Source organism: Molossus molossus, unplaced genomic scaffold (genome assembly GCF_014108415.1).
Source record: "Molossus molossus isolate mMolMol1 unplaced genomic scaffold, mMolMol1.p scaffold_m16_p_11, whole genome shotgun sequence".
Classification (NCBI taxonomy): Eukaryota; Metazoa; Chordata; class Mammalia; order Chiroptera; family Molossidae; genus Molossus; species Molossus molossus.
The window spans coordinates 88,303,377-88,591,734 of NW_023425346.1; the positions used below are offsets into that span (position 1 = coordinate 88,303,377).

The 288,358-nt window shown below is 40.5% G+C and overlaps 2 protein-coding genes across 8 annotated transcripts; one reads left to right on the forward strand and one right to left on the reverse strand.

The window, feature by feature from the left end:
• The first annotated feature begins 36,502 nt into the window (after window positions 1-36,502).
• ATIC (5-aminoimidazole-4-carboxamide ribonucleotide formyltransferase/IMP cyclohydrolase) lies at window positions 36,503-63,588 on the forward strand. 2 transcript variants are annotated; one of them, XM_036254016.1, is made up of 16 exons: window positions 36,503-36,539; window positions 36,796-36,922; window positions 41,534-41,610; window positions 42,563-42,629; window positions 44,818-44,906; window positions 45,215-45,366; window positions 45,673-45,829; window positions 52,003-52,128; window positions 53,168-53,275; window positions 54,102-54,187; window positions 55,228-55,317; window positions 58,184-58,312; window positions 60,045-60,137; window positions 61,541-61,723; window positions 62,914-63,069; window positions 63,388-63,588. In XM_036254016.1, the coding sequence occupies exons 1-16, from the start codon at window positions 36,521-36,523 to the stop codon at window positions 63,505-63,507; spliced, it is 1,779 nt and encodes a 592-aa protein (XP_036109909.1). In that variant the 5' UTR covers window positions 36,503-36,520; the 3' UTR covers window positions 63,508-63,588. The 2 variants fall into 2 exon arrangements, with proteins under 2 accessions (XP_036109909.1, XP_036109910.1); XM_036254017.1 differs by lacking the exons at window positions 36,503-36,539; window positions 36,796-36,922 and adding an exon at window positions 38,960-39,085 and having other exon boundaries at window positions 63,388-63,565.
• A 6,003-nt stretch (window positions 63,589-69,591) lies between these two features.
• FN1 (fibronectin 1) lies at window positions 69,592-139,505 on the reverse strand. Of its 6 annotated transcripts, none has more exons than XM_036253563.1 (45): window positions 139,099-139,505; window positions 138,015-138,143; window positions 136,960-137,097; window positions 135,457-135,588; window positions 134,264-134,401; window positions 131,686-131,844; window positions 129,102-129,293; window positions 128,178-128,357; window positions 127,388-127,564; window positions 126,170-126,322; window positions 124,638-124,766; window positions 123,450-123,593; window positions 118,588-118,709; window positions 115,621-115,801; window positions 115,259-115,435; window positions 114,075-114,203; window positions 113,863-113,952; window positions 112,697-112,891; window positions 111,412-111,684; window positions 109,585-109,851; window positions 104,654-104,748; window positions 102,948-103,116; window positions 102,305-102,391; window positions 99,841-100,032; window positions 96,650-96,832; window positions 94,478-94,567; window positions 92,943-93,212; window positions 92,100-92,216; window positions 91,268-91,432; window positions 90,017-90,172; window positions 89,105-89,218; window positions 88,045-88,314; window positions 86,687-86,874; window positions 85,813-85,900; window positions 84,541-84,717; window positions 82,888-82,977; window positions 82,476-82,655; window positions 80,970-81,059; window positions 79,584-79,690; window positions 78,418-78,556; window positions 76,068-76,232; window positions 74,152-74,277; window positions 73,320-73,426; window positions 71,121-71,231; window positions 69,592-70,325 (listed from the first exon to the last, which is right to left on the reverse strand). In XM_036253563.1, exons 1-45 carry the CDS (start codon window positions 139,244-139,246, stop codon window positions 70,254-70,256), a joined length of 6,801 nt encoding a protein of 2,266 aa, XP_036109456.1. In that variant the 5' UTR covers window positions 139,247-139,505; the 3' UTR covers window positions 69,592-70,253. The 6 variants fall into 6 exon arrangements, with proteins under 6 accessions (XP_036109456.1, XP_036109453.1, XP_036109452.1 ...); XM_036253560.1 differs by having other exon boundaries at window positions 79,584-79,960; XM_036253559.1 differs by having other exon boundaries at window positions 79,584-80,035.
• Between the last annotated feature and the right edge of the window lie 148,853 nt (window positions 139,506-288,358).

A 288,358-nucleotide genomic window follows, 5' to 3' on the forward strand; every position in this document is an offset into this window, starting at 1 on the left:
TGTCCTTTCTGACTTATTCCATTAAAACGACTTCCCGCCCTGGCCAGTTTGGCTCAGCGGTTAGAGCGTCGGCCTGCGGTCTGGAGAGACCCGGGTTCGGTTCCCGCTAAGGGCATGTACCTCGGTTGCAGTTTGTCCCCGGCCCTGGTTGTTCGTGAGGGTGGCAACCACTCGATGTGTTCCTTCACATCGATGTTTCTCTCTCTCTCTCTTCCTCTCTCTCCCTCCCGCTCTGTCTGAACAAAAAAATGCAAAATTGTCCTCTGGTGAGGATAAAAAAAAAAATAAATAAAAATAAAACGACTTCCCCACAACTGCCGGAAAGAGAGCTAGGCCCTGCTTTCCACCCACTAATTCATTCCTCAGCCTCCTCCTCTTACCTCCACCCAAACCCCACTTCCTGTCTTGGGAAAAGAAAACTTGACTTAGGGACATTAAGCACTAGACCACTTTAGTTTAGGTCTTAGGGAGGAAAATCATCCCACTTACCCCCCTTTTCTCTGTGGGTTTATCTTTTTCTTTTTTTGCTACTAGAATGAAAAGATCTGAGGAACTTCTTTTAGATAGGCCTTCGACAAAAGACACACAGAAATGTTTTCAGCCCCATGTAGCCCAGCACAATGGAACTAGACCCAAATAGTAATCTCCAGTGTTCATGGGCTTGGCCTTCTCTTCAGGGGACGTATCCCCTGTGGGGGATACGGGACAGGTGGCTGTGATCACAATGAATGGCTATGGAGAGATTTGGTGATCTTGAGTCTGGCCCAATATCAACTCAGAAATGGCTGACATACACTCCAAGAAAAAAGTAGAATTAAGGCAAAATGAAGATGGAGATATCCTGTATGTTACCACCATCTTAAGGTGTGTACCCACCGGTGTGGCTGCCCCAAATCAGTGAGATTTCTGAAGCCCCTAAATTACATCCCTGAATATACGAATATTTCAGGCTATTTTTTTCACCTTGTATACATTTAAGCTATCTCCCAGGGCTACTGCCAACCATCTTAAATGATTTGTTTTTAAATAAATCCTGTCTTAAAAATATTCCTACAGACAATCTGATAGTGAATATCAATATAAAAGGGAAATATTGCCCTGGCCGGTTTGGCTCAGCGGTTAGAGCGTCGGACTGCGGTCCGGAGAGACCCGGGTTCGGTTCCCGCTAAGGGCATGTACCTTGGTTGCAGTTTGTCCCCAGCCCTGGTTCGGTCGTGTGGGTGGCAACCACTCGATGTGTCGCTTTCACGTCGATGTTTCTCTCTCTCTCTCTCTCCCTCTCACTCTATCTGAACAAAATATCGAAAAATGTCCTCGGATGAGGATAAAAAAAAATAATAATAAATAAAAAATAAAAGGGAAATATTCAGCTTCAGACCAGAAAAATCCGCATATTTCACCATCAAATCAAAGTTGTGTTGAATAAGATTCACTCTAGAATTTCCTTCTCACGAGGCAAATGAACATGCTGCAGTTAAATTTTAGAGTTAATTCTTAGTTAGAAATAAATGGAATAATTTGAGGAAAAATAACTCCTAATTGGAATATACTGAGTGACTTACAGTTACTCGTGGCACTGCACCTATCAAGTAGACTGTTTACTGGCCAGGTAAGGGTACAGGACAATGTGGCATCAGGACCTTAACCATATTAATGATCTGTGGCAACATGGATCATGCACAGGACTTCTAGAACTGTCCTTTGATAAATTTATAAGTTTTCATGTGTGACATTGTATTTTGGGTGGATAAAGCTAGGTTAGCGAGAAGAGCTTGGTCTCCGAATGCAGGCAACCCTGAATTTAAACCCTTGTTTTTCTAATCACTGACTATGTCATCTTCCTCCGGATCTAGTACATAGCAGAGAGTCAACAAACTGTTCTTGCTTCCTCTGGAACAAGTCTGTATTGGTTTTCTATTGTGGCTGTAACAAATCACCACAAGTTTGGAGGCTTAAAACCACAAAAGTGCGTTATCTTACTATCCTGGAGGTGAGGAGTTCTAAAATCAAGGGGTTAGTGTTAGGAAGCTTGTTTTTCACCTGGGGTCTCTAGAGGTAAATCTGTTTCCTTGCCAAGTCATATAACTCAACTACTGTGGAATATTAGGTACCAGATCATTAAAAGAAAAATCTTCTAAGCTTCTCATGGCCAAATGTCTTGGCATTTCACTATAAACACAAATAACCACACTATTCTTCTACTGTGTCCATTTTCAAAGTTTTTGGTCTCAGGACCCTTTTATACTCTTAGTAATTATTGAAGACCATGCACAACTGTAGTTTACAGAGAATATATCTATTGGTAATTGTCACATTCAAAATTAAGATAGGATTACAGCAAATGCACCAGAGAACATATCAGCACACACTCCATTAGGTGTCAGAGCAATGATGTCGTCACACATTGAGGAGGCACTGCAAACGCCACTCTTGAAAAAATGAGTCAAAAAAGAAAATAAGCCCTAGCAGGGTTGCTCAGCTGGCTAGAGCATTGTCCAGATATGCCAAGGTTTCGGGTTCGATCCCTGGTCAGGGCACATATAAGAATCAACCAATTCACAAACAAGTGGAACTACAAATTGATGTTTCTCTTTTTTTCCTCTCCCCTCCTCTCTCTCTCAAATCAATCAATAAATTTTTAAAATTTTTTAAAGATAATTAATATCTTAGTATTATTATAAAAAGAATTTTGACCTGTGGACCCCCTAAAAGAGACTTGGGGTCCCTGTTATTCTAGAATATATCACTTAATAAATACCAAGATCAAAGTCCTGAGAGAGCAAAATACAGATTTCAGGAGGCATAAGCAGATATTGTCAAAAGTCTGTCCCTGTCACAGATAAAGAAGTGCAGCATATTCAATTTAAAAAATGGTGAACCAAAATAGCTGACAAGCTGTAGTCATTTCCAGATTGAGTTCAATAACATTAAAGTAAATAAATACTCAAAAAATGAATACACAGTGACATAGTCATAGCTTTCTGTCATCGGGGCAACTTCAGGCCAGTGAACAATGGGAGAGAAGCAGCAACAGCTGCAGAAATGCCCGTTCCCCACCTTTTCAAGCAATCGCCATTCTTGCTGTACCAAGATTCGCACGACAGCTAATGTTGCCTACTTCTGATAGCAAAGACCAAGTAAGTGGACCCCACCCCCTGCTCAGGCTGTGGGCTGCGTCCATTCCTTGGGCTGTCAGAAATAACCAATGAGGAAGCAAGAAGAAGCTTTGAAATGTTAAATACATTCTAAATCATAAGCTGACTTTGGGAATCATTGTTTTGAACCGGGAGAAAAGCAAATGAATTAGATTAAGGTGGCTGCACAAGCCATAGCAAGGGACTCAGTGTCAGCAATTATGTCGGGTTCTAACAAATGTCTTTTTTTTTTTTTATCCTCACTCGAAGACACTTTTTGTATTCATCTTCAGATAGAGCAAGAGGGAGGCAGGGAGGAAGAAATATCGATATAAGAGAGACACATTGACTGGCTGCCACCCACACAATCTTAACAGGGGCAGGGACAAACTGCAACCAAGGCACATGACCTTAGCGGGAACCAAATTCGAGTCTCTCTGGACGTCGGGCCGACGCTCTAACCACTGAGCAACCAGTCAGGGCCTAACAAATTTTTTAAACTTCATTGTTGTGACCATGATTGTCATAGACAATGCAAGAACTATTAACTGTTTCATCCATAAGAGTATAAAACATGCAGGAAGATTTTCTCCTGGTTGAGCGGGGTATGCTGTTCCTGAGATCCCCTGACATTGGTTGGAGTGATCACATGAAAATATAGCCAGCTGAACCCTGGAAACACATGCCTCAGTGTTTATAAATACAGGAATAACATCAGGGCACTACAGGTGACAGATCTTGGTGCCCCGTGGATATAATTACAGCCTGCAGCCCTTCTCGAGTGCAGGTGAGGACAATGAAGTCAGCCTCCTTCCACTCCCTAATCAGATCCCCAGCCCAAGCAGCGCGGGCGTGGAGGTGAGCAGAGGAACCCACAGCAGAGCTGACGTGTGGTCAGTTCACCACTGCGCTCTGACAACTGTTTGTTATTGGTTTGTGGCAAGATAAATACAGAAATTGAGAGTAAGGATTTAAAACTTTTAGAAAAATTAGACAACTATATGTTAGTTAGAACTATTTAAAAAATCTATGGTTCTATTTTGTGTCTTTATTTTTACTTTTCCCTTATTCTAAAATCTAATTTTATTGTATTTTATAAAAGTATTGGTCTGCAACAAATGGGTGGCAGGGTGGGGTAGGGGTCTGGTCTATCATCAAAGACAGTTTGTCAACGGTTGATCTAGATGTTAAGGTCTGTTGACTGAAATCCAATAAGGAATCCTTTTATGCAAAAGTACTGAGTCCATATAGATATGGTCATTTTTCAAATTGTTCTCCAGTTTGATTAATCTCAGTAAAGCGCTTAAGTTCAAATTTAATGTCATGATTTAGATTTGACAACTCCAGGGTTAAATAGTAAACTAATAATAAATCATTAAGCTCATCAGATATGTCTATTTAATATCATTTCTTTTGCCTGGCTCCATAGTCCACAGGCTTCCATGAAGGAACAGTGTTTAATTAAACACCAACAACATGCCTGTTTCACATGATATTACATTCCATAAGCAATAATAAAATGCTATCAAAAGTCAAGAGAAATTACTCATTTAGATGAGCAAAACACAATTTAATTGAGACTATGAATCAGAAGACTTAATTTTAAAAAGCTCTCTTTTTCCCCTTTGGTTTATGCTATCTTTAAGGTTCTGTGCAAATTTTTAACATCTAATACAGATCTCAGAGCTGTTATTGAAGCTCACAGTTGAAAATGCTTGTTTACAAGTGTTTATCTTGCCAAACAGATAAACATTAAGGTGCTCTGTAATGGGCTTTTGTTTTGAGTTTATCCATTGATTTGTAAAATTCAGAGTGAGCAGATCCCCTGTGCTAGGTTTTTAAATTTGCAAGCACTGGAGTTCAATCAATTCCAATTGTTGGAGTGGGACCAACATCCTTAGATGAAAGAAAACATTACTTGATAACTCCTTTTATCTTTTTTAAGCTGAGAAAAGCAGCCATCTCATTCAAATGCCAACTTCCCAATGAGAAACACACACTTTCTGCTTTATCTCAACGTAAGGCAGAAAGAAGATGAGAATACAGCAAGCAGGAGAATATTACATTGTGTCTGAACATCTGATAGCCATCCACATCAGAAACAGATCTCAAATTGAATGGATTGCACCTTTTAATGGACTTACTGCTTTAATCATGGAAACCAAGTCCTTATAATTCTTTTCCCCTATTGTAAGTATTAAAGATTTTATTACTGTTTTCCTGATTATAAAAGTAATATATATTCATTATAGGAATTATAATAAGAAAGACAAAATCATCCATAGTCTTACCACATGTAAAGAGAAACATTATTAATACTTGTTTATACTTCTTTCCTTTTTTTCCTATGGATATCCATATATTTTTTTCCTATATAGCTGAGATCATTATATGTATATCATATCATATCATATATATTAGTATGTATCTTGTTCTTTTGTTTACTATTAAAATACAAACATTTTCGCCCTGGCCGGTTTGGCTCAGCGGTTAGAGTGTTGGCCTGCGGTCTGGAGAGACCTGGGTTCGGTTCCTGCTAAGGGCATGTACCTCGGTTGCAGTTTGTCCCCGGCCCTGGTTGGGGTTGTGTGGGTGGTGACCACTCGATGTGTCCCTTTCACGTCGATGTTTCTCTCTCTCTCTCCCTCCCACTCTATCTGGACAAAAAATGGGAAAATGTCCTCAGGTGAGGATAAAAAAAATAATAATAATAAAATACAAACATTTTCCAAAGTCAATACAAATGATTTGGGTCCATCACTTCCAATGACTGCATAATATTATATTGTATTGAATCTACAATGTGTATGAGCATTCTCCTGTTGTCAAACACTTAAGTTTTTACAGAGGTTAAGAAGATGGTTTCGAACTTGATTAAATTCTTGGCTCATGCTGCCATTTATTAACTATGTGGCCTTAATCGAGTTACTTAATCTCTCTAAACCGAAATTTTCTCATCTATAAAAATTAGGATAATAACACAAACTACTTTGTAGGGTTGCAGTAGTAAACAAGATAATGCATATAAAAAAGCTAACCACAAGACCTGGCTTTTCCCAAGTTGTTAATTATTCTGATATTGTGATGAATATGTTAGGTCATACAGCTTTGGTCTAGTATTTTTTATTTCATTTAGACATATGCCAAGAACACCAAACTTAGAATGGAGGAGTATATTTTAAAGAGTAAATTTCAGCTTTGAGTACCACCAAGAGAAACAGTGACTGGACTTTATCATAATGTAAGATCACTGTAAGCAACCTGGTAAAACAACATGGTAAGGTTAATGGATTTAAATGATGCAAGAACAAGAATGTTTTGTGAATGCTTACTTCACTTGTAATTATTCGCATGTTCTTCAGGTAAGAGTTAAAAATGAGAAGATGACTATTTGGCTCACTCAGTAAAAGATGTTAAAGATATACAGATAACAGAAAGATAGATACAGAGAGAGAGAGAGAGAGAGAGAGAGAGTTATAGCAGGCATACAACACTTTGACCATATTTTCCAAGGCATATAACCTGTAACATGCAATGGCTCTGACCTGCCCAGGCTCACTATCTGTCTCAATCTTCCGTCTTCTCCCTTGTTCATCCCTCACCTCACAACTACTATGGAGAAGTAGCTGCTGACTGCTGATCTTCTATACAATGTGGACTTTACAGCCAAAACAAGAGGTCTGTAAGTATATAAAAAGGTAGTCAACCTCAGTAACTCACCAGGGTATTTCAAACTAAAACCACAGTGAGACACAACTGTACACCCACCAGAGGACTAGAGTTAAATGAAGTAACTGGAACTCTCATGCACTGATTAAGGTGGACAATCACCTCCGAAACTATTTGGCAGGACAGTATTTATTAAAACTGAACTTAGGCATACTCGGTGCCCTAACTGTTCTACTCCCAATAGTAAACCCAACAGAAATGTATACATATGTGCATCAAAATATGTATATAGGTATGTATCTATGTCTCTAAAGAGAAAGCCAATGGTGAGGCAAATATGGTTAAAAAAAATAGTTAACAATTGAGGTGTGTGCATGAAAGGTATGTGAGAATTACTTGTATTATTCTTGTACTTTTGTATGAAGTCAAAATAAAAAGCTAAAAAACATATTTAAAATATATCCAACAGTTCCAATTACTAACTGCATATCCATGGGTAAATGATGAATTTCTCTATGCCTTAGAAGACTCCACTGTTACATGGGAATTAACATCCACTTTTCAAGGCAATTATAATGATTTGAGAGAATAATAGAAATAACAGGTAATCATTATATAACTTGCCCTCGGTAACAAACTTAGTAAGTTTGAGCCAGAATTTGACTCCAGAAGTTACTCTCTCTTTCTAGCACCCAAATCAATCAAGCAAATAACACAGTGACTGTCACCTAGCAGATGTCAGTAATGGTACCTATGATGATGATGACAATGATGACTGTATTAGTTTGCTAGGGCTGCTGTAACAAAGTACCACAAATTGAGAGGCTTTAACCAAAAGAAATGTATTCTCCCACAGTTCTGGAGGCTAGGATTCCAAAATCAAGGTGTTGGCAGAGCCGTGCTCCCTCAGATCCAGTGGAGAATCCATCCTTGCTTCTTCCACCTTATGGTTGTCCTAGGCATTGCTTGACTTATGACAGCAAACTCCATTCTCTGTCTTCATCTTCACATGGCCATCTTCTGTGTGTGTGTGTGTGTGTGTGTGTTCTATAATATTCATGCTCTTGCCGCAGTTTGTTGAGTTCCAGATTTTCTTTACTCTTTCCAAGTCTAGCTGGAATGCAGAGTTAAGTTTATGAATATGAAATAAAAACTAAACAATTATCAAGAAAGGAAAAAGAAATTGTTCAGTGTTGTAAGTCTCATGCCTGGAAGTTTGATGCACTATTCTTTTTTACTATTTCTCTTACTTTAAAATTTTATAAATAAACCAAATGTTTTGCTTGTCACAAATATACTTTAAGATGTCATATTTGGCATACCCTGAATAATCATTTTGCAAATTTACTGTGATTTGTGACCAATGAGCTCAGCTTGTTAGTTACTGCACTAATGAGGTCAAGACCTCAGATCTGATTCCCAAATGATGAAGCTAGTCTCACAAACTCATGCTGTATCATTCATCACAAGAGAGATCTAATGGTTAGTAAGAATCTGGATTAAGCAGCACAAATTCACCAGTCTCAAAATAACTCTATGTACCCCCCAAAGTTCTTGGTAGTATTCTTTATCATGGTGTGGGAGTTATAGAAACACATCAAACCTGGAGCCAATGACCTTTTTTTGTAACTGATGAAAGATAAAAAGAATTTAGTCATAAAATTTCACAGAACACTGTAGTTTTAATAAGCCATTCACCAAAATATGAATAGCTAGGGCTTCTCTTGTATAGAGAAATTAATTTTGCTCTATTAGTTGTTATAAATCAGAGTTCTATCTGATGCTGACCTACCCATAGCTTATATTTAACTCACTCTGACTTATTTGGCTTATCCAGGGACTGTTGATTCCCTGTCATCAAAACAGTTACAAGAGTATTAAAACTCTTGCAGACCTTCTTCGCCATAGACTTCCAATGGCTTTTTAAAAAAAGCATACTCCCTACTCAGTATTCAAGGAGTCAGGCTGCCTGTTTTATCTGACAAAGGCTGAAAGAGAGAGAGAGAGAGAGAGAGAGAGAGAGAGAGAGAATGTCATTTGTTAAATGTCATAAAATATTCTTACCTCCTATCAGGTATTTTTATTGATTGACTTCCTATAACAATCCAACAGGATTCTATATTAAAAGCGGCAAGTTCTTCAAATTCTATTTCGTCCTTACTTTTTGCCAAACTCTATTCTCTCTCTTTTTTAAAAAAATTTTTTTCTTTTCTTTTTTTTATGTTTTTAGTTTTTTATTTTTAATTATATCTTTATTGTTGAATCTATTACAGATGTTTCTCATTTTTCCCCATTGACCCCCTACTCCCCACTCCCACCCCCGTCTTGTTTTTTTCCCATACTGTTGTCTGTGTCCATTGGTTATGCATATATGCATATAAGTTCTTTGGTTTATTTCTTCCTACCCCGGAACTCCCCTTCCCTTTAAGGTTTTTCAGTCTAGCAACCAATTTGTACTTCTTAATCTCTTCACCTTTTTCACACATTGCCCCATCCCCCCTCCCATCTGGCAACCAACAAAATATTCTCTATATCTGTGAGAATAATGTTTCTGTTCTGCTTGTTCATTTTGTGTGTAGATTCAATTGTTGATAGCTATGTATTCATTGCAATCTTGTTTGTTCATATCTTTTATCTTTTTCTTCAAGAAGACCCTTCAACATTTTATATAATAATGGTTTGGTGGTGATGAACTCCTTTAGCTTTTCCTTGTCTGGAAAACTTTTTATATGACCATCGATTCTAAATGACAGCTTTCCAGGATAAAGTAATCTTGGTTGTAGGTTCTTGCTTTTCATCACTCTGAATATTTCTTGCCACTCCCTTCTGGCCTGAAAAGTTTCTATTGAGAAATCAGCTGACAGCCTTATGGGAACTCCCTTGTAGGTAACTAGCTGCCTTTCTCTTGCTGCTTTTAAGATTCTCTCTTTGTCTTGAACTTTTTGCATTTTGATGATGATGTGTCTTGGTGTGGGCCTCTGGGGGTTCATCTTGTTTGGGACTCTCTGTGCTTCCTGGACTTGTATGTCTGTTTCCTTCACCAAGTTAGGAAAGTTTTCTGCCATTACTGTTTCAAATAGGTTTTCGATTTCTTGTTCTCTCTCTTCTCCTTCTGGCACCCCCAAGATGCAAATGTTGGCATGCTTGAAGTTGTCCCAGAGGCTCCTTACACTATCCTTATTTATTTATTTTTTTATTCTTTTTCTCTTTTTGCTGTTCTGACTGGGTATTTTTGGCTTTCTTATATTCCAAATCGATGGTTTGCTTCTTGGCTTTACCTACTCTACTGCTGAATCTGTGTAAATTATTCTTTATTTCAGTTAGTGCCTCCTTCATTTCTGACTGTGCATCCTTCATTTCTGACTGGTGCTTTTTTATGCTCTTGAGGCCCTCACTAAGTTTGCTGAGGTTCTCACTAAGTTCATTGAGCATCCTTATAAGCAGTATTTTGAACTCAGCATCTGTTAGGTTGCTTATCTCCATTTTGCTTAGTTCTTTTCCTGGAGTTTTGTTCCGTTCTTTCATTTGGGAACTGTTTCTTTGTCTCCTCATTTTGGCTGCCTCCCTGTGTTTGTTTCAGTGTATTACTTAACAAGAAGTATGGGGCTAGCTGAAAACAGATGCTGTTTGTTTGAAAGAATTTAGGAAAACCTGAAGCAGGATTCAAGGCAGGCCAATCCTATGGTTAAGCAAGTGGCAACAGCTTGGGTGGGCCTGAAAGTTGGGTGGGGTGGGGCGGGGCCTCAGGGAGTCAGCAGGGCGGGGCTACCAGTGTGAGCCAGGTTGCTAGAGTCCCAGATATGGCTTCTGTCTGCCGCCCCAGGGAAGGGCTCACCAAAGAAACAAAGGCCTCTGACAGCACCTTTGTCCCAGAGAAAGCCCCCTCTCCAGCCCTCGCTCCAGTGCCAAACAGCTCAGTTCTTCCCTGTATGTCTCTGGTGCCCCTGGAGCTGCCTCCCCTCCAAGCTTAAAGGGAGAGAGTCCGATAAGTCCGTGCGCGGGCCCTTTAAGGAGCTGCCTGGGGCTCCAGCCCCTCAGCCTCCCTGAGCCTCAGTTCCCGCTGGTTTTCCAGCCAGAAGTGATGGGGATTCTCTTCCTGGCACTGGAACCCTGAGCGGGGCACCTGGTGTGGGACAGGGACCCCTCAGTCCTCAGGAAGGACCTTCCCAGCCGAGGTGTCCTCCTGATTTTTATCCGCCACACGTGGGTGTGGGACCAGCCCCTCCGCCCTCCTACCAGTCTGGATGTGGCTGCTGCTTCAATTCCGTAGTTGTAGGACTTCATTCAGCTCAATGTCAGGTGGTTTTGAATGATGGTTGTTCTGTAGTTTAGTTGTAACTTTGATGTGGTTGTGGGAGGACGCGATACCGCGTTTACCTACCTGCCATCTTGAACGGAAGTCAAAAATTTTTTTTCTTTATTTATTTTAGAGAGAGAGGAAGGTAGAGGGAGAGAGAGATAGAACATCGATGAGAGAGAACATCAATTGGCCACCTCCTGCGTGCCCCACACTGAGGATTTGGCTCATAATCTGGGCATGTGCCCTGACCAGAAGTCAAACTGGTGACCTCTTGGTGCATGGGTCATCGCTCAACCACTGAGCCACACCTGCTGGGCTATTCTCTGTTAAAGAGATTTTTTTTCAAGCAACATTTTACATGGATCCAAATGAGAAAGGCTTGTTTCAGAAGCTTCAAGACTACTTATTCCATTATTTCATTATGGGAGATAAAATAAGTTAGTAAAATCTCATAAATAAAATGTATAGTACATCAGATGGTAATAAAACTATAGGAAACCGTGCAAAGAAAGACAGAAAGTATGAGAGGATGTGAAGGGATTTGAAACTCCTGAGTAGCTAACTCTCTTTCCTTCTTCAAGTCTTTCCTTAAGCATCATCCACTTAGTGAGGCCTACCCTGATCACTGAAGTGCACCAGTTTTTATCCTCTATCATGTGGTCTACTTTTTCCCATAAGACTTAGGATCAAATTTATGTCTTTATTAAAGGTATTTCTTAATATCTGCCTCCCCTTACTTCATAAGGGCAGGAATTTTTGTTTTTTTAATCCACTATTACGCCCCAAGATTTTAGAGCCATGTGTGGCACAGGTTAAGTGCTCAGTAGACATATACTGAATGAATGACGAGTATAGTCAGGGATGGCCTCTGTGAAAAGTTGACAATGACAGAAGAGGTGAGGTTAATAAAGAATAAGGCTTGAAGTTGGGTGCAGGTCTGGAATGGTGAAGGAGCAACTGGGATTCCACTGGGGTTGCAGCAAAACAGGCAAGAGGGGGCGAGTGGAAGACTCGGGAAGAAGGCGCCGGAGGGCGTATGTCTGTAGGTCGTTAAGTGCTTTGGCTTTTACTCAGTGAGAGGGGATGCCACTGGACGTTTGAGAGCAGAGTGGAGGCATGATTGTACATGCTTTTAAAAGGATTTTTCTGGCTGGGTACTCTGTTGAGAATAGACTTCGGGGGGGCAAGAGCAGAAATGGGAAAAACAGTGTGAAGACTGCTGTAATAACCAAGGAGAGAGGGACAATTACCTGGCCACATGGGTGGTCAGAACAAATGGTTAGATCCTTAGGGGAGGGGGAAAAAATGTTGATTCCCACTTTGATTTTGATTATCAATACAGGTCAAATGTCTTGTTTTAATGTGTTTTCCCAAATCCCCCGCATTTAATGCTGCAGACTTACCTTGAGGTTTTGTGAATCTCCTAAGAGCTGCCACCTATTGTTCACTCCCAGTATAACTACCCTGGACTTTCTAGAACGCCAGAGCACTTCTGAACACTATATATATACATACACACATATACATACACACATATATATATACATATATATATATCCTATTATCCTGGCAGCTCAGGGTTCCATATATATAATATATTACATATATATATATACACACACACACACACACATTAGGTCAAGTTTGCTTGTCTCAGAGAGCTGCATGTTTGGGAGCACAGCTCAAACCTGAGAGTGACTTACCCACGGCCCTCGGTAACCAAGACAGGAAGAGTGACCTCTAAGGGTTCAGCTGGCACCTCCTCCATAGGTCTAGTTATCCACTCGGCCATTAGCAGTCAGTGTTGAATTCCATTCCTTGTTGCCAAAAGCTATTGAAAAATGATTTAAAATAACAATTTATGTGACACATACAAACTTGAACACTTCATGAAACAGAGAGTCTTTTTGGAGAACTGCAGAATGGGGCAGAAGGCAGGGAATTTTTATAGGAAAAAGAAGAAAGAACATTTTAAGAAACAAGGAAAAATATAAACAATAAAATGTCAATGAATACATATCTATCAACAATTGAATCTAAAAATCAAAATAAAGCAGAACAGAATAAGCCAAACAGAAAGAGACTCATAGATACAGAGAACATTTTGACGGTGGCCAGATGGGAGGGGAGTTGGGGAGATGGGTGACAACAGTGAAGGGATTTAGAAGTACAAATTAGTAGATACAGTGTAGTCATGGGGGTGTAAATACAGCATAGGGAATATAGACAATAATAATCTAGTAACTATGCATGGTGTCAGGTGGGTATGAGATTTTTCAGGATGATCACTTAATAAATTTTATAATGTCTAACCACTGGGATGTACACCTGAAATTAATATAATATTATATGCCAACTGTAATTGAAAAATAAAAAAGGATTTAAAAAGAAGAAGGAACAAGGAAAAGACAAATAGAAACTATGCAATTGACTGAGGCTTCAGAGTCAGCCTTGTTTGGGGTGGAGAAAGAACAAGAAGAACTCACTTTTGTTGTTCACCATAGGTTCTTGGAAATGCAAACTTGAACAGAAACAATGTATAAGGAAACCAATTTTACCACAGGCTAGTAACAAGACTTAAGGTCCCACCACATACTTCTGGTTACAGAAACATCAGCAAATTTCTACATAAAGACCCTACACAGTTCTAATATTAAACATTGAAGTAAATGTGAGCTATACATATATTTCAGAAAGATTAATGAAAACAAATCTGATCATTCTTTTCCAGCAGGGTTCTGGTGGCAACAGCTGGGGGCAGGCAGGACACCCAGACCCTCACAGAATGCCCTTCCATTGTTACAGGCCACACACACCTGCTCTCTCACTCTGCACACACACTCCCACTAACACATTCACACACTCACACTTTTACACACACAGGCACATCCACACACTCATACACACACGAACGCTCATTCTCACACATACGCTCACACACGCTTATACACACGCGCACACTCACATACACTTACATACACTCACATGCACACTCTCACACACGCACGCACACTTTCTCCGACGGGGCCAGTGCAGACACGCCTTCAGCGCTCGGGCAGTCTTTGGGCGGTGGAGAAAACCCACAGGGTGAGGAGGAGGTGCGAACACAGTCAGCGACGCCGCGGGAATGGATCTGTTTTTCCCATCAGGGTTGTAAACACAGTACATCATTCCAGGAGCCCCGCGCTGGCTTGGGGTCGGGACCAGCCGATGGATACTTGGCGCTCCTGGTCAAGCGGGAGCGTCAGGGTCCCAAGGAGGACGCGGACATTATCTGAGTGTCGGGGCCCTGATGGGGCATCTGGCAGGCGGCTCCATCTCTGCCCCAGGACGTTTCTTCAGCGCAGTGTGACACGTTATCCCCGAATCTGCAGCCTGCACACGAAGCGGGGCTCACCCGTTCCCGCGGGCGTACTGCGGGCTGGCTCCGGGCTCCGGGCTCCGCTGAAGCTGCAGCGTCCTGGCTGCCCGGGGTGCGGGCAGACATCTGAAGGCTGCAGAAAGAGGCCCACCTCGGTTCCCGGCCACTGCAGCCTGGCCAGAGGGCATCTCCCAACCAGCTGCTGACCTCCCGGGCCAGTGATGGGGGACAGGAAGAGCAGGGGCCAGGTGGAAGCGACCTTCACTTCTGCAGGGCGCAAGGGTCCCAGAGACCAGCCCTGCTACAGTGTGAGACGGCCCACGCACAGGTGAGATCAGCATCACTGGGGACTGTTTTGGAGGTTGACCACCACAAACATTTTTGTCACTTTCCACGGTTTTCTGCACAATGACTTTCGATGTACCATCAACAGAATTGATCATGCAATATTTCTGAAACAGTATTTCACTCTTACTTCCTTCCATAAGGAAGCCAGGAGGGAGGATTTCCTGCCAAGTTACTGACACATTTCGCATTTAATGTTGGTACCGTCTTGCTTTTACCATGTGTTATGGAAAAGTCATTTTTATCTGAAAATTATTTCTTTATCTCAATGTTCCCAATGCCAATCCAGTGCAAGTTACATAGTAGGTATTCTATAAATGTTTGTTGAATAAACAAACCTTTCAATTGATCTAATCCCATCATTTCTCGGCTCTATAGAAACCCCAGTGCCAAAGCAATCATATGTCCTGCGTGTGGAAATGTGTCTGTCTGGTCATCATTGGCAGGTGGAAATACATTAAGGCAAGAAAGAGGTGGCCCTTAAGGATGAGCGTGAGGGTGCAGAGTGCATCCACCTCCACAATGTTGCAAAGTCCCCCTCCAGCAAAATATCTTCTCTTTGACACCAATCACCACTACTACCTGACCTGAAATTGAGTATTTTAAGAAGAAGAAAAAAAAGCTTTTGAGAAAGGAAGACATTCATAGGATCCTTGCTTAACTTTGTCAATGAATCAGGAATCATCTGGTAAATATCACATTGAGATTTCAAGTGAGAACTGGTCCTAATGTGATGAGGTACAAGATACATGAATGTCCTTTAGTATGAGACATGAGGAAGATGAATTAGGAAGACAAGATCCAAAGTAAGAAGAGTACAGACCATGGTACTGCTTTCTTTAAAAGATTGTCAACGCACAGGCATAAATATGAATACATAGCCATATATAAACTTGAATTTTTCATATACAGTATTTCCTAAACTTTACAACACACTTTATTTTTTTTCCTAATATTTTCATTTTCTAAAATTGGAATACAACTTAAAATTATTGCAGAGTGCTATACCTCTTCTACTCAACAATAAAAAACTTGATATAAAACCAATCAATGGTACACCTTAGAACTGGACATTTAGTGACTGCTTCTTTTAGTCTGAAATTCATGTTCCCAGAAGAGTATCTTTTATTCTTAGTTCTCGCAATACCTATTTGACTGAGCACAGACTTTAGAGTGGGAAAACGCAATTTCAACTCTACCACTTCCTAACACTGTGACCTTGTGCTTCTACAGGTCTCCACATTCTACATCTGAAAAACTGGGGTAAGAATAGAATTTCCCTCATTGCATTATAATAAAAATTAGTGATAAGAACAATCATTAACTGAAAAGCGTAATAGTTGGTTATGTACAAATGTGTTGGTTACATTTGACTGCAATTCTGAGTTGATGTGATGACCCAAGAAACAACCTTTGCTGCTCCCTAGTGGTGGTATCTTCTGGGAGTACTGCCTGGAAATCAATCCTCTTCCCTTTCCTTACTCTTCAAGGAGGTGCTTTGTGCTTGATGTTTTTGTGGAACAACTGCAGGAACTCATTGCACAAAGAATATTTATAGAAAACAATCTGAACAGAAAATGGTTTAAGGATTCTTCTGCAATTGCACTTCCTTGAACTTCTCCATTTCTCTGGCCGTATTAAGCCTCAATATCTTGAGTGCCCCCCACCTTTATTCATTCCTGTCCCCTTGCCCTTAACACCTTAGCAAACATGAATGTGGGGTGCGGAGAAGCAAGCTTATGAATAGATTTGTGCCATGAGCACTTTGTTTACTCACATCTATGTTCTGTTACACGTAAATCCTCTGACCCCCTTCTAGTCTGCATTATCCTTAAAAATAAAAACTAATAATTTTCTTTAAACATAGTTTTTTTCTAGATTCCTTTCACTTTGAGAGAACTTAAAATTTTTTCTTGAGAATAAAAATCATGCTTATTTTTTATGTTATTTCAAGGACCTATCCTTGCCCTGTACTCTCTTGCTATTATATCCATGTTGAATGAGTGGTACTTCCAAAAAACAAAAAACAAATAAAGGAGACAGTCTTAAATGCTTATTGAAAACCCAGCATCAAAGAGCCCAAATAGATTATGGTTTGGGTTTCACAAAACTTAAACTTAAAAGTTATATTTCTTTATAGTTGATATGCCTTAACATTTAATGACAAAAAAAGTGATAATAAATTTACTGATACTTTTCTGAAATAATTCTGCTGCTTGGAAATCTTTTGTCATGCAGATTTCATAATAAATAGATGCAGTGCATGGCCTCTTGGGTCTGATATTTAATCTTAATCCTAAACTAGGTTGTTTTGGGGGAAGGAGACATATAACAGATGACAATTGTGCTTCATCTTCTAACAGCTTATGGAGTCTTTTTTTCTATTCTTGAAGGGCTACACGTTTTTTGCTCCAAGAAAAACTTTGAAGTATTTCATTATGCTCTCATTGTTGCACATGATCCAAAATACTTTTCTTTTGCTATTGATTTTTATATGGAACTCTTCCCAGTGTTAGAATGAAGATTTTAGTGTAACCTCATACACTAACCTTTTCTCTCCAAAAGCTTAAGATACTGGTTTCAAGCTCTGTTATTTAGTATTAAAGGTTTGCTTTCTTATGAATAAATTCTGAGAAAGAACACTTGATTAAATGAGTTAATTTTCATTAAGTGTAGAGAACACAGTGTAGCAGGTAGTGATATATAATTGTTAGCTATATATTTATAACGGCATATGGACATTGCTACAGCTATAAGTTCGTAATGAGCATTTCACATTGCTAGAAGTCAGTATAACATATTTCGTCGAGAGGAGTTATAAAATTAAATATAAATCCATACAAATTATTTCCTTTAGAAATTAATTCAGAAAATATTTTTATAAAAACCCTAATATGTGAAAATTCACTTTTCCAGGTATTAAGCCAAAATGGACACTTTAAAGTCTATGTGTGTAGTCAACTATTTTATTTCTAAATTTAAATATTGACATATTGGCAGGCACTCCTGAAATAAAACAACACTTTCACATGGCGGTCACTTTTCTGCTATTGAGCGTGAAGGAAAGAGCAGGTTCACCCACTTCCACAGAGTTCTCTACAAGAACACAAGCTGTGTTCTCTTTGTGTCTTTTTAAATGACAATTATAAAAATCAAGCTTTAACTTAGCTTTCCTGTTGTTAGAAATGTACCAAATCATAGAACTCAAAATCAAGGATTTTAGAGTCAGAAGAACTTACATATCCTATCTAGAGAATTGTGACAGTACAGTATCATTTGTCCCTGTATATTATTTAGTATCTTAGAGACAGGAAGAAGCAATGAAGAATATATCTGCAGGGTCAGGTACCAAAAGTATGAATTTTTGTAAATTACATTCTATATAATCAATCCTAAGTCTCCGGTACTTTTAAGAATTCTGGCAAACCCAAATATACCAAACTTCTAATTTTAGATACTTCCTAAAATTTGCAATTTATACTTGAATCTTGCTCTATAGATAGTATTTGAAAAGTGTCAGGTATAAAGCATTTTAAGGAATTCTGTATATTACCTCAGTTGGCAAATGATATAACAGTTCTTGGATTCTGTCTAGATCAGTGCTGTCAAGTCAAAATATAATGGGAACCACATAGATAATTTTAAATTTTTTAATAGTCATATTAATAACAGTAGAGCCCCGACTGGTTTGGCTCAGCCGTTAGAGCATCAGCCGTGGTCCAGAGAGACCTGGGTTCGGTTCCCGCTAAGGGCATGTACCTCGGTTACAGTTTGTCCCCGGTCCTGGTTGGGTTGTGTGGGAGGCAGCTACTCAATGTGTCCCTTTCACGTTGATGTTTCTCTCTCTCTCTCTCTCTCTCTCTCTTCCTCTCTCTCCCTACCACTCTATTTGAACAAAAAATGGAAAAATGTCCTCAGTTGAGGATAAAAAAATAAAAATAAAATAAAAACAATAGAAAAAGTGAAGTTAATTTTAATATATTTTTATTTAAACTCATATGTCCTAAATATGTAATTTGAACATGTAATTAATTTGAACACGTAGTTAATAAAAGTTAATAGAAATATTTTATTGTTTTTGTTATTTTGGTTCTAAGTCTTCAAAACATGGTGGTTTATTTTACATTTATAGAACTCTCAGGTCAACTGGTCACATTTCAAGGGCTTAATAATCACATGTAGCAAGTGGCTACTATATTGGACATGTGAAAATTAAGAAATAAAAATTTGCCCTGGTCAGTTTGGCTTAGCGGTTAGAGCATCAGCCTGCAGTTAGAGCGTCGGCCTGTGGTCTAGAGAGACCTGGGTTCGGTTCCCGCTAAGGGCACGTACCTTGGTTGCAGTTTGTCCCCGCCCCTGGTTGATTGTGCAGGAGGCGGCCACTTGATGTGTCCCTTTCACATTGATGTTTCTCTGTCTCCCTTTCCCTCCCACTCTATCTGAACAAAAAATGGAAAAATGTCCTTGGGTGAGGATAAAAATATAAATAAATAAAATAAGAGCCCATATAAAAATAAATCACATTAAAAAAAAAAAAACGAAAGAATCAGAAATTTTATTTAAAGTGGAGTCAGGAGTAGTGTGTTCACAGGGCTCTGAATCCTTCAGATAAGACCTTCCTTCTAGGGCCAGGAGGCCCAAAGCCTGACCGAGACAAACTGTCAAAGACTCTACTTAGAACTGATTACGCACCTTCCCTAAGAGACGATCAGGACTAAGCGCATTATGCCTTGTATGATCTCTGTTTCCTGGGTCAGCGAAGAGACCTAAAGCTCCATCATGCCTGGGCTCACGTGGTTCGATGTGTGGTCTCCCACAGCTCCCCTATCCTGACTCTTCTGGAATTTACATGGTTCATCAGAAAAAAATCCTCTATATTTTATGTTCAACCTCTTTGAATGACCCTAATCTAACAGAAATCTGGGTGGTCCCCTGAGGACAGTTCCTTCTCAGGAGCCTTTTCAAGTGGTGACTTGCTTCTTCCCTCTTCATACCCTATGTGCCACAGAGATGCCTCTTCATTACAGCTGCCAAACCATATCTCCTCTGGCAGCCCCATGACCTTGAAACAGCCCATCAGACTGCACTATCAACCCTTCTGGGTTGTTTTTTTTATCCTTACCCGAGGACATTTTTCCATTTTTGGTTCAGATAGAGTGGGAGGAAGGGAGAGAGAGAGAAAAAAACATCAATGTGAAAGGGACACATTGAGTGGCTGCCACCCACACGACCAACCAGGGCCAGGGACAAAGTGTAACCGAGGTACATGCCCTTAGCTGGAACCGAACTTGGGTCTCTCTGGACCGCAGGCCGACACTCCAACCGCTGAGCCAAACCGGCCAGGGTTATCAACCCTTCTTGTTACAATCATCTATAGATACCCTCTTGCTCATTTTCTAATAATTTGAGCACCTGGTCACTGTCTTTCCCTCTATACTACTCCAGTCCTGTTTTTAATATTTCAGTATAGTCAATCCTCCCTACAACATAACCTCTAAGGCTTGTTCTGCTTGTTCACTTCCTTTAGCCTACCCCAACACACCCTGCCTATACACCCTCTTTCCTAACTGTACTACCACTACAATTTTTAATTCATAGACTACCACATTCTCTGACTACCCTCAGCCAGCTTTCCTGGTCATTTCCTCTAGTACCAAACTCAAACAATCTTTTACCCGATCAGTTCCACCACTTTGTGATGTCACCACGCGTTGTCTGGCTTTCCTCCTCACCCAGCTAGGACTCCTGGGTGAGCACCAGGGTCACGTCCTTGCGTATGTCTTCACACTCCCTCACTCCTTTCTCCCATCACATTTGCCTAACAAATCCCAGACCTTCATCACATCTAACGCTCCTCCTACTCCACGTGCTCATGCAGTCCTGTATAGCTGAAGAATAACATGCAGCAATTCGAATTGCTCTTTACGGTCATCACCACAGATTTCAATGGGCCCTCAGCTCTACACAGCAATCCTATTCCATGTTTCTAGTCCCCAGGAGAATTAACTCCCCTACAGCTCTCTCTTCACAACTTCCAACACCAATCCCCACCAAGAAAAATATAAATTAAAAAATTAATTAAAATAAAATAAAATAAAGTCAGGAGGCTAGAAGAGAGAATGCTCATGCACTTGTCACTACTGATCCCTAAAGAAACAAATCTTGCATCTCTGACAGGGAATGATACTATCTTACTACATCAGCAGGAGAAACAAAAGATTCCCAGGAGCAGCTCAGCCAATGGGAGACTGCTATAGCTCAGCCAGTGAAAAGTCACTGTATTTCAAACTTTCAGTTTTAGTTTTTAAAAAATGTTTTATAATGCTTTAAACTACGCGTATAGAAGACTCATAATCAACTGGCTTAAACAAAAACACATCAATTACTCAAATAACAAGATGTTTGAATGTGTGGTGGCTCAAGATTAGGTTAATTCAGACCCTTCATGGTGGCATCCAAGCCGAAATTCCTCTCATCTTTCTTTAATCACAAGGTAAATCTTGTTAAAAGAAATAGCTAAAAGATGATTGCCACAGTTCTAAGAATTATAGCCAACCAAAAAAAGGAGGGGGGAGGGTTGCCTCTTCTTTGAGCCTCTTTTTAAGAGATAAAAAAGTTGCCCTAGCCGGTTTGGCTCAGCGGTTGGAGCGTCGGCCTGCGGTACAGAGAGACCCGGGTTCGGTTCCCGCTAAGGGCACGTACCTCGGTTGCAGTTTGTCCCCGGCCCTGGTTGGTCGTGCGGGTGGCAACCACTCGATGTGTCCCTTCACATCGATGTTTCTCTCTCTCTCTCTTCCTCTCTCTCCCTCCCGCTCTGTCTGAACAAAAAATGCAAAAATGTCCTCGAGTGAGGATAAAAAAAAAAAGAGATAAAAATGTTTCCACAAAGTCCTTTAATAGACCTTCTGCCATGTCTCATTATGGGTCATACATACACCCATAAGGTTATCACTGCCAAAAGAAATGGGATTACAACAAATAGCTTCCTCCTTAAGTACACGATTTTCTGAAAGGAGTGAATTGGAGTAAAACTGGGACTGTGCCAACAAAAAAACAAGGTAAAAATAAAATTTTGAGTAAATAATCAAGTATCTGCCACAAACAGTAATTGAAAAACATTTTAAATTTTAGCTCTTGGAATTTTTCCCAAAATAAAGTATCAAGGTATTTGTATCAAGTCAAGTTCTTCGACTTATATATTTCTTTCTAAAGAAATGTATCTGCATGGCTGGTGTGGCTCAGAGGATTGAGCATCGTCCCATGGACTGAGAGGTCCCGGTTCAATTCCTGGTCAGGGCACATGCCCACGTTGCAGGCTCAATCCCCAGTAGGGGGCATGCAGGAGGCAGCCAATCAATGTTTCTCTCTCATATAGATCTCTCTCTCTTTCTTTATCTTTCTCTCTCTAAAAAAAAATCAATGAAAACATATTTTTATTTATTTATTTATAAATTCACCAGTTTATTTTATTTTATCCTCACCCGAGGACATTTTTTGCATTTATCTTCAGATAGAGTAGGAGGGGAGAGGGAGAGAGAAAGAGAAACATCGATGTGAGAGAAACACATCTACTGGTTGCCACCCACACAACCCCAACCAGGGCCAGGGACAAACTATAACCAAGGTACGTGCCCTTAGAGGGAACTGAACCCGGTACTCTGGTCTGTGGGCCAATGCTCTAACCACTAAGCAAAACCTGCCAGGGCAATGAAAACATATTTTTTAAAAGAAAGAAAGAAATGCATCATTTCTGGATATAGAAATTCACTAGGAAATATGGGAATCTCCACTTGTTACATTTTTCAGGTGTCACATTGCATTCTGACTAGTGTAACCATCCATCTCTGTTTTACCAGATCATTAGAGTTTATGCATTTGTCTCAGAATAATTATTAACAATGACTTTCACTCTCAAATGTATCCTAGTTAAAAGGAAGGAAGGAAGGAAGGAAGGAAGGAAGGAAGGAAGGAAGGAAGGAAGGAAGGAAGAAAATAAGCAAGAAAGAAAGAAAATAAGGAAGAAAGAAAGAAAGGCAATAGAAATTCCCTAGAGGGAACAGAAATTTTGAATTTATCGGACACAACTTCAAAGTAGTTGTAAATGTGTTTACAGAACTAAAGTGAGTCATGTTTAAAGAATAAAGGAGACGCTTTCTCTCTCCCAGGAGCATACTCTGGCCTGTCCCTTCCCCTCCCCCTCCCCCAGGCACATTACCATCACCTTCCTCACTCTCAAGTCCCCAGGGCCCTCCTTTACTTCTATAACTTATTCCCTAAGCCCATTTCTTCTACAAATTACTTCTACCTCTGTGATTTTCCAAATAAGTGTTCGCTGGGGACTTCTGGTTACCATGGCGGCGGAGGTAACCGTGGTATCACCTCCTCCCACAACCATATCACAATTACAACTAAACTAAAGAACAAACATCCTTCAGAACCGCCTGACATCGAGCTGAATGGTAGTCCTACAACTATGGAATTAAAGCAGCAGCCACATCCAAACTGGTAGGAGGGCAGAGGCGGACGGGCTGGTCCCACACCCATGTGTGGGGGATAAAAATCAGGGGGACACCTTGGCTGGAGGAGTGAGGGGTCCCCGTTTCACACCAGGCTCGAACTCAGGGGTCCAGTGCCAGGAAGAGAATCCCCATAACTTCTGGCTGGAAAACCAGCAGGAACTGAGGTAGAGGGAGGCGGAGGCTTCTGGAGCCCCAGGCAGCTCCTCTTAAAGGGCCTGCAAACCAACTTCTCTGACTTGCTCCCTCTGAGCTCCAGCATTGAGGTGAGGCAGCTTGATAGACAAAAAAATATGAACAATAAAATGGCAATAAATACATATCTATCAACAATTGAATCTACAAACAAAATGAGCAAGCAGAACAGAAACAGACTCATCAATACAGAGAACTTTTTGTTGGTTGCCAGATGTGAGGGGGGTTTGGAGGATGAGTGAAAAAGATGAAGGGATTAAGAAATACAAATTGGTTGTTAGATGAGGAACCTCAAAGGGGAGAGGGGAGGTGGGGCTGGAAGAGAGAAAAATCAAAGAACTTGTATGCATAACCAATGGACACAGACAATAGTGTAGGGAAGGCAGGAGGCGGCGTGAGTGCAAAGGAAGGGGGCACAGGGGGAAAAAAGGAGAGAACATCTGTAATGCATTCAACAATAACGATAAGTTTTTTTTTTAAAAAAAAAGCTACCAGCAGAGCCCTGGCCAGTTTGGCTCAGCGGTTAGAGCGTCGGCCTGTGGTCCGGAGAGACCCGGGTTCGGTTCCCGCTAAGGGCACGTACTTCGGTTGCAGTTTGTCCCTGGCCCTGGTTGGTCGTGCGGGTGGCAGCCACTCGATGTGTCCCTTTCACGTCGATGTTTCTCTCTCTCCCTTCCTCTCTCTCCCTCCCATTCTATCTGTACAAAAAATGGAAAAATATCCTCGGGTGAGGATTAAAAAATAAAAAAATAAAAAAAATAAAAAATAAAAAAAAGCTACCAGCAGAAATAAATAAATAAATAAATGTTCACTTATAAAAAATAATAATAATAAATAAAGAATAAAGGAAAGTATAATGACAATTTATTAAATTAATAAAGAAATCGAAATTATTCCAAACATATGAAAGTTCTGGACCAGATGGCTTCACGGCTGAATTTTATCAAACATTCAAAGAAGAACAAACACCTATTCTTCTCAAACTATTCCAAAATACTTCAAGAGGAGGGAAGACTCCTAAACTCATTTTATGAGGCCAACATTATCCTAATTCCAAAACTAGATAAAGACACTACAAAGGCCCTGGCCAGTTTGGCTCAGCAGTTAGAGCATCGGCCTGCAGTCTGGAGAGACCTGGGTTCGGTTCCAGCTAAGGGCATGTACCTCAATTGCAGTTTGTTCCCGGCCCTGATTGGGTTGTGTGGGTGGCGACCACTCGATGTGCCCCTTTCACATCAATGTTTCTCTCTTTCTCTCTCTCCCTCTCTCTCCCTCCCACTCTATGTGAACAAAATATCAAAAAATGTCCTCAGGTAAGGAAGAAAAAAAAAAGACACTACAAAGAAGGAATATATGCACCCCTATGTTTATTGTAATGAGAATAAAGAGAAATGAACAGAACATCAGAAAAATATGGGACACCACACCAACATATGCAGAATGGACATACGAGAAGAAGAGGAAAAAAGGGAACAGAAACAAATATTTGAAAAAATAACGTCTGAAAACTTCCCAAATTTTATATAAAACATTAATTTACACATCTAAGAAGCTCAATGAACTCTAAGTAGAGTAAAAACAAAGACATCCACTGCTAGGCATATCATAGTTAAAGTGTTAAAAATCTAGAGACAAAGAGAAAAATCTTGACTTCGGGTCAAGATGGCAGGTAGGTAAACGCAGTATCGCGTCCTCCCACAACCACATCAAAGTAACAACTAAACTACAGAACAACCATCATTCAAAACCGCCTGAAATCAAGCTGAATGAAGTCCTACAACTACGGAATTAAAGCAGCAGCCACATCCAGACTGGTAGGAGGGGCGGAGCTGGATGGGCTGAGCCCACACCCACGTGTGGCGGATAAACATCAGGAGGATTCCTCATCTGGGAAGGTCCTTTCTGAGGACTGAGGGGTCCCTGTCCCACACCAGGTGTCTCACTCAGGGTTCCAGTGCCAGAAAGAGAATCCCCATAACTTCTGGCTGGAAAAACCAGCGGGAACTGAGGCTCAGGGAGGCTGAGGCAGCTGGAGCCCCAGGCAGCTCCTTAAAGGGCCCACGCATGGACTTATCGGACTCTCTCCCTCTAAGCTTGGAGGGGAGGCAGCTCAAGGGGTGCCAGAGACACACAGGGAAGGACTGAGCTGTTTGGCACTGGAGCGAGGGCTGGAGAGGGGGCTGTCTCCGGGACAAACGTGCTGTCAGAGACATTTGTTCCTTTGGTGAGCCCTACCCTGGGGCGGCAGACTGGGGCGCCATATCCGGAACTCCAGCAACCTGGCTCACATTGTTTGCCCCGCCTTGGTGATTCCCTGAGGCCCCACCCCACCCAACTTTCAGGCCCACCCAAGCTGTTGCCAGTTGCTTAACCATAGGATTGGCCTGTCTTGGATCCTGCTTCAGGTTTTCCTAAATTCTTTCAAACAAGTAGCATCTGGTCTCAACTAGCCCCATATCTCTCATTAAGTAATACATAGAAACAAACACAGGGAGGCAGCCAAAAGAAGGAGACAAAGAAACAAGTTCCAAATGAAAGAACAGAAAAAAATCTCCAGGAAAAGAACTAAGCGAAATGGAGATAAGCAACCTAACAGATGCTGAGTTCAAAATACTACTTATAAGGATGCTCAATGAACTTAGTGGGAACCTCAGCAAACTTAGTGAGGGCCTCAAGAGCATAAAAAAGGACCACAGAGAAATGAAGGATGCACATTCAGAAATGAAGGAGGCACTAACTGAAATAAAGAATAATTTACACAGATTCAGTAGTAGAGTAGGTAAAGCCAAGAAGCAAACCATTGATTTGGAATATAAGGAAGCAAAAAACACCCAATCAGAACAGCAAAAAAGAAAAAAGGATCCAAAAAAGTGAGGATAATGTAAGGAGCCTCTGGGACAACTTCAAGCGTGCCAACATTCACATCTTGGGGGTGCCAGAAAGAGAAGCAAGAGAACAAGAAATTGAAAACCTATTTGAAACAATAATGGCAGAAAACTTCCCTAACTTGGTGAAGGAAACAGACATACAAGTCCAGGAAGCACAGAGTCCCAAAGAAGATGAACCCCAAGAGGCCCACACCAAGACACATCATCATCAAAATGCAAAAGGTTCAAGACAAAGAGAGAATCTTAAAAGCAGCAAGACAAAAGCAGTTAGTTACCTACAAGGGAGTTCCCATAATGCTGTCAGCTGATTTCTCAACAGAAACTTTGCAGGCCAGAAGGGAGTGGCAAGAAATATTCAGAGTGATGAAAAGCAAGAACCTACAACCAAGATTATTCTATCCTGCAAAGGTGTCATTTAGAGTAGATGGCCATAAAAGGAATTTCCCAGACAAGAAAAAGCTAAAGGAGTTCATCACCACCAAACCATCATATGAAATGTTGAAGGGTCTTTTTGAAGAAAAAGATAAAATATACGAACAAACAAAATGGCAATGAATACATATCTATTGACAATGGAACCTACAAACAAAATGAACAGGCAGAACAGAAACATTCTCATAGATACAGAGAACATTTTGTTGGCTGCCAGATGGGAGGGGGGTTGGGGGAATGGGTGAAAAAGGTGAAGAGATTAAGAAGTACAAATTGGTTGCTAGATTGACAAACCTCAAAGAGAAGGAGATCGGGGGGTGGGAAAAAATAAACCAAAGAACTTATATGCATAACCAATGGACACAGACAACAGTGTGGGAAAAGGCAGGAGGGGGGCGGGAGTGGGGAGGAGGGGGTCTATGGAGGGAAAATGAGCAACATCTGTAATACAGTCAACAATACAGATTTTAAAAAAATTTATTTATTAAATAAATAACAAAAAAAAAAGAGAAAAATCTTAAAAGCAGCAAAAAAAAAAAAAAGTTTCATCAGGTACAAGGAGATTTCAATAAGATAAATAGCTGACTTCTCATCAAGAACAATGGAGACCAGAGGGCACTGTTATGACATATTCAAAATGCTTTAAAAAAAACAAACAAACTAAAAAGCAGTCAAGCAAAACTACCCTCTGAAAGTAAAGGCAAAAAGAAAAATATTCCTAGATAAACAAATACTATAAGAATTCGCTCCTAGTAGACTTGCTTGCAAGAAACACTAAATGAAGTTCTTCAGAAAGAAAGGAAGTGACATCAGACACTAATTTGAATGCATGTGAAGAAACAAAGAGTGCCAGTAAAGGCAATTATGTAGTAACTACAAAAGATAGTATAATTACATATGTCTTCTCCTTTCTTCTCTTAATTGATTTTTTAAAAACAATAGCATAAAGTAATATCTATAAAATTGAATTTGGAGGCTTAGAGCATATAAAGATATAATATATTTAACAAAACAGCACAAAGAAGTAAGCAGGCAAGGAAGCGATAGTGGAGCAAGAACATTACATCGGACAGTGACTCAAATCCACAAGAAGGAATAAGTACAGGAAATGGTTCATAAAAAGGTTAATATTAAAACTTTGTAAATATATATTTTTTATTAATTTTTTAAATGACATAGATTATATAAAGCAATAATTATAACACTACATTGTTGGATTTGTAACAAGAGGAATAAAACTATAGTGAAAATTTTCTATATCTCACTGGAATTAAGGTAATATGACTCTGAAGTAGATTCTGATAAATTAAGATGTGCATTTTAATTCCTAGAGCAATCACTAAGAAGAATTAAATAACTAAAAAATATATTAGCCCTGGCCTAGTGGGTCAGTTGGTTTGAAGCATTGTCATCCTATACACCAAAATGTTGTGAGTTCGAATCCCTGTCAGGGCACATACCTAAATTGCAGGTTCAGACCCCTGTTGGGGTGCATACAGGAAGCAATCGATCAATGTCTCTCTCTCACATAAATGTTTCTCTCCCTTTCTCTCAATGTATCCTTGGATGAAGATTTATATATAGAGAGTTTAAAATCAATAAAAAAGTTAAAATGGTATATTAGAAAATATTCATGTAATCCAAAAGACATTAAAGAAGAACTAAACAAGTCATGTCCTTGTAAAGGTAATCCAAGATCTGATGGTCAACTCTTAGGTCAACTTCAGTTTTCCAGTTGTATAGGCCAGTAAATTGTGTAGTCATTCTTGCTTTCTTTCTTCCTCTCACACTTTGCATCTAATTGTTAGCAAATGTTGTTGGCTGTCCCTTAAAAATATATATGGAATTTGATTAATTCTCACAATATCCACTGATGTCATCCTGGGCTATGCCACTGTGGGGGAGGAAGAAACTTTCCATTACCCTTCTAGGTTCTTCTGCCTGGTCTAATAATCAAATAGACATGAGACAAATTAATGTGGGAAATGACCACATTAAATTACATACATACACATAGAACCCCACACATATGAGAGGTTCAGAGACAGAAAGGTAAAATTAGGTATATACAACTTTCTGAACTAAGGATGAGGTAAAGTATCTTGGGGCTTCAGACCGAAGAAAGGTAATTCTCAGGATAAAAAGAGATGTTCAGTGCAGCCACTATGGGAAACAATATGGTGTTTCCTCAAAAAACTAAAAATTGATCTGCCATTTGACCCAGTGATCCCACTTCTAGAAATATATCCTAAGAAGCCCGAAACGCCAATCAGAAAGAATATATGCACCCCTATGTTCATAGCAGCACTATTTACAATCGCTAAGATCTGGAAACAGCCCAAGTATCCATCAATAGATTAGTGAATAAGAAAGTTGTGGTATATATACACAATGGAATACTATGCAGCTGTATGAAAGAAAGTTCTCTTGTCCTTTGAAGACTACATGGAGGGACCTGGAGAGTATTATGCTAATCAAAATAAGCCAATCAGAGAAAGACAAATATCACATGACCTCACTTATTTGTGGAATATAATGAACAAAATAAGCTGATGACAAAATAGACCCAGAGACATAGAAGTAGGGTACAGACTGACAAACCTCAGAAGATCGGGATGGAGTGGGGAGGGAAGAGATTAATCAAGGAACTTACATGCATGTATGCGTAACCAATTGACATAGACAACAATGCTGGGGTAGGGGAAGAGGTGGGATCAGAAGGATGGTGTCAATGGGGGAAAAGGAGAAACATCTGTAACAAAAATAAATTAATAAAAAGAGGAAAGAGAAGATGTTCAATAATTAGATGTTTGCCCTTTCCTATATAGATGTATCATTAAAAAGTATCTCTGGTAATAACTCTTATAATGGACAAAGCTGCAAATTTAAATTCTTTAAGGGAGAGATAAAAGTTTCTCATGAGCTCATAGGGTCTTGACTGCCTTCAGTTCCTAATGAGAATGAGCATGTTAAAACATAATCTGGACATCTCTCTTGCTCAAAACTCTCAAAGGTCTCCCTTTCTCACTCAATGTAAAAGCCAAAGTCTTTACAAGGGCCCAGACAGCCCTGTACAACCTGACTGCTGACATCACTTTCTCCTCTTCGTCTTGGTCCCTTTATTGCAGCCATACTAGCCTCCATGCTGTTCTTTCAACAATACAGGCACACTCCATGTGCAGGGCCTTTGCACTAGCTATTCTCTCTGCCTGGATATTCTTCTCCAAATACCCTGCGGCTTCCTACCCTTCTCCACTTCAGATACTCAGAAGTATCTTCTCAGTGTGAAATTCTCTGACAAGCCTCCTTAAAATTGCAGTTTTCTTCCACCCTTTGCTTTATTTTTTTCTATAGTGATAAAGTATCTCCTTATCTAGCACACTGTAGATTTTATGCATTTCTGTTGTTTATATTCTTCTCTGAGAATGTAAACTCCAAGGAAGCAAGGATTATTTTTTGTCTGTTTGATCCAGGTTTGTATCCTCATCACCCTTAGGCCTGGTGTGTAGTAAGTCCTCAGTAAATAATTTTTGAATAAAGTAGTGAGTGACTGAATAAAAATCACCCTCCATAAAGATTCATCAGCTGAAACTTGACATGATATCAATTTCTTATTACTCTATCAGCCACTTTATTTATTATATGAAGACTAAATGGTTAAAATGCACATGAACTCTTAGGACATTAAACATTTGCTTGAACAAATGTCCCTTCATTGGCCTTCTGACTTAGGCTATTTGCTGAACCTAGTTAAGCAAGCTTATCTTCTCAGGCTTCAACTCCTACTTCAATGCCATTAATTTCCAAATTTGTTTATGTTTAGCCTCACATTCATTCCTGATTTGCATTTTTATTTCCAAAAACTTACCATATTTTTTAGGCAGTTATTTATACTTCAAATCAATATTTAAAAACTCAAATTTATTTACCCAAACTCTCACATTGACCTCAACTAAAATTAAACACTTGCCCAAACTCTTCATTCCTGCATTTTTTTTTTTTTTTTTAGTTCACAAGCCATTCAGATGATCAAGCTAGAAATGATGGAGTCTCCCTTGTTTCTTTCCATCTCGTATTTTCCTCATGTAATTGATCTCCATGTGTTGTTGGTTGTAACCCTTGATCATCTCATATAAATATCCCCTTTCCCGTGCTTTCTGGTTGGAGATTTTGTGGATTAGTGCAAAACCTTTCCAACTGGTTTCCCTCCTTCCAGTTCTAATTTATTCTTTGTGTTATTGCCAACTTTTCTTTTCCAAACAGCCCCAAAACCTTCAAGGAAAATATTCAAATTTCTTAATATGTTATAAAATAGTTTAACTACTCTAGAAGAGAGAGAGATTTTGTAGCTAATACTTAATATATTAATCTAATTACCAAGCTCCTGGGAATCACTTCATATGCCAGACTTTACCCACATGAGTGGATCAACCCTTGGAAGGAGTCGACTCCAGATGGAGCAACTTCACTAATCCTTAGAGTCCAGCAGGAGATCCCAGATTGGAGTGTGGGGTGGAGACTTTTCGGAGGAAGTGATGTTTACACAAGGAACAAACATAGAGGCAAAACAGATGACAGCACACTTGAGAAACTGAAATCTCTTATATATATTGAATATTTTTAGGTATATAAAGATAATTTCAGCCTTGGCCGGTTTGGCTCAGCAGTTAGAGCATCGGCCTGTGGTCCGGAGAGACCCGGGTTTGGTTCCTGCTAAGGGCACGTACCTTGGTTGCCGTTTGTCCCCGGCCCTGGTTGGGTCGTGTGGGAGGCAGCCACTCAATGTGTCTTTTTCACGTCGATGTTTCTCTCTCTCTCTCTCTCTCTCTCTCTCTCTCCCTCCCTCCCTCCCTCCCACTCTATCGGAATAGAAAATGAAAAAATGTCCTTGGGTGAGAATAAAAAACAAAAAAAAAGATGATTTCAGGGTCTTTAAACTTCCTTTGGGAAGGGTGTGAAGTAAGAAGAGAAGAAATAAAAATGTGATTATTATGCATGTGTTTTTCTGTCTGAAACAGTAATGTTAGTGATAGACCCTTAGAAAATGAGTTTACGTCTTTGTGGGGATGTCTCTTATTTCTAATATTCTAGCTTGTTTGTGACACACTTAGTCAACTGCATCAAGGGAATAAACCAAGAAGTGAATTACACTTTTTTAAAAAACATGTTTTTATTGATTTTTTAAAGAGAGAGGATGGGAGAGAGATAGAAACATCGATGTGAGAGAGAACACATTGATTGACTGCCTCCCACATGCACCCCACTGGGGATCAAGCCTGCAACCTGGGCATGTGCCCTGATCGGGAATTGAACCAGGACCTCTCAGTCCATGGGATGTTGCTGAATCCACTGAGTTACACCAGCCAGGCAAATTACACTTCTTTATTACCTTTCTTAGTCGCTTTTCAGTTTGTACTTTTAATAGAGTGATTTGCTTCTTACAATCTGATGAAGCCTACAAAATATTATTCCTGTATCACAGACAAGGTAACAAAGCTTCCCCAAGATACAGTGATGTGGTCAGGATCACAAAGTTAGCAAAAAATTCATTTGCTGTTCTTGCCATTAACATATGAGGTAGTTATCAAGTCTAAACTTTAAAACTATCAAGAGATTAATTAGAATTCATCTTATAAACATATTGAAGTGACTAGAGTTGTGTCTTAGTCTGGAACCAAAGTTCATTCTTTTTAAGACATATGGCAGCATTCCAAAGGTCCTTTGCAAAAATCAATTTAAAATCATGTTTTCTCTTTCTATTAATATTTTCTAGTTGTACCTCTGTTTATATACTTTCATTTCATCATGAGTTCCTTAAATACAGTGATTAAATGACATCCATCTCTGTTTTTCTAACACTGTATTTCTGCTACTTAGGCAGAAAGAGCTCAATAAATATTTATTAAACTGAATATTTGAAATTCACATGCAGGACAAATGCCGAGTGTCTAGGTACTGTTTATTTTTCTCTTATTACTAAATCTTAGTATTATTTTCTTTTTTCTCTGCTTTCTATTTTCTATAAAAACCTTATTGATATAAGAAACATCCAAACCTACAGATAATTTTTATAAGAGTTTACTGAGCCAAACTAATGAAATATGCATGGGAGCAAGATCTCAAATGCTCCTGAGAATACAGTTTTGCAGCTTCTTGTATGAACTTGAAATTAAACCGGATACCTAAGGAAGATTAGAGAAAGCAAGACAGGGATTGGATTATAGCAGCGATTTTTCAAACTTTTTCATCTCATGGCACACAGAAACTAATTACTAAAATTATGCAGCACACCAAAAAATATATTTTTTGCTGATCTCACAGAAAAAATAGATATGATTATGATGCATTCACACTGGATGGCTATTGTTGTGTTGGCTGTTGTCATTTTTTTTTATCCTCACCCAAGGACATATTTCCATTTTTTATTCAGATAGAGGAGGAAGGAGAGACAGGAGAGAGAGAAACATCAATGTGAAAGGGACACATCAAGTGGCCGCCACCCGCATGACCCAACTAGGGGCCGGGGACAAACTGCAGCCAAGGTTCATGCCCTTAGAGGGAACCGAACCCGGGTCTCTGTTGACCGCGGGCTGACGCTCTAACCGCTGAGCCAAACCGGCCAGGGCTGTTGTCATTTTTTTATTTGACAATCTAAAGGAAAAGAGGTCAGTGCCCCTGACTAAATAGTCAGGTATCGCATGTTTTTTAAAATTCTTGGGGCAAACTGGTGTGCTGCAGCACAGTGGTTGGAAACTGCTGGATTACAGGATAGTGAAAATTTTGTGCTTATTTGAGATTTAATTACTTCTTTGAGGGGTATTATTTCTGGTATTTCAAAGGTGTGTTAATCTAGATGCACAAGAACAGTGGACAGGGCTGGTTTAAAACCTTCCACTAAAGAAGTTGCAGCCCGGGGGCATGACTACCTAACATGACCTGCCTCCTAAGAGTTTAGGATTAACTCAGCCTTTGAAGTCGCTTTCCATAGATCACCCTTTTCCATCCACAACCTAAGCGGTCAGGGAAATTTCCTTTATTGTGAGCTATGAAATTTGTCTTTTCTTAAATTCAAAATTGGCAAACACACTCTGAAGACACTGGGATGATCTTAACATACTTTTCTTAGAAAAGGAAGAAATATTCTTCCTTTAGCAAGGAGTTCACATTTTCAGAGGTTATAAAGTACAGCTTGTCGACGTAAGACATGTCTGAACCTGCAGAGAATTTTTATGAGTTTTCGGCGCCAAACTGAAGACAATTGCCAGCAAACAAAATCTCAATGGATTGAGAAAATGCTCTGGAGAATGGCAGTTTTGCAGTTTATTCCACATATTACAGTCAAAAGAGGAGACGGAAGGAGGGTTACATAAAATTCATTGGTAGTAGATTAGGGAGATGGCAGAAAGCAAACGGGGACATCTCTGACAGGATAAAGAGTCAAATGAAGAGATAAACACTTCCTTTACATTGGTGGCTACAGAAGGATAGTTAACAATCAACATTGACAGCATATAGAGATGGAATTTGGGCAACAAGACAACAATGACAGTTTCTGTGGTGTGCTCTGGTGAGAGATTGTGCCCTGAGTGGTCTGAAAAAAGGGAATTACTCTCACAATCCAAGGGTATGTTATCATAGATGCAGAAGACTACAGACAGACTCCATTAATGTAAAGGTTGATCTTTATCAAAGAAGATACCTGCCTAGGACATGACTACCCCCCAGGACTTGTTTTTAGTTAAGAAGTTTCCATTTCAGACCATCCTATGTGGTTACTTTGGGTCTGAGCTTATAAGGTCCACCATAGAGGCCTCCCCTGAGATCGTCAGGTTTTGTATGTGGCCCCTTTTTCATCCACAAGCTCTTGATTCTAGCCAAGAGCTATCCATTTGGGGGAATAAAAAAGAGACTGGAAGAATTGAAGATTTGAGATAAAAACAAATAAACAGCATGTGGGTAATGTCAACATAAGGAGTGTCTGAACCTCTGGAGAATTTTTACCAGAGTTTATTTGAGCCAAACTGACAACATATGCAAGAGAGCAAGATCCCAAATGTTCCCAAGAATGACAGTTTTGCAGCTTCTTTTATGTATTTGAAATTAAGGAGTAAATTGGAGCAAACAAAGACGTGGATTGGATTACAGGTTAGGGTTACTAAGCCCTTTTAGGGGTATTACTCCTGGTATTTCAACGATGTGTTAGCCTAGATGTACAAGAACAATGGACAGGCCCTGCCAGTGTGGTTCTGGTTGAGCGTCGACCCATGCATCAAGAGGTCACCTGTTTGATTCCTGGTCAGAGCACATGCCCAGGTTGTGGGCCAAATCCCCAGTGGGGGCATGCAGGAGGCGAACAATTAATGTTGTTTCTATCTCCCTCTCCCTTTCTCTCTCTCAAAAATCAATAAAGAAAAAGAAAGAACAATGAACATGGCTTGCTTAAGGTAAAGATAAACCTTTTATAGGACTGGGGCATGATTACCCACCATGACCTGCCCAGATAGGAATTTTTTGAAAAACTGGTTTTAGAGAGAGAGGAAGGGAGAGGGAAAGAGACACAGAAACACTGATGAAAGAGAACATCAACTGGCCACTGGAGATCGGGTCCACAACCTGGCCATGTGTCCTGACAGGGAATAGAACTGGCCACCTCTTGGTGCATAGGCTGATGTTCAACCACGCAGGGGCTCCCGTTAGGAACTTATGATCAGACCATCCATCCTCTGAAATAACTTTCCTAGAACTCTTTCTTTACCTCTATAGTAATGAGAAAATAGACTCCTTTCTGCAACTGCCAACCCCAGATGAAGAACAAAAGATAGATAATAGTATTATTTTGTAATGTAATTCCAATAAAGGACACTTTTAAAGGTTTCTGTAGACAGCAATATATGTATATTTGTTTTGTGGCAACAAATATATTCAGTTTCCCTTTTCCTATTTTTAATGAATTAAGAAAGGTATTCTGCCTTCCCCATTAAATCATCATTCCTCTCTGGCTTGAATAAAATATTATTGACTGATTGGCGAAGAGACGCAGATTTCAAGCTATTTTATGATGTGGAATCAAAAACTCAAACGAATGTCCACTTGTTTTGCTTCTACTATGGGAAGTATGGAATCGAACACTTAATCTTTAATCTTTAGGTCTTCGTTTTATTTATTTATTTATTTTGATTTATTAAAAAGGAGGATGATAGATGATTTAGGTATTTATTTATTTATTTATTTATTTATTTATTTATTTATTTAGATTTATTAAAAGGGAGGATGGTAGATGATTGCCAAGAGGCTGTCTCCCTTTGCCCAACCGGGGACCCGCTGCCCCGGGCAACAGGCGTCCGCTGCAGCGGCGGGGCTGCCACATTCCGGGGCGGGCAAGGAGGCCCGCGGGGGGAAAGGGGGCGCGGAGCCTTGAAGTCTGGGGTCCGGGTCTAGGGATGTCCGCCGGAGCCCTTCCAGCCTGGAGGCTTCAATTTCGCGTCCAAGACTGAGCAGGGCGGGGAGGGGGCGGGGTCGGAGCGGCCGAGTCACGTGCCCCGTCAGGCGCCCGGCGGCCCGCCCCGCTTCCGGATCGCGGTCTTCCCGGCCCTCCGCCTGGGTCCGCACGTGGCGCCTGCCCGGTCTGCCCGTCTGCCCTGCCGCCCGTCCCCCGCCCCGCCCGCCCCGCAGCGTGCGCCATGGCGCCCGGCCAGCTCGGTGAGCCCCTCGCGCGTCCTCGGCCGTCGGCGCACCGGGCCCGCGCCCGAGGCTCCCCCGCCCCCAGCAGGGGCTGGCCCGGGGGCCCGGCGGCGCTGCAGGCCTGGAGGCCCGGGTCTGGGCTGGGCTCGTGTGGGCCAGGTGATGGGGGCTGGAGATCCGCGACTGTCCCTCCCAAAACGCACCCCACCCTAAGGCCTTGCAGAAGATACTGTCGTGTGCAGCGACTGAGGAGGAACCATGTCTTGTCTTTCAGCCTTATTTAGTGTCTCTGACAAAACCGGCCTTGTGGAGTTTGCCAGAAACCTCACCTCTGTTGGTTTGAATCTGGTCGCTTCTGGAGGGACTGCAAAAGCTCTCAGGGATGCCGGTCTGGCAGTCAGGTAAGGCCCAACTGAGTTGCCACGTGAGGTCCCATCGAGGGTAGTGTGGTCACGTTAACCAGGCAGGAGTGGGTGCCAGGCACTGAGGGTGGACCGCCTCCTTTACTCCTGCGACCCCGCTGCCACACCGGTGCACTGCTGACCCACTTTATAGAAGGGGAAAGTGAGGCCCAGGACTTGGTAAATTCTGCCCACGCCTGCGGAGTTAAGTAAGGAGTGGTGTTTGGGGTTGGAACCGGGGTATCCCCATTTCAGAGCCCCTCTTCCAAGCCACTTATAACGGATTAATTTAGGCGGACTTTGTGTTTGTCAAGACAAGCTCAGTTGTTTAGGATTCGCATGAGCTGTTTTGATGGGCTCTTTAGTACACTGTTGACACACTAAGCTTCAAATCTGCCCCTCTTCCCTTAGCCTCTCTGGTAACCATAGGACGTCACAAATCTATCATTCATTCATTCCTTTATCCACATGCTATTCATCACCTGGCCTGCGTGGTGGGGAGAAGGAATAAGCAAAAAATAAATCAGAATGCAATTCTTGACATCAAGGAGCGGGCATTTTCGTGGGAGAGGGAGAAACCACTGAAAATGTAGAAAATGAAAAAGGCCGTAAGACAGCTGTAATCAACAGAGGAAGGACATCTCCATCCCTGAAACACATTTTAGAAAAGGAGTGACAGATCCGCCCGCTCTTGTTGTCATGTGGATATTTTTCCATGTAGAGATAAATCCCTTTTTCATCTTGTAATCCTGCCTCATTTGGGCAGTGCACAGCTTCCCTAAATTTGGTAAGTTCATATGGCAAGAATACCTTACTGTATTAAATAAATGTTCTATATGTGGTTTGCACAACAACCCCCAAGAATCATGGAAGGTAGTGGGAAGGATCCAATGCCTGAACTGTGTTCTCCTCTTCGACCCATGTTGGGTTGTTTTGTAGTTGGAAGCTTCCAATTAAGCCAGGCTCTCTCTGTGGTCCCTTTCCTCCTTCCCTCCCCCCACACCAAACTTTGCATTATGGAAACATTTCAGACATAAACGGAGAGAAAAAGTATAAGGAGCCCTCAAGTTGCATTTCTATCCTCCAGTTTAAATATTTACTCATTCTTGCCCTGTCTGGTTTGGCTCAGCGGTTAGAGCGTAGGCCGGTGGACCATAGAGACCTAGGATCGGTTCCTGCTAAGGGCACGTACCTCGGTTGCAGTTTGTGGCCCCAGTTGGCGTCCTGTGGGTGTGACCAGCCGATGTGTCGCTCTCACATCGATGTCTGTCTTCCCTCCTCTCTCCCTCCTGCTTTATCTGAAGATAAATGCAAAAAAAAAAAAAATGTCTTTGGGTGAGGATTAAATAAATAAATATTTACTCATTCTTTACTTTAGTCTTATTTGATCTGCACCTCTATCCACTCCTTACTTAGCCCCATTATTGCGGTCTTTTAAAAAAAAAATTGAGAATGTAAATGTGTTTTCTATTAAAATGAGACTGTTGACACTTTTAAATACATATTAACTCACGCAATCTTTTTTTTTTTCTTTATTGATTTTAGAGATAGAAGAAGGGAGAGAGAGATGGAGACATCGATGAGAGAGAACATCAATTGGCTGTCTCCTGCATGGCTCCCACTGGGATCAGGCCCACAGCCTGGGCATGTGCCCTGATTGGGAATCAAACCAGCGAACTCTTGGTGCATGGGTCGACACTCATACCATTGAGCCATACCGGCTGGGCAACTGATGTAATCTTATTTTTTTTTTATCCTCACCCGAGGACATTTTTCCATTTTTTGTACAGATAGAGTAGGAGGGAGAGAGAGGAAGAGAGAGAGAGAGAAACATCGACGTGAAAGAGACACATCGAGTGGCTGCCACCCGCACGACCAACCAGGGCCGGGGACAAACTGCAACCGAGGTACATGCCCTTAGCGGGAACAGAACCCGGGTCTCTCCGGACCGCAGGCCGATGCTCTAACCACTGAGCCAAACCGGCCAGGGCAACTGATGTAATCTTTACACCAGCTTTTTGGTGTAGATAGTATTATCCCCATTTAATAAATAAGGAAATTGAAGCACAAAAAAGTCAAGTAACTTGCCCAAGATCATATAGCTAACGAGTATAAAAGGAAGAGCCAAGATTTTATACTGGGAAGTTAACCTTGAGGTGTGAGATAAATTGATGAGATTTTAGTTGGTGAGTGTTCTGTTCCCAAGAGGGCAGTTGTTACATAGAAATTCTTAAAGATAGACAAGCTTTATAATTACTCCAAATGGTGCTTAATTTTAAGTATAGATTTACCTTTTCTCTTTTTAGCAATTATCCACAGTTGGAGAAGCTGGATCTTATTTTTTAAATTCTGGGAAAGGGAATTTTGTAAAACTATATTTTCATTGATTTTTTTAGAGAGAAAGGAAAGAAGAGAGTGAGAAACATTGATGGGAGAGAGAAACATTGATCAGCCGGCTCCTACCAGGGATTGAGCCTGCAACCCAGGCATGTGGCCTGATCAGGAATCGAACCCGCAGCCTTTTGGTGCACGGGACAACACCCAACCAACTGAGCCACATAGGCCAAGGCAGAAAGGGAATTAAAAACAATATTTTTTTATTTATTGATTTGAGAGAAACATTGATTTGTTGTTCCACTTATTTATGCATTCACTGGTTGCTTTTTCTTTTGGTTAATCTTCACCCAAGGATATTTTTCTAATGATTTTTAGATAGAGTGGGAGGGAGTGGAGATGGGAGAGAGAGAAACATTGATTGGTTGCCTCCTGCACAACCCCATCTGGGGATTGAACCTGTAACCCAGGTACATGCCATTGACCAGGAGTCGAACCCGAGACCCTTTGGTCCACCAGCCGATGCTCTAACCGCTGAGCCAAACCAGCCAGGGCTGGTTGCTTCGTGTGTGTGCCCTGACCAGGGATCGAACCTGCACCCTTGGAGTATTGCATAGATGCTCTAACCAAATGAACTACTGGGCCAGGGCTCCAGGAAAGGGAATTTTGGATTGGAAACCATAATGTCACCAATTTTTCTGTTTATATTGAAACTTCGAGTTCTTGGGCAAACACAGTCATTTGCAGATGGCCCTCCTTAGTAGGAGTATCTACCCAGGAAATTCTGTATTCTGTTGATGCAATTTGCTGCTTTAAAATGTTTATTACTATTTTACTACAAAGGCTTTATATGTTCATTGTAGAAAATTTGAAAAATGTGGAAAGCTGTAGAGAAGGTGGTAAAATGGCTCATCATTCTTTTAACATGTGCATGTGTTTCCTCCAGTGTTTTTATAATCATAGCTGGTATTTTATAGGAGATAATTTTGCTTCTTGCTTTTGTTCATTTAACATACAGGGTGGGGCAAAAGTAGGTTTACAGTTTGTATGGAAAAGAATACAATAATTAATAAATAACAATACAAGATAAACTGTTTCCCATACTCAAAACTATAAACCTCCTTTTGCCCCACCCTGTATTGTGGGCTTTTTCCCCCCATGTCATTAAATTTGCTTGTAAATTCTGCCAGGGAGGGTTTATGTCAACTTGGTGATATGGATCAATATTTAAATAGTTTTTCAGTTGACCCTTTGTCATATTTTGCAGTTATTTTCCAGCTTTTTGCTTGTAAAGTTTTTAACATTTACATGAACAGATCAATTAATCTTTTGTTTAATACTTTGAAAGTATTCCTCATGTATTTAATTTTGGTACTTTCATGATTTTTTTTTTTTTTTTTAAATGCTCAAACCTTTGATTCATTGGGAATTTATTTTTGGGTGAGGTTAACCAGTTATTTCAATACCAACCACTTTACCAAACAATCTTTTATTTTCCCACATATTTGATTTGCCATCTTCATGCTCGTTTAATCATAAAACTAAATTCTTGTTTTTACTACAGTCTGTTTCTGAGATAAGGATATATTTTTTTTTTCTTTATTGATTTTAGAGAGAGAGGAAGGGAGAGAGAGAAACATCAGTGAGAGAGAACATCAATTGACCGCCTCCTGCATGCCCCTCACTGGGGATTTGACCTACAACCTGGGCATGTGCCCTGACCGGGAATCGAACCCACGACCTCTTGGTGCATGGGTCAACACTCAACCACTGAGCCACACAAAAATAAGATTTTTTTTTTATCCTCACCCAAGGACATTTTTTCCATTTTTTTTTTCAGATAGAGTGGGAGGGAGAGAGAGAGAGAGAATATCATCGACGTGAAAGGGACACATCGAGTGGCTGCCACCTGCACGACCAACCAGGGCTGGGGACAAACTGCAACTGAGGCATGTGCTCTTAGGGGGAATCGAACCCAGGTCTCTCTGGACCGCAGGCCGACGCTCTAACCACTGAGCAAAACTGGCCAGGGCAAAAATAAGAATATTTTTAATGCTTTTTGTTATATGCTGCCAAATTTTCAGTTGAATTTATTTTTTTATAATATTTTATTAGTATGGCTTACGATTCAATTTCTGAATTCTGAAAATTTAGGCCCTGAAAAATCTCAAAATGAGAACAGTAAACTTAACATTAGAAGATGCTTTGGAATAGCATAAAATGTGAATGACAATTAAGTAGAAAGAGGAGCAAAATGTTCTGTTTACTTCTTTTCAGAGATGTCTCTGAGCTGACGGGGTTTCCTGAAATGTTAGGCGGACGCGTGAAAACCTTGCATCCTGCAGTCCACGCTGGTACGTGGGGGCATTTTCAATTGAAAATAACCAGTGGTTTACAGGAATAGTTTAGTTGATTATTTTACAGAATAAACAAGGAAAAAGCAGGTCATAGGGTCAAAAGAAAAGTCTGTGGGATTTTATTGATTTGGGCACATTTGCTGTTAAAAGTTCATAAAGCAAGTTAGAACTTTTGTTTAATATTTAGTTTGCTTTATATAGGATGGATTCTGATTGTTTTCCTCTGCTTGTTATTAGTACTGATCTGAGAATTAACTTAGAGTGATAGTTCCTGCTGGAGTTAAGGAAAATATTTAGATTTCATGTGTGAAAAGATTTTATAACGATTCAAACTTAGCATAAAGCATGACCATATAACTGACTTTCAGAAGAATCCTTTTTCAAAGTGCTTTACTTTGTTCATTCATCTGAGACAATGAATTGCATACCAATCAAAGTGGTGAGAAATAAATCTATTGCTAACTTACCAGTTACAGTAAAATTTGGCAGAATAAAAGGCTATGCTAAGAATTAGACAAACCATTTACTTACGGGAGCACATAGATTAATGGAACTGGCAACAGTTACGTGAAAATTCCTTTTACATTTGTTGATTAAGAAAAGGGGAATCAAAGGGGAGATAAATGGTGATGGAAGGAGACTTGCTTGGGGTGGTAACACAATGCAATATATAGATGATGTATTATAGAATTACCTGAAACCTATATAATTTTATAAATCAATGTCACCCCAATAAATTCAATAAAAATTTTTTAAAAAAGAAAAGAGGAATCAGAAACTGATAAAAAAAAAAAGTTTTAATTATGCCCACTAATCTTATTTTTAATATGTTCGGTATTCTTAATTAGGTTATATTAGAGACTTCAACTTGATTGATGGGACTATATTGGAAAGAAGTACCTTATTCTGACTTGTTTTTTGAACTAATGTTTTAACTTTATTGAATTAGGAATCTTGGCTCGTAATATCCCAGAAGATAATGCAGACATGGCCAGACTTGATTTCAATCTTATAAGGTAAAAATTCCAAGTTGAATTTTTTAAAATGTTTTTATTGATTTTTGTTTTTTTAATCCTCATTTGAGGATATTTTTTTCCATTTATCTTCAGATAAAGTGGGAGGGAGGGAAGAAGGGGGGGGGGAGAAACATCGAAGTGAGAGAGACACATCAACTGGTGCCTTCTGCATGACCAGGGCAGGGGATGAACTGAAACTGAGGTACGTGCCCTTGAATGGAATCGAACCCAAGACTCTTTGGTCCGTGGGCCAGTGCTCTAACTGCTGAGCCAAACAGGCCAGGGCCAAAGTTAAATTTTTAATATAGGAACCAAGGGGAAGAGTATGCCAAACCTGGTGCCCCTTTTATCGAGGGAAACACTTAAAAGTTTATAGTTGTCTAACCACTCAGTATGTACCCGAAACCAGTGGGGAAAAGAAAAAGATTACCGTTAGGTTTAGGTCTATAATTGCAGACTATAAACATTTATTGAGTACCTTCTGTGTGAAGTTGTACTTGTTAGCATTTTGGTTTTGCCAAGTATATATTACCAAAATGTGTACCTAAACTAAAAACAACCTTTGCTTTTTTAGGAAGTTATGATCTAAATTTTTATACATACAAGCAGCTTAATTATTTGCATAGTTTCTCACTGTTTCTTTTAAATATATAGAATAGTTTTATTCAGATACAATTCACATACTGTATGACTTCCCAATTTAAAATATACAACTCAGTAGTTTTTAGTGTATTCAGAATTATGCAGCCATCACCACAGTTAATACTAGAACATATTTATTACTTCCCTCAAAAAAAAAAGCCCATTAGTATTCATTCTTCATTTTCCTCAACATCCTCTAGCCCTAGGCAATCATCACTGTATTTCTGTCTGTATGGATTTTCTTTTACCAAACATGTCATATCAGTGGGATCCTACAATGTGTGGTTCTTTGTGATTAACTTCTTTGCATGTTTTCAAGGTCCATTCATGTTATAAAATCAGTACTTCTGGTTTTGTTTTGTATTTTTGAGAGGTAGCAAGCATTTATTTGAGATAAAAAAAAAGAATTGCTATTCTGAAAGCACTGATTTGGGAAAATACTAGAAAGTGTTTTGATTAGGAGACAAAGGCAAAGGGTGTTTAAGAGAAAAGGAAGGAGAACAATTATTACATCAGTAGAAGGAGGGCATTTCTTTTGGTGCAAATAAATTGACAGAGTGACATCTAATTCTAAACGATGTTTTTAATTTCCATTCAGAAGTCATCGGTCCAGTAGTCAAAGTGTCTGCTTTCTTGTTTTCTCTGCAAACAGTTCTTTGAGACACAGGGTTGCTTTAGGACCAGTCCTAAGGTGATTTTCCATGTTAACATTGCAAAGTTTTGAGAAAGACCTGCAGGGGTTGCCTGTGCCGTGGCAGCTCCAACTCAAATTTACAGTAATTCAGTTTATATTGGTTTTTCCCATTTTCTTCCTTTGATCAAATATTTCCTCGAAAACATCACTGATCAATTATTAGAAAGCAGCACTATCTGTAATTCCTTTGTTTGTTGTTGCTATAAAATAATCCATTGTATTTGTCAGGTCATTAGTTGATGGACATTTAGATTATCTCTACTTTTTGGATGTAAAGAATAATGCAGCTATGAACATTCATGCACAAGTTTTTTTATTTTTGTTTTTTTGTGGACTGATATTTTCATTTCTCTTGGGTATAAAGCTACAAGTAAAATTCTTTTCACCTTTTACCATCGTTGTATATGACCTCTCTGAAGACAAAACAAATGTTTTACCCTTAGAATAGAATGGTCCATCATTTCTCATCACTGTATATAATCCGTTGGAAATAAAATCTGAAATTCAATTCCAAAATGAGGATATTCTCTGTAACCTTGTATTTTGCATTTCTATTTAAAAAAAAAGTTTTTTGATGGCTTGATGGTGTCATGGGCAGGTAGGGTTACCAGGCAGCACAGTGTGTATGGAGAGCGCCTGACCCCGCAGCCACCTCTGTTTACCTGTGCTCTGCTGCGGGGGAGGTGTTGACTTTTCAACGTAGCTTTTTAGAATTGTTAACTGTCAGGCTCACCATTTACATTTTTGATCTTTGTGGGTTTTGGTCGTGTATTAATAGCGACTGGCTGACTTTTCCTACATAGCTGTAAACCATGTAGGTTGAGCTCTAATGACAGGTGCAATTTCTTTCAGAGTTGTGGTTTGTAATCTTTATCCCTTTGTGAAGACGGTGGCTTCTCCAGATGTAACTGTTGAAGAGGCTGTTGAGCAAATTGATATTGGTAAGTTGGAAAACCCATTTTTTGAAGACCGACAGAGGAGAAATTATTTATTTAAATTTTAAATAAGATTTGTTTTGAAATTCACTATTGAGAGAGTAGGCAATAGTTACTGCTCCCCAGCTGGATTCTGGGAGGATTGTAATTCATCGGTGTTTTCACAGCTATTGCTTTATGTAGGGATTCATCTGGGTTGTTTTCTTCCCTTAGTGTTTAAGTCAAGAATTAAAGTAGAAGTTATATGTACAATGACTGTATTTGAAAGACCTTAAACTGATAGGAAAATACAAATTATATTTTGTTTTTCCAAGGTGGAGTGGCACTGCTGAGAGCAGCAGCCAAGAACCACGCCCGAGTGACCGTCGTGTGTGGACCCGAGGACTACGCCGCCGTGGCCGCAGAGATGCGGACCTCCGACAGGAAAGACACCTCCTTGGAGACTAGGCGCCAGTTGGCCTTGAAGGTGGGGGTGCACTTTTATCTAGTGCAGTGTTTGCAAAACCAAACGGTACCCATTCCTCACTGGAGCGTATAATTCGCCAAGGCTCTGCTTGGAGCTACTATCCTTTAGTTATAAATGAAGAGACCAAATATTAGAGAGGTATTCCCTTAAAGCGATCTAAAGGGAATTATGCACTGTGCTATTTAGTATTACGTGGTGTCTTTCCTGCCCAGGCGTGTGTGCAGGGTGAGGGGATGTAGTTGGCTCTATGCTAACTACACTGTGGGAAATGCTGCCCGTGTTTCACAGAGGTGTCACTTTTCGTAGGCTTTCACCCACACGGCACAGTACGACGAAGCCATCTCAGACTACTTCAGGCAACAGTATAGTAAAGGAATGTCTCAGATGCCCTTGAGGTACGGCATGAACCCTCATCAGACTCCAGCCCAGTTGTACACACTGAAACCCAAGCTTCCCATCACAGGTAAAGGCTGAGCGTTCTGTGGTGTGGTTTGCTGTGTCTGGGTGTGTGTCTTTCTCTGTACTGTATCAGATGTGGTTCACGTATAGAAGATACAGTCAATTACAGTATGCCTCTTAGAGCTGAACTGCCTGAAGTTTTGAAACTGGACACAAAAGGGTCCCGCTGCCCATTGCTACCAGAGTAGAAGAGGTTGAACCATTGCGGTGCTTTTCAGTATTCAGATGGCTGGCGATCTGAGAGAGCAACAGGTGTTATGCCCTGAAAGAAACCGCTCTGACATCTCGACTCAAGCCAGCCATTATGTAAGGGTAGACCTGGGGGAAAAAATCTAAAACTATGTGAGTTCCCAGGGTCTGTTTTCTATCATTGTCCTTGTAAAGATCAGCCCCAGAACCCTGTCTCCCTTTAGATAGGTCTATCCTGTCCTTGATCTACACTTGAAATGTATCTTCTGAGTAATGGACCCATCTGGATTTTGTGGCTGCCATATCTTTACGGTCCTGTTTTCTCTCCTTGCAACATGTCTTCCAGTTTCCCAGGGTTTGCCATCTCTTGGCCTGCCCGGATCGGTGCAACGCAGTGAAACTACAAGCACATGCTGCTTGGAGTTAGGGGGAGCTTTGCAAAGTAGCAAATGCTCCAGTTCTCCTAACCAAGTCCCATTTATTTGCAGATTGGTACCCCCAGGTCACAAGTGGATTTAATTAAGTAAATTATTTCCTTGAGATGGCTTTACTGCAAACATACACCCTAGCTTTGTCTCTTGCTTTTTAGGGAAGAGATCTTGAAGCCAAAAGATAACAAGCCCTTATTCACATGCAAATGAAGCACACAATACACCTGGGTGGGCCAGGATTCAGAGAATGCATTAACACAAGGTTAAAAAACGTCCATCTTCCAACCACCAACCCTACAGGGTCTATAAGAAAAATCTCTTCTATTTTTAGAGTAGTGTGTAAGGAATGGGGGGGGGGGGTGAGGGGGAGCTGCCGAAAAATAGAGAAGAGACTGGAGAGCCAAACAGCCGAATAAACAGATCAGGCTTTATTGGGTACACTTCGGGCGGGTTCACAGACTCTGGGAGTCGAGTCCTAGAAGCCACACCTGATACTGGGGTTTGTGATTTTTATAGCTGCCTGTGGTAGCTGGAATTTGGTTAGGCCCTGTGGGACTATGCATGGGAGCCTCTGGAATGTGAGTCTATTAGCCTGGGGCCAACAGTTCCTGGAATAGGACAGGAGGTGATCTATAGGCCCGGGGCAAACAGTTCCTGGAACAGGGTGGGAGTTTAGGTTGGGTAAGCGAGGTAATGGTTGAATAGTTTGCCTGGCGCCAGTCCCCAGGCTATCAGACATTCCCGACTTTGTGGTATAGGAATAGGGGCAAGGTCGTCTTTCTGGCTATTTCCTGTTGAATGGTGGCGACGTCAGGGGAGGGGGCTGAGTTGGCGTGGTCTGAGTCCGGGGGACTGGTCAAGGGCTGATATTGTTGTAGCATCATTTGGTGGACCTCTATTGTCTGTGAGCTGTGCGAATCAGTCCTGGATGAAGTGGAGAAAATAGAGCAATTAGCAGTATAATTATTATGATGATGGCTGGGTTGAGGAGGGGGAAGAGTAAGGAGTACATGGAGGATTTCCACCAGGAGGAGGCGTCTGCCGAGAACTTTTGTTTTTTAAGTTGTGAGCTTAGCTGGTGGAGGGTTTCAATGCGGGTTTCTACCAAACCTGATTCGTTGATATAATAGCAACATTCTTCTCTAAGAAATAGACAGGTTCCTCCGTGTTCCGCTGTGAGGAGGTCCAGGGCCCTTCGATTCTGCATCGATAGCTAAACCAGGGAGGTGATCTGCCTCTGGAGAGAAGCTAGGGACTCAGCTGAGCTGTCAATAGCAATCTGAAATTGGGATTCTAAGCTTTCTGAGGTGATTAAGGAGTGTGCCAGGGCACCCCCTCCCAGTCCAGCGGCGACAGCCGAGGCTGAGAGGGAGAGTCCTACTAAAAGGGGTAAAAAGATTGCCAACTTTTGTTTCGGGTTGTAATATATATATTTTTGTTGGAATTCAGGTGTATAGACCATGAGTTGGGGAGTTAGGGTGACAGGCAGGCAGTGAAGAGTGGGATCCAAGGGGGTCGAGAGGGTCTTTGATAAGGTATGGTTACACCAGAAGAAATAGCCTCTAGGGGCAGTCAAGTTGAAAGTGGGAGATTGTGTGTGTTTGCAAAGGTTGGATGAGCTGTTACTGTAACAAAAGGGAATTTGAGAGAGATCAGGAAGCAGATATAGGGTAACATCGGCAAGAGGAGTCATAAGTTTTGGTGTGGTGGACGTCCCGGAGCAGTTGAGAGCGGTAGGACAAAGGACCGCCGTCAGGAGGTTTTCCTAAGGCTGCACACATTAAACAAGATGAGAGGTTGCCTGCCCCGGTAAGATTGGCTAGCATTAGACCCTCCTGGAGGAGAGAGAGCCATGAAAAGGGGGAGGTTTGGGTGGCTAATTGTCTGGTGAGGAGGGATTCCTGGGTCTGGATGTCATCGTGGACTCCGCTAGTAAGTTGGACCAGACATAAATGTGGGAGGATGGCATGTGGGAGTACCTGGAGGGGTATACGGCTCCCCTCTGAAGGGTCGTCCGTTTGGAATCAGTCGGATCAGAGATGATGAGGGAGAAGGACTGTGTGCGGTTCATGGTGCGGCGATAGAGGGAGATTCCTGATGGGGGTGGGGGGTATTGGGCGTCTTCGCTGCATGAATGTTGCAGCTGCTCCATTGACATCCATGCAGGGATGCCAGGGGCTGGAGGGGGACTGGCAGTGAGCAGGCTGATCCTGAAGGAAACAGACCGCGGGAGCCCATTGGTTCTGTATGAAAGGGTTTTTTAAATCAGTGAAATTTAAGAAGAGGACTTTTGCATCCCGTGGATGGGCAGTCGGTGGTAGTGAGTAGCCATCCCTGGGTATAGCATCCCTCTGGATTTCGGCAGATTCTAACAAATCCAGTCGTGGAATTTTCTGTGAGATAAAATCTCCAGACATAGTGAATAGCTATTAAACAACTAATTTTATTTCTATTACGGGCCCCTCCCCTATCAATTTGAAATGTCAAGTGGACTTGTGAGCAAACATCCTGAGATCGTCTGGGCTTCTGGAGAGAGGCCGAGTTGGAGGTAGAGTGGGATGTGTTTGTCATGTGGATAATTCTGAAGACAGGACAGAGCAGCACGGCCTGATTTCACAGAGGGTCGAGGCCAGGCCTTGGGGAAGCCGGGAGGAGCCAGCAGGGGAGAGCCAGGCTGGGAAAGGTGTTCCAAGCAGAGGAGTGCTGCCGAGAATGGAAAAGTGACTGTTTGATTCTGGAATTTTATGAGAAGCAGTTTCCTTAGAACGATGAATCTGGAAGCTTAGGTCACATGGACCAAAATAGGAATGTGAGGTTAACAGTGATTAAGGTAATTCTTTGAACGGAGAAATTAGGACTTCCACTGGTTTGTAGTTTCAAGGGGGTTTTTCAGTTCTTAGTTCTGTTTTGTTCTTCAGGTGGGTTGTTAGAGCTTGTCCTGCTTTCTCTGGTAGAAGGGAGTGTGTGCAGGGGGCAGAGGAGAGAGTTGTGGGTGTGAAGGGTGGGAAGGCCTTGAAGGCCCGAGCACTGGAGGGAGGGTTGGTGTTGGGGACAGCAAGGACAGCTTCCCTCGAGCCTGCGAAGGGCCCGAGAAGGCAGGCCCAGAGCTCTGGGTGGTGGTGGGAGACGCAGGCCCTCCAGGCTGCTTCTCTGCTCCCTCACCAGCCCAGGGAGGGGAGCCGTGGGGGATGATGGGGAAGTTGGAGGAGAATTTGAAATACTCTTGTTTACCCTTAACATTTAGTGGATCCACTACTTCTATTATTACTCTACCTCAAATTTTCTTTTCTAACACTACCCAAGCCCCCCCACCCCACTCACCCTGAAAGTCCCCCTGACTGCAATAATCTAACTGATCTCTCTTTATTCCCTTTGTAAATCAGATATTACACCTACTTAAAAACATTCATTGGCTTTCGTCCTCCTACTTAATGGTCTTGTACTGCCCTTACAAACCTGTTGTCTCCAGTCTACTTCCTCCACAACCCTCCTCTGGTCCACTTCCTAGTGCCTTCTGCAGGCTGAGCTCTTCAACCTCAGGGCCTTTGCACTAGTCGCTCCTTTCACCCAGAATTCTCTCTGGTCTTCATAGTCCCAGTTGTTTGTCATTCAGATCTCACCTTAAATGTCACCACCTCAGAGAAGCCTCCTGTGACCACCCAGACCAAAGTAGCTGCCCTTCACACATTTACCTCATCACCCTGGCTGCATATATTTATGTTCTGTCTTCTGCCTTTAGGTTGTCAGCTCCTGAGAACAGAAACCTTGTCTGTCTTTGTTCATTGCTTCTTGTTTGTTCATCACTGTATCCCCAGTGCTTAGAATATTGGTTGTCGTGTTCCCTAAATATTTATTGAATGGTTCATTAGAAACCCGACATGTTGCATGGATTTTGACTTCTAGAATTTCTTAGAACAGATTTATCTACTATTGTATCGGATGTTTCCTCCTCATGGTGATGTGTTCCCTATTTAGGTGCTGTTGCAAAAGGCTTTATGTACTTTAAGTGACCCAGGTTTTTATTTTCAAAACTTCTCTGTTTGTACTTGGTTGAGGGAACTGTTTCTGTTTTGAAGTACTGTGTTTCTTTTAGAGCAGTGTTAGATTTAGAGAAGTATCAGAAAGTAGAGTTCCCAGACCTCAGATATTCCCTCCCCACTCCCCCGTTAACTTCCTGCGTTTGTGTGATATATCAGTTACACTTGATGAGCCAGTGTTGGTTCATGATCATTAACTGAGGTCCATAGTTCACATTAGGGTTTACTTTTTGTTCAGTATTCCGTGGGTTTTGGCAAATGCCTAATGTCATGTAGTCACCTTGATAATAGCACTCAGAATAATTTCACCACCTAAAAACCCCCGTGTTTCACTCCTCTCACCCCTACAATCACTGATCTTTTCACTGTCTCCATAGCTTTGCTCTTTCCAGAATATTAAACAGCGTTGGGATCGCACTTTCACACGGGCTTCTTGCACTTAGCAGTGTGCAGTTCAGGTTTCTCCGTGTCTTCCGGTGGCTTGAGAGCTCGTTTCTAATCACTGAGTAACGTTCCATTGCATATGGATGTACCATGGTTGGTTTTCCATTCACCTATTGAAGGACATGAAAAATGAAAAGACAGTTTGGGGCAGTTATGAATATATAAGCTGCTAAAAACATTCAAGTATAGGTTTTTGTGTACACAAGGTTTCAGCTCATTTGTATGAATACCTAATATTTTCTCTTATTGTTTACTATTTCTTGCCTATTTTGTTTCTTCTATGCCTCTCCCCTACGATCCATGAAGACAGTGATTTTGGCGGGAGATGGGAGGCTATTTTATTCATAGACAATATCCCAAGTTCCTAGAACAGTGCCTAACACTGCAGTAGGTACTCAGCAAATATTTTGCAAAGTTGTACATTTAAAACCATCTAGTATATAAAATAACACAAAGGAAATGTAATTATTTGTGTTTGTTTTTATTTAATGGCCCACTATTTTTTTATGTGTGCTGAACTTACAAATGTTTGTTCATAAGAAGTATTAACTTCTTAGAAATCCTGCCATTGTTAAGAAAACAGGCGATGCCTGAGTGGTGGCCTTATTTTCCACTGCATGTCAGCTTCATCAGAACCTACTGAGTCCGGTGTAAAAGAAGAAACAATACATTTTCCCCTCCTCTCCTCCCACTCAAAGCTCGTGGCAGTTTAGTGTGTGATATTATTTTTTAAATCAACGAAGTTTATAACTTGTTTTATACAGTCTCTGTAGTTGCCGTAATTGATTAATCTCAGCTCTGTACTGAAGTGGACCCCTGATCATCACTAGTGTTGTCGTTTTCTCTCCTCCTGCATGGCTCTTACCTAGATCAGCTGGAGTTGGTCCTCCAGGAGTGTGTGTGCGTAAGCGTGTGTGTGTTTTCATTTTTATTATCAACTTAGTATGTTCGTGTACATCTGTTTGCCTCTTCACTTAAAACATGTTTGTGCAGTTTTGATACATGTTCTAAGAAATGTACATATATCTGACCTTATTGACCCGAGTTGGTAATGTCTGTACACTTTTTACATGTAGTTCTAAATGGAGCCCCTGGATTCATAAACTTGTGTGATGCTTTGAATGCCTGGCAGCTGGTGAAGGAACTCAGAGAAGCCTTAGGCATTCCAGCCGCTGCCTCTTTCAAGCACGTCAGCCCAGCAGGTAAAGCGTGCGCTCCGGAACTGTTTGAAAGGCACTTCTTTTTAATTTGAAGACTCGGTGAGTTCCTGTGCGAATACAGACCTTCTGCGAAGTCTGAAACCATTATTTCTCAAGTCTGTTCACACTTTCAGGATAGTAACGTGATAAAATCTGGTAAAGAAATAACACACACGTAGATAGTATTTACATACATATACACCATTGTGTAACATTCTGCGATAGGAAGATTTAAATCAGCTCCACAACTACTTATATTCCCGGATCTGTTGACAGTCCAACACAGAATTAGATCTCAGGTGCTTATTCAGTGTTAAAACGATGTGAGCAGGGAAGAAATAAGTGTTGTCAGTGGACATAGACAACAATGTTGGGAGGAGTGGGATGGGGAGGAGGTTGTCTAGGGGGAAAAGAAACATCTGTAACAAAAATAAATTAATAACCCTGGCCGGTTTGGCTCAGCGGTTGGAGCGTCGGCCTGCGGTACAGAGAGACCCGGGTTCAGTTCCCGCTAAGGGCACGTACCTCGGTTGCAGTTTGTCCCCGGCCCTGGTTGGTTGTGTGGGTGGCAGCCACTCAATGTGTCCCTTCACGTCGATGTTTCTCACTCTCTCTCTTCCTCTCCCTCCCTCCCGCTCTATCTGAACAAAAAATGGAAAAATGTCCTCGGGTGAGAATAAAAAATAAATAAATAAATAAATAAATAAATAAATAAAAATTGAAGAAAGAAAAGAAGTAAGTGTTGTGTGGTGTGAAGCAGGACGGGGAGAGGCAGTAAAGGTAACCAGCCTCGCACACGTGCCTGGTGCTGCCACCTGCAGGCACGTGGCTGTTTTCAGAGGCCAGAGGGCGATTCTGTCCTTACCCTCCCCTGCACTTGTATTGTTGATGTTTAATTATCTGGCCAAACAGGGTTTTGTTTAATTCGGCACAGGTGCTAGAAATTATGCTGCATAGACAATGTTAAGGAAAATGTTGCATTGATTTAGTTGACAAGTAGTAACTTGAGGTTGTTGGTTTATTTTGTGGTTTTCTCTGTCAGGCGCCGCTGTTGGAATTCCACTTAGTGAAGACGAGGCCAAAGTGTGCATGGTCTATGACATGCATAAGACCCTTACGCCCCTGTCGACTGCATATGCGCGAGCAAGAGGTCGGAAGAATCACAGGGCTTTTTGTTTTTTTAACAGAAAAGGCCATATTCTATCCTAAGTGCAATAAAATAGTAATAACTTTGTTTCATTATAAGATTTCAAATTATCTTTTTCATTTATACTTCTGAATGATTATATGAGTGCCTCGGAATACATTTCTTTATAAAAGTATGTTAGTATTTGAATGTAATAAATGGAAACATAATTGGAATCTGATGCATGTAATTTCAGATTAGGTTGTTGAATGCATTTGAACTGCTTAATATACAACTAAAATTGCATGGTCATTCTGGCTAAACTGAATTTGGTTAGAATTATATGTTTCACAGACACCTAATTTGTGAGTTTAATAACCTGTGAATATTATTATAACATTTGTGGGAGATTATTGAGAAATCTGATACAGTTTACCTTCTATAACGGGTTAGCTGCTATGGTTCATGGACAGGATCCATCCACCACCTAATTTTTGTGAATGGTTTGACTGGAACAGGGCCACGTCCCTTTGTTGATGTGGTATCAATGGCTGGTTCAGAACTACAGCCAGCATTCAGTGGTCACACCAGCGACTGAGTGGTCACACAGCTTTAAAAATATTCATGTCGGACTGGTCACAGAAAACGTTTGCCAAGTGCTCAAGAAGGTTGAATTGAAGGATACTTTCTCACTGATTATTTCAGTTAGATGACTTGTTAATCTATTATTTAAGTCTTGTGTAAATAATAACAGGTTTAGAGAAATGGGTTTTATATGATCACATTGGGGTTTTTTAAGCACTATCTTTTTCTAATTTGTGGTAAATACCTCTTTAATTTTTGTGTTCAGGGGCTGATAGAATGTCTTCATTTGGTGACTTTGTTGCATTATCTGATATATGTGATGTCCCTACTGCCAAAATTATCTCCAGAGAGGTTAGTGCATCGTGTATCCTGATCCACGCATAACTGCCTCGGGCTTTATCTATTTGTTCAGTGTTTACCGAAACCCTAATCTGTAATGTTGATATTTATACCGTGTGTGAATTAGTTTATCATTTAGAATGTTCATATTTTATGTAGAACGTGAATCCTTGACTGAATTGTAATTTTGAGATTTAGTTAATTAGTGTTTCAAATGGATATTTGGCCAAGATAAAGTTTTAATTTATTTACTTCTCTTAAATTTTCTAGTAGTTGTTACCTTAATGCCAGTTATTTTTCCTGAAGAGTGGAGGATAGCGTCTTGGATGGTGATGTAATAATGAGCTTTCCTGTAAACTTTCATGCATCTGTAATGAAAGAGATTGTATAATGGGGGAAATGACGAGCCTTTCCAGAAAACTGATCTTCATTAGCTGAGGACCAAATAAGCATTCCAGAAAAGGGGTGCTGGGGAGATAGATGGAAAAAAAAAAGCTCAAACAGGTTAGAGAGAAAAAATAAAAAAAGGTAGAAATGAAGGTTAAAGGGGCGTGTGGCTTGACAGTGTTCAGTTGCTCTAGAGATTCTTCCATGACCACTGTCATCCCCAACCAGAACATGCTCTCTCTAGTGCAAACTACTACCCTGTGAACAGAATAGTCAGAAATCGTTTTTCTCCCTAAAGCTATCAGAGCAAATTGATTATATTTGTTAGTTAAAACAGAAATGAACAACCAAAAACTTTGAAAGGACAGCACATGAGATGAATTCAGCTATAGAAAGTTGTATTCTAACATTGGCTTATCTTTCCCAATATGGTACAATAAGGAAAACGATGTATAATGAAACCAATTAATTGATGTAAACAAGAGTTTACGCTCCTCTGGCATCTCATCAACAACATGGTGTTATTCCAGGACCTGCCGCATTAGCATGACCTGTTGGAGACAGAAACCACAAAATGCAGCTGCAGTATTTGATATAAATCATTGTCTCTAGATTTTTAAAGAGGTGTTCTGTAATTTCTTAAAACAGAAAATATTTATTTATAGGTATCTGATGGTATTGTTGCCCCAGGATATGATGAAGAAGCTTTGAAAATACTTTCTAAAAAGAAAAATGGCAACTACTGTGTTCTTCAGGTTAGTGAATTTCGTGTCTGAAACAGTAATTTGCTCTTTTATTTTGTGTTTCTTTTCCCTCACACTTAATCTTTTATTTTTGCTGACACTCTTTATTGCAGTTTCTTTATCCTTAATCCTGAAAGTCTTTTTAAAAGTTTTTTTAAATATTTAGTGTATTTACATGGTTTTCTATTCAAAAGGTATTAGAGGGCCTTTGAAGAAAAGTCTTCCCATCCTTCCTAGTTACCTTTATTAGAAGTACCTAATATTTAAAATTTCTTGCTTATTTTTTCTGAAATACATATTTAGCGAATATGCGCATTTTGTTCTCTCTTTTTCTCCCCTCACTCACACAAAATGCTTCACTGTCTTGGGATTCTGTCCCGTGTCTGTGTCATTTATCTGGGTGGTCGCCCATCTTTTTGCTGCTACTGCTCCATCCTGCATTGAGTAACTTGGGGGATGGGGCCTGAGAGAGAGATTAGGACAGGGTCGTAATTTTGATACTTCTCTTCTTAGAAATCGTACAACAAATTTTGTCTTAGTGATAATATGTAAGGTTCTCTATTTCTTTTTTTTCTTTATTGAATTTTAGAGAGAGAGGAAGGGAGAGGAGAGAGAGATAGAAACATTGATGAGCGAGAATATTGATTGGCCACCTCCTGCATGCCCCCACTGGGGGTCGGGCCCACAACCTGGGCATGTGCCCTGACCGGGAATCGAACTGGCGACCTCTTGGTGCATGGGTCGACGCTCAGCCACTGAGCCACACCACCTGGGCAGGTTCCCTGTTTCTCAATGCCATTGCCAGCATTGTGTTCTTAAACTTTTCTTCACAGCAATAAGATATATGAAAATGGCATCTCATTGCAGTTTTAATTTCTTGTGTAGGGTAAACATCTTTTCACATTTAAGAGTATTTTTACTTCCTGTTTATGCACTGTCTGCCTATACTCTGCTTATTTTTGTAATAGGTTGTTGAGATATTTTTCCTCACTGATTTTTGCAAGCTCTTCAGTATTAAGAAAACTAGCATAATCTAAGACTTTACAATGATAAAACAGAGTTAATTGAATTAGAAGTAAAAATTCATAATACTGTTTTTAGAAAGTATTAATGTCAGAAAATCTGTAGTATCTCAGCTCCATATAATAGAAGTTAAGTACTTATCCTTCATTGTAAGGTACCGGTAATTGTATAGTTCACCATAGATTCCATGTTAGCTTTTTTTTTTATCCTCACCCGAGGATATTTTTCCATTTTTTGTACAGATAGAGTGGGAGGGAGAGAGAGGAAGGGAGAAAGAGAGAGAGAAACATCGACGTGAAGGGACACATCGAGTGGCTGCCACCCGCACGACCAACCAGGGCCGGGGACAAACTGCAACCGAAGTACGTGCCCTTAGCGGGAACCGAACCCGGGTCTCTCCGGACCGCAGGCCGACGCTCTAACCGCTGAGCCAAACTGGCCAGGGCTCCATGTTAGCTTTTTAAAGAAGGAAGAAAAGAAAAACTACTTCAAGTACACATGCTTGTTTTCCTAAGCTACTTGACAACAAATTCAACCATTCAGTTAGCTATCACTGTATCCTTCATTGTATCTTCTATTTTTAATTAAGAGTAATAAGTACACATGGCTATTAGTGGTTACGTGTAACAACATTGAGAATGTTTTCCAAACCCTGAACTCATTCATTGTGACCTCTTCAGCACTTGACAGTTTTTTTTTTTTTATCCTCACACGAGGGTATTTTTCCATTCATCTTCAGATCAAGTGGGAGGAAGGGGGAAAGAGAGAGAAAAACACTGATGTGAGAGAGACACATTGATTGGTTGCCTCCTGCACAACCCCGACCAGGGCCAGGGATCAAACTGCGTCTGAGATACGTGCCCTTAGCCAGAATCAAACCCATGATTCTTTGGTCTGTGGGCCGACACTCTAACCACTAAGCCAAACCGGCCAGGGCAGCACCTGACAGTTTTAAATTCAAAGGTGTTGAAAGGACTGGAGCTTCCTCGGGACTTTGAGTGTTTGGCTAAGTTTGCGTGCGGACACATGACAGCCCTGGAAGACCGTGATCCTCTACCTGACTAATGACAAGTGTCTTTTGACATCAACTAATGGGAAGGTACATCTCAGTATTAGGAATTGTTTAATGTAAAGGAAAAGGGAACATTTTAGAATCCAGGAAAGTGCAAGTTAAGCAGAATTAACATGAGGATTTGCTTCTAAGTTATAGATTAGTGCCTTTTAGGTCAAAGATCATCCAAAGAATAAATGAAGAAATACTTTAAGCTCAGAAAAACCTGGGAGAGATTGGTCTTATGCAGATGATTCCCACGTCTTAGTATCTTTTCAGCTCAAGATTTAGGAGAGAAAGCTAGCAGTAAATACATTCCCTTCGAAGTGGCAAAGACAACAGGCTACCAGTCCTGTTTTCCCCTTTTAACTTTTCTTTAATTTGTAATTTAAGTGTTAGGTGTTTTATAATAGATGTTCAGAAAAAAGGGAAAATTAGAATTTATGTGCCACTGCCTGTTAGCAAATTTTGTTTTGTCTGCTAATCTTTCAAAAGGATTGTATAGTGATTTTAGTTAATGCAACCAGAAATGCACTCACTGGAATCATTGGTTTTAACATTATATTAAAAATGTAAAACCTATAATACCCTATAGAGTTGTGAAACCTATAAAAATTTTTGGTGTAAAATATTGGTGCGTGGCCTTTCTTTTATGCTTATACTGAAATAGTCTTATGTGTGATTAAATTAGAAAAAAAGGCATATAACCTTGCTTACAAACAAATCTTTTGGATATAAATTAAGTGAAAAATTTTGAGGGATATAGGTTTATTACTTTTATAACTCTTTACATTTGTATTGTAGATGGACCAGTCTTATAATCCAGATGAAAATGAAGTTCGAACTCTATTTGGTCTTCGTTTAAGCCAGAAGAGAAATAATGGTGTCATCAATAGGTCATTATTTAGCAATGTTGTTACCAAGAATAAAGATGTAAGTTTGAAAATATCTGAACTTAATTGTTAGTAATTCTGTAAGTTTGTTTTTAATATTTATAAGCTTATGCATTCATTAAGGCCCATATTTAAAACTGGTTGGTAGGCAAATGGCTGGTGTGTCTTTGAGTTATCAAGTAAGCTTAAGAGCGTAAAAAATGAATACAAGACTCTATTAGAAGGTTCTGTATGTACAGACATCAAGAGATTTATCGTCATTTATATATAAATGGAATCATGTCTTTTAAATTCTGTTCTATAACTTGCCTTTTTTCATGCACTAAGCTACAATTGTGTTTCTTTGTCAATAAACATATTCATGTCTTCATCCGAAAGTCCACAGAGCAATGCATGTGTAGACATACTATGGTGGATATGTAGGTGGTTTTCTTTCTTTTTTTTTCTATTCTCACCCGAGGATATTTTTGCATTTATCTTCAGATAGAGTGAGAGGGAGGAAGAGAGAGAGAAACATCGATGTGAGAGAGACATATCGAGTGGCTGCCACCCACATGACCCAACCAGGGCCAGGGACAAACTGTAACCGAGGTACATACCCTTAGCGGGAACCAAACCCAGGTCTTTAGGCTGATGCTCTAACTGCTGAGCAAAACCAGCCAGGGCTGTAGGTGGTTTTCATTTTCAGCTCCGTCATCAGTGTTTTTGTGTAGACAAGTTTTTACTCTTGAGCTCTTTGTTGTCTTTTAGGAAGAACATACTCCTAGGATAATAATGGTGATTATTATTTTTTTTTTGTAATTACATACAATATTATTTAATGTGTAATTGTGTACTATAGCACTTAATACAGCGTTTCTCAACCTGTGGGTCACGACCCCTTTGGGGGTCGAACAACCCTTTCACAGGGGTCGCCTAAGACGTAACAGTAGCAAAATTACAGTAATTAAGTAGGTGTAATTATTTTATGGTTGGGGGTCACCACAACATGAATTATATTAAAGGGTTACAGCATTAGGAAGGTTGAGAACCACAGACTTAATATGATAGTAGTCCCCTCCCCCATGGAGTGGGAGGGGACTACTATCTTCTATATTGTAAAGGTCACAAAATTGTGACATAGACAGTTAAGAAGTTTGCCCAAGGTTACACAGTAAGGAAATGGATGAGCTGGTAGATGTTTCCTGAAATCTCTTCACTGGGCCTCCAGCTTTGAGGGATATTTTTGCTGGGTCTAATGTTGGCTCTACTTCTTTTCATTACTTCAGATATGTCACTCCATTATTTTCTGGTCTTGTCTGCCAGTGTGCCTGGTATTTTTGATTGATGGCTGGCCATTGCTGGTGATAAAACTATAGAGATATTTTGAAGTTCTGGATGGCATTTTGTTTTTCTTCGGAGAGTTGGCTTACACTTCTTACAGGCAGGTCACGTGGAAGCAGATCATCTTTATTCTGGCAGGAATGGAGCTGATTTGAATCTGGGCTCAGTCTTTATGAGGACTTCTCTTGTGTGATATGTAAACAGGCTAAGCCAAAGGTGTCGCAAAGTGGCATTAGTTTGAATCTGCGAGGCACTGAGCACACATGGTCAGTAGTGATCTTTTCAGTAAAACACACTACTGCTTGCTCAGCGTGAATAGTTAATTTCACTCAGTCGTTGGAGCGAGGTAACTACATTGTAAGTCTATTACAATAAATGCCGTATGAGATGTTTAAAGTTAAATGAAGTTTAAAAGGCCGGGTGCCATTCACCGTTCTGTGTTTGCTCAGTTGCCGGAACCCGCGCTCAGAGACCTCATTGTGGCCACCGTTGCTGTGAAGTACACCCAGTCCAACTCCGTGTGCTATGCCAAGAACGGTCAGGTAACTGAGCCACGAGACACCTGAGGGGGCTGGCATTTTACAGAATGATGTTCAAAGATCCATCTGCCTCCTGGGTCTGTTAGTATTTCCTGAGTAAGTTGGTGGACTATTCAAGCTAATATTACAAAGTATCTTTGGAACTAAGTATTAAAATGAGTCATATTGCTTCTTGCCTGGAATGGGTTGCACATTTTGGATTAGCGGGACTTGAATAGCTGCTCAAAGCTGCTTTATTCACCCCCTCACCACTGGTAGAAGAGGGAGTAAAGAATCATGATGCCACCCACTAGCCCATATTTTTATAGCTTGTAGAATATTTTTACATAGATATTTTGACCTTTTTTTTAAAAAGTGTTTTTATTGATTTTTAGAGAGAGAGAGAGAGAAACATTGATGTGAAAGCAAAACATTAATCAGCTGCCTCCTGTACATCTCTGCCTACCGGGAATTGAGCCCCCAAGCCAGGCATGTGCTGGTCGGGATCTGAACCGGCAACCTTTCGGTGCTTGGGACAATGCTCAACCCAAACTATATAGTTGTGTGCCCACTACTGCAATTAAGTTAGCGAGGATTTCTTACTACCTGGTGTTACAAGCCACCCATTGGACTTTGCTGGTGCTGCGAGCCATAGAACATGGGCCCAGGCTAGCTCGTCACCAGGCCTGGACCTGTGGGGTGAACCTGGTTCTGTCATCACGTCAGCAGCATAGGGGCCCTTTCTTCCCAGTGCCTTGAGCTCTTCTCTTGGCATTTGTTTGGCTCATCAGTTTGGGGGGGGGGGGCGGGGTATTAATTAGTGTGCACCCTGGAAGACCCTCTCAAATTCAGAGTTTTAGTTATTGCCAACTGTTAAAAGATTGCTAGTCTCTGACAACAGAAACCTGGGAGATTGTGGCTGCTGGTTTCCTCAGGTTCTAGTAAGTTCCAGGAAGACTATGCTTCACTACTGATGTCTAGGAGTTGTAGGAAGTTCCAGAATGTTGAGAGATAAAATGTATAGATAGTAGTCATAAACCTCTTACTTAACCCTCACCTTTTATTGACTTAAAAAGTATTAAAAGTGGCCCAGCCAGTGTGGCTCAGTGATTTAGCGTTGACCCATGCACCAAGAGGTCGCCAGTTCGATTCCCGGTCAGGACACATGCCCAGGTTGTGGGCCCGATCCCCAGTGGGGGCATGCAGGAGGCGGCCAATCGATATTCTCTCTCATCGATGTTTCTGCTTTGTCCCTCTGTCCCTTCTTCTCTCTCTAAAATCAATAAAGAAAATAATTTTTTTAAAAAGGTATTAAAAGTATTTGCATTTCTCTTATTTTGGCCTGCTTTTTCCTTTTATAAAATTAACAGGTGTGAGGCAGATGTGTACTTGGAAGAGGCATTCATTTCTGTGTCCGTGTTCTTCAGGTTATTGGCATCGGAGCAGGACAGCAGTCTCGGATCCACTGCACCCGCCTGGCAGGAGATAAAGCGAACTTCTGGTGGCTTAGACATCATCCTCGGGTGCTCTCCATGAAGTTCCAAACCGGAGTCAAGAGAGCAGAAATCTCCAACGCCATCGATCAGTACGTTACCGGAACCATCGGCGAGGTAAAAGGCTTGTTACCGGGTTATGAGTGGAGCATATTATGTTCACCCTGATACTAAATGCTATTTTTAAAAAATTCTTTATTATATAAAATCCTTAATTTAAACGTGTTATCAGTGCCTCATTGTCTTCTGTCTCACTTAACTTCCTTCATCCCTTTTTAACACCACAAATTTTCTCTGTCTTTTTAAATTACAACCTTTGTGTTTTGTGTGTGTGTGTTTCCCCTGTGGACTAGAAGCATTGCACACAGATGTCTGACGGCAGCAACCAGTGCTCTCTTCCCCACCGTGTGTTCTCCAAGCACCCAGTATATTTTGTTTCCTTTCGTGTTTGTTAATATCTCCTGTTCTGCAGAAGGTGTTTGGGAACATTAAAATCGCAAGTATCAGATAGCCTGATGAACAATGGGGTTGAGCCCAGTTTCTGGATATTAGCAAGGGTTTAGGAGATACGGGTGGGAAACAAGGCAAGGCCCTGTCCTCGGTGCTTTTGTGAGGGCGAATCCACTGCGCCGAGGTGTCATTCCGCAGCAGGAGCCCGAGACATGGTGCGTGTGGAGGCGGGGTGGGGCGGGCCTCGCAGCCGAAGCCCTGGAAACAGCTTGGCCTTTTTACTCTAATCTGGTATCTTTCTGTCTGACGTTACCAAGCAAAAGCCTGCTCGTTCTCCTGGAAGAGGTTTGTATGTGAACAGGAATAAAAGAATGTTGTCGAAGCCCCCCAAAAAAAAAAAAATCACCCAAAATGGAAGCACCTTCCTAAAATATGAATATTATGAATTGTGTTTTGATTTGTCAGTAAGACTGTCTATATACTTGAGGCTAATTGTTTAAATGTAGTTTTAGAAAGTCCCTTATCTGTTTCCTTTCTTGCTTTGATACAGGGGTATAAAGTAGTAGATTTAACTTGGGCAGAGATTAAAGAACAAAATATATTTGGAATAGACTGAAGTACAAAGTAAACGGTATAGTCTTTATTTGCTACACTCAGAGTCACTCTCCTTCCTTAAAGACATGTTAAAAGCATTTTTAAGAAGTAGAGATTCTAGAAATATGAGCTTGAGAGTAAATGTCACTATTTATAATTAAGAATAATTACTAGGAAAAATGCCCACGTGCTCTGTGGCATCTCGCATCAGGTATTCCTAAAGATGGGGTCCAGCCTTTCTCTCCCTCCTCCCCCACTCACAGGGTGAAGATTTAGTAAAGTGGAAGGCGCTGTTTGAGGAAGTCCCTGAATTACTAACCGAGGCAGAGAAGAAGGAATGGATCGACAAACTTTGTGACGTTTCTGTCAGCTCGGATGCCTTCTTCCCTTTCAGGGATAACGTAGACAGAGCTAAGAGGGTAAGTGTGGGCTGGGTGCACACTTGCAGGGAATTGATCTCCACGTGGAAACTCAGAAGTCCTGCTTCTGGTTTTAATGCCCGTGAGTCATGTGCTCAGGCTGTGGCGGTGTGCTGTGTCATCGACAGTTAGAGAATGGTTCTGACTTCTCCGTTAGCTGCTCGGGTAACTCAGAGCCTGTTATTTTTACCTTTGGTCTGAGTCAGTCGGTCTGCAATGCGAATCATTGTTAGTTATGCGTTTGTGGTGCAGATTTTGATTTTGGTGCATTTTAACGTAAACTTGCGTTTTGAAAGTCAGTATCCGTTTCCCGCTCAGAGTGGCGTGGCCTTTATTGCTGCCCCGTCCGGGTCTGCTGCTGACAAGGTCGTGATTGAGGCCTGCGATGAACTGGGGATAGTCCTCGCTCACACGAGTCTTCGGCTCTTCCATCACTGATTTAACCACACGTTGCTGTAAGGTTCGCTGACGTGGGTGGAAAACCATGGGGGGGATTTTGAAAATACTTAAAATAAAACATGAAATCTGAATAATAATCTCAGATCACTGGTGTCTGTAGTTGTATTTCATCTGTCCTAAAGCTATAGGCTCTTGAGCATGATAAACATCACACACAAATATTTATGTGGAAGAAATACAGGAAGAAATACAGGAGCCCTGGCCAGGTTGCTCGGTTCACTGGAGCTTCATCTTGTACACCGAAAGGTCTGGGTTCACCAAAAATAAAACAAAAAACATGAACATAGGGAACAGATTTGCTAACCTCAGAGGGAAGGGGGGTGGAGGGCTGGGAAGAGAAAAGCCAAAGAACTTATATGCACACAGTGGACACAGACGACAATTCGGTCAAGGTGGGGGCTGGGGAGGAGAAGGGGGATGTCAAAGAAAAAAGGGAAAAAAGGTTGCAGGTTTGATCCCTAGTCAAGGTGTGTACAGCCATACAACTGACCTACGTTTGTCCCGACTCCGGCTCCGCTCATTCCGAACTGCTTGTGGGAAACAAACCATCCTGGAAGCCGAGCAACGAGCAGCCCTGGGGAGCTGGCGGGAACGTCTTCAAGCCCCGAGATCTCTCGGGGGGCATTCTCCTCAGGCGGAGCTTCTGTCCATCTCAGTTCTCAAAAGCATGGTTTTCTGCCTTCTAAACGAGCAGTAGGTTGTGTCCTGTGAACCCAAACTTGACGGGTTAGTAAGTCTTCTGTCGACCCCTACACCCTACACGGATAGTGCTGGTACACACTTCTCTGTGACAAGTGAGATGTAATCTCAGCCCTTGATGGTCCCCTCTGGTGCTGCATCAAAAATGCAATGACTGTTTCGTGTCCAGAAGTAGATCAGCACCTCCCTCGGGCTTCGGGGAAAGGCGGGGCCCAGTGGGGGGCAGTGCCTCCCTGCGTCTGACGTGCACGAAGACCCTGCGGCGTGGTCCCGACTCCATCTCCATCACGCCTGAGACCAACTGAACGTGTCATCCTCCTTAGTGCAGGAGTCCCACCCTCTTTCCATATCTTGAACCAGCCTCCTCCCTAAATTAAAATGTCTGCAGTTTTGCCCGGTCAGGGCACGTGCCCAGGTTGTGGGCCAAATTCCCAGTCGGGGCACGCAGGAGGCGGGCAGTCAATGTTCTCTCTCATCCATGTTTCTATCTCTCTCTCCTCTCTCCCTTCCTCTCTCTTTAAAATCAATAAAGAAAAAAAAATTGCTGGTTATTTTTGTAATGTTTGTGTGTATATGAGGGCATGGAAGGTAATGGAGGATAATATTAATGTATGGAAATTACCATAAAAAGTAGTAAATGGCCCTGGCCGGTTTAGCTCAGCGATTAGAGAGTCGGCCTGAGGTCCAGAGAGACTCGGGTTCGGTTCCCACTTAAGGGTGCGTACCTCGGTTGCAGTTTGTCCCTGGCCCTGGTTGGGTCGTGTGGGTGGCAGCCACTTGATGTGTCCCTTTCACGTCGATGTTTCTCTCTGTCTCTCTCTCTCTCTGTCTCTCTCTCTCTCTCTCCCCCCCCTCCCACTCTATCTGAACAAAAAATGGAAAAATATCCTCGGGTGAGGATTAAAAAAAAGTAAGTGTATATTTATGGAAGATTTTATTTCAGTTTCCAAATAGGTAGCCAAACAGTTTCTGAATTCCTTCAGCCCATCACCGACTCTGTTTTACACCCTCCGCTTCTTACCAATACACAAAAGGACATACGAAGACGGTCTGGAACTAGAGTGTTATTTTCCTTTTGTATTAAAATAAAATTTATGAAACATAACATTTACCATTTTAAAGTGTACAACTCAGTGATTCTAAGTACATTCACAGAGTTGTCCTGCCATTACCACTGTCCAGTTGCAGAGTATTTTCATCATCCCAGCACGAAGCTCCATCCCCATTGGCAGCTACTTTCTATTCCTCCCATGTTCCCAGTCCCTGGACTGTTAATCTACTTTCTGTATCTGTTGGTTTGCTACTCTGGATGTTGCATATAATGGAATCATATGACATGTGGCCTTTTGTGCCTCACTTGTTTCACTTGCCATAATGTTTCCAAGGTTCATGATGTGGAACATATGAATACTTCTTTGTATGGTCAAGTAATATTCCATTGTGTAGAATTCTGTTTCCTCATTCATCCGTTGATGGACATGTGGGCTGTTTCCTCTTTTTGGCTGTTAGGAATAATGGTGCTGTGACTGTTTTTGTGCATGTTTTTATGTGAACGTATGTTTTCAGTTCTGGGTGTATACCCAGGAGTGGCATTGCTGGGCCCTATGGCAATCCCGTGGTTAACGTTCTGAAGGACCACCAAGCTGGTTTCCACAGCAACTGTGCCATTTTATATTTCCACCAGCAATGTGTGAGGTTCCAAGTGGTCTGTATAGCTTTTCAGCGTTTGGGTCTGCATCCTACAACTCGTGCTGAATTATACGTGTCAGCAGGTTTTATTAAGCCCTGTCCAGCGGTCTCCTGGCACAGGCGTTGTTCCCGTGGGCCAGTTCCAGAGCACCACCGTGATGCAAGAAGATGCCAGGGGGGAATCCTTAGCCTCCGGTGTGTTTGTCAGGGGAGCCTGCTGAGGCGGACAGCCTGCAGGACAGGTGCTTCCAGCCCCAGCAGGTGCGGGGTGCTGACCACCGCCTCCACAGTCTCCAAACAGTGCTAGTCGCACGTCTTTGGGGTCTCCACACAAGTGCTATTTTAGAGGGAAAGTCACCTCCCAGGATTGTTAAAATCTATGTCTCTAAAGACTAAACAGGAATTCAAGGAAATGTAAAACATGCTTTAGTGTCTTCTACCTGACTCTTCTGAGGGTTGTTATTAAAAAAGTTTCCCATTTTGTACATCGATTCTCTTACTGTTAATTACATACAACATTCTCTTCCTTTGTCACTTATATAGATTTTTGTTTGCAATTCAAGTGGAACTTTTCAAGGAGGATATGGAGTGGGATCACGTGGCTGTGATAGTGACTCGAAGCTCGCCCTGGCCAGTTTGGCTCAGTGGTTAGAGCGTCGGCCTGTGGTCCAGAGAGACCTGGGTTTGGTTCCCGCTAAGGGCATGTACCTCGGTTGCACTTTGTCCCCACCCCTGGTTAGGGTCGTGTGGGTGGCAGCCACTCGATGTGTCTCTCTGACATTGACGTTTCTCTCTCTCTTCCTCCCTCTCTCCCTCTCACTCTATCTGAAGATGAATGCAAAAGTGTCCTCAGGTGAGGATAAAAATTAATGATAATAATAATAACTGGTAGCTCAAACATGAGTACCATATACTCTCTAAAAAGAACATTGCCAGCCCGGCTGGTGTGGCTCAGTGGTTGAGCATGGACCCATGCACCAAGAGGTCATTGGTTTGATTCCCGATCAGGACACATGCCCAGGTTGTGGGTCCAATCCCCAGTGGGGGGCGTGCAGGAGGTGGCCAATCGATGTTCTCTCTCATCGATGTTTCTATCTCTTGCTCCCTCTCTCCCTTCCTGTCTAAAATCAATAAAGAAAAAAAAAAAGAAGAAGAACGTTGCCAGCCCGAAAACCCCGGGGCAGTGCAGGTCTCACTAGCCTTTCTGATAACCTGCAGGTGTTGCCGAACAGAGATGTCCAAGAGTGGTCTTTTTCTTTTTTTGTTAATGGCTGAAATGTATGTCTTGAAATGGGATTTTTTTCATTGTAGCCTGAAACTTTCCCTACCACAGTAATGAGAATTGACTAATTGGAACAATTTTGGCACTTCAATGTGTTGATGTGATGTTTCTTAATCATATTAATGAGTTACGGACAACTAGAAATGGAATAGAACATTCAATGGAAATATAATTAAATAAAAAGGTCTTCTTGTATACTTCTGATTTCTACCTGATCATTTCTTTATTCACCTCCATAAAAAGTGTGCCTTACAGGCTGATAATGATTTTATTATATAGGCTGATTTTCATAATTCACTTAGGTCATGAGAACTGAAAACAATAGAAATACACAACAATAAATTTCATTACAAAGCAAATGCAGCAAGGCAAGGTAAAGCTTCCAAATTATGATTTTTCTTTTTAAAGTCTGATATGTATTAGCTTTATCTGATTTTTCTTGAATTGGCAGATTGGCTATTTCTTGCATAAATCCTGATCGGTCTTCTAATCATGTCTTCTCAGTCTAGTTTGCTTAAGACTATGATGCCAAACATAAAAGGTCACTGAAATTTATTTAATTTGGAGTCAAGACACACAGAGTTAACCATCACTTTGAATACTCGTGTCCATAGAGGTGGGCCAGGCAGTAGGCAGTGGTCTCAAGGCACCATGCTACCGGGGCGTGGCATCCGCTAGGAAACACATGGGGACAATGCACCTGTTTCAGCTGGAGAACCATCCCTGGGTTCCAGAAGTCACTGGAGATCAGTTCTAAAATCATGAGCCCTCAATCAGAGTCTCAAATCTGTGTTTTCCTGGCTGTGTTGTCTCAGGTGAGTCCCTTAATCTTCCTGATCCTCAGTTTATTCTACCGTCATTATAACTTTAGAAAAATAAGCTAGTACATTTTGTATAGATAAAAAATTGTTTCATTTGCTCTGATTACTTCAATGTAGCTACTGACTCACTTTTGAAATAGCTCAGTTTGTAACTGTCGCATTGCTCTGAGACTCTGGCTGGCGTTCTGGAAGAAGCAGTGCTTTTCTATGTGGAGCCTTCAGTGTTTACATTTCAGGGTGTAAGTCGTCTAACGGACTCGCTGTCCTTTAGATACAGTCCAACAGGATCTGCTTAAACTGACTGTGGGAAATATTCTTCGGTTTGTAGTTAGGTAAGTGGTTGGAAGCAGTCTCAATCCAAAGCTGCTCTTTCCTTACGTTTTCATCTAAAAAACCTAAGACAGAGCTGAGGCCCATATCCTCACACAGGAAGGATGGAGGGACCCGCCTTTCTCAGACATGTGTCTTCAGTGGGACCTGCCATCGCAGTGTGTGGATTTGCATTGAGTCACATTCTCCACTGAGCCATGATGCCCCACATGGAGTCATTTAATGTCACTGTGATCTGTACTTTCTGTGACCCCCACCCCCACCCCCACCCCCACAGGGCAGTAATCTTGCTAAGTACTGGCCTGATAAAGCTGAAAGATTAGTGATGTTAAAGAGAAGTCTAGGGTCTGTGTCCTGCCATGGAAAGCTCATCTGAGCTCTAGTTTTTATCAAGTTAGACTAATAAAGCCTACCCCAAATGAGATGCTAACCGGCAAGGCATTGAACTGTAAATCAACTCAAATGTAAATTCATTGTTTTCCCAAACAAATAAACCTGAGGAAATCTCTTTCTGTGTTTAGTCTTAATGTTCATTGCTGGGTTATTTATTGAAATATTTTTCTGTATTACATAATAGCTTCTAAAATGTATTTTTCATGTTGTAGATTTTATGAGTTATTATTTTACTAATTGTCAGCTTTTCCAGTGCCACTGTTATTGAGTGCCAGATTTAATCTCAAAGTTGTGTTGGTTCCCCAAAGTTAAAGAAAAGGAAATGGTCTTTGCAGACTAAGAGTAAGCAAACTTTGTTCAGCTGGGGGACCCTAAAACTGTCGGCTGACCAGAATGTAGACAAGTTGGATTGAGGTCATTATACCAGGGGTTTCCCTAGGACCAAACTCCTCTGTGCTATACCATTCAGGGAGTTTTAACTAACCCTTTCCTTCCCCTTGCAGGTGATCTCTGGGGAGGGAAGAATTAGGATTAAAAAGCGCAACTCAAGTTGTTTCAACTTGACTTCTGAAGAGCTAGCTAGAAAGGTAAATGAATATTTACGTCCACTTAAATCTGGTAGAGCAGAAAATAAGACCATCTCCATCCCGGAACAGATGAAACGAGAAGAAGGAATCTGTTTTTATGGTGATTCAGAGTCTTGTACTGAAATCACCAAGTATGAGCAGAACGCAGAGGTTTTCCAATGTTTACTGAATTGAAAAGAAAAAGAACCTCCATAAGGGTGATTTCCCCCCAAATGTCTTTATATTAAAAAGAAGGCATGACGTTCAAGTTGTGGAATGTAAATCTTTTATTAAACAGTTGTCTTTCCACAGTAGTAAAGCTTTGGCATGTACAGTATAAAAAATAATCACCAACCATAATTAAACCAAATTTCTCTTATCAACTGCATACTAAGTGTCTTCAATGCAAATTTTTTTTTTCCATATAAAAATACTGGGAAAAATTGATAAATAACAGGAAAGAGAAGATATTTCTAGGCATTTACTAGAATCATTTGGAAAAAGTGAGCGCTGTGGATATTTTAAATATCTCAGTAACAAGGGCATGCCGTTCCTACAATGTTGCGGGCCGGTTAAGTGGAAGCAGAAGTGTTTGGGCAACTTTCCTACTTAAAGCTGTGGTTATACCATTTCAGCACATGTTGCATCTGGGTTGGTGCATGTGCTTCCCTTCGGATGCTAAACCGAATCACAAGGTAGAATCGCTTCACTTAAAATACGGTGTTGAATACTACAGGCAATGAACTGCCCTTTTATGAGAAAAGTCTCAAAACACTCCCAGGGTGATGCTTGGAGAAGCTGTGAGTTGAGCTGAAGCTGGAGAAGTTACTCTCCAGAGCAAAGGGCTTAAGAAAGAAACACACACTCTAAGATGGGGTCTGCTAACGTCACTCCAGTTTGGATGGCCTTGGCAAAGATCCACGCTCGCTTTCTGGGTTGGAAATATCACTCCCGGGAGTCTTCTCTGTCAGCCTGTACATCTAAAGGCATGAAGCACTCAATTGGGCAGTTGACATTCTGTTAATATAGAACACAAAGAAAAGTGAGTAGCAAACACTGCAAAGCAAACAGAAAAAAAGGGTGGGGCTTCTCTGAAAATTACTTGGAATTTTTTTATTGATTTCTTTTTAGAGCGAAAGGGAGGGAGAGATAGAAACATCAATATGAGAGAAACATCAAGCAGCTGCCTCCTGCACGCCCCCTACTGGGGATCGAGTGCACAACCCGGCATGTGCCCTGATGGGGAATCGAACTGGGACCTCAGTCCCTGGGATGAGACTCCATCCACTGAGTCACACCAGCCAGGCTATGACAATTACTTTTAGATAGAATATTTCTAGCTTTAAGAACCTAGCAATAAACTCAATAAACCGGGTAACAGGTGATGTTCAAGAGTTTAATACATTAGAACCTAAATTATGTTACAGGCTACAGTACTCAAGTCATATAAAGGTTTTTGTTTTGTTTTTAAAATAGGTTCATTCAGCCTGGCTGGTGTGGCTCAGTGGTTGAGCATTGACCCATGCACCAGGAGGTCACCGGTTCAATTCCCTTTCAGGGCACATGTCCAGGTTGGTGACCTGAGCCCCAGGGGAGGACATATAGGAGGTAGCCAGTGGATGTTCTCTCTTATTGATGTTTCTATCTCTCTCTCTCCCTCTCCCTCACTCTCTGTCTAAAATCAATAAAGAATAATAAATAAATTAATTTTAAAAAATAGGTTCATTGAATAGAAAAGTACCCATAGAAGGAAAGTCTCTACTATGTGACCAACTGCATTTGGGGGAGAAGTGTTCATACAAATGCACTCACAGTGTTTGAGTTCTGATGGTATCGCTGAGGATTCTGGTTGTAGGAGTGACCGGTGGGGCCTTCGTGTCCCGCTTCAGCCCCTGGTCTGCGGCAGTTGTCACAGCGCCAGCCCTGAGGGCAGAGGTGTGAAGTCAGGGGTTTACGAGAACATCGAACTTAGTGCTCGTGTGAAAGAAGCATCTCAGCTCCTCGTTGGCAAAAGGGAAGCAGTTAATCACAGAGGACGCTTTGATGATGATTTCATGCGTTTATCACTCGTAGAATACATTTTGGCCGATTACTCATGTCTTACAGCTGCCTCTGTCTTTTTCCGCCTTTCCTTTCTCCCGAAATGTCCTCTTTTCCTGCTCAAACCTCACCTGTCTGCAAAGGCTCCTTCCAGCCCGATGCCCACTGAGCTTTCCACACGAGATAGCAGAAGCGGTTTCCCTAGAATCCAGGAGCTTGGAAAGGGAACTTAAGATCACATGGATCAACCCCTTCATTTTACAGGTAAGGAAATGAGACCCAGACGAGTGACTTGCTCAGAGGGAGCGGGACAGTCAGCTGGGTGACTCCTGGCCATACCTGCTACCGCACCGCACGGCCACTCCCTTCATCGGGCTAGCGATGGCGTGGGGGTGGGATGGGCCCCGCTGGGCCAGCGAGGCTCCACCTGAGATTTTTGCTAGCAACGCGAGGAAAACTGTTCCCTTTCACCACTGCTCCTAAGCTGCTAGGAGACAAACCGGGAACTGATGGAGGTCACCTCTGCCACATCAGCAGAGCCTCCTGGGGAACGAAGCCGATACAAAGAACGAAGCACATGAGAGGGAGACGGATGCATGGACGAAGGGCCCTGAGGCTGGTAGAACTGGGACTTTTTGTTATGAGAGCCTTCTCGTGTCTAAATTAACTTGAATCGAGCTTTTCTCGTATAACCGAAAAACCCTAAGTAATACAGTCACTTTCTTATAGCGTCAGTTAAATGTTTCAGACATATTTCTCCCTTTAAAAGCATATTCTCCATCCTACCGAACACAATTACGGGTAAACGCCTACTTAGAGAATCAATGAGTCTTGCTTTCCTATAAAAATGTAACAGTTCCCACTCCTGTCTTCAGTGTTCCGTTGAGCACTGAAACCAGAACGGGCGCTGCACACGGTTTCCTGTGGGTAAATAGTGAGATCCAAACTCGCTTTCCAACCAATTCACGGCCACCCAGTACGGTCTGCACCCGGCACGGGCCGGACAGACGGACGAGTCACGGGATCCGTCCACAGGAGGCATGCTCATCACGCACCAGAATTTCAGGGCAGTCGGGAGGGCGTGTTCTCATCAAAACAAAGGGCACTTATGTCCCTTTACTTTTGAGTTACAAGGGTCATTTTATTTTGAAATTTCAAATATTAAAAGGCACAGCATTGTTTGTTATATGGAAGTAGAGCAGATGAGAAATGGTTGAGACGTACTGGTTTGAATAATGGACTTGCAAGGCTCATCCAGTTTCTCACAAGACGCCAGGCGGGGGGTGGCTCACCGGAGCCCGCACACGCCACCCCCGTCCCTTCCCAGGGGTGTAACTGCTCCCTCTGCTTCCTCCCCTCCTCCCCTTCCTCAGCCAAATCTCAGCCGGCACACTTCTTTCTCATGAAACTCTCCCTGCCGACTCGTCTACCTGGGAACTGTATTCAGAACCTTATTCAAAGAGGTTGACTTTCAGTGTATGCTAATTCGATGTCTCCGACGACGACGTCCCTAAGAGCCAGGATCTTCCCCATGCCCTCGACTGTCCCGTATTCCTTGGCCCAGCGACATGCAGGAATCATTTTTTGAGAGAGGGCAGAAGGAAGGGGCACTGTCTTAGGTCTGGGGTGTTACTCAAAATATCTAACAATGCCCAGGGCAGCTGTTCTTTAGGCTGGAGCTAGAGGCCAGCCCCACCCAACTGTGACACTTCAGCAGTCGTAGCGAAGACGACCGAGAGCGCTGGGTGTGGGAGGGGCTGCGGCTGCCTCCACAGGGGACAGCTGGAAAGGGTGTTACCTGGGCAGCCACGTGCCAACAGGTGCTGCCTCCACAGGGGACACCTGGAAAGGGTGTTACCTGGGCAGCCACGTGCCAACAGGTGTTGCACACCCGTCAGGGGCACCGCCGCCCCTGCATGCACAGCACACACAGGAGGCTCCCCTGCGGCATCTGGACTGCGGGGGGCTTACCCGCCGGCCTCCAAAGCATGTGCAGGAGCAGATGGCCCCGAGATACTCCTTCTGCCACTGCTCCCCCACGTGGTACGTCTTCCCATCGTCGTAGCACGTCGTTTCATCTGCGTGGAGACACGGGCGGGGCACATGTGAGACCGGGGGCAGTCATGCAGACCTGAGCCCCGTGCGGGGGTGGCTCTGTCCTCGCCTACATTTGGATCAGCACAGCCAACCACGTTCACGGGAATCATTCGCAGCAGGGAGCCTGCTGTGTAGCTCAGAGGGGCAGCATTTCCCCAAACTAGGCCTCGTCAGCGGGGAGGACAGAGGCTGAATTTTAAAAGTTGAGTCCAAATACCCATGAAGCTTTCTGACAACATTTCACCGCAGTTTATGGTCAAGATGCCCAGGTTGGAAAAGCGCCCAGGTGCCCCTAATAGCGTTAAATTCGGGCTCATTTTTGAAGCTTGTCTCTGCTTTCCCAAATCAAAAGATTAACACACCCACGGTTCCCTCGGGGAGGGCCTACAGACCACTCCTGGGGGCGGTTCCCTGGGGGAGGGCCTACAGACCACTCCTGGGAGTGGTTCCCTGGGGGAGGGCCTACAGACCACTCCTGGGAGTGGTTCCCTGGGGGAGGGCCTACAGACCACTCCTGGGAGTGGTTCCCTGGGGGAGGGCCTACAGACCACTCCTGGGAGTGGTTCCCTGGGGGAGGGCCTACAGACCACTCCTGGGAGTGGTTCCCTGGGGGAGGGCCTACAGAGCGCTCCTGGGGGCGGGAGCTCCAGCCCAGCCAGGGGCGGGAGTGCGCACAAGGCACCGAGAAGGGTCAGTGGCAACCTACGCGGGTCACACTTGAATTCTCCTTTCCCGTTTCCAAGACACGTGCAGCTCATCATCTGGCCGTTCTCTCCCTGGCGGTCCCACTTCTCCCCGATCTTGTAGTTTACACCGTTGTCATGGCACCATTCTGCGGGCGGGGAGATGGAAGGCAGTCAGTGGGCGCTCTGACCCGCGAGGCAGGGAGCCCCAGGGACGTGTCACACTCGCCCCTCGAAAGCCAGGTGTCTGGAAGGAACGGTGAGGAGAGTGGAAGGCCATGATCCAAAATAAACCATTTCTTTTAGTTGGATTTTAAAATATTATCTTTACCATTTTACATTATCTAGGCTATTTTATGATTCAGTTTATTCCATCATAATCACACCACAAGAATAGTCAGTGACCTTCGTTTGAATTCTCATAATTAAGGTAAAACTAAAGTAGGATTTGGGTATTTTAACAATAGAAAAATCACTTTGGATTTGCAGAGATCCTGGATACAAAACAGTTCCATTAACAACAAAAACCCCCACAAAGATCAGCAGGTTTCTTGTAAATGAGAAGACAAAACAAATAAACCTGTGTGTCAAAACAACAAAAACAAACAAAATGATAAATCAGTGATTACTATCCCTAAAAATGAGGCTGGTTTTAAGGACAGCTAACAGTCACAGTTATGTATCTTGACTACGACACATAAAATATGACTTTTTAATCTCCAAGGTTTATATTGAAATAAAACACACTTCAGAAGTTTGTAAAACAATATCCTATACTTCCATTTATCAATATCATCCCTTAAACTTTAAGTTAATCAACAATTATGACAGCTAAGCAAAGAAGATATAACTTGAACCAAAGAATCACATAAATCAACTTACAACTCTGCTCTCAAAATTGCACCTAGCTTTTATATAGACAATAAAGATGTAAACTTAAAAGTAGCTCAGTTTCATAAATGAAAAACCCCCGAATTGATGTCAAATGTTAAAAATTCCAACTCCTAAACAGCATGACATCTCTGCTGCTCTGCCTCCCCATCTCCAGATGGGTGGGCACAGCAGTCTGCACCGAAAGAATTAGTTGTTTTATGTTTCGGTCTGAATTAAATCATTTCATGTATACAAGTAAAATACTTTGAAAAAATCTATTATGCGTTATTTCTCCAAATACGATTTCTGCATATGTCTAAGGAAGGCATGATTATAAGGCATAATGGTTAACACCTATAAAAAAGAAAGCATAAATAAAAGGTTTATAAATTCTACTACTAAATCCCAAAACATAAGTCATTCCTCAGATCATTTTAACTAGCAAATAAATAACTCATATATTACACTCTCTTTATAATTTGAAAATTAAATATATTTTAATTGAAGATGATTAATTATCTCCAGAATATCTGTACTCCCTGTATTACTTGGAAAGAATCAAGTTATCTGATGTGCGTCTGTGTATGTGTAAAATGAGAGTGTGTGTGTGTGTGCACGCGTGCGTGTACTCTGCGACAGGCATGTTTGGTTTGCACTGAAAGGGTCAGAAAGTCTGAGAGTGTAAATGCTTACCTCTGAGCTCACTCCACACCAAAGATTAAAAGAAACTTGGGGTTTCTTGTGTCTCTCATTTGACCTGGCTCCAAAGAATTTGACTTTGTTAATGTATCTTAACAGACAATTTTTTTTAAAAATCATATTACCATCGCAAATTTACTTGCGTCATACTGACATACCAGCCCTGAAATGAAGCAATATTCCACAAGTAACATTTCCCATCATTGTTCTATGATGCAAAATGTTACTTTGAGTCAAGCAGGCTCCCCTCGGTTGCTTCATGTTTGGAAGAGCCTGTATCTGCCAAACATGATTCCTTGGCACAGTGCGAATGCGCGGGACCGGAAGAGATGGACAGACACGTGGATGGACGAAGCAAGCTACTCACTAGATGAGTCACATCTGAAATGACCACTGCCAAAGCCTAAGCACTGGCACGAGAGTTTAAAGCCAGATTCAGACAGCCGCTCCCACTCCTCTCCAATGGCATAATGGGACACCGTGTAGGGGTCGAAGCACGAGTCATCCGTAGGCGCCGTGAGGCCTTGGTCAACTACATGAAGAGAAGGAGGAGAAAGCAATAAAAAGACATCTTATTGGTGGTTTTGGACTATCAGGAAAAAACTGATTATTACACAGAATGACTTAATCGAGAACAAACATCCCAGTAGCACTAGGCATTCATCTGTTCCATCAACGCACAGCCGCTCCAACACACAGCGCTTCGATGTTGCCAGTGGATATGGGACGAGGCGTCTCAAAAGGAACCCATCTTTGATTTTTGTCATCCGTTTTTTAAAGAATCATTTCTGATAGATCGAGTCTATAGAACACGGAACAGATCTGACCCAAGTTAAGCTAGTTAAGAACTTCCGTGGGATGCAAAGACTGGAAACGCCTCCGTCAGTCCCTAAGTGACCTTACGCTCGTTATTATGACACAGTCACCTGTAATGTGGGGATAATACTCAGAATATCTCTACCTGCTCGGGATCTGGTGAAGATCACATGAGATCACGAATGCGAAGTAGAGGTCCATTGCCAACACTTAGAAAGTGCTCACCAGATAAAAGATAATTATTAAAGGGCATCTTTTGTTTTTACTGCAAATGATTTAGCATTTTTATGTTCCATTTTAATGTGATCTTCACTTTTATTTTTGCATGTTTGGCATAACAGTGCAAAACTTTCAGATTTTGTACATAATTATCATAACTGTAAGACTGCTGTACTTTATCAATGAAATCAATTGTTCCAGAGAACAAGCAACAATGGGGAATGAATGACTTCAGAATACAGAATGGAGCCTCTTATCGCCTAAGACCTCGGTCTTTGTGTTTTGGGAAACCTTATTGTAACATAATTTATACAAACAAAGCATGTTTCAAGTTATCTTAAACATTAAATAAACTAACTTCTATGTCTTTGTATCTCACTGTGTCTATTTCTGTTTACAGGACAAAAATCAAAAGCTCAAAAGCCATAGATACTTGAAATGCCTCATATTTTAAAAGGCAGCACCCTGAAAAAAACCAAGAGTTTTGGAGAAGCTAAGAAGTCTGAGATGTTTCAAAGCCAGGGGAACCTGGCTAGAATGCAGAACGGCACCGCTGGGAATACAGAGGTGGAAAGAAAAATGAAAAGAACTTAAATTTGCTATGAGGTGTTTCAATGAGCCTCCTAAACATGGCCAGGAGTTAAAACCCCACCTGGCTAAAGTTATGGAGATGGAATCTTTTAAAAATGATGTGGAAAAGCACAAAGACCTTTGTGCTCTTGAAAATTCCTTCCACGTGGTATTCTACTAGCCAAACCACACGAGGCAAAAGGTGTGTGCTACCATGGGTCTCTACTACAACGAGCACAAATTGAGATGCCCCCCCACCCCCATATACTCAGCTGCTTAATTCACAGGTGTTTATCCATGGAAAAATAGCAGTCAGATGAGGAAGGAGCTGAGATTAAGTACACTGGCCCCAGAAATAAAGCCAGTCATTTGGTAGAGAAAGAGTTGCGCACTCCCTCTGGTTGGAAGATTCAGGGTTTTGATTATTCCCTAGTGTATGTTCCCTGGTGAACCTTCAGCTGTTGCAGGTTGAAAAGCCAAGTGACACACGACTGGTTTGAAAGGACTTCTCAGGTGCTGCAGAGTCAATGACCATTTAACCTCCACGGAGGTTTTAGATCTATGTAATCAGAAGAAAAAACTGAAATAACACTGGACTAAGGGAGCCCTTGGGACAGAAATGGACTATGTTGGTGGCATTTTACATCAGGAACAAACACCAGCTGTCCCTAATGTCTACAGATGGGGGAATTTCCGGAATAGGTCATCAGTTCTAGTAGATACTTAAAAATCACTCGAGAGGACAGCAGCAGGGTAAGATGGAGACAGTCTGGGCAACAAGGTCAGGAAACGCGTGCTCTGTACCAATTCCAGCAGATCCCCACTGGCAGGACTCAGAGCGTCAGACCAGACCTCTGAAGCATGTTCCGGACCTATCATCCCATTGCTGTTTGGGACTCTGTCAAACATGTATGCGTTTCACAAAGACTAGGATACTATCGGCAAAATAATTCAATTTGTGAACCAGAAAAAAAAAAAGTGGCTCATTTGCTTCATGATGTAACATTATTTCCCAAAGTTAAAAGCTAAAGGACAATGGCAACAATGGACCAGTCAGTAGACAAAGCATCCTCCAGAGGGGAGCCTGGGCCTCCAGCACACAGTTCACATACCCGAGTTGCCCACAGTGACAACCTCCTCCCGAACCTTGTGCCTCTGCTGGTCCTTCAGCGCTTCCACAATGATATTGTAGGTGGTCCCTCTCGTGAGACCCGTCAGGGTGGCACTAGCAGAAGTTCCAGGAACTCGGAACTACCATGGTTGGCACATCCAAAGTAGGGGAGAAAGCATTAGAGTGAGGAATCCCACGACTTCCCCTATGCTCTTATCAATAACCCTCACTGTGTGAGCAAAATAAAGGGAGACAAATGAAGATGGAGGGGCAACGGTCCTAAGCAGCCAAGGAGAGAAATGGAATTCGGGGTGAGTGGCCAACACTTCTACCTGCTAGGTTTTCCTGCCAAAAAATCTGCCCCATGTGCTCCCCAGTCACCGGGAGGCCTCGCTAATTCTAGAGACAGCCTCTGTTCCACTCTGCTGCAGCCACAGGTCCGAGCCCGCTGCAGACTTGGCCACGCCCCTAGACACAGAGGGAGGGCACTGCAGGGAGATTTACTCATCCTGCACAAGGCAGCACCGGATCCCCACTGGGGTCCCCAAGACACTCTGCAAAAGTGTCCTCCAGCTCAGGTGTCTAAGCTCATAAATCTTCCACAGTTGTAGTCAGTTTTTAAAATTCTGCCACTCTCTAAAAATAAGAACACAATAACGTTGATACCAGGAAGACAAATTAAAGAACAGAAGTTGTCGTTAGAGAATCAATCACAAACAGCTGATATGCACAGCTTCACTTAAGTTCTTTGTCCTTAGACCTATTGTAGATAATAGGATTCTTCAAGGACAAACCATGGGTCGGTATTTTAGCCCTTATGTGCATACATTTAAATTCAGGCAGAATATGTCTCTCTCTTTCCCAGGATCATTTCTTTGTCTATTATTACTAAGGAGCCTCAAATGGGTGAGGAAAAATAGAAAGGATTTCATTCTTTCTGCTAAATAAAAGCTAATGGTAGATACACCCTCCCCCCCCCCCCCCCCCGCACCCTCCCAAGGTAGAACCATATTGAGATTAAAAAGGAAAAAAATCAAGGCTCCGGTGAACCGCCTTTTAACAGGTCCCAGCAATGTAGCCACTTGACACCAGTGCTTTGCTCACGTCCATTCCCTAGCTTGGTCCCTTCCAAGCTGCCCAGTCACAGTAAAGAGAAAAATTAATTACCTGTAAGGGTTCTTCATCAATGCCAACTGGATGACATGAAATTATATACTCAGAGCTTTCCTGGAATGGGGTCCAAGAGATGGTTGTCTGAGAGAGAGCTTCTTGTCCTGTAGAGGCATTTGGATTGAGTCCCAGAACGTGAGGGTAGAGGTGATGGTCTACGTCTCCCCTGGGGACATGACCAATTTGGATCTCCTCATTTACATTCGGTGGATATGATCCTGGCCTATGCCTTATAGGGGTGGCCGTTGTGGGCGGTGCGGTCCGCCTAAAACCATGCTCCTCAAAGATCATTTGTTGCCCAACACTGGGCTGCTGACCCGCAGTGCCAGGAAGCTGAATACCGTTGCCAGTGCCATACCCAGGGGTCTTTTGAGCTGTGGAGGGAACATCCAAGATCTCTGGTCCTTGAAGATTGGGGTGTGGAAGGGTTACCAGTTGGGGAAGCTCATCTAGCCAAGAGAGGTTAGAGCCAAAAGCAAAGCGTGTTAAGCTCCCAGAAGTACCAGCAATAGTCATCATCAATTCAGGCAACAATGACTTTTTACCGATTTGACCAAAGCCCCTGGAAAATTAGCAGTTCTTAGATCACAAAACACTTTTTCCAGAAAGAAATTTTATGATTTTTTTTTCTCAAAGATTTCTTTAGAGTATAAAATGAAAAAAGTGTTAGTATGAATTTATCATACAAAGCTTTAGACCGCTGAGCCCCATAGAAGCTGCCTCTGCTCAAATTAAGCTTCAATGAATTGAAATGCAAAGCCTTTTTTCCCCTCTTTTTTTTCCTTCCATTTGAGAATCATGTTTTAAGGACTAGAATCCATACTGATTATATCAGCATCTGAAGTAAGAGAATTCCAGAGGTTTGGTTCAATGTTATTTTGTGGTTTGAAATGGCAAAAATAGATAAAAATACATAGATGTTCATTTTAAAAATTCTATCAGCAAAAATATAGCATTTCCTACCAATTAAACTGAAATTGAATGAAAAAGTAAGACATTCTTTAGCTCCAAGTTTAAGAACCCAAATAATAAGACAAATAGGGATTATTCTCCCAACTTTTTTAAAAAAACATTTTTAACTTCAACAAAAGATATAGATGAATAACAATGACAGCCATTTCACTTTTACATTTTCATATCTGTTTTGAAATTTTCAAAGGTGAATAAAAGGCTTTATTTGGACTGGCTAAGAAAAAAATGAAACTGAATTCAAGCTTATCCCTGCTATCCAAGAGTACAACACATATACTATGTTGTTAGGGGAAAAAAGTTTCATGAGAAATGCATCGAAACACGGAGAACCTTCTCACTGCAAAATTAATCGTTTGTAATTAGTTTTGTCTTGACCGTCTCCCCTTTACCCAGAAGGTACCATTTCTTTACCTGTCTTTTTCCTTCCGATCAGAGGCTCACTCTTCTGGTTGTTCTTAAGGGCAATGATCTGGATTGTGTACTCGGTTTCTGGTTCCAGACCTAAGGGAAGGCAGATCATCACGTCACGTCCGTGGGCTCAGCTAGTCAAGTGGAAACTGCTCTCACTGGGAGACAGTCCTGGGAAGCAAGTATCCTCTCTCTTTCTGGCCGTTAGCCTCTTGAAAGGTAAAACTGATTTCATTTTTCTTCCATAAACACCCAAATACTCTTCTTGGGATGACCACTTAGCAAATTAATGATCTCACTATCAAATCTGACACCTTGAATAAGCTCTTTTTATGCTAAATTTTCCTGGGCATTCTTTTAGCAGGTGATCTTGCCTTTTTCAACCCCCCCAAAATCTGTCAGCATTGTACACCACCAGTGGAGTCAACATTTTGGAGAGATCACTGCAAACTGTATCCATGAATCTGTGTAGGCCTAGTAAACAGATGGCCTCTAGTGACAGGATCAATGAGAAGTCAGACCAATGAGAAAACAGGCAAACACTCTGCAGGAGAGTAAGACCAATCTTTGTGGGCTCCCTAGTGGAAGTACCCAATTCAGCTCCTCTCACATCTGTTCTGTTTTCCTCTCCCTAAAGTTTCTTTTTTTAAAAAAACCAACCAACAAACAAAAACCGGGGTTTACTTCTTGTACCTATGTATTCTAGAGGATTTAAAAAAATTTTTTTTTCTTTATTGATTTTTAGAGAGAGAGGAAGGGAGAGGGAGAGAGAGAGAGATAGAAACATCAATGAGAGAGAACATCAATGGGCCGCCTCCTGCGTGCCCCTCACTGGGGATCGGGCCCACAACCTGGGCATGTGCCCTGACCGGGAATCCAACCAGTGACCTGTTGGTGCATGGGTCCGATGCTCAACCACTGAGCCACACCGGCCGGGCCTAGAAGATTTCAAAGTCCAAATGATACTCTATACACAGTTTGACAATTTAATGTCTTGGAGAAAAATAATACCAGAGGCCTACGATCTTTCCTACTGAAATAGACTTCATCTCCATGCCAGGCTTTCTCTCCAGTATGGGTAGCTGGGAAGCACTCTGCCTAGAGACCTATTCTGTGACAGTACAGAATGAGGGGCAATGGCAGGTGGCACTCGGCAAGTCCTGCAAAGTCATCCAATCTTTGGGGAGCTGAGAGAGAGGAGAGGTTTAAATGCGCTAGTTTGCCTTGAACAATGTGTTTTCCAGGACTGGACTGCCAAGTATCTGGAGATGGTATAGCACTTAAAAAGACTGCAGTTATGCCATCAGGACAGTCCTGAAACGACTTCGTTTCCATAAATGCACGCCTTTGGGGATGTATGGACAGCTCCTACACACAGAATGCTCTTAGAGGTTATGAGAAATGGGCTTCTTGTTTTATGGCACAGCATCGAAGCCACAGCTGGGGTCTGCTAAGCACCTTATGTCCTAGGGTGGAAGGAGGACAGTGACAGCCGGGCAGCAGCCATACCAGTAATAGTAGCCTCTGTGACGCCAGGGCGGGGCCGCGGGACCACTTCTCTGGGAGGGGACCCCGGCTTCTCATACTTGATGATGTAACCAGTAATCCTGGCCCGGGGCGGCTGCCATGACAACAGCAAGGAGTTGGGTGTGGTGGCCAGAAAATGTAGATTGGATGGCGCATCGATGGCTAAAAGAAATAAAAATTAAGTCTCTAAGAAAATGAATAACCAAGAAAATTACTCCCACACTCTTTTCCCAACCCTTATTAACAGACTCGAGAGAATCTGAGTTCTGTAAACTGTAAACAGGATTCACTATGATCTATCATACAAAAACATCAGCCTCGTGTTTGTTCCTTAAGTTCACATGACTGACCACATATAGGTCAGTGGCATTTCTTCAGTAGAAAGTATAGTTACCAGTGGAGGCGTCGATGGTGACAGGGGAGCTCCGGGTATTGTCATTCAGGGTGTACAAGTAGATCTTGTAGTCAGTGCCGGGTTGTAAACCTGGGATTTGAGAAGAGACGATTTTTATTTTTTATTATTATTATTTAATCCTCACCTGAGGATACTTTTTCAGACAGAGTGGGAGGGAGTGATAGAGAGAGAGAAACATAGATGTGAGAGACACACTGATTGGTTGCCTCACGTATGACCCGACCAAGGCCAGGAACCGAACTGCAACCAAGGTACGTGCCCTTGACCAGAATTGAACCCGTGACTCTTAGGTCCGCAGGCCGACGCTCTAACCACTGAGCTAAACTAGCCAGGGTGAAGAGATGATTTTTATCTGATCTTGAATTACTAGGAAGTTTCAAACTCATCCGCAATTTTCATGGTTCCTCTACCATCCCATATTTATATGGACCACAGAAATGGTACACATTTAGAGCATGGCATGGGTGTTAATGGCTAATGAGAAACATATCTCAAGACACTGGCTAAAATAAATGTGAGAACACAAAAATGCTACGTTGGAAGTGGCCCTTCTGGAGAATGAGAGGTGAGTACCTATGGAGTGTTTTCTCTTTATCATAATCAGATGGTCTTTAATAAGTAACTGGAATCGGAATTTTAAATCTCAAAGAGACCTGAATTAACCCAGATATTGAACATTCTCTGACTACAACTTGCATCTTTATCTTTTTCTTTTCTTTTGGTATGTGCCCCTAGCGGGAACCAAACCCGGGATTCTCTGGTCCGCAGGCTGACGCTCCAACCGCTGAGCCAAACCAGCCAGTAGAACTTACATCTTCATGAAGTAGTGTTGTTTGAGTCTTTAAATTTGATTATGTTTTATCTATGTTACTGTTAAACCTTTTTAGTTTCTTTTAGTATTAAGCATTACATTACAATTTTTTAATATAAAAAAGAGTACATTGATTAAAAATCAAAATGATGAATGGAACTTATACCATTTCTCTGGCAAACATTACATAAAATAAGGCATTCGCAGGACAAAACTATTTCTGATCATGGTTTGAAAATAAGTTTCTAGCCTTCCGGTGTGGCTCAGTGGATGAAGCGTCACGCCATGGTGTGCAGGAGGGAGCTGATGCATGTATCTCTCTCACTGATGCATGTATCTCTCACTGATGCATGTATCTCTCTCACCGATGCATGTATCTCTCTCACTGATGCATGTATCTCTCTCACTGATGCATGTATCTCTTTCACCGATGCATGTATCTCTCTCACCGATGCATGTATCTCTTTCACCGATGCATGTATCTCTCTCACCGATGCATGTATCTCTCTCACTGATGCATGTATCTCTCTCACCGATGCATGTATCTCTCTCACCGATGCATGTATCTCTCTCACTGATGCATGTATCTCTCTCACTGATGCTTTCATCTCTCTCCCTTCCTCTCCAAAAAAAAAAATAATGATAATAATAATCAATAAAAACATATTTAAAAAACAGAAAATAAGTTTTGAAAAAAGAGAGCTGGGTTATCGTAAAACACTGGGAATAAGTTTAATCAGCGTGAGTGCTAGAATAACTAATGAGCTGATGGCTATCGTGAGCGGCGTGAACCGCTGTGGTCCGCACAGTGAGCTCCTGACCTGTGATGGTGTAGCTCCTGACATCCGGGCTGATGGTTCTCTGAATGGGAGTCTGGCCGCCTGCTGGTACGGCGTCCACCTGGAAGCCGGTGATCGTCTCCGTCTTGGTTCTCCAGCTAATGGTGATGGTGGTCTCAGTAGCATCTGTCACACGGGCCCTCCTTGGAGGGCTGACATCTGCAGAGGGTGACAGCCAGAGATCAGCGCCTGGAGGGCTCATACAGCGAAGTCTCGATACTTTAAAGATTTCTTTATAATACACAAAATACACCCATTTATACACATGACTATGTATCCGTTTTCTCCTGTGGCATCCAGATTTAAAGGTTGACAGTAATTAGAAATATAAAAATATTCACCTGTTTTGCGTTTGTGGGTTTTTTTTGGAAGAACTGAAAAACTTGTTATAGATACTAGTGGTTCCCCCAAGGTTGGTTTTATAGCATCTACAAATCCCTCAATAAATGTTAAAATTATTAATTTATTAAAATGTAACAATACATATATTAGTAGGCATTAGAATAATATGGCCAGCCAGCAAGAATATATATATGTATTGCTAGTATTTTGTCATTTTTATAGGGCTTCCTATTTTTTCTCAACAGATACAACACCATCCCGATTTTATATAATTTCTGGAAGAGCATATTGTGAGTTATTGATATGGCAGAAAGCTAGAATCTGGGCCCACTTCTCTTCAATACCACTGTACTGCTAAGATATAGTAGAAGGCAGCATGTCCTCCCCAAACTCCGCTCGATGAAAACAAATTTCGATAAGTAGAACATATACTAGTTGTTAGTCCTAGTACATAACACTGTTTTAACATTCTGGATGATCACATTTATGTGCCCATAGACCACTTTTGGGGATGAGAAGCATAAAAGGCAACAGTAGTTAAGTCAAAAAGATGGGCCAGCAAATCAATTTCCAGATTGGGAATCATTTCATTAACCTAGTGATCTAGAAAATCATTTACATCGTTTTCTTTTTTAATTTTTTTTTCTTTATTAATCTGAGAGACAGGAAGGGAGAGAGAGCGAGAGATAGAAACATTGATGAGAGAGAACATCAACTGGCTGCCTCCTGCATGCCCCCCACTGGGGATTTGGCCCACAACCTGGGCATGTGCCCTGACCGGGAATTGAACCCACGACCTCTTGGTGCATGGGTCGATGCTCAACCACAGAGACACACCGGCTGAGCTCATTTACATTCTTTAATTTTTGTTTATACAGAATGCTTTTGTTACTAAAAAGTTTGATCACTTACTCTCCAGAGTAGTGACAACTCCCTGAGCTGGTCTGCTTGTCAAAGTGTCCTTAAGAGCGTAGACACTCACTTCATATTTGGTGGCCACCTAGAAAGGAGGGCACAGGAAGCTTTAGCAATGTGAAGCCCAGGGTTTTCACTGCATCATTAGAAAAACATCATGGTTATATAAGGGGAAAAAATCCTAACAAAACCTACAGCACTATAAATTCCTAGATTAATTTCATTTCTACACTGCAGGTGATCAATAACAAATTTAAATTACATGAATTTAAAAATGCCCTCAGGGGTTAAGCCCAAGTAAGCTATAATTTACATACTTACACCAAGTTGATACAAACCGGGGAAGATGGCTCTGTTTTTTCTATATTCTATCTCTGAACCCTCTTTCTGTAGTTTCTTCTGGAATGGGGCTTATGTTAAAATATACATCAGTTTCCTAGGTTCCTGGCTAGTGTTTTGCATGCACGTCCAGAAGGACTAAAACTGTGTTAATGAAGTTAGGGTCAGGCTAGGTTGGTATAAACAGGAGAGTATTTCTTGCCCAGGTAACAGAGCTCAGAAAATGCATATACTAAATATACTAAATGCATATACTAAATATACTAAATGCATATACTAAATGCAATAACTAAAGGAGATATAATTGCCCCCCATCCCCCACCTACACATAATCTTTTAAAATAAACAGAACACATTTAAAGAGCTGTGCAAAATCCAAAGCTATTTATAAAATTGATATAAAATTACAAAAAAATCTTTTGATAACAGGGGCAAAGAATACAGTTACATTTATTATGATTTTATATTTCTACCACCATAACCTGAGTAAGAGATGGCTAACTTCTTTATTCCAATGAAAAGGGGCACTTACCATGAGTCCTGATACAACCACAGATGAGCTATCAGGAGCAAGGTTAATTTCTTTCATCGGTCCTGTCTTCTCCTTGGGGGTCACCCGCACCCGATATCCAGTGAGCTGAACATTGGGTGCTGTCCACTGGGCAGTCAGGCTCGTTGGGGTGACCTGAGTGAACTTCAGGTTGGTTGGTGCAGGAATGGCTGTCGGGATGGTCATTGGTTAGAGGTTATCTTACAGGGAATGGGGGAAACAGAAGACAAAGTGAATTCCAAGTAGAACAGACTGTGCTTGTTTTTGTTTAGGTGGATTCCCTGATCAAAGATTCAGTACAATAAAGTACTAGAAGGGATACAAAACGAAGAAAATGTTTGCTGAAAAAATGTTTTATATCCACCAATGCTCAGAATCACTGGAAACAGAGGTACATGTCAGAATCCTAAAAGACTTTAGGTTTTAGAAAATGTCTTTTGCTTTCCCTTAAAAATGTTTTTTAAAAGTCAAAATGACTTATTTAGGCCATCGAGATTGAGTTTCCATCTGTTTGTATGGAAAGATGAGCAATAGCCCTCTCTTCCTATATAAATGATCTTTGCATGGAAAACCATTTCAGAGTATTCCATACCCCAAAAATTAGAATTATGTTTTTCTTTGCTTTATTTGGACCCTGTGGCAGACATCACTGCTAAATTTGAAGTATTCTCTGTGGTGCAGCATAAGAAAATTGGATCATCATAGAAGCAGAAAAGAGAAGCAAAGAGCATTAACGCAGATTGTCACCTGCAGGGTTTGTGCTGTCGCAAGGACACATCCTTAGCATTCCCCTGTGCTCAGAAACAAAGCACAAGAAGATAAAGTATCGTGGAAAGCATTTGCCCTGTGTGTGCGATTTACAATCCTTTAAGCAAATTATACACCGGGCACACAATTATCTAAGCAGAAAAGGAAGGTCTTACCCATGTGTTCTCAGAATCATGCTGCTATGAAATGGCCCATTTTGGGTTCCTTTTTTAGAGTAAGCTCTAGGATGCCAAGCTTCTCTCCTTTGTGCACAGTGAGTACAGCCACAGGGAGGCATAGCTTCGGAAATAATCTACAATTTTATAATCATCTTCAAACGTCTCGCTTTATGGCCTTGTTGATGAGGCAAATTACTCCAAAATGTCCATTGACTAGACTATCTAAATATCACCTAAACTTCATTGTTTAATACTATTCCTCTTAAAGAGGGCCTTTCCTAATAGAGGTGCCCTTTAAAAAAAAACAAAAAAATCCCTTATATGGAAATCAATAGCCTGATAAAATAGAATTCATTCAGCAGGGCATAAAGCCTCTGCTCCCATGAGCACCCAGTGGTGCAATTAACGATATACCTGTGGACTGGGTTCCAATCAGGGGCTGGCTCTCCATATCATCGTGCAAGGCAACCACACTGACTGTGTACTCAGAACCAGGCCTGAGGCCTTTCAGCTCTGCAGTGTCTTCTTCACCATCAGGTGCAGGGAATAGCTCATGGATTCCATCCTCAGGGCTTGAGTAGGTCACCCTGTACCTGGAAACTTGCCCCTGTGGGCTTTCCCAGACAATTTTGATGGAATCGACATCCACAGCAGTGAATGCCAGTCCTTTAGGGCGGTCAATGTCTGTTAGGCAAATTAATGGTAAGAGGTTATGTGAAAAGCAAGTTGTGAAATAAGCATTTTTATAACATGCAAAGCAGTTCTGCAGATACCATTCTCTTTAATGAATTAAATTCCAATCAACCCACTATTACACAGAAAATTACCCGATACTTGTTGAAGTATCTTTGATTTCGAAAATATTTAATCAACGTCGCATCGCGTATTAAAACGGGCGGACGCGAGATGCGTAGACACCCTGCAAAATGTCCTCACAAAGATTTATTTGCATTATTTTTAAGATTGTGCCAAATTTGTTTCTGCAATTTGACGCCAGTCTCACAGACCTGCATTTTCTATATCTTGGAAGTGGCGAAGTTGATTTTCAATGTTAGACTTAGATTATTATAATCCGTCTGTAGCTCTTGTGCAGCCACAGTCCTGCAAATGTGCCAAACATAACAGCTTCAGAGAACCACTTCAATCAACTCCACCACTCAGCTGTAGAAAAGACGGTCCAGGCAGAATATTTTGTAGATGTGCTACAGGCAAATAAGATTCTGCTACGGCCATTTGAGCAAAAGAAATTCAAAGCACAGCCACTAACTCTGGTGGTTCCACAACTTCTTTCCCCTTATGCTCCTTGCTTGGCACGGAGAAGAAAACAATATGTTTGTAGAGGGCTTAACTCAACATAACAACTAACCAACAAGTTGGCTTTCCCCGTGTATAATCGCAAAGGACATGCAGGGTCATCCAGAGCCTGAGAACAAGACCTGACTTTGAAAATGGAAGATAAGCACCGGTTACGTACTGGTTACTGCAGTCTCGACCAGAGGCTGACTCTCTCCGTTTTGACTCTGAGCATAGACACTAACCACATACTCCACTGTGGGCTGTAAGCCTTCGATGGTCATTTCTGTTTGGTCTGCAAAGGGAGTAAAAAGCAAATGCAGCGTCTATGTCATCCACTGTAAGGTCATCCAAGTGACGTTCAGATTTTGTAGTAAAGGTGTAGTGGCCTAGACTCTCTTTGGCAGACTTTTCAGGAAAATATGGAGGAGTCAGACATGGATTTCCTCTTGGATTAACATGTTTATTGCTACTACAAAATGATCATGTAAAAGTAAAGCCACATGAAAAGATAAGCTCCCAGATTTAAGATGATGCCCCCAACAATGAATAATGATCTAAAAAAAAAAAGAAAATTAACCTGACTTAATGCCTTAAGTTGCACGCTCTCTCTCTCAAGCTCTTTTGCCTCTATAACTTGTTTCTGAGCCCATGCAACCCAGCTGGCTCACTTTTTCTACCTTTGTGACTGTCTAAATAAATTTTCGCTGGAATTTGAAAAACACAATATTGCCTTAGGATACTAATTTCACAAATATTTTATATAAAAACAAAAACAAGAGCTATAAGAATCTTTTTAAAATCAGTTAGGCCATCTCTCTTGGTGTGCACAAAACCACAAAGGTGGATCTCGTAATTTAAAATGTCCACACCATCAGACAGGACTGTGAATGTAAATACAGAAATGCATATTCTAAAGATTCTACTGTGGAGGGAGTAACAGTCTTGAGCCCTGAATTCACAAATGGAGGAGCTTTAACATAATGATATGAATATACATAGTGCTCAGAGTTGGGTGGCTATTGATTTGAAAAGCATGCTGTGTGGGCCTCCTCTGCTTTCCTGGTGCATGTGAGATGCTGGAAATTCTTACCTGGACCTGTAGTTTTTGATTTTGTTGGTCCCAGGCCATTTTTGGGGGTAGTGGTTACTCTGTAGCCAGTGACAGGGGAGCTCGAAGGCAGCCACCTGACACTGATGCTGTTGTCCTGAACATCGGTCACCTGCATCTGGGAGGGTTTGTCAATTTCTAAAATAAAACAAGAGAAACCAATGAAGCCATAACCCATGGGAAAAAGAGTGGACAAGTCCTCATCTCCAGTTCCTGCTACATACAGGATGATCTCTTACTATAATGAATGACTCCCAAGGGTTTCTTTTGTAGAAACAGATACAGCTTTTGGGAGCTGAGGCCGGCATCTCAATACCATTACCTATTCTCAAGAAGGCTATTTCATTCACAAAGAAACTACATTCTAACTTAGGTGTTTATCTTCTTACCTTATCAGCTCATTCATCCATTAACAAATATTTATTAAAAATCTTTTATGTCTGTCCCTACTGTAGGCATGTGGAATACATCAATTAACAAAACAGACAAAAATCCCTGCCCATGGGGGCATTTCCTTGTATATCTGGCTCAAAACTGTTGGCCGTTGGTGTTTTTCACCTTCTTAAAAAAACAAAACAAACAAGACGACATGGAGGGACCTGGAAAGTATTATCCTAAGTGAAATAAGCCAAGCAGAAAAAGACAAATACCACATGATCTCATTTATATACGGAATATAATGAACATAACAGTCTGAGGAATACGGTAGACCCAGAAACATGGAAGTAGGGCACAGACTGACATCCGTCAGAAGAGGCGGTGGGGGGTTGGGAAGAGATAAACCACAGAACTTACATGCATGTATGCATGACCAATGGACATGGACAGGACGGGGGGGAGGATGGGGAGGAGGGTGTCAATGGGGTAAAAAAGGAGAAACATCTGTAACAAAAATAAAATTGAAAAAAAAGAAGAAAAAAAAAGAAAAACACTCCATACTGTGCCTTACGAGGGCCAGTTATACAAAATAGAAGGAAAAAAAAAAGAAAGTTGTTCATTTTTCTTCTTTCTTTATACACTTCTGGTACTATCAACCACCTGAGAATTATGTAGTAAATGTTTATACTTTACCATTTTTTATGGGTTTTGTATTATTTTATAAAATAAATGTGTTCTAAAAATTAAAAAAACAAAACAAAAAACAATCCCACAATGAGGAAAATACCTTGGGAGAACACTGGGCAAACCATCTGAGTAACTATGCCTGTGTCATTCCAAAGGGGGAGTCGGTACCTGTTCGGTAATCAATGGAAACTGGCTTGCTGCTTGCCGGGCTGTCCCCACGGCCAGTGACAGCATACACAGTGATGGTGTAGTCCACTCCGGGTTTAAGGCCAGTGATGGTAGCTGTGGACTTGCTCCCAGGCACAGTGAACTCCTGGACCGGGCTGGCTCCTCCTGTTTGAAGAGAGCTTTGTCAAAGCGGGAGGGCTGAGCGATACCTGGGGATGCTGAGTGACTGAATTAACCTACTGAGAGAAGCATGCAAGTACCCCTTTCTTATTCCCTTTAAAAAGGTGCTATTAATAGGGTTTGAACAGAAACCTATATTTATTTATTAATGCAGTAAACCTTGATATACGTGTAAGAACTGGAAGGAAATTGCAGTTAATGCTATTTTCACATTCCAGCTATAAAAAGTCAGAGTTGTAGGTGAACATGAGGAGAGAAAAGAAGGCAAGTCTGCAAGCCAGGATTGCATAAACTGTGTTCCTTTTGCAAAATTTTAATAGGAAATATTCATGTTAAATAAAATTCTGAAAATACTGAAAAGTAAAAAGAAAAATACAAATCACTTATCCTTTCATCGCTGATAATATGCATGTGGATTTGTAATCTTTTCTTCCGATCTACTGTTCCCTCTCTGGGATTATACACTTTCTTATCTTGATTTTGCTACCAATTATACATCATGTAAATTTCCCACATAATCTGGGAGAAGACAAGGCTCCCTTGAATGAACTTGCCAAACTTTCTTTAATTATGTGTTCACTGATGGGTTTTCAGATTACCCACCAAAGGACCTGACTTGATTAGAGTGTGAAATAGCATTTTCCTGACACACCTGTTTCTCCATAGGTGATCCTGTAATATCTCACAGTGACAGCAGGAGCATCCCAGCTGATCAATAGGCTGGTGGGGGTTGTGGCAATAACTTCCAGGTCCCTTGGAACATCCGAAACTAGAAAGAGCAAGGGAAAGTTCACACGTCTAACTTTCACACAGATTCGCTCTACGTTCATTTCCCAGGTGATTGTGATTTTAAAAGTAGAAGAATGTAAATACTATACAAAATTAGCAGAATTAAAAATTATGAACAATTCAAGGGAAGGGGTTAGGGAGTCAATTCAAATCCTGATAAAATGATGATTCCAAATGTACTGAATGATTTTCCCCCTCAATTTTTTATTTTGAAAAATTTTAAAACAGAAAAGCTACAAAAATATATAATGAACACCCATATCCCCTGCCTTTAGCTATAATCGGTAACATCTGCCTCTCTCTCTCGTTAATCCATTTGAGACTAGCGTGTAGATATCATAATACTTCTCCCCTAAGTATTTAGCATCCAGCTCCTAAGAATTTTGACACTATTACATTAAAATAATTGTTTTGAAGGGAACTTTGAAAGAGTGTTTTCTGTATTTTGAATAACACTCTGGTTATTAAAAATTCACAAATACCTAAATCGGGTGAGAACTTTTTTGGGATTAAAAAAAAGGATCTTGATTAATATACTCTAAGGAGATTTTTCTCCAGATAGTCTCTCACTTCCTTCTCCATGTCTCACAACCATGGTCTATTTTTTAAGAGATGATGACTCAGACAACACAAACCTATTTCACAGAAGATACCACCTGCATAGGAAAGTCCTCTGAGTTTCTTTGAAGACTAGAAAGCAAGTTACCTGTTGATTGCTGGCCAACCAACGAGGGACTTTCCTCTCTGCCGTTAAGTGCAACAATGCTGACCACGTATTCTGTGCCCGGATTGAGGTTGGTGAGGGTGATGGAGTTCCGAGAGGGGGGCACTCGATCTTCTCGAGGTCTTCCACCGGAGTGTTCAGGATGATGGCGAATCCTATAGCCGGTGATGGTGGCTCGAGGAGCAATCCAATGGACAGTGAAAGAGTTGGCAGTTATATCAGAAAAGTCAATGCCAGTTGGGGAATCGAGACCTGTGTTTCCCACCCAGGGGACAAAGAGAGAGAGGGAGTGGGGGGGAAAAAAGACACCACCAGATTAGGAAGTGAGAAACGAGGGGAATGCAACATATATCTGATGTTTCTGTTTTTTCATTAACACCATGATTTGCCATAAACCTCAGGTTATGATGCGCTGATTCGAAGCCACATATCAATTTCAAAATCATAAACGGACTCAGTTCAAAATGGCCAACTCAAGCATTCTTTCCTTTTTTCTTTTGCTAAGCAATTCAAGTGTCATTACAGCGCGTTTCTGCGTTCTGTTTGAAGAAGAGGCGTTGAAGGTATTCTGGGAGTTGATATCTTTAAATGCTTCAGTGTTCAGTGTACTCAGGAAAGAGGAGGTCTTCCCACTCTCAAGTTAAGTGTTTGGCTCTCAGAGAAGATTCCTACACTCAAGAGGGAATCGATAGGTCAACAGGGCGATGACGATGCTGTACATCAAACTTTCAAAAACTAAGAAATTATTCTGGACAAATTATAATGCAAGTAATTCCTTGTGAATTGAGAAGTTAGTGCAGTGCAGAAAAATCAGCAAGAATTTGGAGTTTACCTCAAATTCAAATCATGTAACCTCTCTGGGACTTCCAACAAATTTCTGTTCCAGTTATAACATTTACTTATTCTATTCACTAATATACTCAAACCAAATTGAGATCTCACAACTCCTTTTTGGAAGCCAGCAAACTAAGATAAATACATTAATGGATATACTACACTGTACTTTTTTAAAGAAAAAAATTAAAAGGACTCCTCTTTAAGACAGGACATCATATTATAAGATTTAATTCAAACTCCTTTTCACAGTAAAGAAAGATTTCATCAAGTAGAAAAAAGGGATGAACTTGTTTGCTTAGCACAAGAGGGAAAATATAATGACAGTGTTGGGGGTCAGCCGTTAGAGTCCCCTAATGAGAGGGAATGTTTATCATTCCTAAATAATAGACATTATGAGATATTCTTGGGAGAAATTTTAAAAGCACAGACAACAAAGTTTCTGGACTAATTTCAGCCCTCTGGAACCAGAGAATAGAACCTTAGTGACTGGAAGTCAGGGTCATAGTTGAATGAGGTGTTTTTAATTTTCAAGACTGGTGATCAAACAGTAATGACAAGGCTACAAGCACCACCATCACGGCAACAGATGGAGATGTATTTTTAGAAGCAGCATGCCATTTTTGTTATTTGAAATTGGTAGCTGAATGCCACTTGATAAGCACATTGCCAGCATGACTCACCTGTTCTCTGTCTTCCCCTGAGAGGTGTGCTCTCGTGTTGTTCATAAACACTGGAGACGCTGACCAAATATTCTGTGCCAGGCAGAAGATCTGAAGAGGCAAGTGGGACTTATTTTAAAATTGTCCTTGAAAGCATCAGAAACCAAAGCACCTCTGGGACTCTTTTAACTTATAAAATATCTAAGAGTCCAGTCCTATAGCCTACTTATACCTAAGTAAACGTGGCTACCTGGAGATGGGCTGTCATTGGGTGAAGGGTCACCTGATCTTGTAGCATCTCTAAGCCCTGACCTCAGATCCACCTCTATGAGTGTGACTCAGCTTGATCTTCAATCAGATGGAGTTTCTGTAGCATAGTAATATTTCTAATAGCCACTTAATGGTCCATCTGTTGAGGTCATGTGCTAGAAATGACCTTGGACTGTGGATCATCATTTACCCCTCAGAACAACCCAGGGAGGTAGTTTGCCACTTTTTAAAGCAGCTTTATGGCCACACCATACACTGCATATATTTTAAGTGTACAGCTTGACAGGGTTTGACACATGTACACACTTGTAAAACTATCACCACATTGAAGATAACAAACAAATCCATTACCTCCAAAAGTTTGGTTTACAATGATGCCACTTTACAGATGAGAAAACTGAGGAATAAAGAAGTTATCTTCTTTGACATACTTGCCCAAGATTGCACATGAACCGAACCAGGCCATGACCAGTGGTCTTAACAATTAACTTCATTGCAAGAGTCACACTCTGAAGAGAAAGTGATTGGTTCTGCCACACTAACGTGAGACCAAAACACTGAAAAAATTAAATCTACACTCCTGGACATCCTCTCATTTTGAGGAACCAACAAAGTACAGAGAAGGTTCCTAACCCCTGCCCTCCTACTCACTAAACCCCATTCCCTTGCATAGCATCTCCCCTTCAGCCTGTCTGCGGAGGCCCCTGCTGGGTGCTTGGACTCCACTTTAGCCCTTTCTGCTCGGCCAGGGGCAATTTACTTAACCACTGAGCACCTAAGTTGCTTCATCTGGCAAACAGGATAATAATAATGGCTACTCTGGGGGGAGATGGCTACCTTGAGATCTAGAGTAGGATCTAGAATGAAGTCTTAGAAAGCACAATGGACATGTGATAGCTCTGTGGCTAAGGTGGGGCGACGGTGGTCCTGAAGCAGGGGCTTCTGTATTGGGTGATGTTGTAACTACTGACCCCACAGTGCTCCAACACAGAAGCCACTGTCCTGCTGACAGGCAGGTATAAGGATGCTCCTGCCCTCAGCCACAAAATGAGAGACCAAAGCTGTGGTCACGCTGAGCTGTCTTTCACTCTCTAAAATATGTCTGAAAGATAGAGAATGTGTTTAGACCACCATTGGTAATGGACCTAAATATGAGCTATTTCTCCTGTTTGCAGAAACTTAGGCTGTTCTTATGTAGGTCTTTGAACTAGTACAGTGAAAATACTGTAAAGCAACATCGACTTGAAACACGGACCATGTTGCAGCCCACTTATATTTTCCTTAATAAAAGATATCTATTTCAAAAGAGTAGGAACTAGAAAGAGGCACTTTCCATAAATTGTGGTCATCGTTTATTTTAATATCTGTTGTTTTCTAAGTCCTCAGCCTTCAGAGAAATCTTGCTAACATTCTTTTTGAAGTACAAATTAAACTGGCTCTTTCTCCAAAGAGCTTCCTGATCTATCCTGAGTAACCAGTCACTGTTTCCATGTTTTCAAATGCTAAATAGATTCCCTGCTGACACTTGAAAAAAAAAAAGACAGAGAGAATAAAACAGATATGGTGACATTATTCTCAATCCTCATTTTCTCTCTAAACATTCAAATGTAGTAATATAATTTCTCTGGACATAACATTATTTTTATGTGTTTCTTTGGAGGCAGAACTTGTTTGAAGTCTTCAAACTTCATGGCTGGTGGTTTTCCACTATGATTTTTAAGAAGCTGTAGGCATCAAAGATGTATTAAAATAACAATAAACATCACATCTTTCAAAATGTACCAAGCTGCAGGTCAGACTTAGAGTTTAATTTGCAGTTCTGTTGTAGCTGTCTTGATCCTATTTGCTCCTACCCGAGAACTCGGCGCTCACTCCTCACGCTCTAGCCTAGTGTTTCTTGAACGGATACATTGGGCCTCTTACTTGTTAAGACCACCGCGTTGTCTGATGGAGAAATGGACAGTTCCGCCACGTCCTCCTCGTTTTTCACAGGGGAGTAGCGCACCAGGAAGCTGGTCAATTCAATGGATGAGGGTGGGGCCCAGGTGACCCGAATAGTGTCTGGACCAACGTTGGTGAACCGCAGGTCAGTGGGAGAAGGGACAGCTGGTTTCAAGTAAGAAGGGAGATTAAGTTCATGTGATTTTAAAATGAAAAAGGTAACAAAAAATAGCTGGAAAGGTAAAAACAGGATTTCATGCATAAAGGAAACGAGTCATCACCATGCAAATAGTCTAATCTAAATCTAATCTAAACGAGAGTAAACTAGAGTTGACCCTTGAACAAAACAGGTTTGAACTGTGAGAGTCTATGTGGATTAAGAAATATTGCAAATGCATTTTCTGTCCTTTACGATTTTCTGAACATTTTCTTTTCTCTATCTAGCCTATTAGAATACAGTATATTATTTGTATAACATATAAACTATGTGTTAATTGAGTGCTTATGTTATCAGTAAGGCTTCCGGTCAACAGTAGGCTCTTAGTAATTGTTTTGGGGGGTGTCAAAAGTTACACATGGATTTTTGACTGCGCTGGTGGTCAGTGCACCTAATCCCCATGTTGTTTAAGGGTCAATTGTACTATTAAAATAAATCACTACACCTGTACTGTTAGGCCCCTTTAACCTTTCTGCCATCAGTAATATATATCTTAATCAGTTTAATCTACTTTCAAATATGCTGCTTTTGAGTACATTATTAATACCACTGAAAATTATTTTATCCCAGGCTGAAGAGGCTCAAGTTGCCACACAGCAGAGAAACACAGCAGTACTTTCCAAAGAAACACATGCACACAGACGAAGAGACAAAGGGTCCTAGAGGTCCCCCCGGCAGGGAGAGGACTAGAGCTACAATTCCATTCAGTGAACACTACTGACAAGTGAAGAGGGTTCATGCAGATCGGTTCTCAGCATGTTTCTTACCATGCAGGGCAGAGAACGTTTATAATGTTGCATGCTCGTCCCCAGACTGAGGTTAAAGAGGAGTTTCTTGATCTCACCATAGCAATGGAACTTAGAAAACTTTTTTTTTTTTTAAAACTCCACCTCAAAACAAACCCCCTTCCACTCTATTCTAATTTCAATGGGTTTTTAGTCAGCTACAAAGAAGGAACATGGTGGAGTTGATCAAAGAGTAGAAGGAAGCACACAATGGTACACTTTGAAAGTATATTTCTTATTATTTACTGGTGTACTTTATTTAATTTGGCAGTGATGCTAGACCATTAAAAAAATCATAGGTCTGCAAAGTCAATGCATCTTTGCCACTTTGTATTTAATAGATCGGATATCTACGTTTCCTTAGCTGTATCCATATGTGTGCTTTAAATGAGAATATACTTAAGACTGTTCAACTACGTCTTCATCCAATTGGTTTAGCATCTGTATTTGATTCCTTCCTCCCCATACCACCCTCTCTTCACCTCTGGCAAATTGCTGGCTTTTCCACGGAAACATCCACCTTTAACCAGAGTGACTGGTGGCAGCATGCAACACCATCCGTGTCTCAAACACAGAAGTTTTCAAAATTCACCCGTTTGCTGTGTCAGTGTGGTAGGGGCACTCTCTCCGCCATTAATGAGCGTGATAACGCTGATGTCATAGTCAATGCCCGGCTCCAGCCCTGTAACTGTGTAGTATCCTACTGAGGAGTCCACAAAATCTTCAAAAATAGGGATACCTTCTCCTGCCGCAACTACTGTGATGCGGTACCCAATAATGGTGGAAGAGTTTAGCGGGGTCCACCTCAGGCCGATGCTTGAATCGGTTATATCAACAAAGCTTAGGTCAGTGAGTTGGGGCACCTCTATTGAGTTACAAAGCACAAGGGGGGGGGGGCGAAAGGAAAATAAAGGCAAAAAAAGAGGAAAAAATAAAGCAGTGTACATCAGGTTACTAGTAGTAAAATTGATGGAATGTTAAAGCAATGATGGTAATATGCCATCTGTTCCAAACAGTCTGAAAGACTCCCTGAGCATCATGAATAGTTCGCTTCCCTGTGAAAATCAACCAGGCTACACCGTTCTTAGGAACCCTCATGCATTTTGAAAATGTCTCTAAACAGTTCAGTGTGAACCTCTCAGGCTCCTAAAAATTATAGGCCTGTTTAGGATGTCAAAACCATTCCTGGGATCCAGACATACTAGCTGTCGTATCAGCCATGTTTTTTGTTTTGTTTTGTTTTGTTTAATCCAATGTTTTGATAGTAGGAAAATAAGCTTGCATGAAGATTTTTAAAAAAACTGGTTGATGAGTTTTTTTGTTTTTTTTCCCCCCATACAAAAAACTCATGACAACACATGGCCATAATGCTAACACATTATGAATCTGGAGTGAAATGTGCCATCTAAAAGCACATTCAGGTGGCAGACAGACAGGCCCGGGTCCAAGGCCATCGCCAGTATTTCGGTAACTTATGGTCAGAATGATTCAGTTCGCAGGACTGAACGTGTTCTACCAACATGCGCGGAGGGGGACAAAACCTGCCCACTCTCATTCTGTCACAATCCCATTTTGGACAAACTGGACAGGGCTTTCCAGTGCTGTGTTTCAATCCACGAGAAAGAATGCCCTGCAGGTAGGTGTGGTCCTTCATTTTCTTTCTTTCTTTTTCAATTTTAAAAAAGAAGGATTGGAAACCAACAGCAAGGTGAAGAATCGGATGTGTTGACCAAGTGCCACTTCAGTGCTCACATATAAAGACAGGTACAATTTTATAGACAGCAGATGAAAACTGGACTGTGAAACCAGGCACCAGGGTACCGACGGGCTGCATTTACCAGGTTACTTTTAGCCTGTCAGGACCGAGGACAGACACGTGAGACCGTTTTAGTAGTACTTCCACGTGAGCAGACAGAGTTAATGCCGTGGCTGCCACTCCATTACATACTCATCACACAGACAGCACCTCAGTGAAGCAGACAGGAGCAGGGTTAACAGCAAGCATTTGTCCAAATAGGTGCTTGGACCTCGTGGTTGTGAAGAGTGTGGCTGGGAGGTCTGAACTGAATCCCAACTATATCTGACACACTCGACCACCTGGGGATTCAGATGTTAATCCCCACTCTTACTGATACTGCCACTCTGAGGATAACAGCTTATTTTTCCATTACCTGGGATGATGGTATCAGAGATAGGGACACTTTCCTTGTCATCTTTGACAGTGTAAACACTGACATTGTACTCCAGGCCGGGACTCAGGTTGTCAAAAGTACAGGAACTCTGATCTGCATGAACCACTTCTTCCAAAGCGTATCCCTGCTGGCCATTCGTTGGGGTGGTGGTGATTCTATAACCACTGATGTCTGCAGAATACAGAAAGGAGGACGTTACTGCAGGGGGGACTTGCAACCCAGAGCACTTTAAACCAGACCCCAAAGATGAACCCACAAGGGGACTGGGGAAGGACTTGGCATTTACTGAGGATTCTACTGTCTTTAGTGATCACAATAACCCTTTGGAGCAGGGATCGCTACCTTGGATTTAAAGAAAATCCTGGAATGGGGAAGTGATCACCATTGGCTTTTCTGTCTCAAAATCCCATGATCCTCTACCACTGGGCCCTGATTTCCCAATGGAGCATCTGCAGGACACCTGGAGAAGATTCCACTTCACTTGCCTGGTAGTAACTGGCCCTCCACCCCAGCCACATTCCCAAAGCCGGTTCTCCTAACATACACATTCTGAACCTGTGGGATTTACAGGAAGAAGTGGGAAAGGAGGAAAAATGGGGGGGAAGTGGTTCTGTTTATTCTAGAGAAAGAATAGTAATTGATGAAGATTTCAGGGATTATAGAAATTAGGCAGTAAGAGGGTTGAGGGCGAGGAGAGATTTGAATGAAACAGTGATGACTAGAGATCTGCAGGGACAGATGCAGTAAACGAGAAAGTGCAAGTTAAGCTTACTGAAGGGCAAGGAAATGTTGGCGTATTTTGTCATTAGAAAAGGGTGAAAGCTAAAGTATAGAGAAGGAAATCCAAGCCGATGGGGAAAAAATGCTGAGATCATTACACGTGTTACTGACCATCTAGATAGGCGAGGACATCCACTAAGACTAAATATTAATGACCTAGCTTTCAACAACTTCATATAAATTCAGAGACATTTGTCTGGAAATACTATAACTAGCTTAAACAATGTTTCCACAGATAATGAAAACTTCCCCTAAATCACTCTACTTCAGAGGAGAATTAAAAAGGATATTTTGAGCTAGTTTTAGTCTTTGTGATTACACACTTTGATCAGATAATTAGAGATAATTCTCTTAGTTGTGTGCCTAAGCAAAGGTAAGAACTATTTTTAAAATCACAGTAAAATTAGAATTAGTGAAATATTAAACTAAATACAGCCCTTAAAGTAAGAACTATAGCAGTTATGGGTGAAATCAACATGAGTTGGAATTTGTTTTTGTTTAGATTTTTCTCAATTATGAGTATCCTTATATCTCAATAGTGATTCTTCCAATATACCCAATATTAAATAATACAATTACATTTTGGTTAACATTTCTCGTTTAAAGAGACTTTCACATGGGCTTGGCAGAAGTCAGGAATACCTAAAATTTCTCCTGTCATGGTTATGGTACATCATACCACTTGAATATTGCTATAGGCATTTTTAAATATTTTTTGAATAAGTTTCAGTATGTGTGATCAATGAGTTTAGAGAAAAGCTACATTTAAAGCTTTAAAAATAGTCATGGAACTGCATTTAAGCAATTTCTCAGTATTGGATATAAGTACAAACAATTAAGTTCCAAATATGTGATCCTGGGTGTGAGAAAGAGTCCAAAAAATTTTAGTTATAATCCCAATTCTTTTTTTTTTTTGTTAATCCTCTCCCAAGGATATATGTTTTTTAGATAGAGTGGAAGGGAGGGCAAGAGAGAGAAAGAGAGAAACATCAATGTGAGAGAGACACATCAATTGGTTGCCTCCCACATGACCCTGACCAGGACCAGGGATTGAACCTGCAACCCAGGTATGTGCCCTTGACTGTGAATCAAATCTGCGACCCTTGTCTGTGGGCTGATGCTCTAACCACTGAGCAAAACCGGCCAGGGCACAATCCCATTTCTATAACATCTACAATTTGGGATTGTGGGTAGGTGAATTTTTTTTGCGCCTCGATTTTCCATTCTGTAAAATGGATCATTTCTACCTCTCATTATCCTTAGGTTTTTGTCGCAACCACTCATAACAATATTTGTGAAAGTTCAATGAATAATAAACTTGAATCTGTGATAACTCATAAAAGGAAAATTATGCAGTATGATTTCAACCATTTCTTTGGCAATTCTGAATGGCAATGGGCAAAGGCCACCTTCCAGAATACTTTCCCACAACCCCCATGACACCCCACAGCTCGGTGAGGAGCTGCCTTGCTCTCTCCTGTGATTTAAATAAACATGCAAACACTCTACATATCACTCTACGACGCACACTCTTGTCCTCCTGTGTTTCTTATGGAGGGGCAGCTGCTTCCATTCTAAACCTGTATTTCTCTGAAAGGGAGTTTCTAAAAGCCTTGCCTTGGAAAGGTATCGCATACGCGTGCCGGGTGCGCGGCAGGCTTACCCGGGGTGGTGCTCCTTTCCCAGGACACTGTAAGCACTCCCGTTTCGGGGTTTGCCTCCAGGTGCAGGTTCGTTGGTGGAGACAACGCTGTGTGGAAAGAAAATTATAAATGGAAAGTTAAAGCTAACACAAAACACTTGACCTATGGAAGACTCCCCTCTGTCCCAATGTTTCCTTCCTTCCTTCCACCCTCCCTCCTTCCTTCCTTTCTTTCCTCCTCCCTCTCTGCCCCTCTCTCCCTTCTTCCCTCCCTTCACATCCTCTTTCCTTCCTTTCCCCCTCTCTTTGAAAAACTCAGTAAAAATATAGAAGTTGTACCATGAAATCATGGTGGACAGCAATTCTCCGACAATTCTTTTTAAGATCAATGATTTTGCAATACTACTGAAATCCTTTCCATCTTGCCAGTTCATAAATATTCTTGACATGGAAAGAACACTGCTGGTGCCACGGACGACAGGACATGGCTTGAACTTGCTACTTACAAAGTAGGAATAGCTAACAGTGTAAGTAGGGGTAGATCTTTCCCCAGTGCTGTTATCATAGGTAAAAGTCATATTGATATCAGCTATTTTTTTTTTTAAGTGAAACAGTTCTAAAAACTTAAAGGAAACAAAAAAAAAGCGCAAAGAAGTCCTCTTACGCGTCACCACTCTGTTTACAATGGGCGTGTCCCTTTCCTGCCCATCTCTGAGGACTGTGACTGTGTACACGTATTCCACGCCTGGCGTCAGGCCAGACACAACGATGCTGCCCGAGTCTGAAGTCACTTCTCGTGGGGCTTCCCCTCCCTGGCTCGGTCGGACCCCCAGCTGGAAGAGGAAAAGCAAAATAAACACCAAGGACAAATCTTCCCAGAGCTGGGTTACTGCCCACAGGCTGTGGTCACACTTCGTAGAACGGGAACTACAGCACAGTGTGCTTTTATCGGGGAACGAGTCGGGGCCTCACTTTAGCTCAGTCGGATACTTCTGGAAAGTCTTTGTACCGGGGGTGGGGGGGGGGGGGAGTCCTCTAAACTGGGCGAAGGTGGCTGTAATGAAAGGTTCCAGGGAAATGTCATCACCGACTATTTTGCTAAATAAATCACCTCTTGGTACAAACCGTAAGTACACAGGGGCTTGGGGCCACCTGGCAGTTCATGACTATTTTCTTTTCACTGGAAGGAATCCCCTAGCCCTCTCTTCGATGAATTATTAACATTCAGTTCACCTCTTAGTTGCCATTTAGGGCACCAGCCCCTGTAACACTTCGTACTGTGAAAACACTCCTTTGGAAGAAGTACATTCATAGCTTCAACTGCGGGACCAAGTGTTACGGAAGAAAAGTTAATATGAGTGTGCCCCAAATTGTAAATCCTTAAAGAACTTCTTTCCAAAACCTAAGTAACATTGTGTCATCGATGCTCAACTCTAGAGACACCCTTTGTATGCTATAAGGCTTCTGAAATTTAAAAGGTAAGCTGGCAATCTTCAAAACGGGCTTCTCTACATCTAAGGAGCTTAATCATCAATATGACCATTTGCACACCTCAAAGAAGAACTTTGGCGTATTTTTCTAAACAAATTATCACGGGGATTTCGTCTTGATTTCCAATAAAGATTTCTCTCTACTAAATGCTGAAAAACAGAATTATTTTAAACAATGCATTTGTATTCATCACTCCTCCTAATATAACCACTTTAAAGAACACGAATCTATATATCTACGGGGAAGACCTTCATCTTAACTTCTATTAAGCGATTCACCCACGGGGGCTTTGAACAAGTTGATATGAAAGCGATCGGATAAAAATGTGATTTTTAAGTGACTCCGAGTTTAATTGGTCTCCCTAAATGGGCTTCCATGAACTTATTGACACCCATTTAGAGGAACACATCAGATGGAGTTTTCTTTATATTTTTAAATGTAGCTCCCTGGGGGAAAGGGTAGAGAAAATAAGATAACAACGGACAGCTCAGTGCTAATGTTTTATCCTTTGCAAAGCACTTTCCCTGCCTCCGTCTATCCTTCCCGCTGCTCAGTGAGGCAGAAGTATGGTTACACCCTGACAATGTGGTCAGAGCAGTACGAACAGAAACAGGTGACAAAACGGGGAGCTCATGAGATAAACCACAGAACTTATATGCATGTATGCGTAACCAATGCACATGGACAACAATGCTGGGGGGAAGGGGTGGGATCAAGAGGAGGGTGTCTGGGGGGTAAAAAGGAGAAACATCTGTAACAAAAATAAATTAATTAATAAAACTGGGATCTCCTGAATTTTGAACATGTCGTTTCTACTGCCTCCAGAAACATGACACCTGAGGGATGTCTCACAAGAGATGAGGAACATCTGTGCTTTACCTTGAAGCCAATCCTGGGAGCAGGTGTCCATGTAATCACAATGGTGGTCTCCGTCACCTCTGTGTTGTAAGGCGGAATGGAGCCCCTGGGCTGCTCTGTGGAGCGGGATCAATGCACATGTTAAAACCTTGGAATCACAGACGGTTGAAGACAATGCAGACAGTGAGCCTATTTTTATCAAGAATCTCAGTGTGATCAGCTACTGGATCCAGAATGCAACATGTCCCTTCACTGGGTGAGGCTTTGGAGTAGGTAAGGTCTTCTCGGTCTTTCCGGAGCTACCAAATCATCTGAGAACTGGCCATGGTGCAGGTTTATGTCCTTTCATTATAGTTGGGATTTAAGTTTTATGACAATAAATTCCCTATAGTGTTAGTCACTACCAACTAATTATCATTCTGCTTCTTCATCATTAATGTGAGGACAATGGTTAATTTTGGGGATGGTGATCTAAACATAGCTTTATGCTGTATTACTTCGTGATGGTGGCCAACTGTTTTTGGTTGCAATAAGGGATGCCATATGAAAGTCAAACAAAATTGGCCAGCATGGATACACTTATAAATTCTAAAGAGTTTTTCTCTCAAATATGTGAGCCTTCGGAATAAAAATACTGCAGAAATTTTAATAGCCTGCCACTGGAATCAGGAATTATGACAGAAATTTACTCTGTCATAATTATTTTAGCATCCTGACACCACTGTTCTTCTCCTTGTGAAAATATGACTTTAAGAAAATGAAAAAGCCCAGCTGGTGTGGCTCAGTGGATTGAGTGTGGCCCCATGGACCGAGAGGTCCCAGTTCCCTTCTCGGTCAGGGCACACACCCAGGTTGTGGGCCTGATTCCCAGTAGGGGCGTGCAGGGGGCAGCTGACTGATGTTTCTCTCTCACATCAATGTTTCTATCTCTCTTCCTTCCTCTCTCTCTAAAAAAAAAATCAATAAAAACATATTTTTTTAAAAAATGGAGAAGAAAAAGAGATATACAGAAAGTTAAGATAGACTTTTTCAGTAGTTCCACAGCTTTTTTTATACATTTAGATTTCTAAAATACAATTGGCCGGACAATTGGCCGGACAACTAGATCTTGTAATAAGGAGAATATGCATTTCAGTAACTGGCTGGTATGGGAAAGGTGAGACCTCAGAAGCCAAGACATCTGAGTAGGCTGAGTCAAATTCAAGGATGTGAAGTGTGTGGATGGTCCTGGTCACATGTTTGGGGCCTTCACAGTTGCTTCTTCTTTACCTCCCAACCAAATCCTGTGCATTTCTAGTAAACTGTGGATGGCTGGTGCCCTCCAGAGGTATAAGAACAGGGACAGGAAAGTCTGAAGACTCTAGTCTCCATTCAGCTCCAGGCCACTGTTTTGACTTGTGGGAATTCAGACTCAGTATTGCAATTCTTTTTTTTTAAATTTTTTCAGTCTGGCCTTTAATGTGCAAGTTTAAAAAATATGTATTTTAAAAATATTGTATGAAAAAAAATAAAATCTGTGTGTGGGCCACTTTGCGATGGCTGTTCTAAAGGCTCACCACGTATAGTAAGGAAGCTGTTTCTTTTTTTTTTTTTTATCCTCACCCGAGGACATTTTTCCATTTTTTGTACAGACAGAGTGGAAGGGAGAGAGAGGAAGAGAGAGAGAGAGAAACATCGATGTGAAAGGGACACATCGAGTGGCTGCCACCCGCACGACCAACCAGGGCTGGGGACAAACTGCAACCAAGGTACATGCCCTTAGCGGGAACCGAACCCGGGTCTCTCCAGACCGCAGGCGGGCGCTCTAACCGCTGAGCCAAACCGGCCAGGGCAGGAAGCTGTTTCTTAAGTAGGTTATTATTTTGATGGCATTTGGGGAGGAACTAGAGTGGGTGATCCGTAGTGCCTTTCCAACGTCTCTACAATCTGACATCACTGAGCTGCTGCTGACTCTGCCGAAATGCCATGGCCAGCCCTGTGGACTAGGTAAATGGCCACAAGAAATGATTCAGTAGACAGTCAGCTTCTTTCACTGAACATCTGTGAAAGCCACAAGTTTTTCAAATTATATTCCTCTCAACAGTCGGGGACTTTAAGACTGGATGTTTCTTTTGCCTGAGCCCGCCAGCCAGAATCTTCTCAAGCTGGAGAAGATGCTCTCGGCCTGGGAAGACCATTACGGGCAACTCTCCAAACCACAAACCCACAAACTGATGTCAAACAAAGGATGTGACTGTACGTATGAGCCATGGTTCTGGCAGGTCTTGTTCAGTGAAGAACAGCCTGGCTGCTAAAGAAATAAAAATCTACCTGATTTACAAAGGAGTAAACTGAATTTCCCCTAGAAATTCACCTCCCCTGAACCCCACAGTCGCTCCTAAGATTTTAGCAGGAGCTCTAAAGCCCAGCAAAGGGATTCCCAGAACAGTCTAGTAAGACAGTAAAGAGCTACAGAAATTTAAAGCAATTTCAAAAATATGGAAGCCCTGCTCATGTTTACAGCCTCCGAGAGCGCAGGAAGTTCTACAAAGGTTGGGAGCTCCCTGCTTACGTGGGTGTATTTACAGCTAAGCTTGGCTGGGCCGTTTTCATCGCCACCCTTTCCTCAGTCAACCATCTATTAAATATATATATATATATATATATTCCTTTATTGATTTCAGAGAGAGGAAGGGAGAGGGAGAGAGAGATAGAAACATCGATGAGAGAGAACACTGACTGGCCACCTCCTGCACGCCCCCCACTGGGGATCAGGCCCACATCCTGGGCATGTGCCCTGACTGGGAATCGAACCGGTGACCTCTTGGTGCATGGTCAATGCTCAACCACTGAGCCACACCGGCCGGGCTATTAAATATACTTTTGGAATGTGCTTTGTACAAGGCACTATGGTGACCTCTAACTAGTTAGCTTTGACTATCAGCACTTTAATTCAAATATCGTCATATTTTATGTAAATGTATTGTACAGAGCATAAAGTAATATATCCCCTCTATCAAAGTCTCCCAAAGTACTTGAAAAAGCCCCTCTCACTTCACTAAATTATTGTAGTATCATTAAAAGTTCTTTTTCCCTTATAGGCAATCTATCCAACAAAAGAGACTACATAAAATATATCTTATGTTGGAGTCAAAAAAATAACTATAAAATTCTACATTTAGATATTTTATTTATATGTTTATATAAATGTAGAATTATGTGTAGTCAGTAAAAGACTGTAACTACCGAGATCTTTATTCTAATGCAGTAAAGGACCTCTGTAAGAAATCTATATTTACAAGAAGTACAAAGACATTGATTTCATGTTAATAGATTTTAGAGTAGCTTAGTAACATGTAACATAAAATAGCAAAATTTTAAGGCAAACTTACAAATAAAAAGCAGAATTTACTAGCTGATGAACAGCAATTCCTTAAGAGGAAGCCTTCACGAGCCAAACTCCATACACCAAATTTAAATGGAAGTAAATTTTTGGTCAAGTATAAATTCTTATAGGAAAAAATTTATAAACAGTTTCTTTGGGAAATAAATTCCATAGTTGTTTTTGAACTAAGCTTATATTCACTTTTTGAATGCTTTTTAACTAACATCTATATTTTTAGTCAAAGAGTAAGATGTGTTGAAAACATTTAGAAAATTGCAAATAAGTTCATAGTTGCATATATATATATGCGCTAAAAAAATAAGTGTTATGTTGGGTGTTCCTATAATTAGAAATGTCAAGTAAAAAATACATAATGCTCAGCTGGAAATAAGGGCTCTTATAATTCTTTGTAAACGTGCTTAGAGACGTCAGTTTATGAAGATGGGCTGTTACTGTGATGTGGATATGTAAGAGACTTAAGGTCACTTCCCATAAAATGTTGAGCAAAAGGACAAACATGACCAAAAACTACTGCCAGTATTTTTCCTTCTGTGGAATTTCAAGAGATATTTCAGAAGGAGTAAATTGGTTTGTAAACGCTGTTCTGTTCTGTAGAAGTACTGACCTGCTGCACGCAGCACCTGTAAAGAACTCCTTTCCTTAGCTTCCTGCTCTGTGTCTGCCCATCAGCAGGTGCTTCTGTCCTCGCACTGCTGTCACTCGATACCCAGGTACTAGAATGCAGACACAGGTGCTGGTTCCCTCTTGCCTTAACTAGTGTTCGGCAAAATCATGGACCACGACAGGATTCAAGTTTCAAATAACAGGGTACTTTAAACCGTGCTACTCCAAGTCCCGGAGCAAATAAGGAGCCTGGCAACATAATGTGATTCAACGAACTGCTTTTTTTCGTTAAGAAAATTTTGCTTCTGCCCTGGCCGGTTTGGTTCAGTGGGTAGAGCACTGGCCCGCGGATCAAAGAGTCCCAGGTTCAATTACGGCCAAGGGCACATACCTTCGGTTGCGGTTTGTCCCTGTCCCTGGCCCCGGTGGGGGTCCTGCAGGAGGCAACCAGTTGATATGTGTCTTTCTCACATCAATGTCTCTCTCTTCCTCTCTCCCTCCCTCCTGCTCTATCTGAAGATAAATGGAAAATTATCCTCAGGTGAAGATTAAAAGCAAAACAAAGGAAAATTTTGCTTCACAAAATGATCAACTGGACTCAACAGTGTACGTCACGATTTACATTCTGGCACAAGCTCCTTACTGTCCAGAAACAAACAGTTCATAGACCCGCACTATGAGTAGCACTGCTTTCAATCTTTAGGAAACGGTTCTTAATTTCTTTCTTTTCTTTCTTTTTTTTTTTTGGTACGTGCCCCTAGTAGGAACCGAACCCAGGACTCTCTGGTCCACAGGCCAACGCTCCAGCCGCTGAGCCAAACCAGCCAGGGCCTTAATTAATTTCTTATGTAAATCCTGTACTAAGTTTTTAAGTTAATTTTTTCTTTTAAATGAATGAAGAAGAGAATGTAACTATAGGTGCGAAGGATGCGTTGCTAAGAAAAGACATTGAACTCGGGCTCACGTGTAGTGAAGACTCCAGTGGCTTTGGGGCTCTGCTGGTTGCCTTTTACAGCCACGAGGGTTGCGGTGTACTCGGACCCGGGCTGCAGATTCCTCAGGGGGTACTGGGAGGCGGAGGGCCCCACGTTGTACTGCTTGGGCTGGCCTCCCCGTGTCAGGCCCACGGTCAGCCGGTACCCAGCTATCCGGGCCCTAGGTGGCGTCCAGGTCACTATGACAGTCGAGTCGGTTTCATTCAAAAACTGTAGGTTAGTGGGAGCATCCAATTCTGGAAAAAATGACACAACACGTCAAAACATATCCGAACCTCAGTAATTAGCATAGTGAAATTCTCCAGTTTGAATTTTCTAGTTTTCTTAAGACTGAAACAGTATAAGTCAAAACCTTGGAAATATTAAGCCATTAAGAGATTGAGTGCTACATAGAACTTTGCAAAACTCAGTGTCAGTCGAGAGAAATTGCTGACCTTTTTTGCTTGGCTATGATTCTGTGGAAAGTCTAATTTTCCAGTATGACTTTCTCATTACCCTCCGGAATGATACTCACATTATAGAGATGGCATTACAAAGAAACACACAAAAACTTGTAAACACCACAATTTACTCTGCTGAGCCAAACAAGAAAAGAGGAATAAGCCCAGTAAAATGAGGGCAAGAAGAAGGGTCCACCTGGAACAAAAACAGTATGTTCTGCATTTACTCAATGACTAATCCTTTGATGGAGAAATAAAAGTAATTTTCACAGGATTCTGATTAGACAGGAATTATAACATATACTCAGAACTTCAGAATCATGGTAGGATACTGGTGAGTTTGCACTAATACAATAATAATGCTTATAAAGAACTGAGCAGAGGACCTGATGCCTAAAAGCACTAAATGTTTTAGCAATTACTGGGTATTAATTTGAAGAAACCCAACACACTAAATCAAAAAGACTGCAACATACGTTCCCTCCGGCAATATTTACAATAGCCAAGACATGGAAGCAACCTAAGTGTCCATCAAAAGATGAATGGGCCCTGGCCAGTTTGGCTCAGCGGTTAGAGCATCGGCCTGCGGTCCGGAGAGACCCGGGTTCGGTTCCCGCTAAGGGCACGTGCTTCGGTTGCAGTTTGTCCCCGGCCCTGGTTGGTCGTGCGGGTGGCAGCCACTCGATGTGTCCCTTCACATCGATGTTTCTCTCTCTCTCCCTTCCTCTCTCTCCCTCCCACTCTATCTGTACAAAAAATGGAAAAATATCCTCTGGTGAGGATAAAAAAAAAAAAAAAAAAAAAAAGATGAATGGATCCAGAAGTGGTACATATATATGATGGAATATGACTTAGCTATAAAAAAAAGAATAAAATCTTGCAACAGTGAAATCTCTGAACAATGTGGATGGACCTAGAAGTTATTGTGCTAAGTGAAACAAGTCAGACAGGAAAGACAAATGCCAGATGATTTCACTCATGTGTGGAATCTAAAAAACAGACTCCTAGATATTATTTGTAAAAATATCTACTAAAAAGTCTTAGGAGATTACATCTGGAGTTTGATCTAGATATATTTATTTACACAAAAATGCACTCAAACTTTCAATCCATGCCTCCATTAGCGAAGCAAAGTAGGTTCTCTTAAATATCCCTCTGAGGTGCCATTTCACTGTATTTGGGAGATGGATTACCATTTAACGAGCTTTGTTTTCGAGTTTACTGTGCTTTATGTCCTCTACACTGCCCCTCACTGGCCGAACATTTCCCTTTTTCTAGCTGCAGACCTGGGATTAAATGGTGTGTTGTGTCCCAGGTTGGCAGGGAGGGTGGAGTAAGGTTGGGAGCAGGACTTACTGGTTGTCTGTTCTCCTATCAGAGGCTTGCTCTCCCTCCCGTGGTTCACGGCAAAGATCTTGAAGTGGTAAGTGACCCCAGGGGTCAGCCCCATGACCTCTGCGAAGGTGTTCCTGCTCACGGGCAGCCTCTGTCCGTGCTCTCCGGGCAGGTTGACGGGGATCACGTCCACACGGTAACCGGTCACTGCACTGTCAGGGGGTGTCCACATGATGGTGACCTTCACGTCTGTCACTTCCACGAACTGCAGATCCCGCGGCGGGGGAACTTTATCTGACAGACAAGAGCCAACTGGTCATTCACAGTTCCAGCTGAAGATTATTTTAGAAAGCCAGTTTCCTGAGCTGCATAAAAGCAATGGACTAATAGGGCCTCTCATTCCAGAGCAACGCTAAGCTTCGTCTCTTAACCAGAGAATATGCTTTTTCTGCTTATATTTTCTGGTTCAGTCATGCTGCTTACATATGACATTTGAAGGTCTTATTTAAAGTATGCAGGTAAGCAAATGAGGTTCCGATATATGAAGGCTCTTACTAAGGGGTTTAAAATGAACATACAAAAAATAACAATAAAACTCATTGAGACAGAAAAATATGTGGTAATTTTCATTTCACTGAATCGTTTTATAATACTTAAAAGCCATAGATGAGCGGATGCTCTTAGGTTTCTAGGGAAAAAAACATGAAGATTTTATGGTGTCAGTTTTTAATCAGGAAAGCCAACAGCCAGCTTTGACGTTATTTTATAATGAGGACATTTCGGTCAAATTTCATACATTTACGGATACACTAATCTATAAGATTACTAGAATATAGGAACTGTTGACAGAGATAAAACAACCCTCCCACAGGGACAATTATTCTTTCTTCTTACAGTGCAGGTCCTCCCAAGCAGGTGAACAGAATGAACACAATTCAAGGATGGTTCCGCTCCTCTAAAACAGCGATTTTCAACCGGCATGCCGCAAGGACTTTAAAGCCTGCAACACCTGACTATTTAGTCGGGGGCACTGACCTCTTCTTCTCTAAGATTGTCACATAAAAAAATGACACCAGCCAACACAACAATAGCTGTCAGGCGTGAATGAATCAAAATTGTACCTATTTATTTTTTTGTCAGATTGGCAAAGCAAAATACTTTTTTTTTTAATGTGCTGCAGAATTGCAGTAGTTTCTATGTGCTGTGCGCTGGGAAAGGCTGAACATCACTGCTCCACCCACAGGAAGGTTAAACTGTTCCCTGCTGAAGCCCCGAGAGACGAGAGCAGAGCAGGTGCTTTGGTTACCGGGGCGAGGGACGCCGGTGGTTTCTTGCTGGATGAACACTGGGGTGCTTTCCTGGTTCTCTTCCACGGCGTAGATGGTGATGTTGTACTGGACGCCAGGCTGCAGGTCACTGAGGGTCACAGAGTTGGCGGTTTCTGGAAGGTTCAGTTCTGTGCTACTACCTTCTACTGAGGGTGCATACACGATTCTGTATCCTGCAGGTTCATGGAAAAAGAAATGAAGTTTGGTTAGTTCAGAAGCAGTGATGCTTGAAAAGTTGATTCTTTTAAGGACTACTCAGTACAGTGATAAGAACAGCCACGCAAACCGCTTTAACAATAAATACCATTCGCGAAGACCTGAGATCCTCAATAAACGTCTATGAGAGAAGCCACGAGGTGGAAATAAATATTCCTGCTACACTGCGTCTTCCTTTCGAGCTCTGGGTGATCGACGCGATTGGGGGACCACCCTGAGCACAGGGTCGCCTGGCACTGTGTGTCGTTAGGAGCTCAGAGACAGTGGAGTCACCAGATGAGCTAAGTACAAAGGCAGCTCAGCTGCCTCACTCAGTATAGGCCTGAGAGTGAGCTTTTTAGAAAAATTACCCCCTTCTACCACGGGAACGCCTGATTTCATAAATCAGTCAACCGGCTTTAGAGGTGTGGTGCGTGTTTGAGCGTGTGGAGGTTGATACAACGGATCTGAGGGGAAAATGGTCCCTAAGAAAGTAGAACTATAAGACTGGAAAATAATTGCATTCTTGATTAATATTACACACATACACACACACACACACACACCCCCTACCCTAGACCAGCAATTATGTGGGAGATGAACGTGATGCTTCGGTCCTCAGGTCAGGATCTGCTCCCTCACCTCTGCCTTATGCTATCAACACTACCTCTGCCTCATGCTATCAACACTACCTCTGCCTCATGCTAGCAACACTACCTCTGCCTCATGCTATCAACACTACCTCTGCCTCATGCTATCAACACTGCCTCTGCCTTATGCTATCAACACTACCTCTGTCTCATGCTATCAACACTACCTCTGCCTCATGCTACCAACACTACCTCTGCCTCATGCTATCAACACTACCTCTGCCTCATGCTATCAACACTACCTCTGTCTCATGCTATCAACACTACCGCAGCAGCCGAGGAGAGGAAGCCAGGCTGACCTGTGATGGGTGCCTGGGGTCGGCTCCAGCGCACGACAATGGAGGTGTCATCAACTTGATCCACGGTAGGATCAGGAGGGGCATCGGGTGCTAACAAAGAATAAAAGGGAGAAACAAGGAAAACAGTCAGAAGAGATGGCCATAGGTCTTTTTTTACCAAAAAAAAAAAAAAGAGAGAGAGATTATTTTGACACCAGGTGGTACGCACGTACCTGTTGTCTGTGAAGTAGATAGGATCAAGCTCTGCTCCCCTTCCTCAGATATCTGATAGACATTCACAATGTATTTCCGGCCAGGCAGCAGGTCAGGGATGTTCACAGAAGTGGCCGTGCTTGGAAGATCTTTGAAATAAAAAGGAAAGGTTACTAATTCAGAATACCAGTCCCTCAAATGATGTCCCAGCCTATGACAAGGATATTTAAAAAACTATATATTCATGGGGGTTGGGGGAGACCAGAAGGAAATATACTCATGGATACTCAATCATCATCAATGTGCAATGGGGTAATTTTTTTCCTATTTTTTTCATTTGTCAAATTTGTTCTCTAAAGATGCATACTTTCTATAATCCACCCCTAAATTCACAACCGTAGTCCTCTTGTAAACATCGTTTTTACAGAGTTCATTGTAAACAAAATAATTGGAAGTCAGAGTAGTGGTTATGGCCAAGGGATGATGGGAAGCGAGGTAGGAGGGATGTTCTTTTTCTTGATCTGGGTGCAGTCAGGTGGGTGCATTCACTTTCTGAAAATTTATTGAGCTCTATGTTTATGATCGGTGTACTTTATAGTGTGTAGATTATTCTACAATCAAATTTTATTTTTTATCCTCACCCAAGGACATTTTTGCATTTATTTTGAGATAGAACAGGAGGGAGAGAGGACGGAAGAGAGAGACAAACATCGATGCGAGAGAGACAACTTGAGTGGCCGCCACCCACACGACCCCAACTGGGGCTGGGGACAAACTGCAACCGAGGTACGTGCCCTTAGCGGGAACCCAACCCGGGACTCTCTGGTCTGTGGGCCGACGTTCCAACTGCTGAGCCAAACCGGCCATGGCTACAATCAAATTTTTAAAAGGCCCCTAAACATCAGACTTTGAAAAGCACAAAGGAGGGTACTGTGCACCCCCAAAAGCTAACATTTTCTACTGCAGTCTTCATACTGCCAATCGGTGCCCCAGCACACGCATGATGCAGCTCACACCAGGGACCAGGGAAACGTAGCTCGGGAAAAGCCCAGCTCAGTCCCAGGCGGGCCAGTCATTTCCCTGCCTCGCCCTGGAAGGAGGTTCAGAGCTCTCCAGGGGCTCCGGGGCTCACCCAGCACCTGCCGGGCGCCTTCCCGAGCAGTCCCCCAGCCGCCCGGAACCCGCCAGCCCCACGCGAGCTCACCGAGGTACTGTGGCTCATCGCCCTCTTCACTCAGCTCGTACTCCACACGGAACCCTGACACGGTGTCCGAAGCAGAGACCCACGAGACCACAAAGCTGCTGGCCGTGATCTCAGTCACCGATTCAGAAGTGGCCACAACGGGCGGAATGGGTGTTGTCTCTCCCGTCACAGTGTTGCCTAGAGAGTCACAGGAAGGGGAAAGAGAGACTTCAGCCATCAGGAAAATCTATCATCTGTAGGGTATAATTTTTTTTATCAAATGGGGGTGTCATCCACGGATGAATATGAACCAGGGAAAGCGGTGCACGAAGAGAGCCCAAGTCTGAGAAGCGGGGCACAGACAGGACGGCTGGGGTACGTACTGGTCACGGGTGAGCTCGTGCTGGTGGTGGTGAAGTCAAAGCGGGTCACTTCTTTGTGGCCGTACTGCTGGACACTTATGAGCTGTCCCTCATACACCACATTTGGTCTCAGGCCTTTAATGGTGTATGAGTTTAAGTGGCCTGGAATGGTGGCTTCCTTCCAACGGCCAGGAGAATTTTTCTAAAAATTTAAATGAAAAAAAAAAAAACACAAAAAAACACACAAATATTCATAAGAACATTCGGAGGTGATGTGGCATAACCTTCAAAGAATAAGGGACCTTCATATCTCCATTATGGAGGAAAATTGGAATCAGAATATGGACCTATGGCAGAGTTTATTAAAATTAAGGAAAATTGCTCGGCTGGTGTGGCTCAGTGGTTGAGCGTGGACTCATGCACCAAGAGGTCGCTGGTTTGATTCCCGGTCAGGGCACATGCCCAGGTTGTGGGCCCAATCCCCAGTGGGGGGCATGCAGGAGGCAGCTGATCGATGTTCTCTCTCATTGATGTTTCTATCTCTCACTCTCTCTCCCTTTCTCTCTCTAAAATCAATAAAGAAAAAAATAAGCATAATTATTTTTGCAGTTAATATTTATTGATTGTTGATTATATACCAAGTTCTGTGCTGTTTTACTTGCATTCTTCCATTTAATCTTCAATTCTCCTCCTTCAAATTAATGGTGTTGCTGTCCTCATTTTACAGGTGCAGAAACAGAGCATTTTGTGACATAGTCAACGGGCACTAAGCACCTTCCTTTTCACCAGATTAACTACTGAATATCATCAACATAATAGGATGAAGCCAAGTTTTGCCTCTCCCAACTCTTTTCTACTATTCACAGATACATATTCCTCCCTGAAATGGGGAAAGCCATTTATTCTATTTTCCTCTTGGTGGAATACAATTAAGCTTCTTTCCTTGCAGAAATTCAAGGACATGATATTGCTTCATGAGTCAGTTCCTGGAGCCGTCGTGTACATGGTTCATTTATGTGATGACTCATTCTTGGATATAAACTATCCATCAGAAGTGGTTAGCCAGCTTTGGGCAGGACTGCAGAAGAATGTGATTTGGGTTTATTTAATCTTTGCCTCCAGTTGACATTTCGCATCCTGTTCAACTTTATTAATATGCCACAGATCACAAAACTCATGGCAATAAAATGTATGGAAGAGAAATACCCTTACTTCAGACATGATGAGATCCTTTTAAGTTGTAAATATTCTAGACTAATGTAAGTCAAAATACATTTTTAATGCAAGTGATTGTTTTAACTTATCCAATCACCTAGTTCTTCAATAATGCAAATACTTAGATGTCCATGTATATTTTGAAAATAAATGAAAATGATGTTAGTACATTTTAAATTTAAATTTTAACTCAAATACACTGTGGAAAAAAACTGAAATTAATCACTACAATTAGCTCAGATTTTGTAGTAAACCGTTTTGTTTTTTTAAAATTTTTTTTCTTTATTGATTTTAGAGAGAGAGGAAGGGAGAGGGAGAGAGAGATAGAAATATCAATGAGAAAGAACATCAACTGGCTGCCATCTGCATGCCCCCCCACTGGGGATTGGGCCCACAACCTGGGCATGTGTCCTGACCAGAAATCAAACTGGCAACCCTCTTGGTGCGTGAGCTGATGCTCAACCACTGAGCCACACCAACTGGGCATAAACCTTTTATTCAATGTGAACTTTTTTGGTTAGCTATCAGAAGAAATTACTAGAAAATAAACTCTTAGGTGATACACATTAAAGAAAAACCTGGGAAGAAAATTTTGAGAGTGGATGAAAATTTAATACTTGTAAACATTATAAATTGTAGATATAAGTTGTAAACGACACCATGTCATTGGAATGGGAGAAGAGACCCAGGTCAGATATGTCCGCAAACCTGGAATTTTTTTAATTGTTAAAAATCTAAAAGAAATTAATTACTGTCACTCTTTGAAAACTTCCCAATTTAATGTACATTTTATACCTACCTGTAAATGACTCTTATTACAGTGGTCTCACAAATACCCCACAGTTAAGTTTAAAGTAAATAAAATTGGTGATGAAATGAAAAGATGAGAGACAAGAAGGTATTAGAAAGAAAAATACATTGACTAACATCATTAGATATGAAGTTCTACAAATGGCTATTGAATGTAGTATGGACATCACAAAGAGGGTAAAAGAAGAAAAAGACTGATTACAACAGTTTGAATTTTTTCTGTCAAGTTTAAATACAACCGCATGAGTTGGTCAAATGGTTTCATATTTTTTAATTGCTAGAATTCAATAGTTGTGATTAGAAATGGACATTTTCCTCCTGTGTCTAAAATAGTGTTTCTCAAATTATGAGTCGTGAATTTTGACACCATAGCAGGACATATTTGAGAGGGTAAGAGAAACTCAAGCTTGGTGGAACGACATCCTCTTAACTATGATTCTTCAATTTCTAGACCATTTCTGACTAACAAATTACAGATTTCATTCATCTATACTCTTCTCTCAACATTTCTTTCCCTCCTATCTAAACAACTTCAGAGGATCAAGTCAGATTTTAAGAAATGATCACTTAGAAAGTAAGCCAAAAGAGAAAGATATTAACTTAGCTGTTTTTTCCCAAATGATGAAAATGATACCAATAATTTATTTTTCTTTGGTGCACCTATAAAACATGAGGACTTTAGACTCTCTTCCCATACTGGAGAAGAATAATTTTAAGTATTCTCAGCTCTAAATCCTTGCTAAAGAAGATCTTTCTAATTTAACAAATGAAGTTTTTCCTAAATACCAAAAAAGCTATATCTGTATGTCAACTGATTGATCACATACGATTTTGTCACCAAGTAAATATAAATGTTACATGGCTAGTTCATCAGATCTATTGGGCTCAAACATTGAAAAAATAATTTCAGAATTGGTTAATTTCAGGAAACTCAGTGTCCGAGTTTCTGGGGGGCATACTCACTGGTTTCCATCTGAGGATGTACTTGGAAATGTGAGATGGTTCGGGTGCATTCCACTGGATGGGGTGAGAGTTGGGGTGGCTGGGGGTCTCAGTGATGATCACCTGGACAGGGCCAGAGGCGCCTGAAAATGAAAATGTGAGATTTGGTGACCTTGGGCGATCGTTCACTTCAACTGAAAATCCAGTGCACGTGGACGGCCATCGTTAAAAACTGTTTTGCTTCTCAGTAAATGTGAATGTAATTAGAATGATCTGGAATCAAGCTTTCACATGTTGACATTTGACATCAGTGCAACAAATCCTTTTCAGCTGATAAATAATCGTTTCTCATGAAAACTGAGAATAAAACTTTTTATATCAAATATATGTATATACATATACGTGTGTGTGTGTATATATATATTTAAATGTCTCTCTTAGCTTGCTTTCTTCTCCATTTCAAAGAATTATAAGAAAATTTGTGCAATTATTTAACACAAATAATGGAATACAGACTAAAATTTTCATTTATTGATTATATTTAGCTTCCTTGCAGCAAATTCTGGTTTGTGGAAGCGTCCACTGAGGATGGGTCTGCCACCTAAGAACATTCCAAAGGCCACGTGTCGCAAGGTAAAACAAACACATTTCTAAATCGGGTGGACGCTTAGACAAACGGACAGAAGTACTCCTGAGAGACAGTTTTATTTCTCATCAGTGTAAGCATCTTATCATTTTGGAAAAAACATGTTATTTTACTTTTATGCAATAATTATACTCTAAAATTATACTATTCTTTGGTCAAATTATTAGGAGAAAAATTTTTTCTAAGCAGCTATCAAATGAATTAACATTTTGTAGGATACACGAAATTCAGTATTTTCACATTTATTTAAAGTATGGTTTTAGTTCTTTTTTTAAAGCAAAATAAGGAAAGTAGAATTAATTTCTTAACAGTGTAGACTCAATTGAGGGTAATAATGAAATAGCTTATGCTAACAGAACAGAACACTACCTTTTTTCTAAACACTGTTTTTTTACGTCAATCAATATTCAAGTTATTAGAAATAAAAATAAAGTTCCTTATAATAACCTTTTCAAGAATTTGTAATAGCCACTCTCCCAAACAGAGCAACATTTTTATGTTTAATATACTATTTCACCAGATTAACAGATTTAGGTTTTCTGAAAGCTCTTAGAAAATGATATATTTATTATCTTTTCTGATAAATTCTCTTTGAAAATAAAGTTTTCTTTAGCAGAAAAAATATATAACTTGCAAATCTGTGTGGACACAAAAGTTCTAGAATAATATATTCACTTTCACACTGGGAATAATTCAAAGTTGATTGAAGACTAACATATTTTTTTGAATCTTAAGTTCATTTAATGCAAGTATTTCTAAGCCCCATGAATTCCAAAGCTCATGTACGAAATTCCCAGTTTTCCGTCCTAAAGTGGTATGTATTTCCCAGAATGTGCCAGGGTGTTTGTTCTAATCAACTGGCAGAAGTCAATACCATGTCTTTTGCTGAGTCACCTTTTCTATTCAAGAAGAGTCTCACAGATGTAAGTAAGTTTTGAAAGATAAATACTGAAGCAAAATTTTAGGGATTTGACAATTTAAAGAACTGCTTCCAGAGAAATCAGTGCATATAGGAATGGCGTGACCTTAAATTATTTACAATTGGCATAAGGCTGTTTAAATATTGATTCTTTATAGAAATCCTACTATATTTCCTCAGATGAAGAGACACCTGACATGTGTTTTACTTAGATGGCAACCAGGATTCTGAGGGGGAGAAAGTTAATTATAGTATATATAACCCCAAGAATGATCCCTAACGTGAACCATGGACTTTGGGTGACAATGACATGCCCATGTAAGTCCATCGATCGGAGCAAATGTACCATCCTGGTGGGGCTATTGATCATAGGCTATCCTGTGTTGGAGGCAGGGAGTATAAGGGAAATCTTCCTTTCAGTTTTGGTGTGAACCTATCACTACCCTAAAGAATAGTCTTTAATTTTAAAAAGTGTGTGATGGTTCAGTGTCTATAAAGTTGTAGAAAGGCAGCACCTGCACTGCCCTCCTTCACGCCCACCCATGCTCCTCTGTCCACCAGGAGGTCACTAAAGGAGAAGGGAGTGAAAAGAAACGGGTGACCTACTGATATTACCCTCAGTGATGGAGCAAACCTATAAAAGTTTCTTTTCTTTCTAGAACTTCAAGCACTGGCTTGAAATTCTATGTTTTTGATGTTAGGCTTATGCCACAGCTCACCTTCAGGGAACTGCCCTGACCAGCAAAGGAGATGTCATGCATTTCTTGTTCAGGAAGTAAAGAGAATGTGCCCATTATGTGTAAGGTTACCTAAATTTCAATTATGACTATACTCGACCTTATTCTACATATGATTGGAAAATGGAAAGTCTGAGAATTCCGACATCACTGACATTACTTAGATTTAAAATCTTGATAATCCTTTCAAAGCCGGTTCGTTGGTAAAACTTTTAAAATAACCAAACAGAACAATTACCATTTCAAAAACTATATTCTCTCTCTTACTCAATATGATCAGGCTAGCAATAAAATAGTGAAGTGAAGATATGATGCAAGTCTCAACTTTAAAAACCAGTTTAAAATAAGGTCAAAATGAATAATTAGCAGTAATGGTGACCCTGGAGAAGTTAAACATTTATGGGCTTGCAACTTAGTCCCTTTTTTTTTTATTTAGTTTGCTGAGATCTGTGCCCTCCTAGTTGTTTATTGACACACCAACTACCTCTTATCTTCTGTTAGTTTGAACAACTCAACAAGTCCTCTGCTGGAGGAGTAGAGGGGCAAGGCTCAGAGACCATCTATCAGTCACCTGTGGTTCCTATATTCTTCCCACATGCCCAGAGGCCCACATACAAGATGCAGATCCCTGAGCAAACTCAACATCCAGATAAGCTGTGTACTGAGGGGAAACGCCAGTCCCCGTCCCCTAAGTCTCTTCTATGCTCATTGGGCTGGACTGTTACCCTTTTTAAAGAGTAGGAACAAGGTCGACACGTAAGACTCCAACCAACACAGAAGGACTCCTTGCCATCTAAGCTTCCTCTCTGACAGGTCCACCGAAATGTTTTCCAGCCAAGCAGCTTAGAGAACAAGCTTATTTCAAAGGGCAGAAAAAGTTCCCTCAAAATCATTGAGGATGAAATGACTTTCAACAGATTGCACACCACACCAATAACAGCCATAAACACAGAAACTTGAGAGCCTTGTCATGTAGAACTTTCTACCCTTTGACTGCATAATTAAAGAAAAGAAAACCCAATTATACTTCTTGAACCTATGGTATTGCTGCAGCTATATGTTTAAAAATTTTTAAAGAAAAATTTTCTTAATGAGTCTTATACCCAAATTCACCATGAAATACAATTCAGAGCCAGGTCAACCTGTGCTATGAGCCTGCCTAAAGCAAAGTCACCTTGGCAGCCCTGGCAGTGTCTAAGGCCTGGGGAGAGCAGGATCTCCTCCAAGGTCATGGGAAGATGCATCTCAGTGGGTGGTATTTAGGATCACAGAACATTAGTCTATCAGTGTTGGAAGGAACTTTAAGGGTAATCAGCTACAATCACCCCATTTTACAGACAATGAAATAATGAGTGAAGCTTGACATTTGTCTCTTTAGAAGCTTAGAGAGAGCTGGGACCCATGCCTGGTGAACATTGCCTTTGATTGGATTGTTTCATGTTATTGTCCAAAGTAGTGAGTTTCTTATCACATCACGGAGGGACTCAGTTAACATAACCTTCATTTCTGTCACAGACACATTCTGAGGCCCTGGAGATCTCTCTCTCTCTATTTCTGAATGTAGGCCATGTTTTAAATCTGAAGTTGACAGAGGTCCAGAGGTCTAAGAGGAGGAAGCTTTGCACTTCAGTAGTTGCTCAAACAAAAATTAGGCTTTCATAATTCAACACATTGTTATAATTAATCATTCCGTGGAAACAAAATTCAATTTTTTCCTTAAATGAATTAATAAAACCATTGTTAATTCATTTTACTAATGTCCTGTGACCTGAAAAAACAACAACCCAGCAACAAACACTTGAGAGTATTTGAACTGTGTGGGTGGAGAATTGACCGTGTTACTCAACCCTTGACCCAGGGTACTTTGCTCCACACTCCAACTGGTCAAACAAATGACAATTCTGACCAAAAGCCTAGACGGAAAGAAGAATGAACACATACCCTACATTGTGTTTCATGCATTTCTCTATACAACTTCTCTGTTAAGAACCACAACATAAACCTTTAACCCCCACTCTCAGCCCCGCCCCCTTCACGGTTTCTATTCCCGCGTTTGGGTGAGAGAGGAAATCGGCCAGGACTGAGGAGCAAATTGCATTCAGGCTCATTGTCACAGCTTTCCACACCTTTCCCTTGACGGGAGAAAGAAAATCATTTCAGTCAAAAACTCAACTGATTGTTAGCGATATAAGAAAAGGATGGGAAAGGAAGGTGATTTTAACTTAGGCATCGGAGTATTATACACTGAGGCTGCCTTGTTTTTATTTTTATTTTTTTATTTTTTTTAGCCTCACCCGGGGACATTTTACCATTTTTTGTTCAAACAGAATGGGAGAGAGAGAGAGGAAGAGAGAGAGAAGAAACACTGACGTGAAAGGGACACATCGAGTGGCTGCCACCCGCATGACCAACCAGGGCCGGGGACAAACTGCAACCGAGACACGCGCCCCTAACAGGGACCGAACCCGGGTCTCTCTGGACCACAGGCCAATGCTCTAACCGCTGAGCCAAACCGGCCAGGGCTGCCCTGCGTTTATAACCCAGCCTACAGTTCTCACTTTGCAGTAACGGAGCTACTCACCTGGATAGGACTGTAAAGGTTGGCAGTGCCATTCCCCGATGCCACGGCCATAGCAGTAGCACTGGTACCTGACGCCATGCACATACTTCTCCCATGAGTCTCCAATTTGATAAAATGTTCGGGTTTCTGAATCTTGGCACTGGTCTGAAATACATACAGGTAAAAGTCAAGCAGCCTTGAAGACGTAAGGCTACACATTTCATTTGAGTGTGCTAAAGCAGTCATTCTTGGTTTTAATAGGAACTTGCAATTGTCCACAAATATATGCAATTAGAAAATATTTTGTTCATATCATTTACCATACAGAACAATTAGCAGGCAGGCAGGCAGGAAGGAAGGAAGGAATGTAGGAAGGAAGGAAGGAAAAGGCAATCATTAGGAGGAATACTTAGTTTTCTAAAAGAACACTATTCCCAATTAAAAATTTTCAGATTTAAATTTCTGTATATATTGATATGCTGAACATTAATTTGAGAAGATAAATTACGTATATTTCACCCATATTAATACAACTGATTTGCCATTTAATAGCAAGGACAATATATCACTTTATATGCATTCTCGAAATTTAGAGAATTTAATTGTACTTGTAAATAAAAGAACTAGATTTTAACTGTGAATATTTGCTGAGCAGCTTCTAAGAAAACCTCCGTTTTGGCAATCTTGGGTCAAACAAACTGGAGTATTTGATCAGTCTGTTTTCTTAGTGTGCAACCTGTCTCTTTTAGTAAAGGAGTATTAATGGATTACCTTAAAGCTGGTAACACAACTCTTTTAAGGCTCAACCTTCACTATTTGCTTAGGTCTATTATAAAGGGCAGCCAAGAAAAATAATGTACGTGGAGGGAGGAATTTACTGGCAGAATCATGTGCCCATGTTACTGCACAATCAGCAAAGAAAGTTCTCTTTCATTACACGGACTATCTTTATGATTCAGAACTAAAGAGCAAATTTCATTTAATTAAAATAAAGCTGTATTTGTCACCAAATGCAGCAAAAATAGAGGACTACCAGTATCAAGGTAAATACGGGTCTGTGATGAGAGGAAAGACTTCACAAAGCTCTTTGAAAGCCACTGATCAGTCTGAATCCCGCTCCGATCATGTACCATCAAGTAGCTCTACTTATCTGAAACTTGCTAACTATTCCCATTGGCCAAATCCATCTGGAGAGACAAGGCTACTTACCAATGGGATCGCACTTCCATCTGCCCCGGCCCTGACCGAAGCAGGTACAGTTCAGCATGTGTCCCTCCTCATGACGTTTGTGAAAGGTGTCATTCACGTTGTAAGTGATGTCGTCAACTATGCATTGATCTAGTTAGGAAACAGTGGGATGGGTGGAGACCTTTTTAAAAGTTCCGGTGATGAAATTTTTTAAAAGCTACACTTTTCAAAGCACACATTTCCTTCCAATAAATTATCAAGACTTCCCATGAAAATAACTTTTCTCCTGGCATAGAATAAACATTTTGCAAAGCTCAGTCAGTGATACAACTTCTGCAAACAAAAAAAAAGCCTTTCTCATATAAACTTGTAAATGATGGAGGTCAAAGTATACACCACTAGAATGTGGTAAAATACATCTTCTTATGGAAAGCCCATTTTTGAACAAATACAGGCCTTACTTTCAGAAAAGTTCTTGCTTAGTTGATAATGTCCTTTAGATCTCTGCTTGTTATAATAAGCAGGAGGAAGAGTAAACATACTTTAATACAAATCCAAATACCCCCCCCTCCCAATTCCAGATGGTCTGGTCTGATATCTGGAATGGTGGCAGTGGGGTGATATTTGGATTTGAAACATAAAATGACATTGACAACAATTGTAGTTTTTTTTTAAATCAAGTGAACTCTGTTCCTAAGTCTCCGGGAGATCCTGAGAAAATTACTTTCTTTCTTTGCATCTTAGCTCCCTCGTCTGTAAAACGAGGAGTTGGACTGCCTGCCTTCCTACTAGGCTCTGTGTAATTCTCATTACTCCTGGGTTGTACTACCTGTTGAACACACAAAAATGTTTTCTACAGAAAGAGAACGAGATGAGGCCAGTGTCAACACACCAGCTACACGGACTGTTTATTAGTTCAAAGTTCTACCTACATCTTACTTTTCGAATGACAGAAATAGAAAAACCAAAACAGTTTTAATAAATCGACATCCCTATATTCTTTTCTTAATGTCCATAAACAGGTTTTTATTTGCAGGATACAGTTGGTATTCGAGAAATGTTTGTTTCCATACACACGTACACATACAAAGCATGTTTTATATACAGAACATAGGGGTATTCCTATATTCTGTACCTAGGACTAAAGGGGAAACACGGATCTCCTTAAATTTGGATCTGCAAGAATCTGACCTTAGAACAGCAAAGTCTTTTTTCTTTACAGAAATTAGTCAAACTTTTCTGGACATGAATCCAGTGGCATAACTAAACACGAAAGGATCAAATGACTGTGTTCTAGACTTTGAAGTCTTCGTGTTGGCTCAGCCTAAGTATGTGCGCCCTGGAGAGGGTTCAGAATCGCAGAGCTTTGTCAAACAGCTGTGCCAGCTTCTCTTCACTGGCTGCCTGAGATGCGAGACTCGTCCAGCACAGTGGACCAGTGAAATGGTATTGCCTGTTTTCTCCGACTGTGGGTTAAGGACAACTTCCACATCATCGTCACCCTCTCTGTACCCCTTGTCTTCTGCAGTGTTTTCATTCATAAGCAAGCATACCTCGGAGCTGGGAGTAGGCGACACAGGTCCATTCCCCACGACCGTTCCCCACACATGTGCACCTCATCATGTGTCCCATGTCATGCTGTTTGTCCCACTGATCTCCCACGCGATACATGACCCCTTCGTTGGTTGTACAGATTTCTTCATGGGCTGTTTGGGAACGGATGAGAAATGTACAGTTAAAAGTGGTCACAAGGTCTTAAAAGACAGGCAGTATTATCCGTCCGGTGTGACTGTCCTACGGGCTCTCACTTGGACAGAAGTCTTGTGCCTCAAAGAAATCTCAGTGCTGCTCCCTAGATGGATCAAGTTCTGAGGACCAGAGAGGAAAACACCGTCCACAGGTGAGGTATGTAATGGGGAATAGTTACAGGAAGGGTCGGTGGACGTTCAGCCATGATGATCCCTACACACTCACTCACCCAGAGGGCCTGACAGATTCTAGAAGCCTGGATTGGACTCCCGCTCCATTACCGTTTCTAGTTCCAACTTACTCTAACGCAAAGGGGAACTGTGAGTGCGGGCACGAGACTAAGCTGCAGCGGGTTTCCTAAATCCAACGCTCTCCTTAGTTGAAATAAGAGAAATGAAAGTAAGTGTTAGTGGTTTTCTTCCTTATGTTTTATAGCTTCCTAGTCACACTGGACAATGCCATGCATGGGTTCTTGGTTCTACAACTGGAAAATCAAATGTAATCTACGGGGTTCTTGAAATTTGAAAACCAAAGGTATTGGTTGCCTTTTTTCCATCTTACAAACTAAAGCCCCCACTCTCCTTCTTAGAAAAGATCCCTTACTTGTCAGAAAATGTAGAGTTGTAGCCATTTTTTGTATTTAATAAACAACAGAGCTTCTGCCAAGAAAGCCAAAATCACCGTAAATATCGTAGGTCTATGACCATCACAGTCAGTTACATGTGAAATATTTTAAGCTACGCACTTGTGTGCCCTTCAGAAAAGACAAATCTGTGCAAAATTTAAATGTATAGGATTTTTAAATAGCATTTCATTACATTAATATAGTTGGAAACATTAAATTATATCGATGAAATTTTTAAGTTATATAAATCTTTAAAAAGTTATACAAATAAGTTTAATTCACATATGTATGTATTAATCACAAAGTTTGTTGCAATCTCAAAATGAAGTTTTACTGGGTAAAGTGGACACTGTTCGGCCATACTCCACGAATGGGTGTCTAAAGGGCCTCATCTTACCAGCCATGGGGCAGAATCCAAACTTCTGGTCAGCGTCATAGTTCTGTGTGGTCCCACACCATTTCATGTTGTCTCTCCTGCCTTCGGAGGTGCAGTCAGTGTAGTTGTGGTTGTTGTACAGGAAGGGGAAATGGCACAGGGCGCCGTTGGAGTTTCCTCCTCGAGTTTGAACCAACACTGCCCAGAACAACACACGAATGGGAAGAAGGAAGTTACCACTGAGCTTTCCGACGTGCTGCAGGGAATGACTACAGAAAACTTCGGCGAGCCAGGCTTTTGCAGCTCATTTACAGAGAGGCCACCTCAGAATAAGAGCTGTCTGATAATATAATTCTAAGCTTCCTTAGTGTGTTCACCTTCACCTTTGAAATAGATTCAACTCTCATTTTCCCAACCCCCAAAATAAAATAAATAATTAGATGGTCACTTTGAATAAAACATAGTTTTAACCAGAAGAGAAGCAAAAACACTCATCCACCCTGTGCGTTCTTCAGCCCTGTGGGGTTTCATACTGGTTTTAACATGCAAGCATCTTTAATCACATCATAATCCCGATGTGTCAGAAATAAATGAACTGGTGGCCTTTTCCCTTGGTGTCATTTCCCAAGGGCGTTAGGGACCACGGAAGGATCTTCGACTGCCAAGTTACTCCCTGTCTCTCGGGTCTAGACTGCAGAAAAGAGATATTTCTTGTGCAGCCTCAAGATTAATGACCAGAGTGCTGACTAATAGAAACAGGGCATGAGAAATGGTCTTTCTCATTGCTGCGTTTCCCCCTGGGGACACTCACCAGTATGGTCTGTACAGAAAGAGTATTTCTGGTCTTGTTCATAGTTGGAAGTCGTGCTGCACCAGAGATGGCCATCCTGCCGCCCTTCACTGGTGCAGGAGTAGAAAGTCCTGCCGTTGTAGGTGAACGGTAGGACACAGGGCTCCCCGTTGGAATTGCCACCGTACGTCTGCGTTACAGCTACAAGCACAAGCCAAAGCGCCTCGGTCACAGAGCTGCGTTTATTCTCCGCGGGCAGCTGCTTATTTACACCTTAAATGACAGGCTGAGCTGGTGCTACAAATACGGATGCTCATGCGGTTCTTTCAGCCAAAATGTATCACGCAGGAAGCCATGTCTTTTGGGGTTAGAGCAACACCTAAGTTTCACTGCTGTTGTTCTTTGTTACCATGCCTCAGTTTCCCTACTTCTAAAGCTATTTTAATACAGGTTAATTAAGGATGCTGCTCAAAGGAGGCTGGAGGAATATGCTTGATTCTGTTGGGGGCATACGTATTAATACATATTCTAGGGGAAACATCGAGTGTACCCATTATAATTGCTACAGCTACTAACTACCACTTTTGTAGCTTAGAAGAGACACATTAGGTTATTAAAAGAAATTTACAAAGCTCCAGAAATCTGAGATTTGGAATATAAAATATGGAGGACTAGTTATTCAGAAAGCAACCCTCTTATAACAACATTCTAGACAAACAGAATACAGAGTGGTTAATCCTCACTACAGAAAAGAAAGTACCTACATTTAAAAGATTGGAAGGAAATATATCAAATATCAATCCTGACTATTACCACTAGTGGTAAGATCATCAGCCTTTCCCCTTCGTTTTATTGTTTTACTTTTTTGTAAATGAATGTATTGCCTTTCAAAAACAAAATAATAAAAAAGTTATCAGCACTGTTTTTTGAAAAGATAATGCAGACCTGTCTCTTGGCAGCTGACTCCATTGCCCAGGCAAGTGCAAAGCATCTGCTTGTTTCCTTGTGTCTTCAGCCACTGCATCCCTATCGAGTAAACCACACCACTGTCTGTGACACAGTGACCGTACGGAGCAGGCTGGGGGTGAGGCTGAGGCTGGTAAATCGCCATTCGAACATCTGCGTAGGTGTCAGGTCCTAAGGACACGAGAGAGAAAAGTCACAACGTTGGACAAGAGAAAATAACAATTTCCTGAAGTCAGGACCTTTAGGGTCCCATACAGATCACTCTGAAATCCATGCTGTTACGGACCTGAAACTAGAAAGAAATGTCCCTCCCATTCTGCGTTAGTTTTTGCCTAGGAAATTCAGGGTAGGAAATAATCCACAAAGTCTACCAAATGGTCTCCACCTTGCGGCTCCTCTGGAGCTATTGGGATCATATTTCTAAACCACAGACATGATTTTGCCACTTAACAGAGCAGACACCTTCAACAACGCCTTCCTCATTCAGGAAGCGCATAGTCCGTTCCTTCACGACCCTTCACACCTGCTCCAGCTCACTCCTGACCACTTCCCTCCTTGCTCTATGCCTGTCCCCCGGAACTAGGCATCATCCCCGGATGCACCCTGCTCCTCTCTTCAGCAGGAACGGTCTGCCTCACCCGTCCTGTCTTAGCGGCTTCCACATGCCCAATACACCTGGGCATTTTCCTTCCTGCCCTTGTTTTGAGAAGGCCCTGCACTCTGCAGCAGACCCCTTGCCATGTGCCTAGCTATGGGCTCATCGGAGCACGCCCTGGGCCGCCACAGTGGATTCTCCAGAAGTTGCCCCTCCGTCCACATTTTGTTTCTCAGGATTATTTGTGAATCTGTTGTGTGTTTTTTCTAAAACCAATCAATCCTTTAATTTATTTATTTTAAGAAATTTGTTTTTCTATATAGAAAGAGAGAGAAAGGGAGAGTTGGAAACATCAGTGAGAGAGAGAATATCAATTGGCTGCCTCCTGCATGTCCCCCACTGGGGATCTGGCCCACAACCCGGGCATGTGCCCTGACCGGGAATCGAACCGGTGACCTCTTGGTGCATGGGTCCACGCTCAACCGCTGAGACATACCAGCCGGGCTAAAAATCAATCAATCCTTTAAAAATACCTTTCTTTTCAAGGTAAGGCAACAGATTGCATGGATCTTTTCTTCAAACTTTTGGCAATCTGTTCTGAAGGCCAGGCCCACAGTAGGGCAGAGTCGGAACTAATGCTGAACAACTGGTAGCCTGAAGTCAGCATCTCCCTAAGGAGGAGCCGAAGACACTTCACAATGGTTCCCGAGATCCCACACACTGGGGAGACAGGCACCTGCGTTCACGCAGCCCCCCTGGGAAAGTTGCAATGCAAATAAACACGAGGCTCCATTTTATTTGAGCCAGCGTTTCTCAGACCTTTTTGAATAACGGGACCTTTTCAGTCCAATGTTTGTAATATTAATAGGTAACATTTCTTGAATGCTTACCCATATAACCCTGACTACCCTTTAAAATTAAACTCTTTCAGTAGATTGGTATTTCTAATAGTTTCTTTTGGGGTTTAGCAGAATGTTTACTGATAATAATCAAATAACTCAAAGGTAGGATCAAATCGAATCTTGTTCACCTTCGTAAGTGCTCTGAGCAACATGAAAACTCATCAGAAGGAGAAAAACCCAAGCAAGTAAATAATATTTTTAGCTAAATGACTGATGGCTAAGAGGCTAAGCAATAAGGCTAGCACATTGCATAGTGAAAACTTAATCTAACATACTAAGAATAATAACAGAAGTACCCACCCCTGGTTGTTACATTTTTTCTTCTGTTTCTTACAAAAGAGGCAACAATGCAAAGATTTTTTCCTTATACCAGGAATAATTAAAACTTATTTGTAAAAGAGCACTTAGATACTGTCATTCATTCCCATGTCTGAGCCCCTATGGATTTCTCAAATTGTGAAAACCAAGACATGGAGAGAATGACGGTGCACTATTTTATGGAATACAACAAAGTTCGCCGGAGTATGGAAAACACACATAAAAAATGATTTCACTACAAAGAGTTGAATGTCAGGAAAAGAAACTGCATTCCATTTCGAGAAAAGAACATATGTACTTTTCCCTCTTTCCTAGCAGAAGAGTCAGGGAATCATGCAACTCATTGTAACTCACTTCCATTAACATGCACATACCTGTGTATATGTGTGTGTATCTCTATGTGTACACATATATAAATAGATCTGTACCTACCTATATCTATACGTATGTGTGTATAAATTGTGTAGATTTTGTGCTATTAGCATTTTTAAAGCACCAATTTAACCATTTTGTGCTAAAACTGTTGATCCCCATGATTCATTATTATTTCATTTTCAGATACATTTAAAACTTAACATTAAATAAAGCTTTAAGAGCTAACGATCTGTCAATGAACTCAGCTTACCAGCCCAAGCAATGCCAATCATCCTTCGGCGGCATGTCAGGGGAAAGATGGGTTTTCAGAACCATTTGTGGCAGCGCTATCCGGCCCCAGCCCCGCCCCCACCCCCACCCCCCCGCTCCTCACCGGTGCCCGTGGTCTGCAGGGACGAGTGCCTTTCACACTTCCACTCCCCTCTGCCGTTGCCCGTGCAGAGGCACTGGAGCAGGTTCCCCCGGTTGTCCTTCTTGCTCCAGGTGTCTCCGATTCTATAGGACGTCCTGGTGTCCTGGTCGTTGCATCTGTCTGTGTTAGAAAGGAAGCATTTAAAGATGCAAATCAGGTCCGGTTTGTCACGGGCTCGACTGGAACTTAAATGTACGTATATATACAGTAGTTGAAAGCTTGGTAAGTCATGTCTTGATGCTATGTTTCTGTTCAGCTGTGGTACCACACAGGTTAAACTTCCAAAAGATAGGATTCCATTTGTTCCAGCAGGAAGAGCTATATGATTTAATCTAGTTCCACTTCTGTTTGTCAAAACTTTTTCATCACCCTTCATTTATTGTTATTATTGTTATCATTAGCGTTTTTCCATTGTTCTTTTGATCAAATGCACTCTCTGGCTTTCTATCACCCTTGTCTTTCTTTCTCCGACTCGCCCAGTGATTACTGTATATGAACTGCCTTTCAATAGGGGACTTGCTTTAGAAAACTAGGAACAGTCGGGAGGCAAGTAGTTTCAAAGGTGTTGGGGCCCGGCCAGTGTGGCTCAGTGGTTGAGGGTCAACCTATGTACCAAGAGGTCACCGGTTCAATTCCCTGTCAGGGCACATGCCCAAGTTGTGGGCCTGATCCCCAGTGGAGGGCATGCAGGAGGCGGCCAATCAATGTTCTCTCTCATCAATGTTTCTATCTCTCTTTCCCTCTCCCTTCCTCGCTCTCAAAATCAATAAAGGAAAACATTGTTTTAAAAGATGTTGGGGGCAAACCCCAAAGAAGCTAGAAAAAGACAGCTGCCCCCCTTTCTTCATATGTTATATAAAAAAATTAAGGGCACTACCAGCTTTTCTGACTACTATTCTCTTTCCCTCACACACCTATTTAAAATCACTAACAGAACTGCCTCTCTTGAATTGCTCAGTGTTAACTCTACAAAGGAAAAGTGAGATTATTATTGTAAATGATGTTTTATAACTAAATTACCATCAGTTTATGTGTTCAATTATCTGGCAAATAGATTGTTTCAATTATAATCTGGCTTCGCCCATATGCTACAATGTGAGTACAGAGGATTTGATTTGTTTGTGAGTCAGAAAATGACTGCACTGGGTAAAGGAAAAATAATTGGCCAGCTGACGTCAATTCACACAACTACACACCCACATCGATCGACCACCAGAACTGAGGTCTGAATGAAGACGTTATGGCTGATCACAGCTTTTCCCCAATCCCTAGCTTAAAGGGCTGCCTTGCCTTGAACTTCCACAGCACTGATTTCAGTATCAGTCTTGAAGCCCTTGATATTGTGCTTTGTAGAAGATGACTGCATTAGCCACTCTCATCCCCTTGACCTACTTACTCGGTGCTCTTCGAAAGCTGAGCTAATGTCCAATTCATTTTTGCATCCCTACACCACTTGTACAAAGTAGGGACATACAGATTTTCATAAAATAAATTACTTTTCTTTGAGAAACTTTTTCTGACTTGCTATTAGAAGAGTTTTAAATAAATCATAAGAGTTTAAGTCAGACATCGAATTTGTCTTAAGCTAAAAATATCACCACCAAGGTCTTGGATGATCATAATAACGTTTTAAATGCAAAAGATCTAATGAACCATCAAGTTTCTGGGAAAGATTTGGTCAGAATTGTTATTACTTTCCATGAGAGATTTATTTTTTGTTAGCAAAGTACTTAAATCTGGATGATGAACATTTTAAGATGGTTAAACATTTTAAGCTAGATAAATAAAATGGGTTCAAAATATTTAGATTTGATTTTAAATTTATTTATAACACCAATAGGTAATGGCTATTTTGCTTCTATAAACTCTATAGTTTGAAGTTTAAAAAAAGAAGTTTTGAACCCCTAAGGCAACATAAGGCAACAAGTAAGGTCTTAGAAGGAGCAATAAAACTGTCAGAGGTCAGCTTCTTTTAAGCACAACTAAGCTTTTTTAGGACTTTGAGTAAGAGACACTGTCCTTAACCCCACAATAGACACATAGTTTTAACCAATGGGAGAAGCACTTTTTATTTTCATCAACTGTACTTATGAATATGCCTTATTTAAATGTGAAACATAAAAGGAAACCTAAAACTTTAGAGCTTTGCTCCATTCTATGTCAACAGTACCCACATGCCCAACGATGCCCTTGCATGTTATTTTAATGATTTCTTGCTCTTAATACTTAGAAAATATCTCAGTGATAATTTAAACATTTACAACTAATCTTCATGTCCATAACACATATGACATTTAAATGAATATTAAGGTTCTTAGTAACGAATAGTCTAAGTCCTTACTGAACTAAGATTTTTAAAACATTCAGTCTTCTTTGAAGAAGTGAAATAAGTTTGGTATAGAATTGTTCTTGACATTCAAAAGTTACCAAACCACAATGGTGTATTGGGTGTGTTCTAAGTGACATCACCTTCCACTTTTCTTCAGGAATATAGAAAACAATACCTGGACTCATCTTAACATCAAAATCTAAAACATACTTCTAGAGGTACAGGTGATGCGTCCACTGCCTTCCCCCAGACAGGTACAATCCACCATCATCCATCCTTGATAGGGCTTCTCCCAGGTTTCCCCGACAACATAGGATGTCCCAGCAGCGTGGTCAAAACATTTCTCAGCTGTAGGAAAACGTGGAGAAAAAAGAGGGGAAAAAAAGTGATTTCAAATGTGCAGTCTCCCTGTAATTTAAAGTGTATTGTGTAAGCAAAAATCCAGCCACATTTTTTAAGTGGTACTCTGTTCAAAAAGAAAGGCATGCCCTGTAACTAAGCACATGGTAACCAAAGCAAAAGAAAGCTCAAACGGAGTTGGCAGGCAGAAATTCCGTTCCCCTAATAAGTACATGGACTGTATGTTTTCAGCTGGTACTATTCTTCTTCACACTAGTACTTCATGTAAAAAGGATATGTATGTATCCGGTCTGTGGGACACTAAATATGCAAAATTTCAATCTAGTTATGAATGTCTAAAAAAAGTGACAAGAAAGCCTTAATTTTTGGATTTCTATAAAAACAAACACAACACAAAGGAAAACAAGTCTCTGAATCAGAAAACAATAACTAGAGTAAAATATATAGATAGAAACTTTCACATTTGTATCTACAGAGTTCAACTGAGGATTGAGAACAAAAGAAACTCAATACTTTTTATTTTGAAAAAAAAAAATTTACTAAGGCCCTGGCCAGTTTGGCTCAGCGATTGGAGCTTTGGCCTGCGGACCAGAGAGTCCCGGGTTCAGTTCCCACTAGGGGCATGTACCAAAGCTGGGGCGGGACTTACTAAGGTTTGACAGAGTACACACAGTTTTTGTGTTTCTGTCTAGTGTGTTGCAATAAAAATGTCAAAACTGCCATTATTTTTTCTTTTAAATAACATATCTTGACCAAGGAAAAACTGAGATTAGCTATTAGACAAAAGAAATGACTTCTTCCTAAATATTTCAACTCTATCTATGCTTTTGAAACAAAATTAAGACTTCTATACAGGTGAGTACTTTTTGATCTGATTCTTTAAACACGATCGATTATATAAAACATTTCATTATTTAAAATAAAATTCCCACTTCATTATTATTTTTAATTGGAATTCAGATCTCTTGTCCATGTAGAGTATGGTTCAACCCAACATTCTGACTGTGATTCCCACCCCTTGTTCATCCCTAATAGTCACACACCGATGGGCTTGCAGGTCCATTCTCCTTTTCCGTTACCAAGACACACACACTCTAACATGTAACCACCAGTCTCATGTGGCCTCCTCCAGGTGTCACCGATCTTGTAGGACTGACCCCCTTCGTGGCAGCGGTCTGTTCAAGATTAACAACAACAACAAAAAATGTTAAAGAGAGTAGGACAGAAAACATTAGAGAAAAAAAGCCTTGTGTTCTACCCAGAGTAGGTACTTGGGTTAGCCGAAGTAAAGACACAGAGGACAGTTTTCCCATCAGAGACAGGGGAGAAGTTAACAGGTCTTATCACTTGGGGTCCTTCAATTAAATGTTTTGTTTAAGCACAATAGGAAACCACAGAGAAAACTGAATGGCAAAGAAAGAGGTCATAAATCCTGGTTCCCCAGAGGGAGCACAGGAAATTGGGCCCTAAAGCAAAAAAAAAAAAAGGCTGGCAGGCATGGCCTCCACACATACACAGCAGGTTGAGTCTGAGACTAATTCAATGTAAAGCCATATCGGTATAGTATTTCAGCTTTTGGGCTCATGGAGAGTCTGTGTTTTATCCTTGGTTAGACATGTCCTTTTGGCAGAAAGCAAATAGGTGTGTACATATCGAATGTAAAAATCCAGGTACTTTTCTAGGCTGTTAAACATGATGGCACATCCGAAGGCTGAACTGTCTACTAGCTTGTAAACACTATGGACCACTGACTCTTAACATTTGGCAATAAATTTGGATAAACACTAACATTAATTATGGGGGAAATAGACTGGGCCTCTTCACAAGTGACTGACTTGTTCTTTTGGACAGAAGTCTTTAAAATGACTTATACTTAAAGGATGGATTTTAAAAAGTAAATGCTATGTTAACAGAATCTGTAACACAGTGGATCATACTGGAAAGAGCTCCTGAGCTAAACTACAATTGATGAGAGCCAACCCAGTCCCTGAAATACAGTATCTTGCAAACACTATTAAGCTAATCATTCCACATGAGCCCTGGGAATAGGGAGATCCGCTTCCTGGGTATTAACTATTGGTCACAAAGAAACCAGACCATGTGGGATGCAAGAAGCCTGTGCACTGCAAAGAAGGGCAGGTCACACAATGGGAGGTTCACTCTTCATGACCATCTTTCTAATCACCGCAGATAATCACATGATCAGTCTGGCTTGAAGATGTCCAGGTAATGTAAAATGGGTAACTCCTCTAAACATGTCTTACTGGAGTGGAACACAGGAGATCCACTTGGTTACACTGTGTGTGTACACACACACACACACACACACTTAAACCCACAAAGACTAAACAGATTCTATCTGTGCTTAAAGACATCTCACAAAAGCACAGGAGCCAGTTGGGTGACCACAGAAGACTACCTGGTCACCTGGAGTAAATCCCCAAATTAGGAATATCCAGTCATCAGTAACAGAAATGACAATGACAGTAAGGGCGAAATTCATACTTATGGCGTTTTCGCAGCATTTTACGGAATGTCTTTCTTACTTGCAATGGTACAGCTTATTCTTCTTCGCCCAGCCCCAATGCAGGTGCAGTCCCAGATCATGGAGTCTTTAGGGCGTTCATAAGTGTCTCCCACCCGGTAGGTGTTCCCAGTGTACTTGTCAAAGCAAGTCTCTTCAGCTGAGGGGAGAAGGAAAGTCCACATAAGCCTCACATATGGAAAAGTTTTCTTTACCACTAACCTCATCGAAGGGAGAATTCCCTTTTCGATTCTATGAGTAGCACGGTACAACAAAAAGTTTTAAAGAATTGGAGTGGGACACCTAGATTTTACCTTAGGCTCTAAATTAAGTCCCGACTTTTGACCTTTGGCAAGTTTCCTAATTTTCTGTAAATTAATTTCAATTGTAAAGGATTCTCAGGCCCTAGGAGAAAGCCATAGGAAATACTACCTTTGGACCAGTTAGATGGTGAAGGGAGAACTTCAGATTCAGATTTCTGACTCAGAAAATCAAGGGCCACATAAAAGCAAACAATTTGAAGAGCACCACCTCTACCAGGCACAGTCATTGTTAATCCTACTCTTTCCATTCTAGCTTCCCTATGCAAGTTGCCATAATTTGTAAGAAACATATCAATGGTTGTAAAGAACGCAAAACTTTGAAGTGGTTAGTGGTTTTGTGTAAAAAAAAAAAAAAAAAAAAATCACTTTACAATATAATGCCCAAGAGTTTTCTGGCCCATAACCTTATAGTTTAAGATTTACAATTACTTTCTAGTAAATTAAAACTTTATAAGTAAGTGGTTTTGGAGGAAGAATACACAACATCTTTTATCTTCTCATCAAAACCTTTGGGAGAGTAAAACAGAAAGAAGATTCTAGGAACGACTTGGGGATACATTTGTTCTTTTGTTTTAAAGGTAAAAGGAACATGTAAAAAGCAAATATTAGCAGTTAATAAATGTTTTTAAAGAGGAAATGACAGATTATTCTATTGAAAAGATGAATATTTTTACTACTTATGCTAAATTTAATTAACAAGCACCACTTCTCCATCTATTACAAGATACTGACCACCAGGCTCCCCACCACTTACCTTCAGGTTTACTCTCACAGTTAAAGCCTCGGCTCCCTCCATAACAGGTACAAACCAAGGTATTGCCCAGGTAGGTGCGTTCCCATTGTTGGTTTATCTGATAGTGATTCCCATTGTCAAAACAACCAGCTGTAAATAATCGAACAAAAAAGTTATTACACTTGCACCCCCCTCCCCTTTTCCAGATTATGGAATTTTCTTGCACAATTAAATTGCTGAGCCTAAGCAACAAACAGAAAAGTAAGTTAATCTGCAGAGTTGGAGGAGCATTAAAAGCAATATTGCACTAAAATATAGATGTAGAAACTACTTATCTAAAGAGTTAACCACAATTTGTCCACGTAGATATTTAGATATTCCTTTTTTTCCCCTGTTCTTTTAACTTAGCTACAAGTTATTACAATGATGTCATTTCCATCTGGCCAGGGGTCTACATCAAAGAAGTGGAAACATTTTGAAAAGCAGATAACTGCAACTGCATTTTAAAATATGCAAGGGACTTCCATGATCTTGGGTAGTTAAGTCAGAGGGCAACTTCCTTTAGCAGAGGCAAAGGGAGGGTGTGTCTTTGAAAAACTGGAATAGGAATTCCGATCTCCGTTCTTGGAGAAGTGTCCGGAGGGGCCCTGAGGCAATGTGAACTACATTACTTCTCCTTCAAAGTTACTTAGGAACAACATAGCTGTATAGCTACCTTCTTCCCACCCCATTTTGAAAATACTTAACCAGTCATTTACTAACGCAGAAAATAAGACCACACTAAACCCAAACGAAAATTGAAAGGCAGCATTATTTTTCCGTCTAAAGGCAAGTTTTGATGAATTCACAGGAGAATGACCTAAACTTGTAGCGTTGATAAGAGCACAGCAGGACATCCAGAGCCCCTGACCTCCAGTGTATTATCTTACCCTAGGCCCTCAGAACCAGCCTGCTCAAACCCATGCCTTTTGTGTTCGCAGGTTTCTCTCATTAAGGCGTGCACACTCCACACGCGCGCGCGCGCGCAAAACTTCAGCCACAACTTTAGTTGGCTTGACGGTCCCATCCCTGCGACAGCCTGTTTCAGCTCGCAGTCAATACTCACGCTTGTTTTGGCTGACAACCACCGGGGACTGAGGCTGAATGAGTTGCTGAGCCTGCCTCTTGCTCCTCCAGGCTCCGGTGGAGGACACCGCTACCCCCAGGGACAGGACGGCAAGCAGCAGCAGCCCGGGCCCTGGACCCCTGAGCATCTTGAGATGGTGCGGGGAGGGACGCCCTCACCACGAGGCAAGTTGCCACCAAGTTCAGTTCGTTCCGAAACCTGCGGGAGGAGTCCCTTCCAGTGCCTCCAGGGGGGTGACGCCTTAAAGAAGATAGGGGTCGGAGGATGGGGACGGGGACAGGTAGAGGGGCAGAGGGGAAGGAGCAGGGAGAGAAGTTGTGGCTGCAGGTCCCGGCTCGCGCCTGGGGCTCCCTCTCCTCCCCTCGTACAGAGCAGCCGGCGCGGGCGGCCGAGCCGGGACCGCCGGGCTTATATGGGACAGTCCCCTCCCGCCCCCCGCGAGGCCCTGGGCGCCCGGGAGGAGGGACCTGCCCGACTCCCCCCGCCCTTTCTGTGGCCGCTGCCGCCGCCGACCGCGCGCCGATTGGCCGGGGCTCCGGGTGACGTCAGGGGGACTGTGGGTTCGCCGCGAACAAAAGAGATGCTGATCCCCCGCCAGGATTTGGGGCTGGAGAACTTTTTTTCGGTTTCCTTTGCCGTCGTCCAACATTTTGGGGTTGATGGGGGAGGCTGGGAAGGGACTGGAAAAGGGTAGACGGGGAGGAAAGGGCGGGGCTGGAGCTGTGTGAAGCGGAGGGGTGACCAGTCCTCCTCCCTGCCCCTCCCTCCGCTTCCCTTTTCTTTCTTATTAGGGTCGGGGGTGAGGACATTTCGTCATCTCCGAAAAAAAAATCTCTGCGCACTGGGGTATATTTTGGGGGGAGGACAAAACCATAAAGTAGCCTCCACCTTGCAGCTGTAGAAATGTAGGTTTTGCAGTCCCAGGGCGGGGCTGGCTCTCCTCCTGTTCCCTTTCTTTGGTCTCATGTGCACCGACTTGGGACTCTGGAGTTCGCCTTCAGAGCTGCCTGCTCGCGACTTCTCCCCGCGCCGACGCTGTACCTGCCCGGGTCCGCGGAGGTGCTCGCTGGGGAGCGAGGGGAGAGCCACCCCGCGGAGCTGAGCCCCAGGAGGGTCGCGGGACGCTTGGCGGAGCTGGGCAACTTCAGAGACCCAGGTTGCTTTTGAAAGGACAAAACAGTTTGCTTTAAGGAGGGGGGAAAAAGCAGGGAAGTTTTCCTTTCCTGGGGATGGGATGCTTGTCTCCACGGAAAGTGCCTGCAGTCGCGGTCGATCTGAAAACTGGGAAGTTGGACGGGCTATTGAGAAAGACCTTCATGCTTTTGCTCATGTTCTACGTGCCCGTTACACACAAAACAGAGATCTTGTCTGAATCACTGAAAGCTAAGATAAGACCATTTATGGTCTTGGCCTGCCTACACCCCCTTCCTTGCTGTTATTTGGCATTTTCTTTTTGCAGACATCAGTTAAGTAGGAGAATTCCCCTCCCCCAGCCCCGCCACCAGATTTTTTACATTTCAATTATTATCTACTCCAAGAATGTGGAAGGTTCCCATTTAAGACTTTCCCGGCTGGCTTTCCCTCCAAACTCAGAGGGTGGACACTGAATCTGAGAAGCCTTGAGCATTTAGCAAATCAGTCCTTTTTCAGACAGACACAAATCACACTGCTTTTCAAGTTTCTTCAGAAGGAGTCCATAATCTTTTTCAGCAAATCCTGAGACCCAAACTCAAATCTTTGCCTTCCAGTTATATTAGTGCAGACTTCCCGTTTGGTTTGGAAACGTGTGAAAGCTACTAGCAATATGTTTATTTCTGTAAGTACTTGTTTTTTCCAAAAGTTCCACCTTCAGTAACTGCTGGGGGGGCGGGGCAATTTCAACTCTATGGTCTACAAAATGCCTAACACATCAAACGCCCAAAACTAACATTTGTTTTTATTCACACGGGGAATTAAAAAAAAAAGAAACCCAGCAAATATCAGTTTCCTACAAGTGGTGTAAAATAACTTCTTGAGTTTTTGTGACCAATATTTCAAGTTGAAAGAGTGCCACGGATTTCCCCAAATTTAGAGTCCTGTCCATGTTAGAGTTTTGTGTGTGTGTGTTTGTTTTAATTTCCCATCAGCACTAAACAGAACGGTTTTCTCTTTCAAATATAAAAGAGCCTTTTGCAAATTCTTAATAAATTTCTGGGAAGGATACCTGGAAATCAAGGATGTCAGCAAGACAGACCTAAAGCGAATGCTTTGGTAACACACAGATTCTGGAAGAAGGAAATAAGTGGTTAGAAAAGTATGTTGTCAACCAAAAACACGAGAGTTTGACATTTTTACTATACTCAAAATACATTAGAATAATATACATAAGAGAACTTGGAAGGAAAAAACCCACCTTACATTCCAGAAGAAATTTTTATATTTCAATCCCATTGAAATATAATTTGTTTAAGGAAATGGTATATCTCTAATGTCTCCTAAGCAAAAACTTGATATTTAACAGAATTTTATGGCAATGCATGGGAGTTTACTCTCTCACTTGAAAGTTTTTTGTTTTTTAAACTTTGGACTTAGAGATATTTTCTTAGTTAAGATAACAAGGCTTGAGACAGTAGTGTTTCATTATCAAAATCCCTTGTAACTATATAAGTCTATTCTAACTAGAGAGATAATTAAATTTTAAAGACCACACTGACTTCGTTCTAACTCGGCAGATATGATAGTGTTCAAGATTCCCTGTATTCCCTTTAAAATCTTAAAGACTATTTTGACAGAGTAGGTTCTTCAGTAAATAGTATGCTTCTGCTTGTATGAAATATCTTTAGATTCCCTTTTCTTATCTCGAATGGATAGGAAAATGTAACCAAACAGAAAGTAGATTCACAGATGCCTGGGGCTAGGACTAGGAACGGGAATTACTTGTAAAAGGGCACCAGGAATCTTACTGGGGTGATGGAAATAAATAGTCTAAAACTAGATGGTGGGGGTGGCTACACAGCTTGGTAGAGTTACGAAAAATTGAGTTGTACACTTAAAGGGAGTGAATTTTATGATATGTCAATTATACTTCAATAAAGTTGTTTTTAAATAATTGCTTAAAAAGTAGTATATCTTTATTCTTTTTTACTTATGCCATCTCCTGAATTTGTATCAAGGACACACATCCAGGTGGCAGCAACACATACAAGGTGTCCTAATTTCTTAATTTTTCTAAGAGGAAGTTTGCCTTTAATACAGTAGTGGATTGTTTCTTCTACACCAGCAACTCCTTACAAAACCTAGTATTTGTGTGATGGCATGCATGTGGTAGAGACAGAACAAATGTTCATTTAGGACTGTGTGTTGTTTCTTCTGGAAATTGCCATGGCAATAGAATTTTCCCAGAACTTAAGTCAACTTAAATTTTCAGTAGCAAAAAAGAGCACATATATCTGTGGGTGGTGGGGAGTGTTATTTGGATGTTTTGTTATTGGAGAAAGTTAGTGAGGAGCATGAGCAATTATGGAAATCTGAACTGAACTGACTTCATTTGAGTTGAAGATTATGGGGAAACACGAACAGCTCTAGCCATTTTTAAAGGACTGGAATTAACACAATTTAAAGGATACGTTTTAAAGGCAATTCTTTCCATGTGAAAAATGGGTTTTCTTTTAGAACAATTAAACACATTACAGACAATTCTTCTCCCAGCTCAATCCTTTGTCTATTGGGAAAAAAAACAAAATTTTATCCCTGATAAGAAAAAAGTTCTTGACACCATGGGTTGTCATTGCGATGCAGGTGGGCTGTTTTTCCTGAAAACCTTTGCTTTGTATCTTGTTCTTAATCTTTTTCAGTCTGTTAGAGAGGCCAGTGACTGGGTGACCTTTGGAACTTTCTGCCTTAAGGACTGGGAGTATCTTTTCCTAATTCATGGCCTCCTCTCGATAGGTTGGAGAAGATAAATTACAGTAGTTTTATTTCTTAGCTTGATTTTTTTTTGGCATGAAATCCTTTCCATCTTCTTCCCTTGAAAATGGCCAGCCTTGCAAAACTGATACTCATTAAGCACAGGTGTGAGAATGAAGACTCAACGCCGCCTGGGCTGCCCCCATGGGTAGAATGTCTGAGCAGTTTGTCTAGAACTGACAGGGCACCTGCCACCCGGGAGAAAATATTTGATAAGGGCTTTAAATTATGCCTTGAAAGCCGGCCAGTTTTTACTTAATAAGCATTTTGTTTATATTTTAAGTTACTTTATTATTTAATCAGCACTTAAAAAGGCTTAATCTATGCTCTTCGTTTCTTAGCAGGAGGTCTCTTTTCTCATTAAAGGGATAGTAACTCCCAAAAGGTTTTGCAAAGGCGTCTAATTCATCCAGTAAACTGGAACTAACTACTGTGTAGCTGGGACATTTAACCAAAACCATGTTATAGAACATTTCGGCTTTCCAGGATAGGTGGTGGTTTCTTGGAAAAATTTAATTTATTTTTTAAAAATTATTTATTTATCTATTTATTTAATCCTCACCCGAGGACATTTTTCCATTTTTTGTTCAGATAGAGTGGGAGGCAGAGAGAGGAAGAGAGAGAGGGAGAAACATCGACGTGAAAGGGACACATCGAGTGGCTGCCACCCACATGACCCAACCAGGGCCAGGGACAAACTGCAACCGAGGTACATGCCCTTAGCGGGAACCGAACCCCGGTCTCTCCGGATCTCAGGCCGATGCTCCAACCGCTGAGCCAAACCAGCTAGGGCGGGAAAATTTAATTTTTGAGTGTTGTTGCTTCTTTCCCTAATTTTGCTTTATTTTATATTGGTAGCTTTAAAGGTTTGTTTTGAAAGGCTAATTTTTTAAAAATTGAAAGATTTCTTTCCAATATTTAAATTATTTTTTATCTTTTTCACATAATTTCAGTGTTTTCCTACACAGCTAATCATGAAGGTTGTGTCAGATACTTTAAAATAGCCATAAATATTATCTCGTATATAAACTTTTATGCCCTATCTTTTTTTCTTAATTTTTTTTCTTTATTGATTTTTAGAGAGAGAGGAAGGTAGAAGGAAAGAGAGATAGAAACATCAATGAGAGATAACATTGATGAGAGAGAACATCCATTGGCCGCCTCCTGCATGCCCCCTACTAGGGATCAGGCCCACAACCTGGGCACGTGCCTTGACCAGAAATTGAACTGGCGACCTCCTGGTGCATGAGTCGATGCTCAACCGCTGAGCCACACCAGCCGGGCTATACCCTATCCTGAATTTTTATGCCGGCAGTGACTACTGTGATACAGGTGGTCAATAGACACTTTTTCTATTGATTCTTCCTATTGATTAATTAGTTATAATAAATCAAAGGCAAATTCACCCAAACCATAAAATTAAAGTATAAATATAACTATCATTAAATTAATGCTGAACCATTTTCTAGATAAAATTGATTTATTTTCTCATTCGCTTTGAAAATGTTACTGAAATGCAATGGACGGTTAAAATCATCTCATTGTAAACATGAAAAGCTAAACCAAGCTGTGGTGCATGCACAAGGTCATAAAGGTTTCAACACCTGAAGAAAAATACATTTTCTTTTTTTGTTCTTTTATTCCTCACCTGAGGATAATTTTCTACTTATCAGATAGAGTGGGAGGGAGAGAGACAGACAGAGAAAAACATCCACGTGATAGAGTCACATCAACTGGTTGCCTCCCACACAACCTAACCAGGGTCGGGGATAAATTGCAACCAAGGTACGTGCCCTTGACTGGAATCGAGCCCACGACTCATTGGTCCACCAGCCGACGCTCTAACTGCTGAGTCAAACCAGCCAGGGCTGAAGAAAAATACATTTAAATAGCTAGATTCTATTAACTGCTTACTCTGAGCTTTACCTGGTACTAAGTGCTTTATATGCATTTTTTCATTCAACCATCAACAACCCTCCGAGGTAAGTACTATCATTTCCTCACTCTTACAGATGAGTGTACAAAGCTTACAAAATAACTGGAATGAAGTATTCTGAACCACTAGCTTTATAGAAATTGTGGTATCACTTAATGATCTCCATCTGGAACAGACGCACGAGCAAAGCAAGTGTCTACAGGGTTTTGTGGAGGATGTCTTGGCCATGCGGCTAATTTATTCTGAAGATGTCACACAGAACCTTACTAACTGATAGGCTACCGTTTTCACCTGTGGTATCCCGGGCACTTCTTTACGAGATCATTCCCTTCAAACGGTCTGACCTATTTTGGCATCTTGAGTCAGCCTCCTCTACTCTGCGTGCTCAGCACTGGGCACGATGCACCGTTGGGCAGGTACTTGGCACTCATGAATGAAAGGATAGAAGGGCAGAAGATAAATGCTCTCACATTCACACAGTGATTATTTATCCAGCCAGGCACATTACTGCTCTGCAAATGTTATTTTAGTTTATTTGCAAAGCAACTGCCGGAAATAGATATTAATAGCCCCTTTTAGTCTCCGAGGGTCGGAGTTTAAAGATGGTTCTTAAGTGCATGCGGTGAGAGAGGGACCAAGTCGGAATTTAAATCAAGGTCTTTCTGTCACAAAATTTGTGTTCTTCACCTAGACATGCAAGGCTTCCCCTGAAGAGATGTCTCCTGTATAAGTTATAAGAAATTTGGAAAAAAAATAGCTAGTGGTTACTTTCTTTGTTTCCCTGATCTTCATGCTCTGCCCTTCATTCACTGCCTGGTTCTGCCTTGGGCTGAACCTTTGAATCTCCTCCAGGCTCCGCTCTGTGCTGAAGGCCGGAGGACAAGGAGGTCAGGGTGAGTCTTCTGAAGTCTGCGTCTGGTGGCAGCCGTCTCCTAAAACACACGTTCTCAAAGGGGCAGTGCTGGCCCCAAGCGGGTGAGAATTGGTTCTTGCTGGGAGAGATGGTGCTAAAAACAACAAACAAGCAACCCTACCTGATAAACCTTATTCCTTAGTTGTTAATTTATCTCATTCAGTAGAATTTAAACTAGATTTGATTTGGCGGGGTGAGGTGGGATAAGAAGAAATGGGGAGGAGCCCTGTTCTGTGCCAGGCTGTCCTCTGCGGCCCCAGCTCTCACTGGCTCCCTTCCTTCCAAGTGACAGTGACAGCCCAGCATGGGTCCTAATCTAATGTGACTGGTGTCCTTACAAAAGGGGGAATTTGAAGAAAGACATGCACACCGGGAGAAGGCCCTGTGAACATGAGGACAGAGATCAGGGCGATGCTTCTACAAGGAATGCCAAAGGTGGCTAGCAAACCCGAGAAGTTAGCAAAGGGACGCGGAGCAGATCCTTTTAAACAGCCCTCAGAAGGAACTTGCCCTGCTGAAACCTGTATCTCAGACTTCCGGCCTCCAGAAAGGTGAGATAATAAACATCTGTTGTTTAAGTGACCCAGTTTGTTGTGCTTTGTTATTGCAACCCTAACAATTGATTACAAGCACCTATGGTATTGCCCGGCCAGTGTGGCTCCATGGTTGAGCATCAACCCATGCACCAAGTGGCCACCAGTTCGATTCCTGGTCAGGGCACATGCCCAGGTTGTGGGCCAAATCCCCAGTGGGGCCATGCAGGAGGCAGCCAGTCGATGTTCTCCCTCATCAATGTTTTTATCTCTCTCTCCCTCTCCCTTCCTTTCTCTCTAAAATCAATAAAGAAAAAATTTTTTTAAAAAAAGCACCTATGGTATTAATGCTAAGAAGAATATGAAGAATATTAGAGATTAATTCAGATTCATATACAGAGCTTTAGAGGCAAACTCCTCATCAGTTGAAGAGTGCAGATGGCTGTTCTTGGCCCATGATTTTTCCTACAAATATCTCTGTGACAAAGATTGTGTGTAGGAAACAATGACAGACAAGGCATTGGTCTTACTCTTAAGAAATGTAAAATTTAGTAGCAAAGTGGCAGGAATGAGAAGGTTTATCACTAATGGCAAGTGTGTCAATTTTAAAAAGGTACATGTGTGCACAGATTTTAGGAGTATAAATTGGTGCATTATTTTCAAAGGGCATTTTGGCAACATGGAAAATGCATATTACTAAAATGTGGTAGAACACATGCATTCCTCTACACCCTCCTGAAACCATTAGTATAAACCACAGAACTAATATACTAGTTCAGAGATTTTTTAAAAACCCACAAAAATAAAGACAAAAAGAAAGAACAACAAAAGATAAGAGATATCAACAAAATTTTTGGAAGAAGCAGGCAGAAAAGTGATAACTGACATCATAGAATAAACCATAAGAAGCAAGTTGCTTTACATTCAAGAAACCTTGAAAAGCTCAATAATCAGGGGCACAAGGTACCCCTGAAGTTGGGGAGAAAAAGTGGGACTGAGAAGTGTCTGAAAGACTGTATAAGGAGCAAGTAGACACCCTCCTTAATCCCTCAAGCCAAGGACTTAGCACCTCCCTCACCTCGTCCAGACAGGAACCAGGAAATGCTCTCAACACAGTGGTGGGAAGGGCGACACGCAGTGCCGAAAAGTAAATGATCTGGCAATTAAAACTCAATAAAATAGCCTGACCGATGTGGCTCAGTGGTTTAGCATCGACCCATGCAACAAGAGGTTGCCGGTTCGATTCCTGGTCAGGGCTCATGCCCAGGTTGTGGGCCCAATCCCCAGTGAGGGGCGTGCAGGAGGCGGCCAATTGGTATTCTCTCTCACCGATGCTTCTATCTCTCTCTCCCTCTCCCTTCCTCTCTCTCTAAAATCAATAAAGAAAAAAAAAAAACACAACAAAAGCAACTCAATAAAATAGTTGGATCCCAACCCAATCTCCTACAGTGATGCCAATCAGTCTGTAAGCTCCATTGTGTTCACAGTTCCCAATCAGGTCTTTAGTGCCTTGATTTCTAAACCTGAATAGGCAGCCCAAGGTCAGCGAACATTTGAGGAGTTTCCAACATGAAGATCAAAATGGACTTACAGCCCAGGCTGGTTTGGCTCAGTGGTTAGAGCACTGGCTCATGGACAGAAGAGTCCCGGGTTTGATTCCCGGCCCCAGTCGGGGTCACGTGGAAGGCGGCCAATCAATGTGTCTCTCCCACATCGATCCATGTCTATCTGTCTGTCTCTCCTCCTTCCTCCCTTCCCCCCACTCTTTCTAAAAATCAATGGAAAAATATCCTCGAGTGAGGATTAAAAAAAAAAAGAAAAAATTAAAAGCAAAATGGACTTATAGAAGATGAAGCAAAAAGATCTGAATAAAAGACAATGCAAAAAACTAAAAGAGAAGAAAATGAGAAAACAAATTAACCCCCCCAAATCAGTGACTGAAGAGAGAAAAGATATTGTATGAATAAAAGAATAATGTATATATGTATAAGCATTCATCGGGTAAGAAATAACTCTCAGAAATGTGAAAAGATAGCATAAACTGAATTTTATTTTATTAAAAACGATGGTGGAATTGAGAAGGTGAGAGAAAGGCAAGTGTCCTGGGTGTAGGTAAGGTGGTGGTGGAAAGAGAGATGTGCAGGAACAGTGAGAACAGCTGTTGTCACTATAAATCTTGTACTATTTATCTTTTGATAAGATAAAATAAAAATTTTTTTAAAGCAACTAAAATAGTTAAAAGCTAAAATAAAATTATTAAAAAGCAAAATATCTTTAAAAGGCCACCAAGACACTTGATTTAAACGATGGTTCCTAATTATTTTAATGCAGGAGACAGATTTTGTGGTTTCCCATATTTCAGTAATTTTCTAAGCTGGAAAGAAAACGAGAGGCCAGGACAAGCGAGAGACTTCCACTCTCCAAACCCCATAAGCAGTCTTTGGCAAATAAGAATTATTTCAGCTCTTTGGGAAGGGAAAAAAGTGCTTGTTCCTAGACCCCAGATATCTCAACGAGTTTTGACCAAGGGGACATCTGAGCAATGAAGGGATTGTAGACACTGGGTCAGAAATCAGATGGGGGGACTAGTGATTATTTCCAGAACGTGTTCATAATCTGATGTATATCTATTAAAATATTCAAAATTATACCATAGCTATGGTGCATTAACTAAAATGAAATGAACACTAAAAACAAAATGGACAAGCCTTTTTTAATGCAGCAATTTCAAATTGCTCTGTTGTTGTTTTTTTAAGACACCTAACTTAACCCACAGATTGGCAAACCTGGGGGCCAAATCTAGCCCCCAGATGTTTTTATGCAAGCTATGAGCTAAGAATGGTGTGTAGATTTTTAAATGGTTGAAAAAAATCAAAAGAACAATATTTTATAATATGAGAAAATATGAAATTTATAGTTCAGTGTTCATAAATGAAAGTTTATTGAAATACCACTATGCCCCTTTTCTTACAGGTTGTCTATGGCTGCTTCCATGCTACAATGGCAGAGTTATGTAGCGACAGGGACCAAATGGATCACAAAATTGAAAATATTTATCATTTGTTCCATTGGGAAGCAGTTTGCTGACCCCTGGTATAGACCATCTGAGTGATGTCCCTTCAGATTGTTATAATATTTCCCCTAATCTTTTTAGTTGTCTTTCTCACACCCAATTGGAAAGCAATATTTTAAGTGTCTCAACTTTATCGTCTTTCCAAAGTAATTTAAATTAGTTTCCATAGAAAACGTTCTCTTTTTGCCCAGCCGGTGTGACTCAGTGGTTGAGTGTGGACCCACACAGCAAGAGGTCGCCAGTTTGATTTCCGGTCAGGGCACATGGCCAGGTTGTGGGCCAAAGCTCTAGTGAGGGGCACGCAGGAAGGCCAATCGATGTTCTCTCTCATCGATGTTTCTATCTTTCTCTCTCCCTTCCCCTCTCTCTAAAATCAATAAAGGGGGAAAAAAAGAAAATATTTTCTTTTCACAATTCTATTTCCAAAGCTCAAAAATATATATTTAACTAAATTTCATGATTATAACAAAAAAGTACAACTAGAATAAATAGTTTGCTACCCAACCACTGACCCCTGGCAAACGTGTAACTCAACTGATAGGAGCCGAAGAGCACTGACACGTGGGAGGGACCGTGGCTTCGAGCAGACCTTGGGCGTCACTGGCATGTCCTAGGGAGAGGAAGCCGAGCACCGGCTCATGTGGTGAGTGGGTCGAGGGGAAGATGTTTTAAAGATTTCACAAGGGAATTGCACTCTGGTTGTTTCAGCGGTTTGGTTTTCTTTCCCCAACTAAAGTATACACCCCTCAAGGGCAGGGATAATCCTTACATTTCTTTTGAATCTTTCTTCCAGGCACGGAACACGGAGTTGAGCACATGACAAATGTTCAATCAATACCTGTTGGAGGTCTGATGACGAAGCTGCTACCTGCCGAAGGGGACAGTTTCTGGGGTATTTCAGTTCTCACAGCCACATAGAAAAGTTTGCTCAAGCACTGACTGTAGACCCCCCATGTGTTTTGATTTGTGATGCTGTGTTCTTTGTTGCCACTCTCCCAAGTGACACGTCAGCTTTCACGATGTATTTTTCTGCTTTCTCATCCATGGCTTCCATATTGGACTTTTACCTAAGCGGCACAATGCAGAGAAAGCTCTCCTGTCAGAACTGTTGGTGTGAAAGAAGACCGTAAAGTTCAAAGGCCTTCCCGGACAGTATTCACTGCTCACGACCAGGGTGAGGGTGCTTCGCAAGCTTGCTCGGTTTTGGTGCAATGGGAGCGTCTGCTGCACGTGGCCTACAACCCGAGTGATAAGATGCCATTAATACTGACAACAGGAAAGACCTGTCTTAAGAAGACCCCTTGTTATATATAATTTACACAATTCTTGGTTTCTGTTGTTTCCACTTTTAGTTATCCAGGAATATGATTAAAAATCTGTTGTGGCCCAGTCAGTGTGGCTCAGTGGTTGAGCGCCGACCCATGCACTAAGAGGTTGCCAGTTCGATTCCGGGTAAGGGCACATGCCCAGGTTGTGGGCCTGATCCCCAGTGAGGGGCATGCGGGAGGCGGCCAATCGATGTTCTGGCTCATCGATGTTTCTATCTCTCTCTCTCCCTCTCTTTCCTTCTCTTTCTAAAATCAATAAAGAAAAAAAAATTTTTAAAAAAAGAATCTGCTGTGGTACAGTCTAGTCCAAGGTCCCTTGTTATTCTAAGAGGAAATGCTTTTGTGTTGAAATTAACCCAACATTTTAAAACATTTCAGTATAATTACTATCAAGTGCCAAATATGTGTAAATCTGGTTTAGGAAGCACTGATAGAAATTAGATTATTAATTTTATTCTTTATTTGCCTTGTGGTTGCAGGAAAAGTACTTCTTTTTATAACTTAATCACTCTCTTTTGTAAAAACAAAATAAAAGCATGTCTGCCTACATTGTTAATGTATCGCAAAGATTCATACGTGGTCTGCAGGGTGGCGTATATCGGCTTTATGATACTTATCAACTGCTATTTTTAGATCATTGGTGCTCAGATCCCTGCTTTGCCAGAACATAGCTGTGTGCCCTATGCTTCAATTTCTCTGTGCCTCAGTTTCTTTATTTGTAAAACGAATGTGTTGAATTAGTTTATTTCTTACTTGTTGGGCTAAAAGATTACATGATTATAAAAAAGCTCTTGTCAATTATACTTTTTAAACTTTGACTTCAAAAATCGTAAAACAAGGACAAATTTACACCTGCGAAGTATTTATGTGCAGAATTGGCATGTACCCAGAATATTCGAATATATATCTTAGCTAGGAATGTGGGTTTATGTGTCCTAAACTGGCGTCTGTTCTTAAGAGAAAAAGTAAAAAGTTAAAGCTTTACTTCTAGCAAGAATAAAAACTTTACTTCTCCCCTCTGTTTAAGTAATCAAAAGATTTCTGTTATTCTACTTCACAATTTCCCACTTTTGGGGTCCCCAGAGGTGGGAAGTACAGTTGATAAAACAGCCATCTCTTCCCTGCTTGAGTGCTAACATATAAGTGATGGGGCCTGAGAGAAGGAAGCGACTCAGCGAGAGCTCGGGGACCTGCTCCTCCCGCGCCCTTTCGGGAGGCTTGTCGCCAGTCGCAGGCCCCACTGGACTGCATGACCCGCACAGGGCATGTGTCTGCCCCAGCAAGGCTCTCCGCCCAGAGGAGCTGACAAGCAATAAAGATCTCAATGAACAGACTTCAAATGTCGGGGAGAAAAAGGGGTGCAGAGCTGAGCCAGCCTGTCTGGTGATTCTTCCCAAATTTACAAATGCAGTCAGTCACTTCACTTCTCCAGAGAAGAGACGAAATGAGAACAAGGTCAAAGAATTCCCAGGACTGCGCTTAGGGAAAATCATCAAGAATAGGGTAAAGGTGTTCCCTTTTGAAATCTATGATCATAATCGTTACTAGCTATGTCCTTTAGAAATACACCTTTGTGAAATTTTTTAAAATCTTAGAAAATGCCAACGCAGGGCATGTAAAGCAATTTATTTTTATCCTCACCTGAGGGCATTTTTTCGTTTTGTTGTTGTTGTTGTTGTTGTTCAGATAGAGTGGGAGGGAGAGAGAGAGAGAGAGAAACATCAGGGCCGGGGACAAACTGCAACACACACTGCAACCGAGGTACGTGCCCTTAGCGGGAACCGAACCTGGGTCTCTCTGGACCACAGCCTGACGCTCTAACCGCTGAGCCAAACCGGCCAGGACACATGTAAAGCAATTTAGTTTAACTTTTCAAGTGGCTTTTTGTTTGTAATGAAACCACCAGTGGTTGTTGTTTTGCAGATGCTCTTTGCAAAGAAATGTGTTTAACATTTATCTTCAGATTTAACTGTGTTAGTGTTACTATTGCTTACTTTGACACTTTAGTTTTAACATTTTTTTATTTGGAGAAATTAAAGAAAACACTTGACTTCAAAGGAGCTATAACTCATTTTCACAATTTGAGTTCATGGAAGTGTTTTAGAAGGCACTTCAGTAATGGCTTTGAATGGATCTGAAGAATGAAATGGTTTCTGAGATCGTATTTAAGACTGTGCCACTTAGAAATTAAAATACTACTTGTGGGAATTGCTTCTATGGAAAGATACCAATGTACAATGTAGAATGTATTTTGATAGAACAGGTAGGTTAGCAGAATTTTTATAGTGACTAGATAAAGACCAATAGTTAAATAATAACTAGCAAGATAAGGACAAAATAGCTGCAGTCTTAAGTACAGTTTGAATTTCATGACAATAGGTAGAAATTATAGGGCGGCAGATTTTGTTTTAACATAAAAATGAATTTTCTAATGGTAAAACTCAAATAGGCTGCCATAGTCAAAGGCTGTACAATCATGTGGTGATAGTTCTTGAAGGAGATTCATTCATGCTTGTATTCTACTGGGTGACTTCCAAGTTCTCTTTAAATTCTAATATTCTATAAGAACTACTGAGACATGTAATGATGTCAACCCTTTTAAAATTGTTTCTTTTATATTCATAAAACCACCCAACATGCCTATGCTTACAATAATAGAAAAGAATTCAGAAAATTTTAAATCAGTTAGGGAAGAACAGAACCATTTGAAATCAATTTTTGCAAATTAAAGTGTTAAGAACCATCTCTATTTTCTAGAGATTAAAAAAAGATCTTTGCCAGTATAAAGTGTCTTGTTCTATTAGTATTCCATTGCTAGCTTTGAAAATAGTTTCTGTGTATTACACCTTAATCAATACTTTAAACAATCAAAATTTTGTTGGTAAAATTATTTGGCATATTCTAAAATTATAAGAGGACACTCATGAACAAAGGCTGCCCAAAAAACAGACAATAGCCCTGGCCGGTTTGGGTCAGCGGTTGGAGCGTTGGCCTGCGGACCAGAGAGTCCTAGGTTTGGTTCCCGCTGGGGACATGTACCAAAAAAACAAAAACAAAAACAGACAATAATAATTTGGAAGCATTTTCCTGAGGATTTGCTAAGTAGATAGATTTGAGTGAGAAGTCCATAATTTATAAATTAACCACAGCTTCTTGTGGTCAGGATGGATAGAGCAACATTGATTTACCATCCTCGAGGCAACAATGGTTGGACACATAACTAATTTCTTAGTTCTATTTTAGAGTTAGTCTTCACCAGGAACACACTTCCTGACTTGATAATAAATGCCACACCCTCAGTGACAACTAGGAGGTGCTATTTGGTCTTTACTCTGTCTCAAAACCCTCTTCCTGAAGTCAAAACATTATACCTACTTGAAATGAGTTCACCTTTTATATCTTTTGGTCAACATATGCAAAGGGTAAAGAAAAATGCATGCATTTTAAGGTATTTGCTGAATGCTTTATGCCAATGAAGATTCATTCTTCTAACCCTTTTTTTGTTCTCAAATGCTCTCATAAGCTTTAAAAGGATGGCTTGTTGAATTGGCAGCTCAGTCATGAACTCTCAGAGTCTTGTTTCTGTACATGGGAACTTACTTTCCTTAACTGCTCTTTTAGTTGGCAGATCAAAAATGTAAAAGTCTCAATCTCTCATTTAAACTGTGAAACATCTTTTCTCCCAGTCACCATGCCAAAGCAAAATCCCTGGTATCACTCTGCATGACTGAATCTTTAACTGTTTGCATTTCAAAGGGCCGTCAGGGTAAGCAGGAACGTTGCAATGCTCATTTATTAAGAGTATTACATTTTTAAAAAATTGTGCTGGAACAAGATATGGTCTCTGACCTCAAACACTTTAAGATCACATTTAAGGACAGGTACAAGTTATAATATAGCTCATAATTGGTAGCAACCGCAGTTAAAAACAACATGACTAGAGGTGGGAGACATTTTCTTTGGTGTAAGACTGATGAAAAGGTCAATGATACATTTGTGTATGCGTTTTGGGAATGAAGAACAAGATAGTGAGTAAAGTCTGTGAAGTTTTTTTTTTTGCTATCTTTCTAAGATGTCAAGTCTATAAGAATCCATCAACTAAATAGTATTAGATTGAACACTTCCAAATAATATTAGATTGAACCAACAGAAATCATTATTTCTGTAGAGAAAAAGAGTGAATATTGACAATTTCAGAGGGGTCAACAAATAAATAAAAATCTGTATTACTTAAAAAAAATTTTCTTTTGATTGATTTTTGTAGAGAGGAAGGAAAGGAGAGGGAGCTAGAGATAGAAACATCGATGAGAGAGGATACCAACTGGTCGCCTCCTGCATGCCCCCCACAGGGGATTTGGCCCACAACCTAGGCATGTGCCCTGACCAGGAATCGAACTGGTGTCCTCTTGGTGCATGGGTCGACGCTCAACCACTGAGCCACACCAGCGGGCTGCATTACTTTTTCTTTTTATTGCTGTGTAACAAATTACAACAAATTGAGCAGCTTAAAATAACACATTCATTATCTCACAGTTGGGTAGATTGGAAGTCTGGGTGGGCTCCACTGGATTCTCTGATTAAGATCTCACAAACCCAAAATTGGGTGGGGCAGGATCTTATCTGGAGGCTCTGCAGACAAATCTCCTTCACAAGATGTTTGGCATAACTGAGTACCTTGTAGCTGTTGTCAGGAATTGGTCTCAGAAACAAGCAGTGACTCTCTAGTCCTTGTATGTGACCCCTCCCTCTTCGAACCAGCAACAATGTAGTGAATCCTGTGCCTCAAATCTCTCTGACTTCTGCCGCAAGCCTGAGAAAGGTATCTTGTTTAAAGGATTCATGTGATTTATTAGGCCCATCCAGATAATTTTTTATGAACACCAGTCAACTGATTATTAACCTTAATTGCATCTGCAAAATCCCTTTGCCAAACATCGCAACTAAAAGGCTTGAGCTCTTCATATTAGAGTGGGAAATCACAGGGGCCATTTAGAATTTTGTCTACCACATACATTAAACATGACTCCAAATACCTTGGTTGTAAAATCCTTAATTGCCATAATGATGTTATTAATTACCTGGAACTCTTCTCCAAGTACAAAATCGCCATGAGAAGATGTAGTGTATTTTCAAACTGACAAACCTTGAAGGATTTTTCTAATACATTCAATGTAGTCAGTGTTCTGCTACATTTAAATGTTCATCTTTGTTCTGTTGTGGGCGGCAAGAATGGCACCAGGTGTTAGATCGGTGGGGTCAGACCAGACCTGGGTTCAGCATCTCGGTACTTGAGTTCTGGCTAGGAAAGAATTCAGAGCCAAGACTCAAACTAGAAGAGAACACTTATTTGGGAAATCACAGGGGTAGAAGTGATTTGTAGAAGAAATGGGCTTAGAAAACAAGTTTTAAAGGGAAGGGAAGGGCCCCTGGAGTTTAGGGTGAGGAAGGTGATGGTTACCTGCCTGGGGAGAGGGGGAAGGAGGAGGGAAAAGGAAAGGCAAGTGTGCTCTCAGGAAGGAGAGCATGCCGGGTCCTTCGTCCTAAGGGTTTTTTAATTTTTAATTTTTTTCATTTTAGAGAAAGGAAGGGAAAAAGAAAGAGAGATAGAAACATCAAAGAGAGAGAACATCAATTGGCTACCACCTGCATGTCCCCCACTGGGAATCAGGCCCACACCCGGGCATGTGCCCTGATCAGTAATTGAACCAGTGACCTCTTGGTGCATGGGTCAACGCTCAACAACTGAGCCACACCAGTCGGGCCATCCTAAGGATTTTAAGTGTAGAGATTTTAGGGGAGATTCTAGATAAAGACATTAATAGAATACTCAGCAACTTTTCAAGTGTGTTTTTTCAGGGTTGGGTCTCCATTGATTGATTGGCTGGTACCAGAGCAGGGAGCTGGTCCTGAGGTCAGCTCTGGGGTTGCTTGTCTGGTTTTGCTGCTTTTCTAGGCCTGGAGCTGAAATACAACTGAGGCCTAGATGTTATCTCCAGGGAAGAAAGGCCAGGGGCTCCAAGCCACATGACCATTGATATGCTAGAGGAGGAAATGTCACCTTGGGGACAAGGCCCCACCCTACAATTGTCCTTTACTAGTTGCCCAGGGCTTTCTGCTCTGGTTCCTTCTGTATCTGGCCCTTTGTTCTTGCTCTGCTCATGTCTGTCCAACTGCCTACCACAGAGATAATCGTTGCATTTTGTAGTTGCTACTGCTATATAACCTCCATATAACTTTGAGTTCTCTTTTACCCTTTTTAGTAATTGACTATTTTTTCCTAGAACACACTTCTTTACATTAAATTTTTTCTTAAAATTACTAGTGTAGTATCTGTTTTCTGATTGAATCCTGACTGGTACAAAACACCTCATTTATCTTTTAGTCCTATCAAAAAGTGCGTACCTAAATATAATCACGAAGAGACAGCAGACAAATAAGAGACTTTCTATAAAATAAGTGACCTATACTTTTCAAACTTTCGAGGTCAAATAAAATTTTTTTAAATGACAAGTAATTGCAGTGTGTGACTCTGGGTTGGCTTCTGTGGTTAGGGAATGGGAAATAATTGTGGAGAATATTTATTGGGACAGTTGAGGAAATTTTGAATATGGACAATGGGTTAGATAATAATATTGTATCAATATTATAGTTCCTAATATTCATAATTATACATTGGTAATGTAAGAGAATGTCCTTATTCCTAGGAAATACCCACTGATGTATTTAGTAGTAACATAGAACTTACTATCAAATTGTTCAAAATAATTGTGTGTGTGTGTGTGTGTGTGTGTGTGTGCGTGAGTGTGCACCTACCGCTCCCTCCACCCCTGGCCCCAAGGATCTTGTCTCTGAATTTGTTCAGAGAAAAGGGGCGCAGGGTCCCTTCTGTAGCTGCTTCCTGCTGAAGAGGGGCAAAGTCTGCCTTCAGAGGAAGAGATTCTTGCCTTCTGTCAGAGGACAATGAGGCCTAGGCACGGAAGGAGGTGGTGATGGTGTCTAGAGGTGGTGTTCCCTGAGTATGAGTAGGGCTTGTAAACTGTCGGAGACAAACTGTTATAAATTTTCATGGTATTAGGACAAAAGCTAGAACAACAAGAATTATGACAAATGGTACAATAAAAGGAACAACGTTTTAGTTCCAAGTCAAAAAATGGGAGAAAAATTAAACGTTAGTTTGAAGGGTTATAGTCAAGTGTTTAAGAAAGTTAGACAATAATACTTACCTGGCAGGGGAGATACCGTGATCATGAAGAAAGTTAGATAAATTTAGGATTCAGTTTAATTCATAGGTAAAAAAATAAAACTTTGAAGGCAATTAAGTGAATTAGAGTCTAATATTCACAATTATGTATTATAGAGTCTATTGAAACACAATTTCCTCCCTAAAAGTACCCTCATTTTATTAACGACCCAAAATGAAAACCAATTTATTTATTATATTAAGTTGACTTTTAATTTGGCCTGGTTATTTGCAAAAACACAGTAAGAATAGCAATTGATTATACAGAGTCTTTTAATTTTGCTTTGCTGGAATCTCACGATTGAGCTCTAATTAGCCCTTCAAGGCAAAGGAGCCAGCTGCCTGGTTGCCATCGGCTTTGCCTGAAATACTATGGCCTTGGATGGATTCCTCAAGTTCTTGAGGTTTCCAAAACTCTTGAGGTTTGTTCCTTGCCATTGCCATCTCCCAGGAATGCAACCTTTGTTCCTTGCTTGGAAAGATGGCCACGAGCCTTTTTAAAATTTTTTTTTATCCTCACCCGAGCACATTTTCCCATTTTTTGTTCAGACAGAGTGGGAGGGAGAGAGAGAAAGAGAGAGAGAGAGAGAGAGAAATCGACACGAAAGGGACACATCGAGTGGCTGCCACCCGCACGACCAACCAGGGCCGGGGACAAACTGCAACCGAGGTACACGCCCTTAGTGGGAACCGAACCCAGGTCTCCCCAGACTGCAGGCCAATGCTCCAACCACTGAGCCAAACCGGCCAGGGTGCCACCAGCCTTTTGACTAAGCAAAGTACAAGGCTATTTCTCCAAGGAGCTCTAAGCTCTAAGACATATCGATTGCTTGCCTCTTTTATGATACTGATTAGGCCGGGGATTGAACCTGCAACCGAGGTATGTGCCCTGGACTGGGAATCGAACCTGCAACTCTTTGGTCCACAGGCCAATGCTCAACCACTGAGCCAAACCAGGGACAAGGACAGTCATTTTTTTTTTTTTTTTATCCTCACCCGAGGATATTTTTCCATTTTTTGTACAGATAGAGTGGGAGGGAGAGAGAGGAAGGGAGAGAGAGAGAGAAACATCGACGTGAAGGGACACATCGAGTGGCTGCCACCCGCACGACCAACCAGGGCCGGGGACAAACTGCAACCGAAGTACGTGCCCTTAGCGGGAACCGAACCCCGGGTCTCTCTGTACCGCAGGCCGACGCTTTAACCACTGAGCCAAATTGGCCAGGGCAGGACAGTCATTTTTAATACCTCAAGGATTAGCAAATGTTGGCAAAGGACTAATAAATTCATTCATCCATTTTTGGAATGTTTCTTTCCATTTGGGTGTGTTTTATTTCAGGCTCTGTAGCAGTTACAGAAAGATCTAGTTTACAGGTGGCACACAGATGAGGGCCATTTCTAGGAGTCACTAAGGCTTGCACGTATGAAAAAGACATTGATCTAAGGAGGCCTCACCCTTCATGCACTTGAGCATAGCAAAACAGATGTAGCTGCAGCATAGTATTAAATTTAATGGTGTCATTAACTGGCCGAACCTCTCCATTGCCCACTTTATATTGCGGCCAGGCTATGTTGCAAAAGAAGCTTGAGGGACTCAGAGTCAAATTTCTCTCAGTTGGTGAGTTTGCACCCCACAGGAACATAGGAGCATTTCAAGGAACTCTGGACTGGTTCCCATCTATGGAGAGAATGATAAATTCTGAGCTGAGAGTTAGAGGTGTCCCTGCTAGTCCCTGAGCTCTCCTGGGCTGTCTTGTGGTCTGAAAACCACATTAGGGCAGGTTTCCTATTGCCTGGGAACTACCTGGTGTGTGGAGTGCACACCCCATGCTCTGAGGGCAGGCTTACCAACCATCTTCGTGATGGCTAGTCACAAGGATGGTGGACTTCCTCCACTCACAGGGATATCCTGCCATCCGGGTGCCACCTAGGTGTAGAATGTTACCCTGTGCTCTCAGGGCAGAGCTACCAAAGGTCAGAGTGATGGCTGGACCCTGTGACGATGGACTGACTCACTCGCTCAGACAGGTGAACCCCACTCCTCAGCCAATCCCAAGCGAGGCATCCCTGCTTGTCTGCCTCCGGATTTAGCCAGCCTCACCAGAGGACAAGGAGTGCCTAATACTTCCGTGGCCTCAGATGGAAAACTCATCCTACAACTCTAGTCTCTAGTCGTTGGGCTAGTGACCTGTTGGCCCTGCCTTTCATGTTCCCCAAAGCCCTGGTCCTTCAAAGGAAAGTCCCTAAGTTATCCGTGAGGCTCTCATAGAAGTTAGAAGAGTGTAGAAGGAGTTGAGGGTGGTCCTATTGCCTGGTTTCAGGGACCTTAGGGAGTCTACAGAAAAGGTGTTTTAAAAGACAGGGAACCTTCAAGGGATCAGAGAAGATTTATGGTGGCCTATGTGTGCTAGCTGGGCTGGCTAGACAGAGACAGCACCTCAGGCCCTGAGGACAAAATTTAACAGCCTTCTCTAGGAAGATTAAAAACTGCCAGGGTGTTCTTTATCTTTGAAGCTGAATGAGTTTAGGCTCTTATTTAGTCAGCCTAAGTTCCTGTTCAGACCCTCAGAAAGCAATTCCAATTGAAAAGCTAAAGTTAAAAAGCAGCCCCGCCCCCTTAGTTGCCAAATTCTTATCTATAGCCTAGGGTCTCTCAACCTTTAACCCTTAGCTTCACCTTGAGAATTTTTTTGTTGGTTTTTTTAAAGCAGCTCAAAAAACAAACAAACAAACAAAAACAAAAAACAACAACAACAAAAATCAACCTCTTACCTTAAAAGAAAGAGGTTGAGAATTCCAGGAAACTCACCCAAGTCCATTCCATGCAAAGCAAGGAGCTGGTGGGCACAGTGGGTCCCTGCTGGTACCTAGCACTGGCCCTGGTCTGCAGGGTGGGCCTGGGTGGGCTTCCCTGGAATCCTGACGCACAATCCCAGTTACAGTCTGAGTCATGGCACCATGACATTGTGGGTGGTGAGAACAGCATCAGGTTTTAGACAGTTGGAGTCAGACTGGACCTAGGTTCAGCAACCTCGGTACTTGAGTTCTGGCTAGGAAAGAATTCAGAGCTAAGACTCAAACTACAGAGGTAGACGAAGTGGTTTGTAGAAGAAACGGACTTAGGAAACAAGTTTTAGAGGTAGAGGAAGGGCCGCTGGAGCTTGGGAGTGAGGAAGGTGATGGTAACCTGCCTGGGGAGAGGGGGAAGGGGAGGGGAAGGGGAAGGCAAGGGTGTGCTCCCAAGAGGGAGAGCATGCTGGGTCCTTCATCCAAGGATTTTAAGGGTGGAGATCTTCGGGGGAAGTCCCAGGGGAAGATATCCATAGAATATGCAGCAGACTTCCAGCTGTGTTCTTTCAGGGTTGAGTCTCCATTGATTGATTGGCTGGTACCAGAGCAGGGAGCTGGTCCTGAGGTCAGCTCTGGGGTTGCTTGTCTGGTTTTGCTGCTGTTCTAGGCCTGGAGCTGAAATACAACTGAGGCCTAGATGTTATCTCCAGGGAAGAAAGGCCAGGGGCTCCAAGCCACATGGCCATTGATATGCTAGAGGAGGAAATGTCACCTTGGGGACAAGGCCCCACCCTACAATTGTCTTCTGCTGGTCACCCGGGGCTTTCTGCTCTGGTTCCTTCTGTATCTGGCCCTTTGTTCTTGCTCTGCTCATGTCTGTCCAACTGCCTACCACAGAGATAATCGTTGCATTTTGTAGTTGCTACTGCTATATAACCTCCATATAACTTTGAGTTCTCTTTTACCCCTTTTAGTAATTGATTATTTTTTCCTAGAACACACTTCTTTACATTAAATTTTTTCTTAAAATCACTAGTGTGGTATCTGTTTTCTGATTGAATCCTGACTGGTACAAAACACCTCACTTATCTTTTAGTCTTATCAAAAAGTGCGTACCTAAATAAAATCACGAAGAGACAGCAGACAAATAAGAGACTTTCTATAAAATAAGTGTCCTGTACTTCTCAAACTTTCAAGGTCATATAAGATTTTTTTAAATGACAAGTAATTGTAGTGTGTGACTCTGGGTTGGCTTCTGTGGTTAGGGAATGGGAAGTAATTGTGGAGAATATTTATTGGGACAGTTGAGGAAATTTTGAATATGGACAATGGGTTAGATAATAATATTGTATCAATATTTTTTCCACTTTTAAAAAAAACTTAAATTACTTTATTTTTGTTAAAGATGTTTCTTCTTTTTCCCCCATTGAAACACACCTCCCAATCTTGTCCCCTTCCATTCCCAGCATTGTTGTCTCTGTCCATTGGTTATGCTTATATGCATATACGTTTTTTGATTTACCTCTTCCCTCTCCCGCATCCCCTTCCTTTAAGGTTTTTCAGTCTGAACCCTATGTCTATGTCTCTGGGTCCATTTTGTTCATCAGCTTATTTTGTTCATTATATTCTACAAATAAGTGAGACTATGTGATACTTGCCTTTCTCTGACTGGCTTATTTATTACTCTCCAGGTCCTTCCATGTCATCTCAAAGGATAAGAGATCTTCCTTTTTTACAGTTGCATAGTGTTCCATTGTGTATATGTACCACAGCTTTTTTATCCACTCATCTATTGATGAACACTTGAGCTGTTATGTACCAATATTATAGTTCACAATTTTCATAATTATATTATGGTAATGTAAAAGTATGTCCTTATTCTTAGGAAATACCCACTGATGCATTTAGTGGTAACACATAACTTACTATCAAATTGTTAAAAGTAATCATGTGTGTGTGTGTGTGTGTGTACTACAGTTCCATTCTATATATAAAATAGTATTTGTTATTTCATGTGTTAGTATTAAAAATAGCTGGAAAATGTTATGATAAAAGTAAAATTAATCTCATTTTGCAATATACACATGTATGAAATTATTATATTGTATGCCTTAAATTTACACAATATTACATGTCATTATAATCTGAATAAAGCTGGAAATAAAATAAAATAAATCTTATGAGAATCTGAAAATGTGCTCCTGGGAGTCCATTATATATTTTTCATCTGGTACAAGTTTAAAAAATAACCAAGATTTAAAATCACTGGTGTTTTTATGAAACTTAGAAATTACAAAACGCCTCTGCTTCTCAAATATGAAAAAATTGGTTATTACTCCTGCTAATAGAGATAGTGATAGTCACCATATTACTACTTCTGGTTTAATTTATAGATTTAATTCAATAACATATTAATAGTCATGTTAATATCGATTGAATTTAATAACAATTAAATTCACAAGTTGTTGGGGCTGTGCTATGAAGAGAAGAGAACACAAGGCATTTTGCACGACCCCAATGTTGCCATGTAATAATGATGACAATGACAACTATTTATTGAGTGCTTACTATGTTCCAGGGACTATGCTATAGATAAGTGCTACAGACTAGAAGTACCGTCAGAGGTTGGGTAGTGAAGTGTGGGTTTGAGAATCAAACTGTCTAGGTTCAAACCATGCTTGGCCACTAATTATATGACATTGGACAAAGTTTCTTAGCCTCTCTGTGCTTCTGCAAAACAAGTATCATCTTCAATAACCTGCCTTATTGAGTAGATTCAATGAGAAAATCTGGAAAAAACATTTTTCACAGTGCCTGGAACATAGTAATTGCTCAATGAATAACACATTATTATTGTTATTAATATTGTTATTATTATTACAGAAAAAGAAGATAGACAAAGGAAGTATAAGAAAATTAATATAGGTGGAGCGATTAAGAAAGAATTTATAAATGAGCTGGGGCTTGACTTGGATTGCATTAAATTGAATTTTTATAATTATCGAGGAAGGGAAATGAATTCATTCTAAATTATTTCAAATTTACCAATAAAGAGCTTTTATTTTGTAAAAATAAGAAACTGATTATATCTGCTTCTTTGAACAGTGAATGAGACTAAAGGCAATCCATACATTCTTCTTGTTGGCAAATAACAGGTCTGTATCATTTTATTTTCTTCAAAGATAAAGTATCTGGTCCATTTAGGCTGCTATAACAAAATAACACAGAACGAATGACCTATAAACAAAATAATTTATTTCTCAAGTTCTAGGTGCCAACATGGTTGGATTTGGATGCAGGACCTCTTCTGGATTGCAAACTGCCAACTTCTTGCTGGGTCCTCCCATGGTGGAAGGGACTGGGGAGCTCCCCTGGGTCTCTTTCACAGGTTACTAATCTGATTCATGAGAGCTCCATCTTTTAGTGTCATATTATCTAGTTGATATTAGTAAAAGGAAAGGAAGCAAAGGGAAGTCAGACATTGTTGCACCCATCTCTTCCCCACTCTGGTACCAGATTGTGTGTGTAGGGGAAGGGATAGAACAAAGGGGGAGGCAGACACATGAGCAGTAAGTGAAAATGGCACGGGGGAGTGCTTGCCTATTAGTCTAGCTTGGGGAGCCATGGATTGGCTAGAGGGTGGACCCCTTAGAAGCATGCAAAATCTGGGAAAATTAATTGGTTAGTTTGAAAAAGCTCGTGGGTTAAAATTCCCAAAGTTACCTCTCTCTTGTTGTTCTCTCTTGCTCCGTGAACTACATATACCCATGCATTTGTGTGTTCTTTTTCAGCCACATGGCTATGGCCACATGGATCCCACATGCATTGGACTGCATCTGGGAACACAAGCTAAGTTAGCAAGGTACTGGACTGACCTGTAGTTTAATATGAAGAAAGAAAAAAAAAGGGCAGTGACCTTTATTCTGGCCCTGCTGAAGACAAGATTGGACTTCTTCCATGGCGAGACGGACAGATGGGACCTTGGAGGAGAACCTTCTTTATTTTACATCAATAAAGCTTTCCACAAAACTCCATCTCCCATGAGGTCTCAGGAAATGCATTTCCTTACAGCACACCAAGTTAACACATCCTCATGATCTAGTCACCTTCCAGAGGTCCCACCACCTCAAACCACCACATTGGGCATTAGAATTTCAACATGTGACTTTTCAGGGACACAGACATTCAGACCACAGCAACAAACAAACAAACTAAAAGGTGCACTGGATCAATAGGCTACCATGCTTTATTGAATAAGCAGGCTCGTTCCTGATACACCAAGCTTAGCCCAGGAATTTGGTAAACCAAGTTTGAATATTCAGCTAGCATTGAATATTCAATGCTCTTTCATCATCATTTCTTTGGCCCAAATACCTTAGTCATTCTCTTTCAACATAATCCAAGCTAAAATGAGCAATGACTAATGATTAATTCACAAACCTCAGTCAGAAAAATGAAAAAGCAACACAGCCACTTAGATCACAAAAAGCCTGGCTTTATAGCCACTCGGTGAGTCCATTCTGCAAACAAATTCCTGTGTATGTATTTTCGATCTAAAAACTGACTAATCCAAGACTGGCCCTAAATGGCCAATTCACAGATCAATGAACTAATAGCCAATTACCCAATTGATGGTCACATCTTTTTCTAATATATGACCCTGTCATGAGATAAAGCACCTAGATTTTTCTCTGAACAACCATTTCTTCTCCACTTTCAGTCCATGATTGTCGGGCATGATTGACCTTGGGGTGGGATTTTGACCTGGGTCTGGGTAATCAGAGCATTGAAATGTCCTAGCTTTTGTTATTGGTTTATGGACCCACAACCCAAATTAGGCCAATGGAAATCTTCCCTGAGAGTTTTTATAGAATCAATGATCAATTTTGCTTCCTTCTGAGTTTGCTAAAATGGTAGAATGTAAGTGTGAAGCTACTGGTGTTTAAGTTCCTTTATAGAAGAAGAAGATTCCCAGGAATGAAGACAATCCAAAGAAAATGAACTCAGAAATGGATAGACTAAGTACTGAAGATGAGCACCCATACCTAGCCACGCAGGAAACACCATCTCTCTGGACTTCATCCGTAAATTCTTTGTATTTTGTTTAAACATATTTGCATTTGCAATTTTGTCACTATGAACTAAAATATTTTTATTATGTTCTTTTTCAACTTATCTTTATTGTCGAATGTATTACAGATGTCCCCCTTGTTTCCCCCATTGACCCCCTCCTCTCTACTGCTGCCCCACTCTGTCTTCCCCACACTATTGACTGTGTCCATTGGTTATGCATATATGCATAGAAGTTCTTCGGTTTACCTCTTCCCACCCTCCCTCCTCCCTTCCCTTTGAGGCTCATCAGTCTAACAACCAATTTGTTCTTTTTAATTTTTTCACTTTTTTTTTCACCCATCCCCCACAGCCTGCTCGCATCTGCCAACCAACAAAAAGTTCTTGGTATCTATGAGTCTGTTTCTGTTCTGCTTGCTCTTTTTTTTTTTTTTGTAGATTCAATTGTTGATAGATATGTATTTATTGCCATTTTATTTTTCATATTTTTGTTCTTCTTCAAGAAGATCTGTCAGCATTTCATAGTTTCTTGTATGGGAAACTCTTTATATGTCCATTGATTCTAAATGGTAGCTTTGCAGGATGGAGTAATCTTGGTTGTAGGTTGTTGCTTTACATAACCTTGAATATCTCTTGCCACTCCCTTCTGGCCTGCAAAGTTTCTTTTGAGAAATCATTTGACCGTCTCATGGGAACTCCCTTGTAGGTAACTAACTACTTTTCTCTTGCTGCTTTTAAGATTTTCTCTTTGTCTTTAAACCTTTTGCATTTTGATGATGATGTGTCTTGGTGTGGACCTCTTTGGGTTCATCTTGTTTGGCACTCTCTGTGCTTCCTGGACTTGTATGTTTCCTTCACCAAGTTAGGGAAGTTTTCTGTCATTATTGTTTCAAATACGTTTTCAGTTTCTTGCTTTCTCTCTTCTATTTCTGGAACCCCCCTGATGTGAACGTTGATATGCTTGAGGTTGTCCCAGAGGCTCCTTACACTATCTTCATTTTTTGTGTGGATTCTTTGTTCTGATTGGGTGTTTTTTGCTTCCTTATATTCCCAATCGATGGTTTGCTTCTTAGCTTTACCTACTCTACTATTGATTCCCTGTAAATTATTCTTTATTTTGGTTAGTGCATATTTCATTTCTGACTGGTTCTTTTTTGTACTCTTGAAGTTTTCACTAACTTCCTTGAAATTCTCACTAAGTTCATTGAGAATCCTTATAACCAGTGTTTTGAATTCTGCATCTGTTAGATTGTTTATCTCTATTTCATTAATTCTTTTCCTGGAGTTTTGTTTTGTTCTTTTATTTGGGACATATTTCTTTGTTTCCTTGTTTGGCTGCCTCCCTGTGTTTGTTTCTATGTAGAAGGTGGAGTTGCTATGTCTCCTGGGGATCCTAGGGTGGCTATTGCAATAGGTGATTAGTAGGGTCCACTGGCACAGCCTTCCTGGTCTCCCAGCTAGGCCCTCGAGGTGCACCCCTTGTGTGGACTTTATACCCTTCTGTTGTGAGTCTTGATTGCTGTTGGCACATCAATGAGAGGGTTTTACTCAGGCTGATCAGCTGCAAGGACTGTCTGTGCCCAATATCCATGGACCTCTGACTACCTTGGATGATCAGCAGTGCAGGGGCCCACCACACAGAGCAAGGCTTACTTCAGCAGGGCTCTGGTACCCACTGAGTCCATTCCTTGAGTGGAACCACTTGTGGGGGTGGTTGGGTGGTGGTGCTTCAGTGTTCTGAAGCTGTCCACTGGGTGTGCTGGCTCTGGGGCCAGGTCAGTCACTGCCTGTGTTCTACCTGGGGCCACAAGGCATAAGCTGCAAAGTGATCTGCAGATGGCTGCTTCTTGTGCTGGGTTTGGAGGTGCCCACGCAAAGCCAAGCTGTGAACCAAGGCTGGCTGCTTCTAGTGCCAGGCCTAGGGCCAGTTAGCTAGAGATATGGGGCTTGCTGAGGCCAGGTGCTGTTTGTTTGAGAGAATTTAGAAAAATCTAAAGCAAGAGTCAAGTCAAGCCAATTGTATGGTAAAGCCACCGGAAATAGCTTGGGTGGGTCCAAAAGTTGGGTAGGGCAGGGCCTCAGGGAATCACCAGCATGGGGTAAACAGTGTGAGCCAGGTTACTGGAATCCCAGATATGGTGCCCATCTGCCTGCCCCATGGGGCAAGGGCTCACCAAAGGAGCAATGGCCTTCACCAGTACGTCTGTCCAGGAGAAAGCTGCCCCTCCAGTTCTCACCCCAATTCCAAACAACTCAGTTCTTCCTTGTAGGTCTCTGGTGCCTTTCAAGCTGCCTCCCCAACACTGAAACCTGGAGGGAGCAGGTCTGAGTAAGTCCATATGTGGGCCTTTAAGAGTAACTGCCTGGGTCTCCAGCAGCATCAGTCTCCCTCAGCCTCAGTTCTCGCTGGTTTTTCACAGCCAGAAGTGCTGGGGACTTCTCTTCCTGCACTAAAACCCTGAGCTGGGGGGCCTGGTGTGGGACGGGGACCCCTTGCTCCTCAGGGAAGACCTTCCCAGCCCAGGTATCCTCCTGATTTTTATCCACCACACATGAGTGTGGGACCAGTTCGTCCGTGCCTCTGCCCCTCTTACCAATCTCAAGGTGCTTTTTAAATTTTGTAGTTGCAGGACTCCCATTCAGCTCGATGTCAGGAGGTTCTGAATGATGGTTGTTCTGTACTTCAGTTGTAATTTAGATGTGGTTGTGGGAGGACGCGATACCGTGTTTACCTGCGCCACCATCCTGACCAGACGCCCCTTACCTAAAACATTTCTAATACAGATCCAATATTGCCATGTTAACCATCCAAATTGATTAATTACTTTTAGTCCCATTTATATAATTCTGGTAGAGAAAACCTCTACCTCCTGGTTCACTCTACTGTGTTTAGATTTAGGCAGGCTCACAGAGCACAGACATGCCCGTTATTGGGGTTTGCCCCAGTGGGTGTGTAAGGAGAGGTAGTTCTCCTCAAAAAGAGACAGAGATACATGCCAAAAGTTATTTGGTTCACCTTATAAGAACATTTTGGAAAAGAGTAATTATAAAAGAGAATGCTCTAATTATTACAAAACTACAACAATTAAAATGCATGTGAGCTTTAGTCCGGCCAGTGTGGCTCAGTGGTTGAGTGTCAACCCATGCACCAAGAGATTCCTGGTCAGGACACGTGCCCAGGTTGCGGGCACCATCCCATCGATGTTTCTCTCCTTGATGTTCCCCCCCACCCCGTCTCTCTTCCTCTCTCTCTAAAATCAATAAAGGAAAAAAATTTTTTAAAAAAAGCATGTGGGCTTTAGAATTAGACAATGAGAACATTTAAAAAAAATCTTGTTCTTTTGTTAAATTCAGTGACTGCTAGAAGTTCTTATTCCTAAAATAACTTTAGTTAACATTTAATAACGGAAATCCATGAACCAAAAAAATGTTTCCTGTAAGTCATTTGAAATTGAGGGGAATTGTGCTCACGGTTCATGGAGAGCCAAAGCAGGTGAGTCATCCTTCCTCTCCCTGCCTCGTCTCACTCCCCGGCCAATTCCTACAGCCAGTCCTCTGCTTGAATCTCAGGTTCCAGCGACCCCTTTCCCTACGGCACAAACTCCATGCTTTCATCTCGCATATTGCTAAGTAGGCCTTCGAGATGATTTAGCATAGCTTTCTTTTGGGATGATGTGTTTCCAAGAAGTCAATAGTATTAAAATGTAAAGAAAAGGAAAACCCTAATTTTATCAATATTCGCCAAACAACTTGATATTGCAGGTACTTATCAGTCCGAGCTCAGACATGAGGCTAGTTGGGTCCTCTGTTTATAGACTTTATTCCTAAGTAGTCCTTTTTTTTTGTTGAGAAGTGAGTGATGAACCTAGTTTAGTAATTATAGTGTGGAAAGACCTTGGGAGTTGTCTAGCCCAAACTCATCATTTACAGAGGAGAGAGTTCAGGCTCAGAAGATGGAGTCCCACAGACGAAACCGGGAGGAAAGAACATCTCTGGAAGGAAAAACAACTTGAGCAAAGGCGCTGATTAGAGAAAAGATATGCTCCGGGACAACATTTTGACAATGATTTGGGTATGGCTTTGGATGCTTGATAAAGTAAACTTGAAACTTGAAAAATAGCCCTGGCCAGTTTGCTCAGTGGTTAGAGCCCGAGGACCAGAGAGACTCTGGTTCGGTTCCCGCTAAGGGCACTTACCTCAGTTGCAGTTTGTCCCCGGCCCCGGTTGGCGTCATGTGAGTGACAGTCACTCGATGTGTCTCTCTTGCCTCGATGTTTCTCTCTCTCTTCCTCCCACTCTATCTGAAGATAAATGCAAAAGTGTCCTGGGGTGAGCATAAAAGAAAAAACTTGAAAAATTAATTATTAGGTTTAAATGATAGGAGTTTTTGAATGTCAGTGAAAAGAGGTTGAGTGTTTTTCTTTTCACTTATACAACACACAAAAATAGAGAAAATCTGATCATGAACCTCATGTAGTTATTAACCATCTTCCACAGTGAACAGCCTGGCCAATCTCATTCCATCCACTCCGCCCCTCCCCTCCACGCCCTCGGATCATGTTAAAGCAAAGCTCGGTCAGAATATTAATGTATCTATGAATAGTTCAGTATATAGCTCCAAAAAAGGGAGGGGGGAGTTCTTAACTTTTCTATAAATAAGAGGAAGCCTTTAAATATTTTTAACCTGGAAGCAGCATGTTCAGAACTGTGCTCATTTAGAAGGCTGTCTGGCAGTGTTGTGTGTGTGTGGGGGGGGGCAGGGCAGCGTGAGAACTTAATGCTCCCCAGTCACTGGCACACACGCTCCATTAAAACGAGTTCCTAGTTTTCCAATTTGAAATATGTTGTACGGTTTCCTACGGTATTTAGGATAGATGTAATTTATACATTCTTGGACAACAGAGCTATTTCCCCTTTGGAAGTTTTATCATCTTGATATGTCAGTTTCACGCTCCATAATTCAGTGAGGTGTATGGCAATCATGTAAGTGTGAATTTTTCTATTTCTACTTATGTATTAAATATTCATCTTTTATTTTATTATATTGCTCATAAGGACATTCTGAGTACTAGCCTGATGTTTATGGGGGAAAACAGCTTTCTTAGCTCTAAAAAATTGCTTTTTGAGTTCCTCTTCTCTCTAAGTAGCAAAATATGTCCCATAAATTATTCAGGCAATATGAAAATAAAATAAGTACCTTTTAAGCCACCATCTAGGAGATCATGACTCCATGTACTGAGTCCTCTTTCCTGTAGACACTGAAAAACCATGAAAGCTTGAAATGTTTTCTGAATAAAAAAGCTTTCACCATCATGTACCATACAGAACATTGCAAACAGAGACTGAAATGAACCCTGTCTGGCCTTAGGGTTCATGTTGAATATTTAAAGTGGGAAATACTCATTTCGGGGTACATTTTTCTTTAATCTCGTCATCCCATAGTGGAGCAACAACACTAGGGAAGAGATAAGAGCGTCCGTCTGGCCAGTTGGATATGCTGGCCTTCACACTGCTGAAAGATTTACAGAGCGTGGCAGGGCTTTTTAAATCCTGAATCCATACACTACATCTTCTGCTTTTAATTTATGCTTTGAAGATTTACACAAAATAGAAAGACCAAATAACTCACTTTCCAGTTAACGTGCTCATATTTCCATCTGGCATACTGTTATGAATAACATGTCTGCATTACATAATAGTAAATTTTTCATACTGATGCTCGTCTGCCATCAATTTATAATCAAAAATGTCACATGATGTATTAAAAGAAATCAGAATTGCACATGGTTGCTATATTTGCCTCCTTATATTTCTTGCTAGAAGCTTTTCTCTTCTCTTGTTACCTTGGTAAATCGTGAGGAATCGTTACAGCAAATCTCAATTTCACAAAATGGTAAAAAAATTCTTTGTCTGACCATCACAGTATATATTTTTAAACTCGTCCTTATCCTTTTGGATGTATTCTTATTTTTTTCTTTTCTTTTCTTAGCTTTCCTTTTCTTTTTTTTTTTTTCTTTTCTTTTTCTTTCTTCAGGGGGAATTTTCTCATCACATTTATTTTATTAAAAAATTTTTTTTTCTTTATTGATTTTTAGAGAAGGAGAAAGGGAGAGAGAGAGGGGGAGATAGATAGATAGAGAGAGAGAGAGAGAGAGAAACATTGATAAGAAAGAACATCTACTGGCTGCCTCCTACATGTCCCCCACTGGGGATCAGGCCCACAACCTGGGCACGTGCCCTGACCAGGAATTGAACTGGTGACCTCTTGGTGCATGGGTTGATGCTCAACCACTGAGCCACACCGGCCGGGCATATTTATTTTAAATTTCAGCTTTATTGAGGTGTAACTGACAAAATTGTAAGATACTTAAAGTGTACATTGTGGTGATTTGATTACGTATACATTGCAAAAGGATTCTCCTTAGCTAGTTAATTAACACAACTTTGGATGCATTCTTCAAAACAAAACATACAGTTGATAGGTGACAGATAATCAAGAATTTTCATGACCAAATTTCTCCTAGTACTTGAAAGTTTCAACAGACCACAGGAAGTGATTATGAGTATGTGGCGATTGCTATAATTGACCAGGTCAATATCTCACGTCACAAAAAAGTTTGGTTCTTACTGTGGCGGTCATGCATGTTTACTAAAAAACAAAAACAAAATTTTAGTTGTCCTACAGAATTTCATCCATAAAGAATCTCAAACCTTTCCCAGACTTCTGCTTAACACAGAGTAAAGGCTGCAAACCCGAGTTCTCAAGGTTCATCTCCCACTGGTGGGTTGTGCTGCTTTAGGCATGTTGCTAATTTTTTTGTTTTCAGTGATTCACTTTCCTTTATTGTAATTATAAAAACAATTGCAAAAGAGCACACACGTAAGAGAGTAACTGCCGTTATTTTTATTTACTTAAATCTGGGAAATCAAGACTGATAACAACCATTTAGCTACAAAAAGGTATTGAATTTCCATTCCATAAGTTGTTCTTGCTGCTGGGGGTTCTGTGCTGAACCGGACTGAGTTCCTGCTCCACTGGCTGCAGAGTGGGAGAGTCACACAATGATGGATGTAATTTTAAGTGCCACAAATCTCTCAAAAGGCAGAGTGGAGGGCTCTGAGGGAATGAATGAGAGGGTATGCTAACCAAATGTGAGCAGTCAATGAAGTCCTCCGAGGAGAATGGATGCAAAAGCTGAGGCTCAAAGGATGAACTGAATGAAGAGCTGGGACATAGTGTTCCAGGTCACAGGAACACCGTGGGTGAAATCCCTGAAGTGAAGGAGAGGCAGATGTGTGTGGAGTTGAAAGGAGACCAGCATGGCTGCAGCCAAGCAGAGGTTCTGGTGTTTTTCACACCACTGCACACAAGGGTCAGTAGACTAGCCTGTGCCTCTGGCAGTCCCAAAGGGCTCCAAATCTCGGCCTATGTGCAATCAATTTGCAGAAGGGCTTTGAGCTTTGGCAAACCAGTTGGGAAGCTCTAACCTGGCCTTCAAGAGAGGACTTGGCGTGAAAGGATGCTGACCAAGTAGACAGGGGCCAGACTGGAGAGGTTGGGTGGTGAGTGGGAGGTTGGAAGTTAGTACAGGTAATACCTTCACGATTGTCTAGGGTCACAGAAGCCTTGTTGAGGATACTCGACTATACCAAGGACAATGGAAAGCATGGAAGGGCTTTAAAAGGACAGAAGTTTGTCTAGAAAGGGGAGAAAGGCACCTGAGATATCTTTGAGAAATCTACTTGTAGATGTTGTAAGTCTGAGCTCAGAAAAGACTCTGGCCCCTCAAACCCAGTGTTTCAGTTTCATGCTGATTCTAGGAAACCCTGACATTCTCCCAAGGCATTCATTTTGTTTACAATAGCTAGAGTTAACTTCTGTTGCTTGCATTGAAAGACTTCTAAGTAATGTGATAATGCAAAAGTAACAATGAAGACGGCACTGATTTAGACTAGATAGACATTCAGTTTAATATACTGAATAAAGAAACAGAACAAAATGGTCCGAGTTTACCAATATGGCATCCCTACTGGGAGTGCATTGTTCTGCCTGACCTGTAAACCCTTTGTGACCGTAAAAACATTATATGTGCATTTTCTTCAGGATGAAAAGAAATGTAAAATAACTCTTTAAAATGCATCAAATTCATTGTAATTAAAAGTGAAAGTGGTAAAAATTATAGATTGTGTAGAAAAAAGTTCCAGTGTTAACACTAGGCATGAAGTTTAAGAAACATCTATCATGACATGCCCCGGACGGTTGACTTAGTTATTCGGAGCGTCGTCCTATACGCCAAAGGGTTGCAGGTTTGATTCCTGGTCAGGGCACATTTCTGGGGTATGAATTTGATCCCCCGAGTCAGGGCACATATGGGAGACAACTGACCAATGTTTCTCTCACGTCAATATTTCTCTCACTCTCTCTAAAATCAATAAAAACATATCCTTGGGTGAGGATTAAAAAATATTATATATATATATATATATATATATATATATATATATATAAAATCCCATGTATTAGACATAAAGCTGAAAAGCTATTAAACTTTTTGTCTCATGTTTACAATCATTAAAAAGTTTTTTTCCTGAACATGCTGAGAAGCTAATTTTTAAAGTTAATATTTAAGGTTTTATATCAGTTTACATTTGATAAGTATGGACAGAGCACAGATCAGCTCTACTTCTTCCCAAGGGTAAATGATGTCATTTTATTTGGCTTCTTTTCTCTGAGTTTTTTTTCTAGTTCCTTTGATAAGGAATAAAAGATGAATTTCTCCTTAACTTGTATTACTCAAGTAGATCACCTTTCCATTTTGTCTATTTCAGAATTGAGGTGGTAGCATCCCTATGAGAAAAGCTCTTACTGCACATATTCATGAAAGGGTTTTGCTAAAATTAATGAAGTGAATCCCTTTGATTTTGACAGTGACTTTTATAGGTAGTTTCAATAATGTGTAACTAACCCAAAGAATCCACTGGACTTGAAAGTAAGAAAACCTGTAAAAGCACATAAAAATGATGAACTCTAAGAGTTATCTAATTTACATATGGTTTCTTTTCATAAATTCAGGCATAAATATAAATTATTTTTCATCCCCATTTTTGGGGTAAATTCTTCCTGTTCCTACGCAAGATTATGTGTGGATTCAGTCTAGACATACCCACCATTATGCAACCAATTTCACAGTTAAGTAAGTTGTCTGTGTTTAGATTTCTTGTTGGTATCTTAAACCCTATTGTCTTCTTCCCTTGTGATCACCGATTATATACCACAGTGGGTATCTCATTTCAGAGCTGTGACCCAGTGGCTCTGATCCTGGTGGAGAACATTCCAGTAGAATTCCCATCCTCTACTGATCCGCAGCCTTTTCTTTTGCTTTAGAGCAACTGTTTCAGGTTTACAGTTCAGCCTTGATAAGGGAGTCTTTAGGAAATTCTTCTGTGAAGACAGCACTATTTGTACTCCTCAAATGTTAATGAGACAAACAGGAAAACAGCTTTGAACTGCTACTGCTGTTAATTTCTAATTAATGTGCCTTTTCTTCTGACACCTTCAGTAAGAAAGCATATGTAATTTCTCTATCATATTTCTTTCAGTTCCCATCAACAGCCCCCAAATAAGAAGTGTCATTCTTTCTAAAATTTTACATATGTGCTATTAAAGTTACTGTCATCGGAGATTTTTAAATCAAATATATATTCAAGTGTGGAGATAATTAACTTGCGATAAAAGCTCAAAAAGAAGCAAAGTAGCACACACACGAAAAAATAAAAATCAAGAAGCCCAGGTATAAACATAATATATTTACCCATCAAGCAACCCTTTTTTTAATTTGGGAAGGTGACATTCTTGTCCTCAGCCCCAACTCTACCTGCCCCTCCAGGTACCCGACAAGAATATCTCCGAAGGGAGCAGGGCGGGGTAGCTGTCTGCTTTGTGTGCAGGCCAGGGTCTTACTCTTTTTTTTTTTTTTTTTATCCTCACCCGAGGACATTTTTCCATTTTTTGTTCAGATAGAGTGGAAGGGAGAGAGAGGAAGGGAGAGAGAGAAACATTCACGTGAAAGGGACACATAGAGTGGCTGCCACCCGCAGGACCAACCAGGGCCGGGGACAAACTGCAACCGAGGTACGTGCCTTTAGCGGAAACCGAACCCGGGTCTCTCTGGACCGCAGGCCGATGCTCTAACCGCTGAGCCAAACCGTCCAGGGCCAGGGTCTTACTCTTTTTTTTTTCCTTACATTTTAATTAATTAATTTATTTTTGTTACAGATGTTTCTCCTTTTCCCCCCACTGACTCTCCTTCCCCACCCCTCCCTGCCCTGTCCCCAGCTTTGTTGTCTATGTCTGTTGTTCGTGCATACATGCATGTAAGTTCTGTGGTTTATCTCTCCCCCAGAACCCCCCCCCATGGGGATTGTCAGTCTGTACCCCACTTCTACGTCTCTGGGACTACCCCATTCCTCAAACTGTTATGTTCATTATTTTCCACAAATAAGTGAGATCATATGATACTTTGTCTTTCTCTGTTTGGCTTGTTTCTCTTAGGATAATACTTTTCAGGTCCCTCCATGTAGTCTCAAAGGATAAGAGATCTTTCTTACAGCTGCATAGTACTCCATTGTGCATATGTACCACAGCTTTTTTATCCATTTGTCTACTGATGGCCTTTTGGGCTATTTCTAGATCTTAGCTATTGTAAATAGTGCTGCTACGAACACGGGGGTACATATATTCTTTCTGATTGGTGTTTCAGGCTTCTTAGGGTATATTCCTAGAAGTGGGATCACTGGGTCAAATGGAAGTTCAATTTTTAATTTTTTGAGGTAACACCATAGTGTTTTCCACAGTGGCTGCACCAGCCTGCATTCCCACCAGCAGTGTACTAGAGTCCCCTTTTCTCCACACCCTCGCCAACACTTGTTTGATGATTTGTTGATGGCGGCCATTCTGACAGGTGTGAGGTGATACCTCATTGTTGTTTTAATTTGCATCTCTCTGATGATTAGTGATGTTGAGCATTTCTTCATATGTCTCTTAGCCATTTGTGTGTCCTGTTTGGAGAGGTGTCTATTTAGTTCCTCTGCCCATTTTTTAATTGGGCAGGGTCTTACTCTTAATGCGAATTGGTTGCAACTATGAAATTTACATTTTATCCAATTCGGAAACAAATGAAAAAAGCAGATATTTTCGTGACTGAGACTGAAGAAAAACAGCTCACCTCTAACCAATATCGGTCAGGTGTCTTTCAATGCTGGGGTCCAAAATCTAAGTCTCACTGGCCTGAGCGAAAGGGGGAATGAGTTGGCTTCTGTGGCTGAAAAGTTCACAGGCATCAGACATAGCTGGATGCAGATGCTTAATATCTGTCATCAGGACTCAGTCTCTTTCCAGTTCTCCTGGCTCTGTCTTCTTTTCATTGGCTTGTTTTCAGGAAGAACATTTCCCACCACCCAAACAGAGTGATAAGATGTGCACCAGCAGCTTCGGGCTTCTATGCTGCGAATCGAGTAGCTCCAACAGAAGAAAACACCGCTTTCTCCATTTGGGGGATCTTGAAGGGGTTCAGTAAATATCATTCTTTCGTGCCTAGTTGTGAGAAATAAGAGAATAATAAGGGGCCCAAATATCCTGTTTATTACTGATAACTGGCATTAGATGTCAGTTGACATTAGACACATGGATTTCCTTACATGAACCACAGAACCGAGCAGATTTTTCCACCCAGTCCCGGACCAGGCAGTGCTGCGCTCGGCTGGACCCCCAAGGGGCCTCCGTGAGCCGGATGGCCCAGTGAATGTACACAATGTATTCTTTTCAAATTCACCAATGAGGTAAGTCACTCTGAGGACTTGGGGAGGGAGAAGAAAGGCCAGAACTCTTAAGGCCAGTGGAATGACTTTATATGGAAAGAAATGTCCTGGATGTGGGGAAAGTTCCTACTAGTATTTCCTGGCTCTTAGCTTTCTTAACCCACCACATTAACCATTAACCTTTGGGCAGCCAGGAGAGCGGCTACCTCCCTCTAGGGACAGTCCTGCCCCCTTCTTTGTGGGGCCCCTCCCAACATCAACTACCCCCCTGCCGAGGCTGCCCCGGGGCCTGCAGTGGGCAGGGTAGATTTGGTGCAAGAAAACTCTGAAGTGGGTCAGAACAATACGTGAATTCAGCTAACCCCAAAGGCAGTTTGGATCCGTGGCTGATTGCACATTCTATTCTGTTTCTCAGCCCACAAGATGTCCAGCATAATCCTATTAGTCTTACAGAGAATAAATGATAGCATAAAGACACTCCAATAACAAACAACAGAGAAATTCCACTAATACAACTCCAACAATTTAGGGATTTCCCAAATGTAAATATAACATTCTGGCAATGACCACAGTCCTAGGCAGAAATTATAAAGTCCATAAACAAAGCTTCCTCTTAAATGAAAATCCAGAGATATTAAAATCCAGAGAAATTAAGTTCTATAAATAAATGTCTTTTTTTGTGTGTGTGAGCTAAAAGGCCAAAGTTCAAAATTCTTACATTAGAATTAAAACTCAAAAGCTATTCTTGCCCAGCCGGTGTGGCTCAGTGGTTGAGCGTTGACCCATGCACCAAGGGGTGGCCGGTTCGATTCCCGGTCAGGGCACATGCCCAGGTTGTGGGCCCGATCCCCAGTGGGGGGCATGCAGGAGGCGGCCAATCGATGTTCTCTCTCATTGATGTTTCTATCTCTCTCTCCTTCTCCCTTCCTTTCTCTCTAAAAACCAATTAAGAAAAAAAAATTTTTTTTTTAAAGCTATTCTTGCCAATTTACTACCCACCATTTTAGTCTTGCTGTGTGGGGCTCTGGATACATTGGGAGAGGTGAGGTTCTTTGAGCATATGTTTTTTCAGAAAAGGATGTGGTTTGGTTTGTTTTGTTTTAGGCCCTCAGAAGATGTATTAGTTTAATGTCTAATTTCTCACTTTCTAAAGAACCCAAAGTGTTAATAGAACACACAAAATATCCATAGCACTGGCCTCACATCCATCATTTGTAGGAACGAAGATGATTCCCAAACCCTAAAGCAGTCATTCCCAGCAAAATTATATACCCAGAACTGAGCACTTAGTGTTGCCAAAAAGCATTGCAGACGGACCTGCCTGAAGAAAGAGGAGGAGATGAAAATCTTGGCTTGAGCCTGCCAAATGCAGGTCTTCCAAGCTGGTTACCCGGAACCCACGGCGCGGAAGAATCTTACAGCGGGGAGATTATCCTGGAATCGGATGGGAACTTAAACTTACTGAGGTGATCACTACGCAAGTTACATAAAAGTCTAGGTACTATGTTGTACACCTGAAACTAATGTAATATTGTATGTCAAGTGTAATTGAAAACATTGTTTAAATTAATTATAAAAAGAATCTCCTAAGGAGATAATCCCAGATGGCCAGGGTGGGCCCAGTGTAGTCACAGGGGTTTTATCAGAGGGAGGCAGGGAGGTGAGGACCAGAGCAGGGTCAGTGATGGAAGCAGCCGGGGTGATGTGATCCTGGAAGGAGGCACGAGCCAAGGACTGGGGGATTTCTGGGTGCTAGAGAAGGCAGAGACATTCTCCCCGAGAGCTTTTAGAAGGAACAGAGCTCTGCCAGGGCCTTAATTGTAGCCTGGTGATGCTGCCTTGTGTTTATGACCTCCAGAACGTTAGGGTAATACATTTATGTTATTTTAAGCCACTTGATAACTTACAACAGCAGCAGGATATCAATCCCGTCCCTCACCTCTGCCCTCTCCAGCCTCCTCACGGGTTAGTTTTCTCTGTGGCACTTCTCACCACATGCATACGACATGTGTTCACCCATGTACTGCGCTTGCTTTCTGTCTCTACCCTCAGGATGTTCCTGAGTGTGGGGAGTTCTTTGTTTGTTATGGATCCCTGATACCTAGAACAGTACTTGTCATATACGAACCCTCAGTATTTACATCCAATCATTCTTAGTTGTTTTTTTTTTTCTAAACAGATTTTTAAAAAAGTTTTTAGGAAGAATGGCATTTTCTTCCTTATAAAAAAAATAATCTCTTTCTCAGTTTCCAGCTCTTCCCAATGCGAGGCAATAGGCAGTGCTCTGGTACGGATTTTCTTACCATTCGTTTAAATGAATATTAGCAGTTTCATTTGCAAAGTACCCCCACCTTTTAAATAAAAAATGTTTTTTTACATTTTAGATTAAAAAAAAAAAGACTCATGTTCCAAAAGCATTAGTAAATTCGGAAATTATGTCCTTACTTAATAAAGAAAACAATCTTTAAATTCCTGGCCAAATACCAATTTCCTGAACTCATACAGCTTCAAATCTGAGGACATCAAGTGTTCTAGTGAGAATTCCAAAATATGTTTTTCATAGATTTAGGGAAAGTAAATCATCTTAGAACAGTCCCTTCCCTTTCTCTTCCCCTCCCCGACTGTTCCATCGTCTTTTCTACATTTCATGTAGAGGGGAATAACAAATGTGCCATGTCCTGGTTTTTATGAACTCTGCCACGATAGGTTTTAGCATCAGGACCCTGAGTCACACGTCAGGTTTTGAGATTCCACTTCCTGCCCAGGCAGCGGGACTGCCACTCACCTGGGAGGACCTAGGTGGCACTGTGTGTGGTGGTTCTGCTCCAGGATTCCTTGGCGTTGTCATCAGGTCTGCGTGTTATCCAGGGATAAAGACGTCTCCTTCCATTCATTTAAGAATATTTATTAACCACCTATGCTATGAGAGGTGCTAATGGGACAAAGACCCCAGTCTCTGGTCACCCTGAGCTTTCAGTCTGGCGAATGCCTTCCGCCCAGCTGGAAGGGAACCAAGGGTCAGAGCTGCCGGTATGGACGGATTTCCAACAGGTAAGGAGGGAAATGTAGACCAAAGCTAAAGGAAACATGTCTTTGGTAAGAAATCTTTATTTTTCAGAGAAGGCATTTGTAGTGCATAAAGCATATTATTTAATTCGTTTTCACAGAAAAAAATACAATGTTTCTGCTTCAAGATGGCAATTTGAGCATGTGTTTGGATCCTCGTTTCTCCCAAATTCCCATAAAAATGCAGAAGAAATTCCCGGTCATTGCCAAGGCCGGGAAAGGCTACCATTCCTGTGTTCATACTGCATGGAGTTCATGAGCCATATCAGGCAAACAGACTGGCATGGGTGATGGGCCAAACAACCAACGGCTGGTTTACTGTGTAAGAAGAAGCCAGAAGTATAAGTAGGTGGAAGAATCCACTAGTACCTTCTAGTTCAGCAGGACAAAAGTTGGAGGGAAGAGGGCGCTTTTGGAGGTCTTAAGATACAAGTATCTGTGGCAATGGCCATAGCTCACACACAGCACGACTCCTGCCATCGCTCTTACATTATTTGAGCGCACACTTGAGGGGGATGGCCATTCCTAGGCAAAAAGCTGAGGCTCCCTTAGCTGGCTCCCAGTGAGGGCAGTTGTGCCCGTGGGAAAGGGGGCACATGGCTTCAGCCAGCTGGCTGCCCCAACAGAGGAGAAAAGGAATTCTCCCAACTGAGGGGACCTCTCAGGTACAACAACTTTGGGCTTAGAGTTCGCTCCACATGCTAATGGGTCATCAGTCTGGGGAAGCATGTACAATTTTCTGTTTGTTTTTCTTCTTTAAATCAATGATTTGAACAGGTACACCTGGCAATTTCTGATGAAAGCATTTTAACCCACAAGAATCGATAAAACTTCTACTTGCTTTTTAAGGTTGGGTAAACAGAGATAAGTCACAGGACAGATAAGTGAGAATGGTCTGTTGTCAGAAGGAGTGGATTATTCTGAGAAAAGATGTTCTTGGGAGACAGTGATTATAAGACATTCAGGTCAAAGGTCTAAAACCTCAAACTTCACAATTGATGAAATCAATTGCAGTATCCTATCAGCATAAAGAATTATAGCCATTAAAAAGGATATTATTAGAAACTTTGATTGGCATGGAAAGATTTTCACAATACAGTGCTAAGTTTAAAAAGAGAGAGAGAGAGAAACCAGGTAACAAAACAGTAGAATGAATGCATTTTGTCTATGGGTGTAGAGGTGGGGATGAGAGCGAGTACTGTCAATGAAAATCTGGTAACTATTTGGAAATTATACAACAAAATAATTAATAGAAAAAAGTTAATATGCACTCTGGAATGTGACATTAGGATGATTTTACTATCTTCCTTCGGATAATCTGTATTTTTAAATTTTTGACAACATGAACATAAATGGGCATGCTTTTTTTGTGTAATTATAAAAAGTAAATATTATTTATCAAAAAGGTTCTAAAAAATGTGTTGGATTGAGACAATTATATGGATGAGTTCTTAACACTTAACAAAGAGATGGGTAATTTCAATTTATTTAAAATATTCTATAATGCAGGCAAAGAAGGAAGTGTATTGATTCATTTTATGAAACAATTATATCCCTGTATATCAAGTCTGAAGAAGAGCTGAAAAAAAGCAACCATGAGCCAATCTCATGTGTGAACGTGATACAAAATTTAAGAAATGATAGCAATTTGTTTTTAGTGTTATGCTACAAATATGCCATAGCCAAGTAGGGTTTATTCTAAAAATACAAACATATTTTAATACCGGCAAGTAAGTTAATACAATTTTTGATCAGCAGACCAAAGAAGAGAAACTAAGTGACATTGAGATGTCAATAGAGTTTGAAAATGCATTTGATGACACTCAATGTCCATCTTATTAAAAACAAATAAAATCAAGAAAACTAAAATCTTAACTTGAGACTAGAAGGGAAGTTCCTAAACATAAAAGAGAATGTTTGTGTTAAGCAAATGCCCAGTATTACATAAAACCATGGAACATAAAGGCATTTCTGTTAAGACAAAATTATTATTTGTAGTGATGAACTGTGAAACCCTAAAGGTAGAATATGTAGACTACAACTAAAGAATTTGGCCCTGGCCGGTTTGGCTCAGCGTTAGAGCATCGGCCTGCGGTCCGGAGAGACCCAGGTTCGGTTCCTCCTAAGGGCATGTACCTCGGTTGCAGTTTGTCCCCGGCCCTGGTTGGTCGTGCGGGTGGCAGCCACTCGATGTGTCCCTTTCACATTGATGTTTCTCTCTCTCTCTCTTCCTCTCTCTCCCTCCCACTCTATCTGTGCAAAAAATGGAAAAATGTCCCCGGGTGAGGATAAAAAAAAAAAAAAAAAAAGAATTTGGAACTGTAGGTCGAACTTGAACTAATAGAGTAACTCAACCCCATTTAGATATTCTATTCTTTTTTCTTTTTTTTTTAAATTTATTGGGGTGACTCTGGTTAACAAAATTATACCGGTTTCAGGTGCACAGTTCCACAACATATCATCTGTACGCTGTATTGTGTGTTCACCACACTAAGTCAAGTCTCCTTCCATCTCCGTTTATCCCCCCTTTACCTCCTCAGTCTCCACCCCCACTTCAGCAATCCCCACACTGTTGTCTATATCTACAAGATTTATCTCTTTCTTTTTTTCTCAAACCCTTCACCAGCACCCCCCCCCCCAGCCTCCCAACCACTACCCCCCACCCCAGGCTGTCAGCCTATTCTATGGGTCTGTCTCTGTTTTGCTTGATAGTTCATTTTGTTCATGAGATTCCACATGTGAGTGAAATCATATGGTACTTATTGTCCATGTCTATGAGTTTTTTTCTCTTTCTTTTTTTCTCAATCCCTTCACCCCACAAGCCTCCCAACCTCCCCTCACCCCCATCCCCCTGCCCCAGCACCTCGACAGCTGTCAGCCTGTTCTCTGTCTTGGGTCTGCCTCTATTTTGCTTGATAGTTTATTTTGTTCATTAGATTCCATATGAGTGAAATCATATGGTCCTTGTCTTTCTCTGACTGGCTTTGTTTGTTTGTTAATCCTAACCCGAGGATATTTTTTTTCCCATTGATTTTTTTTTTAGAAAGAGTGAAAGGGAGGAGGAAGAGAGGGGAGAGGAGAGAGAGAGAAAAAGAGAAAATTCCATGTGACAGACACATCAATTGATTGCTTCCCGCACAGGCCCCAACCAGGGCAGGGATCGAACCTGCAATCCAGGTACATGCCCTTGTCCAGGAGTCGAACTCACAACCCTTTGGGTGCATAGGCTGACTCTCTAACCACTGAACCACACTGGTCAGGGCTGACTGGCTTTTAAATCCTTTAATCTTTATGGTAGTTTGAGTTTTTATTTCTCTTAGACAAGTAACTTTCTTCCTATCCTGTTTACTTTGGAAATTACACTGAGGTAATTGGCCTCCCTGAGTCCGCAGGGGCAGGATCTGCAGACAAAGGTAAACATCCTTGTGCTTAAAGCGATGCATTAAATTGAGCTACGACCCCTGAGCTGGGTGCGCTTGTGACAGAGAGTAATAGAAAACAGCTTTCTAATGGAAAACAGCTCTCATTTCAATCTTGCGCTTTTGTGGGATGGTATGTTATTAGTGTTTTGTTTTGTTTTCTCCTGACACCAAGTCATTCTGACACCAGCTAGGTGTTCCCCTATTGAATTCTGATGCTAGTTACCCAGAGTTAGCACCAGACTCCGTAGGTTTAAGGATTCAATCCCACCAGACTGCCCTCACTTCAAATGTCAGTCATAAAACTGGGTCCCCAAATGACCCACACTCTGTCTAACTTGGCTACACAGTTGAAGGTTCCCACCCTGTCCCCCCTTAGGTTCAATAATTTGCTAGATAATCCACAAAACTCAGGGAAACACTTCATTTACATTTGCCAGTGTATTACAGTGGATATAAGTGAGCAGCCAGATAGAGAGGTGCCTAGGGTAGGGCTGGAAGGACCCTGCATGCAGGAGCATCTGAGTCTGTGGAGTGGGGTGCACTGCCCTCCTGGTGCCTGATGTGTTTGACAACTTGGAAGCTCCTGAAACCCTCTGTTGAGCATTTTTTTAAATGGAGATTTTGTTATATGGGTGTGGTTGATTAAATCATGGGCCATTAGTGATTTAATTCAACCTACAACCCCTCTCACAGGTCAGAAGTTGGGGCTGAAAGTTTCAGCTGTCTAATCAACGGCCTTCTGGTGTCTAATCAAAGGCCTTCTGGTGTCTAATCAAAGGCCTTCGGGTGGTATCTAGGCCCCCACCAGCCGCCAGTCATCTCATTAGCATATAAAAGACACTTATCATTGGAGATTCCAAGGATTTAAGGAGCTGTACAGTATACAAGGAGCTGAGGATAAAGACCAAATGTTTACTTATTATTTGTTATACCACGTACATTCAAGGAAGAAGCCGAACCCTAACAAGGGCTGTGCTGCTGGAATGGGACAGTGGTCGGTGCCACAGTGACCAAGGAAAGGAAACTTCAGCTCGAGGGTGAAGCCGTCAGATGTGCACACTCCATGTCCCGCAGAAGTCGTCCTCTGACACGGCTAAAAGTAACAACAACAAAAATCTAAGTTTTACCCTGCTCCCCTCTTGTGCAGGGATTTTATATACTCTGACAAAAATCCCCTATAAAATGGACAATGCTAAACACTAAAGAAAAGTTTTAAAAACATATAATTCATTTTATTACTGAAAATTGTGAGAACATTTGATTTATAGCAAGGTGTAAAGTCGGGAAACATTTCCGAGAGGTGAAATACAGTGGTGATGGAAACAGGGAGTAGCAGATTTTAAACGGCAGGAATAAAATCCATGGAGGGAGACAGCGTAGGAATTCTCCCAGCCCGAGACCTTTCGAGGTGCCCCGAACCTGGATCCCTCCTCTGCAGACCACCTAGGTAACCTGCATGTATGTCTCCATCCAATCAAGAAATGAATTCTAATTCACACCACAGTGATTATAGTCCTACTGTATTATAAACTTTAAAGTTGCCGAGACTGTTCTTAACACGAAAGAGAAATGATAATTATGTGATATGATAAAGGCATTAGCTAATGCTACTGTAGTAATCATATTGCAATATATAACTATCATGCCAACAAATTTGTACAACTAAGAATTATACAATGTTCTATGTCAATTATATCTGAATAAAAAAATAAATCAACATAAAAAAATAAATCAACATAAAGAAATAAAACAAAACTTTAAAAGGGGGGGAAGATTAAGAATGAAAAAGATTCTGATCCATCAAGACCAGAAAACATTTAATGTCCCAATAATTCTTTTTTTTTTTTTTTTTTTATCCTCACCCGAGGACATTTTTCCATTTTTTGTACAGACAGAGTGGGAGGGAGAGAGAGGAAGGGAGAGAGAGAGAGAAACATCGACGTGAAGGGACACATCGAGTGGCTGCCACCCGCACGACCAACCAGGGCCGGGGACAAACTGCAACCAAGGTACATGCCCCTAGCGGGAACCGAACCCGGGTCTCTCCGGACCGCAGGTGGGTGCTCTAACCGCTGAGCCAAACCGGCCAGGGCCCAATAATTCTTAATATACTTACAGAACTTAATGTATATGTAAAAAAAAATGATTGCGAAAGAGAAAAATAATATAAATGTCAGTTATTATAGTTCATAATTATTGGTCATTTCCATAAAATGTGTTATGAAGAGGGAAGAGATATGAAAAGATAACTATATTTCTCATTTTCCATAAACACTGTATTTAGATTCTATTTATGATGGCATGTGATTTTGTTATTTGATATAAAATGGACATGATCTTCTAAATATGTAATAACTGGTGTATCACGAGCATTTACCAAATGGAATGTACACCAGTCACGCAATTCATGTTCATCCTGGTGCACATACAAAGAATACAACCATGGATGAAAGTGGTAATCAGTGGAATCTGCAATTCCTAAGACATTAGATTTTTTTGAAGGGACTTTTACCTATTTAGTGAGAATATTGGTTTTGGGGAAACAATAACTATTGAGTGGATTTGAAAGTTCCTATCTTGCCCAGCTGGTGCGCCCGGTGGATTGAGCATCATCCCATGCGCTGAGAGCTCACTGGTTCAATTCTCAGGGCACATGCCCGGTGGATTGAGCATCATCCCATGCACGGAGAGCTCACTGGTTCAATTCTCAGGGCACATGCCCGGTGGATTGAGCATCATCCCATGCGCTGAGAGCTCACTGGTTCAATTCTCAGGGCACATGCCCGGTGGATTGAGCATCATCCCATGCGCTGAGAGCTCACTGGTTCAATTCTCAGGGCACATGCCCGGTGGATTGAGCATCATCCCATGCACTGAGAGCTCACTGGTTCAATTCTCAGGGCACATGCCCGGTGGATTGAGCATCATCCCATGCACGGAGAGCTCACTGGTTCAATTCTCAGGGCACATGCCCGGTGGATTGAGCATCATCCCATGCACTGAGAGCTCACTGGTTCAATTCTCAGGGCACATGCCCGGTGGATTGAGCATCATCCCATGCGCTGAGAGCTCACTGGTTCAATTCTCAGGGCACATGCCCGGTGGATTGAGCATCATCCCATGCGCTGAGAGCTCACTGGTTCAATTCTCAGGGCACATGCCCGGTGGATTGAGCATCATCCCATGCACTGAGAGCTCACTGGTTCAATTCTCAGGGCACATGCCCGGTGGATTGAGCATCATCCCATGCACTGAGAGCTCCCTGGTTCAATTCTCAGGGCACATGCCCGGTGGATTGAGCATCATCCCATGCACTGAGAGCTCACTGGTTCAATTCTCAGGGCACATGCCCGGTGGATTGAGCATCATCCCATGCACTGAGAGCTCACTGGTTCAATTCTCAGGGCACATGCCCGGTGGATTGAGCATCATCCCATGCGCTGAGAGCTCACTGGTTCAATTCTCAGGGCACATGCCCGGTGGATTGAGCATCATCCCATGCACTGAGAGCTCACTGGTTCAATTCTCAGGGCACATGCCCGGTGGATTGAGCATCATCCCATGCACTGAGAGCTCACTGGTTCAATTCTCAGGGCACATGCCCGGGCTGCAGGCTTGACCCCCAGTACGGGGCGTGCAAGAAAGCAGCTAATCGATGTTTCTCTCTCATCGATGTTTCTCCCTCTCTCTTCCTATCTAAAAAAAAAAAAAAATTAATAAAATATTTATTAAAAAAAATTTCTATCTTTGCTTTACTATCAAGTCAAGAAAAATAGCCCTGGCCGGTTTGGCTCAGCGGTTAGAGCATCGGCCTGCGGGTCCGGAGAGACCCGGGTTCGGTTCCCGCTAAGGGCACGTGCTTCGGTTGCAGTTTGTCCCCGGCCCTGGTTGGTTGTGCAGTGGCAGCCACTCGATGTGTCCCTTTCACGTCGATGTTTCTCTCTCTCTGTCTCTTCCTCTCTCTCCCTCCCACTCTACCTGAACAAAAAATGGAAAAATGTCCTAGGGTGAGGATAAAAAAAAAAAATAAAGATCCTCATTATCTTTTATACTAGACTCTTAGAATACTAGTGCTCAAAACACATTCTAAATTGTTAGAATATCAGGGTTAAACCATGACAGCTACAAAGCCTTCCATGTTGGCCTCAGAGAAAACAGTTGCAGTAGTTTCTGCACACTGTTGAAGGGCTGATCTCAACGTACAGTCATTTTTCTCTATCCCAGGAATGAAAGCAAAGACTTTTTGAGAAAACATTCTCATCATCTCTCACTGCCTTGACTTTGTTCTTTCCATTACACATTTATTGGTTAAGAAAAGAAATATTTGCTAAAATGGGCAAAGCTCAAACAATAAATAAACAAAATCCCCAAATCCAAACAACACTATTTCCTGGGAACTGTTAACTAATTTATACATTTTTTTTTTTATCTTCACCCGAGGACATTTCTCCATTTATTTGCAGAACAAGAGGGAGGGAGAGAAGGAGAAAGAGAAAGAGAGAAACATCAATGTGAGAGAGACACATCAGTGGTTGCCACCCACACAACCCCAACCAGGCGGGGACAAACCACAACTGAGGTACATGCCCTTAAGGGGAACCAAACCCAGGACTCTCTGGTCCTCAGGTAGATGCTCTAACTGTTGAGCCAAACTGGCCAGAGCTATACATTTCTTTTATGAAAAATGTTGGCGTTGAAATTGGAAAAGTAGTGAACCTCAGACTTGGAACTTTGAAAGAGTGATTCTTGCCCTGGCTAGTGTGGCTTGGTTGGAGCATCACCCCATGCACTGAAGGGTTGTGGGTTTGATCCCTGGTTGGGGTGTGGGAGGCAACCAATTGATGTTGCCTTCTCACATTGATGTTTCTTTCTCCCTCCCTCCCTTCCACTTTTTCTAAAAAGCAATGGAAAAAATATTCTCAGGTAAGGATTAATAAAAAAAGAAGAGAAAAAAACAGTGATTCTTTCCAATGCAAGATATGGTTTGTAATATTTAAGACCTCTAAGTTTTATATTCTATTCCCTTGTTTGTTAGTGACTACAGAAATGATGACTCTAGAAATACATCCCATCTTCTGCTTAACTTGGAACTTCAGTTCAGTACTTTATGATTCTCCGCGGTTGTTGGCATGGAGCTGACATCCTAATTATTCATCTGTCTGAGACTGACAATGGTATTTCCCCCCCTTTTTTCCACTTAATTATAAACTGTATAGCTACTGAGTACCAATTGGCTTGCTGGCTATAGGGGTGTGTGTGTGTGTGTGTGTGTGTCTCAATATACAAAATTTTCAAGTAACTTAAGAGTGTGATACCAAGGCAAATGTTTCAACATCCAAAATAATTTCTTCATGGGCCTGTCATTTTTTTGGCTTTTGCTTAGGAATAGTTTAGTTTAGTTGCTTGGGTACAGTTGATTGAATACAGTTGTAACAACTAATAAAAATCTGTTATAAGTTAGGGGCACTTTACATTTGTACTCCATTGTCTCCAGTATAATACATTACTTTCAACCCCAAATTTAGTGCCTGCACACATTCTCTCTTGGTCTGAAGACTTGCTAATGATACAGAGGATGAGGAGAGCATTAACTCACTTTGAGTTGAAGAATAGTTTATTAGAAATAATATTCTATAAAGAATCAACAGAAACAGATCTTTTTCTCTGCTAAAAGTAGGTCAGGCTAACTTTTGATTCATAGGACTTCCTATTGCTAGTTGGTTATGGCCAATGGAGGCCCCGGCAGGGAGATGGAGGCCCCGCAGGGAGATGGAGGCCCCGGGCAGGGAGATGGAGGCCCCAGCAGGGAGATGGAGGCCCCGCAGGGAGATGGAGGCCTCTGCAGGGAGATGGAGGCCTCTGCAGGGAGATGGAGGCCCCGCAGGGAGATGGAGGCCCCAGCAGGGAGATGGAGGCCCCGGCAGGGAGATGGAGGCCCCAGCAGGGAGATGGAGGCCCCGGCAGGGAGATGGAGGCCCCGCAGGGAGATGGAGGCCCTGGCAGGGAGATGGAGCCCCCGGCAGGGAGATGGAGGCCCCAGCAGGGAGATGGAGGCCCCGCAGGGAGATGGAGGCCCTGGCAGGGAGATGGAGGCCCCACAGGGAGATGGAGGCCCCGCAGGGAGATGGAGGCCCTGGCAGGGAGATGGAGGCCCCGCAGGGAGATGGAGGCCCCGCAGGGAGATGGAGGCCCCACAGGGAGACGGAGGCCCCGCAGGGAGATGGAGGCCCTGGCAGGGAGATGGAGGCCCCACAGGGAGATGGAGGCCCCGCAGGGAGATGGAGGCCCCGCAGGGAGACGGAGGCCCTGGCAGGGAGATGGAGGCTGGGAGGAGTGTGGGGTCAAGACATTTATTCTCCCATCTTCCTGTCTGTCAGGTTGCTGAGAGCTGCCTTTGTTCCTCTACCAAAGACAATAGCTCTGCTCAGAGAACCTCTCCAGGCAGTTTTCTACCTGGGTTCTCACACTCTTTGCCTCCTTTTTGTTTTCAGACCTACGATTGGGAACTATTCCTCTCTATTGCTAGTCTCAAGGTTCTGTACCAAGCTTCCTTGATTCGTTAAAGCCCTGTACACACATTTGTACAATGTGATTTTAATTTAAAAAACATTCTTCATATGTTCTAATATAAGTAGACCTGTTTTTTGTTTTTTTGTTTTTAAACCAGGTTCTTAGGTAAGGATGTAATTTTAAATAAAAAGAGACATTTTGACCAACATTAATGACAAGTGAGAACGAAGAAAGGGGTCATGGAACACTAAGTGAAATTTCCATGTAGCCCCTTCAACCCTCCCATCTGCATTTGATCAACTTGATCCTGATCTCTTCTGGCCTCAGTCTTCTCATGGCTGATCAAAATCTTTCATTTCTCCAAAGAATCATCTGTACTTGGGATTAAGTTCAGTATTCTAGACATAGCACTCTCCCATCTCTTGAACTTCTCATCAATTTTCTTTTTTTTTTTTTTTTATCCTCACTGGAGGACATTTTTCCATTTTTTGTTCAGGTAGAGTGGGAGGGAGAGAGAGGAACAGAGAGAGAGAGAGAAACATCGATGTGAAAGGGACACATCGAGTGGCTGCCACCCGCACAACCGACCAGGGCCGGGGACAAACTGCAACCGAGGTACGCGCCCTTAGCGGGAACCGAACCCGGGTCTCTCAGGACCGCAGGCCGACGCTCTAACCGCTGAGCCAAACCGGCCAGGGCCTCATCAATTTTCATCTCCTATACCTCACTCTCTCAAATTGAATGGGAAAACAATTTGATATACTAATCAATCACGACTAATAATGCCTTGTGTAGGATTCCATGGTGTACTGACTTTAAACAGTCTTCTGAAAATAAAAATGTCATGTCTCAGATTATAACATAAACAGAGGAATAACTCTCTACCAGTGGAAAAAATCACCCATAACGGCAGCAAGTTTCACTAGGGAAATCTTATCAAGCAACAAGTGCAACCCGTAGATCACATGACAGGAGTTGGAGGCACTACATGGGTGTAAGGTTGCCACTGAGAAGCTGAGTGGTAGGTTTAATATAAGGACTATGCCAAAATGAGACCATTTCTCTTCCTAGTAAAATGTGAAAAAAGAAAGTAGAATGGATATAAACAATTTTGGTATAGGAAATGAGCAATAATCCTTTCGGGACATTGGCCATCACCATTTAGATATGATTTAGGTACAGTTTCATGTATCATGAGATTAAGCAGAAATCTCAAAAAAGTATGGAATTTGACATGTTTGGGATAAAGTCAAGAACTTCCAGATGATTTGGACATTTTTCAAAGCCATATTTGTTTTTATTTCTCTGATATGAAAAGTTTGGGGTATCATTAATATCTATAGCCTAATTTCTAATGGTTTGCACTTTATGTATTTGATGCCATTAATTCAGCACCTAGATGTATTTTATATACCCTTTCTTGAAACCCTCTGCTGGTAATGCCGTCCAATCCAAACCCAGAGATTAATGAAGAAATCTCACTTTGTCATATTCACTTAAATGAGGGCATGTATGTAAACTACATTGCAGAAAGATTTTAAGAGACTGCACATCGATTCATCTGCAAGGGGGCGGCTCAGTAATACCCCGCCCTCGTCAATATCTGAGCTCTAGTATCCTAACCTTATCTCGCTCAGCTGGCCTAGAAGCAGGACATAGAGAGCAGCTAGGTCTCAGCATCAGGGGGAAGTCCTGGGCGACAGAGCCGAGTATGAGTTGGAGGGAGGCTTTCGGGAGAGAAGCTTACAAGAAACGCCACCCTTTGACTACCTACCTCAAGGCCTCAAATACTGACCATTGATATTTCAATAGAATATTTTGCAATGTTTCTTTTAACATTTACCATTCATTTATTCAGATTTTTTAGAAATTGCCTACGCGGGGCCAGGCATTGTTCTATGTGCTAGGGATGCATCAGTGAGGAAGAACAGACACCGTAGTTCTGCCTCCTAGAGGGTGGAGGAGGGAGAAAGGCCATAAACAAACATGTAATAAGTCAATCAGCTGACTAGTGAGCTAGACAGTGATGAATGTTAACTGAAAAGAAATAGAACTGGGTACAAAGGTCAGGAATTTGGGGAGTTGTAAATCATACCAGTGACCTTGTTGAGTGAGTGATATTTGAGCAAAGACTTGAAGGAAGTGAGGGAGGAGCCACGCAGCTACCTCTTTAACACAGACCTAGCAACTGTTACATCAACATGTAAAAGCAGCTCTGTCCCAGTGACGTACATGGTGGGGCAAAAGCAGGTTTACAGTTGTTTGGATGGAAAATAACACAATAATGAACATATACTAATATAAGAATAAACTTTTGGCCCTGGCCAGTTTGGCTCAGCGGTTAGAGCGTCGGCCTGCGGTCCAGAGAGACCCGGGTTCGGTTCCCGCTAAGGGCACGTACCTCGGTTGCAGTTTGTCCCCGGCCCTGGTCGGTCGTGCGGGTAGCAGCCACTCGATGTGTCCCTTCACGTCGATGTTTCTCTCTCTCTCCCTTCCTCTCTCTCCCTCCCACTCTATCTGTACAAAAAATGGAAAAATATCCTCGGGTGAGGATAAAAAAAAAAGAATAAACTTTTGCATACTCACAACTGTAAATCTACTTTTGCCCCACACTGTATAACCATGTAATTTAAAATTTTGTAGTATTTACACTTCAAAAGTAAAAATAAATAAATAAAATTAAATCTAATAAAATATTTCGTTGCCCTGGCCGGCTTGGCTCAGTGGTTAGAGTGTCAGCCCGTAGACCGGAGAGTCCTGGGTTCAGTTCCCGCTAAGGGGGCCTACCTGGGTTGCAGTTTGTTCCCAGCCCCAGTTGGGGTTGTGTGGGCGGCAACCACTCGATGTGTCTCTCTCATGTCGATGTTTCTCTCTCTCTCTTCTTTCCTCTCTCCCTCCCGTTCTATCTGAAGATAAATGCAAAATGTCCTCGGGTGAGAATAAAAAATAAAATAAAATAAAAATTTTGTCTGACCAAATATATTCAAAATATCATTTTAACATGTAATCAAGATCTAGAAAAAAACATTAGATATTCTGCATTCTTCATTTCATAGTAAGTCTTTGACATGAGATGTGTATTTTATAATTACAGCACATTCAATGACCAGCTTCATTCAAGTGCTCAACAGCACACACGGTTACTGACCACCATTTAGACAGGGTAGCCTTGAAGAGTGTTGAAAAATTGCCACTTATGAAGAAAACACTCAAGGGGCATAAGTGGCCCCTATGCTTTCCTGTCCCTTCCAGCATGGCTGGGTGCTCATGGACAATGGGAAGGAGGCAAACTTCATTTGGGGTGAGGGGATTTTATTTTTATTTAAGTCCAGGAAGGGTTACCCATATTGTCCCCTTTGAATCAGCAGCCTGACCTGGAAAGGGTCACATTTGATCCTCAGATGTTCCTATGAATCTTCTGTCAAAAACTGCCTCTCTTTTAGGACTTGTCTCGCTGACTGGTTTGGCTGGTTTATTCATTCAAGGATAAGCTTTTGTGATATTTTGTATGTTTGTTGGATATGTAGACAATAACCTTAAAACAGAAGTTAAGGATAGAAATAGGAATTTTAAGGAAGTAATTGTACTCTGAATGCCAAAGTTCTAATATGACTGCTAACGAGGTATCAAGTTCAGCAAAAATAAGAAAGAACTAAGCCATACATCAATGTGATTTTCTTAGTTCCTAGCAATCAACGATGAAAAGTTGGTTTTCCCCTACCCAACTATATTGTAAGTCCCCAGGGATGGGAACCTCATCTTCATTATTTTCTCTTTCTCACTGTGTCCTCCACAGAGGGTAGTACCGAACATATAATTGATATTTAATAAATATTTAAAGATTTCTGCAGGATTTGGTAAACATTTTCTGTAAGGGCCAGATAATAAATATTTTAGTCTTTGAGGTCCAAGCAATCTCTGTCACAACTACTCTACCCTACACAAAACCGTAGACAATATGCATCAAATGAACATAGATGTGTTCAATACAACTCTTTTTATTGGCACAGAATATATGTGAGCAATAATACTTTATTTATGGGCATACATTTTTTTGCATGTCACAAGATATTGTTCTTTTAATTTTTTTCAACTATTTAAAACTTTAAAAACGATTCTTGGCCAGGGCTATACAAAAACAGGCCATGGGCTGGATTTGGTCGATCAATGCCTGGCTTTCAGTTTCCTCCTTTTTTGGCTTCTTTTTCCTTTCCTGTGTTTCTTTTCCTCCTAATTCATTCTCTTTTCTTCCTTCTGACCTACCTCCATCTCGCTGCTCATTCTCCCGTATCTCTTCTTCCCTATCTTACTTTTCTTCCTTTTTTCAAGCCTCAGAGCTATTTTCTTTTCTTACTTTACAGAAGCATGGTTGTTGTAGGTAGACGGATTTTCCAAAACACTGATTCAGTTCCAGGAAATAAAAAAGATACATGGCATTAAAATAACATTTAAACATGACTTGGAGTCCTAACATTATTATCTTGTGACCTATGGTTTTCCTTCTTCTTTTTCTCCTCATCTTTTTGCTTCTCCGTACACCAAATACAAGTGTACAAGAATGAAAGTGACTTGGATGTATGTATTGACAGAAGTGTCATTACTAACGTGTGCAAGTATGTGGGTGGGTGATGCTATTCCAGTTTTGCTATTTATTTTGCACAAACCTGTAATAATCGGCCCCTCAGTTGTTTATTCTTTCACCCCTTCTTGCAAATTCAGGCACCTACTTGAGAAAATTATCTTGACTCACTAACAATTTTTGCTTTGCTGAAAATAATTTTAAAAAATTTCCAAGCATTTCAATTTATAGCTTCTAATTTTAAAGATGGCCTCATTCAAGTTTTGTATGTTTGGCTTTTTTCACACTTTCATAAATAATTTGCTTCAGATCTACCGGGTTTGAACAATAGTCTTTAAAATTCAGTTACTAGGGGAATTTTTAAAAGTACAGACACAACAAAGACAAAAAATAAAATAAAAAGTAACTGCCACAAAAAGAGAACCCCTGTGGTTCTTGTCAACAAATGTTCAGAGCATGTCCCCTTTAAAACAATGCCATTTCAGCATTCAACAAATTTTTTTTTTCTTTATTGATATTAGAGAGAGACAGAGGAAGAGAGAGACATACAGAAACATCGATGAAAGAGAACATCGACTGGCCGCCTCCTGCATGCCCCCCACTGGGGATTTGGCCCACAACCTGGGCATGTGCCCTGACCAGGAATCGATCCAGTGACCTCTTGGTGCATGGGTCGATGCTCAACCACTGAGCCACACCGGCCAGGCTTGTTTCAGCATTTTCCCCTCTCAAACAAATGCAGCACAGTTTCCCTTCTTACTTTTTTTGTTCATTCTTTTCAAAATTACCTACTTAAAAAACATAATAGAATCTTACTACGGCCAGAAATTATGCAGAATTTTGCCCATAAATCCAAGATGTTTTTGCTTTTCTTCATGATTTTGGGACAATGATTAGATGTTAAAATCAACAATTCTCCTTCTTTGATAATTTTGTTTTCTTCCACTAAGTACTATTTTGTGAATTAAAGGTAAGGTAATCTGTTTCTTCAGCTGTATTTACCATTGTGTTGGTCATAGAGATCTGGTCTTTTAAAGATAGTCCGTAAGATTTTCTCCTCAATTCAGTGTTTTTGATAGAATGTGATATAGCAAATCAAGCAAAATCTAGACCAAAGCAAAATGTTCACAAAAAGCATGAATGATTCATAATCATCTAATCCTCAAATGAAGCCATAGTATTGATTTAAAATATTGTTGTAGCACTGTCCTCTTTGGGAATATTTTGTCAATTTGATGAATCTCACCAAACCATCTCTCAGGCATGTGGATTGCTGACAAATGCTGACTGAGAATCTATAATTTGTTACCCACAGATTCAAAAAGAAAATGATTATGCTCTGGTTGCATAGTTTTTGTTTTTGTTTTAGCACTACAAACACCTTATACTCATTAACTTGATTTAGTAACAGCCCAAGGGTTTGAGAAAAATACCAATACCAGTATTTTCAAACAAGAAATCAATAGGTATTGAGCAATAATTCTTTGTAATATGATTTACACAATTTACAAAGCTAACCATAAATATTAAAATTTAGTCCATATACTTTTAATATTTCCCCTTTAGTTTATTACAAATACTTTTCTAAAGACCACAGACATAAAAAAGATATTGTCTATGATATAGTCTTTCATATATTTTATAATTTTATAATTTTTGTCAATCTTAGAGTAAGGAAAAAGACTTAATCTCCTTGTATCCAGAAAGGAGCAAAAAAATTGATCAAGATCTTACCTTGATCTATCTCTCTAATTCGAAAAAAAAAAAATTTTTAGAATGCAGTAAGTACAGACAGAGTAAATAAGTTATGTTCTTACTTACATATAAATTATGTTCTTACTTATTGTGCGAGTCCCCAGGTAGTCTGGAAACATATGGTTGTGGCAAGTTTAGAGTTATTTCCTCACTTGTAACTCAATAGGATGGCTCTCGTGGTTGACCTAAGAGTCACAGAAGGAGCTGGAGAAATCTGTCAAGATGTGTTGGCCAACCTCTCAGATAAACACTTCAGTTAATTTAGAGGTCGGCACCACCATTTCAGCCTGACTTTCTCCAGTCCTGGCAGCTTGGATCCAATTCCAGTTCACAAAATCCTTCAACTTGATTAAGGTAAATTGTTTACAGTAATCTCCAACAACTAGGTGGTATGTCTGAAAACTGATTTCCAGGTGTTTTAAAGATTCTATATTAATAACATAGTTCTTACATTGATGTGGTCCTGAAAAATTTATATGGACTATTGAGCAAACATAATCCTTATAGAAGGGGTTTATATGCAGCAACGTAAGCTACCATTGTAACATTAAATCAATTGCATTTCACCAGGCAAAGCTTCAAGCCAAAGCTTTCATGCAAATACTCTCTGAAAGTGCCACAATACAGTGGCCAAGACAATGTCATAACCATCTAGAAGAAAAAGGCAGAGAGTAGACTATTTAATAATATGGACTCTGGGGCTGTCTACCTGGATTAAAATTCTGTCTCTGAAACTGATTGTACGACCTTAGGGTAAGTCCTAATTTTCTAGCATTAGAAAATTAGTCTTTCTTTGCCTCAGTTTCCTCCTTTCTAAAATGAAAATGATAGAGTTATAATGTTTAAAGGAGTTAATCGATGTGCCGTGTGTACAACAGTGTTGAATATGTAGTAAGTGCTCAGTAAATGTTAGCTATTACTGTTTGTTTGGGAGTTAGCCATTGAGTGTCTTAAATTACTCAGAATTTTCCCTTCTTTTTGCCATCAAAAAGTATTTGAGAGTTCTGGGCAGTTCATCATCCAACTTGTTCAGGCAGAAGAAAAGCCTCAAGCACATTGTTTAACGTCAACACTTTGGAAGTATCACAATCTTCCCAGAAATCTCCTGTGACAGTCAACTCTGGGCATCAAGATCACGTACTATTCTTTTCATTACACGTCAAACAAGTGAGGAAAACATCGTAGCCACAGAATATGTGGCTTCAATGATGCATAGATAGTGATAATGATAATTAATGATAAAAGCCTGCAATAAGAGTTTCAAGTGAGGTTCGTGTTTGCTGTATTGGTGAAATCTGAGCCGTGGAAGATTGTTGACTTCAGAAAGAGCTCATGATGCAGATGATACTCTTGATGCACAACTCAGAGCAGCCACCATTTTTTTGTTTGTTTTTTTTTCACTCTGTACAGCTCCCTCACCATACACTGAAGAATCGTTGGTAGGAAATTGTGGTTTATTCTCAACATAAGAAACTGATTCTGACTGGGAAGTGAATATAACGCCTTAGAACGTATCATTTTGCTGAGACCAGCTCAATCGAATAATATTTTCAATAAATCATGCAATGGCAGACTTCTGAAGAAGAAACATAATAAAATGTGGAGCCCCAGGAAAGTTTAGCCTTGCTTAGCTTTAGATCATATCCACATTGCACATACTTATCTCCGTTGTCTAAATGCTAAGAGCAGGGGTAGAGTAATACAAGAAGGTGCTAGTGGAAGTTGTTGGTCCAAAACCACCCTCATTATTTGGATGCCCAGTATGTCCTCTTTTTATGAGATTATCAGCATGTTTTCCTTCCTTGAAAAGACATTAGTGTTTTACCATTATCAGCAGTTATGGGAAATTTTTTGTGAAGCTAAGATTTTTCTTCCCTTTATATTTCTGAGTTTTAGAAATATAAAACTTTAAGTTTTAGCACCTTTTGCTAGTCATTTGTTTGTTTTGCTCTCAGATTCATTTCTTGTTCTCTGTATTGGAGGGAGCTCCATTTCCCAGGTTTCCTTGCACTCTGGCATTTGGATAGGGTTGGTCAACTAGAGGTACAGATGAGAGACTGGAGAACAGAAAGAATGGAGAGAAAAAGTATTTCACCTTTTCTTTTTTGGCTTTGAGCAACATCACTAACAGGGTGTGTGTCTCTTCTGTGGCTCCAACTGAGTTGTCCACCATGGTTCTATTTGGCATTGGGCCTTGGCTTTGGAACTTCCATAACACTGACTTCTCCCTCCCTCCTTCTAGCAGTAGTGGCTTCTACTTTTACTAATGTCTGGTTTTCTCATCATCCTCTGCTTACCTTCTCAAATCTTCCATTACCAGTGTAGGAAATTTCCTGTATTAAACTCCTCTGTTGGAAACGTCTAGAATAATTTCTGTGTTCTGACTGGACCTTGACTGATACACATATGTAGAATCTTTGTAAGATGTCCGAAAGTAAACTCTAGAATGCTAGAAAATTCAAAGGTTTAAAGGGTAACAAATTCTAAATATTACTGAAACTATTTCTGGACCATTGATTATTTGGGCATCTGCAATCATACCATTAATAATCGGTTACTATGAGGCATAGACAAGGCCAATTTTTGCAAAGATCTTAACCTCAGTAAGGATAGGGACAGGTTTATTAAGTACAAACACTACATATGGAAACTTCTTAGGGTCTTCCTACAGAGTTCCTTTTTAGTCTCTACAGAGTTTAACATAAAACATCAGTATCGGTATAATTAGATTAGTCCATACTATACACAATTTATTCAGGGGTATCTTAGTTGACTAGAACCCCAAATATCTCCTTTATAATTTTTCTTTAAAGCGAAAGGCTTATTTCTTTTTAAAATAAAAATTACTGGGATAATGTTGGTTTCAAAAGGTTTATTTCTAATTTGGAGTAAATTATTACAGTTTCCGAATCTAGATAGAATGACACAAGCACACTATTTGGTGCAATTTTTCAGAGCTGTCATGAGAAATCTGCTACTGTCTTGTTGAAGCTAAAACTTTCAATGGTTTTGAATATCTTGAAAATTGATTCCTAATGTTATGAGACAGTTTCTCCCCTCAAGTGTATTTTGATGACAAATGAAAATGTGTCTGTAACCGCAACATAGCTTCTGGTAGCATTAGTTATTTGATTATTATAATCTTGAAGAACTGTGAAGAGTGTTCATAGCAGTGAGGCAAAAAGGCTTGGAGAAAATATTGCAGAAGGGTCTCTGCCGTACTTTTAAGCCAATTCAATAACATCATCTCCCATTTACTCTGTAAGCCACTGCAGTCTGGCTGCCACGCCTCAGCTCTGACCTTATCTTCCACCTCTCTGTTGGAAGTGTCTTGAGAATGCCATCGGTGATGTGCCACAGTAAATTCAGTCTTTTCTTGAAAATCTCTGTCCTCTGGTCTTGTTTTTTTTTAAACCCTACTTTGTTATACAAGTAGTTAATGAATAATCTCATTTTCTCTTCCCCAGACAATGTAATAGTCTCCTAATGTATCTCATTGCCTTTTCTGTGTTTCCTTTCGAATTTTCCCTCCCCTTTGTCACAGGATAGCAGGCAACATCAGATAGTGAAAAGGTCATAGGTTTGAAGCCGGAAAGACGTAGGTTTAAATCCCAGCTCTTCCGTGTAAATGTCTCAACGCTGACCTCAATTTTGACACATCTTGTAAATATGAATATTAGAACTGATCTTGTGGAGTTGTTTGCAGAATCTAAAATAATAATGTCTAGAAAGTGTCTTGTGCATGATACCAAGTCATTTTTTACTTTTGAAAAGTCAACTCAGTTGTGACCATGTCTCTTTTCTATTAATTACAGGATAAATTGCAACCTCCTTAATCTGGCACGCTTAGCCCTTCACAAGTTGCAGCATCTTTTCAGCCTTAGCTTCTGTGCCATCATCCCATGTTCTGAAAACACAGATGGGCTTGTTTTTTTCCAACACTTGGCCTCTGATTTATGCCTCCATGCATTTGCATATATAGTTCTCCATCTGTAGTGTCCTTTGCCCTTCTATCTGAATGGCAGGCTCCCAATTTATTCTTCAGCACCCTATTCAAATATTATCTCCCAGTCTGTTGGCCTCATTCTAATAGATTTGGAACAGCTTTATGCTATTAAAGTGATCTCCTACTCTTGAAGATTCTGCTCTTCATATACTGGAATTTGAAAATATAGTCTCCAACTGCCCTGCTCAAAAAGTAGATAATCTATAGAACCCAGCAGATAGTGTGGAGTGGAGTTTATTTTTCTTATGGTCTGTTGACCCGGTTGTCAAAGACATGTTATGTCCATGTTAAAAGCAGAAATTTTTGTTAAGTTTTTTAATTAAAATAATTCTTGTTACTGGTGAAGATAGGGTAAGAATTCCCATATCACTTATGAGGAAATGCAAATTTTGGAGAAAACAATTTATCAATATACATTTAAAACAATACTTAAAACCTTTACACTATTTAAGCCAGTGATTCTATTTCTAAACATCTATTTAAAGAAAATTAAAAGATATATTTACAGAGATTTATGTATAAACATGTTTATCATATAGTTAGAAACTAGATAGAATTTAATTATCCACAAATTGGTTTCAGTTATATAAATTATAATATATACATACACTAAAATACTATGTGGTTATAAAAAGTTAAATTTACAAAACATTTACAATAAAACAGAAAATTCCTATGATATAACATTAAATAAAAAATCAGAATACAAAAGCACACTTTCAGTATGACCAAAACTATATTGAATGTTCTGTATACGCAGAAAACAAACAAACAAACAAACAAAAAAACTGAAAAGAAATATGCTGAAATGTTTGTGATTATCTACATCAGTCAATGTTGGCTATCTGGTCTCTATGACTTAACAATAAAAGTGTCTCTCTTGTTATATTACAGTCCAGTGCTGGGTTGGAGGGTGACTCCCCTTCATGCAATTATTTGAGAAACAAGGCTCTTCTCATCCTCTAGAGACAGTTCTTTTATTTTATTTTATTTTTTTATTTATCCTCACCCAAGGACATTTTTCCATTTTTTGTTCAGGTAGAGTGGGAGGGAGAGAGAGGAACAGAGAGAGAGAGAGAAACATCGATGTGAAAGGAACACATCGAGTGGCTGCCACCCGCACAACCGACCAGGGCCGGGGAGAAACTGCAACCGAGGTACGTGCCCTTAGCGGGAACCGAACCCGTGTCTCTCAGGACCGCAGACCGACGCTCTAACCGCTGAGCCAAACCGGCCAGGGCTAGAGATAGTTCTTTTATGTATTCCCCAGGCAGGTGAAGGAAGGAGGTTTCAGAGGTGTGGCCTAGAACTGAGACACTCACTTTCAATCATACACCACTGCCAAAAGCTTGGTCACATGACCCTACACACTTTCCCAAAGCTTTGGGAACTGTATTCCCAAGAAGAAAAGGAACTTGAAAACTGGCAGCATTAGCATGGCTTTCCTCATCTCTGGGAGGAAATCTATCAAATAATTCCTATTTCTTGACATTTTTATGTATTTTTCCAATTTTCCCCCAGTAGCTGTTTTAAAGGAGAAAACTGTATAATTAGAAGCCCTCAAAGTTTTAAAAGAAGCTACTTGTTTAATTTGCATGACATTAATTTACACTGTCTAAAGTATTTCCTTGGAAATTTAAAAGATAAAATCTGGTTCAGGCAAGGGTTGCTGTTGCAAGATTTCATTACTAGCACCAACATTCATGCAATATGAACAGTCCTTTGATTCAACTGATGATATTAAAATATCTAAATAGTATTGAGATATACCTTGATTATCCCACAGATTCATCAAATATTATTTTAAAAAATAAGGTGTTGAGAAATCTAATTTTAATTCATGTGTTTGGTAGAAAAAGATGGAGAGGTAGAAATATCTGATACTTCTGAACTTCAAGCCCTTTCCTGTTAACACTCTATAGTTCTATTGATCCCAAATTGTCCTTAGTCCATCCACAGCAGACCTCTTATTTGGGAGTAAAGAAGAAACAGAGAGAGGATGTTGGAGAAGCATAGTGGCCCCTTCCTTCATTGCCAGAGGCCAACATTTATTCTGGATAATATTAAAAGTGTTGACCTCCAAACAGCTGGAGTCATGGCAATCTTTTCTTCCTTCCTTTTTCCCACCTTTCATTCTATCAACCTAACCACCTATCCAAGAAACAGTGATTGAGACTCTCTAAAGAAACAGGAAGCATGCATTGTAACTTTGTTTGGTCTTCGAGTTTTATTTGCTACCAGATGATGAAAGTCTTTCCCAATATGCACACTGGAGAGCTGGCACACTGACAGGAAGTCCTTCTATTTGCTCTACAACTGCCGTTTTGAACACAGGATCTGCTCAGATCTCAGTCTGGGATCTTGTCTTAGCCACCAGACTATTCTTTCTTTCTTTTTTATTGATTTTTGTTTGTTTGTTTAGAGAGAGAGAGAGGAAGGGGTGGGGGGTAGAGAGAAAGAGAAGAGAAGAGAACACTGATTTGTTGTTCCACTTAGTTATGTGGTTATTGGTTGATTCTTATATATGTGCCCTGACCAGGGATCAGGCTTAGCATTTCGGGACAATGCTGTAACCTACTGAGCTACTTGGCCAGGGCCGCCAGACCATGCTTTCTGTAGCTAGGAGAGCACCTCTCATTTTCGCACAGAGCAGCTGCAACAGTGATGTTGCTACATTGGACGATGTTGGTGGTTTCCTCTTAGGCTAAGCCAAGTACGGTCTTTCTGCACTCCCTCGAATCTGCTTTCACAGTAGTTCATAGACATCCCTTGTTCTTACATCGTTTAAGGAAAACATGTCTAGAACAAATGTCCTAAAAAAGAAATTGGATTCACAACTTGTTTTATTCTATAATAATCTACTTAAATTTAGAAAGGTCACATTTATTGCCCTTCTCAGTTTATCAGATTGAGCAACACAGATTTTACTATATACAGTTGCTTGAGTTATTAGCTTTCACAATCACTACCCTTTTTTATTCAGAACACAAAATGCCACTAGGAAAATATGTGAAATATTTAGGAATTTTATACAAAATGTCCAAAAGAACACAAAAATATTAGTTTTTACATGTAAGAGATAAAAATTTTAAATGTCTTATTAGTTTTTTTTTTTTTTTAATCCTCACCCGAGGACATTTTTGCATTTACCTTCTGACAGAACAGGAGGGAGAGAGGAAGGGAGAGAGAGACAAACCGCAACTGAGGTACATGCCCTTAGCGGGAACCGAACCCGGGCCTCTCTGGTTTGTGGGCTGACGCTCTACCCACTGAGCCAAACCGGCCAGGGCAATGTCTTATTAGTTTTTAATTAGAATTTTAAACTCTTGGTTAAATGCTAAAGTCAATCTGGCCTAATTGAGTGGAATTTGCCATCTCTCTATCCCCTCCTGTCTTCTTCTTCTTCTTTTTTTTTTTTTTCCACCTCTGATCTACATTCTAGTACATGCATGGTTGGTTGTGTTTGCAGAATCAGGAGAATCAGGACGTAGGACTTTATGGTATGTTTCGAATTATTTGATCAGCCACTTCATACTATATTAAGGCAGAGAACACTGGATTTTCTAAGTTGCCTGCTAAAGTAGGTCAAATTCTCTAGGTATTCTTTTGTTGTTTTTTTCCCACCACAACCTCTGTTTTCCAGGAGACTGACTCGGGGATTTATTCCCTCTATAGGTATTCTGATGGCTTCACTGAGTACACACAGTAAGCTATGCACTATGCAAAAAACTCACTTTAGATGCATCCCATGACCAGAAGACACTTAAAAGGAAAAAAAATAACTGCACTTTGCTTTAGTGTACTGGCAAAAAAGTAAAAGTTTTTATTTTTAGTCAGAGTTTCCTGGTGGTGATAATTCTGACCAGGCAGTGTGATAAATAAAAAATTCCTTATTTCACAAAAGCATTTTTTATTATACAGATATGTTCATTGTAACTGAATGTCCTTTGAGACTATTTTAAGCAGATATTTGAGGAAAGTATCAGTGAGTACTATTTGAGGTTAGTGTTTCTCAATGAGGTTTGTTACACGAGAGACCACTGTCCAGTAATTTAGTCCCAAAGAAAGGGTTTGACCTGCTTTACAATCTCATTTTGTAATGACAGCGAGTGAGGTATATTCATAAACTGTTCAGGGAACCTAACACAAGCCTCTGTTGGAATTGAGAGACTGGAATAAAAATAACTGGTGCTTTCTGGCAATGGTTCAGATTAAGGGGAGATGTTATTTCTCTTTTTCAATCTACATTTTCTGATTATCACCTGGTTCCCCGGAGATGAGAAGAAAAGTGTAGCCATGAGAAGATACCGATTCATCTTCTGTTCTGACCTTTGATGAGTCAAAAAAAAAAAAGGAAAGAAAAAAGGAAGTTTTAGCAGTGTTCCTCAGAACCAAGCCGGCTTACTTTGGCTTATGTTTCTATTTGCTCTTTTCACTCTAGCTCTGCCTTCTTTGTGTCTGTTTTTCCCTTTCTGCCTCTTCTGAGTCACATGTTGACATAACTCAGTGCGAAGCCCGGGGTTTGAAGACACTTGAACACGTAGTCCAGGTACACAGAGATTTTTGTCTGATAACACCACAAACCCTCTGCCAGCAGACTCCCTACACTCGACACAATATTTTCAAACACCTATTTGCCAAGCAGGTTGGCTGAGAACATGCAGGTTCGTCGAAGCTGGGATGCGTCTCTCTATCCTCTGCCTCTTGGGCATAATTCTCAGTTCAGCCACACTAATAAATACAGCTTCCTTTTGAAGTGGAGAGTCTAGATGTTTTCTCTCTCCCAGGCTGTGGAGAGAACGTAAAGGAATGAACTGTTTTATGCCAAACTTCCATTTTGATGAAATACAACTCACAACTCATTTTCGATTCAAAGCTTTTCAAGTTTTGAACCATTGGAAGTTTGAGTCAGGGGCCATGACAGTTTCTTGATCACACGATGACTTTATTCCCCGTCTTCTCTAGTTTGGAAGTTAGAAGTACCTCATACACATCGTTTCTTTTTTTTTTTTTTTATCCTCACCCGAGGACATTTTTCCATTTTTGTACAGACAGAGTGGGAGGGAGAGAGAGGAAGAGAGAGAGAGGGAAACATCGATGTGAAAGGGACACATCGAGTGGCTGCCACCCGCACGACCAACCAGGGCCGGGGACAAACTGCAACCAAGGTACGTGCCCTTAGCGGGAACCGAACCCGGGTCTCTCTGGACCGCAGGCGGACGCTCTAACCGCTGAGCCAAACCGGCCAGGGCCACATCGTTTCTATTGGATGTTTTCAAGCGAACAGTGGTGACTTTCTATCCTTAATTAAATCTCTTCTCCTCCACCATACCCCACCCCCACATTTTTACTAAGTCTTCTCTGCTCCATCCACAGGTGATGTAGGTAGATATCCAATACAATGGGTAGGAGGGAAGGGAACCAAACAGGAAAAATAAAGAAATAGAAGAGAGAAACAAAGCAAATGAGTGAAAAAGACCATTAAAAATGTCCTGCTTTAAAATATGGGAAATTCCACTAGGTATAGACAGTTTGGATCTGTCCTGAAACAAAACAAATAAAACTAATAAATTTTTATAAAAGAACTACAATTAAGACTGACAAAACGTACGTGAATAGGGAAGAACTAATGAATCTCTGTCACACACACACACACACACACACACACAGGTGGGATTTGGTAATCAACATTTAACCACGTAAAAGCAAGTCGTTTCAAAGATACTGATTCTGAGTCGGCAGAATGTCTCTGTCTTTGATTTAGACCAGACATTATCTGTTATTTGGCCTTAGACGTGTCTTATGGTCCCTCTTAGGTGTGGTCTCACTGAAGCCAAAAGATTAAGGCAAAAAACACAGACATGCTCTCTCCCTTTTGATGTTCATGCTACTTTAGCACCAAAATATACCCAGCATCTATGGCGCATGGTGGTAGACCGTCCATGATCGCTTAACTTTAAATAGACAGATGGATAAATAGATGGTACGTTCTCTTACTCAGCACTGGTCAGATTTTTATAAGAAAATGCTTTCCAGTTTTGGGCTCCACATCTTAAAAGAACTTTGAAATTTGGAGAGAATTCAGAAGGCACTATGAATGTTGATGAGAGGGTTGGAAAATGGAACTTATAAGAAAGAGTTAAAGACATTGGAATTGCTTATCTTGGAGAAGAGAAGAAAGGTAACCTAATAACAGTCCTGCAGTGTTTGAAGGTATGTAATATACATAATGGTTACCAGCTGCTTTCCTCCTCCATCAAAGAGAACAAGAGGCCAAGTTCGCACACTGCATGGATCAAATATATCGGTGGTGGTAACAGTGTTAAAAAGATAAACTGGTAACTGTTGAATGTGTAAAAACTTTTCCGGAGTTATTTCAATACAGACTGTGTTTTTTTGGGTGTTTTTTTGGTCTCCTGTTTTCTGGGAATTGGAAGATAAAATTTATGTTGCGGTTCTTAATGTTTTATCATGATTTATAAGTCTGTAAGAACAGAAACTTATTTTAAGAGAATAAGTACAGATAATGGCCAAAAGTCATAGAATCTATGATCTACTTTCCACGGAATAAGGGCTTTAAATGTACACTGTTTAGAATGGTGTTCTGCTTTCTCAGAAAACTGCTGCTACTAATTGACATATAGAAAGGGGAAATCAAGAGACAGCAGAGATTAAAAAGTATACAATAGATACGAAAATTATGTAGGCACCAAGAACCTCAGTTAGAATTATACTGGCACACACACACACAATCCCAGACTTTTATTTTTCCTATTTTTATTTTTCATTACAACTGGCTAAGTTAATTCTTCCAAGCTGATCTACAAGTAAGTCTGCATCTGCAGAAATCTCTGTGAGAACCAATACGATTTAAATATTCCTCTTATTCCCAAGCCCATAAGGTAAGCTGATCAACTCAATAATAAAAAAATTAAAATGCCTATCTGGTCTATAATAGCCAGTGATATTGGTTGCTAAGTAACCCCAAGGAAGAAATAAAAAACTCATCCAATTTTTGGGCAAATTTCTATTTTGTGTTGTACTAAAAATCATAGGAACTTATTCTCACAGTTCATCTGTTTTTTAGACTCTGATAGAATGTATCATGCGATTTAGATGGAATATCAATAATCACATAATGCTAGCAAAAGTGGGATTAATTAATATACTTATCAAAAATAATATCATATGTTTTTCATGATGAATGTTATATTTTTATGTTCTTTTAGTTCTTTCTTGATTTTTTAAATTGATTTTAGAGAAAGAGAGGAAGGGGTGAGAGAGAACGAGATTCATTGTTCTCATTCATGCATTTATTGGTTGATTTCTTGTATGTGCCCTGACAAGACATCAAACCCGCAACCTTGGCCAATTGGAACGACCAGCTGAGTTATCTGGCCAAGGCTCTTCTATTATTTTATTTTATTTATTTTATTCCAGGCTGTTCTTTTAGTTATTCTCATACAAATTTATTGTAGTCTCATTTTACCAGTTCTACTCTTATCACTAAGAGTATTTCTTTTCTTTTTCCCCCAGTTTTATACATTTGATTGAGAAATAAGTGATATACATTGTTGTATAAGTTTAAGGCATACAGTATGGTGGTTTGATTTATATATATACTGTGAAATGAGTACTACAACAGGTCCCTCTAACATTCATCATCTCATATAGATGCAATAAAAAGAAAGAAAAATTTTTTTCTTTGTGATGAGAAGTCTTAGGATTTATTCTTAATAATTTTCCTATGTATCATATAGCAATGTTGACTAATCATCATGTTGTACATTACATACACCCCTAGGACTTATGCCTGGAAGTTTATATCTTTTGACCACCTTTCTCCAATTTCCCTCCCCCTTCCCCTTCATCTTTGGTAACCATGAGTCAGATCTCTTTTTTCCCCCCCTGGATTCTGCATATAAATGAGATCATACATTATTTGTCTTTCTCCATCTTACTTATGTCATTTAGTATAAAGCCTTCAAGTTTTATCCATGTTGTTGCGAAAGGTAAGAGTTTCTCATTTTATACAGCTGAATAACATTTCATTGTGTATATGTGTCTGTATATTTATACACACTTTTTTTTTAATCCATTCATCTACCAGTGACCACTTAGGTTATTTTTATGTCTTGGCTATTTCAAATAATGTTGCTATAAAGGTAGAGTTGTAGATATCTTTTTGAGTTGGTGTTTTCATTTTATTTGGATATATTTTCAGAAATGAAACTGGAGTCAATCTGTTTTTAATTTTTTGAGGATCCTCCATACTATTTTCCACAGTGGCGGTATCAATTTTCAATTCTACTAGAGTGCACAAAAGTTCCCTTTTCTGCACATCCATACTCTTGCCTTTTTAACATGTCCATTATAACAGGCATGAGTTTATATCTAATTTTGGTTTTAGTTTTCATTTCCCTAATGACTAGTGATGATGAGCATTGTTTCTCATACTGTTGACCTTTCAGATATCTTTCTAGAAAAATGCCTTGCCCATTTCTAAACTGAGTTATTTGTTTGTGTTTTTGCTATTGAGTTGTATATTTTTTGGATATTAACCTTTTATCAGAGATATGTTTTGCAAATATTTTTTCATTCTGTAGGTTGTCTTTTTACTTTGTTGATGGTTTCTTTTGTTGGGCAGAAGGGACTTGATAGTTTGACATAGTCCCATGTGTTTATTGTTATTTCATTGCTTGTGCTTTAGATTTCATACCCAAAAGCTTACTACTAAGACCCATGTCAAGGAGATTTATTCTTATTTTTTTATTTTAAAAGTTTCATGGTTTCTGATCTTATGTTTAAATCTTTAATTCATTTCAAGTTAATTTTTGTGAGTGGTGTAAGATAGAGGTTCAGTTTTATTCTTTTACATGTGACTATCCAATTATCCCAGCACCATTTATTAAAGAGACTGTCTCTTCTCTGTTGAGTCTGCTTGGTCAAATATTAGTTGATCATATATACTTCAGTTTATTTGGGGGCTCTCGCTTCTGTTCCATTGGTCTATATTTTTATGCCAATATTACAGTGTTATGATTATTGTAGCTTTATAGGATAGCTAGAGGTAGGAACAGACAAGGTCAGTTGATTACCAAGCTTAATTCTATCTTCAACCTTATTCCCCTTTGGCATTTATCCTAATATGTTCACCAGTTCCCAGCATTAGGACAGGGGCACCTTTGGGGACCATTATTCTGCTTTCCACACTGGGCATATTTTACATTGATTCACAGATACACATTTAAGTCTTTTTAAAAAACTTATCCTTATTGTTGAATGTATTACAGATATGCCCCTTCTGTTGCCCTCCTCCCCACTCCTGCCCTCTTCCCCCTTTCCCACACTATTGTCTGTGTTCATTGGTTATGCATGTAAGTTCTTTGGTTTATCTCTTCCTGATCTCCCTTCCCTCTGAGGCCCATCAGTCTAACAACCATTTTGCACTTCTTAATCCCTTCACCTTTTTCACCCAAACCTACAGCCCTGCTCCCATCTGTCAACCAACAACAAGTTCTCTCCATCTATGAGTCTGTTTCTGTTTTGCTTATTCATTTTGTTTGTAGATTCAATTATTGCCAGATAGGTATTTATTACCATTTTATTGTTCATATTTTTGAACTTCTACAAGAAGACCCTTCAACATTTCATATAATACTGGTTTGTGGTAATGAACTCCTTTACCTTGTTCTTGTCTGGGAAACTCTTTATGTCTATCTACTTTATATGAGAGCTTTGCAGGATAGAGTAATCATGGCTGTAGGTCCTTGCTTTTCATCACTTTGAATATTTCTTGTCACTCCCTTCTGGCCAGCAAAGTTTCTTTTGAGAAGTCAGCTGACAGTCTTATGAGAGCTCCCTTGTAGGTAACTAGCTGATTTTCTCTTGCTGCTTTTAAGATTCTTTCTTTAACCTTTTGCATTTTGATTATGATAGGTCTTGGTGTGGGCCTCTTGGGGTTCATCTTGTTTGGGGCTCTCTGTGCTTCCTGGACTTGTATGTCTGTTTCCTTCACCAAATTAGGGAAGTTTTCTGTCACTATTTTTTCAAATAGGTTTTCAATTTCTTGTTTTGTCTCTTTTCCTTCTGGTACCCCCATGATGCAAATGTTGATATGCATGAAGTTGTTCCAGAGGCTCTTTACACTATCCTAATTTTTTTGGATTCTTTTTTCTTTCTTTTTCTTTATTGATTTTTAGAGAGAGAGGAAGGGAGAAGGAGAAAGAGATAGAAACATCAATGAGAGAGAACATCAATTGACTGCTTCCTGCATGCCCCCCAATGGGGCCCACAATCTGGGCATGTGCTTTGATTAGGAATCAAACCAGCGACCTTTTGATGCAAGGGTCAACACTCAACCAATGAGCCACCCCAGCTGGGCTGGATTCTTTTTACTTTTTGTTGTTTTGATTGGGTGTTTTTTTATTCCTTATATTCCAAATTGATTGTTTTGCTTCTTGGCTTCACCTACTCTACTATTGTTTCCCTGTAGATAATTCTACAGGGAATAATTCTTTATTTTAGTTAGTGCTTCCTTCATTTCTGAGTGGTCCTTTTTTTATGCTCTAGAGATTCTCACTAAGTTCCTTGAGCATCCTTATAACCAGTGTTTTGAACTCTGCATTTGTTAGATCGCTTATCTACATTTTGTTTAGTTCTTTTCCTGGAGTTTAGCTCTGTTCTTTCATTTGAGACATGTTTCTTTGTCTCCTCATTTTGGCTGCCTCCTTGTGTTTGTTTCTATGTATTAGATTGAGTTGCTATGTCTCCAAGGCTTCGTAGGGTGGTCTATTGTAGTAGGTGTCCTGTAGGGTCCAGTTGTACAGCCTCCCTGATCATCCCAGCTGGGCCCTTGAGGTGCACCCCTAGTGTAGACTGTATACCCTCTTCTGCTGTAATTGAGTCTTGATTGCAAAGCCAACCTGTAAACCAAGGCTGGCTGCTTCTTGTGCCAGGCCTGGGGCCACTTAACTAGGGGTATAGGGCTTGCTGGGGCCATACGCTGCTTGTTTCAGATAATTTAGGACAATCTGAAGCAGGAAGCAAGACAGGCAAATCTTATAGTAAAGCCACTAGAAACAGCTTTGGGGGGGGGGTGCTGAAAGTTGGGTGGGGAAGGGCCTCAGAGAGTCACCAGGGCAGAGCAAACAGTGTGAGCCAGGTTGCTGGAATCCCAGATGGGGGAAAGGCTCACCAAAGGAACAATGGCTTCTACCACCATGTCTGTCTGGGAGAAAGTTGCCCGTCCAGCTCTCGCCATGATGCCAAACAACTCAGTTCTTCTCGTATATCTCCATTTTTTTTTCAAGCTGCCTCCTCAATGCTGGGCCCTAGAGGGAGTGAGTCTGATTAAGTCCATGCACAGGCCCTTTTAGAGGAACTGCCTGGGACTCTAGAAGCCTCAGTCTCCCTCAGCCTCAATTCCCACTGGTTTTTACAGCCAGAAGTTATGGGGACTTCTCTTCCTGCACTGGAACCCTGAGCCCCTGGGGGGCCTGGTGTGGGGTAGGGACCCCTCACTCCTCAGGGAGGACCTTCACAGCCAAGGTATCCCTCCTGATTTTTATCCTCCACACGCAGGTGTGGGACCAGCTCCCTGCCTTCTAACAGTCTCAGTGTGGCTGCTTCTTTAATTTTGTCATTGTAGGACTTCCTTTCAGCTAGATTTCAGATGGTTCTGAATGATGGTTGTTGTGCAGTTTAGTTGTAATTTTGATGTGATTGTGGCAGGAGGAGAGTAGCGAGTTTACCTATACCGCTATCTTGACCGAAGTCACACATTTAATTCTTTCATGTTAAATATATAATGTAGATTTAATAGTCATTGAGAAGTAGTAAAGAAGCATTTTGCCAATTCAATTGGTTGGGTCTATCTCTAATTCTGTAGACAGAATAGCTTACAGACAGATTGGGCCTTCTAATGGAATCTTAAGGTACAATCTATCAATTTATTTATCTCAGAGTATTTCTACAGGTCTGTTGCCTAGCATACTTCAACCATCTGAAATGTTAGATATTTTCTCTCTGGATTCTCAATTTTCTATTCTACAGTGTGCCCTAGGCATCCTAGCCATATTCCCAAACAGGCATTTTCCTTGTATTTTGTTCCCTAACATTATGCTTAATGGGGAGGTGTCTTCGGTTTGTCTTACAGTGGAGAAAGATGGTGTGATTTTACTGTTGCCCGGCAGTAAAATTGTAGACAGAAAGACTACAGATGTGGAACAGATGTGTATAATGACCATTTTAAAAATTCCATGTAAAGCTCTAATAAAAAAGTGACTGTGATAAATGTTTATATGTTTGGCACTCATACTATTTAAACAAAATCATCAACTTATTGTGTTTTGCAATCAACCTATTATATTTCACTAAAAGCAATTTATGACTTCTTTTTTTTCTGGAGCTTGGGAGAATGGTAACTTTGTCCTTCAAAAATCAGGATAAATTGGTTTACCTCTTTGCTATTCTGTTCTAGATAGAGTTATTCCAAAAGGAAGGGAAAACACCTTCCTTGAAAGGAGCATGTTCCATGGAGGAAACATGAGCATTAGAATTAGATGAAATCCCAGTTCAGCCACTTGAGCTAGTTAATATCCCTGAACCTTCATTTCTCAGATGCAAGATGGGGCTAGCAGTATAATTCACAAGATTGCTGTGAGGGAAAACTGGGACAACATATTAGAAAGCAACTAACGCAGTATGTGGTGCATGAAAAGGTCATTCTCTTCCCCTGCCTATGCAGGAGGAGGCCATGCCACTAGACAAATACTTTTAGGACCACATAAATTTTTTTTATTTTACTGTATTTTTTCTATGATTTGTATATTACATTGTGTACCCACCACCCAAAGTCAAATCATCTTCCATCACCATATATTTGGCTCCCTTTACTCTTTACTAGCCCCTCATCCCCCTTCCCTCTGGTAACCACCATAAAGTTTTTTGTGACTATGAGTTTTAGTTTTATATCCCAAATATGAGTGAAATAATATGATTTTAAGCTTTTTCTGACTCACTTATTTCACTTGCATAGCATTCTCAAGGTCCATCCATGTTGTTGCAAGTGGCAGTATTTCATCTTTTCTTATGCTGAGTAGTATTCCATAGTATATATGTACCACATATTCTTTATATAATCCTCTATTGAAGGACACTTTGGTTGTTTCCATGTCTTGGCCACCATGAGTAGATCTTCAAAGAACACAGGGGTGCACATATCCTTGTGAATAAATGTGTTCAAGCTTTTTGGGTAGATACCCAGAAGGGGGATTTCTGGATCATATGGTAATTCTATTTTTAATTTTTTGAGGAACTGCCATACTGTTTTTCATAGTGGCTGTACCAGTTTACATTCTCACCAATAGTGAATGAGAGTTCCTTTTTCTCCACAACCTTTTGAACACTTGCTATCACTTGTCTTATTGATAATAGCCATTCTAACAGGTGTGAGGTGGTATCTCATTGTAGTTTTGATTTGCATTTTCCTATTAGCTAATGAAGTTAAGAATCTTTTCATATACCTGTTGGCCATTTGTATGTCTTCTTTGGAGAAGTGTCCTCTGCCATATTTTAACTGGACTATTTATTTGTTGTTGAGTTGTATGAGTTCTTTATATATTTTGCAAATATCATCTTCCATTTGGTTGGTTGCTTTTTTGTTTTGATGGTGGTTTCTTTTGCTGTGCAGAAGCTTTTTAATTTGTTATAGTTCCGTTCATTCATTTTTGCCTTTTACTTCCCTTGCTTTTGGGATCAAATTTATAAAATCATCTTTAAGACCAAAGTCCATAAGTTTAGTACCTATATTTTCTTCTATGTGGTTTATTGGTTTTTGTAGATCTTAAATTTAGGTCTTTGATCATCTTTGAATTAATTTTTGTACATGAGGAACAAACTATAGTCTAGTTTCATTTTTTTGCATGTGGCTTTCCAATTTTCCCAGCACCATTTATTGAAGAGACTTTCTTTTCTCCATTGTGTATTTTTGGCTTCTTTGTAAAAAATTATTTGCCCATATACATGTGACTTTACTTATGGGTTCTCAATTCTCTTCCATTGGTCTGTGTGTCTGTTTTTCTTCCAATACCATGCTGTTTTGAGTATTGTTGCTCTGCAGTATAATTTGAAGTCAGGTGGAGTAATACCTCTGGCTTCATTCATTTTTTTTCTCTCGGGATTGCTTTGGTTATTCAAGATCTTTTGTGGTTTCATATAGATCTGGTTATTTTTTGTTCTATTTCTTTTAAAAAATGACATTGGGATTTTGATGGGGATTACATTAAATCTGTATATTGGTTTGGGTAATATGGGAATTTTAACTATGTTGATTCTTCTAATTCATGAACACAAAATATCTTTCCACTTCATTGTGTTGTTTTCAATTGCTTTTAATAATGCTTTGTAGTTTTCAGTATCTAGGTCCTTCACTTCCTTAAGTTAATTCCTAGGTATTTTATTCTTTTTGTTGCATTTGTAAAATAAATTGTTTATTGTTTTATTTATTTATTTATTTATTTATTTATTTATTTATTCATTTATTTCCATTTCTTTTTCTGAAATCTCATTGTCAGTATATAAAAATGCAGTGGATTTTTGTACATTGATTTTGAATCCTCAGCTTTCAGCAATTCATTGAAATTGCCATTTAAGTGTTTTTATCAGTTTAAGTCTCCAGCAGCTTCTGCTCCAGGAATTCCCAGAGCCTTGAATATGCCCATATATTGTGACATGCACAAGGAGGTTTTATAGCATTCAAATTTTCCAAACTTACACTGATGAAATATTGGGATGTGTCACCTGTTAAGAGTATGGGACCCAGAGTTAGGCTGCCTGTGGTTGAAGGTCAGTTCCTCAATTTCTAGCAAAGCAACCTGGGAAAAGGTATGGAACAAATGTCATCTGAAAGAAGAATTCACTGCATTATTATCTGACTTCCAAAGACCTTTGAAACATTTGTGTGATTGCCTTCTGTGTGAGCCTATTGATTAAATTTTAATGGGAATCAATGACATTTTGATATTTTATTAGCTATTTAACACTGTCAAGAAAAAATATTTTTATTAATCACTAGCTATTTATATTTAGTATATGAATATGAATGGTTTGCATTTAGAATCATTAAAGTATAATAAAAATTATTTGTAATAAACAAATAATAATGATAATAAATGCTAGGTATTCACACATACTGGCAGTTAGTAATCTATAATGGAGCATGCACAATAAGATTATAAATTATATTAAAATTCGTTTTTTAAAAAAAAATCAGTTTTCTCCCTGGCTGGTTTGGCTCAGCGGTTGGAGCATCGGCCTGCGGTCCACAGAGACCCAGGTTCGGTTCCCGCTAAGGGCACATGCCTCGGGTGCAGTTTATCCCCGGCCCTGGTTGGATCGTGAGGATGGCAACCACTCAACATGTCCCTTCACGTAGATGTTTCTCTCTCTTTCTCTCTCTCCCACTCTATCTGAACAAAACAAACAAAAAAAAATCAGTTTTCTATTTGTAGGTATCATGTAAAAATGCCTGGATAGATTTTATAAAATTTGTAGGGTATTGTTTAGAAAGGTCTGATTTGAGACAAGTTATGCGGCAGGTCTTAAAAATCACATTAGAGGGTCCTAACGTACCTCAGAGAAACGGGCAGTCATCAAGCAGGAGCTGAAAGTAGAAGTCAGTGAGGGATCTGGATAAGCATCATTTAGGAGAGGTTTATCATATTTAGTAACATGTCCTCAATGGAAAATAATAAAACCTGATTTCAAATAGGTCCCCCAAATGACAAGTCATGAGGGTAGGTGCTCTGCAAAGCAGGTGGGATTTATTACCAAACAGCCTTTCTCTTGGGCAACTCTTTTGTGGATTTCTCCATGCAGAAGCACAGTGTGAAGCTGTTTTTCTTTTTAATGAATGTTGGTTCCTGAGTCTTTCAAACAACCCAGAAAGACTAACATGAGATGTAGGTTCTCTCTCAATTTCTCCACCATCCGTAAGTCATTACATCTGTGGTTCTCCTGCATGGTTCACACGGCCCTTCTTCTGCACATGGGAAGGAATGTAGTCTTCTGTGGGAAGAGAAGACTCAGAAATAGAAACTATCCAAGAAAAATGTGCTGACTAAACCAGAAGACTGAGCAGAAAACTTTTTCTAATATGGTAACGAATAATAACTTGGTAAGAGTTATACCAGCAGTTAAATAGTTGTTTCCAACGCTGGGAAAATACAGACATTCTATGTGTAGGAGGGAATGGGTGTTTCAGATTTATTAACATGGATTTAAGGGTTTAGAGTTATTTGTGTTTGTGGTAAAGAGCTGAGACAGAAAGTCTTTGTTTACTGCCTCATGATTTAGTAAGTCAATTTGTTTTCTGTGTTCTATCTCATCCACAGATAATATCTTTTTAAGTAGAATACTAGATTGCATGCATAAAGTTAAGCAAATGTGGAGTAGGAAAATGACTTCATCGAAATAGACTTTAGGATGTCCTTAATTCATAGGAACATTAGAAAATTTTCAGAGTGCCTCACCAACCAAGGAGATAAATGTTTAAGACAAGATTTCATGCTATGCAAACTTCTGTGGTTGAAATAAATATTTTGTACTTATGGCAAGTCATTTTAAGACTACGTTCCAAATCAGATCTGTGTTGAGTGACAGGAAAAAAATGATTAAATGAACCAAATAAATAGCTAATATTACAAAGGTATCCTCACGTATAATAAAACTTTAGAAATAAAGGGTAGTTCTGCATTTGACTTGGCTTTAGATAATATGCAAAATAAGCAAAAATGGGAGGCCTCTGTTTTAAAAAGTAGGATGGCTACAATTTGGGAGATAAGACAATTTTGATAGCCACAGATTTCAAAAGACTACATGAGAGGAAATTGAAATAGCAGCCGCAGAGTGAGTTAAGCATTTGACAAGAACGTCGGAAGAACCAGGATCAAGATGCAGTCACAACCTGACAGCTTTCCGTGGCAGGTAGTGGGCAGACAGATGAAAAAGCGAAGGGAAGAGAGGTAGGTCCAAGTCCAAGGCCAGCTACTGAGTCAGCAAGCCTTCCTAGGGGCCGGAGAAGAGCTAGGGGCCCTCAAGAGGGTGCATATTTGTGAAAATGTTTCAGATTTCTGGTGCCTAAAGCTGGAGTTTTGATGTAACTGAAGTCTGAGAATTCAGCTAGAAAACAAAAAAGCAGGAATGACCAGTTTACCTCTTCTCTTAATGCCGCTTTAAAAATAAAATCTTACATTTGTTAGTATTTTAAATTTATCAAAACCTTTCACGATGACTACATCCTTAATTTCTGTGTGTCCGTGATACACTCAAACAGGTTGTGAATGTGACAGAAAGTGAGATGAGGGAAAGTGAATAAATGTTCTCAGTCTGCAGTGATGTGGCCATCAGGGCTGGATGCTGTTCTTACCAGGAGCAGGTGCCTCCGGGGGCTGAGCCGGGTGGGGGATGGGTACTGGCAAACCAGAAGTTGAGCCTGAGGCAACTCTTTCTGGAGAAGAGTGACCCTTTGTTGCTTATTCACAGACTATCTGCTGACAAACATAACATTATCTATTTCTTTATTGTTTTCCCTTTATTGATTTTAGAGCGAGAGGAAGGAAGGTGGAGAGAGAGATAGAAACATCGATGAGAGAGAACATGGATTGGCCACCTCCTGCATGCCCTCCACTGGGGATTGAGCCCACAATCCGGGCATATGCCCTGACTGGGAATCGAACTGGCCACCTCCTGGTGCATGGGTCAATGCTCAACCACTGAGCCACACCAGCCGGACATTATTATCTATCTCTTTAATCCTAGAATGAAATTGAGCTAACTAAGGCTGGGAGATATTAAGGAACTTGCCATACAGCCAGTATTGGTAAATCTAGAATTTGTGTTTAGTTTTGTCTGATCCCAAATTAGTGTTTTCTACCTATGTATCCTCCCCACAGTGAAGTTTCACCATTTTTGAAGTGGTGTACATTATCAAATATTTACTTCACCCCCAATCAAGTGTGAGACAAAACTCTCTCTATATATATTTTTATGTATCTCCCCTTTAATATTACTTATATCACAGCTCCCTTCTGCAGAAATTATGAAGTTAAGTAGAAATTATAACTCACTATATATACTTTACTACCTTCAATTCAGTCTGCAATTCTATTAGTGTATCAGTGTAGATACTTCCATAGACTTTGAAGGAGGTTAGCAATACTGGAGAGAATCCAGCTGCTGGTAAACTTCCACCACCGACTTGTTTAGTTACTTTTTGCTCATGTCTTGTAGTAGATGACAAAGTATTCTTTTTCTGCTGATTTTTGGATATAATATTAAATTGGGAAAAATCTATAATAGAGCAAACTTTGAAAAACTCAGAAACCTGGACTGTTTTAAAAATCAAAGACTAAAGCCTGCTGAGGCTGTGATGGACTCACTCATCGGATGTGATCCTGTCACATGTGTTGGCAGCTGGGACACACTTTTAGCCCTTTGAATGGAGACTGCTTTCTACTCTTCTGACTCCGATCACTTTGGTGCCTGGGTCCATGTGATTTAAACTCAGTAGTCATCTCTCAGCCTTTTCATAAGATCCGTCAATTTTTCAAATTGATTAGGTGAATGGCACAAAGTTTCTGTCTTAGGCAATGACACATTTTACTCCAAAAACCATGGAGACTAATGGGAGAGGGAAAATTTGCATTGCATCCATTTACCCTTTTTGATGAATTTTTCATCAGTGCTTCAAAAACTTATTGATATGTCATTAGAAACTAGGACAAAGAGGTGAGAGGTCCTCTGGTAGCCTTTAAACCCTACTGACATATTTATGACCAGCAGTAGAATACAGAGGGAAAGAAGTTTGCCCTCCGCACTTTCCCGTCTCTTTTCATTTGTCCCCAGCACCCGACTGTGTTGGCTTCTTGCTGTTTGGAGCCCCACCCTTTGCCTCCCCCCCCAGAGCTGCATTTCTTTTGAATAAACGTCCCACACTCCGGAATTTGCTCTTTTCCCGTTGCTCCGCCAATTCTTCACTGTCCTGTTGTCTCAAGAACTAGTCAAGTGACTAATCTGTTAAACTATCCAATCTGTTAAACTAATTGTGTGTACCTATTAATGAATGGTCGGGGTTATCCAAAGATCCTTCTTCCAGATACAGCTGGTGGTCCACCCATAAATGAATGAATCTCCAGGTAGAAGCAACTAGAAGGTTTTGCTTAGTGTATTTTCTTAACACCATTTAAATCACAAATTCCTTATGCCCGTTATTCTGACTTAATATAGATTAGAGGAGAACCATTCACAGCCCATAAAATAAATAAATAAGAAACAATGAAATTATGAGTAGGGTTAGAGGATAAAAGACACAAAAGGGCCGATTCACCCCAAATCTGTTCAGCACATCAGAGTGGCCACTGACCCCAGAGCCCAAGAGCAAAGCAGATGCTCACAGCTCCCTCAGCTTTGGTAGTGTAAGCAGATGACCTGCTTTCAGGGTCAGCTTATCCATTTGTTTATTCTTTTATTTCTTCATTATTTACATTTCCTGCCCAACATGTGGTTAAATACATCAATAGCTCTTTCATTTTTAGTCAGAAAAGAGGAGCCAATTTGCAACAGAGAAAAGCAAAACTAGGGAATGTGAAGTAGAGACCTTCTAAGATGCTTTTCCCACCCAGATGCAACTAATCTTTTATATTCTTTTCTATAAAATTGATAGAGAAGAAAAGAAACAATATTTTTAAATGTATTTTTATAACTATGCACCATTTAATTACCAGCTAAATGTTGGTCTTATTCCATGAAGAGCTATCACAGGTTTTAGGGTAATGGCAGCAATCAGTGTTGATATTTATTGAGTGATTGTTACATGTTGAGTAACTATGCTGTGTGGTTAGCACGAATTTTTACATTTAGTCATAGTGAAAAAAATTCTATGAGACAGGTTTATTATTTCTTCTCTTCTCAAACGAGAAAACAGATCTAGAAATGCTAGTCTCACAACTGGTATTTAGAGCCCAGATTGGAACCCAGGGAGTCTGACTACAAAGTTTGCAGTTTTTTGTTTTTACCTCTCTTTACTCCAACTATTTACTTTGAAAATTCAAGCCACAGAATTTTGGGGGAAAAAAATAGTACAATGATCATTCATTTATCCTTTACCTAAATTTACTGAATGTTAATATTTGTTTATGTTCTCTACGTGTGTGTATATGTATACACACACACAGACACACACACATTACATGTTTGTGTATTTTGGCAAAATCATTTGAAACTAAGTTTCAGAACTGTTCTTTAAGAAAAATTATATTCAGCTATCACGGATCAGATGTTCTGTTTGGTTGCCATATAGTTTTAGTTCCCGTAATCTAGAAAAGTCATACTTTTTTTTTTTTTGTCTTTTGAGACATTGATTTATTTTGGAGAAACGAATCCACTTTTCTTGTAGCATATCATCCAATATAAATTGGTCTTGTTGTTTCCTTATGATTAGAATCAAATTAAACATTTTTATCAAGAATACTGCATAGATAATGTATCCTTCCCATTGAAAACACATAATGTCAACTATCTGGTTAACCACAAGATTTCTCGGTGGTAAAGATACCCTTTTTCCTCTTTTTTTGATGCTCAAATTGAACCAAACTTGGATAATAGAAGCTTTTTAAAGCCAGATTCTATGTTCATTTGAAACATATTTGTTAGTGTTTGAGCATTTCCTTTTTTTTTTTTTCTCGACAATTATTTTGTATTTTTTCTGTTCTGGACCTGGAAGGGCCATTTCTCCAAGGAGCATTGGCTCCTGTTAATTAGGAATGATATTAGAATCCAAGATCGGGACTGGATTTATTTATTGATAAGGGACTGTCATTGTTTGTTTGTTTGTTTTCTTTTAAAATATTTATTTATATATTCATTCATTCACTTATCTTTGTGTTAACATACACATACATAAAATTGCTCTCTAAACCACTTTCACGTGTACAATTAGGGCTGTCATAGGTTTTAGTCCTTTTCAGAGGGTCTAGAATATGTACGAATATACACAGAAACACAGTGTTTGTGTATGTATATGCCTGTGAATATGTGTATGTATTATTTAAAATTATAATTTCACTCTGATAGCCCAGGGTTTTTCCTCACCTAACGCCAGTCCATATTTGTAACTTCCATTTCCCACAGTGAGAACCTTGGTTCTCAACAATGCATTGATTCTTTCCTTCTATATTACATAAAAAATGGTTGGAGTACAACCAACACCATTATCAACCAAAGCCTACAGAGCTCAAGATTTCTTTTTGTTTTTAGATTACATTTCACTAAGGAGGTGGAAGAATTCCTCTCTCTAAGACTATATTATTGGAGAAGACTGTGTTTGGAAATACAATTTCTGATTTTATATGATATTCAGCTGATTATTTATTTTATTTAATTTTATTTTCTGAAAAAAAAAATGTTTTTATGGTTCAAAAGTCACTCCCACAGAGCCTATATTCTTAACCTATACTTTTGTCATTCATTCATTCATTCATTCATTCATTCATTCATTCATTCACCATGAGAAACCAGGTTTAGTTCCAGTGTTGAAATATAGCAGTGAGCTGGAAAGCAAGACCTCTGCCTCATTTGGAAAGATAGATAAGAAACAAATAACCAAAGATAATTTCAGGATTCTATGGAGAAAATCTTGATAAGACAGAGACTAAGATTGGGGGTAGAAAGGGCTACTTTGGATTGGGAAATCACAGACAGGCTTCCTGAGGTGGCCTTTGGACTGAGACCTGTGTACAGAGTAAAAGGAGTCAGGTTTCTCAGCAGAGCCTGCCCTGTAACGTTCAGGAGTAAGTTGCTGCCAGAATGCTCCATTACACCCAAACCCCTTACTGTGCATTTCCTGCAGGACATTCCCTTACACAACTGCAATGCAATCATCGAAATAGGACCCTGATATTGCTTTATTAGGATGCTCTAATTCTCAGACTCCATTCCCTATACATGACCAATTTGCTGCCCCTTTATCCAAGCAGGTAATTCCCTCAACCCATCACCCTGCTCCAGGCAGCCCCTTACTCCCCATGTGGAAGCCTTCTCCTCACCTGTTTGGATTCCATTACTCTGACGGGTTACGCCTGTGTGACACCAACTCAGACGTGGAGACTCAGACCAGCCCGTGCTGAGAGCCCCTCCACCTCCCTCAGCCATTTCCAACTTGCCCAGGCTCTAGCACTGCCCGTGGTTTCATCCCTCCAAGTTGTGTGACACTCTTCTCCCCGACGCTCCTTATGGGGCCCATCCCTTCTTGGACATCCTTCTGACTCAGTTCAAGGTTCGTTATCTGCCTCGGGCCATCGTTCCCCATGAGAATGTTCTGTTCACACTGCTCAGGCTGTGACACCCCACGGAGGGCTCCCTATCTGCACAGGTGCCCCTCACCCCATTGAGGTTCTGATACCCCATTGTAGCAGCTGTACGTGTGGCTGTCCTCGTCACCACCTTGGGCTTCAGTGCCCTGGGCCATCGAGGCTGCCCCTCCCCCAGAACACAGGACTGCCTGGTTCAGCTGCACCTGACAATGTTCAGCTAGAGTTCAGGGAGGAAGGAGAGGGGAAAAAGAAGAGAGAAAGAGAGCATTTTGAAAAATATGTTCTGAAGTTGGGTAATATCACACAGAGAAAGATAATTAAAAATCACATCATATCCGCCTTCCTCCACTCTCTCAAAAAAAATAAAATAAAATAAAAATCACATCATACAACAATCAAATTGAGTTCACAATGCTTCAAGGCTAACATTATAAAATGAAACTTCTACAATTAAAAAGTACCATGACTTAACTGAGAAAAACCTCTAAAATTAAAAAGAAATTGGACAAAGCATACTTAATGCTTTCAATTAAACTTTAAAGACATTTTGTATAGTTCTAAAAATGCAATTTATAATTTTTTTTTCAAAAGAGTGAATATTAAGCATTGGAAATCTTTATTTTCCAAGTGATGTGTTACAATTTTAAGAAAAAATAGAAACACTTTCAGAAGGCTTGCATTCTTTCCAAAGAAAATCTTGGAGGAAAATAAATGTCAGTCTGATATAAAAACTAAGTAGTTAGGGTAACTGTTATGGAGAAAAGCACCAACACCTATTACTTTTATTACCAATAAAATGATATTTTATTGTTCTCCTTCATCACGGCAAACACCACTGTTTGCCGTGTGCTTTGTGAAGGCAGAAAGTGTCATTTCCTACTGTCCTAAAGGTTCCAGGCACAAGGGTAAAGAGATACGTATATCGAAGACAAGAATTTCTGTATTCCGGAGTTTTATCTCACTTAATGAAATAATTAAGATTTGGGAAATGACTAAAGTGTGAAAGTGAAGAAAAGAGAAAAAGATAACAATTTGGAAGTTATTTATAAGTTGGCATAGTAAAGAGTTATACTAATAGTTGTTACTTGATAAATTCTTGCTTAGTAATTAAACTCATATTCTTCAGGTCTGTTGGTCTCTGAAATTAAAAAAATAAGACGACAAAAATGTAATATACAAAGAGTGTTACTGCAATTTCAAGAGGTTCTGCTTTCATATCTATATAAGCTAGATGATGAAGAAAACATAAGCGATCTAAATAATTTAACTTTAAAACGTGTCCACCTCAGGTCTTTGGTATTTATTTAGAATACATTCAGGCTCTGGATAATTAGCTTAACCACCTTTTTCATTTTGCTTGCATTAAGAGTAACTTTGTTCCTGCAGTTTTATAGGCCTTTGGGGCCTTTGAAATTTGCAGATGCCTCAGGGCTTGTGGGCAAAATGCTCAATGGCATAAAGCAGGTCACTCTTTCCTCTAGATGCCTGTAAGATTATATATATTCTCAGCAAACTGCGTAAATCCCCCTCAAGGTGTCAGCTGAGAGATGAGATGTTTTAATACAGTGTCAGAGAGAGGGACAATAACTTAGGTTGGTGGTCAGCATAACCTAGAGTCAGAGATGAAGATCCTTGTGCAGGAGAAATCTACTGAAGACCCAGACCCTCTTTCCTGGGGTTACCATGCCCTTAGTAGGTCATGGTCATGGTGACTGGCCACAGTAAAACTGGGCCTGAGAGTACCAAGAGGCGGCCCAGTGAATACCCTCTGTACTGCCCCTATTCCTCCTTGTTCCCACTATATAGTGGCGGTGCTACTTCCTTGCAATGATCAGGGTCAATTTCCCTCACCAGTGCGGGAATGCCTGTGTGACCAGGTGGCAGCCAATGGTTTAGGTTTAGAGTGACTCTTACTGTGTCCTCCTGGTGGAAGAATTTCCCCTTCAGAAACCAGAGACGAAAATTGCACAAGTTGATCTCTGAGAGTGATGGTGAATGAGGTTATTCCTACTTCTACATTTTGGATACTGGACCGATATTTTCTAGTTAATGGGGACACGGGACCAATAGCCATTGGTTAAAATTCTATGTTGTATCTTAAAGGATAGTGCCCCATCCTCATGAAATGCCATGTTCAAGCTGGTGCCTCAGCTATGTCTTTAAGAGGTCATTCTGTTCGATCAGACCAGTAACTTCTGGATGACGGGATGATGTGGTGTGTGGCATGGCCTGTAGATCCTATGGTCATGTGATCACCATTGTACCTTTTTGGCCATACAGTGGGCCCTTTGTTCCAAAGTAATGCTATGCAGGATACTAAGTCAATGAACCTGACAGTGGGCTAGCTGAGTGGAAGTAAAGGAAAGCCCATCTCTGGGACGTATTTACCTGACCAGGTAAATGATTGTTTCTTCCGGGATGGAGGTGTCCACCTTAGAATGTATTGTTTATCTTGCCTTGGGAAGGAGGCAAATTCCTAGGCATTCACAAGCTAAGTGGCTTTGATACTCCTGAAAAGGTTGCGATTGTGAGCTGTTACCAGCAACACTTATAGTAGCCAAACAGATCTCCAAGCATCTGAGATATTATCTCCTGAAGAATGGGGATAGTATTCTCAGATGGCCACAGAGGCCAGCCTGGTAAAATAATTGAGTGAGACATGCCAAGCGGGAGCGATGGCCAACTTGATAGCTAACACTTAGTCTAAAAGGGAAGTGCCAGTTAATTATTGCCAGCGTTGCTGCCGATTTTCTAATGTCTCATGAGTCTATGATGATCCAGACTTATTTTCATGCAAAATCTCTCAATTTTTAAAATGTTGACAATCATATCATCAATTTTTCTAACAGAAAACAGATACTCAAATTAAGATCAATGGAGGAGGGAGAATGGTGGAAAGCAGATCTGCAGGAGTAATGCAAACTATCCAGCACAATGACCAATTCAGACTTATAAAAAACACTCTAGCTCACTAGCATGCAAGTATTGTATTTGTCTGCTTATGCCGCAATAACAAAGTACCACAAGCTGAGTGGCTTAAACAACAGACATTTATTTTCTTATGGTTCTGGAGGCTGAAAGTATGAGATCAGGGTGCCAGCATGGTTGGTTTCTGGTGAGGGCTCTTTCTGGTTTGTAGTCAGCCACCTTATAGGATTAGGGCCCCACCCTTATGACCTCATTTAACCTTAATTACTTCCTTAGGGCCCTCATCTCTACACTGGGGTGCTGGGGCTTCAACATATGAATTGGAGGGGGGTACAATCACTCAGTCCATACTAGGCGTCAAGTAAAATATTCAGAGGAAACAAAAGCAAATGAAACGTGTCTTACAGCTAGCACCGAGACACCGTGTTTGCTTGACCTCTGATCCAAACAGCAACTAACTGCTGCATTTGTGTGTCCCAAGCTGTGAGTCAGTTAGACAGTATTTGGATCACAATAATTGATTTACTGTTTAATTGATTACCCCAACTTTTCACCTGTAAAAAGAAATAATGAGAAATCGGGGAAAATTATAGAACTGGAAAATATGTCGCTGTGCTTTTCACTCGAGATGAATTATCTGGTTCAACAAATATTGACCTAGTAATTTTCTTGTTCTTTTTGGCTTCAAACTGAGCTCTGCATTCAAAAGCAGTATACAGAAGAACAAAGAACTAAAAACAATGTAGAATTAGAGACGAACCCAGTGCAGACAGCCAGTCAGCAGCTTCGCCTTTGGTCCAGGATTACCCAGTTTGAAGTTCAGTCTTCTCAAGGAGCTCACGGTCTTTTAAGCGTCCACCACTATCAACACAGGACTTCAAGAACTGAATCCTAGAAATTGAGTCTATGAGAAATAGAGCTGTGAATGGATTTAGATCTCAGAACCTCATTTCTATCTGAGCCATACAGGAATAAGTGTGGGTCAGAAAACATGGTCTTTAAACCCAGCTCTCTGAGAGGCAGGTGGATGGGGGGGGGGGGGGGGGTCTCTGGTTCCAGAATACTCAGCTCAGCTCAGCTCAGCTCAGCTCAGCTCATTTCAAAACAGCAATAACTGTGTCCAAGGCAGGAACTGCAAAGACTCTGTAAGTCATTTCAGTCCTGGCTACAGCCAGAAAAACACAGCGAGGATAAAATTCCTTTTCAAGTGGTCCTGGAACTGTTTATGATCAATAGGCACTGCAGTGACAGGTCCACATTGAAGGAAAAATGAGAATCAAGTGGCAGAAACCTGGAGACGTTCATGGAACATCTGAGTGATGATTGCATGAAGCCTCCTGCCTCGGTCCATGTCCACATGCAGGGACAGGAAGCCCTCTTTTCTGATAATTTGCCCTTAAGAGAAGTCATTGTTCACCTAACAAAAGTTGTCAGTAGGATCCCCAACAGAGGCAAACATGTGGACACCCTCCTGGACACCCCAAGATACTTCTTTGTGAACAGGACAAAGAGATGAAGATAAACAAAATGGTGGCAATATTTCTCTCAAAACTACAGAAGTAAATGACAGTATTACTAGTCAAAGCAATCGAACACTTTCTTTATTCATTATCCAGGGAGAGAACTATCCTAGGCCTCGAGAGGGAGGTGTTTCTTTGGAGTCTCCACTCAACCCCAGAAGAACAAGTCTAGGCACCTCCAGGACCCATGAAGGGTCCCTGAAAGAACCCTCTTATCAAGATGTCCTCATGGAGGTAGGACCAGAATTTTTCTCTAGATGGGACTAGGTTACCCCTGAGCTTATTCCTACCTGCCAGAGCAATGCAGGAAACTCCATATATGGGGAACACCAAGAAAGATTCCACAGAGCCCAAAGGTCATTGATGTGAGAAGTATCCCAAGATCTTTAGTTATTTCTTTCAGTTAAAAGTCCATCAGAGAGGACACAATAATGAGAGGACATTTATTTGTGCTGCATGAGACAAAGGCTTCTTCCAAGCCTCAGACCTGCACATGCATCCGAAGATCCATGCAGGAGAGAAGCCTTTCGGGTGCAGCACGTGTGCCAAGTCCTTCACCCACAGAAAAAGCCTACTGGCTCATGAGAACATCCACTTGGGAGAGAAACCCTACGTGTGTTCAGTGTGTCAGAGATGCCACCGCCACATCCACTTCCCACTGCCACCTGAGGACGCACCAGAGAACTGCCCTCAGACATGTTTCCTCCACACCAGAGTCTTCCTCGATGTCCTGCATAAAAATATGTCACGATATGTACGTTTTCATAACCCTTCTCTATTTAGGACGTATTTTATACCTTCCTGATTATATTTTCCATTCATTGTCTTCCCCAGTAAAGTGTAAGCTTAAGGAGGGCAGGGAAGTTCTGTTTTATTCACAAAAGTATCTCAGGTGCTTAGAAAATGGCTGACACATTTCAAACGGCTGATAAATACTTGTTGAATAAACATAAGTAAATAAAATAAAAATAAAGCAGTGTAGAATTGAGTATAGAAGTCAGGCATATCATCACCATCATTATCAAAGTAAGTTAAGATGGCTCAGCTGATGTATTTTAAAATGACTTTCAATCAGAAACCAAAAGTTGAGAGTTTGTCTTCCAGCACCCAAAAGTAATTGCTCTGTATCTACAATGTCAAAGTGTAGTTTACAAGCAAACAACTTTAGCACCATCTAGAAACTTGGAAACACAAAATTTGGCCCAACTACAGATTCATTAAATCAAAAGCTCTGGGGAGGGGTCTCTGGTATCTGTTTTTATTAAACCTTCCAGCTGATTCTGGTACAAAGAGCAGTTTGAGAGTCATTGCTCCATATTAACACGATAATGGAAAGAGGTAAATCGAGGAGTAAGTCATTGCTCTATAGTAACAAGTTGATGGAAAGAGGTAAATCCATGTCCCATGCAGCGTATTAGGAAACCCAGTGGTGACATCAGGACATGAGCTCAAGTCTATCCTACACCAAAGACTATGGGCTCATTCCATTTAATCAAATTTCCTCCTTAAAATATATATTGAGTATTTCTATTGGGCCAAATTCTTCACATGTCATCTTATTTAATCTTTACAGGGGTTCTTGAGAGGTAGGCTATGTTATTCTCATTTTACAGATCAAGAAAATCAGGCCTCCCCGACCTGTGTGGGTCAGTGGTTGAGTGTCGACCCATGCACCAAGAGGTCGCAAGTTCGATTCCTGGTCAGGGCAAAGGCCCAGGTTGTGAGCCTGATCCCCAGTGGCGGGGCATGCAGGAGGTGGCCAATTGATGTTGTCTCTCATCGATGTTTCTATCTCTCTCCCTCTCCCTTCCTTTCTCTCTAAAATCAATAAAGAAAAAAAAAGTAAAAGAAAGAAAATCAGCCTTAAAGAAATAAAAGTAATTTTCTCACTGGTGCATAGCCTACAAGTGGCATAGATGTGATTTATACTCAATTCAGATGGTCACAAAGCCCTTGTTCTAACCTTGCCTCCCGACACCAAGCTGTGTTCCTTCGTTTGTTAAGTCTTCTACCTCTGGTCGCCATTGCCCACCTGCGACTACTCCTCTGTGTTCTGTATTAGAGGGTTCCGTCCTTCTCAACTGGCATACCTCATCTGAAGGGCAGAACACAGGAAACGGTTTGACTGGCTACTCTCTCTCTCCTCCCAAGGACGGTCCTTACGCTGTGCCAGGCTGGATGCACGGGTGAGAGTGCGAGTGCCCATTCATTACGCACAACGGAAGCCTTGGGCATCAGGACTCAGTTCTCTCACAGAACCCCCTAGAGAAAACCTAGAGGACGTATGGAAAACCATTCTTATTAACCCATCTGGCAATTTACTTTACTATCTCCTTTCCAAGTTCCTCTTTGACTATTTTCCTCTAGTCAGAAAGTCTGCCGAGAGGAAGCGTGGTATAATTGAGAAAACACAGAGCGGGGCGTCAGGAGTTTTAAACCCAACACCTCTGCTAGGTAGATGTGCCTCACTTGATAATTCACTTCCCTTACCTCTGTTTCTTCGTAGGAAATGTCTGGATTAATGAATATGGAGGATTCTGTCCAGCCCTGACACTGTTTGTGAGAAGAAATTAAACACTAATGTCAAATCATCCTTCTTCATTCAATGAAGAAAAGAAGAAGGGAAAATGCATGTCTCATTATTGCTCTCTGTGTGTGTGTCTTTATATGTAATCACCTGAGATCCTTTAAATATTACTGCATATGGTTTTCCCCTTGATAGTGATGGGGTTCAAAAATGCTACCCCCACAATATGGCACCTTGGCATATTGAATGTTTTAAGCTAAAGGGGTTTAAGAAAATGACAGAAGCATACAGGTCACTCGAGCCTCCTTCCCTCTTCACCCTTCCTCCCCGAAACAGGTTCTAAAACCCACAGGTGACCTCTCTGTGCCCAGAGGAAAGGAGCATCCTCATTTCTGAAGACAAAGGGAGGCCAAGAGGAATTCTAACAAGTAGGCCTTGCTAAGTTTTCCCCAGTTTACGACATTGACCTCATCCTCCTTGACTGCTTGTATTCCTCCTCAACTGTCTACTCTTCATCAAACTTACCAGTTTAATGATTTCTTTGGGTCTTCATTTCCTTAGGAAGGCTCCTGTGTCACATAAAACTTATATTCAATGAATTTGTATGCTTTTCTCTGTTAATCTATCTTTGTTGATGTAATTTTCAAACCTGGCCAGCAATCCTAAAAGGGCGGAGGAAGACTTTATCCTCTCCGACAATAGTCACAATTATTTCCTTGGAAATGTTTTTGTAAAAAAATCTTTCTTTGTTCATGTAATATCCTCACTTAGAATTGAAGTTAAGGTTAAAGGTGAGTGTTATGGCTACAGTGGTTCTGAAGAAGTCTTTATGATGTCTTGAATCTCACTTATTTGTTGTACTTTATTTAAGTTCAGTTCAATTTCACTAATTATACTCTGCAATGTTTTGCTATGTGCATCCCCTGGAAATGCATTAACTCATGAAAAGCTGGCTAGAAATTTTCTTCTGGGGAGAAGTTAGTCCCACGATGACTATGCTAGCAAGTAAGTAATCTTAGAGGTATGGTGAAATGTTCCTTAGGTAATGCCATTTTTTAGAGTAGATTCTATTCTTATGCGTATCTTGAACAAAATACATGATATAAAACATTTCATATTTCTAAAGCCTTAAATTAGCTATTTTTGGTTGACTTTTAGAAAGTATTTCTTCAAGAAAGAGAACAGTAAAAAGGATTGCCTTTCATAATCATCAATGTCTATCAGTCCTTGTATCCACCGAGTAAAAATAAATTTTTACAAGAAAAATCCAAAATATACTAATTAAGCAAACCTAGGCAAGTGTTGCATATTTTTGTAGAAAATTAGATTAATCAAAACAAGACTTAGAGAATGTTCCAGTTCTCTATCAACTGGGTTGTTTGTACATTCATCAAAAGGGGATTTAAATGACCAAAGGGAGAGGGCAGGGAAGAATCTCCTAATGCTTAACTGTTTGCAGCTGCTGTCTTAGCATCCAGCCTATAAAGATTTACAAACAGTACATTCTTTGTTTCATGCTGAGGTTCTGCAGTATACAGAAAAGAGGATGAAATTCTGCATGGTTACTGTCAGCCCAGGACAACTGGGATCAAGCTAATAATTTACAGAAAACACAAAATGAGAAAGTAGCACTCCAAGAATGAATTGGTATCAAAAATTAAATGGAGTGATCTCTTATAACCATCCCCAAGTTAATCAGCTCTAATATTTACAAGTGAATAAATACTTCAGCTAAAGCATTTCATCTGTACAGATGTCGGGTCAATAAAAGTATACTCCTTTGCCAAAGTTGCAAATATACAAATTTGCCAAAATTGTCTAAAGCTCTCCCAAATAAAATCAGTGTGTTCCTTCTCTTTTTAAGAATTGGGAGCCAACAACTTTCAGACATGATTAACTAACTGTGAGAGTTAGACTATACAGACATGCATACTAAGCATATGTATGTCATAGGTATACAGTGTTCTATTGTGGTTAAGTAAAATTAACAACAATGTTTATCTAGCATGTTGGAAATTAAGCTTACTCATAATTAGGCTAAATGATAGACATAAATAATTATGTTTTAACTTTAATTGCCATTTTTAGATTTTAATATTCTACATATAATCTATTGTATAATTTTGGCATTCATTCATTCATTTATTCATTCATTCATTCAATAGTTACTGAATTCTTACTATGTGTCATGCACCATGATAGGCATTGAGACTATAAGTATTAGAACAGACAAAATCCCTGATCTTTGCATTTTAGGGCGGAGACAAACAGTAAACAACCACACAATTACGTAAAAGTAGTGACTTTTAAACAGGAACTTAGAGGATGAGAGTCAGCCATGTGATGAACTAAGAACCTTCCAGGTAATCAGAGGTATAACTGGAGTTAGGTATGGCAGGGAGGTGCTGTAAAGGAAGTAGTAGGGGCAGGACCAAGGAGAATTTGGTAAGATATGGGGAAAAGGTTGAATTTTACTGTAATACAATAGAAAGCCATTGAAAGATTTTTAATCAAGAGAGTAACATGACATAATCTTTCATTAACGGTGATGGTCTAGCAGCTATGTGGAAAATGGATTTGAGGGATGTTTCAGTTGAAGAAGTAAAAATACAAATTAGATGAATATTTCAGTAATCCAGGTGGAAAATATTGAATAAAATATATATTTCATAGGTAGGACCATCTATATTTGTGCAAGATGACCCCCAGACTTCTGACTTTAGTCATTGAATAGAAAATGATTGTGCCATTGCCTAAGGCAGAAACTACTAGGTGAAGGCTGGATGCACAGGAGTGAGGGTAGAGATGAGAAAGTACAAAGAATTTCACTTTGGATGAATTTTCTAACTGTAGAGAACAGTCGGCAGTTGACTATTCAAATTTGAAGCTCAATATCAATGTCTAGACTACAGATACAAATTTAGAAATTATCAGTACATAGATTATATTCAAAATTATGTGAATAGGAAAGATATTTTTGGGATGAAAAAATAGCAAAGAGGAAAAGATACCAGAAGGAGTCCTAATAAATGCCAATATTAAAAATTGTTTTTCTTTAATGATTTTTTTTTTTAATCCTCACCCGAGGATATTTTTCTATCTTTTAGTTCAGGTAGAGTGGAAGAAAGAGAGAGGAAGAGAGAGAGAGAAACATTGACATGAAAGGGACACATTGAGTGGCTGCACCCACACGACCAACCAGGGCCGGGGACAAACTGCAACCAAGGTACACGCCCTTAGTGGGAACTGAACCTGGGTCTCTCTGGACCACAGGCCAAAGCTCCAACTGCTGAGCCAAACCAGCCAAGGCTTTATTGATTTTTTCTTTTAGAGAGAGAGAGGGGAAGGAAGAAGGAGAGAGAAATAGAAACATTGATGAGAGAGAATTTCAGTTGGCTGCCTCCTGCATGCCCCTCACTAGGGATTTGGCCCACAACCTGGGCATATGCCCTGACTGGGAATCGAACCGGTGACCTCTTGGTGCATGGGTCGATGCTTAACCATTGAGTCACCCCAGCCGGGGATAAATGCCAATATTTTTAAGCTAAGAGAAGAGTAAGGAAGCAACAAATTAGACCAAGCAGAAGAGGCTGGAAAAAACTAGAACAATAAGAGTTGTGAAGAACTAGGTTTTAGGAAGGAGAGTGTTTTCTGAATTAATATTAAACGTTCTAGAAATTCTAATGTAGCAGATTCACTCAGTACTGAGTAGACCAGTTCAAAATTTTAAGCCCACCCCCACATATCCATTATTTATAAATCAATATTAGTGTTAATAGCTTTCCCTGTTTACATAGACTAATAAATTACCTGTGTTGTCATCACACTTACCCGCACTAAGACACGTTTAGAGATTCTGGACCTTCCTCAAAATTCAAATTCTCTGATCTGCTCATGTGCTTCACCCAGTCAATTTGTTCCTTGTTTCGACCAGGAACCCAACTTCCTAGAACGAGGAGCCCTGTGGAGTGGATAGCTTGTGGAGGGAGATGGCCTGGCCATTTTTGCTTGATCGAGAAGACCTGGGGAGGTGAGGAGCAGATCAAGGTTAGTGGCACAAAAGATGGATGAGAGACACACAATTCAAATAGCTTTTGTAGCTTTGGCTGGTTTGGCTCAGTGGTAGAGTGTCGGCCCTCGGACCAAAGAGTCATGGGTTCAATTCTGGTCAAGGGCACATACCTTGGTTGTGGTTCAGTCCTGGGCCCTGGTCAAGGGTCATGCAGGAGGCCGCCAATAGATGTGTCTCATGTCGATGTTTCTCTCTCTCTCTCTCTCTCTCTCTCTTCCCCCGCTCTCATTCTATCTGAAGATAAAAATGGATGAGGATTAAAACAAACAAATGAACAAACAAACAACATGGCCTTTGTATTCCAGTGTCTTAAGCTAGAGAGATGTGGGGGAAAAGGTATGAGTGAAAACAAGGGGCTGGCTGAATTCCCTCCAACTATTTAACGCAGGTTTTATCTTTTGAGACCAATTAAATCTAAATATTAGTAAGAAAGCATACTACACTGTGAACAAAAATCAGTTCAACAGCACCCCCCCGGAAAAACAGCAAACACAAATGTTGTCGGAAAGTATTTCAACCTGGAAATTGTTTTCTCCCTGCTGTGGATTCTAGAAGCTGGCCCAACTCGACCCAGAACAGCAGAAAAGATTAAAAAAGGCATTTTCACAGATGAGAGGAATGTAAAACATTCAGCGTTTGCAAGAGTATGTGAAGCAGCACTCGGGTGGGGAGGGGCCTACATAGAAAACAGCTAAAACGTGTTTATGTCTGAATTTTGAACAATCAGTGTCTGACTAGGAATTCATGTCTGTAACATGTACACTGCTCAGCAGGAAAGGGGTTCTTTTTCCACGGATTAGCATGGGATGTGGGAGACACTGACAGAGGACCCAGAACTAGAGTGACCTTGGAAGAAGTTGACCTCAACAGGAGCCAGCACAGCCGAATTGCCTCGACCACACTCTGCTCAGGGTTAAATCAATACTTCAGTGAGGAAGGACAGCTGTTGAACTCCAAAAATAGGGGGGAAGAGCTATAAAACAGTAAGCCACATACTGTTGTAACAGGAAGCGATTAAACACCGAGGGGCCCTAAAGAGCGGCATGGAGGAAGGAGCAGCAGCAAACGGCAGCTCATGATGCCAATGACAAACTTCAGAACCAATTTCTCAGTTTTACTTCTTAAAACCGGGCTTGCATGCTCATGTACCCTCTTTGTTCTAGTTCCAAAGAGACATGTAGGCATTTTCAAATTTTAGGTAACGCTCCCCACTTCTTTCCTTCCCCCTCATAAATTTATTCCTTAAATCTGCCAAGGCCAAGGAGGCCTAGAGAAATGATGTGATTAGATATTTGACTCAGGAAAAAATATAATTTAACACTACAGTTAAGTTTATAATTCTTCAGTGATCCCACTCTGAGGAGCATATCCTAAGAATCCTGAAACACCATCAGAAAGGATATGTACACCCCTATGTTCATAGCAGTGCTTTTCTCAATAGCTAAGATCTGGAAACAGCCCAAGTGCCCATCAGTAGGTGAGTGGATATGCAGCTGTAAGAAAGAAGGATCTCTTCCCCTTTGAGACGACATAGAGGGAACTGGAGAGTATTATGCTAAGTGAAATAAGTTAGTCAGAGAAGGACATGATCTCACTTACATGTGGAATCTAATGAACAAAATAAACTGATGAATAAAATAGAAACAGAGGCATGGAAACATGGACCAGACTGATGAACCTTAGTGGGAAGAGGTGGAGGGGGAGGAGATTATCCAAAGAACTTACATGCATACATGGACACAGACTACAGGATGGTGAAGGCCTGGGGTGGGATGAGACCTCTGGAGGAGGGGGAAATAGGGGAAAAGGGGGGACATCTGTAATACTCTCAACAATAAAGATTTAAAAAAAGAATAGAAACAAACAAACAAAAATTTATAATTCAGGCGGCTGTGCTAATTACATAACTTGTCGATACAGATGACCTGGCTGAAGCCTCTTCCAAGTGTCTGTGGCCACCATTAAGACTGGCAGTGGACAGGGGTCCGTGCCCCAGCTGGTGTCCTGTTTGAGGGTTTATGATTGGGCTTTGGCTCCAGCTTATCAGCTGGTACGATCCTGGCGGTATTATGCCACCAGAATTCTTTCTCGATGTTCCCTGACACAGGAATCAAAAATGCACATTGAACCTTGGACTCCAAGGTTAAAATGTGATAACCTGAGTGAATGACCCAAAGCACCGGCCCCCTCATTACGTCCCGACAAAACAAGTGGCTCTAATGTCTGCGTTGGAAACTAGACTAGCTCAGGACTGAAAACAGTGGTTTATTGGCATAAGATCGTGTATTTGACAAAAGAAAGCTTTTCTTGAATAGAAAGTGGAGAATGACATCAACTATTTGGATTATCTAACTATATTGCTTCAAGTTGAGGCTTTTCTCCCTGAAATCTTTCCCAAAGTTTTTGGAATTAATTTGTGTTATATTAACAAACAGTCTAACAATAAGCCAATTTAGTAAAAGCAATTAAATTGAGCTATTAGGACACACAAACAAAAAACATACCGACCTTTTTGTTAGCAACATAACTTTGTTGACATCCCTCTTGGTTTCAGAAGGCTGTTAGTGATTAATATCTTAAATGAAGTCTACACTGAACAAAGGGGGAAAAATGTCTTATGAAGTAAATCAGTGTTGATAGTTTAGATTTCAAAGCAGTTTTCTTAGTTAATTGTGTGTCTCTACTATCTATGCGTTAATCGTGGACTAGGTAGGTTACCTTGTTTTGTAATGTATATGTTTGCACATGTGTATGTTTTTATCTTTGCACCCCCCTCTCTCTCTCCCCTCTCCTAGGTTGAATTCCTGTGTTCTTTTTATATTTGCCAAAAGTATAAAAAGGGGCATGCCCTCAAAGTATAAAATATATATGTGTGTGTGTGTATGTCTGTGTGTGTAATTGTTTTCCCAATAGATAAAAATGTATGTAGGTGGAGGATTTGTCTGTATCTTGAATGAATCATGTCTTTAGAATCAATTGGTTCAAAGTGGAATGATTCTCATTTTTATATGTTGAACCTGCTGTTTATTCCAGAAGCTCTTGGCTGATTCCAGTTGCTGACTCATTCAGCCGATTTTCCCCCAACAGGATGTGAGGAGGTGGTACGTCTGGGGCCATAAATATCCCTAAGGCATCTCCCCACCTAATCCTAGGACCTAGGCTGAGTTTTCTGACACAAAGGGGAAACATTGGTTGCTGTATTTCTGCCATTCCCTCTAGAAGCTGAAACAATAAACCACTGTAGGGATCGGTGTAGCCTCTTCCTCTTCTTTATAGTTACATAGTCTGCTGTATTCTATCCTCCTGCCTATAGTTTAGCCCATTCATTCACTCTCTCAATAATGAGTGTATTTCTGAACTTTTATATGTAGTGGAAAGCATGTTGGAATTATATACACGTATAGATTAAGAACTGACAGTTCATGGAACACGTGAAAACCTGAATTGAAGAGAGTCTCTAAAATATCTGTATTGCGGGGCAATTGGTACGAGCTAAATTGTATCTGTCCTCCAAGTTCCCCCACATTCATATCTTTTATATTTTTTTTATCCTCACCCGAGGGCATTTTTTTGTTTTTTTTGTTTTTTTTGTTCAGATAGAGTGGGAGGGAGATAGAGGAAGAGACAGAGAGAGAAACATCGACATGTCCGACGTGAAAGGGTTGCCACCCACACCACCCTACCAGGGCCAGGGACAAATTGCAACCGAGATATGTGCCCTTAGCGGGAACCGAACCCGGGTCTCTCCAGACCACAGGCCAATACACTAACCGCTGAGCCAAATTGGCCAGGGCCCCCACATTCATATCTTTGAGTTCTACCCTCTTCGTCCCCAGACCTCAGAATAAGACTGTATTTGGAGATAGAAACTTAAAAAAATTTTTTTTTCCTTTATTGGTTTTAGAGAGAGGAAGGGAGAGAGAGATAAAAACATTGATGAGAAAGAACATCGATTGGTTGCCTCCTGCATGCCCCCCACTGGGAATTGGGCCCACAACCTGGGCATGTGTCCCGACTGGGAATCGAACCAGCAACCTCTTGGTGCATGGGAGGATGCTCAACCACTGAGCCACACAGGCCAGACTGGAGAAACAGAACCTTCAAAGAGGTGATTCAGGTCCTGTGGGTGGCAATTAACTAATCTAACTGTTGTCCTTCTAAGAAGAGGAAATTTGAACATCCAGAGATACCAGGGATGTGCTCATGAAGACACAGTGAGATGACAGCCATTTGTAAGCTAATGAGAGAGGCCTCAGAAAAAGCCAAACCTACCAACACCTTGATCTTGAACTTCCAGCGTCCAGACATGTGAGAGCATTCGTTTCTGTTGTTTAAGCCACGCAGTCTGCAGTATTTAGTTATGGCGGCCCTGGCAAGCTGATACAGTGGTGTAGTAGAGAAGCTCGGCTTTGAACTGCCAAAACCTGAGTAGACCTTGCAGCTCTAGTAAAACCTTAGGGAAATTGCTTAAAGTCTCTGAACACCAGCTTCCTTATTTGTAAATTGAGGATAACAATAACTACCTGTCAAATTTATCTGGAATCTCAAATGACTGTAGGTAAAGTGTTGATGTGAAGTAGGTATTCAAGAAATATTTTAGGGAGGTTACTACCTACAGGAAGAAAGGTATGAACATTTCAGTAAATTAGACTTGGTTTTGAAGCCAAGTTTTGCCACTTAGCTAGATGATCTTGGGAACAATACTTAAAATCTCTGATCCATAGATCCTGCACATAAAACACTTGGGATATATTACAATATACATGTTAGTATACTTGTTAGTTAATTGGTATACGAGTCAATACGTGTTAATTCTCCTTGGAGATTCCTGCAGTTTCAATTCTTTCTGATTATCAGAGTCACATGGACAGGTTGTCAGGGAGAGATGAAAGGTAGGGAGTCTAACTGGAAAGATGAGGCTGTGATCACATTATTTATATTTTGACACTTTACTCTTATTTACCACATGATAAGTAAATGCCTTTCTGAAGATGGAACAATTAGGCGAGGGAGTCAGAGAGAGACTTCGCGACCAGGTTGATACAATGCTTATTCATATCCTATCATAAAAGTGGTCTCATTTTCATGTGAAAGCTGGTCACCAAATCCATAATTTCTACATGAGAAAATGAGGGAAAGTAGGAATGAAATAAGTAAAACATCTACTTCTGTAAGTTACATCCCCCCAAAAGGATGAAAATTACCATAGATTTTACCACTGAGAGATAACTCATCATTAATTTTTTTGTTTTGTTTTTCACTTTTTTAAAATTTATTTTATTTATTTTTAATCTTTATTGTTGAATGTATTACAGATGTTCCTCATTTTCCCCCCAATGACCCCCTCCTCCCCACTCCCGCCCCCTTCCCGCCTTTTCCCACACTGTTGTCTGTGTCCATTGGTTACCCATATAAGTTCTTTGGTTTATTTCTTCCCACCCCCCAACCCCTTTCCCTTTGAGGTTTGTCCGTCTAGCAAACTCATCATTAATTTGGTACAACTTTCCACATACTTGTATTTCTATTTTAAATTATATAATTACTTTATTTGCACAGTACTTGGTAACTACTTTTTCCCCCACCTATGACTAAATCATAACCTATTTCTATGCTACTAAATAGTGCACTCAACAATTTAAATGACTGAACGGTATTTCATTGAAGAATGTAGCAGAATTCTAAAACAAACTCTTGTTTGTGTGTGTGCCCTTTAGGTCTCACGAACCTTGTGTTTAGAAACCTTGTCACTTCCCTGGACGCCCATCTGAGTGAGGACTGAAAGGTGCAGAGAGCGAGTTAAAATAGTCTGGATGTGCAAATGTGAGCTTGGAGGGGTTGGGGAAGATGTACGTCTACTATGGTTCTGGGTACCGGGGTGAAAAAACAAGGAAAGCAAAACATTGTGAGAAATGCATTTCCACTTTTAATTGACACACAATTCTTTCAGGGCCTAAGGAAGCATCACTTCCCACCCAAAGATCCACATCTCGTTTGGAATCGCTGTTTTTGGCATCAACTAAAGACTGCTGTCTTGGCCTTTGGGCCAGTGGAAATGAGGCAGGGTTTCAAGACAATGCTTTTCAGCCTCAGCAGTTGGAAACAGAGGAATGACTTGTAGATTCATGGTCCTTCCTGGATGACTGGAAGAAAAAAATGATTACAATTCTCAATAAGCATTTTATTTCTCATGAAAACTATAGATATTCTTTTAAAGATATCTATATTTTTAGATTTTGTAATTATCAACTTATTAGTGATAAGATAGTCTCTCATTCCTTATGCTCATAACACAAAAGTGTCTTTCATGGAATCAAAAGCCCAACTAGGAAAATGTGTCATGCTTACAGCTCAGCTCCGAAACATGTAAAAGGTGAAGTCTGTTTAACTTCTCAGAACTTTTTCCTTTCCCCTACTCCCAGATCTGTGAGTCACTATTTTGTGTAAAAAGTATTTAGAGTGAGAATTATTCCTTGACAAGTCATGTTGTTAGACAAACTTTCCTATCACTCAAAGAGCTGACCCTTATCTGTTTCTTTGCTGGAAGAATGTCTCATAGTGGCATTTAATCTAGTCCAGAGTAATTCCTTATGCTTCTTGGGGATTGACTACACCACTTTCAAATGATGTGTTAATTTCACTATTTATTACAAAGAAAAGAGCTACTATTTATTTTCTTGGTTAGTCAATGTTGGTAAACCCTGTCAGTTGGTTTTATAAAGAGAGACCCTAACACTTTTATTAAGAGAATGGTTTAATATAATGATTCATGCCTAGGTTAAAACATTTTTTTAAATTGAGCAACTAGATAATATACCATTTCACCGGGATGTATAAGTTCAGACTAGCATAACATCTTTGAATTCATTGAGAACACTAAAACCTGAGATCTTAATAGATTTTCTAACTAAAAGAAAGATGCTTTTAAAAAGTATATTTATTATTAACACACCATGTACCCACTTACCTTTTCCCACCCACACTCTCCTACAATAAGTAACCGTGTTTTAACCAGTGTCAGCCCTCAGGAGATGTTTTCATTGACAATCTCTCTGACTCTAAGTCTAAGGTAACAACAGAGATTTTTAGTATCCACGAAACTGAAGTCACTGTCATTCTTGCTCCAAGATTTAATGTTTTTATTGTCACCATTAACTAGCATAAAATTGAGGAAATTTTATTCTCTTTTTAAGCATGCTTTTTATTCCATTTCCCCCCAGTTCTTTTTCATGTTGATGATGGGTTTTATTTTCATCTGGCCTGAGTTCTTCAGTAGATGTATTTCCCAGTTGCTTTGCATTGTATAGCATGGCAACAACAAATCTCTGAAGAAACGATTTTATCTTCATGATGCTTTCAAATGATAAGCTGATAAAATTATCATAGGTGCTCGCAGCATCTGTTAACAATACATTTCATTGACATGTTTGGGCAAACTAGACCTGGATTCCTGTAATAAGCTATGGTGACTAGTTGACAAGTAGCAAGCAGACAAGGGAGGTGAATGGTTTCGTGTCCACATGCTTGCATGATGAAGTGGCTGGAGGGTGGAGTGTGTGTTTTGGTCAAGAGAATGTTTTTACGGTATTTTTTTTTTTTTTTTTTCATGTTGATTATAATGGAGTTATCCCAGAAATCTAAATCTATTCAAGTTTGCAGGTATCACTTGCTTTGCAAAGACTGATTTTGTGTGTACAAATATCTAATAAATAGTACATGGGTTTTTTGTCCTATGAATTAAAAAAAAAAAAAAGCAAGCCTAGTGTCCAAAGCAGCTATACTAGGGATGATTTATATGTACTCAATATCAGGAATAAAGGATTCATTTGTTTTAGATAGAAAATAATGTGTTTTGGGGAATCATTTTTAAAAATGTTTAATTTTCCAAACACATTGCCAAAAAAATTCCAGGAATGGATTACTGAGATATCACCAACTGTCATGTGTTTTTCTAATTTTTCTAGGTAAAAACAAAATTAATACAAAGAACTATGTTGTGGTGCTTGAGAGTTTCAAGACAATTGCTACCGTTCAAAGTGCTTTGATCTGAGTCACAATGCTCAGAATACCTCTGCCTCCGCACTGAAAAATTTTAAGTTAAGCCCCATAGAATGTCCCTGTGGTAGTGCCCCTTGGCCATCCACCTTGCCTCCAGGTCGGCACGGATTTTCAGATAGCAATGAGGTGTGCAGATGCCTCCATGTTCCATGGAACAATTTGAAAATAGCTGAAGGCAAAATGCGCTCATTCTAGATGACACACAGGAAAGCATGGCCAACCCTGACGTCATATGCTTTTGTTGAGAAGGAAAAAGAGACATTAACAGACTGTTTGTTAAAAATACATACAGATAATAACCAATTTCTGTCTGTATCACCAGCATCAACTTGTCCCATTCTCTCCATCACTCAGCACTCCTCACTTCTGTGGCCTTCCAGTCTCTGGAGAGCTCACGCTCCTTTCTGACTCAGCCCTTGGAGCGTGCTCTGCCTAATGCACTCTCGCCCCCTTTGGTTATCACCAAGCTTCAGCTTAAATTCAATTTTTTTTTCTGGTTCCCCAAACCAGAGTATATTTTCCTATACTCTAATGGTACTCGATTCGTCTCCCACCTTTATGATGTTTATTCTAATTTAAAATATATATATATGTAATCCTTTGTTTAATGTTAGTCTCTGACATTAGACTATACAGCCCCATAAGGGTAGGGAAAATATCTTGTTTCCCACTGTCTCCCCAACACACAGTTCAGTGATGGTACATTGAAGAAAATTAATAAATGTTTGATAAACAGAGAAAATGTTTATGTTGGAATCGTACCAGAGAAGGTCTAAGGGAGTCTATTCCTAAGTTATAAGGACATAAAAGGATCCTTAGTTTTGTGCTTCCTCTGTCTCTTAGGAAAACCAGTGTTACACCGAGCCTGAACATCTGCCCTAAGAGGCAGGACTCAGATAGCAAAAGGTTATCCAACATAGAGATGGAATCGTTTCCACCATTAACTCAATACAAAGACATTCCCATCTTCATCTAAGGTCCAGTGCAGATCTTGGGGTATTTAACCAAGAGTATCAGTTAGTGAGAGGAGTGAGAGAAAATGATATATAGACTTTAATATCATCAGTTTTAAAAAGTCCTCTAGCCCTGGCTGGTGTGGCTTATTTGGTTGGACGTCATCTCATGCACCAGGTCAGGGCACATGCCAAGATTGTGGGTTCTGATCCTTGGTCGGGGGCATGCAGGAGGTAGCCGATTGATATTTCACTCTCACATCGGTGTTTCTCTCTCTCTCCCTCTCCCTTCCACTCTCTCTAAAAGTCAATAAACTATTAAAGAAAAGCCCTCTAGCTCTAATATATGATTATGTTAACACGAACTTGTTTATTTAATGTGTACCATCCGTAACATGGTGATTTAATTTTGTATAGAGAAAACAATTGCTTCAACTTTTACTTTGTAATGTGTGGACCCAGTCGAGAAGCTCATAATAGAACCGTTGCAGTCCTTGCCCAAATATGGTGACACAGCACTTTAGGTTGAGAGAACTGGCTTCAATTTATAGTCTGAAATCCAGACTGAATGTAATAAGACCCCAGTGAGTCAACATGTGTGATTGTTCTAAAAGTTTGGATAAAGGTCAGTCGTTCATAGCTTGCCATTTCCAATAAGATTTCAAAACATGAGTAATTTTAGACTCATCACTAAATAACAATTAAAAAATCAAAAACAAAGAAACAAACTCCACTTAAAGATATAAAATATAACCTGGCTGGGTGGCTTGATTTCCAGTCAGGGTACATACCTAGGTTGCAAGTTTGATCCTGTTTGAGGAGCATATGGAAGACAATCAAACAGTGTTTCTCTCCCACATTGATGTTTCTCTCTCTCCCTCTCTCTCTCTCTCTCTCTCAAATCAATAAGCATATCCTTGGATGAGGATTTAAAAAACTATGTAAAATATGCATTCAGATTGCTTATAACAGTCATTGTGATATAATTTATATTCACTGAGATTATTTGAATAGCAAAGTCCCCATATTATAAATCTGACAAGTCAGGAATAAGACAAAGTATTGACTGTTTAAAACAGGATATAAAGTCACAGAAACTTGTCAACACACTTAAAATTAGAATTTAACTGTATAAATTACCACTTATTTTTAGACCTTTTTCTCGAATGCTGGGCCAATATTTATAGACCCTGGGCTGAGCTGAGTGGCAGCCAGCATGGTGTGGCGTGCGGTTTAGATGGTACCTCCTGGCTGATCTCCACTCCAGCCCTGCCCTCCCAGCCAGAAGTCTCTTTCATACCTGCACAGGCTCTGGAATTTTACCATTAGACATCGATATTTTTAAATGTCACAAGGTTAGAGCATCCTGCCTTCTATGAAAATCCAGACATTGCTGGGAAAAGCAGGGAACACATCAGCCTGTTATCAATCTCTAACAACGTACCTGGAAATAAAAGACCAGAGGGGCCATCATCAATAATTCATTCTTCCCTACTCAAATTAAATTTTCTATTCTTCTAAAATAAATAGACTTCGTTTTTGCCTCCTTAATATTGATCACTGTGGGCAACGCAAGAGGCATACGCCAATCACTCTCACACACAGCTCCTAACACAGAGCACGGGAATATTCAGAACAAAAGAAGGGGACGAGGCACGCCTAGAACAGCAGGCAGATGGGAAGACCAGCTGGAGGCCGCTGTGTGATAGTGAGGTGGGGTCGGGAAACGAAGAAGAGAAGGGGACAGAGAACACAGAAGCCTTGAAATGGCCTTTGTCTACATTACAGTTTTCCTCAAGCATGGCGCTCAGGTTGAGTTTGCCTATGCTTATTGGTCTGATAGCAACAGAATTAAAGTGATTTTGAAGGGCCAGAGGGAGATTCTACCTTTAGGTCTGTCTTTCTCTGTGATGCCACTGCCGCTGATGGAAAACTGAAAGTTTAGTAAAGAACTAAAAGGTCTATCTAATATTTCTAAAATAAAATAAGATCAAACCATTTGGCTGTTTTGTTCATGCCTGACCTGATGAAAGTTGTGGCTTCTTCTTGCATCTAATATATTCAGCTTTAGTCGGAAAGCCCTAGTACCTAATTGGTTTTCAAGAGTCTGTATCATTTAACAGAATATACAAAAGTTTCACTAAGGTACAGAGACTGGCCAGCTTAATCATCTTTCGGTTGGCTCGTGCTTCCGTTAGCAGCCACCGGTGGTGTTTTCACTTTGAATTCTTCTTGTAGAAAATAAAAAGTAGTATCTCTATATTTTGATCAAGCAACAATTTTCCAAATTGAAGCTGACAACTTAACCCTCTCAAATTTCTGCATGTAACCTTTTATGTGATGTATCTAAAGAAGCCTGACACAATGATGTCATGGTACACGTCTGGTTGAATAATGTATTATTAGATGTATTCTGTGTTTTGATGTATTAGCCGCACCGTGTCTGGACATCTAATTATAGAGTAGATTTTTAAAAATTCATGTCACAAAACAGGCTGATACCAAGCTTCTTTAGTAAATGCTAGAAAATTCCATTTTTGGCAAAATAATTAATTATTAAAGACATAAGCTAAAACTTGTGTTATAGAACTAAAAGTTATCAGGATCTAAATAGTTAAAATTTCCATTATATGTAACCTCAATTTGGTCAAAATTTTTAAACATCATATGGACAATGCAGTATCCACTTTAATGTCATGTATGATGTCATGCCTTTTTATTACACCATTTTGTTTTCAAAAGACTTTTTAAGTGCGGAGAGTTGAGTTCACCGTGATGGTTTGTTGTCATCATTGGTTTGGCAAGTTTCTTCTTTTATTTTATTGATATTATTTTTCTTTGTTCCTTTCCCTCCACTCCAAAAAGTATTGACTTTAGTGTGTTTGGTTTATGAGCCAGGATTCTAATATATCTTTGAAAAAATATATTGTTTTTTATTTTATATAAATTGAATGAGTTTTAATTTATATAAATGGTATTATATCAGGAAATGTGCTTGGTTTCTTACCCGTGGGATTAAGGACTGTGTTTTGGAGAGCTATCCTTGTTGATGTATGTAGCTGTAGTTCATGGCTTTTGATGTTGCATAGCACAAAAAGGAAGTCCATAGTACCTATCTGCCACCTTTTACCTACCCATGGGCATGAGGCCTTCAGCTTGGATAACTGGGTAGATGGGAGTGCCATTCTTTACACACACAGTCTAAAATAAGGAGTAGGTTTAATGGGGAAGACAGTGGTTTTAGTGTTGAATTTGCGTTGTCAATGGAACATGTCAGTGGATATATAAAGGAAGCATTTGGTCCTATGAGCAAGCCTTCAGGCCATAAGAACCTGGATCTCAAGAGACTGGTTGAGGCTAGAGATCATGATTTTAGAGTCATGAGCATACAAGATGAAACAAATAAGATAATCTTGGAAATATGCATGTATGAAAAGACTCAGAGGGCTATTGATATAACTCAAGGTCACACCAACATGTCAGGCTGGATTTTCAAGGCAAATGAGTTGTAGTAGTCCTGCATAGAAATGATGCACTAGACCAGGATCAGCAGACCACTCCCCATGAGCCAAGGATGGCCAGCTGCCCCTTCTGTAAAACATGCTTTACTAGGACACAGCCACATGCATCTGTTTCCAGAACGTCTGAGGCTACCTCTGTGCTGCAATGGCACAGCTGTGCAGCACCAACGCAGACTGTGTGATCTGCAAAGCAGAAAATATTTGCTCTCTGCCTCTTTATAGAAAATCTTTGCCGACCCCTGAACTAGGCAGTGAAATTAAGGCAAAATGTGAGTGACCCTGGGATTCTTAATATGTCTTCTTTGTACTACAAACAGTATATATAGTCATGACAGTATTTGTATGCTCACTAAGCATAAATTTTGTAATTCTGTAAGAATGCTTTGTATTCCTTCATTTCTTTGGAATGTATCAGTTTCTTAATGGACTCAGATTTGCTCTTTTTAGGACAACATGACTTTGCTTCCATTTGCTTGATCTTCCCCACATTGTATGATTGAGGCTGAAGTTTTCATGTTTTATACATTTGAATTCCTCTGGGCGTGATTACCCATGATGTTATGCCTTGGTAAGAACGAAAGCTATTTTCTATTATATATTTTTAAAATGCATTTTAAAAGTCACTGAAGTCTTAGTAGAAGTGTTAAAAAGTAGATCTCTATCAACTCTCAGTCAGATAAGCAGCTGCTGTTTTCTACTTCAAGTTTGAGATTCTATCCTCATGCAGTTTGTTTCTCCATTTTCTTTTACATTCTTTGGGAGGAATAAATTCACATTGTAGCACTCAGCTTTCTGAGAGCTTCCCTTGAAGCTGCTCTGCATCAAAAATAAGTTGCAAATATAAGAGGATCCAAACTTTTGTTTTTATTAGTGAGTTTTTATTTCTCCTCGTTCAGTGTGGACCTTCACGTAAACACACACACACACACACACACACACACACACACACACACTATATTTCTGATTAGCTATCGAGATAAGGCATCATCAACTGTTGTTAAATATTAAATTCCAAGAGAAAAACATTTTGTTAGTCATTTTGTTTCCTGAACAAGAATTTTTTTATGTGTTTGATGGGTTTAAAAGAGTATTTGATGTGCAACCAGATCCTGAATTGAATTTCTAAGTAATAAAGATGTTAAAATAAGATGCATAAATATGCTCTAGTATACTGCTTCTGAATCCTGGCTACACATTGGAATTACTTAAAAACTCTAAATTTAAAATAATAATAATAATATTTATATATAACAATAAAAATAATATTTATATATAATAATATAATAATTATTATTATAATGCCTGAACCCCCCCCCCAAATATTTTGACTTAAATAGTCATGAGTACTAATTTTTTTTAATTTTTAAAATATTGGAATAATTTTAAGAAACCTTCCCTAACTGATTTGAATATGATGCCAAAATTGAGAACTATTGCTATAAATATTTAATAAAATGAATGGTTGGTGTGATGAGAGAAAAATTCAGAGACCATAATAGAAATATCAGCTTAATAACTTATTACTGCCCTGGCCGGTTTGGCTCAGCAGTTAGAGTGTCGGCCTGCGGTCGCGAGAGACCTGGGTCTGGTTCCCGCTAAGGGCACGTACTTCAATTGCAGTTTGTCCCTGGCTCTGGTTGTGTCGTGCATGTGTCCCTCTCACATCGATGTTTCTCTCTCTTTCTCTCTCCCTCCCACTCTACCTGAACAAAAAATAAAAAAAATGTCCTCGAGTGAGGATAAAAAATAATAATAATAATAATAATTTGTTACTTGGGGACCACTGGAAAGAAGTAGATGAATTGTATTAAATTGTATTGAATTGGAGGAGGGGAAATTACCAAGATTGGTTATAAAATAGAGAACGTGTGGAGTCTATCAATTCAAGAAAGCAGCTACATGTTATCAAAATCTTGTGGAGAAATTAAAAAGTAAGGAGGCATAAAAAGCAGAATGCTTACATTTTGCAGCACTTAAGATCCAAAAGTGGTTGGATTGTGAGCCCCTCCCTTGATCCGGTAGGTAGTGGATCCCTCCCCTGTGCTGCTTATGGAATGAAGAATCCTAAATGCAAACGAAGCAAATTGTAATTAAGGTGAGAGCGATACATGGCCTGGCCCCATTGTTCTTAAATGTCAATGAACATCAGAACCACCTTGAGGGATCATTTAAACACAGATTGCTAAGCCTTAACCCAGAGTTTCTGGTTTAGTAGGTGGTGTGGGACTTAAATTTTTAAAAATATGTTTTTATTCAATTTTTTTAGAGAGAGATAGAAACAGCGATCAGCTGCCTCCTGCACGCCCCCTACTGGGGATCCAGCCCACAACCCAGGCATGCGCCCTGACCAGGAATCCAACTGGGACCTCTCAGTCCGTGGGATGACACTCAATCCACTGAGCCACACCGTCCAGGCGGGACTTAAGTTTTTATATTCCCAACAAATTCCAGGAACTACTGATACTGAGAACCTTTAGTCTAGCAAGTGGCCACAAGGGAGGATGGTCTGGACAGGAAACTCAAAGAGTGCTTTGCACTGGCTGCAGTTGACAATACAATGAAAGTTGTTGGTTTGCTTTGGGTGTATAGACAGTTGTAACATGCTAATTTGGGTCTATTATCTCAACATAAGATTGTGTCCTTACCCTTGAATCTAAAATCATGAGAATAAAGTACTAAATCATTTATATGCTTACATGGGCTTTTAAAATTTCATATTAGTAGCACAAATTCTCAGTAATTTTTCTCTTGTTCCATTAGAAAATAAGTGGACATTTGACCCAATCATTTCATTGTTTCTTTTTTTAAAAAATCCTAACCGAGGATATTTTTCTGTTTATTGTTAGATAGAGCAGGAGGGAGAGAGGGGAAAGAGAGAGAGAGAGAGAGAAACACTGATGTGAGAGGGATACATCCATTGGTTGCCTCCCACATGACCCGCAATCGAGGTATGTGCCCTTGGCCGGAATTGAACCCCGGACTCTGGTCTGTGGGCCAATGCTCTAACCGCTGAGCAAACCAGCCAGGGCTCATTCTTTCTAGGAGGGACTAACTATCTACCTGCAGACATCTCCTTGGTTTTAGACAGTGACTACCATCTGGTACTTGCTAATTTAGCTCTGACAGCTGGTTTCCTTAGCCTCATCATACTGGACAACGCCCTCATTCTAGTAAAGTTCCTTTGCCAGGTTTGACACCTGATTTGGAGGCAGAGACGGATTAATATAACTAAGGCTCTGTCCGCACTTTCGGAAAGTGTTATCTATGGCTGCCATCCATACTATGTACAATACTTCCAGAAAAAGAAAATTCCTCATTCCAAATATTCCTGGGGATGGAACACTAGGCAGTTCCATGAAGGCTGTGTCTCCTGCAAGAAAGAATCTAAAGAATAGAGTCTAAAGAGTAGTTACCTCAAGGGAGACTTTTAGAAAATTCAAATAGGCCTCATAGATAACGGTGAGACAATTCACAGCTATACGTTTTACAAAAGGTTGGACTATTTTTTAATGCCAAAATAAACGGCAACATGTAAGTCTACTCTAAGTACAACAGACAGCTAGATGGATTTCACTTTGAGTTGTTTTTTTTTTTGCCACCACTTTTGAAATATAAAATACAACGTACTCTAAGTTACAGAATTCACTGAAGTGTAAAGAGGTCTCCCATGCAATGCTAATCGATTGCTTCTTTTAACATCTGAAAAGAAAGGACAAAAATTGTGTTAGTCTTTAAATAAGGGAGAATATGATGGATGAAAACAACCTTTTCTAAGGAGCAGACATGCTCTTGAAATGTAGCAACACAGAAAAATGAGAATGGAAGACTGCATTCGACTACCTTGCAAGGCCGTCTCTGCTGGAAATTCACTGCTAACAAGTGGGAACAGGGTGTTATTTGACTTGGTCTGGCTATTAACCAGCGTTCTCGGGAGCACAGATTATGAGCAGTACGGTTATTTTTCTTCTTTGAAATACTTCCACCTTTCATAATTCAAATCCAGTGAATGAAACACTTTGCCCCTCTCCAGATGTCTCACAGAATGAGTCAACACTTTGCTCACTACAGCTCCCTAATTGTAAAGTGTCTAGTTCACAGTCTGACAAATATAAACAAATGCACCAAATTAGGAAAAGCAGCTCAGAGACAACATGAGCAGGCCATTTATATGAATCCTATGTGCCTGGAAAACAGGTGAGAATAGGCCTTCGGTCATTTGCAGCAGTTCCGGGGAAAGTGTTCCAGCTAGGGACAAGGATATTCATCAGAGTTGTGTGTTTCACATCAAACGTACACACTTGGCTCAGAACAATTTGTCTCAGGTGCTTCTCAAATAATGGGAAGGATTGCATGTCTGTCCCCGAAGACCGAGGATTCCAGACTCTCAAGCACAGCTTTTTGTTAAAACATATGCTATTTTAAAGTAAAATCGATGGCTAGAAGTAACACGTGGTAAAAGCAAGTATACAGTGCAGTTGATGTTAAGTGAAGTCTTATCTTTCTTGAGTGACATTAGTCTTTGTTATACAGGCACTGAATAACATTTGGGGATGTAAATTGCAGATTTAAAACAAATGTCTTGCCTTTGAAATGCACTATGCTATCAAATATAAGTGTGCCTAGAAATATGCATTAAAAGGGAAGATGGTCAGACCACAGTCCCTAGATATTCTGATTCAAGATTCTGCTTTCTATCAAGCATCCTCTGACGCTGATTTTGCTGGTTTAGAGCTATGGCTGGAGCAAAGCTAAGAACTACCACTTTCATGCTTCTTCTACGAAAAAGACCCTGTCCGCTTACAAACATAGAGTCATTCATTTTATCCATTCACTGAGTCTGTAAGGCCTGTGCTAGGCTATGGGGTTACTGTAGGGAACAAAATAACCAATCAATAATGGTAGCTCAGAGTCAAGCAGCTGATAGTCTTCTGGGGAGAGGGAGAGATTTATCGTAGCATGGTGCAAATAATTGTGAGATTACACCTTTGGTACGCTCTGTTGGAAGAGGGACATGGGGTTATGGGAGCAGAAGAACCTATATGATAGGATGTATCACATTAACTCCTCAAGGGTAAACAAAACTAGCTCTTAAGTTTAAGTTCAGAAAGGTTTCATTTCGTGTCTTGCTTCTAGGAAAGCTAATTTGTCAGCAAGCTAGTCTTCCTGTGCTGTTACACTGTGCTGGACATGGCATTTACGTTCTACTTGTCCATGCTGGAGGTAACATCAAGGGGTCTAAGCCACAGGCTGAAAACAGAAATTTTTTCTTTGACATGAATCATGCAATCAAAGAAAGAGCCCAGCGTTAGACTCTATGAAGCATCCAGCAAAAACTCACGCATTTTGATCTAGAAGTATAATCTTCATTTAAAAATTGTGTATTTTCGAAAGAACTGGATTGTGGAAAACTTCCAAATCTATTGCTAAATCTGTCTTGCTCAGAAAGCCCAAAGTCGTTGGATATGCTGATGGGGAATGGTAACTTTAAAATTCAGCCACGGACATTCATTAGGTCTACCATAAGATGCAAATTCTGGAAACAGAAAAGTAGATTGCAGATGAAAATGTTTTCAACCTAAGTATAGTTGCAACATTATTAAAAACCCAGAAAGTCACCATGCTAGATTATGTCTTAAGAAAGTTATCACTTTGAAAATGAACTTTTGAAAAGTGGTTAAGAATCGAAAGATCTTGTGTTCTAGATCATTAAGATCCAAGGACATATTCTTCACACAGTTACTTGGCAGCTCTTCTGTGTCAGGTCCTGGGCTTGGCTCTGAGGCTATAGTGGAAACCGCACAGCAGGACCATCCTGCCCTCAGGGAGCTTTCAGTCCAGTGCTGCTGCCGTAAATTACTTGCACCTATGATCAGCGACAAATGCTTTACTGAACATTTACCATGTGCCAGGTGCTGTTAGACTTCGGGGAACAGAAGATGAAATAATAAATGCTCAGTCTAGAGGACAGTGTCCCCAGTGGGTAGAAAATAATCAGCAGAAAGAACATGGACCTTGATACTGAAGAGAATTGGACTCAAACAACTCGGTTGAACATCATGTGGTCTTTCTGAGCCCCGGGTTGTTCTATGATATCAGGTCAATACTTAGGTTCAGAGGTGCTGTAGGATAGTCTATATGCAATAGTCCTTCTGTGCACCATCTGCTTGTGCCCAGGTGCCACTCAACACTTCTTCACATTCACAGTGAAAACTCCACTCCCAACCATGTCACTTTAGCAGGGTGATTTTACTCAACGTTTGTCTGGGGAGTGACAGGAGGGTCTTACGTTGCATGCTCCACTGTACTTTGTTCCCATATTTTCCAAAATTATCTTTCTCCTCTCTTGTTCCCTGCCAGCTATGGTTTGTAAATCTGTCTGGCTCTTTAGCATAGCTCTCAATGTCCTATCCCAGCCCGATTAAAAAGAATAATGCACACAAAATAACAGAGTACACAGAATGTATTGGATAAGTGGTCCAGAAATTGCACTAGGACGTCAATTGTCCCTCCTTGTTTTGATATTCTAAAATAACAATGTGTTCAGGAAACTGTTACACTTGAACAGTTCAAAGCAATTTGTAAGCTTTATTATTTATTACATAAAATGGGTTACAGAAATAATTGTCCTAGGGATAAAAATAAAATAAAAAAAGCACAGCAGAGAGGGAGAAGACGCACTGGCCGTGCACCCGAGGAGGGCCATGCTGTGGATGGCACACTCCTAAGGAAAAAACGAAATGTGTCACCTTTTCCAGTGACCACTCTGCATGGTAAATAGACTTTCTGAATTTGCAGATCAAATCTTTGATGGAAACAGTTATTAAAGTGATTTAATATTTTGAAGAAGCCGATTACCTTCTTACTACCTGAAAAATAAATTTTAAAATTGATTATTGCAGAGCATCTGCTTAATATTCTGTTTGTAAAAAATCCAGCAATATAGCCTTTATATCCTCAGTACAGACAGCACCAAATCCAGTTTGAAAAAGTAATTACGACAGTGCTTTCTGTACAGCTATGTGATGAAAGAGAAACATTTCTTCAGTATCTTTTTGATGGGATCTGTTTGAGTGGTTCAAAATGCGTGCGCTTGGTAAAGCAGATGAAAAAAAAGAAAGAAAGAAGTTGTTCAAGTTGAACCATCAATCCTGTGGCTGTTTTTTAAAGGCCCCTGATTAGCAACAAATTCTAGAATCTTATTTAATAAAACTAAGTCCTCTTTGATTTGATTCCCCTCTGGGATAGACTTTAAAATAATAAATATGCAGAGTGTGGTTTTCTAATTTTATGAATCAGGGTCTTTCCCAAATGTATTTCCCAAAAGGTTGGTATTTTACTCAACAGCCTTGGCTCCAACAGTCATTCCACGGAAGTTCCTTTGCAGTAGCTGGTTTCATGAAATCCAGCTTTGAGAAACTAAATGTACCCTAGAACCTGAGGAGGTGTAGTCTGAGGTTACTGTGTAAATAGACCCCCAGAGACTGTTGGGAACTACTCACAAACACTGTCCTTAATTGCCTTTATTCCCCTCGACTCTTTCTTTCTCAACCCAGCTCTCCACGTGCTTAAACCTACACAGTTTTCACATCTTGTGTTACAAGTGTTTTGTTATTGGGAAGGCCAGATGTAGAATATTAGACCATTATATACTACCTTAATCCGTTACATTCATTTTAGTTTATGTGAGGATAATTTGTAGTCTGTAGATAAGTAATTTCACACTAATGCAATAAGAAAATAAGATAGTAAGATTCTTCATTAAAGCTCAAATGTCACACTGTCCATTAAATTACTTATGTCAATTAATGCTATGTATTTATAGTCTTACCGTGTGTCAGAAACTGTCGTAAGCACTGTTCATGCATTAACTCAGTTAATCTTCACACCAACGAAAGGGGCTTTAGGACCATCTGCATTTTATAGATGTAAAAATGGAGTTGCACAGACTTAAATTAGCAAATAAGTCGTAGCAGGACTTGCCTCTGGTGGTCTGCCTACTGAGACCACAATCTTAATCACCACAAGATGCCACTTTATGGTGATTTGGTAATTTGTGGGAAAATATAACTGGGGTTGTATAATGTTTAAAAATATTTTAAAGAAATGAAAATTAATAAATGAAACAGGCTCATTTTGCTTTCTGTTTCATTGTAGTGTTTCCCACTGTATTAAATGTGGACTTTTCAGTGTAGACAATGTCCTTTGACTCAACTTCCGGCCAGTAGAGTTCAATCCATAAGCTTTTACACATGAACAAAGCACAGCAAAGCCAAGCCAGAGTACACCCCGGACAATGAGGCTGACTCCGAGCATGAGCCTGCATCTTGCCGTGTCTCATAACTGATGGAAAAAAATAAAACCATTACAAGAGAGTTTGGGGTGAGATGTGTTATTAATAGCCACCTGAATTTCTTATTCTTGGAATGTCTTTTTTATGCCCAAAACTCAGTTTTTGAAAAATAACCAAAACAAATGTCTGCATGGTTTTTATTAGAAATTAGATAGACTATCATTTTGGGGCTAATTGAAGTAAGCCTGCCCCAAATCCATGTGTTCAGATCTTCTGAAGGGTGGTTTCATGATCATGATGTTTCAGTATTGTGTAGCTGGCGTTAGAACCAACTTTGGCCGTCAGCATGACTGAAAGGAAGTAATGTCTATGTAAAAGACAAGACTGAGCCAGCTGAATCTCTAAACATATAAGCCATGAATTTATTAAGGATTTATAGTTGGCAGTGGTTGTGTGTTACAGTGATCTGATGACTTTATATTCTCATTTCTCAGCTGCTCTCCTGTACTTGGTTAATGGATAAAACCAAATTGTAAAGGACCCAGAGGATCATTATATATTATACAGTATATACATTTAAAATATAGGGGTGGGCAAAAGTAAGTTAAATTACCAGCCATCATTACTTAAAAGATAAATCATAAGTAACGATGCAAACTAATAACAGTAATGATGGGAAGAAAAAGACAAATACTACAAATAAGTAATATAATAATTACTCAATAAAAAGACAAGAATAAACTGTTTCATGAACTCACAACTGTAATCTTACTTTTGCCCACCCCTATATATAATATACAAAGAGGACAGTACATATATATAATAATTTACAACATATTACTCATATTATATATAAAATTGTGCTATACTATATCAAAAAATATATAAATATATATTGCAATGTGGACAGTGTGCCGGTAGTTTGCAACAAAACACCTCCAGAAACAAAGTCGTCAGGTTTAGAGCATTTCAGAGCAGGGGGCAATATGACATGGTGAGAGGGTACTGGTGTGGACTTGTGAATCCACATTGCAGCCTGTGTTACATGCTTATGACCTTCGGCAAGCTTCTCCTTGAGGGTCTCAGCTTCCTCATCTGTAGGATCAACCTGGTTAATCCTATGTGCTTCCTGGTCTGAAGGGGGGGTGGGTCTCAGAGTACTCGGGTGGGTGCCAGAAGAAGCCTTGTTCCTGCCTGGTACTCATTTTCCCTACGGGGGACCTGTAGTTTGTACACATATAAAAACGTCTACATTTTAATCCATTGTTTTTAAGTCTTTTAAATTGTTGACTGATCAAGAGTATACATGGGGAGGTTTCACATTCTCTTGTGCGGTCTTTACTCTGCAGCATGCAGCTGCTGTTGATGCATACTCCCAAAGCCGCACCTTGTTCTTCCAGCTTCCCGGTTCCCTCCTCATGGAGAACTCCCAGTTGTCTGCTGAAACTTCCACTTGGGCTAAGGAAGGGGGCCAGGGAGTGTGAAAAGCAGTAAGAAACAGTCTGAATGTGGTTCTGCCTGTATCACCAAAATGACCAGGATGTAGCCACCACCACACCGGAACCCCTTATGACCAATCTGAATGATTCTGAACAAGGAGTAACCGTGGCCCAGAATGTCAGATCAACAATGTCATCACTGACTAAGTGAGTACCAAGATCTTTCCACGTGCGTCTGTTATGGGCTGAATTGTGTCCCCCTACAAATGCATACATCGAAACCATAACCCCAAGTATCTCACAATGCAACTTATATTTGAAGACAGAGCCCTTAAGACGTAATGAAGGTTAAGTGAGGTCATATGGGTGGGCCCTAATCCACAATGATTGGTGCCCTTCCATGAAGAGAAGGTTAGAACATACACAGACCTAGAGGTGACCACATGAGAACACAGAGGGAAGGCAATCATCTGCAGGCCAAAGAGAGAGGTCTCAGAAGTTACTCAACCTACTGATACCCTGATCTTGGATTTCTGGCTTCCAGAGCTGTGAGAAAATAAATTTCTGTTGTCTAAGCCACCCAGCCCGTAGCATTTTGCAGCCCTAGAAAACTAACATAATATACAAAGTAATTCCCACCCATTCAACTGTAGTAATCCTTTTATGCATCTCTATATCACCCCTAGCACTTAGTTATACCTTTAATAGTTGTTTCTTATAAAAATATTTTAATTCTAGTCTAATGCCTTTAAGGAAGAAATGTAAAAATATTGACATTTAACAGAATTATATTTTAATTGCACTGTGCTTTCAGGAGTCATGTTTCCTTTGAATCTTGGAAAAGTTGATGGAAAAAAATACATAAATGAACTTGACGTTTCTGTCATTTGTGCTGGTGGAATATCACCTTGCTGATGTGTATTGTTTAAAACATCTGGATAGACTGATTTCTTTTCTTTTCTGAAGCGTGTATGGATTGAAAACAGACACAGCGTGGAGGTCTAACATCCAGGTTTGTCCCACCAGTAGGAAGCACAGTGTGGAGTGAGAGTCATGCAGTTTAATGAGGGACCATCCTCATGGCCTGGACAGGTTCCCAAAAGCAATCAAACTGGGAGAACTAAAGAGTCTCGCCAGCCAGTTCACTCCACCAGAGATGTGAGGGACAAGCAGCTGTGCAGTCCATTTAGTGCTCACCAAGCACCTTTCTACCAGCTTTAACCTCATGCGAGGTGCTGAGTTCAAATTTCATTTTTAATAGCGGTGTTGCGGCCAGGACTTGAGGCCAAGGACTGTGTCCAAGGTACTTGTTTGTCTTCTCTCTACTCAGAAACCTGAGAGAAAGTTGCCTACAGCCAGTGCCTGTGTGTCTGTTGAACTGAATCTAAAATGAAAGTGGAAAATTTCCCACTTATTGAGTGTAGATGTGAGTGAGTGTGTGTGTGTAAATGCATAAATAAGAGTTTTCTAGGTATAATGTTTAAAACTTCTTGTGTATAATTTTTCAGCATAAATTTTCCTTTTAACAAAAAAAAGCATTACCATTATTATTATTTTTTTTTTGAAAAGAAAAAAAAGCAAACAAGCGTTTCAGAGCCCAGTCCTGTGGCAAAGTGAAATCAGAAGGCAAAGTGAAATCAGAATTCAGGCCTGGTTGTTCTGAGCACCCCCCTTCCCCCCCAAGAGCTCACCAACGATCCCCTCCCTTCCAGAGACGCTAAATGAGGATGCATTTTCAACTAACTGCATTGATTGGAGAATTAGGGCTACATCGTTGCCCTAGCATATCAATGACGGTTTTTTCACCAAAGGACACCATAAACAGATATCCTTCTTCCACTACTCTAACTATAAAACACTTCTATTGTGGTGATTTTTGTTTTGAAAAAGAATCTGTTGTCATATTTCAAAGGAACTTTCACTCCCTTAGGGGCCAGGGGATGAATATATAGTATGTGGTACTATTTGTTATGAGCCCATCATATGTTATCTCATTTAATTCTCAGAGTAACCCTTTGAGGCAGGAACTGGTGGCCCTAATGAAAGAGGAGGAACCAGAGACTCAGGAGGGAGACAGCTTCCCCAAGGCCACCAAGGGAGTAAGAACACAGACACATTTCAACCTGGGTCAGTAATTCTGCCTAGTCCTCCCTCCTTCTGTTTCATTCACTGCTTCCCAAATTCCCCAAGGCTGATTGTTAGACTCTGAGCAAATCCTATAAAAACTAAATGACTTTTTTCTTTGTCTTTTTTAACACATCATGAAAAACTGGCTAGAGAGATTTACATCAAATTTGGATAGAAAATATGGGATGGTCTGACTTTGAAAAGTAGACTATGTGGCCCATATGAACTTCACTTTGGGGGAAACTGAGGAACACCACAGGGACAGTGCCTTAGAACAGTGGACACATCAATTTTTTTCAAGGACAAATAGAAGAGACATCGAACAAAAAGGCATTTGATGGCTGTTTAGAAAAGGGCTGCTTAATCAAGGGTAACTAAGAAGGATGCTATGTTAATCTGCTAGCGTTGCCATAACAAAATACCACAGACTGGCTGGCTTGAACAGCAGAAATTTATTTTCTTGGATGTGGAAGTCCAAGATCAAGGTGTTGACGGGTTTGGTTTCTTCTGAGATCTCTCTTGTTGGCTTGCAGATGGCCACCTTCTCTCTGTGTCCTCATATGGTCTTCCCTCTGTGTGTACATGTTCGTGTGCTATCACTTCTTATAAGGACATCAGTCATATTGGGTTAAGGTCCACCCATATGGCTCATTTTACCTTAATTATGTCTTTTAATACCCTATCTTGAAATACAGTGACATTCTGAGATACTAGGGGTTCGGGCTTTAACAAATGGATTTTGTAGGGGACACTATTCAGCCCATAACAAATATCTAAAGAACATCTGAGTGCCAAGCAAGGAGGTAGTCAAGACATCCCTGAGTGCCTGAAACGAAGGTTTGTGATATACCTGTGGGATGGCATGTCAGAGGGAGCCTGCGCTTTGCCAGAAAAGGACACCAAAGCCCAGTTTGGGAAACATTTGGCTGCCAGTTGGGAGGGACATACCATATATCTGCTATATCGTGGACCCAGAACACAAACAATGCTTTCAGTTATGGTTCCTAAATGAAATTATGCTATGAAACCTAATATTAGTTCAATGTGTGAAGCCTGTTAGTTACCCAGACGGAAGGGGAAGGTGGTGTTAAGGAATGTGCTATGTAAGGGAAAAGCCAATAGCAGAGTCTCCACAACCTTCGCCAATGAAACAACGTCCAGGCCGCAGACACTGTTAAGAACACATCTTCGCGCCTGGCTGGTTTGGCTCAGCAGCTGGAGCGTCGGCCTACGGACCAGAGAGTCCTGGGTTCGGTTTCCACTAGGGGCATGTACCAAAAAAAAAAAAGAATACATCTTGGGGATTTACATCAGTGAGTCCAGTGTGGTGTGATAACGGAAGCAAAGCAGATCCCATGGGCGTTAATGATTTCCTTCAACTACTCTTTTACTCTCAAACCCTTAGAATCCCCTACGAGTGTCTGTTTCACCAGGAGTACATCACAAAGCCCACCTCCCAAACTGCAGGTGTTCATTTCTGATTGATCCAGAGCGAGGAGCAGTGGTTTGTTCTATGTACCCCGAAGTGATTAGATAAACTTTATTACAAACTTGGGGGAAAACTGAGGTTCTCCATCAGTGCTGTCCAATCGAAACATAATGAGGCCATATGTGTAATTTAAACTTTTCTGGTAGCCACAATTCAAAAAGCAAAAAGGAACAGATGAAGTTAATTTCAATATAATTTTATTTAACTCAATATGTTCAAACTATTGTCTCTTCAACATATAATCAATGTAAAAGTTATTCGTGAGGTATTTTATGTTCTTTTTTTATACTAAGTGTCTGAAATCCTGTGTATATTTTTTACTTACACTACATTTCAATTTTCATTGGAAATACTTGATCTTCATTTGGGCTTCATAAAATTTAGTTGGAAAAGTAGATTCATATATCCACATTGTCCCAAACCTACCTTCTATGTTTCAATAACTTAATCAAGTATGTTTTGAATTTTAAATTAATTAAAATTAACATAAAATTGTAGTTCCTCCATCATACTAGATACATTTTAAATGCACATTAGCCATATGTATCTGGTGGCCACAGTTTTTGACAGCAGTTTTAAATACAATTACATTAATACAATTAAAGAAATGATTACAATTTTAAAAATTATTAGTTTCAACAGTATTTTTTCTTGTTTTTATGTTTTCATGATGGTTAATTTTTTTTTTTTTAACCCAAGCAAGTAATAAGTAAGAAGGCAGGGTGCATAGTAAAACCACACAGGGGGGCAAGATGACAGTCTAGCCTTTGTCCCCACCCACTGGGTGACCTTGATTGAGTCACCTCACCTCTCGTACCCTCAGCTTCCTCATCTGTCAACAGAGGGAGTTGGTCTAAAATCTCTTCCAGCTGTGACATTTTATAATCTAAATTCACTGAGGAACTGAAGTTGGCTTGTGTGAGAGTCAATTATATTATGAGAAAAATATTTTGTTTTTATTAGAGAAAATCTGTTTTTCTTTTATTTCATTACACTCTCAATACAGAGGATAATGTTAATGTACTAATCTAAAATTTGTCAAAGTATCTATAAGTAGTTAAGCAACTGAAGACCAAATCACCTGGAAACGTTCACAGCCCTTGAATCAGTAAGAGATCAACCAAGTGAGATGTGTCACTGTCTAGAGGAAACAAATCGAGTCCTAGCCCCTCCCATGCCCTCTGTTGTAAGAGCCAACTGGAAGCCCACCTTTTGGCCTGTCCTGAGTCCAGTGAGCCTTACCAAGTTTTGAGACTCATTGCTCATGAGACGATGACCGATGCTTTTCAATCTAACTCACTTGGCTGATCGTTGAGTAAATATACTAAGAGGTACTGATTAACTATGTGATGACTTATTCTTTGTTTTTCTTTTATGGCCTTGAGCATTATTTAATTTGTTAACATTTATAAATCCCATATTTTTCTGTCTACATTAGCAATATTTTACATATTTATTTACAATTTTTGACTATTTGGAGCACTTGAAAGGCTTTATTAATAAGTAATGTCAAACCATATAATGCTTTTTCTCAGAGTTACTAGTCACCAACACTTTTTGGATTTCTACTTGTTACCTTGCTTTTAAAATGTGGATAAAATTTTTATATTCAGGAAAATATTCTTTTTTTTTTTTTTTTTTTTAGTTTATTTTAAGTATAAACTCAACTTATGTATCATTTTCATGTTAGCTTTGAAATTTGTATTTATCGTGAAATAATTGTCTCTAGGGTTTCAACTGCCCTTTGGTTTTTTAGTGCTGCTCATTTAATTTCTTTTTATTACAAGCGTAATCGTATTTTTTAGTGTCAAGACTAATTGTTTATCATAAATTTATTTTGGTTCTTCAACTATAGTATTTATGCATAGTTGTAGGATATATATAGACTATTTTCTAAGGGTCTAACATATTTTCCTTCCCTTGAATGTTAATTAACTTTATAGTTTTTATTAGTTCTAAAATAAATGGTGTCCACGTTTAGGATATTTTCAGCCTAGACTTTTTATCCTCTTTATTTGCCTTCAGTATATCTGTTGTTGAATGTCCTCATCTCAACTGTGATTTTGCAGGTTGAAAATAGAGTTCCTCTTCCTAACTAAATAGGTACCTCTTCCTAACTGCCCAGAGTCACCATCTTTATAGGGTTTCTGAGTTCTGCTTTGCTGGGATTATGTGCTGCTTCTTTGCATTCATTGTTCAATCAGTCACCAACTCCTACAGACTAAGTGTCTCCCCCAGACTCATATGTTGAAGCTCCAAGCCTCAATGTGATGGTATTTGGAGGCAGGGCCTTTGGGGGGTAATTAAATCATGAGGATAGAGTCCTCATCAATGGGATTGGTGCCTTTATAATAAAAGACACCAGAGAGACAATCTCCCACACATACAAGAATACAGCAAGATGGCTGCCTCTACGCCAGGAAGGGGGCTTTCACCAGAACCCGCCCATGCTGGCACCCTGACCTTGGCCTCTAGCCCTCAGAAAAATAAATGTTGTTTAAACCACCCAACCTATGAGATCTTACTACAACAGCCAGAACTGACTAAGGCACCAACCTTGGTGTCATGAGATAGATTGCGTTTATGCCCCAAATTCACACGTTGAAGTTCTAACCCCACAGAAATGCAGGATATGACTATATTTGAAGATAGGGTCCTTAAGAAGTAATTAAATTAAATGAAGTCATTAGGGTGAGCTTTAATCTAATATGACAGGTGTCTTATAAGAAGAGGAAATTAGGACACACACACATGCAGGGAGATGTCCATGTGAAGATCCAGGGAGCACATGGCTGCCTCCAAGCCAAGGAGAGAGGCCCTCAGAAGAAACTAATTCTACTTATACCTTGATCATGGATTTCTAGCCTCCAGACTGTGAGGAAATAAATGTCTGCTATATACTTTAAAAAATTATTTTGAGAAAGGCAGGATGATACATGAAATAATAAAATCTTCTATTATCTTATTAGTACACAGAAATGAACAGTTTCACCATTTTTAGGTGTTTCTCTTCAGTCTTATTTCCCATGTTTGTTTTTATTTTTATATTTGTTCCTTTCAAAACTGGGGTCACATTTGATATATGTGATGGCTTTTTTGATGGGTCAACTTGGCCAGGCTCTAGTCTCCACCTATGCAATCAAGCACAAAGAAGCACTGTGGAGGGCTTTTGCAAGTAAGTTCTCTAATTAATTTTAAGTGCAGGAGATTACTCTGGATTATCTGGGTGGCTTTAGTTAATCAGTTGACAGGCCTTAAATGTAGGGCTGAAGCTTAAGAGAGAGACAGAGAGCGAGACTGGGAGACCCGTCTGTGAACGACTGCTTCAGTCCTGTTTGTGGGCTCCAGAGGATCGTTCCTTCCTGACAGCCTGTCCTGTGGCTTCCAGACTTCAACCATGTTGGCCAGTTTCTCGTTATAAATCTCTTGTTATATGTACCTGATATTGGTAGTGCTTCTCTGGTTGAACCCTAATTATAATCTGTTCCCTAAGGATATTCTGAGCATTTTCTCACATCACTAAATTTTCTTCAAGACTATTTCAATCTCTGCAGAACAGACCATTTTAAGAATAAGATAATGTCCTTATTATTTGACATTTAGATGGATTGTAACTTTTCTTCATTATTAATAATATTAAACTGCAAATACCTGTACACAAATCTTTATGTGCCTAAGAGATTCTTGGATGAAAGAGCCTGAGACTTTATTGGACCAAATTGTTTTCCAGAAAGGCTGAATCAATTTGCAGTCTTATTAGCAGTCATCTAGGGTCTAACTGATAGCGTTGTCAATCACATTGAGCTCTACCATAATTTTGAAAATTTGCTTAATCATTATGCTAAAAGTATTCTATACTGTTTTAATTTGTGTGTATATATGTATATATACATGTATATTATATATGAACTATGTATACACACATACATACATATATACATATAAAATCACTAACTGTCCTTTCAAAAATTTTGGGTGAAAATTTTCATTACGTGTGTATCAGTCAGGCTTTCTTCACAGAAGGATTTATTTATCTGTTGCAAAGAATTGGCTTATACAGTTTTGGGGGCTGAGCAGGTAAGTCCCAAATCCATAGGGCACGCTGTCAGGCAGGGACCCTCAGGCGTGAGCTGAAGCTGCTCTCTTAGGCACAGGTGGAATTCCTTCTTTAGGGGAACTTCAGTTCTGTTCTTAAGAACTTACAACTGACTGAATCAAGCCCACCAAGATTGCTGAAGGTAATCTCCTTTACTTAAAGTCAATTGATTACAGATGTCAATCACATCTATGAAATATAGTCCCAGCAGCACCTAGATTAATGTTTAATTGAATAAGTGATTGAACAATAGCCTCGCCAGGTTGATGGATATGATGACAATGGGTTAAGTGAAAGAACTTCTCTACTCTCCACACAGAATACTATCTTTTTCATCGTAGTTTTCAGTTTGATTTTCACTTATCATGACATTTTATTCTTCCAAATCCTAACGACCTAAAAGGAATGATCTCAGTAGATAAATATAAAAATATTGTAGATGCAGCTACCCAGGTTTGCAGCAATATTTTACTGTCAGTCTTCACGCCACCAAAATGCTAGGAACACGTACTTTGTAAAAAGCACCATGCCAGTAGGCTTTGTGGGAGGTACCAAGATTAATTTGGTCATTAAAAAGATGTATGGGTTATTATGAACGAGGAAAGAATGTGAAAAGTACTTTCAGTGAAACTTACGAAGTTCAGTAGGTATTCCAAAAGGAGACGGGGATTTTTGACTGTGGGATGAGGTCAGGCTTCGTGTAAGTGGGGGCATTTCAAATAAGTGCATTAAGGATATTTAAAGTTGGGTGTTTCAGATGAAGGAGAAAGTATTAGTTAAAAACAAAACAAAGAAAAAACCAGAAATAAAAACTTATAAGAAAGAGAAGCACAGGTATTAAAGAAATAGAGAGGGAGAGCAGAGAAGGTATGAGAAGGCCAGATGTCAGAGTTTTAGATAGTGCTAGGTTACAGGATGTGGTCTTCATTCCGCCATGGGGGAGGTGGGGTGGGCCTGGAGTCTGGGTACCCTAGGATAGGCCTGGTGCTTCAGTCTGTATATAAATGGTCCTGGGACCTAGGTCTGCATGTGCCTACCTGGACCCTGGATCCACAGGGACCAACCAAGTGCAGGAGACAACTGGGGTGAGGCTGGCACCTGAGTCCACAGGGGCAAGTCTGGTATTGAGACCAGTTAGGTGCCTGGTCTTACAAGTCTGGAGGCTAGTCTGGCACTGGGATGAGCCTGTAACATGGGGTCTTGGGGCCAGCCTTGGAGCTGGGTTTGTGAGGACCAGTCTGATGCTAGAGAGAGTCAAAAGCCTGAGTCCTCTATAGTTGGTCTGGAACAGACCCACCTGGGACCCTGGGGTTTGCAGGGACTTCCTGGAAGCTCTAGAATTTCTTCAGCCTCCAAAGCATAACCAACATGCGAGAGCTCTGTTATAATATTAATTTTTTTTTTTTTTTTATCCTCACCCGAGGACATTTTTCCATTTTTTGTACAGATAGAGTGCGAGGGAGAGAGAGAGAGAAACATCGATGTGAAAGGGACACATCGAGTGGCTGCCACCCGCACGACCAACCAGGGCCGGGGACAAACTGCAACCGAAGTACGTGCCCTTAGCGGGAACCGAACCCGGGTCTCTCCAGACCGCAGGCCGACGCTCCAACCGCTGAGCCAAACTGGCCAGGGCTCTGTTATAATATTGATGAAATCTTGTTTCTTGGCCTTCCCTAGAAGAGAAGTTCTATTGTAGTCATTTCTGGACAAATTTCCATGGAAGGTTATATTCTCTAGAACTGTGGTTCTCCCCTGATATACAAGCCCGGATTCTGATTCAGTAGGTGTGTGTATCAGATGCACCACCAGCGCAAAGACTGCTCTCCTAGGATCAGCCTGGTCCCGAAGTACAAACTTCTTTTGAAGTAGTCCAGAACGGGTTTCCTGGAGCAGCCCGCTGAAGGATCCAGCAGCGTTGGAAACTCACTCCAGTCTACGTGGGATTACTGGAGTGTGGCCTGAGGTCTGGGAGTATTTAGTCTGGGGTTTTTGACGCATAGCTGTCTGGGAAAAGGACAAAGTAAACTTGTACTGGACACTGTGCGTGTATATTGAGTTGATATTCTTAATCTTTGTATAGTCGAGATTTTAGAGATACATTTTTATGTTGTTTGGTATATTTTTTTCTTAAAGTCTGGTTTCCTGGTATAGAAAGTGTTTTTTCTCTAAGCATAATAGAAATTCATTGTTCACCATCTATTAGGCCATAGACTAATCCCAAAGGTACTGTGACAGAGTTGACATAAAAGATTAAGAACCTTAGATTTCAGAGACATAAGTAAATTATGATTAATTGGATATGTCAGCAAGATATAAGTGCCTATATTTTGGAGCATAATAGCTTCTCAAAGAAATGGAAGGTGTATCTTACACTGTAAATTAATACACTCTTTTTGAGCCCAGTAGAAGAATACAATTGCTCTTACTCAAAATTAGGGTTTCTGAACCACAGCACTGTTGACCTTTTAGATTGGATAACTCCTTGTCATGGGGGCTGTCTTTTGCATTGTAGGATATTTAGCAACTTTGTGGCCTCTACCCACTAAATGCCTGTAACATGCCCATACCTGAGTCATAAAAGTAAAAAATGCCTCCAGACATTGTCTAATGTCCTTTGATGGTCAAATTCACCCCCAGTGAGAAGATATAGAGGCTCTAGAATATGCCTTTTCCAACTCCAGTCATCTGTTTGGGTTACTTAATGGTGACCACACTGAGGAAAACCAGGATAGTTCATTGGGTACATGTTAGGTGCTATTTTATAAATTTCATTAGATTCATAGGTGAATATCAAGGCTTACAACTGTCCGTGGTGTAGGAGACTAATGGGCAGACTTTGGGCGATGCACTCAGAAACTGTATGTAACTCTGAGTACATACACAAATATACACGCTCCTCCTCACCCCACCCCACCCCAGCAGAGAATTGACCATTTCATCAGATTTTCACAGGGTTTGAAGACCCAAACAAGATCTAAGACCTCTGCTTTGGTGAATCAAGCAAGCTAGGAGAGTCTCAGAAGAAAGAGAGAAAGGCAGGACTTATTAGAGGGGAAGTGTCAAAGCATTAATGACATTTTACTTGTAAAAAAAAAATAGGCTTCATGAGCTTTAAAAATTATTTTGATGGTTAGTAGATGTGCAGAAGGAATTACTGGTTAAATAACACCTCATGTACATTCTTATTTTCAACTTTGTATAGAATGATACTCTCCTTTTTAGAAGTGGAAAATACTAATACAATTTAATTAATGTTTTTTGTAAGACATTGTGCTAGGTATTAAAGGGTGTCTTTATTGTCACACAGCTTTTTTTTTTTTTTTTTCCCTCAAAAAGATAGTAATCAGTTTATTTGCCTGTTTGCTCTCATATCCATTCCCCACCTTTCCCTGTTCTTCTCCGTATGGCAGGGAGCTATATTTCATAGGCTCCCTTGAGCCCTTTTTGGGGTAGATTTTGCTAAAGAAAAGCATTGAAGACCTGGTCAAGAGGAGAACTGGGTGTAATTGGGAGACAGTTATCTGCCACCCCACCCTGTGATTCCAGATCCTGCCAGTCAGCCTCCCACGCTTCTGGCCAGATGGCTCTGGATTCTGGATTTGGGTTCTGGCAATACCACCTTTACCACCTTCTCTAGATGTTTCACCATCCACAAGGGTGGGAAAGGCTTTCTGCTCTTGCTAATTTCCAGCTTGCCTCATTAAACCTATTTGTTCTGTCTGCTCTCTCATCACCTACATTTAAAAAAATCCCCTCTATTAAATCCCTCTATTGGAAATACCTAGTGTGGTTTGGTTTTCCTTCCCAAAATTATACAACATTCCTTACCTGAATTATACAACAGGGTGAAATAGCTACACAAACAATTTTTTTAAAGGTAGTCTCACAGAGAAAAAATGAAAGACAAAAAAGTGTCTCAGGTTTTTAAGAGAAGGAGTTGGTATATCTAGATATGGTGAGAAGCTGCTTGAAAAGATTTCCTGACAGAGCTGGTCTTTGAACTTGTCCTGAAGGATGGAGAACATACTGAATGGGGTGGCAGGTGGGGACACAATAAGAAAAGGTATGCAAACGAAAAAACAAAGCTATTTTGTGGAGAGAGAGTCAGGACTAATATAGGTTGGTGAGAGTAAAAGAATTATGTGGTGGGACTGCACGGAGGAGGATCTAAATTCTAGGGATTGAGAGTGGGGTATAATAATACACTTTAATTAATGTTTTGTATAAGACACTGTGTTAGCTATTAAAGGGTGTCTTTATTGTCACACAACAATTTTTCCCCCAAAAAAGATAGTGTTCAGTTTATTTTTATAAAGAAAATGTGCTTTCTAAGTTTAGTAAGCCCTGGATATTGAATGAAAGGTGCAATATTTGGAATTACGTCAATATTTTTTATTCAACATTATTTTCATTATTTTAGTGACTACTGAGTATGTGAGTTCTGGAGTGCACAAGGGTAAAAAGAAACAGGTAAAAATCCCTTACAGAGCTTATATTTTAGTGAATTTGTTTAATATCTGTGAATAAGTTTTATCATCTATATTCTATAGCTTTGATTTAAACATAGGTTAGGAATGGCTTCAGGCAATTTGGTGGCGTTGGGGTATGCTAGCCGGATGACAGTTGAGCAGGGAAGGAAGGCACAACGGGACAGCATGTACCATGGATGTATCCGTCTTTGGAAACTCACTCTAAAGCAATTACTAGCCCAAACTAGACCACTTTGTTTTAAATTACAGATGTGGCTTCCTATAATATTCAAGACCTCTTGTGAAAGAAAGGTTCTGACAGGAGTCAGATCAAAGATAAGATAGAAATAAGATGAAAAGTTTTATCAAAATAAATGCAGCTTTCTTTAATCAAAAGTGTTGGTTGCAATTTTTGTCGCGATAGCAAGTTGTTCTTTCACGGGGGTGGTAATACTAGTGCCAACTTCAGCCCAAACTAAAAAAACTGGTCAGGTTTCACCTAACACCCCAACTTCCAATGTTTGTGAATTTGCTTGCAGGTTGGTATTTCTATTTCTTTACTGTCTCACTTCCGCTCAGTGTCCCCAAGATTTAATTTGTCTCAGAGAAAAATCAAACCTTTCTAAATGTGCATCTAGACTAAGCCATGAGCATTTCTTGTTGAAACCCCTGCAATAGCATTCTCACAGATTTTTCCATATCTAATTAACTTCAGTCCCCTCCTGTTTCTCCCCCTGCTGTGTGGTCTTTAAATATATATAGTAATTGCCTGACCAGTGTGGCTCAGTGGTTGAGCATCAACCCATGCACCAAGAGATCGCCGGTTCGATTCCCAGTCAGGGCACATGCCCAGGTTGTGGGCCTGATCCCCAGTGCGGGGCATGCAGCAGGAGGCCAATCGATGTTCTCTCTCATCAATGTTTTTGTCTCTCTCTCCCTTTCTTTTCCTCTCTCTCTCGAATCCATAAAGAAAAAAAAAAAAGTAATATATGTGTATATATATTATATATATAATCATATCATATCCTACTGCTCCCTTAGTCCCTCCATAGCTTCCTACAGACCCTTCCTATGCTTTCAGCATCATCTTGCACCCTCTCCATCTCTTCCTCTCACTCTTTCCTCTGACTAATTGGAACTTCAGCCTCACTTGGAGTTCTTTTCTCAGAGGAGTCCTTAGGGACTTCTGCTTCTGCCCTCCGTTTGGTAGTTTAGGTCTCCTAGCCCATTGCTCTTGGCCATAGTCCCCATATGTTTCCATCATGACATACATCCCACTAATCGTTACTCAGTGACTGTGTCATTTCCACTGAACCCTGAGCTCTGTGACGGCTGTGATTGCATTTGTTTGATTCAACTCTATATTTTGAATCACTAGGGTTGATGGCACATAGTAAGTTCCCAATAAAGATATATTTAATTAATAATTACTGTTTATTAATGAAAGGATTGGATTTTGTGTTTGGAATGGAGTTTGTGGGTTTCATCCCCATATCCTGTATATTCCACACCAGGTTATAAAACAAGTTCATGGAATAAAGATGAGAACCTCAAGCCATTAGCTAAGAATTCTATCTCTCTGAGCATCTGTCCAACCTGATTTATGATTCCAAGTTTTCGGGGAAGATTGTACAAATAAAGTACAGTATGTTGAAAAATAAATATGTTTCATATTCCAAATTGAAATTTTTCCTTTAAACCAGACATTAATGAATTTTTCTATAATTTTTTTTTAAATGGCTGCATATGGGCCAAAGGAAAGATCTGGTTTGACTAGCAAGCTAGTCATCTCTGCAGGTGGTGGGTAGGAAATCTCTGCTGTGTCATCGTAATCTAAACTAGTGCAGGTGTTCGGTGAAGGCTCTCAGTGTCTGTGAATTCCTCCCACTTCCCCCAAAGCATCTGGAAGTTACCATCATAGGAAACATAACAACAGTAAGTATTGTTCTTATAACTCAACATTCTCATGTCCTACTTTCTCTAAGGAGGCTTAAATTTTACTCACTTCACAAAAAGCAGCTCAGATGTTTTCATAAATCAAGAGTAAAATAAGGTAATAATAATAAAGCCCCTTCTTTGAATCACATAGCATCTAGGTCCTAGAATCAGAACACAATATTCCAGCATAGGAATCACTCCTATAAAATGTCAACTGAAATCCAGAACATAATATTTATAGTATCTTTTCTTGGGGATGGGGCTGGCTAATTAGTCATGGTGCTCAGAATTATTTAAGAATCTCCTTCCTTCACATATCCTAAGGTGCTATCCTGTCACAGAGGGACTTTATACTCCACAGGGCACACATAAATACAGACATTATTCTGAGTTGTGAAATCTTACACAGAGGAAATTTACAGGTTGCATGTGGTTGGAGGTAGAGTTTGGTATTACAACCCCAGGAATCTCTTTGGTTTTGATGCCAGACGGCACACCCCATTGCCTCTAAGGAAATCAGCTTTGGGGAAATCGAACAAGAAGGCCAGTGTGGCATCTCACTGTGGCTTTTAGAAGGATCCTCTTAAGTGGCATTTACAAAAGTGGCATTCATTTAAAGGTTACATCCTCAAGTGAACAAATCTGCAAAAGAGGCACACAGTGATTAACAGTGAATGAAAACTTGGACTTGGGTCAACGGTATTAGAGTTTGAGCTGATTAGAACAGTCCTGGCTGATCAAAATCAAACTGTGTTATTTGTGATTTTCTATCGTCGGCACAGTGGGACGTTCACACTAAAAATACTTTAGAGGTTGAATTTCATAGCCATTATTGTTTTAATTATGGGGCTGCTGTCTGCTGTCTCTCCATTTAGTCTTTCTGGAATTCACATCAAAGGAATATAAAAATGGCCCATTGAAAATATTTTGACTATGAAATAGATAGTTTCAAATGGTGAGACTTAGTAAGTTTATTCTATTTTTTTTTTATTTATTCCCTTTTATTTCCTAAATGACTCAAATGTTCAACGAAAAATATTGAGATGTACTTAATTTTGATATTTTACTGTTCCCATTTCCAAAATATATATATTTTTAAGACCAGGGCCTTTTTTCTTCTAGTAGCTTTATATCTTTGAGTTACTTTATTTTAATTTTAGTGCTAATAAAGCTTACTCTAAAGACATAATAAAATCAACCCTAAGGATAAGATTTGATCTCATCACAAAATATTAACATTAGATTGAAAGCAAAAAGAATAAATCTAATTGCATTACTTTTTTTACTTTTCTACATGATTTAAGATGCATGTTTTAAAGAATGAGGTAATGCATAACAGTGTCTGGCAAGCTTAAAAATATAACTACTGTGATTATTATTATTCAGCTTTATGATTTATTTTATAATGTTGGTTTATAATATAATATTGATTTAAATGTTAGTTTTAAAGTTACATGTTTAATATTCTAAATTTAGCTGAGGTTTCTTCAGCATGTGTATATATACTAACCTGTATAATTTGCTCAGCTTGGGACCTGACTTCAAAATAAAGGAGAGCAAAAAGATATTTTGATATGAATATTGCCAGACCTAAAATTTTGTCTTAAAAAAAAATTCTTTACCCAATTTCATGAAATTCTCCTCAAACCTAGAGAAGCACATTATACATTTATTGAGCATCAGCACAAACTAAACAGTAATGAGCTCATTTTCATAGAATGAAGCTGACTATACTTCTAGGTGTTGAAAACGTGCACAGCAGGGTACTGGCTGCAACTTAAGCTCTCATCTGCTAGTGAAAAAAGCAAATATCAATTTAAACTTGTAACAAAAGACTCTGTGTCTTTGAAGAAACCATTTTCTACCAAAACCCATGTGTGTGACTCCATGTAAAGCTGAAACACAACTACCCCTTCTTTCAATACATTTATACCCATTTATTTTAAGAAAATTAAGTTTCAAAATAGTTTGACAACACAGCTTATTCTGGTTAGGGTATCGGGCTCTCCAGAAGGAAGTCAAATCCCAGACATGGCAAATTGGAGTAAATCACTCCAGATCTGCACAAGGCAGTGGGGAGAGGGTAGGCCTACTGTTTCAAAGACCAGAAGATATGCGATACTCAGGAAACCGGAGGCATGGAAAACAAGGTGCTATGGTTACCTATTAAAGACAGAGTAATTCATTCATTCAATAGTATGAGGCATATCCTTATAATTAAAGTAGCGTTGACAACTAGCATACAGCTCTCATTCATTTATTCATTCATTCGCCCAGTTATTGAGTAACCACTAGTACAAATAACATCTCATGTCTGGCTTTCACAATTCTTCCAGTTTTTTCATTATAGCCTTATCCAGTGTTGATGATAATTACTCACTCTTGAGGTCATTCTTGATTCCTCTTTTTCTTTTACACTCCAAATCTAACACATCATTAAATCTTGCATGTTAGAACTTTCTACAACCTTCACCACTAGACCCTTGTCCAAACCACCAACTATCATGATCTATCTGGAATACCACAATAGTCCTGTGTCCCTATCTACCCTGCCTATAGCTAATTGTCTACATAGTAACAACAGTTATGCTTTGAAAACTTAATGTGAACATCTCAGTTGATTGTCCCAAACCCTGCAATGGCTTCTTCAATTCAAATTGTGGGAATACAATTCAAAATCCTTGCAGAGGCTCATATTGCCCTTCACATTTCGGTCCTGGCTCTTCTGTCTCCTTCACCTCATCTCTTGCCACTCTCCCCTTCATTCACTGGTCCAGTCATACCAGATTCCTTGGCATTCCTCCAATATGTCAAGCATGTTTCTGCCCCAAAGCATTTGTTCCTGCTGTTCTCTCTACCTGGACTGTTCTTTCTCCATATATCCTAGGGCACATAGGCTCTCTCTCTGCTGTCTCTTAGCTAAACTGTTGACTTAGCTGATGACTTTCTTTAATATTTTTTCCTTCTCATTGTTGCCCCTTCACCATCCAGTCCATCCTCTACCTATTGCAACCAGTGATCTGTCTAAAGCACAAATCTGGTGGGGTTTCTCCTTTGCTATAAAGTCTTTCAGTGGCTACCACCGTCTATAAAAAGAATGATATTCTTACGGCCTTAACACTCTGATCCTAACTCTTCTTTTGGCCTTCTCCTTCTCTACTTCTCAACCATCACTTTATAATCCAGCCATACCAACCCATTCGTTCTTCTCCTTACCTGTCACACACTCCTACCTCTTTGCCTTGCTTCATGCCGTGCATCGTACCTGTCATGCTCCCACTTGTATCGTGGGGAAGTTCCACACCAGGAATGCAAAATAAGTGAGTGTGAATAGTATTTGTGAAAGAAGAAAGACTTAACCCAGGGATTGAAGGAGGACACATTAGATGAGTAAGAGGGAGCAAGGAGGGCCTTATAGACAGGGTGACACTTGACAAGGCAGAGAAGTTGGAGTCAGCTCCTGAAGGTACCACTCCTTGAAATTTGCTGCTGCTGTTGGAGAATGCACAATGCAGAGATGCGAAGATAAGAACAAGGAGGTGGTAAGGATGAAGTCCAATTATAGAAGCCAGGCAGAGGCATGGGCCAGGAGCAGAACTGGTCAGGGTTCCACAGACTATCATAAAAATTAAATAAAATTCTGTCTATAAAGTCACTAGTACAGTATTGGGTACATAAGAATTCCTCAATTTGTAAGAATTGTAATTAACAATAAAGATTTACTGTAAATTTGTAATCAAGGTAACCATGATAGCCAAGTTCTCCAACTGGAGTTGATAGAAAATCTGTCCCAAGACAAACACCTCCACAACCAAACTCAAGGCCTTATTATGGATTTAATGAAATTGCTTCTAAAGTCTTTTTTGAAATATAGTAATTCAGTTTAATTAAACTAATACACTTTTAATGTTAGTCTTATGGATTTGCTTCTTCCTGGGATGGTTTTAGGTTTGCAAACATATCACATAAAAGATGATATTGAACATGATTTATAGTTTGCTTGAAATATGCTCATGACTAAATGAGTGATTTTAAGCATACCATGTACTCTTTTACTACAAACCAAAATAGCTCAGTCCAACCTTACATCTTGTGACAGCAGCGTAAAGATGTATATTTAACTTCAAACTACCGCATTGTAAATGTCTTCAAGATTTAAATGCAAGAAGTGGCAATATTCCCTGATCAGTAAAACCTTAACTATAAAGAACTCAAGTTCTGACAAATGGTATGTCTTAATGGATTGAAGGACATGTTCTGTGAACCATGTAGTGATATACAGGAAGTATAATACAAGTGCTGGCGATGTGTCTGGAATGTCTACATTACATTAGAGTCTCACTATAGTCTTCAGACTTTAGAGACTTGTAAATCCCCAGTATGTGACTTTCATTTTTCTAAAGAAGCTGACTTTATAGTTCTCTTGAGTACTATGATTTTTGCATTACAAAGAGTGACCTACTAAGTGAAATTAGAATGTTTTGAAATGTTTAGTAGGCGGATGGTTCTTGAGAGCTGCAAAAATAAAACTTGCCCTGCTTAGGAGAGTATTGGAACTTTGAAATTCAGTTACGATTTTGTCAGCTAAAAAGTCAAAGATGATAAATGCACGGTGAGAGCTCAAGTCATTAAAAGTTTTTTTTCGGGAGGGGAAGGAGGAGACAATTGAAATCTAAAGAAATAAGAAAGGTTAATATTATTTGGAGTTTCCATTTGTGGAATTTTTTGAAGTACCCCGACTCCTAATTCCTCCTAACCTGTCTTCTACGTGTTGGAGTGTTTGTCATTCATACAATACCCTTCTCTTTCTGATTTAACCTTTACAGAAACTACCTGCAGCAGGCCTGGCCACATAGTTTTCAGGGCCCAGTATACTACAGAACTACAGGTCCCCTTGTTCCCAAGCAAGGCATTTTCGAAGGGACACAATAGAGCATTAAACTAAGCAATGAGTCCTAAGCGCAGGACCCTGAGAAATGGCTCAGGTTGCACGCCCAGGAGGCCAGCTCTAATCTAGAGCAGAACAGCAGCGAGGGTGGGCCCAGCCTCACCGGGGCACACACTGGCTGCCCAAGTATGTTCAGTAGTTTAATTAAACTACACAGTAGAACTTACCCAACACCACTTCCTGGATTCCTAAGACATCATTTCAATTTCTTCACATCAGCCAATGAGCACTGATGATAAAGATTAATTAAGTCATATGTCGGGGGAGAAAAGTACTATTTTGCTCTTTATTACGTTTATGTATAGGAAGACTGCTGTAAATATTGTGCATTTATTAAGTGCTTTTCTAGGTGCTGGTGATACAGCTCAATTTTGGTTGGGAAAAAATAAAAACAATTTTTGGAGGACGAAAATGTGATGGTTTAGGGCAATTTGACTTAATAAAAATTAATTTGTATTGTTCAATGAGTTTAAGTGTAAGAAAAGTAGAAAATCGTGGACGAGAAAACACATTAAGACCAGGGGAATTCATGATCATTTCCATTTAAATAAATCAATACTTTCTTTTTATTATCTTCCTTTGGTTGTTTTCTTCCGGTGATGTACGTCCAAGTGTTGGGTAAGTTTTCCTGTTTTTCATTGTGTCCTTCTTCCACAGTGGCCATACACAAAGAAACAAGAATCAAACAACAAAGGGATACATATATGATACGTCTGTTTATGACAATGTCAACTTTTCTCTTGTCTCTACATTATCCATTCCTTTTCATAGAAGGTGGCCTCACCGTTCTCATTTGCTGCTTGATGGGTGTGTGTTCACCCGTAATTTTACAAGCAGGATGTTCATTATGTACAGGGCATAATCTCATGAATCACAGTGGTTCTTAAGTATTGCATTAGAGAGAGGCCCTTTTGAGGTTAAGTGGGATTTCCTCTCCTCGTCATACATCCTCTGCGTGGGGCAGTCCTATTGATTTCAGCCAACAGAAAAGAACTGGATCTGTCAAACCATCCTTTGATTGAAAAATCACCATCCTTTTTATTTCACATGTTCCTTCTGCATGTAAACTTCACTCTCTCAGAAGTATTGTATCTTTTTTCTCATGATCAAATTCCATGCTTTCTGTTGCTGAGAAGATGAATGAGCGTTCCTTGAATAGCAAGAATTGACAGAAACATCATAGTTGTTTTATTTTTGACTCCTAAAAGTGGTTTGGAGTTTTGAGGGCTGTAAGGCAAAGAAATAACTGTCTGGCTTTTTATATGCTCATCTCAGTAAATAATCTGTTTTTATAATTTGCAGCATTTCCTATCAGGAGATGTAAGAAACAACTCCAATTTCTGTAGCATTTTACTTCAGAATTGACCTTGCACATATGGCCATTTTGTTTCCTACAAGAATAGCCCAGGAATTCATTTTTAATAAAGGACCTATTTAACTTTCAGTTAAGGAACTACAAATAGTCCCCAAAAAGCCTGCTGACCACAGTCTGAAAATATGAAGTGTTCTTTGGAGGCTTTTGGGTGTGGAGGGAGACACATTTTCATAATATTCAGTATGTCATCATCAAGTAATGTTTACAAACCCCAGCACCCTGGGGATGTGTGCAAGCTTTAGCAAGCAGATGTTAGCAGTCAAGGAAAAATGATGACTGCTGCCTGAAAATATTCCCTCTTGCCTATCAGTTACATACAAGACATTCACGATCTCTTCTTTTAGGGGTGTGTAATTTGCCTGGTTTATAGGGCAGTTAATCTAAAAACCAATTTGGAAACTGCTGAAAGAAAAATCTTCCATAAATGGCCATCCTAGAATTTCTTGTCCATTTTTATAAGTGAGTTTTTTTCAATTGAAAAAGACCTAGTCATGAGTACACTAATGATATTATTTGGAATGATTACCTTATACTTAATTTAACATAAGTTGTTTTGTTTTTAAATTCGGACTCTCCATCTTACATCTCCACTCTGAATACTAAGTTATTAAAAATGGTAGTTGTATTACATAGCAACTTTAAATATATATTAACTTCAAATTCTGATAATTTATATGTTTTTAAATTTTTTTCTTTATTGATTTTTAGAGAGAGGAAGGGAGAGGGAGAGAGAGATAGAAACATCGATGAGAGAGAACATTGATTTTCCGCCTCCCACATGCCTTGCACAGGGGATCGGGCCCACAACCTGGGCATGTGCCCTGATTGGGAACTGAACCCTCGACCTCTTGGTGCATGGGCCGATGCTCAACCACTGAGCCACACCAGCCAGGCTGATATATTTTTTTAGTGGAAAGAAATAAAATAAGGCAAGTCTTTTCCTAGATGTATTAATATTTAGAGATCAGGTTTTCCCTCTTCTAGATAAAGTATAAGGATTTTTGAGGCAAGCGGAGGTGTTGTTTCCAGAAGGGCAAGTTAGAACTATTGGGCTAATTTTAAATCAACAAACACAATTTAAATATAACTATTGCAATATTGCTTGTGAACAGTCTTAATCAATTATTAGATTCAATAAAAATAAATAGGCAACCAATGGGTACTTCTACTTCTGAAAGAGTTTTGTTGTAAAAAGTAATTTTGATTGGATCTTTATTTTGGGGGGTCCTTCGTTACATATGAGAAAATCTTAGAAATAGCATACTTTAGTGATAAATATAAGATTTTGAATGAGGATCATTTGATGCTGAAAAATCACCATGCTTTCAATAGGAAAATTTATATTGATGAGAAATTAGTTATCATGTGAATGGTAGGTAATGGCCTTTTTTTTTTTAATACTTCCTACTTTAAAAAAAAAATTGTAAATCTTTAGTCTCTGTAACAGAAAAGGAAGTTAGGGAAGAGAGAAATTAAATTCAAATTAATCACATATACCAGTGGAGTAGAATAGGAAATCTAGAACTATACTTGATTACATATGAAAATTTAACATATATATTTAGCATATGAAACTAAGTGATAAAATTGTCATTCCAAATAAGTTGAAGAAAGAAGGCATTTTTTTTCTTAATTTTTCTTTTATTGATTCTTAAGAGAGAGGAAGGGAGAGAAAGATAGAAACATCAATGAGAGAGAACATCGATTGGTTGCCTCCAGCATGCCCCGCCCCTCCGCCCCAGGGATCAGGCCCACAACCTGAACATGTGCCCTGACTGGGAACCGAACCAGCGACCTCTTGATGCATAGGTCGACGCTCAACCACTGAGCCACACCAACCAGACAGAAAGAAGGCATTTTTGATAGATGACTGGATTGCCAAAGCTAAATGATAAAATTGGAACAACTCCTCACACCGTACATGAGGATAAATTCCAAAAAATTTAGTAATCTGCATGTAAATATGAAATAATTCATATCTTTGGAAAAGACTTAGATGAATCCCTTTATAAATTTTTATCCTATAACTTAGCACATAAGCAATATGGAATTAATGATAAATTTGCACTAAAAAAAATCTTTGGCTAAAAATATCACAAGCCAAGTAAGAAGACAAATTGCAAAATTATATTTGTGACATATCACAAAGATTTAATACCCCCCACATATTAAGGATACTTAAGTTTTGAAGAGAAAAATGCCAACCACTTGAAAAGGATGAAAAGAGTAAAAGATATGAGCAAATCTTTCACCAATAAACAAATGCAAATGACCCAAAAACATATAAAAAATGCTCAATCATGCTCATGGTAGGAGAAATACACAGATATCTCATTTGTCAACTGGAGCAAAAAACAAAAATTTGACCAAATACACTGTTGATGGCAGTAGGAAAACAGATGTTTCTATGTATTGATAGGGAGAATGCAAAAATGACATAAATCTTGTGGATAGAAATGTGTTAATAACTAGAAATTATATTTTCTCCATTTTTTTGACCCACCAGTCTTACTTCTACTAAACTATCTCAAAGATGCCCTGGGAAAAACATACATTATGCACAATGCCATTTATGGCAGGAGAATTTATAAGAGAAAAGGCTAGAAATAATCAAATGTCCATCTGTAGTTACTGGCTAGATAAACTATGGTGCTCTCATATAATGGAGTCCTTTGCAAATGTAAAAAGGAATGAGAAATATCTCTATATACTGCTGTTGATCATTCTCCGGGATACTTAAGTTAAGAAAGGCAGGTATAGAAGAGAAGGTAGCATACTATCTTTTGCATTAGGAAAGCAGATATAAATGTGTATATTTCTTTTAAGATTTTAAAAGAGAAGCAATAGAAGGACAAACCAGAAATGAATAAAAATGGTTACTGATTGAGGAGGGAAAAAAATAGATGAGCTTAATGTTTCTTGATGTATAGTCTTATTATCGTAATGTGATATAATGTAATATCATAGTTTGACTTTGAAATTACATAAATTTTTGTGAAATTTAACTAAAAAAGAGAAGTTTTATAAGTAAAAATTGTGTCAAGTTGCTAGCATACTCATACAGATAAGGAATATTTAAAATAATTTTAAAACAGTTTTTGACTGTCCATCCTGAATGGGATACATTCATGGACAAAATAAACTGCATTCAAGAGTCCTATTGTTAGTAATAACATTGGTATGTTATTTTGAAACTTGCATGATATAATGAATAACCAAATAAATCAATGTGGTTCAGCATAAGTGAAAAGAGGTATTAATATATAATAAAAAATTTAAGAATAAATCTTATGATATTCAATTTAAATTTGAAATACTACTATGAACTCATGTTTGTTTTTTCTAAAAATACACATTTCCTGCCCTGGCCAGTTTGGCTCTGTGGTTAGAGAGTTGGCCTGCAGACCAAAGAGTCGAGGGTTTGATTCCGGTCAAGGGCACATACCTCGGTTGTGGTTCGTCCCTGGCCCTGGTCGGGGTCACGTGGGAGGCAACCAGTAGATGTGTTCCTCTCATGTCAATGTTCTCTCTCTCTCTCTCTCCCCACCCCCTTCTATCTGAAGATAAATTTATAGAGAAAAAAAATCCTCAAGTGAGGATTAAAGAAATAAAAATAAAAATACACATTTTCTTGTTCTGTATACTTAAAAGTCGTAGAAATAGTGCAATGAATCATAGTGAAATTTAGAGGCAATGAACACCCCTTGCATCCAGATTACTGTCTTTCTATCTCTTTTCCACTCAAAGAATCAGGGTTCCTTAGACAAATGGCTGATTTCAAGTCAGAGGCAGAAAATGTATTCTCAGTCTTGGGACATGTTGTGACAGAAGTCAGGAAAGCTACTGAAAATTGTGGGGTGCTGTCTAAAGAATATAGAATGCAATGTGAAGGGGTTCCCACTGGCCAAAGTTGGAACAATTTGAGCACTATAAATATATTGACTGAAAATTACTGAAATACTTCAAATATTTGTAAATTTAAAGAATTTTCAGTGGTATGAACAAAACAAAACAAAACGTTGGTCATTGGAGGTGGCTAAAACACTAATGCATTCTGAAAACTACTAAATAAAATAAAAAAATTGTGTTTGTTTTGTCTTTCCTGTACACACTTATTTCAGGATAACTAAACAGTTGATGAGAAAACACTTTTTTTTTTAGAAGAATTTCAATGAACAAATGCAAAAGAAAAAATAAAATGAGACAATCATCGTTTTGCAACTTCTAAGGAAATATGGCTTTTGGCCATGACTATTCAGAGTTCCCGAGACCATTAGCTGAAAAGTTGATGGGAAAGTTTATAAAGGATGAATCAAGCCCAGCTGGTATGGCTCAGTGGTTGAGCATCGACCCATGCACCAAGAGGTCTCCGGTTTGATTCCCGGTCAGGGCACATGCCCGGGTTGTGGGCCAAACCCTCAGTGGGGGGCATGCAGGAGACGGCCAATCAATATTCTCTCTCATGGATGTTTCTATCTCTCTTTCTCCCTCTCTAAAATCAATAAAGAAAAAAAAATAATTAAAAAAAAAAAAAGGATGAATCAGGTTTACACTTGAACCAACTAATCAGTCTTAACATCATTAAAATGGGACAACTAGACATCCTGTCCCTCCTGAGATCTTATAGGAATTGTACAGTACCTATAAAATGGTGCCTCTATTCAGTTACTAAGTCTAATGGCCAGCTTATAGGAAATAGAGGGGATATGGACATGGGAACATGTTAAATAACAGCATTAGTATATCATCAGGTGAAATTCTACAGAATGTGGGAAATCTACAGGACCAAAGCCTAATTTTTGGTTTGTTTTTATTTTTTTCAACAAATAAATAGCATGAACAATGTAAAATAAAAGGAGGAAAAAGTATTATAAATAAGCTTCTCCCCCACCTCCACATTTACCTTTTCATAAAGTTTACTTTTCAATTAGAGTTGACATTCAGTATTATTTTATATTAGTTTTAGGTGTACATCTATGAGTCTATGCTTTGTTCATTTATTTTATTTTTTAGATTTCAAATGTAAGTGAAATCATATGGTATTTGTCTTTCTCTGTTGACTTACTTTACTTAGCAAAATATATTCTAAGACCATCCATGTTGTCCCAAATGGTAAGATTTTATTCTTTTTTATGGCCCAGTGATATTCCATTGTGTATATATATTACCACTTTTCATCTACTCGTTTATTGATGGGCATTTGGGTTGCTTCCATATCTTGGCTATTATAAATAATGCTGTAATGAACATAGGGATGCATATAGCTTTCCAAGTTAGTGTTCTGGATTTCTTCAGATTCTACCCAGAGTGTAATTGCTGGGTCATAAGGCAGTCCCATTTTTAATTTTTTGAGGTTCTGAATGAATGAAGACTAGGTAAATCCAAGTGCCCATTAAATGCACTGTTTTAGAAGTTAATGAGGAGTGGTTAGAACAAAATGTTTTACATTTCAGGTGCTTAGAAAAAAAAATTGTTCAAATGTAAGTTATTACATATTGGGGAAGGGGATGTTTATGGAATCCAAAACATTTCCAAAACCCAAATTGGTGCCGATCACTAGTAAATTCCTTTGGGATCCAAAATGACTGGGTTTCAAAAGCAGACTCAAATCTGCTGAGCAAGAGTATATTTAACTCCAAAGAATATGGCCATATATCACCGATGCCCAGGCTCTAGAATCAACTTTATCCTGATACCAAGGAACAGAGTGGAGTTTTCAGCAACGAAAGCACGCGCATGTATGGCCTGTGGAGAGATCTGTATCTCTGATTTGTGCAAGACCACAGTAATCTAAGACTTGACCGCCTTCAGAGTGGGCGGGTCACTGCCGGCCCAGCACCAGAAGTCTCAGCAGCTTGGTGGGTTGGCAGCAGGGCAGAGGCCATGCCTACTCGTCCATTCAGCAGAACACCTGGGAGCCAGGCCCTTTGCTCAGGCTTATGAATAAGAGGTGAGATTCAGGCTCTTGAAAGCCATGCAGGTCTGCCTCAGGAGCCGTGGTCGCTTTCCTTATTCCTTTGCATTTATGTTCATCTGCTAATAAGTGAGATGAATACATTGGGCTTGGCCTGGTCACTGGATATTTTTAGTTTCCCGAATGGAGCACGAGGCAGGGTTTGAGACAAAGTAGAGGTGGGTGTAAACGATATACAGATCCCATACACGTGGTCAGTAGATCAGCATGGGTCTCAGGTAACCAGGTGATAATGTGTTCAGAACTCATTATACTGACAGCAGAGTCTTATCCTAATAAACCTCTGTTTCTCTGATTCAGGCCTTTCCTTCTTCCCTTTGCTGTGATTGGAAAAGTTTTATTACCTGTGCTCAACCCTACATTTTTTTTTTTTTCCCTCTGCCTGGCATGCAGGTGGAAATCCAATTAATAAGAATTAACTTAATGGGAAGAAAAAAAATGGTTTTATGCCTGAAAATTGAAAAGAGATGTAAATGTAAGGATGCAGGCTTACAGAAAAAAAACATTTTAGCTCTACAGTGCACCTTGGAAAATATGATGAGCTAGATTATCCAAGGAAAAATCTCCAAGCCAATTTTTAAAAAGTAGACAGTGGATGAGAAGATTGATTTCTGGTTAATAATGTCAGAGGTTATTCTCAAAGTTGCCATGGGTAAACTAAATATTATCCTTAGAAATCATTTAAGTCTCAGATTGGCACAACAGGTATCTTCACGACCAACTCTAAATGTGTTCTTTGAGAGAAATGATATTGTAATTGTCATGTCTTTGGGGTAGCTAAGGAGGTCTCTGGTTTCTCTCAACCTAGTAAGGTCACTTTATTTTAAAAGTTACCTTAATTGCTTCAATCAGAAAGTTCATCAAGGCCAGCCTTAAAAATAGACACAACTGGTAATTAACAATGTCATGTAATTCTCAGGTTGTCCAAAAGAATTCATTTGCCACTGCCTCCTTCTGCCACTTGTAATGCCCCAAATCCCATCATGTAGGCTTCATCCTGTTTGTCTAAAACTTTGATCTTTGTCAAAATTCCAATGCACGTTGAAACGCTAACATTGAAAACTGTAATCGAGCATGTGCACTCTCTCAGAGGTCCAAAGACCCGCAGGAGTACTCATGTATATTCTTCACATCACTGTACTTCTAATTCTGCAATCATAAAATATTTTTATTAGTTAGAAAGTCAAAACTCCTTTGCCCTGGTAATGGGCATTCATTTCTTGGGAAATGAGAATTTTTTTATTTTAAAGCTTCTTGTATTTTTTTTCTTTTATTGATTTTTAGAGAGAAAGAAAGGGAGAGCGAGAAAGAGATAGAAATATCGACGAGAGAGAACATCAATTGGCCGCCTCCTACATGCTCCTCACTGGGAATCAGGCCCACGACCTGGGCATGTGCCCTGACCAGGAACCGAACTAGCGACCTCTTGATGCATGGGTTGACGCTCAGCCACTGAGCCACACCGGCCGGGAATCAAGCTTCTTGTATTTTTCAAGTTGAGAAACACAGAGCTGCACGCCACTGTCCATGGATGGTCTGATGACAGGTTTTCTTAGGAGGGAAGGTCTCATGAGAAAAACTGGTGCAAGGATGATGAGGAGGTAAAAACAACGCCCTTGCCTTAGCCTTTTGAAGCAGAGCTAGGTTCTCGGACTGCTGCGGACGGTGGGCAGACAGCAAATGGAAAGCCGAGCTAAGAGTGAAACCAAGAATGAATCCAGGACACAGGGTGGGGACTGAGGCTCGCGCGGAGCCATCAGCGAAGGCCTGGAAGCAGATCCTTGGCATTGTCTTTCCTTTAAAAAAAAATCACCCGTGCTGTGTCTCTTTCAGCAAGCTGTTTATCTTGGGACTTCTGCATGGCCAGCTGATTGGACCGTGGGGCCAAGAAAATGGAAAAGCTGAATCACCAGAGGTTGTGTCACTTGTCTCAGATCAAACAGAAAAGTACAGTAATGTCAGAGTGACAGGCCACAGAAATGTCAGGCTTTCTGCTCACAGCTGTGGCCGTCAGATGATTCATTGTCCTCGGTTTTATCTCAGACACATACTCCGTGACCCAGGAATATCTAATCAGACCCGAGAGGAAAGGTGTCTCACATTTACATGGTCTTTCTCTCCTCCCATCCCCTGACTTCCTTGGGGATTTGGAATCTGGCTGTTTTTATTTTATTTTTCTTTCTAAGCAGGAATTATTGCATCAATTACCTTTGTCTTCAAACTTTAAGTGATGTTATAACTGAACGTGGGTGTCTAGGAACCCTTGACTTACCCCTTTAACATACCTGACGGAGGGCCCTCAGGAAAGACCCATTGCCCCAAGACTCTTCCGTTCTGCCCACAGCAGTTCTTAACGTCCTCTGAGTCACTGACACCTTAGGTCATCTAATGAATACTTTTCTGGATTAGGTTTTAAAATGCTTAAAATAAAACACTTAGGATTGCACAGACTCACAAAGTAAGCCAATTATATTGAACTATAGAATTCAAAATATTAAAACACCAAATTTTGTTATAGGAATATATGTGTTTCTTTACTAATACTTATGTAACAAGACATAGTGGCAAGTTTAATAACAATTGTAATTTCCAAATGGTGATGACAGTAAGTGGAATGTGAATATATCTACAGCTACTGCAATGTAATATAAAAATATCTGTGATTTCCATTACTGATGAATCATAGTAAAAGTCACTGTGGTTTGTTGGTTACATTCATAATTGAAGGAAATGGTACATTTCAGTTTGAGGTTAGTGAAAATAAGGATGTCTTTTTTCTTTTAAATCCAATTCACAGACTCTGAATTCTATCCAAAGACCCCTGATTGAGAATCCCTGGCTTAAAAGATTTGGTGCAGTATTGGACTTGATAAATTTTCTTGTTGACCAATTATAAGGACAGGTTTTTCTATGGAAGATTCAACTGAACTGTCAAATTCCTTCCTCCAGTTTTCCCCAAGTTTTAATTTGTTGCATGCAAAGTATACCTAAGCAACCATTAATATCATGCCAGAAACTGACGAATTAATTTCAGGCATAACCTTATTTCCCTTCATTCTCTTGATGTGTTAAACATCAGAGAGTCTGAAACTGGCGCTGCTGTCTCAGCCAAGGTAACTGAATGGCCTCTGTCTTGGGGGCTTGATTTCCTCTGCCCTCTGGCAACTCTTTAAGCAAGGGGTGTACACACCACGCCATTCCCACATGTTTATATAGTTTTCCTTCAAAGGACTTCTTGAAACGGATGTTGCCTTTCCATGAGAGAAGCCTCTGGATTCTGGTCCACAGAGAGCAGATCGTGCTGTTTCTGACTTTGCATTTTGGGGAGCAAAATCCAGTTCCACTGATGTTGATTTTCCATTTGGATTCTTGGCCACAGTGTACATAGGTATAAGCAAATGCCCACCTAACCTCATTTTCAGTCTTCCCAAGAATCTAGTTTGAGTATATTTACTTTACATTTTTATTCTAACCATCCTTGTTAATCCAAATGTTGTTTTCACTTATTTACTCACGGTTCGTAGGCAAGTTCTCTTAATAGCTAGATAGTCACTAGATGTCTGCCACTGTCTGAGCCCAATGGAAAAAAACAACACCTGAAGAATACAGGCAAATTAATTCTTGTGTGTTACAACTATGCGAAGTTTGCTCCTAAGGGATCAAGGAATTTAGAACATTTAACAAATGCAATGGATATTGTAATCATATATCAAAAACAACCCATTTTACAAAAATATGTATCTTTCCTATAAAGTGGCTGCTGTTATTGTTTTATGAAAAGCACTGGGTGTTGTCCTTCACCGTGGAGGTGGGTGTTGCTTCATGTAGTCTATTCCTGCAGCTCTCTTCCTTGTGCCTTCGTGCCATGACTTGCAGGCTGTTGACGTTCGGAGAGGATATGTCCTCTTGTCCTACGCTACCTCAGTTGGCCAACACTGAGAGACCGGCCAGGGTGTGCTGGTCAATGTTTCACAACTGGCTCTCCAGGGGAAATAAAGGCCAGATTTGTAGCATTTGCCAATTTTTGTGGTGTAAATCCTCCCACCATGGATGACTTCAGGCTACCAAAATGACTTCACTGAACCCAGAGGGGGGAAAAGATGAGTACAAGTGTCTCTTGTAACCCAGGGCAAACCAGCTTTTACTACCTCACCCTAGACTCACTTATTCCTTAAGTCCCAGAGCTGTGATTGTCTATATTTGGGGTTGTTTTTCTCTTTTTGTTCAAGCTTAATTTATACAGAAATATCATAGATGAGAGAGAGAGAGAAACATCAATGCTAGAGAGAGAGAGAGAGAGGGGGAATCTGGATAAAAACCCTCTGTGAGGATCTGGATAAAATTTCTCTCTGACAATCTCTTGAAGCTGATTTCTGGTACTGCAATTTTGCTAACAGTCAGCATTATATGGCCTTAATATAGGCAAATTTACGTCCTGTTTCAATGTTGTTCAATACTACTGATGTCGACTACTAAATGACTCCAGAAGCTAAATGTGACATCTGTTAGACATTCAAGTCTTGCACCTTCATGGATCCAAATCTCACATCACCTTTTTGCAGACCACACATGTTCCAGTTAATTAGGGGAGTCATAAAACATGTCTGATGAAGTAGGCTCTTTATCAGTCCTCATGGAAGCATTACCTAGAACGAGATATTCATCAAGCAGAAATGTGTCACCTTTAAAATGCTTCTAGTATATTATAATCTTATTAGTTGAAACCAGGATACATTATGTGTACAGCACTCCCCTAATTTACTCAATCTATAAAAAGAGAAATGGTGTTGATGTAACACGGACCTACCTCGGCTCCTCCTGCTCACCACATCCTTTCCTACATGTTTGTAAATTCTCTATTCTGGAATTATTTTTTTAAACATGCTAACCAAAATCAAACACTTTTTATTCCTTCTTTAAAAATTGGGACTGTCAGGGGCTAAGTGGTTAAGTTGCCCAGTCGTCCTCTCTTTTTCTTCACTGACAAAACTCTGCCTAAGACTCTCAGATCTAACCGTGTTTGTATTGAGATAAAATCCACATACCATATAATTCACCTACTGAAAGTATGCAATCCAATGGTTTTTAATGTATTCACAGAGTTGTGTGATTATCAACACCTTTAATTTTAGAACATTTTTATCACTCCTAAAAGAAACCCT

Bases quoted from the DNA above. Each gene is read 5' to 3' on its own strand.
- ATIC (XM_036254016.1), top strand. The intron at 52,129-53,167 runs GTAAAGCGTGCG...TTTCTCTGTCAG, and splicing joins CAAGCACGTCAGCCCAGCAG to GCGCCGCTGTTGGAATTCCA. The intron at 58,313-60,044 runs GTAAGTTTGAAA...GTGTTTGCTCAG, and splicing joins TTGTTACCAAGAATAAAGAT to TTGCCGGAACCCGCGCTCAG.
- FN1 (XM_036253559.1), bottom strand. From the start codon at position 139,246: ATGCTCAGGGGTCCAGGGCCCGGGCTGCTGCTGCTTGCCGTCCTGTCC. The intron at 124,767-126,169 runs GTATGCTTGCTT...TTTCCTAACTAG, and splicing joins CGCCTACTCCCAGCTCCGAG to ATCAATGCATAGTTGACGAC. The intron at 74,278-76,067 runs GTGAGTAGCTTG...CCCCGCCCGCAG, and splicing joins TTTCAGATGTGACTCATCTA to AATGGTGCCATGACAACGGT.